Below are 285904 nucleotides of genomic sequence, written 5' to 3' on the forward strand. Positions count from 1 at the left end.
GCAGTCCTCCAAGCTCATGGGAGTCATACACAATATTTATTCTTTCTCCACTGCACCATGACTTTATATTCTATACTGTACATTGTTTCTGTTAAGTGACAAGACTTTTGTCTAAACAAAGTCAGACCTTACTGTCCCAATTAAATAATCAAAAATCAAGGAATGATCATATTTTATTGAGGTAAAATAAGTGTAATCTAGCGGCCTTTGCCTTTCATATAAGCTCCTTCTGATACCAAATGATCAACTAGAAGTTAAGTTATTATTTGTTGTTCCTAAAACTTGTATGGGTGACAAGACTTTTGTCAGTATGTTATGGCAAGAAAAACAAGCAGCAATATGGTATATATATATATAGTCAAATAAAACTTTGATTCATTTTAGTCAGTGATGTTTATATTATTATTATTACATGGTATACTGATCGCAGAATGAGGGAGCCGGCAGTACTGTGGTGAGGTTTTAAAGCACACCGAACACCTGAATTACTCAAAGCACGAGACATCAAGAATCAAGATATGAGTCTCAATGATTTCTTGCCACAGTTTACTCTGGGAGAATTATACAACACTCATATTTGACTTCCAGTATGAACAGTGGCAAACAATTTATCACCATTGTCGAGATTCATACACTGATTCCTGATGTCTGTGTCTTCAAAGTAATTCAGATTTTCAGATTGAGTACATTGTGTTCTTAAAATCCAACCAGTTCACTGCTGGGTATCAATATTCAGATCCAGATGATTTCAGTAGTATGATTTACTTCATTTTATAGACGTAACTTGATGTTTTAAGGTATCGTTGAATGTAATGCAAGTTGATGAACTCAGGGAGTTCATCATATTATGTCAAGACTGGACTACTGTAACTCTTTGTATTCTGGAGTTTCACAGGCATCAATAGCACGCCTGCAGCTGGTTCAAAATGCAGCTGCTAGGCTTTTAACTGGGACAAAAAAAATTTCTAGTATCTCACCAGTTTTATTGTCTCTTCACTGGCTCCCAGTCCAATTTAGAATTCAATATAAGTTAATGCTTCTAGTTTTTAAAAGTTTGAATGGTCTGGCACCGACTTACATTTCTGAGCTTCTTCACTGGCACACTTCATTGAGGCCAATCAGGTCTGAAAACACATTGCAGCTAGATGTCCCCAAAACGCGGTTGAAATCAAGAGGTGACAAGGCTTTTTCTGCTGCAGCCCCCGACTGTGGAATGGTCTGCCTTACAGATCCGGTCATGTTCTTCACTTGGTGCTTTTAAGTCTCATCTAAAAAATCACCTTCTGTCTCTTGCCTTTGATTGTAATTAATTTAATTTTAATCTGTTTTATATATTTTGCAAAATTTTTATATATAGGTATAGATTTTGTATGCTGGTCGTTTTGTAAAGCACTTTGGTCAACATCTGTTGTTTTTAAATGTGCTCTATAAATAAAGCAAACAAACAAACAAACAAACAAACAAACAAACAAACAAACAAACAAACACTTGATTGAGGTCATTTGATTCAGCTTACTTCTTTTAAACTGTGTAGACTCTGGCTGAGTGATTTGGCCTAAAATCAAAATCTCAATTAATTGAACATTTCACTCGGTTACAATTAAAAAACTATTATTTATTTATTTATTTTTTGGCCCTTTTAGTATAGTGACTGATTTTGTACAGTAAATATGCTCAGATATTACTAGTGGGAGATTTCTGAGTAAAGGGTGCATTACTTAATTAAAAAAAATTGAAGCAAACATACTATCGATGATGATTTATTAAACATCAATGTTGAACAACTAAAATTAAATCACATATTGCCTAAAACAAACTTTTCTTTTAAAAAAGTGACAATAAATAACTTGAACTTTTAGACAAGTCATCCATTCATCCATTAATTAATTCATTCATTCATTCATTGTCTTTTGGGCTTATTCCCTTTATTAATCATGAGTCGCCACAGCGGAGTGAACTGCCAATTTATCCTGCATATGTTTTACGCAGCGGATGCCGTTCCAGCTGCAACCCATCAATGGGAAACAACAAATTCTCATTTAATTACACACAAAGATTTAATTCAGGCTAACTTTAGCATGCAACCATGCATTGTATAATCAAAAATGATATAACATTTAATACCTTGCAAAATAGAATTTAAGGCCTTTTAATACTTTGTAAGGGCCTAAAATTTCTCTAAATTGATTTATCAACTTCTATTACATTTTAAGACCACACGGACAGCCTGATCTCGATTACTTTTCCCAGCCCTAGACTATACATTGATTAAATTACAAAGTCACTTTAATAACAAAACAATCATTGATAAAAAAAACATCATTTTGTTAATGTTTACTGTTGTAAAATCAGCAGGGGTGGAATGAGTACTGAAAAATCATACTTAAATAAAAGTACCATTACTTGCCTAAATATGTGGTGCAAGTAGAGTAAAAGTATCTGTTGTAAATATTACTCAAAGTATGAGTAAAAAGTAGCCCTTTTAAAAGTTCTTAAGAGTAGTGAGTATTACGCTTTAAAAAGCTGATGCCTTTACATGTAATTTGTGGATGTGTGTGTAAACGTAACATTCTGTAATGGATTTAGTTATTGCCCAGCAGGCAAACAATGTCATAATAAGACATTAATATTAGGTTATGTCGTGACGTCAAGTAACAAAAATTCAATGTCTAGCAAGCGTCTAAGGACAATGTTATTTTTTTGTGATTTCCAACAATGACGTCAAATGACGTTAATATTTGTTAAATTTTAAGTTGTGTTAAAAAGTGACCAAAATCCAATTGCAAACCAAGATCTTAAACTATCGTCATATTGGAGTCAAAAAACGACATTTATTTATCAGGAACCTCATGTATCAACACTGTGTACGCACAAAAACTTTGCGTACGCCAGATTTCACGCTCACGTTTGAATTTTCTAACAATAAAATGAACGCGAGAATGCGTGTTGGTCAGTGCTAACTTCATGTCTGGTGTACGTGTATTTTGTGTGTGTGTGTTTGTTTGTTTTATTTCCATTGGCGACTCCTAAAGGCAATTATGTTAAATTGCACACTACAAAGTATCACACCAACACGTGAAAAACATTGCTATTATTTATAATTGATAAAATGGGTTCATTGACACTATATATATATATATATATATATATATATATATATATATATATATATATATATATATATATATATATATATATATATATATATATATATTACCAGTTATGTGATTTAGAACATATAAAAGCATTTGCAAATGTATACAACCCTAGTCTATGGCAATGGCAGTGTTGGCTTTAATAGACGACATTGTCAATGGTCGAATCTGAAGTGAACGCATTTTTTAGGGATCACAGTGATTTTACAAGTTTGGGTAATAGGAAAGTCATTGTGTAATGCTGGTTCTGTAGACAATAAAAAAATATGTTGTTTAAGGTGACTATCAATATTAACCATAAAATGGTCAAAAAATGCAAAATTTAACTGTGTGTGTGTATTATTTAAATCAAGGGTTCCCAAACTTTTCAGTCCGCGACCCCCAAAATAACAATGCCAGTGACTCGCGACCCCCAATATCCTCTGAGCTGGTTATAAATACTGAAACATTCCATGCAATGGCGCACACACACCAATAGAACCGAGTCAAATTTTTTTTTGAGTATATGTCAGTGCTGTAAATGTGGTATTATAAAATCAATCTGCTGCATCTGATGCTATTGCTGTGTCTTTAATATAATATAATTACCCAGGGGGTTGCAATCCAATAGAACTAGTAACTATAAGCTACTATAGTAACTATAAAGTATAAAGTAACTATAAACAACAGTTTTTTTTTCTCTTTTCAGTAGGTTATGTATAAAATATGGTTTAATAAACAAAAGTGAATTTTTTATGAACTAATTTTGAGAGGAGCACGTGATATGATTGAGCTCTGCTGGACACTCATCCATAATCAGTAATAATTCAATCAGAGTGATCCTAGCTTAATATAAATGGATCACTATCTCCTTAATCTTCATTTTGGAAGAATCCCCCCTTCCACCCCATCTCCTCCTTTTTCTCCCCTTTCTAAAAGGGGAGCTATCAAGACCTACCTGATCTCGGATCCCCTGATATGCTTATTGACCGGGCGGGAGCCCTGGGCTCAAATATGTCCAAGCTCAGGGTTCTCTCCCGGGACAGCATGCCAAACCTGCTGCATGCCAAAATGCTGAGCATATCTAAGTGGGAACTTTTGAAATAGATTTTAGGAAATTACCAGGCGACCCCTCGGGGGGGTCCTGACCCCCACTTTGAGAACCACTGATTTACTACACTGAAAATCAGTTAGATGTACAGTGCAATCTGAAACTGCCTGCAAACACGCAATGTTTCTCGACTGCACACGAACGTTTTCTTGTGAACTCGAAAAAAAAAAACCCTTTTTGCAAGTCGAAATTTAATGGGCACCACAAAAGGGTGAGGAAAACTAGCAGTGTTGTTTTGTGTTGATTAGAATTAATACAGTTAACAAAAAAAAACAAAAAACTATTTGTTGACAAATGTATTTAAAACTTATTTATTAAATGTACGTTACGAATGAGCATAAAAGCAAAGCTGTGAAAAATGCTGCGCTTCAAACTGTGGGAAGATTTTGCAGAGGTGCGAAGAGCTCAGCTTCTCAAAACGAGAGTGCACAAACAGGAAACCGTTTTCATTTGCCCTGTGCCTCAACGTTTTCCAATGTTTTTTCGAGATTTGCAACAGAAAAAAAAAATCTCACAGGAAGTTAAGTGTTTAACTATGAGAAATATAAAACATACCGAAAAAGTTAGGCAGACACTACCCTGACGGTTGAGTTTTGCATGCATCTGATAGGGAGCTGCAGTCATTTTTACAGTTTAACCACAGAGGACACACAAAACACGTACCATGTTAGCGTCGACGGCTGTTTCTGCGTGACCTGTGTTAGTGACATGGATGTGCTGCTGCTGCCCACAGACTACATGTGTCTTCTGGAGAGCTCGAGCCTGCAGTGCACAAGTGTTAAATTGCACTGAATGGTGTTAACAGTCCAAACCTCATGAACGGAGAGAAAGGCAGGTGCCAGCAGCTTTGTTTCTCTGTTCACAGTTGATGCAGACAGAGGGCAGACTCAATACTTGAACACCTTCAGCCCTTCAGAGTGTTGCATCACCAACACTTGTCATTCCACTCCAAACCACAGACCACCGCACCACAGGCATGTGAGATGAACTACACACACACACCCACACCCCCAGACAGCTGTCAACTCTGCTCAGTTTTGACTTTCTGCTTTATGGGTTTTAGAAAAGCATGTGTTGATGAATCTATCAATGCAGTTTGTGTGATAGGGGTTCCATACATTTTTATTATTTAATTATAATTTAATTGTTGAAGTCAGAATTATTAGCCCCCTTGAATTGTTAGCGCCCCTGTTTATTTTTTCCCCAATTTCTGTTCTGTTCTGGTAAGATTGTTTCAGCACATTTCTAAGCATATAGTTTTAAAAACGTATTTCTAATACCGGATTTATTTTATCTTTTCCATGATGACAGTAAATAATATTTGACTAGATATTTTTCAAGACACTTCTATACAGCTTAAAGTGACATTAAAAGACTTAACTAGGTTAATAAGGTGAACTAGGCAGGTTTTGGTAATTAGTCAAGTTATTGTATAACGATGGTTTGTTCTGTAGATTATTGAAAAAAAAAAGAGCTTAAAGGGGCTAATCATTTTGTCCCAAAATTGTTTTTTAAAAAATTGATAACTGATTTTATTCTGGCCGAAATAAAACAAAAAAGATCTTCTCAAGAAGAAAAAATATTATCAGACATACTGTGAAAATTCCATTGCTCTGTTAAAAATCATTTGGGAAATATTTAAAAAAGAATATAAAAATCAAAAGGGGGCTAATTATTCTGACTTCAACTGTATATATATATATATATATATATATATATATATATATATATATATATATATATATATATATATATATATATATTAGGGGTGTAACGATACACTCAGCTCCCGATACGATGTGTATCACGATATAATGTTCAGGATTCAATATGTATCACGATATTTGGAATAAAAAATTAAAATTAAACTGAAATGCAAATTTTACCAAGTAAATTATTGTTTATGTATTTCTTTTGTTTTAACTTGTTAAACTGAACCTTCTTTAAGAAAATAAATTAAACAGGCCTGTCTCTGGAAAATAAAACAATTTCAAAACTTCTTAAAAATATTATTGAAATGACAGAGACAAAATTAAGGAACATTTTAAGTAAAGGTGCAAAAAAATAAGCTTTCTATTCAATTGAATGTAACAGTAAGAGCTTAAGGCTTTGCTTGGTCACTTGCCTTTTTTGTGTGTGCAAAAAAAAAAAAATCCACATTTCCAGGTCTTTAATTCATATTTAATTAAATTCATTTAGAGATATCTCTAATTACAATTGTGACTAGTCAAAACTCATTTAGAGATATCTGCAAATATTTTTCATTCTAATGGAGGAATATGACTAGTCAAAATATATTTGCAGATATCTCCAATCTGATTTCGTACTAGTACAATTGTAATTGCAGATATCTCTAATTGTCATTCTGACTAGTCGAATTATAATTATGACTAGTCAAAATGTAATTAGAGATATCTCTAAATATATTTATGGATAGTCAGAACAAAGGTTTAAATGCTAAAACGGCTTGCCATACGCGCGCGTCTATCAAAGTCCGCCCTCTGTAGTAAAAGCTCACGGTCAGCTCACGTCATGTGGGATTTTGCGGCGGGAACATTATATGAAGACAGAATGATATTTTAGGGTGAATTGTACCTTATAAATACAGTATGTGACTCTTTCAACACCATTAGGAGGTATCCCCATTAGGAGGTGTCGCTGTGCAAAGTATGTAAATCACTGTGAAGACTTTAAAACTTAAGATGTTTGACCCAGTATGCGTGACAAAAAGCGGACGAGTCTAAAGCAATGACTGTACAACCGAAATGTTGCCAGACGTCTGATTTTGAGAGGATGGGCCATCCTCTATTTCAGCTCCACTCATCTTGGTCTGCTAACATTACTGCTGCTGCAATCTGAACTCACGTGCGACAGCAGGTGGAACGTAACTCACGTGCAAACAGCTCAACTAAGAGAAAACGGGCGTCATATCGTAATCAAATCGTCATAACGCCACGATGCATATTGTGACATTTTTGCATCGCAATAAATCGTACAACGATAAATCGTTACACCCCTATATATATATATATATATATATATATATATATATATATATATATATATATATATATATATATATATATATATATATATATATATATATTTATATATACAGCCATTTCGCACTGCTACGAGTGTGATGTCGCATGCCATAATCATGTAAATAAAACAGAAAATCAAACACGGAGGGACAAAAAAATCCTTTTGGATGAGGAACTACTTTCTTCCGCAGCTGATGGTCAAAACATCAGAAACATTGCTCAAAGACACCTCATTTTAGAGCTAGTATTTCAATGATTCTCTAGCGTAATGTTTAAAGTGATGACAAAACTGGTCATTTTGCTCACATTTTAAGATTATAAGGCTGAACGGCATGAAATGCTAGAGACACTTCCCTGTATTTCTCTGTTGCAATCGGGAGATCACAATAATAAACCCCAAAAAAGTCAAAGCAAAGTAAACACTAGCAGATTACTATGGTATAAATACAGCAGGGGCGAAGCAGTGGCGTAGGTAGTGCTGTCGTCTCACAGCAAGAAGTTCGCTGGGTCGCTGGTTTGATCCACGGCTCAGTTGGCGTTTCTGTGTGGAGTTTGCATGTTCTTCCTGCGTTCGCGTGGGTTTCCTCCGGGTGCTCCGGTTTCCCCCACAGTCCAAAGACATGCGGTACAGGTGAATTAGGTAAGCTAAATTGTCCGTAGTGTGTGTGTGAATGTGTGTGTGGATGTTTCCCAGAGATGGGTTGCGGCTGGAAGGGCATCCGTTGCGTAAAAAGCTTGCTGGATAGGTTGGCGGTTCATTCTGCTCTGGCGACCCCGGATCAATAAAGGTACTAAGCCGATAAGAAAATGAATGAACGAATAAATACAGCACCACAAAATACAAAAGAGAGAGATCGATTTAGAATGTCACTTATCTGTTTTATAATGATTTGACCTGTAGTTTGGAATACAAAAAAAAAGGCTGAGTTTTTCTTCACTAGGGCAGGGGTTCTCAATCTTTTTCACTTCTTTTTCACGGGGCCCACTTCCTTCTCCGATTAATTTTTGAAGGCTCAGCTGTCTGAAATTTTCTCTAAAATGTTTGTATGATATGCTCATTTAAACCTTTATTTATTGACACATATATATTACACATTTGTTGTGTCTTTTATTATTTTCTATTATCAACATTTTATAAAAAAATAAAATTAAAATAAATAAATTTATATATATATATAAATTTGTATAAAAATGTGTGTGTGTGTGTGTGTGTGTGTGTGTGTGTATTTATGTATCTCAATACTTCACCACTAATAACCAGAGCCTGCAGATTTGTGCAGGCATTTCACACTTTTCTCATGAACAATTGGAAGAGTGCTGTTATTTTGTTCACTTGTGGTGTGGATGGTTTTGAAGTACAGATTGAATCAGCTAAATAAGTGCAGTTGTTATGGCATCCATTATGTTTTGCTTGGTTTAGTATTATATTATTCCTTGCATGACTAAACAAGAACATTTTGACACTAAAAAGTCATATAATACGCTTTGTTTAGTTTATTGTTCACTGTTTGAACTTTCTGGCAAATGTTTGACATTTAAAAGCATTTATTTCAGGGACAGTCCCCATTAAACCATGCAGTCGTTGCTTCTCTAAACTATGTCTAATTATTCAAAAGATTGTCACACAGAATATCTATCATGCAATATCTTTTGCTCTGGATGTAGATGAACGAACAGCATTGTAGGTGGCTGACAGATGGTGTTGTGGTGAATTTGTTTTGAATAGGGAAAATGTGACGACATATATTTTGAAAAGTGGAAAATTTGCTTATAATAAAGACTTAAAATTAGCAACCACAGCAGAAAAGCCAAAACACAATGGAAGGCGGGAGGAAGGAGATGGTTTGTTCTGTTTAAATTACTTTGATGTGGCTTAAAGTGTGATTTCCTCTGCATTTCATGCAGTGGACCTTTATAGATCCTATTCACCTTTGATTATAGTTTCCTAAACCTAAGAGAATGCTCTGATTACATGCCACATGGCAATAATGCACCATCATAATGTCTGCCTGTAAATCTGCAACATCTGTAAGCCTTTTTTTCTTACAGCATTTTTTTTTCTTGCACGTATAATCTACATGCAGTAATATGCATCATAATTTTGAATTTGCAAGGAAGAATTGTTCTTTAAAAAAAAATGCTCTGCAATAATGGAAACATGTAAGTTTTAAGTTTAATCCAGATACACGCTTCAGCCTACTATTTTTTGAAACTGCAAAGCATACTTAATTTTACGCTACGGAGCAACGGAGTGCCAACAACATTTGTTACTTTTCGCTCTAATCATAATTACCCACATAGCAAAATTTCTCTGGCCCAGCTCCAGGGCTGGAGTGCGACTCCTTTTCAGCCTTGGAGTTTCAAGCCTTAGACCGGGCCACATCAGTGCAATGTCTGAATATATATACTGTGCTAAATTCTTTTTAGATATCCAGTCCTTTGTAACGGTGGTCACACAAATTTTTTTTATAAAATACCTACACCTACATAAGCAACCCAAACAGTATTATATGTCGTAACACTAAAAAAAAATAAAAATAAAAAAAAAATAAATAAATAAATTATTTAAGTCAGCTTCGAACTCAGGTCAGCAGTGTCATAACACATCATGCTTACCACTGGACCACAATAGTACTGTTAAGCCAGAGTGTTTGGAATAAAAAAAAAGTATTGCACGACTCTGTTATCTGCAAGACTCAACCACAGTTTACTATCAGATTTATGGTCAAGTTATGTCAGATTTATTAATGTAGTGAATCGTTTGATTTTCATTGAGCAGGTGTAATATTCATTAATATTAATTATTCAAATTTTTATATTCACTAAGGTGCTGCTGTTTGGGGTCGAATGATAGTTAAGTCATTATTAACCTGCAGGCTGCATTTTGCTCACGGGGCTGCGAGAAAATAAATAAAAAGAGCTGAGCTGCGGCAAAATAATGAATAAAAAGAGTGAGGCTATGGTCAAATAAGCAAATAAATGAAAAAAGTGCGACTCGTGAGAATGCAAGCAGCTAGGGACACCAACCCTCACGGCCAAAAAAACGAACCGGCCTACCGGGATTTCTCCTGGTCCTCCTGATTAGCTAATCAGGGCCTGCCCAGCTCTGGCCCATAAAATCAGCTTTTGCTTGGCCCACATGCCGCAGTGAATTACAGTACATGACTGGATCAAGTCTTGCTTCCAGACAAGGGCCGAACATGGACCATATCTGGGCCAAGTCTCAGCCAAGTTAATAACCCATAACTGGACCTGAACTGAGCCAGATACGTCCCATGTTTAGCCACACAGCACCATGCATTTTAGAATTCTAAACATAGATGTTAGCACCAATAGCCTAGTGGTAAAGTGCGCCGACATATACAGTGCATTCAGAAAGTATTCATAGCGCTTCACTTTTTCCAAATTTTTTTTTGTTACAGCCTTATTCCAAAATGTATTAAATTTATTAATTTCCTCAAAATTCTAAACACAAAACCCCAAAATAACAATGTGAATTTTTTTTAATTGTTGCAAATTTATATACCGCTATGAAGCGCTATGAATACTTTCCAGATGTATTGTAGCACTTTAATATTTTTTCTGAAAAACTTTTGCAAACAATTTAACTCTGTTGAATTGAAACAAACTAATTAAATTTAGTAATGTTCAACTTAATTTATTTGTTTAAAATCAGCTCAAATTAATTGGGCAACCACAAAAAAATGTAGTAAATCTAAGGTATCATGTTTAAATAATTTTTTTCAGTGTAGCTTAATTTATGATGGTGTGGATTTTCTGATGGTTGTCCGTTCCAAGATGGAGTAACACATATCCTTTTTGATATCTTTTATGATTATTATTAATATGTAAGCTGCCAGTTTGGATGTAGATTATATTGGTTTTTAACGGCTGAAAATACACTCTGCCTTGAGCAATAGCAGATTGTACTGTGTGTCTGTTCTATTCCTTTGTGGACCATTTCACAGGTCTGGGATCAGCTCTAAACATCCTAGTGGCTGTCTGACATTTATATGCTTAAGATATTGAGATATTGTTCAGAATTGTTCGCACGCACCCATGTGGAAATTTTCTTAGTCTATCTGTGTTTTAACCAATCAGGTAAAAACACCTATAGGCTTGACACACTTAATGACGTTATGTGAGAGTATAATTGTTGATGTTGTTTTGAGAATGTTGAAGCTGGCTTCTGGTGATGAAACTGCAACTATCTTCAGTAAACTTTATTTATTTGAATCTCTGACTCTGGCTCTTCTTCATCTGGCTGGTAATTTTTGGGTTAAAACTGTTAAAAGTCCTACATTTACAAAAAAACTAGTTATAATTGAATTGTTTGAAGAGTTGCCTGAAATTATTTCACTTTAACCAGTTAAACTGGAACACGCTGAATTTCCTTAACAGTGCAACCTACATTTAATGTTTCTGTTAGCAAATATAAAATTTTTTACAAGATTTGATTGATTATTCCCCACTTATTACGCAATCCAAAAGTACTTTTACTTGAATCCAAAAAACATAATTGAAAAAAGTGTAAAATTTTCTTAAAGATGTTGACGAACAAACCCCTTGTAACACAAGCGCAGTACAGTTCTTACCACACCATTGGCACATTAGACTACAGCAGCACAAGTGCAGGTAAGACGGTGTTTACTTGTTTTTACTCCAGTTTACTGCAACTTATACTGCTGTTGAACTTTATTATACTATATTTCAACTGTGTTTACACTTTATTGTAGTTCAATATTGCGATTATACTTAAATTTACTGCAGTTATACTTCTATATACTGCAGTTTTACTTTCAGTTATTTCAGTTATTTTTTGTAAGGGTAGTGAGATATAGCTGTTTCGTCAATTTTTGCACTGTCAAAAGAGGTTTTGAAAGACAGTTATTCTTTCATCATATGTGTCTGTGTGTGTGTGTGTGTGTGTGTGTGTGTGTGTGTAACTCATGAAAAGGCACAGCAAAAGTGTTCATTTTTCAGAATTTATTTAGTTATCTGTTCAAATTTTAAATGACAGTTTAGGAATTGGAAAACTCACTGAGGCTGAAATAACACAGCACTTTAAGTAGGTTCAGTAATAACAATTACCCAAATAATCACATAACAGATTTTAAATGGTTTAAAAATAGTGTACTAAAAATCCATTAAAGTCAGTATTAAACACATATTCCACGACGCTTTGTTAATTTCACATACTAAAACAATCTCTACAAAATGAGGCTTTCGTTTTCCCCTTTATACAAATCCTTTGGTATATACAAATCCAGATGTATGGCTGTGAAAGGGTTTGAAAGTGACCATACATTGAAATTGTCCACATGTTTCAGTTTGCTTATGATGAGGAGCATTCTAGTAGGACTTCTGGATGGTTACGGGGTAGAGGAGAGGAATGGCGATGCCCTGGCCTGGTTTCTCAAAAGCACTTATCAAATTCTTGACTTTGCGGAACAAGCGTTTAGTCTGTCCTGGAGCTGTCTGTCAAAATAATAATGATAATAATAAATGAATACACAAACATCAACAACAACATCAGTATAATCCATCTACATATCTGATTTATACCAATAGTCTAAAAAAGGGGTTTCCAAGCTTTTCAGCCCACAACCCCCCAAATAGCAATGCCAGTGACTTGCGACCTCCACATTCCTCGGAGGCTATAATTTATACTGATTTGTTTTATTTAATATTAACCTCACCTATTGAGACTGTTTTTAGCACAAGTCTATTCTTGGCTTGATTTTGGAGACCATCCTCAATGTTCAGCTGTGGCCTGTATTTAGTTTTAATGTATTTGATTGTCATGAAGGTATAAGAAAGTTTAACCTGGTGCTATAAAATTAATCTGCTGCAGCTGACGCTATTGCTGTGCTGTTAATCTAATGTAAACACACCAGGGGGTCACAATCCTATGAGAAAAATGTAAAGGCTGATGGCTTTTTATTTGCTTGTTGCTTTTTAACTGTTAACTACACCACCTGACAAAAGACTCGTCACCTATCCAAGTTGTAGGAAGAACAAATAATAACTTGACTGATAGTTGATTATTTGGTATCAGAAAAGTGCCTTATTTGAAAGGTAAAGGCCTCTAGATTACGCTTATTTTACCTAAATAAAACATGATCATGCCTTACTTTAAATTATTTAAACAGAAATAATGTACAGTACAGAATATAAAGTCATGATGCAGTAGAAATAATGTCTATGACTCCCATGAGCTTGGAGGATTGCACCCATACATCTCTGCAAAGACTCAAATAACTTATTAATAAAGTCATTTAAAATGGCAAAGAAAGCGTTCTTGCAGGACCCCCAGAGTTCATCAAGACTCTTTGGATTCATCGTCAATGACCCCCTACTTTATCTTACCCCAGACATGCTCAATAATGTTCATCTCTGGTGACTGGGCTGGCCAATCCTGGAGCACCTTGACCTTCTTTGCTTTCAGGAACTTTGATGTGGAGGCTAAAGTATGAGAAGGAGCGCTATCCTGATAAACAATTTGCCCTTGTAATTGGTTTGTAATGTAACGGGCAGCACAAATGTCTTGATACCTCAGGCTGTTGATGTTTCCATCCACTCTGCAGATCTCTGGCACATCCACATACTGAATGTGGATAAACTATAATTTTTTCCTTCACCAAACAGATTTCTGTGAGAATCTTGGGTCCATGCGAGTTCCAATGGGTCTTCTGCAGTATTTGTGATGTTTGGGATGCAGTTCAACAGATTATTCAAGCAGAAAAATTCACCTTTTGCCACTTTTCCAAATCATCAACTAGAAGTCAAGTTATTAATTGTTGCTCTTACAACTGGGATCAACGACAAGATTTTTGTCAGGTAGTGTACTATTTTTAGCTTCTGCACTGCAAAAAATGCTGATCTTATTTAGAAATTTTATCTTGTTTCGAGTCCAAATATCTAAAAATTCTTAAAATTAGATTTATTTTCTTGGTAGACAAAATTGCATGAGATAATTGGCCTTTTCAGGGTAAAAACAATACAATTTTGTGTATTTTTGCTTAAAAGAAGTAAAATTATTTGCGAATGGGGTAAGAAAAATATTCTCATATCAAGATTATTTTGCTACACCTCTATTCTAAATAGGATTTTTTTTCTCACCCCACTGGCAGATTATTTAACTTGTTTTAAGCAAAATACATGTAATTTTGTTTACCAAGAAAATGAATCTAATTTTAGGAATTTTTAGATATTTGGACTCGAAACAAGACCAAATTTCTAAGCAAGATCAGCATTTTTTGCAGTGTGTGGGTTATGGATAAAATATGATAATTCTAATAGTTTAATAAAACTTATTTTAGAAATCACCAAGCGGCCCCCTGTCATTGTCCCACGACCCCCACTTTGGGAACGACTGGTCTAAAATATGCACTTAAAATATTTCTTCTGCTTATTCAAACTACTTATTTAAAAAGAGCTGAAACGACACAATTCTTGAGGTTTTCTTTGGGACAACTTAATTGTTTCATGTTCAGACAGCTTAAAATTGTAAAAGCCATCAAGATAACTCAATCAATTTTTATTGTGATGACACAAAGGGATTATGTGGAACCCAGCATTTTTTCATTTAATCATTCATTCATTTTCTTGTCGGCTTAGTCCCTTTATTAATCCGGGGTCGCCACAGCGGAATGAACCGTCAACTTATCCAGCAAGTTTTTACGCACCGGATGGCCTTCCAGCCGCAACCCATCTCTGGGAAATGTCCACACACACTTGCACACACACACTCATACACTACAGACAATTTAGCCTACCCAATTCACCTGAACACATGTCTTTGGACTGTGGGGGAAACCGGAGCACCCGGAGGAAACCCACGCGAAGGCAGGGAGAACATGCAAACTCCACACAGAAACGCCAGCTGAGCCGAGGTTCGAACCAGCGACCCAGTGACCTTCTTGCTGTGAGGCGACAGCACTACCTACTGCGCCACTGCCTCGCCCACCCAGCATTTTTTAGTGTGTAAAAATTAAATGAAAAAATATCAAAATTATGTAAAAATGTACCCATTTCTGTTAGTTAAGTTTGTGTTAAATAATTAGTTACTGTGATTAAATTTCTCCCAAAAAGTAACTCACTGGATAAACTCAATTTAAGCGAGGGCAGGATTTCCATCCTATAAATTAGTTCAGCTCCAACTAAAAATAAAAAAAAACATTATTTACACAATTAAATTCAATTTGGTTCAACATGATTTTGTCAAATAAAAGTTTAAATGCATTTTTATTTATATTTAACTTAAACTCAAAAGTCTTATATTATCATGTATGATAATATTATGTATGTCTATTAATAATAATAATAGACTATTATAAGTCGCACATCTCTAAATCTCTTAGTTTTATTTAAAGTTGTCCTTTAAAAAAACAAAATTCACAGGAGGATGAATAATTTTGACCAACTGATAATCATTTTGAATAATCGTGATTATGATTTTTCCCATAATCGAGCAGCCCTATAATTTAGTGTAGCCCCTAAACAATGTTACTAAAATATAAATGGCCCTTGATAGAAAAAAAGTTCCCCATCCCTGTCCTAAATGAACTAAAAAATCCTTTTTAAGCATATTTCAGGAATTATATATACGGTTGATAGAGACTGATCTCAGAACTCATTTTAGGACAGTTATTGCTCACTGAGCAAAGCAGCAAACGGCATTTTTACTAATTAAGCTGCCAACAGCCAAAGCATGGGTGCTTCTGCAAGGTGGTCAAAGTCTCAAAACTCAAAGCATTTCATAAAACTCTTCTAAATCTTCAAACTAAAGTGAAGATTGAACTCTAACACGTCTTTCTACTTTCTAGTACTTTCAGCACGTCTTTAACTTTAAACACCCAAGATTACTTTTATTGTCAACAATTCCCTCTTTTAAAGCAATCCAGAGCAAAGCATGCAGGAAACTACAAATCCCCTAACCAGGTAGTTGGACCAATACAATTCCTTCATGTTGTCCCAATACAAAATGCAAGTTAACTTAATGGTTTACAAATTTAAGTGGACTGAACATACAACAAATAAATTAGCTAAAGAAATGACAAGTGTTGTTTCAGCTTATTTTAAACAGGAAGTATAAACAAGCGACAGCGATATTGTTTTGAGTGCAGTTCAGTTATTAATTTTCTACTTGCTTAAATACTATGCGTCAAGACCAGTGGTTACTAAAGTTGAAGTCGCTTGGTGATTTCCGAAAATCAAATGCATTTTAATAATCTAATATAATTAGCATATTTTATCCGCAACCTACAGAAGTTAAAAATAGTTACTCAAAATACAACATGCAAATAAAAAGCCTCACTGTAAAAACGGTTGTCTTAATTTTTTAAGCTGAATCAAATTAACCTTATGAGTCCATTGAATTTATATTATGCCAAACTGACATAAAACAGCTTGCAAAACTTATACAATTAAGTTAGAACATGATTAGCTTAAGTTACAATGACCTAAAAACATATGTTGCCATGACTGATTGATCACATAATTTGTCAGTGCATCAGCTTTTTGTTTATTTTATTTTGTTTTATTTTATTTTGTTTGTATTTATTTTATTTCATTATTTTTATTGGATTTTGACTCATGGGGTGTTTATGTTAGATTAACAACACAGTCAGTTACAGCAGATTGATTTCTACCAAATGGTCGACCATATTTTGACTGTTTTAATGACTGCTAAAGTCATTTAAAGAATGATTGTTTTAAAATAATGGTTTACACACACAGTAATGTTGGTTTACAAAACAATCTAATGAACATATCCCTGTTGCACAACTGTAATTGATTTTGGTTTTATAGTAAAACAAACAAACAAGAAAACCTGTTAAATGAGAATCAGAAATATTTTTTGGCATACTTCAAAAAATAAAGATTCAATTTTTTTTATTTTCATTATGTTTTTAAATGCATTGAATCGTACACTTCATATTTTTAGATTTTTCATAGTACTGTACATGTATTAATTCTGATACTTTTACCATAAACCGACATACATTTGAAGTCAGAATTATTAGCCCCCCGTTTGAACTCTGTTTAACAGAGCATAGAAATTTTCACAGTATGTCTGATAATATTTTTTCTCCAGGAGAAAGTGTTATATGTTTTATTTCGGCTAGAACAAAAGCAGTTTTTAATTTTTTAAAACCATTTTAAGGTCAAAATTATTAGCCCTTTAGCAATTTTTTCCCCCGACCGTCTACAGAACAAACCATCATTTTACACCAACTTGCCTAATTTTCCTAACCTGCCTAGTTCACCTTATTAACCTAGTTAAGCCTTTAAATGTCACTTTAAGCTGAATAAAAGTGTCTTGAAAAATATCTAGTCAAATATTATTTACTGTCATCATGGCAAAGATAAAATAAACCAGTTATTAGAGATGATTTATTAAAACTATTATGTTTAGAAAAGTGCTGAAAAAAATCTCTCCATTAAACATAAATTGGGGAAAATTAAATGGGGTGGGGGGAGGAATAAATCTGACTTCAATTCTATCAACCATTTGGTAGAGGCTGATATTTTAGAAATGATTAGAGGTGTTGAAATAAAAACTAGCGGCATTAACCAGCAACATCAGGAGTTAAGAAATTAAATGTTTTTCTTGGTGAGGCAGTTTAAGGCAAATAAATACGGGGCTTGTCTAAACATGGACCAATGATCTCCAAGTGGCTCTTTTGATCTCCAAAATTAAACCAAGAAAAGACTTATGTTTATAAGACTGTTGTGCTTTTTTGTGTTGTCAATACTGTCGTGTTTATATTGGCCTACAAGTGTGTGTGAGCTAATGCATGGATTGTTTGCATGTTTATAACCACCTCCGAAAAATAGTGGGAGCCTCACGTCACTGGGATTGTTATTTTGTTGGTCGCAGGCTGAAAAGTTTGGGAAATCCTGGTCAAGTCAACCATTTGATATGAATTTATTCAGATAATTGAATATATATTTTGCATAATTGTTGATGTTGGTGACCCCTGATCTAGGATCTAGAGCTATAATGTCATGTAGTCTTATAATGGCACATTGAGACATAAGTCCTGACAGATTTTTTCCTCTGTTAAATCTTTTAAATATCATCCATCCCAAACTTTCTTTCCATAGCTGATTCATCCTCCATTTGAGTCATACTCGTCAAACACATTTTATTTTATACTCAGAAATGATTGATTGATTAACAGATTATTGAGATACACTTTCTTGTTTCAGTTTGAAACAAGTTTGAGTGATTGTTTATCATCACCCAATTTGTGTGTGTGCATATCCATAAATTATGCTTGCTGTTTGCTCAAACTACTTTTTTTAGATGAGCTGAATCAACAAAATTCTGAATTTTTTTAAACTTATTTTTTTATGTTCAATTCACTTAAATTGTTAAAAATGAATAAGTTAGCTTAATGCCTTCATGCTGTCCCAACACAAACTGATTGTGTGCAACCCAGCGTTTTTTACAGCTATATATTAGTTTTACAATGTTGGATGCAGGCAAAAAAACCCAAACAAAAACATGTTTTTTGAACACAAAGGAAGATATTTTGATAAATGCTGGTTGCAGCATAGTCTTCCACAGTCGAATAAAAAAAATTACTATGGAAGTGACTGGTCCAACTCGGAAGAAAGAAACTCATAAACGTTTAAAAGCACAGGAGAGTAGATAATGAGGTAATTTCAATTTTGGGTGAACTAACCTTTATATCCTCCTATAGGGCTTGAGTGTCCACATACGTGGACAGCACATTTGAGCTCTTAAGTGGCTACACTGTAAAAAATAAAAAGTTGCGTTAACTTAAAATTTTAAAGCAACCGGCTGCTGAGTTTATTAAGATTTAGTGGTTGAAGTTTTGCCGAATTATTTTTTTTAAGTTGACGGAAAAGGCTGTTTTAAATCAAGTATACTTTATGGAATAATTTGGCACAACTTCAACCACTGAAGCTTAATAAACTTAAGATTTCTTTGCAGCCGGTTGCTTTACATGTTTAAGTTACCTTAACTTTTTATTTTTCACAGTGGTAAATGCTCAGATGAAGAAATCAAAATTCAAAGTCTCCTCAACTGATTTTTTTACTTTCATTGAACAAACATCCAGTTAAATTGTTTCTATAAGTAAATTCAACTCTGAGCTCAAAAATATGTCCACATAACTTACAAATTTAAACTGAGTTAACAATTTGTAAGTTAGATTTTTTACAGTGTATTTAAAATACTTTGAATGTTTTATATTTTGTTACAGACATTCAGTGTCATCCTGCAACTGTTTTGCAGCATATGAAATGTCCCAAACCCTATTTTTAACTGTCCAAAATGGGTTTTTATTTTTGTTTTTACTCTCTGATAGTCAAAGCAAGTAAAAAATAATCTATGTTATATATGCATTAAAAAACATTCAGGAAAAAAGTGTTTTATGTAAATTCGGACCACAAGTCCACATAAATGGACATAATTTTTCTCTAAAAGTACATCATATCAAAAGATGATACTTAGATTTTTATTCTAATAAGGTTCCAATAAGCCCAAATAGCAAAGAGAAGTAAAAAATTAGCCTTTTAAAGCACTTAAAATAGCTAATTGCTTTTTACAGGGCATTGTGTAAGTTTAAGATTATTAGGATAATAAAAACTTGAGTAACCACAAAATAATAAAATAAACGCACAAATGTAGACTTGTAAATGTGTACAAAAATTGTATTAGAGATAAAGCAGTGATTAAAACCCCACAAATGTTGCGATATTACTTTATTCAGCTATGGTTTTAATCTACTTATTTAAAATAAGCTGAACCAACACAATTCTTCCGTTTTCTAGAGGACAAATTGTTTTGTGTTCAATCTATTTAAATTTGTAAAAACAATTAAGTTTACTTAATTCATTTGTGTTGGGACAACATGTGTCTTAAAGTGTGTCCATAAATTAAGTTTGCTTTAACTGTTTTAAATAAGCTGAAACAATTCTCAAGTTTTTTTTACTTAACCTAATTTTTTATGTTCAGTCCACCTAAATTTGTAAAAACTAATAAGTTAATTAATGTCTTCATGACCAACACAAATTGATTGTGTGAAACCCACAGAGTCTTTTTACGGTATATATAAGTTTTACAGTGAAAAATACATGTTTTGAACTCCAAATCATTGAGAATTCCAGGCCTGTAAATTTGTGCAATTATATAACTAGATAAAACTATAATTAAGAAAACACCCACAAATACTGCAATATGATTTCATTCACATGTGGTTTCTCGAGAATTATTCATTAATAGCCCTTGCTGAGGAAAAATGACAAAACCAGAGAATTGTAGGACAGAAAAACTAGAGTGAATTATTAATGATATATGATGTGAAAGTTTACTTTTCAGTTGTCTTTAAATGTACCCTGTTTTGTTACACAGCTTTATTGCATTAGAGATTCCTCACCTCAGCTGCCCAGGAGCCCGCTGAATCTTTTTGGAGCCGGTATGTGTAGACAAAACCTTTACACCTGGCAGTGGGAAATGACAAATAAAAATTAGCAGAAGAAGATCATTTAAATAACAATTACCAATTGTGCTTTGAAAACTGAGTTAATCCATTGCCTATAAAGTGAGAAGTTAATTTTACAGACACATAAATGAAAGGGACAGACACATAAATGAAAATGTACTCATTATTTACTCATGCTCAAGTGGATCCAAATCTTTCTTTTTTCTTTTGAACACTAAAGATATTTGGAAGAAAGCTGAAAACCTGTAAACATTTACTTTCATAGTAAGAGAAGTGAATGCTATCGAAGTCAATGGTTACCGGTTTTCAGCATTCTTCAAAATATCTTTTCTTTTGTTCAACTGAAGGAAGAATCTCAAAAAGGTTTTACAAGTAAAGGGTGAGTAAATGATGACAAATTTTGTCATCATTTTGTCATCATAAAAATAATTTTTATGTAAAAGTTTTGCTCACTTTTTTATAAATAGTAAAGTCAATAAATTGCTTTTTGCCGAATGAGTGTTGATTTAAAGCGATAGTTGGCCCCCTAAATGAAAATTCTGTCATCATTTACTCACTCTTTATTTATTTCAAACCTTTTTAAGTTTATTTATTCTGTTAAACACAGTTTCCTACAATGGAGGTCAATGGTTACCAGTTTTCAGCATTCTTCAAAATATCTTCATTTCTGTTCATCAGTAGAATGAAACTCCAAAAGATTTTAAACAAGTAAAGGGTGAGTAAATGACGATAGAATTTTTATATTTGGGTGAACTATACCTTAAAAAAATTTGTAAACCCAGTGTAACTTGGAACAGTTAGGCTGACAAAATTTGTATAATTATGCGCAAATAATTTTAATGTAAACGTTTTTAATAAATAGTAAGGTCAATCAATTGCTTTTTGCAGGCTGAGTGTTCATTTAAAGGGATAGTTCACTCAAAAATGAAAACTCTGTCATCATTTACTCTTTTATATTCAAACATTTCCAAGTTTTTTTTTGTTCTGTAAAAAATACAAAAGTTAGTTTCCTACAATGGAAGTCAATGGTTACTGGTTTTCAGCATTCTTCTAAATATCTTACTTTGTGTTCAACAGAAGAAGCTCAAAAAGTTTTAAACAAGTAAAGGGTGAGTAAATGATGACAGTTTACTCAACAATGAAATCTCTGTCATCCTTTACTCTCATAATCAAACATTTTCAAGTTTTTTATTATGTTAAACACAAAAGTTAGTTTCCTTCAACAGAAGTCAATGGTTACCGATTTTCAGCATTCTTCAAAATATGTTCTTTTTTGGTCAACAGAATAAAGCAACTCAAAAAGGTTTTTAAAGTAAAGGGTGAGTAAATCAAAACAGAATTTAAATTTCTTGTTGAACTGTCCCTTTAATTAAGTGAGACAACCATTGTAACTTGAAACAGTTAAGTAGTCAAAATGTTTATAATTGTGCACAAATAATTTTAATGTAACAGTTTTACTCACTTTTTAAAAATAAAGTAAGGTCTAGCGTATGCCTTTTGCAGACTGAGTGTTCATTTAAAGGGATAGTTCACTCAAAAATGAAAACTGTCATCCTTTACTCTCATATTTAAACATTTCCTAGTTTCTTTATTCTGTTAAATACAGTTAGTACAAGTTAGTTTTCTACAATGAAAGTCAATGGTTACTGGTTTTCAGCAGGCTTTTAAATATCTTCTTTTGTGTTTAACAGCAGAAAAAAATCTCAAGGAGGTTTGAAACAAGTAAAGGCTGAGTAAATGAGCTTTCCCTTTAAAAAAGTGAAAATCCATTGTATAACACTGTATAACAGAGAAGCTGACAAAATCTGTATAATTATGTGCAAATTATTTTATGGTTTTACTCATGGTTTTATAAAAAAGTAAAGTCAATCAATTGCTTTTTACTGGCTGAGTGTTCATTTAAAGGGATAGTTCACTCAAAAATGAAAACTCTGTCTTTATTTACTTTCATATTCAAACATTTCCAAGTTTCTTTATTCGATTAAACACAAAAGTTAGTTTCCTTCAATGGAAGTCAATGGTTACTGGTTTTCAGCATTCTTCAAAATATCTTCTTTTGTGTTCAACTGAATAAAGAAACTCAAAATGGTTTTAAACAAGTAAAGGGTTAGTAAATGATGACAGAATTTTGTTGAATCGTCTCTTTAAATAAGTGAAAAAAAACCATTCTAACTTGAAACAGTTCAGTAGTCAAAATGTTTATAATTATGCACAAATAATTTTAATGTAGCAGTTTTACTCACTTTTTAAAAAATAAAGTAAGGTCAAGCATATGACTTTTGCAAGCTGAGTGTTCATATAAAGGGATAGTTCACGCAAAATTTTTAATTCTGTCATGATTTACTCGCCATTACTTATTTCAAACATTACAAAAGTTAGTTTCTTACAATTGAAGTCAATGGTTACCGGTTTTCAGCATTCTTCAAAATATCTTACTTTGTGTTTAACAGCAGAAAAAAATCTCAAGTAGGTTTGAAACAAGTAAAGGCTGAGTAAATGAGCTATCCCTTTAAAAAAGTGAGAAAACCTTGGAATAGTTGTCAAAATTTGTAAAAATATGTGCCAATAATTTTACGGCAACAGTTTTACACACTTTTAAAGTAAAATCAACTAATTACATGTTTACAGTGCAGTTTGAGTGTTTATTTAAAGGGATAGTTCACCCAAAAAAGAAAAATTCTGTCATCATTTACTCGCCCTTTACTCATTTCAAACTTTTCAAAGTTTCTTTATTCTGTTAAACACAAAAGTTAGTTAATGGAAGTCAATGGTTACCTGTTCTCACCTTTCTCCAAAACATCTTCTTTCATATTAAACTGAAGAATCTCATAAATGTTTGGAACCACTTAAGGGAGAGTAAATAATGAGTGCATTTGTAATGTTTGGCTGAACCATCCCTTTAACTGATCCAGCTGAAATAAGCTTGCATGTCAAAATGCTGAGATTTGTTGAGAACTTACAGAACACAGAGGCAGTATGCGCCCGCAACGCTCTCGCTGTCCCGTATTAAATAGCTCCCATCTTTGCCCGCTTCATTCAGGCGCATCTCACACATTTCTCGGCTGATGGCACCGTGATAAACAGAAAGCGATTCCATTGTGCTGCAAGCATTGTATTTCAGACAATCACTACATGCGAGCGATATGTGTCCCTGAGCAGGAAATGACGAAACAAGGCAGGAAATAAGCAGAAAAAAAAAGAAAATTTATGCAATGCATGCTATTCATGCCAGTGAAATGATAATGTCAAACTCATCTTTCAAGTCATTTGTCAGATTAATGGTGCACCATGTCATCACTAGTGTGCAGTTGTTAATATGTTAAATTTAATTGAGTTATTACAGAATGACACAAAATAAATCATGCAGAGTTTCACATGTTATTATTTTCTTCTACTCACATCGCAGTTCACAGTTCAGCCTTCTGTAAAGATATAGATGCGGTTTTATAGAGCCCTCAGAGTGATAAGGAGCAGGTCATTGCTATAAAAAATGTCTGACATTTTCTTTATGCAGATTTTCCTGCAGAATGCTTGAGATTGTTGTATTGTATCTTATGAAAGTGGAAAAATTGTGTTGTATCCAGGAAAGGGTTCTGTCACATCAAAACACAATCCATGTGACCACATCCTGCCTCTATTGCTCTGTGTGTGTGTACTTTTTGGGTGTTTGTATTTCTGGGTGAAGGTTTGATTCAGATATATAACAGAGAAACAGATCTGCATATGGATTTTAAAAAGACTGTTATACTTTATATTGATGATGTGTGGATGGAAATTAAGATTTAGAAAAAATCTTCTTAACTTTTCTCAGATGAACATTTAAGATTTTGTTTGCTTAATTACTGGTCCTTCGTCATTAATCTAAAAGGTCAGTTCGCTCTAAAATAATAAAGTCTGTCACTATTTACTTGTCTGAACTTGTTTCAAACATATATATATATATATATATATATATATATATATATATATATATATATATATATATATATATATATATATATATATATATAAATTTTTTTTTATTGGTATTTTCACAACATTAAAACAAGACATTTAAACATCTGGACAACACATTACAACTCCAGGATAACATACAAAACTTATAAATAATAACAACAATAAGAAAATCAAAAATAAAAATGAATAAATAAGTAAATGAAAAAAAAAAATAGGTTAATATAGAGTGTAATTATTTACATTTAACATTAAAATTAGTTCACTGTTTGACCTTGACATTTTATTTAAGCTCTATTCTACTGTTAGGTCCACTTGGTTGCAAAAGTGTAGAAAGGGGTTCCAAATGCTATAAAAGTCTTTTAACTTCCCTTTGATAATGTAAGTTTACAGGACATTTCCTTGATCCATTGATTAGAAGAGGGCCTTTGAGTCTCTTTCCATTTTAATGCAATAACACGCTTGGCCTGCAGCAAACTAAAATCCATTAGTTTGCGCTTCTTTGTATTCACAACCAAAGTACTCTCTCTCTCTCTCTCTCTCTCTCTCTCTCTCTCTCTCTCTCTCTCTCTCTCTCTCTCTCTCTCTCTCTCTCTATATATATATATATATATATATATATATATATATGGGAATATATGAAATAAACACAGTTTGGGTTCAAGAGGAACATTTTCCCCTGTTAATTGACTAATTAAGCAAAGAGTCTCCTTCCAGAATTTCTGCAACTCTTTACATTTCCACATACAATAATAGAGTGCACCTATTTCTTCTCTGCATTTTGTACACCAGTCAGAAATATTTGAATTAAATTTATTTAGCTTTACTGGGGTAATGTATGTTCTAAAAAGCCATTTATACTGCAGTAGTCTGCATCTAGTGTTGATACTATAGGTTTGGGCAAATACACATGATTCTTCCCATTCTTTGTTTCAAACATTTATGATGTTTATTTCTTCTGTATAACACAAAAAAAGACATTTTAAATAATGTTTAAAACCCTTAACCATTGACTTACTATGGAAGTCAGGTTTTCAGCTTTTTTCAAAATATCTTCTTCTGTGTTCAACAAAATAAAGAAACTCATAAAGGTTTTGAACTACCTTTTTATCACAAACCTGAGCTTCTTTCTTCTGTTGAACACTATATAGAAAAAAGCTGGAAACTGGTAACCAGGTGTCTTCCATTGTTGTTTACTGATTTTGAGTTTTTATTTTTTCTCAATTGTCTACAGAACAAACCATTGTTATACAATAACTTGCCTAATTACCCAAACCTGCCTAGTTAAGCTTTTAAATGTTACTTTAAGCTGAAAACTAGTGTCTTGAAAAATATCTAGTAAAATATTGTTTTGTCATTATGGCAAAGATAAAAGAAGTCAGTTATTATAAATGAGTTATTAAAACTATTATGTTTAAAAATGTGTTGAAAAAAAATTGGGGGAAAAAAACAGGGGAGCTAACAATCAACTGTATCTACTATTGTGTTCAACAGAAAAAAACAGGGTGTCAAAAAGATTTAAATGTCTTACGTTTCAAAAACTAAACTTTAGGTCTTAAAAAGTCTTAAATTCACTGCAATATTAGGATTAGGTCTTACATTTTTTTTTAAACAGGTCTTAATTTTACTTTGTCTAAGTACTCAGTTGGGCCGACATCCATCCTATCACCAACAATACATCTCAGTAAAACTTTATTTTTTATATTTAAGTTTTTGTTGCAGTGATACAATTCACAACAGCTGTTACACATTTTACTGCAAATTCTCCAAATTAAATTCCCTAACCAGCAAAAACATTAAAAACAAATCACACGATTCCTCATGATAATGCTAAAAAAAATCTCAACCCTGCATAAGTCTAAAATTTCATTTTTAATGGTCTTAAAAAGTCTTAAATTTGACTTGATAAAACCTACAAAAACCCTGAAAAAAGAAACTCAAACAGGTTTGTCAGAAGTGAAGGGTGAGTAAATAGGGATTGAATTTGAATTGTTCAGGCAAGTCTCTTAAAAACAGATTTGATTAGGTTAGACTGCATGACTAATTTATGATTATCCACAGGGCAATGCATATTGCATCATTTTGGCACGTCCTGTTATTGTGATGAAAAGAGGGCATATTAAAACGAAGACAAATCAACTGAACAAGATTTATATTGTCTTCTTTAAAGTAAACTTCCTTAAACTTTAAATGTGCTTTTAGCGTTTTTTGTCACCTTGTCGTGATCGTACAGAGATTACAAGATGCAACGTGGGAGAGAGGGGGAAGCTGAAACCCAATCTCGATTAACCTACTGCTCGCTACGCAACCGCAAGCTATTTCTGCCCCCTATAACCTCCCCCCTTAGTCTCACCTTCTGATATGTGTAAATCCTCATTGCCTGAGAGCAATCAGAGAAGTTTTGCACACCGTGACACTGAAACAATATCTTTTATTCAGGGTTTTTTTTATTTCAAGGTTTATTTTCCCCTTTCAAGTTTTATAGAACTGAATCGTGTTCATGATTGATATTTTTTGAAAAAATATACCCTCTAAAACATAATTATGGCAGAGATTTTATGATATCTAATAGGTTTATCATGCAACTTTCTACAGATGGACATGTCCAAAAAAAAAAAGATATGGAGTGTTCAAGTTTAGCTTTATTTGTTCTCTAATTTTACTCTATACTTGACAAAAGTCTTGTCGCCTTTCCAAGTTTTAGGAACAACAAATAATAATTTGACTCCTAGTTGATCATCTGGTATCAGAAGTGGCTTATATAAAAGGCAAAGGCCTCTAGAATACACTTATTTAACCAAAATAAAATATGATCATGCCTTGATTTTTTTAAGTATTTAATTAGGACAGTAAGTTCTGAATTTGATTAAACAAAGTCTTGTCACTTAACAGAAATAATGTACAAAATAAAATATAAAGTAATGCTGCAGTGGATACATAACTAATTTTGTGTATGACTCCCATGAGCGTGGAGGACTGCATCCATACATCTCTGCAATTACTCAAATCACTTATTAATAAAGCCATCTGGAATGGCAAAGAAAACGTTGCTGGACTTTTAGAGTTCATCAAGATTCTTTGGATTCATCTTCAATGCCTCCTCCTCCATCTTACCCCAGACATGCTCAATAATGTTCATGTCTGGTGAATGGGCTGGGAAATCCTAAAGCATCTTGACCTTCTTTGCTTTCAGGAACTTTGATGTGGAGGCTGAGGTATGAGAAGGAGCGCTATCCTGCTGAACAATTTGTCCTTGTAATTGGTTTGTAATGTAATGGGCAGCACAAATGTCTTGATACCTCAGGCTGTTGATGTTGCCGTCCACTCTGCAGATCTCTCGCATACCCCTACACTGAATGTAACCCCAAACCATGATATTTCCTTCACCAAACTTGACAGATATCTGTGTGAATCTTCAGTTCATGCTAGTTCCAGTAGGTCTTCAGCAGTATTTTTGATGATTAGGATGCAGTTCAACAGACAATTCTTCTGAAAAATCTACCTTCTGACACTATTCCAAATGATCAACTAGAAGTCAAGTTATGATTTTTTGCTCTCACAACTGTAATCGACAACAAGACTTTTGTCAGGTAGTGTATACTGAAGTAGTTGTATACTCAGTCTACTGGTAGTCAGTTTGTGTATTATACTGTAGATGACACTACACTATTTACTGCCTACCTTAGAATGTAATGTGATGTAGGGATAATTTACAGTTTAACCCAAAGAATGACCAGTCTGGTAGATGAAGAAGAGCCGGAGTCAGAGATTTAAAAAAAATAAATTAAGTTTACTGAAGATAGTTTGCAGTTTCATTCGCAGAAGCCAGCTTCAACACTCGCAATGAGTTCCTAGGCCGCTCTGCTTACAGTTTCAACAATCGAACAATTATACTCTTTACACAAGTCCAGAAAGGGTGGGATCCAGGTAAACAGTTCTCATTGGTTACAACAGAAATAGACAATTCTAAATACATGCGTCAAAGAAACATAGTATCTACTTCCAGATATGGATGGCCTTAGTGTGTGCGTCAAGAAAGCCTTGTATTTGTATCCAGATATGGATGGCGACCTGATGCCTAGAGGTGAGGTCGCCCTAAGTTATTAGGAGCTGATCTCCAACCTGTAAAAAGCTAAACCAGGAAAACAATAGACACAAAAGACCATCTGTGTTAAAGACTCAAGGATGTTTCTTGTACGTTCAGCTGTGTTATCAGGCTGGTTCAAGACTGTTTCCATCAACAGTCTGCTGCAATATCTTGGCTACACACAGTCTGTCTCCACACAAAAAGGAATTACATTACTATTAATTATACTCAAAAACAGATCGATCAAACAGCTATAAAATTATAGGCAATATATCAGGACAATAAAACAGGTGTCTTCTTCTCCTCTGTATTGGACCTCTAATCATAAGACCAGATGGAGAGAGAGAGGTCTCCATGACCTATGACCTGGTTTGTGTGTCTCCTGAAAACCAAGTTAAAATAGACAGGCAAAAAGAGAAACAAGGACACAGAACATTCTTGCAGTAAGCAGTTTTAACTTATTCGTTAGTTAAAATCAATTCACAGTTAAATACTGAGAAACAGGATGATAAAAAGGATAAACGTTGGTCCATGATGAGACGGATTGGAAAGCAGAAATCCGAATCCTTCAGTGATTTTATTGATATTAAGGGGTTGCTGTTTTCTCCAGTTTTGATGTGCACCCTGCAAACATGCATCTGTCAGGCCCATTGTTGTCTTTTGTGAGCACAGTGGGTTTTGGTAGCCCATGCCAAATATAAACATACCCAGTGTTGGCTTGCCTGGGTTGGCCACAATAATGGATTGCCCATGTAATGTGGCAATAATGATTTTTGCGTTACAACAAGGTTTCATTAAGTAATGTATTTACTAACCTGATCTAATTATGAACAGTACTTGTACAGCATTTATAAATCAGGGTTCAACATTTACTAAGTGAAGTTTTTAAACTAATTTCGAGAGGAGCACGTGATATAATTGACAGCAGCTGGCCACCTATCTACACTCATTAGTTAGCCAATCAGATCTATCCTAACCCACTATAAGTAGCCTAGCTAGACATTACTCCCTTATCTTCGTTTTCCGAAGAAACCCCCCATCCACCCCTTTCTCCTCCTTTTCTCCTTAACAAAAAGGGGAGCTCTCGAGAACCACCTGATCTCGTACTCCCCTCACATGCTCTATGGACCTGGCGGGAGCCCTGGGCTCAACTATCTCCGAGCTCAGGGTTGTCTCCCGGGACAGCATGCCAAACCTGCTTACAGCTGTCAAGCAATATCTATGTGTGAACTCTTGAATTCATTATTAACATGAATATACATGCATGCTTGTTAACATTACTATAACGTATATATTTAATATTTAAAACAATAGTATTAACATTTATTCATCAACTAGCATGAACAGATACTGTAGTAAATCTATTGTTCACTGTTTGTTTATGTTAGTAAATTCATTAACTAGTATGATCTTATTGTAAAGTGTTACCTGTAACTTAAATATTGTAACTATAAAATAAATATAGTAACTTAATTCACAAAAATAGAAACGAACAGGCCAACCCCTTGTTTATAAAGTTCAAATAATCCCCAATGAATTTAACAAACAGGTTTATTAGCATAAAGTCAGAGAGATGTGGCTATAGAAAATATTTATGAAAGTGAATAGAAATAGAAATACTTTAAAATATAACTTGAAGAAAGGTATGGCTAAAAAACACACAAAATGAAACACATTTTGCAATAAAAAAACACAAATACAATTAATTTAATAAGCTAATTCTTAAAAAAATGTGATTAAAAATGGTAAAAATTCAAAAACATGCACAAAAATAAAAAAAATAGAAGAAATTCAAGAAAAATGACAATATAAATGAAACTGGACAAAGGCTTAACCATAGCACGGTAGGCTAGCTGCAAAGTGGTCATCTATAAACCACATGGGTGCTCACACATACACATGCACACGCACACACACAGTGTACTAAGTAATCACAAAGACCAAACCACACATGCTTGATACACCACCAAGACAAGGACAGACAGCCTCCCACCACAAAAGCAGGCTTACAGACTTACAAATAATATCAAACAAATGTTGGTAACACTTTATTTTGATGGTCCATTTGAGTATTAGTAGACTGTCTGTTTAATATCTGCTGACATGTAACTGACTATAAGAAACTTTGCAAGAACATGTCAACTTACACTAACCCTAACCCCAACCTAACAGTTTACTAATAGTCTAATGAGAATTAGCAGCAATGTAGTTGCAATGTCACTTAAATTCAACAAACGGACCATCAAAATAAAGTGTGACCCAAATTATCACACAAAGACACACACGCTTGAAATGAAGCAATATATCAATGAACAAAACAAGTAATGCAAATCATTGAGATGAAACTGTGTAGAAAGAAGATAAACCAAAGCCAGCAATAGCACAATATTCATTCATGTTCTTTTCGGCTTAGTCATTTTATTAATCTGAGGTCGCAAAAGCGGAATGAACCGCTAACTTATCCAGCATCTGTTTTACACAGCGGATGTCCTTCCAGTTGCAATCCATCTCTGGGAAGCATCCATACACACTCATTCACACATACACTGCGGACAATTTAGCTTATCTAATTTATCTATACCACATGTCTTTGGACTTGTGGGGGAAACTTAACAGGCATGAAGAACCAATTGGTATGATATGGTCATGTTTTCTTGCCCTGGTAAGAACTCTGCATTCTGCACTAACCGAAGTTTTTTAATAGAGGATGCTGGGCAAACAGTGAACAGAGCATTACAGTAACCCAGCCTAAAAGTCATAAAAACATGAACTAGCATTTCTGCATCTGAGATAACTAGCATGCTTCCTAGCTTAATGGTATTTCTCAGATGAAAGATGAAACAGTACAGTGCTCCACTGCTTGACCCCTACCCAGCAAAAAGTCAACTGGGAGCCTTGGCTCCTGACCGTACATTAAAAAAACAAGGAGACTTACCTGTTGTTTGTTGCAGGGTAGTATTACAGCAAAAGAGCACATGAAGTAGAGCTGAAGGCCAATCAACCTTTCCCGAATTTGGTAAAGAGTGCAGAAGGTTATTTAGGGTCCTGTTGAAGCACTCGCACTGTCTTTTACCAGCAAGATAATATTGGGTGTTGTATAAGATTTTTTTAATATGGTTAAGACCACACATTTGCTGGATTAAGAAGGACCCAGAAATGTGGCCCTGATCTGTATGGATATGTGTGGAGATACCAAATGTGTTTAACCACTTGAGCCACTGTCTCTGCTGGCTGGTCCCAAGTAGGAACTGCCAACATATACTTGGTGAAAACATCAGTCATCACCAAGGCAGAGAGAGAAGGTCCAAGCAGTCAATAGATTTCACAAGTCCTAGATGACAACAAGTGACCCATGAAACTCTGGGCAACAGGCTGTGTGTCCTTGGTAGTCTGACACCTTTTACAAGCCCTACACCACTGCACTACTTCAAACCTGGCCAATAACATTGCTGCTGCATCGCTTTGGTGGTATGATGGACACTTTGGTGCCCATGTCCTTGGGGCACTTGTTTGAGGACCTCGCTACGCAAAACAGAAGGTAAAATTAGGTGTAAATTTACCTCACATTCCGGTGACTGAAAAGTCTGATGATACAAGTCAACTGCCTATGCTCCAGGGATATAGGGTGCTTACCTGGGCAGAAATTACATGGCCCCATTAACTCACTTGATGCAGCTTTTAAGCCCTCTCATTCCCATCGACTTAAGACTATTTCTAGATGCTCCGTATGTTGGGTCAGAAGAGGAGAACACCACAATGGCATCCAAATCGAGAAGAAGAGACCTACCCTGTTAATCCCCAAACATTTATTCCATTAAACACTGAAACGTGCCTGGGGTATTGCAGAGCCCAAACAGCATTCAGTTCCACTCAAATTGACAGAGGTCAAAACTATCTAGTGACGAGAACCTGATTCCATCCACATGCTAAACTCTCAGGAGCCCTGTGCACACAGTCTGCTAAGGTCGCTTAGGCTAGCCCTAAGTGGGCCCATAAAGGACCAGTGCAGGCTTTTTTGCAGGCTAGCAACACTAGCTTTATTATTTGCCTAAATGTTTGTGGCTGGTCTGTAAATTTAAGAAGGCTGTTAGAGTATGAGGGCATCACAGTGGCTTAGTAGTTAACATGATTGTCTTACAGCAAGAAGGTCACTGGTTCAAGTCCCAGCTGGACCAGTGAGGATGGCTATATCTCTCCATAATATTAAACCCTGAAAACTGTTATGGAACTCCACACGAGACAAGACCACGAGAATGGTCAGGCACTAAAGCAATAAACTTTCTAATCTAAGAAGAAGATCAGCTAGGAAACCAGCTGTTCAGGTTATCTCAATCATGCATCCTGAGCCCCCCTCTTTGCCCTGGACTTTACCTTCCCCATCAGAGCAGATAACTCACAGAATGTCTAAGTTTGTAATATGGTGTATCTTGTGGCTTTATATTCATGTTTGGTTTAATTTTGAATGTCTCTGTGTGATTGGTAAAGTGGTCTTAATTTCAATGTAATATTTTACAATCTCTCTTATATCAGTTAATTTGGGTTTTGACTTTGATAAGATCTTTGCCAGATGCTCCACTCCAGGGAAAAGGGTCTTCGCATCAACTCATGACCAGGCAAGAGTCTTGGTGAAGCTTTTATTGTCTTGAATTTATGATGATTTGAGTATTTAGGCAAAGGGTGCAGAAGTGTCTGGGGGATCCTGTATAAGACTATAATACTTATATGCTGCAATGTATTTCTACATGGTCAGGTATTCATCTCTAATTCTTAAATGCATCTTTGAGTAACTGATGTTGTACAATCTTGATTGGATTATTTTGTTTAATCATGTAAATTGGAATGGAAAATCTTTGCCTGACAAATAAATGCAAGATTATTGTTTAACTCTAATATCTCCCGAAATCATTTAAATCTAGTAGATTGTTTAGGCTGATGTTTCCGCAGCCTACGTCCAGGATTAGTCATACATTCAGGCTCAATGGATGAAGCATGGGCACAGCATTAGAGACCAGATGATTCCTGACAATCACTGACTTAGTATGATATAATCTAGGGGCTAAATCAAACTTTCTTTAAGTATGTGAAAGCATGGGGTGGCCTATTATTGCTTAAAGGAAGTTAGCTAGTTATATTCTTTGATTAAGTTAAATCAATAGTAAATGTAAGTAAAAAGTAGTAAAAAGTAAAATCTGTAGAAAATACGCACCCTGATCTGATGTGGAAGAAACAGGCAAACTAAATTTATAGGTTTTTTGGCACACAAAAGTGTTCTTGGAGCTTTTTTTAATTACAGTTGAACCACTGAAGTTAGATGGGATGTTTTGTCAATGTCTTTGGATCATTTTCTGATCTTTTAATGTCACACAATAAAAGCATCGAGGCATCTAGGATGTTAAGTTCAACGGTAGCTTTGTAGGCACATTAAGAACATGTGATTTTATCTAGTATGAGTACATTTGGGCAGTCAGTTTCAAATGTCAGCAACAAATCGTTATTGCCCTCTTGTGGACTACATTATTATAGACATTTAAAGAATAGTTGGTAATAATTGTGATGTCATTGTCACCTCCATGTGATTTTAACCTCCTATGACTTTCAACACTTAACTTGTGTGTCACTTAACATCATGACATCCCACAAAAACCAATGAGGTTTGGAGTGTGATGTGTGACCATTTGAGCTGTTACCTGACTGCATTGAAGAAATAATTATTATTTATGTATAGGGTATGGCCTGTGCTAACGATTTATAGTGTTTAGCATTTGATGTGACAGTGGCTGACTGTCCGACCCAGGGCAGGAATGTAAGGACAGCATTTATTCATTAAGCACAGATTGTAGATACACAGATAAACAGCTAATGAATCATTTGATAAACATGCAATGAAATGAATCTAGATTTTATAGTGTAACCTTTTGTTATGTCATAACACTCATTAACACACCATACACTATATAGAACACTTGTAATTAAACTGTAGGCTTGGCTCTAATGGTCACTATATGAAAAAAAACATGCATATACAGTTGAAACCAGAAGTTTACATAAACTGTATAAAAAGGCAAATAACCATTAAAAAAAAAAAAAAAAAAAAAGGTGTTGATGTGGCTAAACTTTTTCTCTTTTAGGTAAGTTAGGATTATCAAATGTGTTTCTGTTATGCTCAATAGTAGAATAATGAGAGATATTTTTTTTTGAGAAATTGCTATAACTTTTCTTAAAGTCAAGTTTGAATACAATAAGATTATTATGCCTCTGAAAAAGATGATGGTGTTGAGGTTTTGGAAGTTTCTGATTGGCTAATTGACAACATTTGAGTTAATTGGAGGCACAACTGTAGAACAGTATTTAAGCAAAACCTCAAACGCACTGCTTCCTTGTGTGACAACATAGGAAAATCAACAAGCCAGAATCAACAACAATGGCAGATTACAATTAGCTAAATCACACTGGGAAAAAGACTAATTTTTGGAGACATGTGCTGTGGTCTGATGGAACTAAGATTAAATTGTTTGGCCATAATGACCAGTGTTACATTTGGAGGACAAAGGGGAAAGCTTACAAGCCTAGGAACACCATCTGTGAGGCATGGGGGCAGCAGCATCATGTTGTGGGGCTGTTTTGCTGCAGGAGGGGCTGGTCCACTTCACAGCATAGATGGCATCATGAAGAAAGAACAATATGTAGAAATCCCTAAGTAACATCTCAAGACATCAGCCAGGAAATTAAAACTTGACCACAAATGCGTCTTCCAAACAGAACATGACCCTAAGCATGCTGCTAAATTAGTTAAAATGTGTTTTAAGGATAATGTTTTGGAGTGGCCTTCACAAAGCCCTGATCTCAACCCTATAGAACATTTGTGGGCACAGTCGAAAGTGCTTGTGCGAGCAAGACAGCCAACAAATCTGACTCAGTTACACCAGTTCTGTCAGGAGGAATGGGCCAAAATTCCTTCAAACTATTGTGAGAAGCTTGTGGAAGGATACCCAAAACATTTGACCAAAGCTATATGGTTTAAAAGCAAAGCTAAAAAAATACCAAGTAAATGTATGAAAACTTTTGACTGTCTAGAAATTAATAAAAAATTCTCAAAAAGAAATTTTCTCATTAATCTGGCATTTAGCAAATGTAAATCATTTAGGTAATCCTAACAGACTTAAAATAGTAAATGTTTAGTATGATTTACCATTAGACATAAAAAAATGGTTATATAAATGTTCCTTTTTTAGAGTATATGTAAACTTTTGATTTCAACCGTATTAACAGTTGATATATATACCAACCCACAGTTGATATAAAACCAACCCACCTTCTTGGACTTTGTGCAACAGGTCTCAGGTTTAAAACAGGTCAGTAAATGATGACAGAACTTCACATAAGAGAAACAACTCTTTTAATGGACTCTCCTTAATCTTGGCCACTGAGCCCGCCCTTCTCTCCTTCTTCATAGCCTCTCCTGAGTTCCTTGTTCTTCAGATACCATCTTCAGAGGTTACTACAACAGCCCAAAATCTGAGGCCCTTGAGGAGGATTGCCTACTTTTAAGAAGGGGTAAATAATATCTCTTGCTCTTTTTCAGGTAGAGCTTGACTTTACCAGGTATATTGTCTTTAACTTTAATCATGAGATTTGACCAGTCATAGATCAAAGTTCCTGAAATTAGTTTTCCTCACAGGTTTTCTTGAGTAACGAAGCCATCCCAGCAGGCACAGGATATCAATATGGCGTCAGATCGATGTTGTACCTCAATGTCATGGGATGTTGCATATTGTTTGGAAATTAAAATTCGGGTCGACGACAGAACCCAACATCAGGCCGATGTCAATTTCCAATGCCGGACAGATTTTGCATTTTGGTTACTTTCCAACGCAACCCAAAATCCAGCAAATATCAACGTCTATTGATGTTACAGCTTGATGTTGTGTGGACGTTACCTCTATGACGTCTATGAGATGTTGGATTTTGGTTGCCATAACTGATTAATAAATGTCAGTTTTTGACATCAATATGACTTTGGTTTAAGATGTTGGCTAGATGCTGGATTTTGGTCACTTTTCAACACAACCTAAAATCAACCAAATATCAACGTCATTTCACATCATTATTGGACGTCAAAATAACATTGTCCTTGAAGCTGGTGACCTACATCTAACCTCATGTTATCATCTTGATGTTGTGTGCCTGTTGGGATTTCTCCACACCTGAAGGATCTTGTGCATCAGATGCTCTTTACTGGTCTCACTTGCACACAATAAATGTTCATCAAAAGAAAAAACAAACATGCAAAGTAAACAATACATTAAGCAATACAAATATTCAAATAGCTAAATAACTGTACTTAAAGAAAACATCATGACTTTGGCTTCGATTAATTTGAAGGTTTTATGCAGAATGGAGAGTATTACAAGAAATGAAAAGAAAAAGAACAGAAAGCACTTGATTTTCACTCTTTACTTTAAAACATAGCACATCATTACAGCTAACAATATGTAAATTCATACTAAACATTCATAAGAAAGTAAATAAGGAAGTGCATTATTACTGAACACCAACAGATTATATAGTTATGAATAAATCACATAACTGCTTAGGTGTATCTATAGATATGAGCATATGTCATACAAACCCAGTTTTCACATCCCATGGTTTCTTACATTGTCTACTTTGTGCCAAACGTAGCCTTCTAATTTACCGATTAACAATAAATGAATGTATATGTATGTAGCCTATTTAAAAAAGGGTTTCTTTTATAATGTTTGACCCTGCTGAACAACTATTTCCTTTCATGATGTCAGTTGTCCTTAACAGTAAACACAAGGGTTAAGTCATTGAATTCAGTCACACAAACGATTGTTAAGACATTATTAATAAACATTTTTTGGGTCATTGCCTGACCAGATCACTTTCAAAACATTTATTTCAGAAGTAAATGTCACAGATGTTCTATTACTTGGAATGGCCATCACTACTTCCTCAACCGCAACTTATTTACCCAATATAGGCTCACTCTGAAAATGTACCCTATATACATTTCTGGAGATCTTGAATTATGTAGCCAGAAGAACGTATGGCTGCATTTTGTCTTTATAACAAATGATACAAGGTGGTATGATGGCATTCCTTTCCACGCAAGCAGCTGCCCGTTGACCTCCACGTGGACGGCTTTCCCGCTCTTATCAATTTGTCCAGTGGCTCACCGGGTATGTTGGTGGACTAGAGATAACGAGAGTAACTGACATCGATGACGGTGTTAAAGTCCGATTAAGAACAGTTCCAGAAAGTGGGTAGGACAAAAACAAAATCATTTATTTTCTTGTCGGCTTAGTCCCTTTATTAATCTGGGGTCGCCACAGTGGAATGAACCGCCAACTTATCCAGCACGTTTTTAAGCAGTGGATGCCCTTCCAGCCGCAACCCATCTCTGGGAAACATCCACAAACACTCATTCACACACACTCATACACAACGGACCAATTCACATGTACCACATGTCTTTGGACTGTGGGGGAAACCGGAGCACCCAGAGGAAACCCACGTGAACGCAGGGAGAACATACAAACTCCACACAGAAATGCCAACTGAGCCGAGGATCGAACCAGCGACCTTTTTGCTGTGAGGCAACAGCACTAGCTACTGCGCCACTGCTTTGCCCCAAAAACAAAATCCAAAATCAAAAATTTAGGTAAGTGGGTGGGTGTTGGTCAATCGGTGCTTTTTAAAACAGTGTCGTTTGGGTTTAGGGAAAGGCGTGGGTGGCATGATCAGTCGGTTGGTTGGTTAATGAGTCAGTCGCAAGAAGAGCAGGCACAATTGGCACTTTCAAGAGAAATTTGAGATCTCAAAAAGTGTACACAGAGACCTCTAGAGGATTTATGTGAGAAGAGCATGTGCGAACGGCACTTGCGAGAGAAATTTGAGATCTTAAAAATCGTACACACCGGTCTCTGGTGGATTTACATGAGAAGAGCATGGGTGAACGGCACTCGAAGAGAAATTTGAAATCTTAAAAAGTGCACACAGCGACCTCTGGTGGATTTGCGAAAACAAAAAATTGCAAAAAATGTACCTCCTGGATCGTATTCGGCGTTCTCCAGAAATGTACATACGGGTACGTTTTCAGAATGTATCTGGGTTGTATTTACCTATATTCAGAGTCTTTTTGAGTGAGCAAGTCCACCAGTATTGGGGGTTAGACTTTTCAAATGACAGCTATGGGGTCTGTCCTACTGCTCAGATGTTATAAATGTGCTGTTCTATAATTTACATTCATTTACTGAAAATATAGCAAACGGGCTGAAGATTTCATTTAGAGCTTCTTCTCATGAGCACACTATGAAGTCTTGGGCCATACGTCTATGGTTATGACATCTGGCGTTACACAAAAGGAAAATAACACAGATAATAAATTACCTAAAATAAAAAATATACATATGTGACTGTCAAAAAAACAAAAAGGTGAATTTTCTTGGCCTAAGACTCCTGCACATTACTGAATGTAAAATAACAAAGCACTTGCTCAATATTTGCCATGAACTACAATAATAAATAGTATCAGAGTAGCTATTACAAATCAACAACAGCAGATAAACAAACAAAAATATGATCAGAAAAAGAATACAATGTGTATGGATGGTTTCAGTGTGCTTACTGCAGAGTAAGTATATTATACAATCAAAAATAACTCCATTGGGAGGCAAATTCAAAAATCTACTTGACCTTTTTTCTCTTTTAGACATACAAAAACATCAATATTTATATGAAATGAGTTCAGTCAGTATCATACATTGTGAGTGATTCATTGAGGAGAGCGCAAGATACAAGATTGTGACACTTTCACAAATCTGGAATAATCTCATACTAAGAATTAAATTTAAAATCAGCTCGGTAAGTGAAAGGAATACCCTGTTTAGACTATTTGGCTGTGGAACAAATGTCTTTGATCAGCTGTTGACAAATGAGCACTGTATGCTGGTCAACTGAAGTTCGCCTTCAAAATAGCACAAGGCCAATATAATAGTGGTGAATGAGCACATCAGGGTTATGATTGTCAGTCAGTTTTCTCCGGATAGAGGTTTGTGGTGTGTTCATACAGTAGTCAATAAATACAAGAACTTCTCTGCTGGAACTATTTCTTCCCATTTTTTGATGTGAACTTATTAAAGTTTTGCCAGAATGGAGATTGTCCTGATTTGGAAACGTGGAATTCGACTAGATCTGATTGCTGCATGTCATCCGAGAGCACGAAGGGTCCGTGAGACGAGGGGTCCGAGGGAGACACGCACCTGCTCTGGCTCACACCTGCTCGGGAGAATTCAAAAGACAGGAAAAAAAAGAAGAGATGTTTGAGAATTGATGAAAACGTAGCCATCTGGAAGAAGCGAGCCAATGCTGAAAGCAAAATAATCAGTGCGCAGCTGTGATGAATCATGCTTCAAAGCATACAGAACATCCCTTAATCAATGCACCATGGTAAATAGCCACATTTTCCACCTAAATACCATAGTTAATAAAAAATAGCCACTTCTGCTTTGATGACTTGCAGTCACATTTAAATTTCTCAGCAAATAAACGATGGTGAGGTACATCTTAAAATTACCTTCACTTTTTTTCTGAGCCGATTTTTTGCAATCCGCTAGTGTCTAGGGGAGAGCGGGGACGAAAGTAGCAAATTGATTTTCTCAAAGCCCTGACAACATTCGCTTTCCAGCCTGTAACAGCACATTCTGCATGCAACCCTTGATGGAGCTGCCAAATATCCCGCTGTTAGCTCCAAATTTCAGTTTCAAGTGCAGCAAGTAAATGATTGTAGTGGTTCTTTTTGTTCCTTTTTTACAAGTTGTGTTTCTCTTCTCATGTGTCAGACTAATGATCAATCTACAGGTTATTTAGTGCAATAAGACATCCTTAAGATTGCATGTTTGAGCTTTTTTAGTTTAATAGTAGATCAGGTTTAAATGGCAAGAGTTCCTGTGAGGAAGAACATATTTATGTCCCATTGCTAATATTGATACCTTATTTTTCACTTCCACATTAGAGCTTGCAGTGTTTGGATTCAGATGCTTTATAAAATTCCAATAATAATAATAAAAAAAAAAAATCAAAAATTGAAGAAAATTAACATTTTGCATTTTTAAATTTAAAATAAAAATGCCGTAATATTTTGGCGGGACAAAATATGTTTGCAGTTAACATTAACGAGGTCAAAATCAGATGTATTTCAAATAAACAAGATTAAGCCAGTAAATCTAGCAAATATTGTTGTTACTTTCAATCCTGCCGACAGTCAAAAGTTACTTTTGTTTAAAGGGAAGTTATATTGGAGTTGTTCTACACTGATACAAAATAACACCTGATTTTCAAAGACCACTCTTGTGAGTTATTTACCTCAGCAATAATACTCTCACTGGCCACTTTATTAGGTACACCTTACTAGTACTGGGTTGGACCCCCGTTTGCCTTCAGAACTGCCTTAATCCTTTGTGGCATAGATTCAACAAGGTTCTGGAAATATTCCTCAGAGATTTTGGTCCATATTGACATGATAGAATCACGCAGTTGCTACAGATTTGTTGCCTGCACATCCATGATGTGAATCTAATCTATTGGATTAAGCTCTTGTGACTGTGGAGGCCATTTGAGTACAGTGTACAGTACAACTCATTGTTATGTTAAAAAAACCAGATCATTGGCACTTTATGACATGGTGCTTTATCCTGCTGGAAGTAGGCATCAGAAGATGGGTAAACTGTGGTCATAAATGGATGGACATGGTCAGCAACAATACTCAGGTAGGCTGTGACATTGAAAAGATTCTCAATGGATACAAATGGGCCCAAAGTGTGCCAAGAAAATATCCCCACACCATTATACCACCACCACCAGCCAGAACCGTTGATACAAGGCAGGATAGATTCATGCTTTCATGTTGTTGACGGCAAATTCTGACCCTACCATCTGAATGTCGCAGCAGAAATCAAGACTCATCAGACCAGGCAATGTTTTTCCAATCTTCTATTGTCCAATTTTGGTGAGCCTGTGCAGATTGTAGCCTCATTTTCCTGTTCTTAGCTGACAGGAGTGGCACCTGGTGTGGTCTTCTGCTGCTGTAGCCCATCCGCCTCAAGGTTGGGCGTGTTGTGTGTTCAGAGATGCTCTTCTGCATACATCGTTTGCGGTGGTGGAAAAAGTACTGAAAAATCATACAAGTAAAAGTACCATTACTTGCCTAACATGTAGTGCAAGTAGAGTAAAAGTATCTGTTGCAAATATTACTCAAAGTATGAGTAAAAAGTAGCCTTTTTAAAAGTACTCAAGAGTAGTGAGTATTAAACTGTAAAAAAGTATTTTTGCATTTACATGCAGTTTGTGCAGGGATGTGTAAATGTAACATTCCGTAGTGCAATTAGTGATCTTCGTATATTAGTTTGTTCCTTCCAACATTTCTTTCATTGTTTTTTTGTTCATTGTTGTTTTGTTTTGTTTTTGTTCAGTTATTCATTCATTCGTTCCTTCATTCGGTCCTTCCTTCGTTCTTCCCTTCATTTGATCGCTAGTTCATATTTTTGTTCCTTTCTTCATAAGGTCATTTGTTCAGTCGTTCCTTCTTTTCTTAGTTTGTTCAGCTCTTCCTTAAATTCTTATTTCATTCATTTGGTCCTTTGTTCGTTCGTTTATATTTTTTTCCTTTCTTCATTTGGTCCTTCCTTCGTGCCTCCCTTCATTTGTTCGCTCCTTCATTCGTTCTTTCGTTCATAATTTTTGTTCCTTCATTAGATCCTTTAATCATTCATTCGTTCCTTTTTTTTTTAGTTTGTTCAGTCCTTCCTTGAATCCCAACTTTATTCATTTAGTCCTTCCTTCATAAGTTTAGTCCTTCCTTCGTTCGGTCGTTCCGTTTGTCATTCCATTTCCATGAGTGGTTATTTGAGTTAATGTCTATCAGCTGAAACCAGTCTGGCCATTCTCCTCTGACTTTTCACCTAAACAAGTCATTTGTGCCCACACAACTGCCGCTCACTGGATATTTTCTCTTTTTCTGACCATTCTCTGTAAACCCTAGAGATGATTGTGCATGAGAATCCCAGTAGATCAGCAGTTTTTGAAATTACTCAGACCAGCCCGTCTGGCACCAACAACCATGCCAAGTTAGAGTCACTTAAATCACATTTCTTCTTCATTCTGATGCTCGATTTGAACTGCAGCAGGTCGTCTTGACCATGTCTGCATGCCTAAATGCATTGAGTTGCTGCCATGTGATTGGCTGATTAGAAATTTGCGTTAACGAGCAGTTAAACAGAGGTACCTAATAAATTAGCCAGTGAGTATATATTTCTGCTAAAACTGTTATCTTTAGAAATGAGGATTTTATGAAAATGGTACTTTGGACCCCGCTCTCTCCTATAGTATCCAAACCCTTCTTAGAACAACTGTATGCAACATTTAACTGTACATAACTCCAGTAACTATGGTATTTTGGCAGAATTTACCACAGTCATGACAAAATTAAGAAGTATGAACTACAGTCATACATGATTTTTAGCAATTGAAATATATATTTCTAACAACATGATATAAACATAACCAATAAATAGGCAGCTGTTTTTCTAGCAAAAAAGAAAGAAAAAAAGGTCCCATGGCATTTTGAAACACAATCTTTTTGAGTTGATAATAGTTAGAGATAGTTCAACCGAAACTAAAAAAATATATCATTATTTACTTTCCCTGTTCTAAAACCTGTTCAGTTGTTATCAAGTTGATCTTTCTTAGCAGTGCTTGTCATGATTTAATGATTTTAGATAAAACAATAGAAATTGTTACGGCTATACCAGGGTTAGTAAATAAGGAATGATAGTTTTTAGGTGAATTATCCCTTTTAACTTTAATGTCATTTTACTTGTTATAAAAAAAATCCCAAGATTCTTAGATAGTACACTAGCATAATTGCTTTTTCTAGTTGTATTTCAAAGTCGTTGCCATGCTGCTTTGTGGAAATAACTAATTCTACATTAAATGCTAATACAAAATACCTTTATCATTTTCATACCATGTCCATATAAAATGTCCCTCTTTCTCAAGATGATATCTATCAAAGAATCTGCAAATTCAAGAACATACTTCACCGTTTGTCAGTGAAGCATTGAGGATTCATAACAGAGAGTAAATATGACAAAAAATAATGACCTACTAATTTAATATATAGGAATTTCACTAAAAAGCAGATGTACTTTTTCTATATTTAAAATGACTCTAAACCAACTTTCTCTCAATAATAAAACAAATAGCTTAAAACAGATATCGAAGGGCCAAGCACAAACACAAAACATCCATTACAAGAAAATGAAATAGGATGTACAGTTGAAATAAGAATTTTTAAAACCCCCTTAGAATTGTGTTAATCTTTTTTTAAAATATTTCCTAAATGTTTAACAGAGCAAGGAAATTTTCACAGTATATCTGATAATATTTTTTCTTCTGGAGAAACTCTTTTGTTTTATTTTGGCTAGAATAAAAGCAGTTTTTAATAATAAAAAAAACATTTTAAGGTCATAGGCTGTATAGAAGTGTCTTGAAAAATATCTAGTAAAATATTATGTACTGTTATCATGGCAAAGATAAAATCAGTTATTAGAAAGGCCCACATGGAATCTGCGCACGCAGAATTCTGCAGATATTCCACAGGTTTCTGCAGATTTTTAGCCTAACATTATTTCTGTTTTTTTTTTTTTAACAATGTGTTTATTGTTTTTGATAATGCAAGACAGGTAACAGAAAAACACAATTCCATTTCGTCGCAATTATTTCCCACCCCAACAAAAGAACATCACTCTCTTCTCCCCTATATAAATACACAGAATTCTCTTACAAGAGATAATTTAAATGCAAAACAAATATTGTTAGGTACCCAAAAACCAAATATACATTACTGTACTGTACACATAAAATTTACAATATCTAACAAAACATAAGGAAACACACAAACAAAAAAATAAAAACACTATACTTAGTTACACCTCTTGTAATAAATGACCAATATTATTGTTGTTAATGTAGTAATTATACGGCTTCCATATTTCTTCATATTTATCCATTTTGTTTTTAATAAAATATGTTACTTTTTCCATAGCCATACACTGTGCCATGGCATTAATCCAAGTTTCAATAGATGGTGGATCAGGTCTTTTCCAGCTAAGAGCTATCATTCTTTTAGCTTGTAATATAGCATAATCATTATTTCTGTTCATTTAATTCAGTAAATGTGTGTAAATCTATATTTATTCAGTTTTTAAATTAATTTCAGTAATAGTATTGACTAATATGAAAATGTTCATTTGATTTATGTACAATGTAGTTTGCTTTGTTCACCAAATAAAGTGAATCTAATTGGATTTGCATTTTAAGCATTAAATAAAAGGTGAAATGTATTATATTTTATTTCACATAATAAGGTTTTAGTTATGATACTCTCAAAATAATTCCACAGAAATCTGCAGATTTTTACCAAAACCCTCCGCAAAAATAGCAAAAAACATGCGCAGATTGCATCTGGCCCTAGAAATGAGTTATTAAAACTATTATGTTTAGAACAAAAATTGGGGAAAAATAAACAGGGGGGCTAATAAATCAGGGTGTTTAATAATTCTGATTTCAGCTGTAGCTTTTTCTGCAATAATTTAAAGAAAATAATTGGTGCACCAGAGAGTTCAGTTCATGGAGCTTTGGATGTCTTCTATGTCCGACCTTTCCATTTCAGATCTTGCAGTGTCTATTGTTTTGCTGGTGATTCATTTACTGTGTGTTTGATTAAGAAAATGATGAAAATGTGTTGGTGTGTCTCCAAGAATAAGATTGTGAAGCGTTCTAAAACTGCTCATAACTTCTAACCAGCTGGTGGTGCTTTTACTAAATGTCAATGCACATAAAACATTCAGTCCATTATGGACTATAAATAGAGGCAGAGTGCTTCTTGCTGCAGCATCCATTTGCTGCTTTTACCTAAGTGGTGCTTTGACTACTGTATATAGCCCAGTTATAATAAAGCATAGTGTTACTATAGCAGTCAGCCTTATATATGGGCAACATTTGACAGTTGCACTTAAAGTTGTCAGTATTTTTACAGAACAGAAGAGATACAACCAGCATAAAAGAGGACTCATTGTACAACAGAGTGACCCTAAACAAACAAATTCATTACTAAAAGTGCCATATAATGGAAATTTGGATCACTGATATGCACACGCCAGGCTGCGTTTGATTAGCCACAACATTTCCTAGTGAGATTACAACAATGATCATTTCTTCCCATTATTTTTACGTTTATCCAAGTTTGTATTTAACGTATTATGTATGTGGGACTCTTATTTTGAAAATAGGACACTAAAAAGTAGCAGTTTTTGAAGCAGCAGCAACTACAGTGTTCACAGCTTGTCAGAATGCAAAATGCAGGATATAAAGATTATGCATTCATTCAGCATTGCCCTGAAGAGGCAAAAGGTTTGTTTAAATGTGTATTTTGTTAGTTTGATATGTATATTGGAGAGTAAGTTTATAATGAGGCAATAAACACATGTAAATTGAGGAATATAAGTGTTTACAATGCAAAAACAGCTTTTCTTACTTAGATTTTTTTGTATTTTTTCTAGTCCAAATATATTAAAAGTCTTATATCAAGAAGCTTTTTCTAGGCAAGCAAAACAATGTCTTCAGATGTCTTTTCAGAAATAATGTCAAATTTAAAACTTAAAACAAACAAAATAATCTGCAAATGGGGTAAACAAAAATAATATTGTTTTTACTTGACATACAATGAAAGATTATTTTGCTTGTTTTAAAGAAAAACCCATTTCAATTTCACATATTATTTCTTAAACAATACAATATGTTTTGCTTGTCCTGAAAATACATCTTGATTTAAGAATGTTTAGATGTTTGGACTAGAAACAAGACAAAAAATCTAAGTAAGAAAAGCATTTTTTTGCAGTGTAATGCATGTTTATGCACCGTGTCATATCGCTTAGCTCTTACTGTGATTTTTCTAGAGTGAAATGTTGCCAATAAACTTCATAAGACTCCTTTGTTTGATATGAAATCATGCCTGTGAGTTCGTACACATCAAAGCTTCATAAAAAAATCCTAAATACAACCTGTTTGTCTAATTATTATAATTTTGCCCACATACTTTATACAAAACACAACTGAGTAGCAAACTAGGCTACTCTGGTGACTCACTAAAATAAACCTCTCTACGTTTGATAATTATGATTATTTTGGATGTGTGTATGTCAGACTACATCACACTTTGTGTGTGTGTGTGTGTGTGTTAGGCACTCATTAACAGAGCTCATCAATATTCATGACTGCTCCAAATATGATAAAAACTCAGCATTTCATTCAGGGGGTAATTTCTGTGGTTATAAATGAGCATATTTAATTTTTTTTAACTTACCTAAGCAACATATCTACTATGTAGATATTAACATATTTAATATCTACATATTAACATATTTTACTAACGTTAGTATTTATTAACATATTTTATTAACATATTTAATCAACCCACACTATGGCACCTTTATGGTTTTGCCGCTGCAGCAATACTATGGCTACTTCTGACAGCAGTGGCCAATCACAATTCAGAAAAGGAGATGCATTATATTCCAATTCCTTTCCCATCAGAAAGGGATGCGTTGACACACAATGTACTGCATTTCCAGTAGCAGTACTAAAATGCATTTTCAGCCTAACAAGGAAAGATGCTATAAGACAGTTAAAGAGACAACTTTTTATTTTTTAAAGAATGCATCTTTGTCACAAAAATGTATGAGATTCTTTCTTCTTTAGAACACCAAGGTAGATATTTTAAAGAAAACTGACTTCCATTGGACAACCAATGACTTTCATAGTACTTCTTTATCCTACTATGGATGTCAATAGTTACAGGTTTTCAGCTTTCACCAAAATATTTTTTTTTTGTGTTAAACATTTCTTTTGTGTTAAACAGAATAAAAAAATCATAAAGGTCTATAACCACTTAAGGGTGAATAAATTGTCATTTTTTGGTGAACTATGTGTTTACTGTTCAAATTCTTGTGAGCAAAACCTTTTATATAGTCATAAGCTGTATTTCTGTTGCAAAGAACCCAGGATCGACAGACCTAATCTAATCCTTCCAGTTCTTTTAGCTGCACAGCCCGGTCCACAAAGGACCTCTAGAGTGGCACACGCTGTCAAACCCACTCGGCTCCTGAGTGACGCAGACAGCCTGGCATGGAGTCTGTGAAGGCTCTTCTGACCCAGCTGCCTGCTCTATACTCCATGGGCCCTTTTGCCAACATGTCAACTACTACTACAGGAAGACAACTCTGTGTAAGGCATCTGCACCACCAATGTCTCCAGTCCATTTGGTTTAAATTATGAGCAAATTAACTTTAAGACTGTAGATATAAAGAGACATAAGACATTCGAGTGTGCCAATTTTCATTAGATTTTATCCTATTTATACTAGCTGCCCTATATATTCACTATACCTGTAAAAAATACAGTAGGACAAACAGAGTGATAAACCTTCAGTGCTTGGCCCCAGGAACTATACAACAATGCTAACATGTTGTTTTGCAGAATAGAGATTAGAAACCAATGTCAATCAGCATGTAAGTGTGCTTTCACACATGTAGATCAATTGCTTTGTTTGAAAGCAGGGTTTAAAATGGTTAAATGTTGCTTTTTATTTTTGGTGAGTTCACTTTCACATGGCAAAGTTTCTAAACGGACCAAAAAAGTAATGTGTAAGTGAATCAGTCGCAAAGTCTCTTCACAGTATTGTGTAAAAGTCTTAGGCCACGAGAAATTTCACCCAAAAAATTTATTTAAAGTTGGATATTTTTTAAAAATACTAATTTACATTTCCAAGCATTATTTTTATAGTTGACTGTAATTCAACATTGAGATTATTGTCTGCACAAGGAGTCTGACAACTCCCAGTGCTCCACACAGAGAGATCTAATCTGATCATCATCCAGTCTGTTTGACATGGATGACATGAAGAAACTGAGACAAACTGAATCCAGAAGAACTTTGACAACATAATGCTTCAAAAAGCCTGCATAAAAGACTTTTGCACAGTACTGTACTGTATATAACCTTCAGATATTTTGTGTTAGTTGGATTGGATTCCATTTCCTCTGCAACAAAGTTTTCAACCATGCCAAGGACACCTTGTTCAGACTATCACAGATCAATTGTTTTACCTTGTTCACATACTGTATACACGAATGAACTGAGCTAAGGAGGGAAATGCTCAAGGTTCCAAAACAAATGTCTAGGTGTGAAAGCACCCTTAGTTTTCTGTCTTTTCATTGTTGCTTGAATACATGTTTGTATACATATAGAGCTATACTGTATATATTAGCCCTCCTGTGAAATGTTATGTCTTTTTCAGATGTTTCCCAAATGCTGTATAACTAAGAGGAGATATTTTCCAACACATTTTTAAACAAAAGTTTTCATAACTAACTTCTATTAATTAATTTATTTAGTCTTTGCCATGGTAATATGACAAAATATTTACCTAGTTATTTTGCAAAAAAATTAGCAATTGTAAATGCAATTTAAAGGCTTAACTAGGTTAATTAGTTTAACTAGCCAAATTAGAGTAATTAGGCAAACCAGTGTCTAACGATGTTTTTGTTCTGTAGACAATCTAAAAAAGTACATTTTTTTAAGGGAGCTAAGAATATTGACCTTAGAATAGTTAAAAAAATTAAAAACTACTTTTATTCTAGCCGAAATAAAACAAAAAAGACTTTCTCCAGAAGAAAAAAATATAGGAAATACTGTGAAATCTTTGCCCATAGGGGTGGTCCACTATGATATCATATTTTAAACTTAAGTTGATGCGTAATGCTGCTGTGTGAATATAAACAACATCTCTGAATGTAATGCGCTCAAAGTTCAATGCAAGGGGAGACATTGGCTTTTACAGAGTTAGCTTAGCAAAGCCTACAGCGAACAAAATTTACGTGCATTCACCACAAGCACACATCCCTCGCAGCGAGGGGGCGTGGCCAGATCCGCCGTAATATAGCGCTAACATTTGACAAAACACAGCTTTCAGAATCTCTCCCAGTTCAGTGCTGGATTCGGCTAAAACTGCTCCAACAGCTCTAACAGCAAAGCTGGGAATTGTGAGCCACAACCTGTAAGTGTTTTTATTTGTTAAAATTGATCAACTACATGAATAGTTTCTAGCGTTACCGGTATGTTGTAGCGAGGAAGTAAACAAGGATGTAAACAACAGGAAATGCATGTATTTTTATGCCTGTCTCTCTCTCTATGCGGCTGCTTTTTATGCGTTCTACGTCTCAAATAATAAACTCGTTAAAGATATGAGAATGTGTTTACTTACACATGTTTATTCCGAATATATGTAAAAGACACTTGTCAGATGTTATTTTGGAGAGCAGGCGTGAGTTTCAGCTGTGTGCTCTTCATTTCTGTCTGATTCAGACAGCTAACACTGCTAACAGCTGCTCTGACTGGACTTTTTACACATCACAAAAGCGCGCGATAGTAGGGGCGCCAATCTATGAATCATAGCACATTATGTTAGCGGACCAATCAGAGCCTCATGAGGGCGGGTCTTTCATAGGGACTAGGAAATATGACATGTATGTCATTTTCATGTATATAATCAAAGATATATGTAAAAATAACACGATTTTCTACAAGTGAAGCATGAGCACAATTATAAACACAACCAAGCCTTAAAATTACACTGTGGACCACCCTTTTAAATGACATAGTTTTTTTCAGTTTTTTATTTTAGTTGTAGTAATTTAATCCCACTATTTAAATTCTCCTTTCATTGGCTCTAAGTTATGATTAAATTAAACTGAGCAGTTCAGTTCAAGAAATATTTATTTGATGTTATTAAGGCAAAGAATATTCAATCAAAATGTAAATAAAACGAAGGGCACTGCATTATTATTGGCAGAGCTGTCGATCAATTCAATCCAGCACAAGTTTAACAGTTCTGCACTTCCGCCAAAACTCTGAAGACAATCAATGGCTCTGTCTACGCAACTCAATGAAGCTGTCATTAACAGCACTGCAACTGCAAGACCTCTGAGGCTAGACAGAAAGAGGTGATTTCAAATTTGGTTCAGGTTCATTTATACAGTTGAAGTCAGTATTATTGGGCTATTTAAATTCCCCCTCCCAATTTCTGTTTAATGGAGAGCAGATTTTTTTCAACACATTTCTAAACATAATAGTTTTAATAACTCATTTCTAATAACTGATTTATTTTATCTTTGCCATGATGACAGTAAATAATATTTTACTAGATATTTTTCAAGACACTTCTATACAGTTTGAAGCAGGGGTGTCCAAACTCGGTTCTGGAGGGCCGGTGTCCTGAAGATTTTAGCTCCAACTTTCTTAAACACACCCTCAAGGATGTTTCTAGAAAACCTAGTATGAGCTTGATTAGCTAGCTCAGGTGTGTCTAATTGTGGTTGGAACTAAACTTTGCAGGACACCGGCCTTCCAGGGCCGAGTGTGGACACCCCTGGCTTAAAGTGACATTTAAAGGCTTAACTGGGTTAATTAGGTTAACTAGGCAGGTTAGAGTAATTAGGCAAGTTAATGTATAACGATGGTTTGTTCTGTAGACTATCGAAAAAAAAAAAAGCTTAAAGCGTCACGAAACACCAAAACACATTTTTTGAGCTGTTGACAGTCGTATATGTGTCCCACACTGCTAAAAACACTATTAGGACACCTATATAACAGTGTACGCGACGCGCAACAACAATAACTTACGTTTCTAAGGAGGAACATTGTTTACCTGAGAGCTGTTCTCATCTGCAAACGCTGAGATCCGGATTCGCTTGTAGTCTCCTCTAAATAAAGATGCGGCTCTAGTTGCTGGTGATTGTCCTGTCTCTACAGATTTGGTAAGTGAGCGACCAGTGCTCTTTGTTTATTCAGTTCATATTTTATTCGTATCAAACAAACTATTGCACCAGTGTAAACAAGTTAGCACTAACAGTTACAACCAAACTATAACCTCGTGTTGGATTTTGTGACCGGAATAACACACGCGGCTTTCTGACGCTACCTGCCATGTGCATCTAAGTTTCCAGGAAATGCTGAGTTTTTTTTTCTCTCATTCGCCGTGCGGTATCAAACATGGCATGAAAAATACACGCTTAGAGCAGTTCCTCGAATCAAATATCTCCTTTGTCGGGAGGGACATGAATGAATTCCCTGAATGAAAGAGCCAAACTGCAGTTAAAGTCCACCATTTAATAATTTGGCAAATAATTCGACTACAGATGTCCATGTAAACACAGTCACATTGTCCGCTGTGGTTGTGTGTTTTGACTCTGAAATTCAGCGCGCCCAAATAGACACTCCCACACCAAGCCTCTTTTCTTTCTCCGACACTCCCCCCTAAACAGAGCTGGACACGCCCACTTTTCTGACTTTTTCCAAAGTAGAGGTGTGAAAACACTCTGCTGAAACAAGGGGGTTTCATGGCCCTTTAAAGGGGCTAATAATTTTGACCTTAAAATGTTTTTTTTTTTAAATATTAAAAGCTGCTTTTATTCGAGCCGAAATAAAACAAATAAGACTTTCTCCAGAAGAAAAAATATAATCAGACATACTGTGAAAATTTCTTTACTCTTTGAAACATCATTTGGGGCAATATTTTAAAAAAGAAAAAAATTCAAAGGGGAGCTAATAATTCTGATTTCAACTGTAGATGTCTTCCACCGTTTGTTATCTATAACTATCAAGAGTTTATTGAATTTGAAAAGATGTATGCAGTCATATGATCAACATCTACAGGTGTTGAACAGAGCTTCTGCTGAAAATTATAGTTTGACTATTTTTTATTAGTCACTGCCCAAAAACTCACAATGTGTCCAGTCTAAAAACATGAATCTATGAATATGTTCCTGTACACCAGCTCACTAGAGTAAAGCAACAATGAGAAGACAGATAGTAAAAATAGAAGAATGTTGAATTCACCTGGTATCGCTTTGTTGCCTCACCTTTCTGTTTGGTAACTTTACGCACTGTCATGGCAGCTTGTTTTTTTTGATATTCAGAAATTTCAAAACCTGCACAAAAACAACACCAGAAGGAGAGGAGTTGAGGTGAAGTCATAAAAAGCAACAGTATTTTATAGCAAATAATGGTATTTTAATATTAATATTTAATATTAATACTTTACAAGCACAGAAGCTAAGTTTTCATCCAAAGATGCTAAATAGACTTATGCACAAGCCTAAAACTAGGGTAAAACATTTAGAAATAAAGCACTATTTCTGCAGGTTTTATCAAGTCAAATTTAATACATTTAAAGACATTTTTAGGACTATTATGAATTCAATTTCAGAGTTATACAGGGCTGATATTGCTTTAAATCCTACAATGTGACTATTGCAGATTATCAATATCGTGAATCGATGCTGAAATGAAATATTGTGCAACCTTATTATTATTATTATATTTGGATGGAAACATAGCTACTGATAAACTAATAAACGCAAGATAACTGACCAATTTTTTCATCCTCTTGAACCATCTTGCGCTCCTCATGAAAAGCCCTCAGCCAGCGGATCTTCTCTTCTGGCTTCTTGGCCAAAAAGATGTGAATCTCGTCGCTGTCTCTGTTGTGCAGCTTGAAAGCATTTTTAACGCTGACGTTAAAGTCGTCATCCCGTCCATCAATAGCATCTCGCACTGCGTATCTATCCATGTCAATGCGTCCTTTGTAGTAAAGTATATCCCGTCGTATCAGGTCCTGGGAAGAGAAAACAAGTGATTATTGAAGGTTTTTTTTTATTTTGCTTGTGGATTTCACTTTTTCAATGGAATAAATATGGCATAAAATGTATTCATAGCTAGCATGATTACTTGTACACCTTTTGCTGGATTACTAAAGTGCTATAATATTTACTTGATATAGATCTGATAAAGCAATGTGATCTGTTAAGAAGAGTACAAAAACTGAGGACATTTAAAAAAAAAAAAACTGATTGTGTTGGAATTTTGGTCATTTTATTGTCATTAGTAAAACATCTTTAATGTAGGTATTTGGAAAGAATGGTTGGGAATTCTGAGAATCTTTCAAACTGTTATAGTGTGGATATATGATGATATACAGTGTCAGTCACAGTTCATATATAGATTATAATTAAAAACTTCCACATTTGGCCAATGTGATGTACAATGTCCAAAAGAGTGAACATTAATATAAACCAGTGACGGAAATAACAGCGCTATAAATAAACTGCTAAATAAAAACTGCACATGGATTCTCACCTCCGTTAATCCACGACTAGTATGTTACAATAATAAAGTTAAAGACAAAACTATTGGGCCTCCTGTGTGATTTTTAATTATGTTTTATTCCATTTTCCAAGCGATGAATAACAGACTAAAATAATTTTTCTTTTGTATTTTTCTTCTGGAGAAAGTCCCATTTCCATTAGTTTTTTTTTTGTGGAATTTTAAAAATAAAACATTTTAAATTGTTCAAGGTCAGTAGAATTAGTCGCCTTAAGAAATTATTAGTGTTGTTTAGATTGGCTACAGAACAAACCACTGTTGTCCAGTGACTTGCCTAATTAACCAAACTTGTCTTGTTAACGTAATTAACCAATTTAAGCCATTAAATTACACTTAAACGCATTACTAGCATGTTGCAAAATAACTAGTAAACTATTATTTACTGTTATGATGGCAAAGACAAAAACTATTATTTAAAAAGAAGATGTGTTGAAAAAATCTCTGTTAAACAGCACATGGGAAATATTGGAAAAATAATTTAACTATCACAGGAGGGCTAATAATTTTGTCTTCAACTGTACCTACAAAAAAGAAAATCTAATAAAATTAAATTAAGATATAAGCATAAATAAAACATTTTACACTAATTCCTCACTATATACAGTATTTAGCAATGTCATGTACCTTTTTGCACAAGACCAGCTGATGATCAAAAAGGAAGAAGACCCGCTGCTGACTTCTGCCATAAGGCTGATAGATCCAGGACATCTCACCCGTGTAGATCAGCTCTGAACTTCTGTCCAGAATGTCATCACCCTAAAAAAAACATCAGCAATCAAGGCAAAAGGTTAAGCTGAATTATTAAACAAACAAAATGTAGTCATCAGAATTAGTTTTTGTTCTGGACAGTTGAACTTTGTGCATGGGCCTTATTGAAATTGCTTGTTTTTTTTCCTCTTCTTTTTCAGAATTTCTCTGGTGCATACACACTAGAAGTAGCAGAAATGGATGTTTGATATGGTTTCAGAACTTGGTGTGGCTAAAAGGTTCAACAGCGCCACCCATACAAATTTGATAAAGTGCGCCTATGCTTTGTTCTACGCTTCACGCACACATACAAAAAATGGCACAAACATACATATCAATGCCTACAAAAAAGTCTTTTGGCGTGAAATCTGAAAACTAAGAGGATGTTGTATATATTTGTGATTTATATTTATCATCTCCTTTAAAAAGTTTACAAAAAGCAAACTTTTTATATTCCATATTCACTGCATTAAAAGTTACTGATGTACAAACTAATCAAAAATTCCAAATTTTTTGGTAACCTTCAAAAGCTTTGATTGATTTTGTGTATAATTCCCATAATAATATTGTGTTTGAGTGGCCAGCCAACTGTCCTGACCTGAACCCTATAAAGAATTTGTAGTGGATTGTCAAGATGAAAATGAGAAACATCTGACCAACAATACAGATGATCTGAAGGCCGCTATCCAAGCTGGCTGGACTTCAATAATGCCTCAGCATTGCCACAGGCTGATCACCTCCAGCCTTTTACAGTCCCTGTCTTGTCTTAAGGCGTACTCACAATATGTACAGTTGCCTTGAACCATGCCGAAGCACACTTGCTTTAGCTAAATCGATATGAGGTGGCACGCAGTAAAATATTTAGTCCTTGGTGCTGCAGGAATTAGGAGGTCTGCTGAAGGTGCCGCTGTTGTGCAGTGAGGGGTTTGTGTCTTAAATAATCTACGACAGTTGGTGTTCATTGAAGAGCAAGAATGATTAATAAATCCAAATGAAGCAGTCCTTTAAAAGTCATGTCTCGTCTTGAGTTTTAGCCTCAGGAGTGCTTTGCACTCACACTACAATCGTACCGCACCAAAGCCCAAGTGAACCGCGCTCTGGCACACCTCTTCCACGCCTGAATCCGATTCAGAGCCCTCACACTTCTCAAACGACCCGGGAAACAGGCATGGGTGTGGTTCAGATAGCTTAATGTGAGAACGGCCTTAGTATTTAGTTCTGTCCTGCACTTGAGTTTATTCATGTCATTCCCTGTCATGTTAGCTTTCTTATGTTTCTGTAGTTACCCTCGTTAGTTGCCTTGGTTGTTTATTGTCTCCACTCCCTTGTTATCTATTAACTTATTATCCCTTTGTCAATTTCTTCATGTTGTGTCAACAAAAATCGATAAAGCTAACTTTAAGTTTTAAGTCTAAGTTTAAGTGGATTGAACATAACAGTTGTCCCCCTCTAAAAAATATAAAATTGTATTGTTTTGACTAATTTTAAATAAGTAGTTTGAACAAGCAGCAAAAGCCACATATTCAGTGTACATAAGCCCTCTTGTTTTAGCCTTCTTTGTCGGTTTAGTTCTTTTTGTCAGCCCTGAGATGTCCGCATGCTCATTGTATAGTACCATAATGGCGGTGCTAGAAGACAGCTGAACGCTATTGGTTTACAGAAATACATCATTCGTTTACGGAACAAGAATGAAAAACAAAAGAGCCGCCATGTTTAAAATACACAGCTGAGAGATCTTTTACAGCGTAAATATATAAACATATCATAATGAGCCAAGGTCGACCCAGGCTTAAACAAACCTTCTAGTCGGCGTGTTGATGAACAGCCACAAAGAAGAGCAGATTTACCCTGTGCCCCTTACTTTTTTACGAGCCAGACTGAAGCGCGAGTAGTTTCGCTTTCTTGCTTGCTCTTGTTGCGCGTCTATATCTGACTTCTTGAGCTGATGATAATAATGTGCACTTGAATTATTGACGTGCTTTTGAAACCTGATCCTGTCAGAAACTGACAAATGCAAGAGTGAATTGCGACCCGTACAGCTTTACTGTAGACAATTTCTTGAGCGAAAATGACGATGACTGAAACTTTTTGTCATACACGATGCCCACCAAAAGGGTACCCTTGGTAATGGAAACGCAAGCCTGATAAAGGTGACCCATATTGACCCGAACCAAACCATACTGTACCAGTCAGTGGAAACGAGCCACAAGGTGGATACTGCCACACTGCACTGAAGCAGTAAATCATGGACAAAAAAGGGACACCAACCAATTATTTAGCGCATAATTTGGGAATCTTGAACATTTTTGGAAATCTGATTTTGATTAATCTTAGAGAAAATATTATTTTTTAGAAACTCATTCTTAAGTTTTCTCCATAATTATCCATTAAGAGTTTATTTATGTAGTTTTCTGTTTTTTTTAATCTGTTATGAATTGCATTATGGGACCTTGAACTCTGCCCTATCAACTTATGATGTTTAAATTTGTACTCTTTTCTTTACATTTTTGACATTTTAGTAGTTTTTATTTTACATCATATTTTATAAGAAATACTATAGAGGGAATTAAGTCCATAAAATAAAAGAAAAAGTACTGGCAGTTCATTCATTCATTTATTTTCTTTTCAGCGTAGTCCCTTTATTAATCAGGGGTCACCACAGTGGAATGAACTGCCAACTTATCCAGCACATGTTTTAAGCAGCGGATGCTCTTCCAGCTGCAACCCAACACTAGGAAACACCCACATACATACACTACTACCAATTTAGCTTATTCAATGCACCTGTACCGCATTTCTTTGGAGTGTGGGGGAAACTGGAGCACCTGTAGGAAACCCACATGATCATGAGGAGAACATGCAAACTCCACACAGAAACGCCAACTGGCCAAGCCAGGGCTCAAACCAGCGACCTTCTTGCTATAAGGCGACAGTGCTACCCACTGCACCATCGTGCTGCCATTGCAAGTTGATTACCAGTTTTTTTTTACCATAATTTACACCACCAGCTCAGACAATACATTGCTTCAAACTAATAATGTCAATAAAATCAAAAGTCCAAGGTCTCATAACAAAAAACGTGAATCTCAAACCACAAAACTGCTACGGATCATTTTACATTAAGTTGTAATCATTAAAATGTTTCACTTCGTGTGTCCAATGAATCTAGAATATGAGAAAGTTTCTTTTTTCATTTAAAAAAGAACTTTGAGATGTATCTGTATGATGTAAAAAAGTTCAGTCTAATTAAATTTGAACAAATGTGACCCAATGAGTTAATTAAATCATAATTAACTTAATTAAACACACCTCCCAGTCCAGCACCGAAGCTTGCCATTGTGCAATCTTGTCGATGTTCTCCAGTCTTCTTTTGCGCTCATTGATTTGTTGGGTGACGTTCCTCATGACAGCAAGAGCTGCGGCCACATAGCGGTAATCACTGCAGTGGACAAAAACACGACACCCACAGACAGTAAATATACATAAAAAACTCACAAAATGGGATTGGTCATGTGCTGCAATCTACAAACACAACTAGATAAAAATAAGACCAAACATTTTATTTGAAAATATGGAGTGTTCTTTAACTGGAAAGAATTAAAAGATGAACCACTGTTTTACAGCATCAGTATTATCCTGGTTTATACTTCTGCGTCAAGTGACCGGCGTGACCCACGACGCATGCAACGCACGTAGCTGTGCATTCATACTTCTGTGCGCTGTTTCTGTTGCTTTGCAATAACACTTCTGAAACGCTTGTTGGCAGTGAGGTGTTTATGTTCGTCTGTGTAGAGTTTCTTCGCTGGTGTTTTGATTTTTTCGGAACGCTTCCTTAATGTACAAGTGGTTTAAACTCGCTCATTTTAAGGCAGGAACCGGCAGACGAGTAACAACTTTAATCATAAGGTAAAAACAAAACAAAACTTTTCATCTGGAGCTCCTTCAGCTCTCGGTCCTGCCCACACTTGTCAGTGCTACCAAGCCGGCCAATCACAGAGCTTGCGCTATGCGTTGTTGCGACGAGTAGTTACATTTTTTGAGAGGTGCACATCAGAGACGCCGAACGGCCACGGCAAGGGCTATGCGTCCACGCGTAGGCTGTGCCGTAGCATACGTGTGCGCTTGACACAGAAGTATAAATCAGCACTTAGCCCTTGCAGATCACTGGACAACAGTCCCTGTCATTTACCCAAACTACATATCCCATCATACCTCGCAGCACCACACCAGTTTCAGGTCACGCCTTGATTACATACACACAGCTAAAGCTGATCAGGACTCACATGCACTATAAAGACTCCACACACACATCCTGGCTGAGTTTTGTTTCCCTGCAGTGAGCATTACCAAGTGTTTCCTTGTTTGGTCTAACCATGTTTTAACCATTGTTTGTTTTATGTTTGTTTTTGTTTTGCTGCCTGCCTCAACCACCTGCCTTTTACACCAATTACTCTTTGGATTATCTACATGCTATCGCCTGTTCCTGTTTAAACCTTGCCTGTTTTTCTATTCTAATAAAAGCTGCATTTGGCTTCATTGGCATCATTACACTAACAGTTGATCCGTAAAAACGCATTACAGACATGCACAAAGCAAGATAGTATTACTAATCGGTGGTATTCAGATGTTAGTTGGTTTCCATGGTTACATGAGGAGCTCCCTTTCTAGTTGTGTTTATTAATAATATACAGCATAGCTCCTGTTATTATCTGTTTTTTTTTTTTTGGTCAGTTTGATGTCTATTTGTTAGTTCCAAATGGGAAATAAATGGGGGTATATATGCTAGCAAATATGCCTTCTGAAGGGCACTTTGAATTGAAAACATCATGGCCACCATATTAAAGTGTTGCTTCAAACTGAAGTGCTCAAAACTGGCTTTTAAAGGATATATCTGATGGACACTTCTGCCATGATCCTTTGAGAAAGGAAGCTGTTTGGTGTCACACAATGCATTCGGTTTGGAAGGAATCGTCCCTATGGTCTAATGCTTTCAGATGGACCCTCCGAAGAGATTAGTGCATAGAGATGAGCCCTTCCAAATGGAACCCAGCATTTATATAAGTGGTTAAAAGGATAGTTCACCCAAAAATGAACATTCTGTCAACAGTTAATCAGCATTATGTGGCTCCAAACCCCTGAGATCTTTTTCGGAACACAAATTAAGACATTTTAGACAAAATCTGAAAGCTCTCTCATTTTCAATAGATAGCAACAGTCATTTAAAGTCCAGAAAGGCACCAAAAACATAATTAAAACAAAATATATGCCTTTAGCAGTTCAATGGAAATATTATTAATCTACTATGAAAATATCTTTGTGTGCACATTAAACAAAAATAATGACAGTTTATTTTCCTCAGTGTCAGTATAGAGTGCGCATTCACAAAAACTACTGCACATGGCTTTTTTTTGGAATGTTTGGGTTTGGAACAATGGACGCTTTCCACATTTCCAGGTTTCTCAGCAGCATAGAGTTGGGTAAACTTACGGTGCAGTGAATCAGAGATTAATTATTTTTACAATCCTATTTACTGAAACAATAAAAGAAAACTTCCACGATGGTGTTATCAAGACTTTCAGAAAAAGAAAAAAAAAAGTGTGACTGATAACGACAGCCAGAAGTGAGAAGAAAGCAAATATCCTGCCCCATACACTCTGCATTACAAAAGCCTCACACCATTTTATATATATTCATTTTTGTAATTTGATGCAAAGATGATATGATGCATACATAAACACCAAGCAGCAACTCTCCCCTGCGAAGCTAATAGGAAAGTAACAAAACTGCAATTCATTGACTGGCCTTTGGGGGCTGGTTCCAGAAACTCCAGATGTTCACTGACATGCTAAATTGGCCATTTTTACAGCTGATATAAACGCGTTTACAGCCTGGTACAAAAGATGGTTTTGGTGCATATAGCTAATATTACCCTTGAGGGGGTGAATTTTTTTATAGCCCATTCGTTTTATTTATATTAAGACTGCATAATTAAAGGCGTGGCCACTTGAGGTGTGCACACTTGGTTGCCCTCACGTCACCTCAACTGATTCCGGCTGATTAGCTGCTGAACTCTGCATATACATTGAACTTTTGTTTTGTTTTAAGTGGCTTTATATAGTCAGCTGCCTTTTGGAATTATTTCTTACAATTACCAGATAATATGGCATGCTGTGTGTACTTAATTATGCTCACAAACCATTCAAGTGGCCTCCATTCCCCAAGTGAGTGAATTTTTTATTCTTGAAAATTCTGAACAGTCATCTGAAATATTGTCGTACAGTGATATACATGGATTTCATAATAGCCTTGCATTTACTAACACAGACTATATTTAAAAGGGGTGTTCCATAGTGTATTTTTAAGGCTTGGTAGTGTTTATGGGGTGCATGTGTGCTCATGCTTCGTTTGTAGAAAATCACGTTATTTTTTCATATATCCTCCTTTGATTATATACAGCTACTTAGCTAACATGTAAAATGACTGTTATATTTCATAGTTCCTCTGAAAGGTCCGCCCTCAAGTCAGCTAACCTAATGTGCTGTAATTCACAGATCAGCTCCGCATCACCAGGAAGCATCCCATAACAATATAGCTCCTATGGCCACACCCCTTCACTGCACAGGATGTGTGCGTGTAAATAAAAAGTTTTTAAAAAGTTTAAATTTAAAAGTTTATGACATCATTAACCCGGATGTATTTTTTTGTAGTCCCCAAACTTGATTCGCCGTAGGCTTCGCTAAGCTAACTCTGTAAAAGCCAATGTCTCCCTTTGTATTAGACTTTGAGCGTCTTACATTCAGAGATGTTGTTTATTTTCACACAGCTACATTACACATCAACTAAAGTTTCAAATACGATATCGTAATGGACCAACCCTTAAAGTATTTGAAAGTAATTCGTGTTTTCCTCCTATAAAAAATGTCATTAGATCATTGCTTAGTGGCTTAATGTATTTCAACAGCGTTTTAAAAGACTAAATTCTATATTGATTTAGTATACAACCAAGCACATGCGGTTAGAACACAAACAAGTCGCAGGTAATGAAGTATTAAGCGTTTCTGACAAAGAAAAACTTATAAGCAAAATGCTTGCAGGTATCTGTAGCTCCGCCCACACTCTACCTCTTTGCCCATTTTGGTTACGCGGGGTCGGCTCGATGAAGCACAAACAAAATGGCCACGCCCACTTGTAGCTTCATTTGTGCTCTTCAGAAACCGATGAGTGACGTCATGGATTTAATGTCCATATCTTTTACAGTCTATGGTGAATACATATAAATAAATGTTCATGTTTTTTGTAATCTTGTAAAGAGTCCATATGAGGGTAAGTAAATAATAACCTAATTTTAATTTTTGAGTGAACTAACCATTTAATGTCTACCTCTCCTGTGATCTCCTGAGATGTTGTTTGTGAAAATATTTAAGTGTTTTAATTTAATTCTGCCGTGCTGTGTGATTATTCCAAACACAGTGATTATTTCAAATGATTATTTCAAAACGTAAGCGCATCCTCTCAAAGCAATCTTCGTTGGCATGCTTCACTCTATATTCTGCTAACAAAACGATCACACAACTCTTCATCCAAACTTGCACCATAATCACATTTTGAAGCACATTGTTTGAGTTCAGTATACAGTGCTGAAATCAGAAGCGTTTAGCTATTATTAGCGGTTTGGGTCCAAAGTGTGCTTGCAGAATCTCGACAATTTCTCTAAATGTCTTATCCTTCGACTATAAAGGTTGAACCAAATACCGCAATAGCCCATATGGGGAATCAAAAAGAGTACTTAGCAATCGTGAATAATTCCACTTGCTCAATATATGCTGACCAGGACTAATTTTCTGGTTTATACACATCTAATCTACCGATTTGGGCCATATCGATACAATTTTCCTCGTCGCCAGTTTGTTATATATTTTCGAGGCAAACACCAAGAAATGCCATTAAGCGTGCTTTACTTACTAAGTATATCAGCAAAGTCATCACAACAACACAACCCATGGCTTAAATAGTTGTCAAGAACCAATGAAATTGCCAGACCAACACCCTGATCATTACAAACACAAATTATCCCAACACACCACAGAGTTCATAACACAATCTAACCATGATTCCACTGAAAGCTGCAAATTTAATTTATTCAGAAAACTAGAATATTGCATAAATTGTTTGTGAATTAAGCATTGTTTCAGCACCATGTGGTTAACAGAACAGAAAAGTCTCTTCCTGAGAAACTAGAACAAAGAATTAATAATAAAAGTGAGCTTTTCTGCAAACGGGGAAGCTTGTGGCTCTTTCTTTCCTACATTATGAATGAGTTGTGCCTTGGAGTGTGCTGAAGAAACTCAATAACAACCCCTGTCATGTTATCTTGGGTTCAGATGGTGGTGTTCAGAAGTTCTAGAAAGTTCTAGCAGATCATTTAACCAAGACATTTTCATGAAAGTCTTTGCTTAAGCATTTTTCTGTGTGATAAATGCCAGGCATAGGCTACACAGTTTTTTTTTGTCTGTTACATCTTGTCACCAACAAGAAATGTGTCAAAGTACATTAGGAAGGCAGAACTACTGACTAACTTACAAAGATAATATCATACAAAAGCACAGGCTACCATGAATCATTTCTCCATTTCAAATTCCTCCTAGCAAAAAAAAAAAAAAAAAATATATATATATATATATATATATATATATATATATATATATATATATATATATATATATATATATATATATATATATATATATATATTTATATTTGGCACTTAAGTGGGTCGAGTAACAATAAATTCAAAAGACATTATACAGAGAAACTGCAATTCATAACTTCAAGCTAAAAAGAGGTTGAGGCAGTGAACAAAACCAGATTAGTAAATTAATTAATGGACAAAAAATATGATATGTAGGAAAAAAAAATCTACCAAACCTGGTCAAAAATGTAATACTCGGTAAAAGAAACGTTAAATCTACACCCTCAGAAATAAAGTTACGTAAACTGTCACTGGGGCAGCACCTTTTCAAAAGGTACCAATTTGTAACAATGGTACCTCAAAGGTACTTTTTAGGTACAGTTGGGTACTAATATGTACCACCTTTGAGGTACCATTGTGGACTCTTAGGGTACAAACATGTATCTTTTGAAAAGGTACTGCCCCAGTGACAGTTCCTGTCCCTTTATTTCCCAGAGTGTAGGTTGCACCGCTAAAGAAAATGCAGCATTAGGTTCCTTTTTCATATATCAATTTCTATAATTCCCATAAATTGTTCTTAAATGGAAAGTTTAACTCCTAAACAATCACTCCACTTTTTGAGTTGCAAATTATAGATGATATATCCACTTATATATAGAATGACTATTCTTTTTTAACTGGCGGTTGGCCTGACCAGTCAAAATTCGCTCTTTTTGACTTCTCCGTCATCTTTTGTTTCACCTTTGCAGTGATGGGATTTAATGTTGTAACAAATGATTTGATTACTTTCTCACGCTAATCAAAATGCATCACATGACTGTTCATTTACCACACAAGCCAAGCCCGGCCCGACCCTGTCTAAGGGTGCTTTCACACCTACACTTTTGTTTCGGAACGTATCTCATTTGCCCAGTTAGCGCGGTTCGATTGGCATATGTTAACAGGGCAATCGCGCTCTGTTCCGCGCCAAAGTAATCGCTCCGAGATCGCTTGAATGAGGTGGTCTCGGCTCGATTGAAACTGACCCTGGAGCGGATCGATTGCAAAGAAAGCGATCCGATCCGAGCGCGGTTATATCACAGTGTTTTATGGATATGTATAAGGCTTACGGCTATATGATGAGAGAATTATGATTAGGGCGGGAAGTTTCGCGAGTCTCCGGATGCCCGCAAATGAGTGATGATCTCCCGGTAATCTTGCGTCTCCCTCCCGGTCCTTAAATAGGCTACGTCGCGCACCCAAACCCCTCCCCACCGCGCCTCAGACACGTCACACGCGCGCACCCTGTCAATCACCACCAAACCACCACCTCTCCTAACAGCTTAGCGGGACGCTGCAAAATAAACCCTGACACTCTGACCAATGTGAGGAGAGTTTACTCGCACGTGACTTGTTTTAGCTCTTTTGGTCCGATTAGAAACTTTGAAGTGTGAAAGCGAACCGCTCCAAGAGCAAAGAGCAACAATGTAACAATTGTAATCTCTGTTTCGGAACAACTGAATCGATTAACAGGTGTGAAAGCACCCTAAAATGACAGACATTAAGCCTGAACCCACCCGAACCCGTCCGGTCCTGGCAAAGATCTTTAGCTCTAGTTTATAATATATATTTTTTTCAATGTTTCTGTGAAAACATCAATTCACTTCATAAAGACATGTGCTAACCCACTGACGGCACATGGGTTAGTTTTACAACAGATTTACAGTGTAAGTCAGAATTATTTGTCTCCCTTTGAATTTTTTTATTTTTTATTTATCAGTTATTAATTTGTTAAACGCCATTAAGGTCAAAATTATTGGCCCCTTTAAGCAAATTTTTTTTTCGATAGTCTACAGAACAAACCATCATTATACAATACCTTGCCTAATTACCCTAACCTGCCTAGTTAACCTAATTAACCTAGTTAAGCCTTTAAATGTCACTTTAAGCTGTATAGAAGTGTCTTAAAAATATCTAGTCAAATATTATTTACTGTCATCATGGCAAAGATAAAATAAATCTGTTATTAGAAATGAGTTATTAAAACTACTATGATTAGAAATGTGTTGAAAAAATCTTCTATCCTTTAAACAGAAATTAGGGGACAAAAAATAAACAGGCTAATAATTCTGACTTCAACTGTATGTGCTTTTAAGTAGCTTCAAAATAAAAGCCACTAACCAACATCATTCTCTAGAGTGAGGATGACTTTGTTCGTATGAAGGAAAAAAGTCACATACACCAAAGATGGCTTGAGGGTAAATAAATTATATGGGTAATTTTCATTTTTGGGTGACTATTTCTATAAGGGGTTACACTATTTTGTATTTAAGGTATATCATAAAAATGGGGAAAACTCTTATATTAATGCTATTAGTTTAGTCAGATTGTGTTTTGTCTGTAACTGTGAATTAAATTTACAGCAGTACACATTCAAAATCCTGATATTTCCAGATATTCACAAAATCATATTGCCAGAAGGTTATATGTCTGTTTGATTGAAAGCACTTGTAACATTCTGCTTTAGCCTGAACATTAGCCTCAGGTCACTAGGCACTGTGTTTATATATATGTGTGTGCGTGTTACCTATGCTCCTGTGCCGTGTACTTGAGTAACTCCGCAAGCTGTAGAGGATATTTGCATATCTTCTGCACAGGCGTGAGGAGGAAGCCATCAATGGCAATGTCAATCATCTGCTGGAGGAGACGACAGGCTTCAAAAAAGTGCTGATAGCGTCCATCCTTCATTAGCTTGGAGAGCTCCATGCAGGCATCTAGATGGTTGTTGCAATACTCGGAATAGATCCAGAAACCATCTTGCTGTATTGAAAAGAGATAAAATAAAAATAGCTTTAACAGGAGTCAGTTCAAAGGTCTGAATAGCTAATACATGGATATACATACACAACTATTATCGATCAGGGGTGCGTTTCCAAAAACCATAGTACGTTAACAAAATAGTTCGCAGACTGCATCGCAATCTTGTGCGCTTGCAACTACACCTCTAGAGCTGTAGTTAGAAGCATAGTTCCTGGTTGTGTTCCCCGTTATCCCTTCTATGCCCTATCCACTTGTTAAGTCATGACGTATCGGTGACGTGTGGAATACTGTTTCCTGGTCCAAGCCGCTACTCATTTAAATTGAGAAAATATTCGTTTATGGCCACTTTTTGGTGCTATCACACATTAAAGTGTATTTTATACAAAATCAGTCTTTGGGATTGTTGTTTCACAAATACCAAAGTTTTAGCAAATAATAAATAAAAAATAATCACTTTCTGGTCATCAGATACATGGATATGTATAGCGATCGCGATTTTCGAAAGTGTTACAACACTTAGTAAATGTTTATTATTTCCATTTGTTGAGTCTTCCTATACAGTTTGATAGAGCAATTGGAAGCCGCTTCGAGTGATGTCACACCTAACAAGCGGATTCCTTTTGAATGTTCCAACATTTAAACTTAGAATGATTAAAAAAGAAAAAAATCATCTCTCTTACGTGTAATTTGCTTTTAAAGTATTTTTACAGTTCAGTTTTAGCAATCTTCATACTAACAGTTGAGTTCCATTCACAGTGCACTTTGAAAACATTAATGGGATTTTTTAACACAGCCATGGCTTATGATGAAAGCTAACTGTGACTTATTATATAAGCGGAATTTACATTATGCCTCTAAAGCTTGTAAAAACAAAAATACATAGCATACGTTAATATAGTGGGTTGTTTATTAAAAAGTGTATCTGTACTGTATATGATGACATATATATATATATATATCCCACTTAATAATAATAATAAGTAGGATTTTTTTTTATTTCTTAATAAATAGCCTAAGAGATTAGAGTTCATGTTAGCTAAGTGGTTTTATGTTTGAGAATAGAATATTGCATTTTCTCAATAATATTTGTAAAGGAAACATTGGCCCTATATGTACAGTTTACATATAATTCAATTAATATGGAAAACAACTGCATGTTTTTTACCAAAACTAATATTGGACATTTTTTTTGTTGTGTGTGTGTGTGTGTGTAAAACAATAGAATTTGCATGAAAAAATGTGATGCAGACGCAGACAATTTGGTATCGGTTCAGTAATAATCACAACCGTTTATTACGCACTGACGTCATTTATCTCATATGCGCTATGTCTCCGTAGCTTACTATGGCGAGGGAGGCAAGCGTAAGTATTTACAACACTCCAACTATTTAAAAACGCAGAAACTGTGAACAATTTCACTGCGTGTGTGTTTGCTGGACAGTCTTTCACTGACACTTACAGCAGAAGCCGATATTTCACTACGATTGAGAGAATGAAAGTAAACTCCATCTCTCTCTCTCTCTCTTTCTCAATGTGGCCCATTTGACCTGCTGCTGGCGTGACTTTTCCTCACCTCTCAGCCGTTACAGTGATACCAAAGAGCATAGAATCACCAAGAGGCGACACTAGTGCAAATTGGGAAGCAGCCACTAGATGGCGGGCGGCCATTTTGGAATGAAAATTCCAATAGAACAACAGCATATTATGAGTCTGTAAAATAAACTATTAAAAATGCTTATAATTGTCATAGTAAGTGTTGTATTGTCGTCTTTCAGGTTGTATCTCAGCTTTAATGCGCTTTTTTAATAAAAAAAAAAAAATAAAGCAGCTGCTTGCCATCGCGACAGCAAGAAGATCCAATGGACAGTGACCGCTTTCACTACAAAATGGCAGAATCCAGGGCTTTTGCTGGGCTCTGCTGTTGCAATGGAACGTTCTATTGAGTGTCGCCTCTAAGCTCTTTGTTGATACTTCTGGATACAGACACGAGCGTGTGTCTGCAGAATTTTCTCCACCGTGTCTATCATGGATCAGCTGTGCTCGCCGCTGCCGTTTATCAGTGTCACTTATCGAAGAGCGCCAGTAAGAGCCAATCGCAGCCCTTTCTGTTGAGGGTGTGATCAATCAAAGGGGACTTGGTAGACAAGGATCAGAAAGTGAGCGGGATATTTATATTTGTTTATATTAATTCCTATAAATGCTCGTGTTGTTAAAAGGTACAGTTTATATATCTGACTGCTTTTATTAAAGGACAAAATTGTATTACAAATAGTATATAAAAATAAATATATTAATACATTTTAACACAAGAATTGATGTGAAGAAAACGGTGTATGGAAAGCATTGACAATACACCGTGATGCAACGAGATATAAAATTTAACCGAATCGATGGCATGATAATCCTAACCAAACTGAACCGTGAGACCAGTGTAGGTTCACAGCTCTAGTGGAAAGCATATTTATTCAACTTTCAGATGTTTCAATTTACATAAATGTACAGATTTTTTGGTCCCGGGTCACCAATCATAAGGCAATGTACTTACATGTTCCAAAAAACATGGCCCAATTTCACTGAGATGGGGTTCCTCAATATTGTACTGTTTCTCCAAGTCCCGCACGAATCCCATTTGAAACCTGTAGATATCCTCAATGTTTCCAAAAATCACTTTCAGCTGGTCATCATTGAACATGTCGATCCTCTTTCGGCACTGCCTCAAATAGCCCTACAGAGAGAAACACTTTCAGTCTAGCTCTCTGCAAACTTCACGTCAAATAAATCTCTATTAATGGAGGGGTTTAACCAGAGTCTTCTAAAAGACACATGATCCCTTTATATGATGGACTGATTTCATTTTTGTGATAAAACACAGAGCTCATTAAATCCAGAAAAATAGAAGACCATGATTGTTTAACTCAAGAGAGCCAATGAGGCTTGTTCTTGTGTGTCAAACTAGAACAGTTTGTTTACTTGTACAGTTGAAGACAAAATGATTAGTCCTCTTAAGTGAAACTTAAATTATTTTTCAATAATTTCAAAAGTGCTGTATAACAGAGAGATTTTATAACATATTTTGAAACTCAACATACCATTTTTAACAACTCATTTCTAGTAACTAATTTATTTTTGGGCAATTTTAGGCCTACACATAACTAAAATACTAACTACAAACTATACATATACTTAAATATACACATAACCTAATTCAGACTACACTAGTACTTTTTTACATAAGATAAACCAATATTGCTCATAATATTGTTCAAAATAGGTATTTAAGGTTGAAGAGGTTTGAGGTTGTGGTACATTCACAAGTAAACTTTATTTTCCTTGTTTCCTTGTAAGATGGACTTCAAGTAAAGTGTTTGGTGAATATAGAAAGAAGAGTGTTTCTACAGGTGGTTTGTCAAGCCTACTCACCTGAGAGAGGCGTTTTGAGGGGGAGGGAAGGTTATTGTATTTGATTAAAGTTTATGAGAGCAAATGAATTTTTACAAAATAATAAAATAAAGAACAAGGCCTACATGCAACAGTTCTGTCTGGTTCTCGAATCTGATTGGCTGATAGCCGTGAGTTTTTAAAGTAATATCAGCACTTGTACAGCCTCTTCATCCTTGTGTATTACTCTGCCCACACGAGTGGCAAGCAGAGGACTATGGTTTGACAAATATTGCAGCTGTTGGACAACATAATGTACTTTTGAGGCTTTTTAGGCAAAAATGTAGTTGTTTAGATTGCAACTATGCTGTTTATTTATGAGGATAGTGCCTATTTTTAAAATTATTTATATCAATTTCTGAGATTCAGAGCCTTGGCGGCCATCAGCCTGTCATACAGAGCAGAGCAAAGACGATTGATGTTCCTTCACAAGATGGGGACAGAGACCGCACGATTAGTCATTTGGGGAGAAAGGCAGCATTTTTCAGTATAGTTTCAAACTACAGCTGAAGAAATCATTACAGACCAAGTAAGTGACATTCTTTATTAATCTCTCTTTTGTATGTTGTAGTGCTGTATTTATACCATAGTAATCTGGTAGTGTTTGCTTTGCACCAAAAAATACTGGGAAATCTTTGAAGACTGATGGAATTTCATGCTGTTCAGACTTATAGGGCCCTATCATACACCCGGCGCAGTGTGGCGCAAGGCGTGGCGCAGTAGTCTTTTGGTAGTTTCAGCTTGGCGCAAGAGTCGTTTTGAGGCGTTGCGCTACGCTGTTTAAATAGCAAATGCATTAGCGCTCATTTGTGCGCCCATAGGTGTTCTGGTCTAAAAAGGAAGGCGTTCTGAGGCGCACTGCTGGCGTGTTGCTATTTTGAGAAACTATAATAGATTTTTCATTAGACCAAAACAAACCCGGTCTAAACTCCGGCGCAGAGTTGCGTCTCGCTTACACACTGCTTAATACGCACAAGAGAGCAATAGGCAAATATCTTTACATATGAAAAAATTTAAATATTAAGGATATAAATAGGATATAATAAGAATAGATATAGGATATAAATATAAAGGATTAAAATATTACAAAACATATTATTTTCTAGCCTACATAAATATGAAAAATCACTGCTTTTATGTCTTCTTCATCTCGGGAGGCTTTTTCAGTTCATTCATAACAATTTGCTTTTGTATAATGTTATTATTATTAGCAGTATTATTCATTATATCCATATTTATATTAGTTTTATTAAAAACAAGCTTAGATTTGCCCACCTGTCAGGTTTTAGACCATATGGGGCACAGCATGTGTTTTAGGATATAACTCAGGTTTTTGAGCACATTTTGCTATTATTATTCATTTATTCGTTTGCTGGAAATTAGAACTGAATTTAGAAATAGTTTTGAATCGTAAAGGTTTCCCTATCCAAGAGCGAAAGTGAAAGTGATCCATTATCTCTCATTTTCACGCAGTAGATGCTCTGTTTAACAGTTTTCTGTTAAAAAAACTGTTAACTGATTGCTTGTGAAATGCTCATTTTTTTCCACTTAGACTTACTTTGCGTCCTGTAAATAGCGAATGCGCTCTTGGCGCGACGCAGCTGACTCTTAAAGGGAATGGGAGATGAGATTCTAATTGGTTTATTCTCAAAACACACCTATAACTCATTAAGAAAATAAACTCAACCCTTTTAGAACATGCGCCGTGGCGCAAGGCAGATTTCCCGTCCTTAAATTAGCACAAACGTGTCCTGACACACCCTGAAAGCGTTTGCACCCTGCGTTTTGCGCTCTGCGCATGAACCGTCAAAATAGAGCCCATAATCTTAAAACGTGAGCAAAATCACCTTTTGTCAATTTTAGACATTGCGCTGCAAAATCATTCAAATACTAGCTCTAACGTGATTTTGGTGAAGTAGCAACAGTTTCTGCTGTTCTGACCATTAGCTGCAGATGTGAATGAATAGCGTAAGAAAGTAGTTCCTCATACCAAAGGATTTTTAAACTCTTTTTGATTGATTGTCTTTTTTATTTACAGGGTTATGCCCTCAAACTGTTGTGTAAATGCAATATCACATGAGTAGCGAGTAGTGCGATATGGCTGAATATTGTCACAATAATCAATCAAAAATGAGTACATTTAGCTTTCATGGCAACTAAGGAGGCTTATAATATTGAACTGAGGAGTTTTTAAAATAAATATTAAATATAAAAAATACTATAAGCAACGACATTGCTCTATTAAACATCACATGGGAAATATTTGAAAAATATGTAAAATTTCAGAGGACAACTATTAATTTTGTCTTCAACTATATATTTGGTTTTATTACCTTACAATAATCTGTAACCATTTTCATGGTAGGATCGATTGATTTAAACAAATCATTATCATGTTATAAGATACATGTAGTGAAAAATAAGCATTGCAGCAGTAAAAAACAACAACAACAAACTCATATCATCATAAAAACACACATTTCAAACAAAAACACAAAACACTCAAACTAAAGTTTTAAACTTAAGACTCATTAAAAATATCTACATTCATTTCTGATCTAAAAAAGTGCAAGATTACCATGAGTTAAATCACATCAGTTTAAATAAGTTGTCAAATTATTAAAATTGTTCTTTTTTTCAATTTCCACATTAACTTGATTGCGTGGCACAAATGTAATCTGTTGAATGCAGCTGTACCTCACATATGTCCTTCAGGTGTTTGATGTAGTGACGCTCAGTACTCATGATCTCATTGATAACATTAGCCCTCATCTGATCTCGATTCTGCAGCGGTTGGCCAATGCACAGGCAGCCGTTGCTAGGGTCAGTGTGTCCGTTCTGCACCTCGCTGGCACCCTCAGCGGATTCGGTAGCGATGTTTTCCTGGTTAACCCATAGCTGGCAGGAAAAGAAACAAAGATAAAAAACCTTGTTATGTCTTCAAGTTATGCATTTTTTAAACGAGATCCCTAATTCTGACTGGCATAAAGATGCAGGAAGTTTAAACTATGAAGGATTCTATATTGTATAAACAAATACAAATTAATTTTTTCATTGAGTTCTTAAAGACAGTTGGCCATATAACGTAAAAAGGGGGGCTGGGGCTCACATGGCAAGGTGTCTCAAGAGACGGCATATGAAACAAAGTAGTACAGTTCACATAAAATATGCTTTAATGGGGTACTGCAAACTAATAGTGGGATACATTTACAGTAATCAGGCCCGGATTGGCTAATCAGGAGGACTGGGAGAATTCCCAGTGAGCCGGTCCGTATTTTGGCCGTGAGGGCTGGTGTCCCTAGCTGCTTGCACTCTCAGCAGTCGCAATTTTTTCATTTATTTGCTTATTTGACCATAGCCTCGCTCTTTTTGTTCATTATTTTGCCGTAGCTCCACTCTTTTTATTGATTTTCTCGCAGCCCCTTGAGCAAAATGCAGCCTGCAGGTTAATGATGACGAAACTATCATTCGACCCCAAACAGCAGCACCTTAGTGATTATTATAGATTGATTCATTCATTTTCTTTTCGGCTTAGTCCCTTTATTAATCTATGAACCACCAACTTATACAGCACGTTTTTACACAGCGGATGCCCTTCCAGCCGCAACCTAAAACATCCACACACACTTATTCACACTCATACACTACCGACAATTTAGCCTACCCAATTCACCTGTACCACAAGTTATTGGACTGTGGGAGAAACCGGAGCACCTGGAGGAAACCCACGCAAACGCAGGGAGAACATGGAAACTCCACACAGAAACGCCAACTGACCCAGCCGAGGCTCGAAATAGCGACCTTCTTGCTGTGAGGCAACAATACTACCTTCTGCGCCACTGCTTCGACAACATTATAGATTTATACATATATATCTATGAGTGAAAATAAGAATCCAAATAATTAATTTTAATTAATTTAACACCTGCTCAATGAAAATCAGATGATTCACTACATTAATAAATCTGACATAACTTGATCAGAAATTTAAAAAAGGGAGAAAAAGATTAAGCCATCAATAGCAGCAGATAACAGCGCCATAGTGGTCTAGTGGTTAGCACATTATATATATATATATATATACACATTATATAATACTGTTTTGGTTACTTATGTTGGGGTACATATTTTATTTTTATTTTTTGTGTGACAAAAGGACTGGATATCTATAAAGAATTAATGTTCTCATATTTATGAAAAACATTTGAAGTTCTAAAGCAGTGTCCTTGAAAAGGACGTGATAGTGTCATTAGAAACTGAACTAAAAATGACCTTATTTTAATATAGTCAGTCATGAACTGAGGTGGGCCGGTCTAGGGCTTGAAACTTCAGGGCTGAAAAGGAGTCCCACACCGGCCCTGACAGTAATTATCATACAATAAAAATAACAGTCTCCTTTAAATAGTTTTTACAGTTAATAGTAATTCATTCATTCATTTTCTTTTCGGCTTAGTTCTTTTATTAATCAGGGAATTAAATTAACAGCGGCATGAACCACCAACTTATCCAGCATATGTTTTACGCAGCGGATGCCCTTCCAGCCGCAACCTAACACTGGGAAACACTCTTGCATTCACACGCATACACTTCGGCCAATTTAGCTTATTCAATTCACCTCCACTGCATGTTTTTGGACTATAGGGATTATATATACATTTTTGTCCTTTTGATGTCTTTATTGGACAGTTTACAAAACAGATTCAGTTTGTAGAAGGGGAACTCAAACCAGGAATTGTAATAAATTGCATATTTGGCTCAAAACAGGATCATATTTTTAAAAAAGTTACATTATGACATTTTTGGCAAGGCTGACTAAATACTTATGCCAGTCCCTCTTTGGCTTTAATAACGATCGTCAGGATTTATTTTAGTAATAAAAAGGCAAGGTCACAGTTATTTTATAGACTGACCTTAGTGCCTTTTCCCATTCAGACACAAAATTTATAGGAGAAGAGTACTCAAATTTATTATGCAAGGTGATTTACTAAAGTTTGTGATAGTCTTTTTACCAAAGGGTCCTATCATGCACATGGTAAAAAGCGACACCATGTGTTTCTTGCTAGCTTCAGACTGCCGCTGATGTCATTTTTAAAATTTTACACCATGTTATTATAATAGCAAATGTATTTGCGACTATTTGTGTGCTCATGGGTGAACTGGTCTGGTCTGAGGTGTGTTAAGCGTATTGTTGGCATGTTGCTAATTTAAAGCAAGTGAAACTGACCATGCCATTAACCAACTAAAAGCTGGTCTGAAGTCAGTGGTGCAGATATTTGTTATTTAAAGAGACCGTTAGTGTTATGTACCTATGCAAATCCAAAACGTGTGTGCAAAGCTTAGTACGCACAGTATGTATATGTTATATAAAGAGCACATTAGTTATACATCTATGGGGGTCCAAAATATGCATAAACTTTGAATATTACACACACAGGGATGTCGTGATTTCAACGGTAAAAAACTGTAAAAATGCTATAGTACAAATCCATAACTTGGTTAACGGTATGTTACCTTAATATATACGGCGAATAACCGTAAATTGACTTTCCCAGAATGCATTTGGTTGACATTAATATGGATCTTTTTAGTTGTTTCCCCATCAGTTATGTACATTAGAGATTTATGTTACATCTAATGTTGATAAACAATGTTTATTTCATGACTTTAATTTTATGCGTGTTACCATACTGGTGTTTAGTAGCTGTGTGAATGACACTGAGCACCTTGTATATGCTGATACTCTTTTCTGCTTGTGAGAAGAGTTGATTGTGATGAGCATTGGCTCATTATGTAACTTTCTCATCACCACCTGAATGTGGATGTGCTAACGTGTCTAACTGTGTGACAAAAGATGTGTAGATGTTGATCATTCAAAATACAGACATTTTACCTCTATAAATTACTAAAATACGGTAATTTACAGTAAAAATGAAAAATTACTTTTACGTTTTGTACCGTGTTTTTAACGGTAAAGTACTGGCAACCACAGCTGCCATTTTTTTACCGTAAATTTTAAGGATTTATTTTTTACAGTGTACACAAATATCTTTAAATATGAAAAATTAAAGGCTTAAAAGGGGTGTTGTAGCCATTTAATTCATGACAATTTACATTTGTTTAGTGTTATTATTATTATTAGTATTTATTATATGCATATTTTTTTGTTTAGATTTGTCCATATGTTGAGTTTTGCATCACCATATGTGGCATGAGAATAGGACGCATGTTTGGATATAACCTTTCATTGTCATTGTTCATTTATTAGTTTGCTGGAAATAAGAACTGAATTTACAAATAGTTTTAATTAAATTTGAGTCTAAAAAACAAAATTACAAAATTAAAAATGTAATGGATGTCTTCACTAAGGTGCATCCACAACAGTTTTCTGAATCAATGATCGAAAGGAAGAGGCCGAATGGAGACGGCTCATTCTCTAGATGGTCTTTTACCATTTTCTCCCATTAAGTTTTTCCACTTACAAAATCCACCAAATAATTAGCAGATGTGCCATGGTGCGACACATCTAACACTTAAAGGGAATGGGAGATGAGATGCTGATTGGTTTAATGCAAGGGTAACACTTTACAATAAGGTTCATTAGTTAATGCATTTACTAACATGAACTAATCATGAACATCACATGTACAGCATTTATTAATCATAACTGAACATTTACTAATGCATCATTAACATCCAAGTCCATGCTTGTTAACATTAGTTAATGCACCATGAGTTAACATGAACTAACAATGAACTACTGTATTTTCATTAACTAACGTTGACTAGCATGAAAAAATACAGTAGTAAATGTATTGTTCATTGTTTGTTCATGTTAGTAATGCATTAATTAACATTAACTAATGAACCTTATTGTAAAGTGTGACCAATGCCAATTATGTCCAAAAACACACCCTTAACGCATTAAAAGAATAAGGGCAGAACTTTTAGGCCATGAGCCTGGCACACAGACTGTTTACCCCATTCTTAAATTAGCAAAAGTGAACAGACATGCCCTAATAAAAACTGCACCATGCCATTTAGACCATGTGTCTACACTGTTAAAAAAGAGCTCTAGGTCTTTACATTAAATATCATTGTGTAAACATCCACAATTTGACATAAAACAAGCACAACCACCAAAAAAACGGTTTTATTTGACACAACATTTGCATATGTAATTTGGTGGTGCATTGATATACAGGAATGCCAACATCTAATCTCATGTTTGTTTATGAAGGATATCAAAATATCGTAGCAACAAGCAGTACAGGGGCGCCAAAAGGGTGTGTAAATTCACCATTTTTCTTCACCCTTTATACAAACAACTGCGTTAGGCAGCAGACAAAACAATATATTCTGAAATTTTCCAATGACGCTGTACTTTTGCACCTTTTCACAAAAGATGCCAGTATCATGGAATATAGAGTGGCTGTAGAATGGTTTGTCAGCTGGTGTGATGACCACAATTTTGAAATAATGTAAAGAAAACGGAGGAGGTCATCATAGACCTCAGGCAAAGAGCTTAGAATGAACAAGAGGCGACTATCAATAGAACATTCCATTGCTACAGCAGCGCCCACCAACAGCCCCGGATTCTGCCATTTTGGAGAGAAAGCTATCGGCCATCCATTGGATCTTATTACTGTTGTTGTGATGGCAAGCAGTTGCTTTGTTTTTTATTTATTTATTTAAAATGCGCATTAAAGCTGAGATACAACCTGAAAGACAGCAAAACAACACTTACTATCAAAATCATCAGCATTTTTAATAGTTTATTTTACAGACTTATAATATTCTGTGGTTCTTTCGGAATTTTCATTCCAAAATGGCCGCCGCGCCATCTAGTGGTTGTTCCCCAAATCGCACTAGAGTGTCGCCTGTTGGTGATTCTATGCTTTTTGCCCCAGGTCAGTGAGCGATAGGAGCTCTGTTGTGGTTTATGATAAAGACATTAAGTAGGTTGATTCATACAAATATTTAGGGGTGAATACTGATTGTGAACTTAATTGGCACTCTCAGGTGTCAAGTCTTTGTGCAAGAATTCATCAGCAATTACACTTTATAAAATTAATTAGACTAAAGTTATTCGGAGGGAGTACTAGCATAATGCTGACTTTTTATAAAGCAACAATAGAGTCTATATTAAGATAAAGGATTATTGTTTGGTTTGGGAATCTGACAGTAAAAATGAAAACCCAAGTAAATAATCTGATGAGAGTGGCAGAAAAAAATCATAGGAATTAAGACACTTGGTTCGCTTAAAGACTCTTTACATGTGCTGGAGTATGAGCTGACGAATTCTGGCAGAAGATACAGGGCACCGTTATGTAAGTACAATAGATATAAACATTCTTTTGTTCCTTTTTCAATTAAATTGATCAATGAGTAATACAGAAGGAAGGTCAAAGATTAAGATAACGGGATTGGTTGGCACAACAGAGGGCAGTGGGGGCACATTGTATTTTATTTTTATAATTTGTTTTTAAATTACTGATTTTATAGAATCGTGTTTATATTAGGAGGTATTTTAGGATTAGTTTTTAATGTGTAGTAAGTTGCATGCTGTCTTGTTGGTGTCTATGTACAGCAGAAGCTTTTTTTCTAAAACAAATTTCTCCTACGGGAAACGATTAATTTTTTTCTTGACCTTGTAATGATATACTGGAATGTACACGAGTGAGGCATTATTTTGCCTAAATTGCACCCCAATTACCATCTAGTTTTCTGGTGTTTGTGCCTTTATTTAATTTCCCCAAAAAGAACATCTAACCAATTTTGCACCCACGTTGTTCACAGATTTCAGGCATCTTATTATCATCAGCTCTGCTTGTTTGTGACCTAATTTGCACTGCTTTGAAGCGACTGTGTTATTTAATTCACACATTGTCCGTAAATCACTGGCAGAACTTTCCAATTCCATCTGGGTTTTAATTAGCCCTGTTTAGTTAATATGGCCATATGTTTTTTTTTGGATTCTCTCTATTGTCTGTGCCAGAATAATTTGTGAATTTGTGCAACACGAAGCCAATACTGAGTAGGCATAATGGTTAAGAGTGAAGTTGACTTTTTTTTAGTATTACTCAAAATAAATCTGACCAAAACCACAAATGTATACGAAACCAGTTCTAAATGTACATTTTTGGAAATGTAGATGTTTGATATTTGAAATCAAATAAATATATAATAATATAACTAAGCTTCGGTTGCCCACTAAAGCTAAGCCTGGTCAGTACCTGGATGGGAGACCACATGGGAAAGCTAGGTTGCTGCCAGAAGTGGTGTTAGTGAGACCAGCAGGGGGAGCTCGATATGTGGTCTGTGTGGGTCCTATAGTGAAAGGGACTCCTATACTGCTCAGTGAGCACTGTCTTTCGGATGAGATGTTAAACCGAGATCCTGACTCTCTGTGGTTGTTAAAAATCCCAGGATGACCTTCGAAAAAGAGTAGGGAATTAACTCTGCCATTCTGGCCATTTTTGCCCACGGGCCTGTCTATCATGGCTACCTAACCATCCCCATATCATAATTGGCTTAATCACTCTGCCTCCTTTCCATTAATCAGCTGGCATGTGGAGAGCAGTCTGATGCAAAATGGCTGCCATCGCGTCTTCCTGGTGGATGCTACACACTGAAGGTGGATGAGGAGATTCCTCCCAAAAATGTGAGAAGTGCTTTGAGTGTCCAGAATGGCGTTATATAAATTTAAGAAATTATTATTATTAAGCTTGATAAATGATGTATAATATGAAAGGAGAGGACAATATTTGCCTGTGATACATTCACTCACTCACTCACTATCCTTAGGCTGCGTTCACACCAGACGCGGTAGAGGCATCAATATTAACCTCTGAGGGCTTGAGTGTCCAAATACTTGGACAGCACATTTTAGCTATATAAAATTTTGGCTATATAAAATACATTTAATGTTTTATATTTTTTATAAGTTTTTAATGTTTTATAGGTTTTTCAGCAAATGAAATTTCCCAAACACGATTTTTAGCTGTCCAAAATGGGAGAAAAAAAAATAGTTGTAACTCTCTGATAGTCAAAACATGTTCAAAAAATGTTCTATGTTAAATATGCATTACAAAAAAGTCAGGAAAAAGTGTTTTATGTTAATTCGGACCACGAGTTCACATATATAAACATAATTTATTTTTTAAATGTACATTACATCAAGAGATGATGCTTAGGTTTTTATTCTAATTAGGTTCCAATAAGGCCAAATATTAAAGAGAAATAAAAAAAATGCATTTAAAAAAAGCACCTTGGGCCTTAGAGGTTAACACATGCATCCCGTGTTTTGTGCGCCGCGTTAACCAACCAGGAGCTTGCTCTTATATGGGTGTAATTATGACATAGCACCTGTTGTTGGTGTCCCGGGGGGAAAATCTTTCTGCTGACACCGACAATAGTGGATCAAACTGGGCTCGGCTCAGTCGGAAGCACTGCTGAAAGCTTCCATCATCCAGGTATAGTTTCAGGAGTTTATGAACTCACAGAGCTGGGTGCACATCTGAATTAAGGCTTAGTCATTGATATATCAGGGGTCGCCACAGCAGAATGAACCACCAATTACCCTGGCATATGTTTTATGTGGCGGATGCTTGGTTGAGATACAGCTGTTTGAAAAAATAATTGAAATACTTTGAAAATAGCCTAAGCATTTCTATAAATGAAGTGCTTAATGTATATTACTGAAGTGCTTAATGCATATTACACACTGTTTCAACAGGGGCCACATAGTTATCTGATATATGCCAATATATGCAAATTACAAATATGACATACAAATTCATGTTTGAGATTCACATTTATAAAATATATGACATATATATGCAACATATATTTTCAAAATAAGAATAGCTGCTTTTATATATTGTTTTTAAACCATTGGATTTGTAAATATGTACATATATATTAAAGTATATTAGCAGTAATTTTATATATTTTGAATTATATTTATTTATTATTATATCTAGACGACACAAATTTTAGTATGTTGATATGTTTTGTAAAATGAAGTAAAATTGTGATTTGCAGATTCTGTTGAACTTTTATTTAAATTACAAAAGTACAAAGAAAAACAAACATTGTTTCTTCGCAAATTTCTCCAACGTAAATTTAGAGGTACCGGACAAACTAGTAACAGCGAAAAAGCCGTCCATATAGAAGTAAGCGGTCAGCTACTAGGCGAGAAAAAGAACGGCATTGTACCACCCCCTGTCCTTCGTCATAAAGACTAAATGCAGCCATATATAGCTCTGGCTACATAATTTGTGATCTCCAGAAATGTATATAGGGCTACGTTTTCAGAATGAGCCGATGTTGGTGAATTGTTAGGACAAAAACTAATTTTAACATGGAAAATATACCTTATCACATGTTGCAACGAAGCGTTGCGTGTAATTAGGACACGGTGAAAGAAACCATTTACCTGAATGCAACACTCTAAAAATGATGGGAGTTTTTTTCAAACCAAACTTGGGTCAAGCATAGACATACGGAAGTTAAGATTGTACTTTTGTCCCCTATGGTGACGTACATCCAATTGAAATGGTTTCTGAAATGAGAAAAAAAAATGTAGGGCGGTGTTTGATTTTGGAACCAATTGGATCATTGGAAGATGCACGTCATGATTTGGCCAAGAACGATGCGATCCAGGATTGACATCTATGTTGATCCTTAAACATAATTTTTGTTTGAAAATGTAATCCATAATAGATATGATAGATAGATAACAAAAATTCCTACCCTAAACCCAACTGTAAATGTGAATTATTTACAAAATCAGAAGGGAAAAATAGTTGCATAACACTCATGAAGAAGTGCATAAACCTAACCGTAAGCCTAAACTTAACATAAACTGTAAACGTATGTCTTAATTGTGATTGCCTGATTGGAAATGTGGTTCCAGGAACAACATAGATGATAATCCAGGAACATGTCCTACTTGGTGAAATAAGGGGTCCGTTCTTTGTACGTGGATTACTCAATTAGCTGAATTTGGTTATTGATTTCATATAGCAACAGGTCTTGTAGCTCAAACCTGCTCTGGAGCAGGCTCATTTCATGTAAACAGGACTAGATCAGATCATTTCACGCAAAGGTATTACTAGTATGTACTGAATGCTGATATTTTATTACTGTAGTAGTTATATACACTGGGGAAAATAGTAAAATGGTTTAAAAAATGTTATATATATGAATACATATATATAGTTAAATATATATATACACATGTAGTGTGTAACACAGCTCTAAGTGAAGTGAAATATCCAGCTGAGGCTTAAATCTAAAAGTACACAGTGTTTAAAACTATTGATTCATCTATGAAAGAGTCGACTCAAAGTGCTTCAAATGAATCGTCTTGATAAGTCTTTAGCCGTTTCGACGTGAATTGGTTACGAAACTTAAGCCCTAGATTAGCTTCGAGCTAAGGAGGGGTTTGGGACACTTTCAAGACCATGAAAGTGTCTTTTGACCTTGCATGCATATCAGCCTGTTGTTGGAGACCCTTAAAACAAAAAATATGACCCTTTTTAATGTATAATAGGGGCTCTTTAAACAGCCAGTTATTACACCAATTGATCCGTTTTAAATGTAAAACTAAATCGCTAAATACTATTGACACAGGAAAATGTAAAGCATGTAGCCCACAACAAATGTGGAAAGTTATGGTCTATCATATTAAACAAATTAACATTTACGTTTAGTAAGAATTTGATGTAATTTTTGCTTACATGGATAATTGAATATTAATCAGATGATGTCATTACGCTGTTATGCCATTAGTCAATTGTTGCACTGCTGATCATGATTTCGAGGATTAATAGATCAGTCCTTCACAACACATGCAGCAATCTTAGATTGCCTCATCCAGACATTTTAATCTGATTAGCGAACTTGTTTGAAGAACCACATTAGCCAGAGATCAGTTATCAAGATTAAAAGATCCAGAATCTGCCAAATCATCTTAGATCATTTAAGCGAGGTACAAAGAACGGATCCCAGCTTGGTGTGTTTAGCAATCTGGTGGAAGATTTGAATGTCAGTTTGCACTCAGTTCTGGAGGAATCACCATCGGCACCCTCAGAACAGAACATTTTCATTCTTTTTGCAAAATTATGAACTGCACAGATACATTGTTTATAACAAGCACTGCTATACACATACACAAATAAAAAGAGTACATTTTGTTTTCATGACGACTTAAAATGATATTTTATATCTGACCCAAATTTAAGTTGAAAAAAAAAATCGAAACTTTATTTAGAATCAGATTCATTGACTTATAAATCTTGGCATCTACAAACATAAAATGGAAGGCTGCCTGCAGTGGACGAAAAAGAGAAGATGGTTCTGAATGCAAAGCAGCTTTCTACAACTAACATTTACTTCAAAATGAGGCCTGTGATTTGTAGGATTTTACAAAATGCATCCGAAGCAGCACATGTAATGACAAAGAAAACCAAAAAACATACTGGATGCTTATGTTCTAAGTCTATTTGAAAGCTATGAAGCACACTAGGAGCGTGAATTGAGTTGGATGCTTTGTGGACAAAATCAGCAGCACTTGATGAGATTTGAGCTGGGAACGCACCTTTGCTGTTGTGTTATGGAACCTTGGAGTTGCTATAGGGTTGATATAGAAAACTGGTTTTGTGTAAGGTTGAGGAGGGTGGGGATCAACCTTTGAAAAGAATAACAAAAATACACTTTGTTTGAATTTGCTCTTGCAGTGGAAGAATAGAAATGGAACAGTGAGATGGAAGTGGCTTGGCAACACTGATTCAACACTGACTGCATTCTTTCCCAAGTCCAAATAGACGCATCTAATCACAATCAGTATCCGTGACTTCATTTCTTCACTTCAGACCTCCAGCTGCATCACAATTAAATCGTAAAATCTAGGACCTTGTAAGATGAGATGAGAAAGATAATTAGAGATGTTGCTGTGACTTACCCTCACGAAGCTGGCAGGGAACCAGCCCTCCTCGTCATCGATTTGCCCCCACCACCAGTCCTTATTGGAGGCGTCTAGGACTTTGATGACATCTCCCGCCTTGAACGCCAACTCCCTCTCGGCCATCGTCACGTGATCCCATACTGCTTCCGCACTGACCACTGAGCCTCCGCTGATCAACTGCAGAGAAATAAAATGACCTTGATGGAGAAAAGCTCCTTTTGTTTTTAAACACACATTCCTGTTTGTGTAGTTGGTCAGAAAACCAGCAGTCCAATCTTAAAAAATTATGCGATGTAAGGCTTTATGGTTGTTCAAACACAGTAACCCAATGTTTTTAAGAATTTTGAAGAGTCATAAAGTCACCTTAAGTTAAGTTGACCTTTTTTAAATCCATTCAGCCAACTTCTGGGTCTGGCGGAATCACTTTTAACTTACTGACTTACTCCCAGGGCCGTTTATATCGAAGTTGATATTTAGCCGCACCATATTGGTGTTTCGGAACATCTAGTTTTTTTGAGGTTAGTTGCTAGCCCAACGCTCAACCCCCAATCTGGGAACCAGGACATACATACTGTACTTTATATACACTACAGAACTTAACTACATTTAGCTTACCCAATTCACCTACAGCACATGTGTTTGGACTGTGGGGAAAACCAGAGCACCGGAGGAAACCCACCACAACACAGGGAGAACATGCAAAAAGCTTTGCATAAATCATTGAATTGGATTAGACCAGGGGTCACCAATCTCGGTCCCGGAGGGCTGGTGTCCCTTCAGGGTTTAGCTCTAACTTGCCTCAACACACCTGCCTGGATGTTTCACGTATACCTAGCAAGACCTTGATTAGCTTGTTCAGGTGTGTTTGATTAGGGTTGGAGCTAAAATCTGCAAAACACCGGCCCTCCAGGAACAAGTTTGGTGACCATTGGATTAGACTGTTAGTATCACTCTCAAAAAATCTGCCATGATATTATGCAGCAGTTAAAAATAGTGCCCAGCTAGGCAACAAGGTAGCAGTGCTATGTAAATTGTGTTACTAGGTAACAGTGCTACTTTAAATTGTGGTTAATGTTAAGTTTCTAGCAGAGGAGCCTTAAACCCATAAACAACATTTGTTACGACATGACTTGAATTTCTGAATTTGTTCATGTATTTTGGTTTATAGAAACTATCAGCAGTTAGGTTTGAATCAATCTTGAAGAGGAATATTGAACAAATCCAAAGCTATGGGAACCAACATGGTCAGCAATCAAGACAGAAATAAGTGCCCTAAATCGTAAACTCTTAATGAAAAAAAATCATAGCACTAGGCAAGAAAATGGCGGAATGAAGAAACACTTATTAAGCAATATAAGCAAGGCTGCTGAATTTCTGGGTGCAACGTTACTTGATTATTACGCTGGAATGAGAGTATAATTCCTACCCATATTAGCCTAAAAAACAGCAACTTCTCACTTTCATTCACAGCACGTAATTAGAGCTGTAAAGCTTAACTTTTCAACTTTAGGTGAAAAATCAAATCTGTTGGGTACGTCCAATAGGTACCGAAAAAGTCCACAGAGGGGGTTGATCACCAGAATGGGGAAGTCCTAGAGTAAAGTGAGAAAATATGATACACCGGTGTTTTGGAATATGGAAAAACTTTAGTCTTTAGACTGATTTAATCTGTTTTTATATTATTTGTTTAGGTTTTATTCATACTTGTCACTTTTATTCATGTTTTGCCACTGAAATGTGCTATATAAATAAACTTGCCTTGCCTATATTGCTTAAAAAGTGTTTCTTCATTCTGCCATTTTCTTGCGTAGTGCTATGATTTTTTTTCATGAAGAGTTTACGGTTTAGGACAATCATTTCTGTCTTGATTGCTGACAATGTTGGTTCCCATAGCTTTGGATTTGTATAATATTCCTCTTCAAGATTGATTCAAACCTAACTGCTGCTAGTTTCAATAGACCAAAATACATGAACAAATTCAGAAATTTAAGTCATGACGTAACAAATGTTGTTCATGGATTTAAGGCTCCTCTACTAGAAACTTAACGTTAACCACAATTCAAAGTTGGTTCAGGCTGATAAGAGCTGGTATAGAGTAGTCAACATTTTAAGTGGATCAATACCTTTCATCAAAGTTGTCCTAAAACTATCGAACAACACCCATTCTTGTCGATTTTGAAAATGTTTGATCTACTTCAAATGTTGATGAGTACTGTTGTGCTGGTCTAGATACTGGGTTTACGGTTTGTCTTGATGTTTGTGGCCATTTTGGATTTGTTCAATAGATGAAAGACACACTCAAACCTAACTACAACCCTGAGTTCATTCCAACTACAGACTAGGACTGCTCCCAGTGGCATTATTTCAAACAACTCATTCAAATCAAATGTCATAAATCAAATAACTATTCTGCAGTCTTATTTCCATTCACTCCAAAAAGCGACAAAGGTTTCTATTTACCATACATTGTAGTGGTGGATGCCGGTTGAATGTTAAAATGATGTCTGATAAAGAGATTGTGGCAATGCAACAGGAGTTTCAATACACTACACTAGGTGACCAAAAAGGATAATTTATTCTGCTTAAAGACAACAGGACTCAAGAACTGCTGCCTGTGATCATTTTTGCTGGGAATATATATGCTTAAACTGTAATACGGCAAGAAGAGGAGGGATCCCAGAAGAGTTTGCCATGGAATAGAGGTTTAGGTCGATTAAATGACAGGAAAGAATTAGATTTATTTCTAAATATTTCACTTTTATGTTATTAATGTTGTATATATGCTGTACACTAATGAATCAGAGAAAAAGGAAATGATTCAGTGACAAACAGACGTATTTACAATCAGGAGAAGCAATAAAACCATTTCTCATCATACGTTATTAAATGCTGTTACTGCCCAGCAAATAATTTTGTGTTTAATAGACGTCTAAAACACATCTAAACGTAGAGAGCTAATTTAAAACAAGGCTAAACTTGAGCTGTCAGTGAAAATCTACCAGATATCTAAGAACAGTTCAACACAAGACTAGTCATCAAATAGACAGATTAGACAGACTTTATATGTGTTGTCATTTATTTCTATTTTTTTGATGACTAGTCTAGTTTTGGCCTATTCTTAGACCTCTATTTATCACTGACAGCCCAAATTTGGCCTTGTTTTAGATAAGTCAACTATGTTTTAGGCATGGGCCGGTATAAGATTCTGACAGTATGATAACCTTGGATATAAATATCACGGTTTCACTGTATTGTATTTATTGCTCTAAAATATATTCTTTTTTTAAATGTCTGAGTAAAAAAACAAACTTTCCCCCCTTTGTGCACAATATATTTTAATTTGGGAAACATTTAAAATATTTTGAAGCAGTAAACATGTCAGGCTAAATAATTCAAATGAATTATGAACTTCTGCTGTCTGCATTTGTTTAGTAAGCAGATTTTTTTTTTTACAATTGAAAATGGCATCTTTGGAGATCTTTTCTGCTGGAGATACTGGTGTCCTAAAAAACAACAACAAAAAAAAAACTAAATAAATAAAAAATCTTACTCATACCTTAGGAACGATATGGCAGAATATTGACGGTTTTTAAACCTTGACTTTTCCAAACCATGGTATACCTTAAACATGGTTATCATCCCATGCCTACTATAATTAGATGTTAATTAGACGTCTATTAGACATCTTTTAAAAACAAAAAAGCTTTCTGGGTGGGCTGTTCCTGTCATGTCTGCTGTAGTGCCATCTTGTGGATTTCTGGACACTAGTTATGTTTTGGTTTGTTCCTGTTTTGTAGTTCACGTGATCACTAATTGTTTCCAGCTGTCTGTCATTGTCTAATTATTGTTGTCTTTATAAGCCTTGTTATGATGTGTTTAGTTTGCCTTTGGATTTTTGCTGTTTTCTCGTGCACCCTGTTCACCTGATTCTAATTTGTTTTGTCCGGCTCTTATCTGTACCTAGTCTGCTCACTGACTCATCGTTTTGGTTCGTTTGTTTGTTCACTTTGTTTCATGTTATGATCATACTTTTGAATTTCTGTTCTAAGTTTGTTTGATACACTTTTGTTTATTGGGTTGTACTTTTGTCTCTGTTCGATTTTTGAACCTGGCCTGTCCCCTTATTTATTATTAAAACTTCTATTGCTGCACTTGGATATCTCTTGTATTTTGTAAGCCCATCGTGACAGTTCCCTGATAAAAACTTTAAGCATCAACCACAATTACAAGATGTTCCAGGATGATTTATGCTGGTTAAAGCTGATATAATACCAATCTAGAGAGTGAACCAGCATAATCATGCTTTTCTGTACCAAAACTGAGCTAGTGTACTAGCACTTTCCATAAGGGGACCTCCAAAGCAGCAACCAGCTTGCAAAACATATGTATTGCTGGTGAACCGCATTGCTTCATTTTCATCAGGGTCTACCGTGTTCAGCAGCTCAGAATATCTCAGCAGCTGTTTATAAGCTGGATTTATTCACAGCACACCTTTAAGCTAAGCTTTTAACCTCAGTCTCACACTGACTGCACACAACGTCTCAAACACCAATATTTGAACAACTCCTATTACTCTTTGAATTTTTAAGCATGAAGACACATTATAGGGTGTTTTTTTCATATTTGTAGGGCAATAGCTGATATTTTAGCCGATAAATGTAAATATTCATGATTTTATTTTAGAGCCTTGCCTTCAGAAATGCTTTAACTGATCTCTGGACTTTATTAATCAGTTATTCTTTTCTATGGCCAACTTTCTGTTATATAAATATAATATACCGCCTGACGAAAAAAAGCATAAATAAAACAACCATATCACTGAACATTAACAAATACACTATACCAGTAACATCATAATAACAAAAATAAAGCGGTTCAACCAGTGAAAATAGTACTTTTTTGGCTCAAAGATAAACTTGTTATCAAACCAATAATGGTCACATTACAAATATCATTTATCGAACTATATAAAATTTTTAGTCCAATTTACCAATTTTTGAGCCCATATTTGAATCCATTAAGCCGACCTCCAGGTCTGGCAAGAGTACTTTTAGCTTAGCTTAGCTTAAATCATTGAATTGGAAGAGACCATTAGTATCTTGCTCATAAAAATTCAAAAAAGTGTAATTTTCCTATTTAAAGCTCGACTCTTCTGTAGTTACATTGTGTACTTAGACTGACAGAATGTTTATTTTTTTAAAATAAAAAAGTGGAGGAGGACAGCATATATCCTGTAGCTCTAAAACTAGCACATTAGCTTGCACTTTGAATCTATTAAAAACTCGGTAACACTTTACAATAACAGTGCATGAATAATGATGTGTTACTATGTAAACTTAACATTCCTTTATTATGAATTGATGATGAGTTAAGGTATGAGCTAATCATGAACCAACTTTAACTACGGCATGAGTCACATGAGTTCATATGCTAATAACGGTTCCATTAAATACTTGTTAGTAATATGTTGTTAATAATGTATTAATTAACATTTAGGTTTAAAGTAAATGCGATTAACATGAACTCATGAGCTGTTAATGTATAATTATGTCATGACTTTACTTGGAGGGGAACATTATCATTAACTCATCCTTACCTACTTATGAACTCTTGTGTTTAAACTGATGTCGACAGAACACTTTTCTGGTGTTATTCAGTGTAATTGCACTAGATGGACGTGCATAAGTTCATTAGTTGTTAAGAATGAATTAATGATGATGTGCTAGAGCTGCACGACCCTGGCTAAAATGAGAATCATGATTTTTTGCATAAAATAAAGATCACAATTTTCTCATGATTCTGTAGATGTTAAATAAAGGTTAATATGAGTCAGCTATTATTATTGGTATTTTTCAAAGATACGGTAAAAAATCTATAATAATATTATGTGAATGTCTACTGTTTCTTACAATACAAAATTTTGTATAGACTTGAAATGGTGGATTTGAACAGACATTAAATTTGTTCTGGTCCTTAATGCACAGTACAGTGATGACATCAGAATACAACTATTCATGAATATATAACTAATATATATAATATATAACATAATATAAAACTATTCAGCTGTAATGTAGTCGTGGTGGGATGAATTTTGGCGTGGCGTCCCGCCATGGAAGAATGAATGTAGCAAAAACAATGTATTATATAAATATGATTGCTAAATCATTTTAGCTAAAAATAAGAAGCAAAAAACTGTGGGTACTTTAGTTGTTCATCCCTTTTTGACTGGCTAAGCCCACAAAGTTGATTTCCAAGGGAATAAGGGAAGGGAGGGTTAAAGCTGTACTAGAGACCACACTATCTAGTGAGGATGATGATTTATTTCAGCTTATCCAAGCAAATGGACATTTTTCTTTGAAATTAAAGTTATGTTTTAAAGCACTAATAATAAAGCAAATTTGTAATGCAGTGTTGTTTTTTCTACATTAAATGTTTAACAAAATCTAATAATATACTTAAAATCAATGTTGAAATAATTAACCTAAATTCTGCAACCTATTTATCATTACCGCAACCAATGTTCCTTAAGTGATATTTTATTAATATGTTTTAATCATTTGCTTTTCAATGCATGTGCATAATCTGCAAATTATGTCCTTTCAGGTTAGCCACATTATTTTGAAAACACATCAGGTTTTATCAAAATACATAAAAAAAAGTGTTGTCAGTTGTGTACAGTGTTTCGGTAATGAGAAAAAACAATAAAAATAAAAAACCCTGTTAATTTAAAAATAAATGTTATTTTAGAATCTAAAATAATTTCACATCACTGTTAATAATCTCTTTTTAAAAAAATGTCACAATGAATTTGCTTTTTTGTAATAATCAATTTAGCAGACTGTTGCGGTAATGAGATTTTTTTATTAATTGTTTTGGAAATTATGCTCAAAAAGGTACTAAATAATGTGTATATATTTTTAAATTAATGTTGACAAATGCTCCAGACTTTTTCAATTATCAAAATTTTCAAAATTTAATTTAAACATTTTTTAAAAATTCATGTTTGAAAATTTTTAAACTATGTTTTCGTGAGCATCACCCTCATAGTTCTGATGTTGAATTATTATGTTTGAGACATATGCCTGCAATCTGTCATTGACAACATAGAGTAGTTATACTGACACTGTTAAACATTTATTCTCATGCAGAACACTTTGTGTTCGGTAAGAAAGAAAAAAAAACAAATCAAACGCTTGTCGCAATCATTACTCTATAATGCGATATGATTATTTAAATGATGTGCTCGCTTTCGGTTTTATTTTCACTAAGTGCACTTCATACTTCCCGCGCGGCTCCCAAATGATCACTAGGTGCAACAAATTGAATATCATTTACAACTCTATTACCTGTTATTCACAGCCTATGGCGGTTCTGTTCACTAATGCCTAGTTCAGACTGCGTGATTTTAGCCCCGATTTTGGCTCGCCGACAGGTTTTAAGAAATCGCCGACAAATGCCTGAAATCACAGGCAAATCGCTGCTCGTGCACGTGAGTGACAATCACACAGTATGAACTTTCAAAGACGCGATCTGAAAGAATCGCCGATGAGTTGCCGATGCCTGTGAGATATTTGGCGTGCTAAATATCTGGAGCTGTCGGCGATTCAAATCATGCCGTGTGAATTGAGTTTTGACTGAAAATAACATCAGCCATCGCCTACAGCCAATGAGAGAGCAGCTTTCACTTGTGTGTGCGTGTGTGTATACCTGCTGCAGGCCAGTGGGAGGCTGGGGGAGAAGGTAAAAGCGCTCTTTTTCGGTTTATTTGGACCCACGAAATGGAGGAAAACTAGTGGAGGTTTAACAGGACTCTAGAGCAACCGTGTCTGTTTGACGTTTCATACAGAAAGAAATTAGTTTATTATCAATGTTGAGGAGAAATGGCTAATTCCCTTTAAACCCAGGTAAGCAAACATGTACATGTTCTACCCCATTAAAGGCTTCTTTCTCATTATGTTAATAACAAAAGATATACGACGTGTTTTTGGCTGTGAGACGTAGTTTGGACGAAGTTGTCGGCGATTCTTCCTATAGTAAAGTCATGCAATCTGAAAGCCCCTGTCGCCGATCCATCTTGCAGTGCAAACAAGCAGCGACAAAACGCAAGCCCAGATAGTCATGCAGTGTGAAAACATCTGTGACACGACTACTTTGAAAATCATGCAGTCTGAACTCGGCATAAAGTAGACTTCATACACAGGTGCCTACCCGCTCGCCCTCTCTGTGGTCACTGCGGTCTGTTTCAGCAGCTCACGTCACGTGTGGTTTCGCGGCCACAAATACATCATTACATGAAGACAGAAATGGCATTTTTGGGTGAATTATACCTTATAAATACAGTATGTGACTCTTTCAACTGTCCATGTTGCTGAACAATGAATGTAAAACAATGTACATACATTGCCTGTGCTTCTCTCCTGACATTAAAAATATGATTGGCAGAATCGTAGAAATGCTAAATTAAGATCTTCTAGGGGGTCGAATCGAGATTGCGATCTTTTTTCGATTAATTGTGCAGCTCTATGATGTGCCCCTCCAAGTAAACTCAAAACATTATTATACATTAACAGCTCATGAGTTCATGATGGTTTAATCAATCGCAAACCAATGTGGTAAATAATACATTAATTAACAAACAAGCATAAACTAACAAGTAATTAAAGTAGCCGTTAAGCTGCGGTCACACTAGACTTTTCTCCCCATAGACTTCCATTCACACGCACGCGAATGCGAAAGACCGGCAACGCAAGTTCGTGCGTCAAGTAATGCAGTTCACTGCATTGCAAAATTCAAGCTTGGTGAACTCTACCAGCGAAATCGCATCACTTGACAGCGTGAGACTAATTAAGGATCAAAATATGACCTCTCTGAACAGAAATTTAAAATATGGAGCAATCGCTTTAAATTATCTAGCTTAATCCTGCTTCTTTTCACAGCACTGTACAACTGTACTTATTAACACATCATTCATGTACTGTTATTGACTATTATAAACTCTATATAGATCTCTTTACCAGAGATGTCTCAACATTTTTTTTGGAGGCACCCATGAGCTACAAATAGTAAAACAATAAGGAGTAGTGGCTCTTGATAGGCCGCTTGTTCAGTACATGGCTCCTCTCAGTGTCAGCTTATGCATGCATGCTGTCAAAGCGTTTGGCTACGGCTTTCTCTGAACTCCCCTGCAGCGTACAACAGCCACAGGTTCGCTCTGACACCAGCCTCAAATGTGTGAAGCATTCTCTGGTCTTAAACTAGTACAAATATAATAAATAAACTTATAAAATGCTGAAGACCTGATGTACATAGCACCATAAATACCTAACAACAGGAAGATCAGCAATTTGCACAATCCATTTGCATCATATTTTGAAAAAGATGAATGATTAGTGCCAATACATATGAAAAGAAATGTTATGCTGCTCTGTGAATCACTAAAAAAATAGATCATAATATTAAAAAAAGATCATAATATTAAGACACCTTTGAAGTCGTCTCTCATTACAGAGCCCCAGAAAATTATTGTTACATAACCGCCCTCAGTTCCTCTCATGTTTGTGCATTCATTATTGTCCACCGATAAATGCTATTAGATTCGGCACCAAGCCAAAAAAACAACAACAACGCAATGTCAAAAATAAATATATATATATATTATATATTATAAATATATTAATGTTCATCTGTCATTTCATGACAGTTTTATATTTGCTGTGAGGTACATGAGCTTAACTTTATTTTAGTAAGACATTGCCAAAAAAACTAATAACGTCTGAAATGAAAACGTACAAATGTTCACATCATATTAGAATCAAAACAAGGTACATGTCTGTAGGAGCAACATGCACATTTGTGATTGTTTTAATGGCTAAAAAACTGTCCTAACCAACTACAATCATCCTCAGTGAAAACTCAGCTTCGATATGGCAAAAAATATTATGTAACAGACTTGCGTCCTGATTGAGGAACCCTGAAAGACGCGCAAGCTTGCCAAAGACAGGTTTACCCACACAAACACATTGTCATCAAGCAGCCCTCCTTAACATCTGAAGCATATGATGTGCCTTTTGAAGCACAAGACCATCTAAGCTATAATAATCCATCTAGATGTTAAATAAAGCCAGCTCCTGGCAGGCAAATTGACAATTCATAACTTGCCAGAATGTGCCACCACGTGTGCTGGCATGTGATCAGAGCCCTGATCAAACACATGATGAATTAACAGATAGTGAATGCACCTTTCTCCATACACAGAATCATATCTGACCATAGAAAACATTTATATTTCTTTGGCTCGTTGTGTTTTGGAAATAATCTTAGCATGTTGTGCTGACTCCCCTAATGCAAGACTGTACAGCATCTTACATAAATTATTCATAAATATTGGATTACATCACACATGCTTTATGGTCCTGTTAAATGGCATTTGATATGTTATGGTTTCAGAACATTTGCCATGAATATTAATTAAATGAACGCTAACAGACCCACTGGAGCATCTCTATGGCTTATATTCATAATTCATGCACACTATACACTACTTTAACACAAAGATGCTGTAGAATAATTCAGTTTATACAATGTGCTGATTAAAAATATCTGTGAACACACACACACACACTTCAAATTGTAACTGTAAAACTAATATTTTACCATGTCCACTGCTGTATAGAGAAGAATGCAGATATGAGCAGCCGTGAAACAGCCCCAGGTGTTTCCAAGACAAGAAACGATCACAGATCACAGATCTGTGTGTCAGTCATGCTGAAGACCCTTTAGCTGGAGCCCATGAAGAATATGAGAATCACGTTGACCAGCAGCAGAATGGCGATAACAGTGAACACCGCCACCGTTTGCACGTCCAAGGTCATGCTGCAGTGCTGCGAGATTCGCGGTGCTGATGTCAAACCTGCGATCAGTACAATCATCAATGCTTCCAGCTGCACAGATATATCTGCAAGAGGATAAGAAAAATACCACAACACTCCGGCTACGTCTCAAAACCTAGTGAGCTGCCTAACTAGACAGCACATATGGGGCTGGAGCTGCTGCGCGCGCCCGTGATGCCCGGCGAGGCTGTGTTGCTAGGCAGCTCGTTACGTTTTGTCTCTGTGTCTTATATGTGACAAGACATGGATAAATACTCCTCATCCTCACCATCATCTTTATCGGCATCTCTTCTCGCCAAAAAAACAGCAGCGCGAGGAGCATCGCCACTCACAGCACAGATGACGCGCAACTGCGGCCAACCAACCACAACGGAGCTGTATGGTAATAAACCCTCACCGTGGAAACGCTGTCTTCATTAACATTAGCAAGTATTCGAACTGTTATATAACATGTATCATGTAGTTAATATATGCAATTATTTAATATTACTCAGTAAAGATGAATATTTACACTAACACAATGATACCATAGAATAAAGTGTAGCTAACCACACAATTTTCAGATGTAGCTAATGAGCTGTTTAGCTGAAGCTAGATTTAAATTGATCAGTGGTGGAAAGAGTACTGAAAAATCAGTTAAAGTACCATTAACTTACCTACTTAAAATTGTAGAGCAAGTAAGAGTAAAAAAAGTATCTGTTGTAAAAGAAAAAAAAGACCTTTAAAAAGTATTTAAAGTAAAGCAATTTATGGTGTGTGTAATTGTAACACTTTGTAGTGCATTTAGTTATTGCCCAGCAGGCACACAATGTCATAAGATGTTAATATTAGTTTAGATTTAGGTCGTGACATTAGGTGACCAAAATTTAATGTCTAGTCAGCGTCTAAGGACAACGTTATTTTGATCACCAATAACAACGTCAAATAATGTTGATATTTGGTTGATTTTACGTTGTGTTGGAAAGTGATCAAAATACAACGTCAAGCTAACATCTTAACTCATATTGACGTCAAATACTGACATTTATTCGTCAGGTATGACAACCAAAATCCAATGTTTGATAGATGTCATATTGGTAATGTCCACACAACGTCAAGCTGTAACATCATTAGACATTGATATTTGGTTGATTTTAGGTGGGACATTGATGTCAATCTGATGTCAAACCAATTTTCATTTGCAAAACACATCCCCACAACGTTAAGGTACAACTTCCATTTACTTCATGTTGACGTCTGGTGCCTGCTGCTGGGTGTTTATGGTCATTTCAGTTATCATACAGTAAACATCCGTCATCTCCACATCAGTAACATGAATCTAAAGTCTCTGGGTCAATGCGTGTAAAGATTTTGTACATCTTGGACACTTTTAATGTTTTTATACAGTTTGCTGCAATGTTAAGGCGCCCATGTCTTGAAGTAATTTATTAAGATGAGATTTACTTTTTATGTGCGATTTAATTATATAGGAATCACAGGACTTATTTTTCTAATCCCCATAGACAATAAAAAAAAGTAGTGACTACAGGTTGAAGGAAAATAGTGGAGTAAAAGTACCGATACAGCACTAAAAATGTACTCAAGGGAAAGTAAAAGTACACATTTTTAAAACTACTTAGTGAATTACAATTCCTGAGAAAAACTACTCAATTACAGTAATTTGAGTATTTGTGATTGGGAAAAAAAAAGCAGTTCAAATTTGTTTTGCAACCATTTTAATGTCAATATCTTGACAATGACTTGCCTAATTACCCTAACCTGCCTAATGAACCTAGTTAAGCCTTTAAATTGCACTTTAAGCTGAACACTAGTATCATGAAAAATATCTTGTAAAATATTATAAATATAAAAGTCTTGTTGTTGATCCCAGTTGTAAGAGCATTACCGCCACCACCTGGATTGGAGTTTGGATCAGGAGTTTTTATGGTAGTCATGAGTTAAAGAAGCCGAGTACTTGCCGAGTCCTTGCCAGAATCGGGCCAGCGCTTAACAGCCGCATCGCAAACGCATGTGCCAGACTCGGCCCGGATAATACTCGCCGATGCCGAGTCGGAGCCGCCGAGCCAGAGCCGAGCTCGGGCCGATTACTACCTGCTATCTGGGAAATAGTAACTTGACTTCTAGTTGATCATTTGAAAAAGTGGCAGAAGCTAGATGTTTTCCATGAATCATCTGTTGAACTGCATCCCAATCATCACAAATACTGCAGAAGATCCATTGGAACCTGCATGGACCCAAGATTCTCATAGAAATCAGTCAAGTTTGGTGAAGGAAAAATCATGGTTTAGGGTTACATTCAGTATGGGGGCATGCAAGAGATCTGCAGAGTGCATGGCACCATCAACAGCCTGAGGTATCAAGACATTTGTGCTGCCCATTACATTACAAACCACAGGAGAGGACAAATTGTTTAGCAGGATAGCGCTCCTTCTCATACCTCAGCCTCCACATCAAAGTTCCTGAATGCAAAGAAGGTCAAGGTGCTCCAGGATTGGCCAGCCCAGTGACCAGGCATGAACATTGAGCATGTCTGGGGTAAGATGAAGAAGGAGGTTATTTAGAGATTAATCTAAATAATGTTGATGAACTCTGGGAGTCCTGCAAGAACGCTCTCTTTGTCATTTCAGATGACTTTATTTATTAGTTAATTTATTAGTTAGACTCAAGTTATCTGGGTCATTGCAGAGATGTAAGGATGCAGAGTCCTTCAAGCACCATGACTTTATATTCTATACTGTGCATTATTTCTGTTAAGTGACAAGACTTTTGTCTAAGCAAAGCCAGACCTTACTGTCCTAATTAAATAATTAATAACCAAGGAATGATCATATTTTATTTTGGTAAAATGAGTGTAATCTAGAGGCATTTGCCTTTCATATAAGCCACTTCTGATACCAAATGATCAACTAGAAGTCAAGTTATTTTTTGTTGTTCCTAAAATTTGAATAGGCGACATGACTTTTGTCAGGTAGTGTGGATCAGTCATACAGTAACCTGTGATGAGCTGTTTGCATCCCTCGACCAATAAATAGATAATCATAAAATATCACACCTACTGTTTACTTTATAACTTCCCTGCATTCGAGACATAGAGGTCTATTAAAATACACATTGTTTCATTTGACATCACTTTTAGGCTATATGATGCAAACATCTAGTTTATAAGAAATAAAGGGTCAAGCATCAATTAATTTGCATCCCGAATTTCACCAACACTAAAATTCTGACAACACAGTCTTTATTTGAATATTTAAAAATGTTTTATGTATTTTATGTTAAAACTGTTTACAGGAATTGTAACATTCTTGCATGATGATGTTTAGGGACCCATTTACTAACAGCTTGAGCTAGTGCAAAAGCTCTTTTAGTTAAAAAGAAAACTACTGACAGCGAGAAATTAATGATTACAATTATTTTTGTGACTGACAGCAATGCAAGTGTTCTTTTTAGATGCAAAATGTGTTGGAGGATAGTACTGTGTTTAAATGAATCGCATACTGTGATTATCTAAGGCCTTCATTGATCAATTTACTGGTGATTTGCACCAATTTACCGGATTTGTGCTAATTTGTGCCTATTTGCTGTATTAAATCAGGTACTTGATGTTCTGACATCTCATCTAATAACAACATTGGAAATGCTACAGTAATTGCTAACTTTGTCATGCAAATAATATCCAAAACGTAAATTAATATTACAACAAGAATAAGGACAAACAACCTGTTTTGACATCATGCTAATAAATGAAATGCTAAAAAATAATTTCTACGCCTCACAACTTGAAATGGATCAACTTTAAGTTTATATCCATTAAAAAGTGTCATAATTGTTATTTCTTTTACTTTTCTCTCTAAATATTGAAGGTTTCATACTAAAGTGATGATTAGAGATAAGGAATAATAGTAGTCCAAATATATCACTTGTATATGCATTATCATCACACAGTATTCAGATTATTCTAATGAAATATCTGAAGTATAATGTATTAAAACAGATTTTCTCTTGTGATGCAGAGCAGATGGTTACGTAACGCTGACTGGGATTCCCACGCGGCTTCATTCTACCCATCCTGACATTTACACAACAAAGGTCACATCTGAAATTCAAACAGATACAAACTCTTTCATGAATACAAAGCTGAAGTTTTTGGGCAATCGTGTGTGATTTATGGAGATCATGCATTCATGTTAGCAGTTACACACATTACTATGTGCTCACACATTAAAACAGCTCATTAACGAGACTGGCAGTTCAGAGAAATACATTTAACTTCAAATCAATGAGCAGTCACGGTTTGTTGATACCATTGAAATGAACGTGTATTCTGTACAGTGAAACCAGGCAGTCACAATTTGTCATCATTTACACACATCATCGGTTTGTTTGTTTATTTTGACTGTATTTAAAGGTGTGTGAATGTAGCCAGCCGTGTTTTAATTATATTTTTTTATAATCACACAGAGATACACTTTAATTGACATTCTCCCTTTGTAAATGTCATCAGAGTAGGGAAGTCCCGCATATTAGTGATGATCTCTCCCTCATTAGCATAAACAGCCCTGAATGACAAGCTGCTGTCCGCTATGAAAGTTCTCCCACCGTACCTGCCAATGATAATGTCAGCAACTTAGAGTCATTACGAATGTCCAATTTTAAGATGCACAAATTAACAAAGAGAGCTGGAAGCACAATCTCATTTGAATTTAAAGCGACTCTCACCAAAATAAAATTTCGATAAACTCTAAAAGGGGCAGTTTTAAAAAGGTATAAAACATTATTGTGAGACATTTTAAAGTAAAACTTTAAAAACACTCTAGAGATAGCAGAGACTTATACATCAAACTCAACAATGTTTATTACCAACGAATGTCAAACATACTGTGCAATGTGTGTATTTTCTTTCTCTTTTTATTTATTTAGTTGGTAACAATTTATTTTGACTGTCCATTTGAGTATTAGTAGACTGTCTACGTAATATCTGTTGATACTGCTTCTTTAGCTCAGGGGCTCTCAAACTTTAGACAGTGACCCCGAAAATAACAATACCAATGACTCGCGACCCCCACTCTTTTCGGAAGTGGCTATAATCATACAAACGTTGTGCACAATGGCTCACACAAACCAACAGGTCTACAAGCACATTGACAACACAAAAAGTGCAACAGTCTTATTTATTAATATTAACCTCACCTAATGAGATTGGTGTGCAAAATATTTAAGTTACATTTAAAGTCTTTTCTTGGTTTAATTTTGGAGACTACCACTTAAAGATTGTGGCCTGTATTTATTTTAAATGTTTGTGAGTGCCGTAAAGGTGTCAAAAAGTTTGGCTAGTGACGTAAAATCAATCTAGTGCAGGGGTCACCAATCTCGGTCCTGGAGGGCCGGTGTCCCTGCAGGGTTTAGCTCCAACTTGCTTCAACACACCTGCCTGGATGTTTCAAGTATACCTAGTAAGACCTTGATTAGCTTGTTCAGGTGTGTTGGATTAGGGTTGGAGCTAAAATCTGCAGGAAACCGGACCTCCAGGAACAAGTTTGGTGATCACTGATCTAGTGCATCAATGCGGTTGCATCTATTGTTGTTAATCTAATGTAAAAACCCCAGGGGTTGCAATCCAATGGAGAAAATAAAAATCGAAAGGCTGATGGCTTTTTGTTTGGATGTGGTATTTTTTAATGTAACTATTGTAATCTTCTCTAGGTTAGGATTAACAATGGTAATTTTACAAATTTATTAAAATTTATTAGATTTTTTTTAATCACCAAGTGACCCTCTCTCATTGTGCCGCGACCCCCCAGGGGGGTCCAGACCCCCACTTTGAGAACCACTGCTTCAACAGACATTTAACTCACTATAAGAAACTTTGCAAGTACATGTCAACTTACACTATAACACTAACCCCAACCCCAAACCTAACAGTCTACTTTTAATCTATTGAGAATTAGTTGGCATGTCAATGCAATGTAACTTAAACTCAACAAAACAACCATCAAAATAAAGTGTGACCATTTATTTTATGGAATATGCTGTAATACTACATGAGGACATTTCTACTCCAAGACAGGACACCACAAACCAGAAATAACCCTGAAAAACCGCCTCACAGTATGCAGCATCTGTCATAGAAAAGCAACACTTGCTATCATGAATATTTAATTCTAAATAAGTGTCTTCTCACAAGATAAGGACAGACCGTCTCATAAATAATTAGACACCTGATGAGTCATTGATGTGGTGGGGAGAAAAATTCACATGCTGTGTCACAGTCACAATGAAGGCACAGTTTCTCCCATTGATATTGCTAACATTATTTTATTATTACATAGTGACATCTCACTCTTTCATGAACACTGTTTTCCAGAAGAAACAAACTACTTCCTGCTTCATATGAAACTCTTCCTATTTTATGAACATTAGTAGGCTACTAGAAATGTGCTGATAATCAGTGATTCAATATATCATGATAATAATAAACATTCTTAACATTGATATCATGGGCACTTAAAAATACAAGCTGCTTTCAAAATGTACTTATGCACTTACACACTCAACAGCAAAGTATACGAATGTAGTGTCATCCCAAATGGAACTCTAAAGCTGCGGTAGGAATGGAACCCGGATGTACTGCATCCACCATTTTGTCATAATCACATGACCTACCCCCATCAGTTGTGTTGCTTCACTCCCATTAATAAATACTCTCGCGGAGCATCATGGGATTGCGTAGCGTGCATCAGATGCATACTTTAGAATCTCAACTGAAGTAGTGGGTTATCCAGTTACTTCTCATATACTGTTTTTTGAATTCTATGAATTCAGACATATACTACTTGGCTCGCATACTGATTTTACTGTAATATATATTATGGAAGTTTGCGATTTTTGGATGCAACTTAATGTTTTTTACTAAGCGGAAGTTCAAACCGTTTCCCTGACCACGATTGCCAAATTAGCGAAATAAATGACTAAACAACCAAATAATACCTGCCATGACATTGCCAACCAGAGGTGGCAGTAACGCACCAAAAACTTTGTCGTAAAACAGGAAGAAGATGAAATCATCATTCTCGCCATCATATGGATTTACTTTTATCGGCTAGACACTGGCCTCACAGCTCACTGAATGTCACTGCCGTCACTTATTGATCCGCAATCGGTAAATGTAGCTTGTGTGGACGCTACTGCGCTACTTGACTAAAGAAACAGCTTCGCTAATGAAAAGCTTTTTGATTTAGAAAGTAGTGACTCTACCGCCACGCTACTGAGAAATGTATTTAAGCTAGTAGCGTCACTACTTGTAGCGATGCTACTACCCAACACTGGGTAAAGAGTAGTGCATAAGTGTGCAATTTGAGATGCACCTTATGAATTCGGACATGCTACTCGACTCGTATAAAATGTTTAGCATATACTATATAGTATGAAAGTATGCAGTTCCGGACGCAGCTTAACATATTTTGTACCAAGCAGATGTTCAAATTGTTTCCCAGATGACTATTGACGGTTGCCAAATTAGCTAAATAAATGACCAAACTACCAAATAATACCTGCCAGGAGTAAAACCACATTCACCACCGGGAGGCGCTATAATCACTCTCGATGGAGAATTTTGCTTACACAGTAAAATAATAAATAAAATAATCCAACATCAGTGCCCGAAAGCTCCGCTCCTTCTGCTACGTGAGCAAAGCTGCGGTTATTAAGTGCGTGAAGTGTACAACAACCCACAACTTAAATAAGTGCAACCTCCAGGTAATTAAAGTTCACCTATTATTTTTAGATTTTCAGTGTGAATGTACTACTTACACTATTTATACTACAAAATGGCGTAGAATAGTGCATAAGTATGCAATTTGCCACACACCTACAGTGAATAATAATGTATTATTTAAACTTTCAGAGCGTATTTTAAGAATACTCAGATTGTTGTGTTGATAGATGTCCATCACAACATCAAATGCTTGAAAACTTCATTCATTTTCTTGTCAGCTTAGTCCCTTTATTAATCCGGGGTCGCCACAGTGGAATGAACCGCCAACTTATCCAGCAAGTTTTTACGCAGCGGATGCCCTTCCAGCCGCAACCCATCTCTGGGAAACATCCACACACACATTCACACCAAGTGTGCCGCAAGCCTACGTTCGAGTGAAGGTTTCGGCCGTTAGATCGCCCCCTGGGGGCTGGCTGCAGTACAAGTCATAAAGCCCGCCTCCTCCGTGTTAATGAAGGAGACTTGAGCCCAAATAAAAAAAAATATTACACTTGCAATAAAATGTCCCGAAAGATAGTCGTGGTCGATTAAGGCACTGGTTATTGTGCTGAAATAGGTGCAGATCTTCATTTTAGTAAACAGTTTGTTTTTAGCAGTAATTTAATGCTGGGCGTGTCATCGTGATTGTTAGCTGTGATTGACAGTTTCTCAAAGCGCGGCGTCTGAGCTTCGGCAGGAGACTGAAGTAGACTGAAATGTTATTATTCGATTTCTGTGTTATTTTACCATGACAAAATGAGTTCAGCAGTAAACTATAGTTTCTGACATACATGATCCTGGTGGAACACTGTTTATTCGCTAAGTTCAGGGCTTTTTTCGGGCTTTATTAGTTTGCTGATACACGCCTAGCCACCCAAATAGCAAAACACAGTTCCGGCTAGATTCTCGCCTGCCGGAGACTTATCTCTTAGAGCTCAGACTGACTAATGTTACCTCTGCTGGACCTACTCCGGATGCCTGGACTCACTGCCCGATTCCAGTCCGAGTCAATCGAGCCAGATGCGGCGGCCGAGCGAGCCGGCGCTGCCGCATGCGAGCCGGAATCAGCCCGCGACGCCGCGAGTAAGTTATGCACTGCAGCCCGGAGCTGGCGCGATTAAATATATAAAACCCTCATATTTGTTAACGTTATTACATCCATTTGTGTTGATATGACAGCAAACGCATGCTGAGAAGTTCGGGGGGCGTAGTTGATTTTACATAAAGCGTTTGATTGGAAGCTCGACTCTGCTCATTTTCGCGGCTCCTCCTCTGGCTCCATCAGACAATCCTTCTGCGCATGTCTGGCTCCAATTTCAGCAGTCTTTTGCGACAGTTTGTGCCCGTCAAGCAGGCGTTTTGCCCTCAAGGCGTTCAATGGGAAAAAGGGCTGTCGCGTCGTCCATATTTTTTACAGTCATTGATTCACACACACACTCATACACTACAGACAATTTAGTCTACCCAATTCACCTGTACCACATGTCCTTGGACTGTGGGGGAAACCGGAGCACCCGGAGGAAACCCACGTTAAGGCAGGGAGAACATGCAAACTCCACACAGAAACGCTGAGCCGAGGTTCGAACCAGCGACCTTCTTGCTGTGAGGCGACAGCACTACCTACTGCGCCACTGCCTCGCCTGCTTGAAAACTTATAAGTATTTAATTTTCAAACATGAGTTTTATGCATGTTACTATGGAATATTAAATTGATTAAATATTTATTAAAAATTCTGTGACTGTTTATAGGCATATTGTTGCTTAACACTGTATTCTAAGGCTCCATTTGTTAACATAATTGAATACAACAACACTATAACTACTATGACCACAGAAAGTCCTCGGTTTAATGTCTCATTCGAAAGATGGCACTCACTGAGCAGTATAGAGTCCCCTTCACTATACTGGGGCGTTAAGCGCCCCCTGCTGGTCTTACTAACACCACTTCCGACAGTAACTTAGCTTTCCCATGTGGTCTGCCATCCAGGTACTGATCGGGTGCAACCCTGCTTAGCTTCAGTAGAGGACCATGTGAGAGTTGCAGAGAGCTAGCTGCTGGCCTAAAATAAAGAGTAATATACAAGAGTAATCCTTAGTTAATGCCCATGATAACATATTAAATTTGTGTAAAAAGAGTTAAAAACTGTTGATTTTATTGCATTTACTAATGAGACTATCGTGAAGTGTTACCTATTATATAATCTTTTTGCAATTTAATTTGATTGAAACATTGGTAACACTTTAGTTTAGGTCGCAATTCATGCTGTTTACTATACTCTCGAAATAAAGGTACAGGAGCTGTATCTGGGGCAGTACCTTTTCAAAACATATTTTTCATACATATTTGTACCTAAAGAGTCTACAGTGGTACCTCAAAAGTGCATATTAGTGCCCAAATATACCTAAAAAGTACCTTTGAGGTACCTTTATGGACCCTTCAGGTACAAATATTTACCTTTTGAAAAGGTACTACCCCAGAGACAGCTTCAGTATCTTTATTTCTGAAAGTATACAGCTGCCTATTATTAAGACAATAACTGTTCATTAATAGTTATAAAGATAGATCTTGCATCCCTAATCCCAAAGCTTAAAGCCAACTTCTAGCTAACTATTAATAAACAGCTAACTAGTAGTTTATCAGGCTAATAGTGTTAGTTAATGATTTGTTAATAGAGTGAATTGTGATCTAAACTAAAGTGTTACCAAAACATTATTTAGTCTGAAACATGTATGTAAAAGCAGAAGACTGAGTATATTTTTGTTAAAGTAACCTTTTTTTGCAGCTTAGATCAATATCGTGATACTACAATTTATCATGATAAAAGCTTCAGCAATTAATCGCAACAAGAAAATGCGATAATGGCATAAGCCTAATTTTAGTATTGTTTACACAACTCGAGTAACACTACATTTCGATAGTCCCCCTTTCTTACATTTTACTGACTATACCTTAAGCAAGGAAAGTAACCATAAGCTACTGTAGCAGCCTGTTAATATTTTACCAAGAGTTTAGTTGACAAGTGTAACCAAAATATTGAACAATATCATTCATGACGTACAGTAATGCTCCATTAGTTAATGTTACGTGTTTACCAACATTAACAATCAATGAACAATCATTACAGTATTTAATTATCTTTGTTTATGTTCTGTATTGAAAAATACAGTCATGTATGTTAACAATCATAGCTTTGGATTTCAATAATGTATTAGTAAATGCTGCAATTAACATTAACTTTAATTATTAAACACTTTTGTTCATTAACTAACAGTATGGGCATGGGTAGTAATGGTATTGGTAACATTTTAGTATGAGTAAAAAATTACTACTGGCTTATTACCTACCTATTATTAAGATATTAACTGTTTATTAGCACTTATAAAGTATGGCTTTGCAGCTCTAATCCTACCCAATATCTAAAATTACTACTAACTATTTATAAGCGGCTAATTAGTAGTTTATTGAGCTAAAATTCGTAGTCAATGGTTTGTTAATAGCGTGAGTTGTACATTAAAATAAAGTATGATGATGATATCTCTAAATTCCCTGGCGTGAACGAGCCTTAGGTCATGTAGGCATATATTTGGAGCAGTCCAGCTGAGGAAAACAACAATAGACCGGACAAAATGTGTTGACGAACATAGGAAAACAATGATACTTCCTGTCTGAGAGCTCGTGCGTAACAGCACACAGCTTTTCAATTCTGCTCAAATCCACACGGAGACTGACCTCACTGAGAAACACATGACAAGTCTACTGCTTTGATGTAAAAATATACTAATAAAGCATTATAGGTCATGACAAGACAAACGATGTATCTTCTGAATATATCTTGGAGAAAAGGATATCTAAATTAAGTCAAAATTGTCAAAAATTCCGTTAGGAGAGATAAAAATAGAAACAATTCGTGAACTGTTGACACGGGTAGAGAGAATGGAGCTATAAAAGGAATGTGAATAACATCTCAGACCATTTAGTCTTTTTGGACAACAAAGAAATATATAACAATCTTAAAGGAACACTCCACTTTTTTTGAAAATAGGATAATTCTGAAAACATATTGCTATATTCATTTCTGGAGATTTGTCCCAGAAGGTAATTTTTTCGCAGTTTATGTATTCACAAATCCACGCAGACGCCGATGTGTATGCTTTTTGAGATCTCAAATTTCTCTCACAAGTGCCATTTGTAAATTCACTAGAGGTCGATGTTGATTGACTGACTGACCGATCGACTGACCCACCCTCCTCCTTCCCTAAACCCAACCAATTGTGTTTTCAAAAGCACAGATTGACTAGCACCCACCCACTTTTCTAAAGCAAACCGACTGTTTTAAAAAGCAATCCAGAAAAAAGAAAAAGCCTTTGTCTGCTTTTTACCATGTTTTCAGATTTTACCAGATTCTCACCCTGTTATTTTTTGGCTTCTGTTTTTGTCTTGCTTGCCTGTTGGAACTGTTCTTCGCCTCGAACCCTGTTATCGTGGTTAACTCCTCTCTACGTCTCAAGTCGGACAACGTACATGGCAAGCTAACTGGACAAACTGGTAACAGTGGGAAAGCCGTCCATACTGAGGTTAGTGGTCAGCTGGTGGTCAACAAGAGCGAAAATCGATGCTGTCATACCCCGTAACGTTCATTTTAAAGACAAAATGCAGCCATTTTGGTTGCTTCTGGCTACATAATTTGCAATCTCCAGAAATGTACTGTGTACAACTACGTTTTCAGAATGAGCCTATGTTGCTCATTTTACAACTCTCTTGGTGGAGTTTTAACATTTTTTAAAATCTATTGAGTCGACCTCCAGGTCTGAGGGGAGCAATTTAGCTTAGCGTAGCATAAATCATTAAATTCCATTAGATCAATACAACCCAGGCTCATTCCGAAAACGTAGCCCCGCGGACGTTTCTGGAGACCGATATTTACGTTGCCGGAGGTACTTATGGCCACATTTTGTTTTTTTCGAGTGAACGCTGGAGGGCGGTGTGACGCTGATCCTCTTCTTGCTCGCCGGCTGTGACGGCTCACCTCCGTGTCAAGGGCTTTTCCGCCGCAACCAGTTTGTCCGCTTAGCTCGCGGTGTTACATCGGCGGAGCAGAAGCCCGGAGGAGGAGGAGCAGCCGGCTGCGGTATTGACAACCGGGTTCGAGTCCGGGGAAGAGCGGTTCCAGAAATCAGGTAAGATGGAAAACAGAATCCAAAAAATAAAAGCGAACGAGTTCGTGACAGGGCGAGAATGTGGCGAAACCCGAAAACGAGGTCAAAAACGGACGAGAGCCTTTGCTTTTTTTTTTTTATTTCTGGACGGCTTTTGTAAATCGTGGCTTGGGACAGACGGTCGCTCGACAGCAGCCTCCGGCGGCTTTTTGCGCGAGAACAGTGCAGGCGCGAACGGCGCGTGCTCACGAGAGGCGTTCGAGTCTCGAAAAAGTGCGCATAGCGGCCTCTCGCGGATTCGGGAAAACAAAAACTGCACAAATACGTACCTCCCGGGATGTATTTCGCGCCCTCTGGAAAACGTCCTCTGGGCTACGTTTCCACAATGAGCCTGGGTTGGATCAATAGCATCTCACAATTTTTTTTCAAAGATGCAACCGGTCTAATCCTATTCAATGCTTCATAATAAGCCAAGTTTAAAAGTGCTCATGTCAGGCCTGGAGAACGACTGAATGGATTCAAAAATGGTAAAACTCAATTGTTTAAAACTAGGGGAGTTGTAAAATGAGCCTCCAGAAAAGCATAGTGTTTCTTTATGCCTATATTACTCTTAAAAAAAAAATAACAACAAAAAACTAACTAAAAATAATATGACAGTCACAATTCTTTCCTTAAATAGTAATCTTGGTGCCAGACAGGCTGGTCTGAGTATTTCAGAAACTGCTGATCTACAGGGATTTTCACGTATAACCATCTCTAGGATTTACAGAGAATGGTCCAAAAAGAGAAAATATCCAGTGAGTGAAAGTTCTGTGGATGCATAAACCTTGTTAATGCCAGAGGTCAGAGGAGAATGGTCAGATTAGTTCCAGCTGATAGAAAGGTAACAGTAACTCAAATAACCACTTGCTACAACCGAGGTATGCAGAAGAGCATCTCTGAACACACAACACATTAAACCTTGAGGCAGATGGGCTACAGCAGCAGAAGACCACACCGGTTGCCACACCATTTAGCTAAGAACTGGAAAATGAGGCTACAATTCGCACAGGCTCATCTAAATTGGACAACAAAATATTAGAAAAACGTTGCCTGGTCTGATGAGGCTCGATTTCTGCTGCGACATTCAGATGGCAGGGTCAGAATTTGGCATTACATACAGTACATGAAAACATGGATCCATCCTGTCTTATATCAACAGTTCAGGCTGGTGGTGGTGGTGTAATGGTGTGGAGGATATTTTCTTGGCACATTTTGGGCCCATTAGTACCAACTGAGCATCGTGTCAATACCACAGCCTACCTGAGTATTGTTGCTGACCATGTCCATCCCTTTATGACCACAGTGTACCCATCTTCTGATGGCTACTTCCAGCAGGATAACTAGCCATGTCATAAAGCATGAATCATCTCAGACTGAATTCATGAAGATGACAGTGGGTTCACTGTACTAAAATGGCCACCACAGTCACCCGATCTCAATCTAACAGAGCATCTTTGGGATGTGGTGGAATGGGAGATTCGCATCATGGATGTGCAGCCAACAAATCTGCAGCAGCTGCGTGATGCTATCACGTCAATATGGATCAAATTCTCTGAGGAATATTTCCAGTACCTTGTTGAATCTATGCCATGAAGGATTAAGGCAGTTCTAAAGCCGAAATGGGGTCCAACCTTTTACTAGTAAGATGTACCTAATAAAGTGACCGGTGAGTGTAAATATTTTTCTGTTTCTATAGGAAACTGTTATATATGGAGAAAACCCTTCACACCCTTTGCTACAAGATCCGCCAGCATATACAGCCTTGTAAACATAATATGTGCTAATTGAACTGCAATTATGCACATTTTAGTCCTTTTGAAAGCTATGTAGATATATTATGCACCTGCCATAGCAATTAAAATCACCATTAACTGTTTGTGTGTGTCATAATTTTAATCACATCATTGCCTTGGCTTCTTAATTATAAAACTGGCACTACTGAGTCTGTGAGTTTCTGAGGTAAGATATAACAAAATTAGGAGAAGCAATTAAAAAAAAAAAATGTATAAATGCATGCACACACTGTAAAAAATGCTGGCTTCCACACAGCTGATTTATGTTGGGACAACATGAAGGAATTAAAGGTGCTGTATGTGAGCTTTTTACTCTTCTAAACATAAAAATACCATAATAATTTTGCAGATATTTACAGTAAGAAACTTGTCAAGTGAACATGCTTGTTTTGGTAATTTAACCCACCCACTGCCAGTTTAAGGCTGATTTATACTTCTGCGTCAAACGCTGACGTATGCTACAGCGCTGACGCATAGCCCTTCGCCGTAGCCGTCGCCGTTGCTGACGTTCACCTATCTACACGTCGCAACGATGCGTAGCGCAAGCTCTGTGATGGGTCAGCTTGGTAGCGCTGACGAGTCTGTTCGAGACAGAGAGCCGCGTGAATGGTGTGAGCCTGATGGAGCGATTGTTTACAAGTGTGGAGTCCCGTGAAGGAGTTCCGGATGGAAAGTTTTGTTTTGTGTTTACCTCATAGTTAAAGTTGTTGCACATCCGCCGGTTCCTGCCTCAAAATGAGCGAGTTTGAGTCACTTGTACATGCCGGAAGTGTTCAGGAAAAACAAAACAGCAGCGAAGAAACTCGACACAGAGGAACATTAACACCTCACTGCCAACTAGTTTTTCGCAAGTGTTAATGCAGATCCACAGAGACAGCGCGCAGAAGTATAAATGCACAGCTACGCGCGTTGCCTGCAATGTGGGTTATACCAATCACTTGACGCAGAAGTATAAACCAGGCTTTAGCCAGTTATATTTCAGCCCCCCAGGTTGCTTTGGTGGAAAACCACATATTTCACTCATTCAGTCAGGAAGGTTCTTAAAGCATGCGCCCGTGATCGAATTGCGACCTTCCTTGGACAGTAGCAGACTCCGAAATGAGACACAGATTTAGAGTTCCAGATAAGTTTATTAATTAGCAAATAATATAAATATTAGAAACGTAAACATTAGGTGAGCAGGTTACATTGTAACCCTGTGTCCCAACAACACACTACGTGATGAGGTTTGCATTGATAAGCAATTTGGGTGTTTGCACCAGATAAAAAACGACACAAATTTAATACAGCCATTCAGAAGCACAGAATGTGCACTCACTCATGAATAGTAAGGTTTCTAATCTAATTAATACACAATAAACCTCTTAAACGTTATTAAATATAGATGCTGAGTCACAGTTCTAAGGTTAAATTTCAAATCGTTTATTTTATTTTCAAGATCTGAAGTAAACTATCTGCTGCTGGTTTCTGTAGAACAGCAATAAATGTAATGTGAAATGGCATTCAAACTCACATTATTAGCATTTAACACTGAATAAAGCAAATGAGGTGTACCTGAGGTGATCATTGTCAGTTTTTTGTTGTTCATAGAAGCTGTTTCTAATATATCAATTCGATGTGTTGGTTAGTCCAACACAAATTAAATCAGCCTTTAGTCTTGATCGCTCCTGTTGGTCCTCACTCTGGCAACCTGCACTTGCGTTTGTTTTGATCCAGCAATGCAATACCTAGTTCAACCACTGGGTGTCAAACTTACATACTGCATCTCTAAGTTAAATTATTTGATTTTAAAAATGTAAGTGGATTTAACATAAAACAATTAATATTTAAAAAAAAACTAAGAATTGTGTTGTTTCAGCTCAACTGAAAGTAGCTTGAACAAGCAGCAAACATTTGTTGAACAATAAATCTGTATAGGCCATGATTTGTTTCTTGAGCAGCAAATCAGCATACAATGATTACAGAGGGATCAGACACTGATGAATGGAGGATTGGAATAGGAATATTAACAAAATGTTCATATAAAAAGTTTTTTAATTAGGAAATTTAATTAAAATTAAAATTAAAATTTTCTAATAGTAGTTTTTTTTATTAGAAAAATAATATTAGTTTAGTAGATTAGTACTAGATCAGTAATATGAGTTTTTACAGTATATTTTTACAGATAAAAGCAGACTTGATGTGGAAATCTGAAATTTTCCAGACTGCCATTGAAGCAGAGTATTTTGAGAAGTGCAAAGGATAGAATATGGAAATGGAAACTGGGATTTTACGAGATTGATGAGGAAAGAGACTCGACGACACCACAGTTAATCTTTGATTCCCAGCATGCTTTGCTTGACTTGATGACTCATTTCTTCAAATAAACCTATTACATAATGCAAAGGAGGGAAGGATTTTAATACTGAACCCAAATTAACTTTGAGGGTGAGATTTCTCTCCCCAGTTTGCTGCAGCCCTTTGTTAACGTGAGCTTAAGCTGACACGAGAGCTGCAGACTGAGTTCATCTAAACTAAGACTCAGAGCAGCTTCATCGGCAGTATATTTCCAAGTTTAACTCATTTACACATCCTCCACTGAAAAAAGAGAAGAGTGTCAGACACTAATCTAGTGTGTCTCTGTTCTTATCAATCTGGAAAAAGACTAACTTCCATCTGAAATTCTTTATACAGTTTGCAGGTAGAGAACATATTTCCTGCTTAATCCTGTTGTACTGCTTATAGACTTAAACATACAATGCAGAAAGGCAGGCATGATCATTTAACCAAACTAAGCCTAAATGGTTGCAGACATGAGAACATTTCAACCCAGGCTCATTCTGAAAACATACCCCCTTATACATTTCTGGAGAGTGTGAAGAACGTCCCAAGAGGTACATTTTTTGCAGTTTTTGTGCTGTGTATGCTTTTTGAGATTTCAAATTTCTTTTACGAGTACCATTCACACCTACTGTTCTCTCGTAAATCCACCAGAGGCTGCTGTCGACTGACTGACTGACAGATTGACTGACCCACCCTTCTCCTTCCCTAAACCCAACCAACAGTGTTTTCAGAAGCAATATGGCCTGAATTTTACCACATTCTCACCCTGTTCTTCACTTGTTTATTTTATCTTTTGGCTTTTGTTTTTTTCTTACCTGCTTTCTGGAACCGTTCTTTGCCAGACTCGAACCTCGTTGTCGCGGTCAACTCCACTCCACGTTACAAGTTCGTCGACTTACGCGGCAAGCTAACTGGACAAGCAGCAGAAAAGCTGTCCATTCGGAGGTAAGCGGTCAGCTGGTAATCGCGAAAAGAAACGGCATCAAACCGCCCCTTATAACGTTCGTTTTAAAGATGAAATGCAGCCATACGTACCTCTGGCTACATAATATGCGATCTCCAGGGGCCTCATGTATCAACGCTGCGTACGCACAAAAACTTTGCGTACGCCAGGTTTCACGCTCAGAATCGCTCACGTTTGGATTTACTAACAAGGAACTGAACGTGGGAATGTGTGCAGCTTCACGGCAGCTTTCTGGCTGACGTACGCACAGTTTTAACACCGCTTTTCTCTGGTCTACCTCCGAAAGCAGCACCTCCATTTCACATTCTGTTCAAAGTTTCTCTTTTTGCTTGCTTTTGCCATTGCTTTTTCGTTGGGTTTTGCCATTAGCATAGTCATTTGCATATTCATACGGGGGAGGAGGCAGGGAGGGGTTTTGTGCTCGTGCATGTTGCGCTCAGTTTCACGTTCATTCGGATGTACAAAAGAATATGCGTGAGATTCGGCGTACGCAGTGTTTCAAACATCTGAATTTTTTTATGCGTACGCACATTTACAGCTTTTTGCGTACGCAATGTTTTAGTAAGATTTCCACGCAAGTCTTCGTACATGAGGCCCCAGAAGTTTAAAAAGGGGCTATATTTTCAGAATGTTGGAAACTGTGCCACAGCAAAACTACTAATAACAACAAGGCATATTTAAAAGTACCACAGAATGAAAATCTGAATATACCCAGGCATAGCTGGAAAGTTCAGTACATGGTCCTATCAGATTGTAAGCCACAAACACAACACCATTGTTTCCTCATTCTTATGTAAATTATATCAGTGTAAAATCCTAGTGAAAAACAGGCCAATTGCTACAAAACACCAACTTTGATGTTCAACATCGGATCATTAATATGCAAGCTCCAGGCAGCGTTTGATTGGTCACAATGTTTCTTAGTGAGATTACAACAATTACACGTTTTTCCTCTTATATTTGAAGTACTGCATAACAGCTTATAATGTTTTCTATTTGTGTGGGACTTTTAATTTGAAACTAGGCTTTAAAGAACAGCCGGAAGCTGCCAATGTTGTTTCATTGTTTCACAGCTCATCAGAATGCAAAATTCTGATTATAAATATATTAAATGCCACCTCAAATAGATAAAGGTATGTTTAAATGTAGATTTTGCTAGTTTAACAGGTATTTTGTGAAAGTATTATTGTAACGAGGCAACAAACACATGTAAACTGCTGAATATAAATGTTTAATGCATGTTTATACAGTACATCATGTCAAATCACTTACTGTAATTTTTCTGAAGTAAAAGGACAGCAGTTATATTGGAAAAAAATCATCTGTTAATGAGGAGGTTTGTATTAATTCCTGTCTGTGTTTTCATACATGTTAAACCCACAAACTCTAAACACATTTCTGTCAGTCCCTTTTGTCAGCTGTAATTATTATTTAGCCTGCATTTTACTCACAATGCACAACTCAGGAGCAGTAATGGAGGAGCAGGCTTAGTTGCCTACAGAACTCGCTCGCCCCTAACGTAAACCTCCCGTCCACTTCATTTAAAACGATTGTCATTTGTTCAGAATTTTTTGTCAGCTGATGTATGATGATTTTGCACATGTGTATTTCCGAGTACATCATGCTGTGTGAACATCAGAGAGCTGAGAGCAGCATGAGAGCAGAGCTCATTAATATTCATGATCCTTCCAAATAAGGTAAAAACTGAGCTTTCATTCTAATGCCAATTTCTAGGGATATAAATTGGCTTGTTGAACCGTATTTTGCACTTACCTACGAAACATAGTTTATTCTAAATGTCAAAGAACAAATTTAAACAACATAGTGTATTCCAAGACAGCTTTAAAATAGTGGTCTTTGTGAGACATATGGAAAGAATAAAGTAATTTGTGAATTTTATTTTAAAATGAATAATCACAGTAACACAAGCAGTGTTTTCCGCTGCATTAGGTTATACAATGAATTATGGAATAAAGTTAATATACAATATGAATTGTTTAACAATATGCCAATAAATCTTCTCAGTGCTGCAGAGTTTAGCTCAAACTCAAATCAAACTTATCAGTAATTTTCAAGTAACTCTGAAAAGCTTGGTTAATTTCCTTAAGTGTTTAAGTCTCCTTGTCCTACATTTCTGCCTGTTAAACACATTTTGTAGCTCCACAGTGATCACCATAAGTATGTCACCTGGCCTAAAATGGCACCAAACAACATGACTTCACACTGAAAAAAGGTTAAGCATGAGAATAATGGTTTGATTCACCATTTGCTAAAACAATGGATGTGAGTAAAAAGGCAATATTTGACTAGAGTGAACACAGAGGAAAAGAGTTGTAGCCCTTGTCAAAATAAAAAAAGTAGGAAAACTTTAAAATTAATTTGATTCATTTATAATTTTTTTTATGATCTATATTTTTAACTACTGTACATGCTAAATGTTTTAACCGAGTGAACAGAATGGAGGAAAAGGCATGTCTTGTTTAGTTACATATTGTGCTCTATTGATGTTGTAATACTACGTAGTACAATACCAGAAAATCAGCAGCACATCCTACCCTATTAACACTTCATCAGGTAAATATAGAAACAAGATACATAAACTAAACACTGAAAAGCACTGAATTTCAGACTGTGATGTTGTTCATATAGTGATAAAGTGACATCTCTTAAAAAGATGTGTATTAAATAGATCCATTTATGTGGGTTACATTCAAGTTATGTTATGAACCTTAAATTTTGGTTGCATGGACTTTCAGAGGAGGGTGAATTAACCCTTAAAATCTCATATAAGACTAGAGGTGTGAACCTATACTGGTCTCACGGTTCGGTTACGATTATCATGCCTTCGATTCAGTTCGATTTGATATCTCGGTGCATTGACGATGCTTTCCAGACAAGCTGTCTGTATAAACACACAGACACACAGTACCACACTATCTCTCATTCAAACACATACACAAACATAGACAACACCAAAGAAACAAACACACACACACACACACACGCACGCACACACACACTTAAGCCCTCGCAACAGGGAGAGCTCGCGCTGAGCGGAGCAGAAAAACGAAAAATAAAGAAGCAAGCTCTCCCGGCTAAACAAATATTGCGAGGGCTTAAACGGAGCAGTGGTCGTAATAGAGCGAAAAAAAATAAAAAGACAGCTGTGAAACATAACCAGCTTTGTCTTTTTGTAGGAAACACACTTTAGATCTTTTTAGGGTAAGAGGTTTTTGAGTTATTGCCGTCTATAACTGAATGGGTGCCCCCTTCCTTTCTGGCGCCCCCCTGGATATACAGCTCCCTTAGCATTTGCCTATGGTGCCTATGCCTCGGGCCGGCCCTGAGTTGGCTGAGTATTGTAAATACTCGCTCACCTCCCTCGCGACAGAGCGCACAGGAGATAAATGACGTCACTACATAATAACCGGTTATGATTATTACTTAACCGATACCTTATTGTCCGCGTCTGCATCGCGGTGCACCGAAAAAACTATTAATTTTGACACCCCTACATAAGACAGACATCTTAATGGACATCTTTATTCAATGTGCTGATGTAATAACATTTAAAAATAGCCATTCTTGTTTCATTTACGCTTCCTGCACTGCAAAACATAACTTCTTATATATATATATATATATATATATATATATATATATATATATATATATATATATGCTGATGACTGGGTGAGACTTTTCCACGGAACCACGGCACACAGTATTTAGCCGTTCATGAAGGCTCGTATGTTTGTTTCCATGATCCACGGGGTTTGTTGCATGTTTTTCCCCACAATCCTGTCAGGGCCGATACAGCAAAGCTTTTTGTGTGCAGCAAGCATTTTTGTTAGGAGAGCAGAGTATGGCGGACTTTGTCTGTTATCAGTGGAGTTTGTTCACATTTAGACACATCGCCGTGCTGCTGTGTTCGCCTAAATCCTCCAGATTACCAGCAGGGCTAATGGTTGAAATAGGCAGGGCAAGAGACCTGCTGCACTGAGTCTGCATTCAGCCCCGGGGATTGAGGGAAAAGTCCTCATCTATAGTGTTTTAAATGAACACGATTATCTTTACAATGATATAAATTGTAGTTGTGTGTATGAAATTACAAATAACAAATGTAACAGGGCATTAAATTACTGTTTATTTATTTGCATTTTAACTTTGTAAACTATAAAATCATGCGTGTCCTCACGGTTTGTGTCTTATTTTGTGTGCTGACAACAGTTGTTCGCTCCCCTCCTTCTCCCCTGCTCTGCTGGCCACGCCCACTCCTGCCTCTGATCATGGAGCTCCACGCCCATTATGATGCATTTTTTGAAAAAATTCTGAGGTAGACTTGAACTGAAAGTGGGGTGTGTCATGGCCCTTTATTAAGCGCTGATACAGTTTGTAATTACTTTTTTTTCAAAGCGATTTTAAAGCTTATTTTAAGAAATCTGAAGGCAAAGCAAGGTTTAGACAAGCTGGAAAAATATTTCCTTTAATCCATACATGTACACAAAAAATGTAAACTATAAAATCACTCTTTAGTAAGACATGTCATACTCTGTTTTTTTTAACATGTGTTTAAATATCCAAGTAAAAAAAAAACCTAATTCATACATTTAAAATTTAGTTTAGAGTTTTCTTTTAAAATATCCTGACGTTATCAGTAAGCAATGAATCTTGGGATGTTCAAGGCTGCGAAGGATTCACTGGTTGTGTCCTTCATTATCTGGGAAACGAAGGATGCAGTTTGAGGCTGCGATTGAAGGAGCCTTCAATTTTATTTTTTTTTAATTTGTTGCATCGGGATGATACAGCGCACTTCGAATGCATCCTTCGGAGGATGCAGCCTCTGAAATGAGACACAGCTATTGACTTCCAAAGTGTTTTTTTTTGGCTATGGAAGTTGCTGGGTCCCAGCCACCAGCATTCTCTAAAATAAAACCATGTGAGGGAGAGTAAATTATGAGTTTTATTTAATTATGAAGTATCCCTATGATACTACAGTAAAATTAATCAATAAAAATTGAATTCAGGGGAATATTATTAGCACCATGAGTGTTGCACATTCAATCATCCATCCTGCATTACTCTCTGATCATCAAATGAAGTCACTGTTAATACTCCTAAAAGCCTGAAACAGGTATGCGGTTTTGACACTGAAGATTAATCACTCACCATGTTCACATGCAGAGGTCCTGATCCTGGTCTAAACAGCTTCCGTCTATTAGATCCTGTGCTGCTGTTCCTCATACGGAGAATGCTTGACTTAGCTATCGACTTTGCTGCAGAACAGGTTGAAAAGAACACCAATTAGAACCACTTGTTTGGTAAACACATCAAGTCTATCATATAATATATCTTCTAAAAGACAGAGTATATTACTTTACAAACTATATTACACATAAATCATGTAAAAATTAGCTTGTTGTTTAAAAATATTACTGAAATTAATATAAAAAACTGAATAAATATAAAGCTAAAATGATTAGCCTACTTGTGATTTTTTTTCCTTTTCAAATATTTATTTATTTATTTATCTATTTATTTATTTATTTATTTATTTATTTATTTATTTATTTATTTATTTATTTATTTATTTATTTATTTATTTATTTATCTATTTATTTATTTATTTGTATTTCCTATAAAATTTTTTTTTTAGGAGAATGTTTTATTTGTTTTATTTCAGCAAGAATAAAAACAGTTTTTAATGTTTATAAAACCATTTTAAGGTCAATGTTATTAGCCCCTTTAAGCTATATTTTTTCCAATTGTCAACAGAACAGATCATTATCATTATACAATGACAGAGAAAAAAACTGTCCGGTTTTGAATGTGCTGCTATGCTGACACATGAGCATCTGTAACTCTGCCCTCTTTTAAAAAGGAGCACAATCTCATTTGAATTTAAAGCGACAGTCAACAAAACAGCACATTTAGGATCAAAGCCTATAAGGGGCAGTTTCAATGAGTTATAAAACATTATTTGTGGGGTATTTAGAGCTAAAACTTCACATACACACTCTAGACACATCAGAGAGAGATTTTACATCTTGTAAAAAGTGGCATAGTATGCCACAATATACTGTTTAATCAGTTTGATCAGCTGTTCATGTTTGCACATGAAGCAACATTGAGGTATACAGTAGTTTGAATGTAGACTGTACCTGGAGGAGTGAGCACATGTGTGAGGGTGATAGGCTCCAGTGCAGAGAGTGTGTTTGGCAGAGGCAGAGAACAACACCTCTGAAGGAGGGCTTTCAGTGGAGGATCTGCAGGTGATTTACCAGGGGGACGTGACAGAGTCTGAAAATCACTGCATAAAGTCAGATCAGCCTTATAGCAGAAAAAACACGCGCACACACACATTACATTTGAAGAAATCCAAAGTGGTGTTTCCAATGGTTCTCAAGCAGGGTCCCCCAGAATACTTCAAACTTCGCTGAAGATTAATTAATAAGATTTAAAATAAGCTATAACAGCAATATATAAAATTGTATTTTTTATTTTTCTCATTTACCCTTCGATATGTGAAGTATTTTTAGAAGTGTAATTTAGGCACGGGAATATAAAATCATTTTAACAATCAAATCATAAATGTGACCCTGAAACAGTCATAACTTTCTTTTATTTGTATTTATTTATTGAGATGTATACATCACATGAAAGCTGAATAGATAAGCTTTCCATCGATGTATAGTTTGTACAAAATTTAGATGAATACTTTAGATAAAATTTGAAATGAATACTTTAGATAAAATTTAGAAAATCTGGAATTTGAGGGTTCAAATCAAGCAAAGTATTGAGAAAATTGCCTTTAAAGTTGTCCGAATTAAGTACATGCATATAACTGATAAAACAATTTGTTTTTATATATTTACAGTAGGAAATATACAAAATATCTTGACTGAAACAGCCCCTATATGCAATAAAGTCATATTTTGGTTTCAACAACAGGCTGATTTGCATGCAAGGTCAAAAAACACTTTCATTGTCTTATAATATGCATTTATTTTTACCAAAATATCCTAACGACTCCCATATGATTTGTTAAGTGGTTCATTCGTACTGATAAAGTTCCTGTCCAGCTCTGACATCCATAGTCTCCAAGTCCTATATAGTCTTTTCTGATGCTTCCTTTAACAAACAGCCAACGAATCCCCCAATACATTGTAGATTATTGTATTAATCACCAGAACGTTCACTCATTGATGTTAACTCATCTTCAGTTGGGATCAGTCCCACACACACCCGCACTCTTCTAGTGTTTGAAGGGAAAGGCGAGTTTATGTTTTACCGGCACTTTATATTTGGTATTGTTACGTGTTGATGTCGATACGAACAGACAAAAGATCCGGATGAATGACAAATCATTTGAAGGACTCCGAGTCAAATCTTTTATTAAAAATATCAGTATTTTTAAACATGGTGCATTTTCAGATTTAACCCTCAGCTGGATGTTTTCATTTACCTAGAGTTGTGTTGCACACTGCATAAGAGGGGCTCTCTAATATGATCTTTGCTTATTATTGTAATGATTTTTGATATGAAAGTAAAATCTAATTATAAAAATGCAAAAATGAAACTAAAAATTAAAAAAAAAAAAATTAAAATTAAAACTGAAATTAAAATCGAACAATCTATTATTTTTACTCATACAATGTATTTTAGCTATTGCTAAACATATACTTGTGCAAAAAAATTTATAAGCTTTGTGGTACAGGGTCTCATATATTAATATTCATTCATTCATTAATTTTCGGCTTAGTCCCTTTATTTATCTGGGGTCGCCACAGCGGAATGAACTGCCAACTTATCCAGCATATGTTTTATGCAGCGGATGCCCTTCCAGCAGCAACCCATCATTGTGAAACACCCCCCCACACACACACACACACACACACACTCAATCACACACATAAACTATGGCCAATTTAGGTTACCCAATTCACCTACAGCACATATCTATGGACTGTGGGGAACACCAGAGCACCCGGAGCAAACCCATGTGAACACGGGGAGAACATGCAAACTTTACACAGAAATACCAACTGACCCAACCAAGCCTCGAACCAGCAACCTTCTTGCTGTGAGGCGATTGTACTACCCACTGCGCCACCGTGTCAACCTCATATAATAGTATTATTGTCGAAAGTTATAATCATTTTAATTACTGTAATTTATTGACATTTGTGGTTTCTGTACATTGAAAATTGAAAGCATGTTCTTACAGTCACAAAACAATCTCAATAAACTGTTCAATTAAAATATGCAATGCATAAGCTCTCTTGGGGTATTTTTTTAGTATGTTTTTTTACTGCCTTAGACTTACATTTAGATAGGTTTCCTTCTTGTTGTTAATCACACAGAGTTCTTTATACCTCAGATGTTGCAACAAAAAGAACAAACACATTTAATTAATGAATGTCTTAATGGTCAAGTTCATATGTTAGCAGAACATAAGTTAGAAAAACAAAAAATAATCCCAAAATGTTCACTCTCTAATTGTTGATGTGCCAGTTCTTTCAAATCAATACAAAGTCAACACTTGCTGTATTTAATAATTAATATTATCCCATTAAATACCTTTAAAAGGAAAATGGAAGAATTATTTGACTGAAAAGAAAGCAGTATTTGAACTCGGTGAAAACAACAACAACATCAACAACAGAAAAGCTGCGCTCTCTTAATGCTTTGGTTTCTTTTGTATTTGTGTCAGGAACAAACAGACAATGGTGGGTGGAGTTCACATAAATAGACACACTGTTTTGAATGTAACAGTCATACTTGTTACTAATTTAGTTGACAAACTAAGAGTATTAAATACTTTTTGTCTTAGTTTATGTCAATTTCAACCTTAACTGATATATTAAAATCAAAGTTATACGCCTATCTGTAGCTGACCTGAAATTTCTACAGTATCAGTGGTGGAAAAAAGGCATACATTAAACTAATGACAAGTATACACATATATGTAGTGCAAGTAAGGTAAATGTACAATATCTGTTGTAAATCCTACTACTATTTTTAATTTTCAGTTCCTTTTACAGCATCAACAATGTAATTTATTCAAACATAACCAGTTGAATAGACTTAAGCATTCATTAGGTTGTTAAAGCGTAAAACAAAATGGAAGACTATTTAAATCAGTGTCCTAACTCTGTCCTGGAGGGCCGGTGTCCTGCATAGTTTCTAACCAACTTTCTTACACACACTTGCCTGGACATTTCAGTATACCTAGAAAGAGCTTGATAAGCTGGTTCAGGTGTGTTTAATTGGGTTTGGAACTACAAAATGTGGGATACCGGCTCTCCAGGAGTGAGTTTGGACACCCCTGGTTTAAATGTATGCACCAGGCGCAACAGGCAAGTGCAGAAACTCAATTGAAAGTATTGCAGTAAATTGTATTTCCATATTTTAAAGACATCCCAGCAGGCAAGGAGTTCAACATAACGTCAGATTGACATTGTACCCCAACTTCATGGGAATGTTGCATTTTGTTTGTGAATGAAAATCAGGTTGACATCAGAACCCAACGTTAATGTCAATGTCCAACGTCCAACCTAAAATCAACCAAATATCAAAGTCTAATGATGTTACAGCTTGACGTTGTGTTGACATTACCACTATGACGTCTATCAGATGTTGGATTTTGGTTGCCAAACCTGACAAACAAATATCAACATTAGGCTTCAATATGAGGTTGGTTTAAGATGTTCGCTCAGTGTTGGATTTTAATCACTTTCCAACACAACCTAAGATCAACCAAATATCAACCTCATTTGACATTGTTATTGGACGTAAAAATAACGTTGTCCTCATATGCTGAATAAACAATGAGTTTTGGTCACCTGATGTCACGACCTAAATCTAACCTATTAATGTCTTTTGACGTTGTGTGCCTGCTGGGGAGGTATCAATCATTGTATATCAATTAGGTAGAAATAATTATTGATTTTTTGAAGAAACCTGATCTTAAATTTGTCGATTTTGTAATGGCATTTCAGTTCACTAAAGAGCTTAAGCTAGCTCACTGACAATTAATAGTCTCTGTGCGTATACCCTGTTCCTGAGAAAAAATATCACTCAATTACAGTGGTGTAGAGTAACTAATTACAAATACTCAAAAAATTACTGTAATTGGGTAGTTTTTCTCAGTAATTGTAATGTACTTAGTAGTCTTAAAAATGTGTACTTTTACTTTCTCTTGAGTACATTTTTAGTGCAGTATCTGTACTTTTACTCCACTACTTTCCTTCAACCTGCAGTCACTACTTTATTTTTTCATGTCTTTGGGAATTGAAAAAAATCAGTGATGTGATTCCTGTCTAATCAAATCTCACATAAAAGGTAAATCACATAATAATGATCTACCTCAAGACATGGATGCTTTATAATTGCAGCAAACGGTTTAGATGCATTAAAAGTGTCCAAGATGTCCAAAATCTTTACACGCATTGACCCAGAGACTGTTTAGATGAATGTCACTGATGAGAAGATGACGGATGTTTACTGTATAGTGAACGAAATGGCCTTAAACACCCAACAGGCTCAAGACATCAACATGACGTTAGATCGATGTTGTACCTCAACGTTGTGTGGATATTGTGTTTTGTTTGGAAATGAAAATCGGTTTGACATCATAACCCAACATCAGGCAGATGTCAATATCCAACCTAAAATCAACCAAATATCAACATCTAATGATGTTACAGCTTCATGTTGTGTGGATGTTACCACTATGACCTTTATCAGACGTTGAATTTTGGTTGCCACACCTGACAAATAAATGTCAGGATCTGACATCAAAATGACGTTGGTTCAAGATATTTGATCGATGTTGGATTTTGGTAATTTTCCAACACAGCCTAAAATCAACCAAATATCAATGTCATTTAACGTTGTTATAGGTGATAAAAATAATGTCGTCCTTAGACACTGGCTAGACATTGAATTTTGGTCACCTAATGTCACCTGACATTTTTTTCAGTACATCTTAAACAAAAAATAAATAATAATAATGTTAGCAACTAAGAGACATTATAAATGTGGCTTCCGAGCCACTTCTTTTACATTTTCAGTTTATCACAGAGATAATCTTTTTGAATCTACCTCTAGGTGAGCACATAGGCATTTGTAGCTCAAAAAAAAAAAAAAAAATTGTGGGCTGCTTTGAGCTGAAACTTCACATACACACTCTAGGAACATCATAAACTTATTTTTCATCTTGTAAAAAGGGGTTCCCTTTAATACTGTTGAAATATCTAATCAATTCCATGCGTGTTCAATAAAAGAGGTCAGGAGAAGTTTCTTTAAAAATATTAGTAATTTATGGGATTTACGTTGGAATGACGAAGGTTTTCGGTCACTTTCCAACACAACCTAAACTCAAACCAACATCATCGTCATTTGATTTGTTATTGGTGATTAGCTTTTTATAACCTAATACTCACTACTCTTAAGTACTGTAATGAAGTGGCTGAGGGATCCATTTGCAGTTTTTATTAAACAGTTTAATCAACAATAGCACACAGATGTTGTGCGTGCGCAAACTCACAAACACAGTAGTATGTAGTCGTTTGGCTGGCGGCAGGTAAACACAGGATGAGTAAGCAGGCATGGGTCAGAGGCAGGCAGCTAGTATCAGAGTCGGTAAGCAGGCTAGAGTTCAAAGGCAGGCAGCTAGGATCAAAGTCGGGATTCAGGCTGAAGTACAATGCAGGCAGCAGGCAAGACTGGGTCAGTAAACAAAGCAGGATCACAACGGGAAGGCATGCAAGGATGAGACCACTCAATAGTGTTAGCCAGGGCAAAACAAGACTTCCCAATGAAGCAGCGTGTGTGTGCTGCTTATATGTGTATGGAAGGTGATTGCTGGATGCGTGTCAGGTGTGTCTGCAATCAGTGTAAGTGGATGACGTAATGTCAATAGTCCGGTGATGATGACCTCTGCTGGCCAGCGAGGGCAATGACTGGGACCGAGTCGGTGACAAGTACTTTTAAAAGGTCTACTTTTTACTCATACTTTGAGTAATATTTACAACAGATAGTTTTACTCTACTTGCACTACATTTTTAGGCATTTTTAAGTAATGGTACTTTTGCTTAAGTATGATTTTTCAGTACTCTCCACCACTAATCAATTACAGTAATTTAAGTATTTGTAAATCATTACTTTACAACACTGATATTTATTAACTCAAAAGAATACTGTAGAATATAAAATAAAGCAGTAATGTTAGGTAATGCATTAACTTGAACTAATAGTGTTACTAATAATTGTAAAACACAAAGCGCCATAAGTGACGTCTTCAACTCTGTTCCCTGAGGCACACCAGCCTCCCTTATCTAACCTGTGTTATTTCTGGGCTGCGTTCCACATTTTTATGCCCTTCCCTTGTTAACTTCCCTCCGTTATAGCCATGGACTTGGCTATACGTCATTGCTTACTTTTCACGAGTGCTTACTTGCAGAACCTGTGAGAAGGGTTGAACTTAGACATACTACAAGTTTAATCACATTCATTCCACTATTGAGCTGATTTATTATATTTTCTTTATGAATTTGTCCAATTCAAGTCTATATAAGGAGGATCTGCTATAAAGGAACAGTCATATTGCATGGAAGCTGCCTGAAGTGTATCAAAAATGTAAATGTTGTCAAGATTGAGCGTTTGTCAATACTCTTGTCCATTTTATGGAGTGGAACACACTACAAAATGGCGGTGGGGTGTCCCCCGAGGGTAAGTGCATGGATGTCCAAAAGCAAAGGGAATGCAGCCCAGGTCATGGAGTCGCTACTAGCAAGCTGGAGAGTTAAATCATGTACAGTTGAAGTCAGATTTTTAGCCCTCCTGAATTATTAGCCCTCTTTTCCCTTTCCATTTAACGCAAAGAAGATTTTTTTTCAACCCATAATAATAAAAATAATAGTTTTAGATAACTAGTTTAACACATTTCTAATATCTGATTTCTTTTATCTTTGCTTTGATAACAGTACATACTATTTTACTAGATATTTTTCAAGATACTAGTATTCAGGTTAAAGTGACAATTAATGGCTCATGTGGTGTTAGTGAGGCCAGCAGGGGGCGCCCAGCCTGCGGTCTTTGTGGGTCCTAATGCCCCAGTATAGTGACGGGGACTCTATACTGCTCAGTGAGTGCCATCTTTCGGATGAGACGTAAACCAAGGTCCTGACTCTCTGTGATCGTTAAAAATATTTAAAGATGTCCTTTGAAAAAGAGTAGGGGTTTCACCCCAACATCCTGGCCAAATTTGCCCACTGGCCTGTCCATTATGGCTTCCTAACCCTTCTTATATCATAATTGGCTCCTCTCCACCAATCACTGCACTAGTGTGCAGTCTGGTGCAAAATGGCTGCCGCTGCATCATCCAGGTGGATGCTACACAATGGTGGTGGATAAGGAGATCCCCCCAATGTGTAAAGCGCTTTGAGTGCCCAGAAAAGCACTATATACTGTAAATATAAGGAATTATTATTATTGTAATTATGATTTGGTTTAAAAGCAGCATCCAAGAAAGGTCTAGTGCTTTAGGAGCAAAGATAGGCTGAGGACCGCCAGTTTGCCACAAATACATGATAAAACTACAGAAATGTTTCAAAAACCATGCTCCAGTTTCCCCCACAGTCCAAAGACGTGGTGTAGGTGAATTGAATATGCTAAATTGTCTATAGGCTATGTGTGTGAATTCGAGAGTGTATGGGTGTTTCCCAGTCATGGGTTGCTGATGGAAGGGCATTTGCTGCGTAAAACATATGCTGGATAAGTCCTCTGTGTGGACCCCTGGTTAATAAAGGGGACTAAGTCGAAAAGAAAATTAATGAATGAAGTTTAATTAGTTTATCGTCATTTTTTCCAGGTTACATCTATAAGACACGTACATGCAGATTTTTTTGCCTTGCAGTTTACATTTATCAAGCAGTAAATTTGCCCACCTCAATGGCCAAAACAAGCTGTCTGTAGTTGAGAGTATAAAGTGTGTGGACAGAGATTTTTGTCAAAGGATCACAAAACAACATTTTTTTTGAAAATTGAGATTTGTACACATTTATAGACTGAATGCTGCTGAATAAATTAGATTTCCATTGATGTATGTTTTGTCTGTAGAGCAAAATTTGGCCGAGATACAACTATTTAAATATGTGGAATCTGAAAGAATCACCTATAAAGTTAACATTACTGAGAGTACATACTGTATGCTGCAGTGTTCTTTTAAGGCAAGTTAATAAAAATCTGTGGAGTAAAGTAACAAATTACCATATTAATTATTTAAAATGGATATTAAAAAAACAATAGGCTTTGAGATATTTACAGAACAAAACTTACTAAATGTCTCAATTGAAGATGATGTTTACTTAAAGAGAAATAAAAAATGTACTCCCTCACCCTTATGTGGTTACAAACCTTTATGAGTTTCTTTAATCTGTTGAACTCTTAGCAAATACAGTATTCTGAAGAAAGCTAAACTCTGTAACCAATGACTTCCATAATAGAAAGATCACATACTATAGATATACCATAAAAAATACACTGTAAAACCCAAAAAGTTAAGGTAACTCAAACTGTTTGAGTAAACCGATTGCAACAAACCATTTAAAGTTAAAAAATAACCCTAACGAGTTCTGTGAGCTTAATCCATTTGAGTAAACGAAGCAATTTGAGCACAGTAAAACCCAATAAATGAAGTGAACACAAACCAACTGAGTGCTGTAAAACTCAAGTTAAGGCAACTCAAACTGTTTGAGGAAACCGATACAAGTTAAAAAAAAACTAGTCTATAAGAGTACTGTGAACTTTCTCCATTTAAGTTGAAGTAATGATGTAGTTAAATAACTCATTACCTTCAACATTGAGTTCAAAACTCTTTTTAAATGTGTAGAATTACCTTCAGTCAATTTTAGGTTAACTACACTCATTTCATTTGATAAAGTTGCCTGTTGGGTTTTACAGTGTATAGAAATTGTGTTCAACAGAAGAAAGAAACTCAAACAGGTTTGGATCAAGTCAAAGCAAAGTAAAAGATGACAGAATTAAAATTTTTTGGGGTGAACTGTCCCTTTAAATCTCATTCATTGATTAATTTCAAATGGCTTAGGCTCTATTTCAGAGATCACCACAGCGGAATGAACTGCTAACTATTCCGCCATATGTTTTACGCAGCAGATGCCTATCCAGCTGCAACCCAGTACTGGGAAAAACACTTATTCACACACACACACACACACACACACACACACACACACACACACACACACACACACACACACACACACACACACTCATAAACTATATGGCCAATTTAGTTTATTCAATTCACCTACTGTATACCGCATGTCTTTAGACTGTGAGGGAACCGGAACACCCGGAAGAAACCAACACCAAAATGGGGAGAACATACAAACTCCACACAGAAATGCCAACTGGCCCTGCTGAGACTCGAACAAGTAACCTTCTTGCTGTGAGGCGACAATGCTAACCACTGAGCCACCATGCAGCCCCCCTTTAATAGTCAGTCATTTAATATATTTTAATGTTTCAAGTCATTTCAGGCATGAAATAAAAATCATAAATTTGTGCTCATACAGTACAGTTTATTGTTGGTTATTCCCAAAATATATATACAGTATCTGGTTTTGTGGTCCAGAGTAACATTTAACAATGACATGACACTTTATTCCTTAAAAACAACAGCTTGTCATATGTAATTGTGCTGTTCTCTACATCTCTGCATATGTGTAGTCGTGTGTTTACATGCCTTTTCGATTGATTTAGAAAAGGTTTTTACCTCCCTTTCCAATTTCATTCCAATCGATTAAGGTATTTACGTGCTTTTCAGCCCGATTGAGCTGTTTATGTGAATCCTAATGGAATGCAAACACAGCTACTGACACATTTGATCTTGCAACGCAGATGTCGAAGGATGCAGCTCTAGTCTTTATGATCCATTAACACTTATGAAGACTTAATAAATAGAGACTGGAGACTGGATACATTTTAAGAGATTACAATTACAGAGATAATTTACCTTAAAAAAAAATCTGCCATAATTTACTCACTATCCACTTCTTCTGTTAAAAACAAAAGTTTGATGTATGTTGATGATCATTGTTTGGGGGTAATGCATTACAAGTAGTGCAAGTTACATAATAATGTTCTAAGTAATGAGTAAAACAAAAAAAGTTATAATGTTTGAGTTACGTTTCTGAAAATGTAACACGAGTAACTTTTTAGTTGAATTAATTACCTTTTAAAAAATAAATTGCTGAATTAAAAATTAAGTAGTCACAACGAATCACGCAATCAATGAGAGAATGTGTTCATTATTTAGAGGAAATAGAAAAGATAATTGTCTCAATTAGACAGATAGTACAAAAGTAGCAAACACATTGCTTTAAAATGTTAATAATCTCTTATATACGACATGTATAGCTCTGGGGTCAGATAACATTATATTAAAGTATTATTTTTATATGTTTTTAAAGGTAAATGTAGGTGTTATACAGTGCTGTGTTATACGTTGTTAATTGCAGAACTCCTGTATTAAAAAGAAAGAAAGAAAAAAATTGTTTTGAAAGGGATCAAACCTCAGCCAGGTAATAAAAAGTAACGGAAAAGTAACTCAAAAGTAACGTAACGCATTACTTACCATAAAAAGTAATTAAGTAATGCAACTAGTTCCTTATTTAGGGAGTAACTCAATATTGAAATGCTTTAGTTTCTAAAGTAACTTTCGCCAACACTGTTGATAAACAGACCAAACAGACAGAAATCAATGTTTTCTTTATTGGCATTGATTGTTTTGAAATTTACTGTAAATGTCATTAACATGCCTGTGTTTTAATTTCTTTAATAAATATGGCTGTCAAGCCAGGATCTTGATGGTTTATTGTGGGTATGTTGTTTACGTGAAGAAATCTGTGTTACAAGTTAAACAAAAATTCTATTAAACAATTATATTTAGAATTTTAATTCTAATAAACAATTTTAGTTTGAATTTAAATAGTTTTTGTCTTGCGTTTACATTAATTTTACATTTGAATAGCCAAAATTACAAGTTTCAGTATTTTAAATGCGATTAGTCCCGAATAATCATGATTAATTTTTTTTAAAAAGGTGCGATTCATTTGTAAATTTTTTTAATCAATTGACAGCACTAATATATATATATATATATATATATATATATATATATATATATATATATATATATATATATATAGTTGGAGTCAGAATTATTAGCCCCGTTTATGTTTTCCCCCAATTTCTGTTTTACGGAGAGAAGATCTCAACACATTTCCGAACATAATAGTTTTAATAACAATAATTAGGCAAGTTATTGTATAACGATAGTCTGTTAAATAGTCTATAAAAATATAGATTAAAGGGGCTAATAATTGACCTTAAAATGGTGTATAAAAATTAATAACGGCTTTTATTCTAGCCGAAATAAAACACATAAGACTTTCTGCAGAAGAAAAAAAATATTATAAGACATACTGGGAAAATTTCGTTGCTCTGTTAAACATCATTTGGGAAATATTTAAAAAAGAATAAAAAAAAAATCAAAGGGGGCTAATAGTTCTGACATATATACAAATTTGTTCAATTTTTCAGGTGATCTACCTTTAATTCAAATATAGATGTTGAAGTCTATGAACATCTATTATGAAGTCTATCATGACTCCTTTATGCTATGGTTGGTATAGCTTGATGGAAATTCTTTTAAATTAATTAGTTATTGATTATAAGTCACAGGTTACAATAATTCATCCATATTTATGATTTTCTTTTCCCGCTTTCACTAATGGACTATAAAGTGGAAGATGTGCCATAGATAATTCCACATTAGGTTTATACTTTGTCTTTACATGAAAGATTTCACCTGAAAAATAGTTTTTTTTTTAATGAGATTTAGGTCATTACACAACAACAGGGGCCTGAAAATGGAAATTGGAAAACATGTTTTAAAGTGCACGTTTTGGTGTTCTACATCAGGTGTCTCCACAGAGGAATGAACCGCCAACTATTGCGACGTAAGTTTTACCCAGCGGATTCCTTCCCAGCCACATCCCAACATTGAGAAAAACAGATACATTCTCGCATTCACACACACATACACCACGGCCAGTTTAGTTCATCCAATTCACCTATAGCACATGTCTTTGGACTGTGGGGGAAAACGGAGCACCCGGAGGAAGCCCATGCCAACACAGGGAGAAAATGCAAACTCCACACAGAAATGCCAACTGGCCCAGCCAGGACTTGAACCATTGACCTTCTTGATGTAAGGCGACGAAACTTTTTAAGAGATTTTGGTTATTAATTTACACAGCGGCAGCATAAAAATGCCTAAAAATGAAAACTGTGCATGTTTTTAAAAAGTATAAATTGTATAAATTACAGTATTGTGTAAAACAAGACACCAATCATATTACATTAATATTACATTTTCAGATTTGTATGAGTACATGCCTGGCCTGGCCTTGGCATGCATAATACAGCATTTTTATTTGATTAATTTCCCTTTTTTATGTAAAGTAAAGCTCGTCCACTGTCCACACTAGTTCGTTATTTTCAAGTAGTCCTGTGATTTTTATTAGATTTAGACTTGGATTAAATTAAATGAATTCCTCAGGTTTTTTGATTAGGGAAGGAGCTAAAGTGGACCTGAAGGGTTTCCCGTTCCTGCTCTACATTTATAATTAACAGAACAAAGTAACATTGCCAGATTGTTGTCATGGTTACACATTTTCATCTACAGCAAATTAAGTACTTGTTCAAACACTTGCTTGATAGTTCTGTCACAGTGATGTTATATTATTAGTTAGTTTTATTTTACAGTATGTCATTTAGCATGCTGTAGTGTACTTTCTAAAGAAATACCGTTTTTATACTGTAACTTCAGTACAATGCAGGCCCGTAACCAGCCCAATGATAGGGATGGTTCTTACATACTTGTACTTAATACATACTTGTACTTTAATGGCCCATTTTGGTACCTCAAAGGTGTATATTACTCTTTGGGTACTAATATGTACTAATAAAATTACTTTTTAAAAAGGTACCACCCTAGTAACAGCTCTTTATTTCTGAGAGTGTGGAGGCCGTCTTTCACAATCCAATCAGTTATCTATCCATTGACAAACATCCTGTCCATTATTATCCTTACTTTTACCCAGAAATATGCCACATTTTATAAATAACGATGGTTGTGAATAATATTTTGTGATGATTTTAAAACAGGAATGCTCAAAATTGTTCCTGGAGGAGATAGTTTAGCTCCAACTCCAATTAGACACAACTGAACATTGTAAAAGAGTACACTGTAAAAAATGAATTTGGTTAATTAGTTCATTCATTCATTTTCTTTTCGGCTTAGTCGTTTTATTAATCTGGGTTCCCCACAGCGGAATGAACCGCCAACTTATCCAGCATAGGTTGTACGCAGCGGATGCCATTCCAGCTGCAACCCATCACTGGGAAACATCCATACACACCCATTCAATACACTACAGACAATTTAGCTTACCAAAGTCTTTGGACTTGTGGGGGAAACCGGAGCACCTGGAGGAAACCCACGCGAAAGCGGGGAGAACATGCAAACTTCATACAAAAACACCAACTGACCCAGCTGAGTCTCAGTTGACCTTCTTGCTGTGAGGCAAACGTGCTACCCACTGTGCCACCGTGTAGCCCTTGCCAATTAGTTATTACAACTTAATATTTTAAGTTATTTTATCTGGGTTTGAAATGTGTTGACATAACTTAAAGATCAAAGTTTTACTTGACTGAACTTATTAGACTTAAAAAAAAGAGTCTGTTGAACTTATATATATTAGTTAACTGCTTCAAAAATCAGAGCTCTAAATAGTAAAAATATGTGCAAATGGATGAAGGGGCGACACGGTGGCTCAGTGGTTAGCACTGTCACCTTACAACAAGAAGGTCGCTGGTTCAACTACCCATGAGTCAAGTTTCCTTCGGGTGCTCTAATTTACAAGATGTCCTCGCTGCAGCCTGTATCACGATGACATATTGGACCATGTCTAATACGTAGTGGACAATGTAGCGCCCACTAAGGTAATGCCCATACTACTGTGATGGTTGAGTATAGGGTTGAGGGAGGTGTAGACGATTGTCTACTACAAATTGGAACTGGTCCAGTTCGTCATCAAGCTGCGGGCTGCAGCAAGGACTGTCTCCTGGTTTTAACCATAGCCCAAAAGCATGTGGTATAAGTGAATGGAATAAACAAATTGGCTATAGTGTAGTGCAGGGGTGGCCAATCCTGTTCCTGGAGAGCTACCTTCCTGCAGATTTCAGTTGCAACCAATATCAAACACACCTGCCTGTAATTATCACGTGGTGTTCAGGTCCTAATTAATTGGTTCAGGTGTGTTTGATATGGGTAGCAACTGAAATCTGCAGGAAGGTAGATGTCCAGGAACAGGATTGGCCACCCCTGGTGTAGTGTGTGTATGAATGAGAGTTAAGACAACTTATTTAAGTTCACTAAACTTAAACCATGTGCATTACACTTGCTTTATAAAGTCCTACCAACATCAATCTTAATTACAACAACTTATCTATTTAAGTTAACTAAACTTAGGCCAGACAATGCAGTGGCCCAGTATCCCTGCTAAAAAATCCAGCTTAAACCAGCCTAGGCAGGTCAGGCTGGAAAATGACCAGCTAAATCCAACTAAAACCAGCTTGACCAGCCTGGTTTAAGCTGGACATAGCTGGTTTTGGCTGGGCTCCCAGCCTGCAAGGCTGGTCAAGCTGGTTTTAGCTGGTCATCTCCCAGCCTGACCAGCTAAGACCAGGCTGGAAATGACTGGAAACCAGCCTGGAAGTGGCCAAAACCCCTCTAAAACCAGCATGGTTGACCAGCTAAAACCAGCCAACCAGCCTAGGCTGGTTTAAGCCGGATTTTTCAGCAGGGTAGGTAGTGCTGTCACTTCACAGCAAGAAGTTCGCTGGTTCGAGCCTCGGCATAGTCAGTTGGTGTTTCTGTGTGGAGTTTGCATGTTCTCCCCTCGTTCGTGTGGGTTTCCTTGGGGTGCTTCGGTTTCCCCCACAGTCAAAACACATGCAGTAGAGGTGAAATTGTCCGTAGTGTAGGAGTGTGGATGAGTGTATGTGGATGTTACCCAGGGAAGGGCATCTGCTGCGTAAAACATATGCTGGATAATTTGGCGGTTCATTCCGCCAAATTATCCCAGACTAATAAAAGGACTAAGCTAAAAAAAATGAATGAATGAATGAATGAATGAACTTAGGCCATGTCCATTACACTTGTGTTGTCCTGTAAGTCCTGTCATTTTTAACCTGAGTCAAGTTTAACAGTGTAGAACAGGGGTGTCCAAACTCGGTCCTGGAGGGTCGGTGTCCTGGAGAGTTTAGCTCCAACCCTAATCAAACACACCTGAACCAGCTAATCAAGTTCTTACTAGATACTAGAAACCTTCTGGCAGGTGTGTTGAAGCAAGTTGGAACTAAACTTAGGAAGACACCGGCACTCCAGGACCAAGTTTAGACACCCCTGGTGTAGAAACTACCAGGTCATTGTGTTTAGGAAAACTGAGCTACAATCTGTAGGACATCAACCCTCCAGAGTTTGGTCACCCCTGTTTTAAAGGCTGGAAAAAGTCTTATTCAGAAGTCAAGAAATCAGCGTACATTACCTTAAATATGTCCTCCGGGCAGATAAATTTTTTCCTATCCATGCAAGTATCTTGATTTTCATCCTCGGTTTTGCCAGGCAAGTGTTTCAGGAGTGCAGGTGGCTCTGCTTCTTCATATCTCGGGTGGCTTTCTATCGTAGCTAAAGAGATATGAGTAGAGCTGATCTGAGACTGGGATTCATCCGAGTTATTACACAGAGAATTGCTATCTCTCGGAGAGTCCGGACATGTTCTCCAGGCCTTCAGCACCACAGGAGGAGAGCAATCCACCTTGTCATTGACAGTCGAGACCACCTTGCACATGTCAAGAGGTAACGTGGATTTACCATGCACTGAGGTATCATCTTTGTGTTCACTTCTGACCGGCAAAGGTGTGTTTTGTATGAGCTCTCCTGACTGCTGAGTCTTTCTCAAATCTAGCTGTGACTGTTGTCCTTCAGGGGGAGAGAACGAGCGAGAAGAGTTTCTCCATTTCATTGCAGTCTCAGCCACAGTGTTGAAAAAACGGAGAAGGCCTCGGAAGTGGCCGCTCTTGCCATCGACTCCCGATTGTTCAGGCGCAGAGTTCAAATCTTTGACTAACTCAAAGCTGACAGAGCCGTAGTCGGAATCAATAGTTTTATCAAGGGTGTTCATAGACTCGAAACTACTCTCCGCCAATGTCTGGCTTCCTTTTCCTTTGAGGGAAATTCTTCTCAAGTAATTCAAAACATCGCCTCCCCTCGACCACCGTCTTCTTTGAGGTATCTTGAAGCTCTGCTTGGCACAGCTGTCTTCCGGTTCAATCACAGAGGAATTGTTGCAGTTAGAGAAGTTAGGGTGAGATTTCTTTGTGTAAATGACCCTTTCTGACAACTTGCAGCCATTGTGGTTGCTAACAGTGTTTTTGGTTTCCTCTTGGACGTTGTCTGGAGTTCCAGATGGGTCTATATCCTCGAACGAACAGTAGAAATCTGCTGTATGTCCAGCAAACGAATGTCTCTTGGCTTTGTTTTTAAAAACGTTCTTGAACTCTGATGAAGGCGAGTCCTTGCACATGTACATATCATCTCCTTCATCTTTCAAGTCTATGTTGTATTTAGAATCTGAGATTCTACTAGCTTTGCCTTTAAAAACCGATGGGGATTTTAATTTCTTGAAGTTCCTCACTTTGTTTGTGATTGACAGTTTAAGGAAGGATGGCTCACCGGGGAGGATCATCGAGTGAGGTCTCCTGTCCGGGTCAGAGGGGGCTTTGCGACGCTGCAGGATCCTCCAGATAGCCGCCGTTCTGGAGCGCCGGTTGGGTTCCTGTTTTTCTCTTCTGAGAGTCTGACAGGGAAGAATGGAGTCTGAGGAATTTGACTCCGGAATCCATGAGATCTCGGTTTTGCTCTCTTCGTCAATGGAAATGTTAAAGACGTTATTGACAAATCCATTGGTGAGGCCAGACTCTGAGGTGGGGCTAGTTGTGCTGTCCATCATCTCGCATTTTAAGACAAGGTGTCAGGTGTCCAAGTTTGGAGGCATTTTGTCATCCTTAAACTGTACACAAAAATAGCTAAATCAGACAACATGTGAGATTAAATACAAAGTGTATAAGTTTTGTATGTGTATGAGTATTGTAAATGTTAAAATCAAGAAATTAAATATTATACTTTACATTCTTTATACACACTCAGAAATAAAGGTGCAAAATTTGTCACTGGGCAGTACCTTTTCAGAAGGTACACTTTTGGACTATCCAGGTGGACATTAGTACCTTCAGGGAACACTTTTATTAGGATCACCGCTTGGTCTTGTAAAGTCTTAAAATGTCTTACAAAATTTTAGGCCTTAAAAAGTCTTAAATTCACTAAAATGTTGTGCTGTAGGTCTTAAATCATTTTAAACATGTCTTAATTTTGCTTTGTCTAAGTAAAGCTACTCAAACATAAACATAAAACTGCAAAGAGATATTGTACAACTCACAACAGCAGTTAAACATTGTTTACAGCAAATTCCCCAAATAAAATTCTGTGGTGAGGGTGGGGGGTGGGGGGATATTATTGTATTATCTTCAAGATAATACAAGGCCATTAGAAATAAATCTTAAAAGGGTCTTAAAAGGGTTTAAAAAGTCTTAAATTTGACTTGATGAAACCTACAGAAACCCAGTTTTTACCTTTAAGGCTCACTTTTATCGCTTTAAGGTTTAAGGCAGTGGTCACAAAACTTGTTCCTAGAGGGCCGGTGTCCTGCAGATTTAAGCTCCAACCCTAATCAAACACACCTGAACAAGCTAATCAAGGTCTTACTAGGTATGCTTAAAACATCCAGGCAGGTGTGTTGAGGCAAGATGGAGCTAAACCCTGCAGGGACACCGGCCCTCCAGGACCAGGATTGGTGACCCTTGGTTTAAGGTATCGCTTTTATACCTTTATGGAACTATGAGATACACATATATACTGTTAGGTATATGGCAATAAATATATGATAGGGATGTCCAGATCCAATTACGTGATCAAAAATCTGACCTGATAACGAAATTTTAGACTTAATCAGAATCGGACGTTACCTTCCATTCAGAACTTGAATATATATATATATATATATATATATATATATATATATATATATATTTTGACTTCACACAGAAACGGCAATGCGTGCGGCATGACAACACTTTGTTGCAGAGACGCTATTGGTTAAATGCCAGCAAAGTAGAACACGGAAGCAGCTTGAAGCGGAAAGAGTGAGTATACAGTATCTGTACACTGGAGGTATCATAAAGTTGATGACGACAACATTGCCATAGCAAACTGTGAGATATGTAAACTTGGGATTGCCTGCTGGATATTTTAAGTTTAGGAGCTATTTGTTATATATTAGATTTTATTTTATATGTACTGTTGCACTAAAGTCCAAAGTGAAGAACTGATGTTATTTATTACTTGATTGTTCAAGCTTTACCTCACAGAAGTGCTCTGTTTTTAACAGAGATGTTGAATGTTAAAATAAGGAACATCTTAGATTTCTTTTTTCGCTCCTCTTTATTCTTTTTTTATGTATTATAGAAGTATCGGATCGTGTTTTAGTATCGGTAGATAGTTAAAATCAAATGTCCTCGAGTCAATCAGACTCAAAGGAAAAAAAACCTGATCGGGACAGCCATGATATTTATTAACCTGTTAAGAACAAAAAATATACTTTTTGAAAAGGTACCGCCCATGTGACAGATTTTCTACATTTTTTTCCGAGTGTGTAGAATTCCTCCCATCATTTGTTTATGATTGTTTGTCACAAATCTCACTTACTTCCCTCACTAAACATTACACTTCCTTCATTTGTACATACAAAACAAACAACAAAACCCATTTAGGTTGTTCTGCTTATAAACTTTTACTAAATAAATTATTTTGTTAATTAAATATATTTCCTTAATTTACTACATATATAAGGATGTCCTCACACTCAAAAAAATACAGTACATATACAGTTGAAACCAGAAGTGTATATACACTGTATAAAAAGGCACATAACCATTTTTAAAAAAGTCAGATTTTAATGAGACTCTTTTTTTTTTTTTTTTTTTTAATCTTTTTGGTAAGTTAGGATAATCAAATTTATTTCTGTTACGCTTAAAAGCAGAATAATGAGAAATATTTTTTGAGACATTGTAATAACTTTTCTTAAAAGTCAAGTTACAATAAGATTATTGTGCCTCTGAAAAAGCTCAGATGATGGTGTCAAGGTTTTGGAAGGTCTGATTGGCTAATTGACAACATTTGAGTTAATTGGAGGCTCAAATGTAGAATAGTATTTAAGGAAAACCTTAAACACACTGCTTCCTTTGATGACAAAATAGGAAAATCTAAAAGACAGAATCAACAAAAAAGCCAGATTACAATTAGCTTAATTACACTGGGAAAAAGAGTAATTTCTAGAGACACATTCCTGTGGTCTGATGGAACTAAAATTGAACTGTTTGGCCTTAATGACCAGTGTTACATTTGGAGGACAAAGGGGAAATCTTACAAGCCTAGGAACACCATCCCAACTGTGAAGTTTGGGGGCGGCAGCATCTTGTTGTGGGGCTGTTTTGCTGCAGGAGGGACATGTCCACTTCAAAGCATAGACGGCATCATGAAGAAAGAACAATATGTAGAAATACTGAAGCAACATCTCAAGACAGCCAGGAAATTAAAACTTGGCCACAAATGGGTCTTCCAAACAGACCATGACAATAAGCATACTGCTAAATTAGTTAAAATGTGTTTTAAGGACAGCAGAGTGAATGTTTTGTGGCCATCACAAAGCCCTGATCTCAATCCTATAGAAAATTTGTGGACAGAGTTGCAAAAGCTTGTGCGAGCAAGACAGCCTACAACTCTGACTCAGTTCCACCAATTCTGTCAAGAGAAATGGGCCAAAATTCCTTTAAACTATTGTGAGAAGCTTGTGGAAGGATACCCAAAACATTTGACCAAAGTTATACAGTTTAAAAGCAAAGCTAAAAAATACCAAGGAAATTTTTGACTGTCTAGAAATTACTAAAAAAAAGTCTTAAAACAAATCTCTCATTATTCTGGCCTTTAGCAAATGTAAATCATTTAGGTAATCCTAACGGACCTAAAAAAGTAAACGTTCAGTATGATTTACCATCAGACATTTAAAAAAAAAATAAGATAAATTTTTTTCGAGTGTATGTAAACTTCTGGTTTCAACTGTAGCACACAGTAAAAAAAAATTCCACACGATTCCTCCATGTTGTCCCAACACAAATAGATTAAATTAACAATCATTTTTACTCATTTAAATGGATTAAACATAAAACAATTAATTTGTCCCAAAAAATTAAGAATTGTGTTGTCTCAACTCATTTTAAATAAGTAGTTTAAACAAGCAGCAGAAGTAATCCTTTTGAAGTTTAAATCAAAGCCAACAGAACAAGTGTGATTAAGTATCTTCTGTGAGTGTTTTCTATGCTATGAAGATTCTGAACATACTTTAAAAAATAAAGAGAAAGAAACAAGCCCAAATGTTACGACCCGACACCTCAGGAAGCTCTCATTCCTTGATAAGAAAACGTTCTCATGGAAAAAAAACTTACCAAACTAGACCCGTCGGTTTCAATCAAAGCATCTCACAGAAGAGCAGAAAACATTTCGAGCAAATCCTTTAACATCAAAAGTGCTTTTCCAACATAATCATTTGGCCGATAGTAAATCCACAGCATTCTTCAGACAAGGTTGAGGGTTTTTCTCAGCCTGATGCCCCACAGAGACCGAGCAGACGCCACAGACACACGCCCAGTTCCTCTCATTAAGTTTGAAGTCATGATCAAGTTGTTTCTGCCACTCTTCCACCGCATCTGCTCCAAATGGGACACGATATTTAAGCTGGCTCAGTCATTTTTCTTTAAATATCCAAACAATATACAAACTTTAAAGTGAACTCATGTCCACAGAAGTAGCCTGTAATATGTTTGCGCAGTGGTGAGCGTTGTAATCTACACAGTAAATGGACACAATGCACAAAAACGTAGGGTCAAAGTTTGAGGGCCTATTTTAAACACTTCCTTTCTGTCCTGTTTTGGTACTACTGTAATCACATGGCATTTTCCTGCTCTACACAGGAAAGAGTGGATCTTACACAAGTGACCGAAAAAATGCTTTAAGCTTGACAAAGACAGGAAGCCTGGCTGACAGCATGTAAATATCTGCTCCGTACACTCTTTCCCTTCTGTCTGTGCTGCGCCATTGTGAGGGAAAGACAATTGGGCTTTCTTTCCCCTTGTGAGTCAGTTCACTTCAGTTTGTCAACACGATACTGCCACTCAATAGACATTTCAGTCAGCCAAACATGCACTCGGTATACATATCAAGCATACATTTGGTGGCTTTCATTGGTTTTTCAGCTTTTCTTCAAAAGTGTTTCTGCTTAAAGGAGATGAAAGGCCATAAAACATTCGCATTCAGCCCACTTCCTGTGCAAGAGCCGGCTGCTTTCCTGCTATCCATTTCGGTCACAATGCACATCCTGGATAAGTGAACCCTCCTTTATTTATTCATTTATTTGTTTATTTTTCTTTTAGAACCATAGGCTAGACTATATTGTTGAGGTGGTGTTTCGTTTTCACTGTCGCACGACAAAAAAGATGAATATAACTACAATCTAAAGTTCATTGATAAACTTTGATGTTGGCTTGAGAAAGTCAAACGTTTATGGCATTGTTAGGTGGTTGCTAAGAAGTTGCTAAATGGCAATGCTTGTGTACATGTTTGATCAAATGCTAATACTTAGTAGGCATTTCTAGCATATTTTATTGCATTTAGATAATCATTCATAACATGTAGCTAATCGTTATTAGCACTTGGCTTCCATTATCATTGTTACCATGCATATTACACAGGAAGTCTCATTTGCTAACATGAGTCAAACAAGCCAATGCCCAGGTCCCTACGATGTTCTGATGTAGAGATATTGCTATTTTTTAATGGTTGCTAGGTTATACTGTTTTATTGCTATGGGGACATTTGACAGGTTAGTGATGATACATCAAAGCTTCTTGGCAATATGAGTGATCTTAATCGACCCCGATGTTTCTATGACAGTCTTTATGAGTGTCAAAAACTGGACTTGAACATTATGTATTCCTGGTGTTGGGTTGCGGCTGTAAGGGCATTCGCAGTGTAAAACAAATGCTGGATAAGTTGGCGGTTCATTCCGTTGTGGCGACCCCAGATTAATAAAGGGACTAAAGGAATGAACATTATGTAAAAATGGCTTGCTGTATTTTTTTTAAAAATACAATGCTTAATAAGTGTGAAGGTGATACATGCAAAAATGGCTTGCCATATCAGTAAAAAATATGGAGTTTAAGTCAAAAATGGCTTGCCATATTATGAGAAAAATAATGCTTAAAAATTATTTATTGGAAAACTATAAGTCTGATAAACCTTAAAGATATTGCAACAAAATCTACCGCATCTTAATACATCTTTTGGCCAAATTTGGGGCTTGTATAATTTTTTTTATATGCCCGGATTATAAAAAATTTATATTTAACATTTTTTATTAAAAAATTGAAAAGTCTTACTGGCATGAGGAGATATAGCAACAATCTTGAATGTAGAAGGCACATTTTGACCACATTTGGGCCTTGTGGCATGAACGGCCTAGGAGGAGATACGTTTGTTTTCAAGGACAGAGTAGTTTCTCAAGCCAACATAATTAATATAGTGATCAATTAAAATGCACTACTTTGTTTTCCATGGACCTCTTGTTATGAAAACTGCTGTGGTGCTACATTTTTGAGCCAAATCTTAAAGTTTGGGGGTGGCATGGCGGCTCAGTGGTTAGCACTGTTGCCTCACATCAAGAAGGTTGCTGGTTTGAGTCTGGGCCAGTTGGCATTTATGTGGGGAGTTTGCATGTTCTTCCCGTGTTTGTGTGGGTTTCCTCTGGGTGCTCCGGTTTCCCCCGCAGTTCAAAGGTATAGGTGAATTGAATAAACTAAATTTGCCATAGTGTATGAGTGAGTGTGTGAATGAGTGTATATGGGTGTTTCCCAGTACTGGGTTGCGGCTGCATAAAGCATTCAATTAAATTAAATTCAAGTTTATTTATATAGAGCTTTTTACAATGTATATTGTGGAATGAACCCCCAAATTATCCAGCATATGTTTTATGCAGGGTGACGCAGTGGCGCAGTAGGTAGTGCTTTCGCCTCACACAGCAAGAAGGTCGCCGGTTCGAACCTTGGCTCAGTTGGCGTTTCTGTGTGGAGTTGGCATGTTCTCACTGTGTTCGCGTGGGTTTCCTCTGGGTGCTCCGGTTTCCCCCACAGTCTAAAGACATGCGGTACAGGTGAATTGGTTAGGCTAAATTGTCCATAGTGTATGTGTGTGTGTGTGTGTGTGTGGATGTTTCCCAGAGATGGGTTGTGGCTGGAAGGGCATCCACTGCGTAAAAACTTGCTGGATAAGTTCATTCAGCTGTGGCGACCCTGGATTAATAATGGGACTAAGCCGACAAGAAAATGAATGAATGACTGTTTTACGCAGCGGATGCCCTTCCACCCGCAGCCTAACACTGGGAAACACCCATACACTCTTGCATTCACACATATATTACGGCCCATTTTAGCTTATTTATTTCACCTATACTACATGTCTGTTCTTCAAAACACGCGAACACGGGGAGAACATGCAAACTCCACACACATGGACTGCGCTACTCACTGTGCCACCCCTGCACATTCACATGTTATGTTATGTGAAACTATACAGATTGCGCTCTGTGGCACGGCAGAAATATGAACAGTGTCCTGAGTCGTAGCTGGGCGCAAATGACAGCCGCCCACTTGATGTGCCGGTGGGCATTCCCTGCTTGGCACGACATGGCACATCGTCGAGCGGCGCATTCAGAGTGCAACTGCCTTGAGGCCCCCTGTGAAGCCCATAATGTGAACCTTTTAAATTTTTTCTCTGAATTTTTTTGACATATTTAACTTTTTTAGAATAGTTTTGTTGGTCCGACACCCCTATTTATAGAAAACATTAAGTCCAACAGATTATGGAGAATTTCTTTTTATTCATAATTTCATATAAAATAAATTGCGCTATATAAATATAAATGTCCAACAATGAAGATAAATGGCTCCAATGCTATTTGTATATTATTAAGAGTTGTTTTCTTAATATTTGCTATACCATGTCACACCATTTTTTAAGGTATAATCAGTGGTGTAAAGTAACTAATTTGAAATACTCAAATGACTGTAATTGAGTAGTTTTTCTCAGGAATTGTACTTTACTGAGTAGTTTTAATAATGTGCACTTTTAATTTTCCTCGAGTCCATTTTTAGCGCAGTATCGGTACTTTTACTCCACTACTTGCCTTCAACTTGCAGTCACTATTTTATTATTATTATTTTGTCTATGGGGATTATAAAAATCTGTCCTGTGTTTCCTTTCCAATCAAATCTCACATAGACGGTAAACTGCATCATAATGAACTACCTCAAGACATGGGCGCTTTATAATTGCAGAAAACTGTTTGGAAGCATTAAAAAGTGTCTAAGAAGATGTCCAAAATCTTTACATGCATTGACCAAGAGACTGTTTAGATTCACCGATGAGAAGATGACGGATGTTTACTGTATGATGACCAAAATGGCCTTAAACACCCAGCAGGCACAAGACATTAACATGACATCAGATTGACGTTGTACCCTAACGTCATGGACATTGCATTGTTTTTGGAAATGAAAATCAGGTTGATGTCAGAACTCAATGCCAGGCCAAAATCAATGTCCAATGTCAAACCTAAAACCAACCAAATATCAAAGTCTAATGCTGTTAGAGCTTGACATTGAGTGGACGTAACCACTATGACGTCTATCAGACGTTGTATTTTAATTGCCATAACTGATGAATAAATGCCTGTATTTGACGTCAATATGATGTTGGTTTAATATGTTGGCTTGAAGTTGGATTTTGGTCACTTTCTAACGACCTGAAATTAACCAAATATCTATGTCATTTGACGTCATTATTGGACATCAAAATAAGATTGTTTTAGACGCTGGCTAGACATTGAATTTTGGTCACCTTTGGACATCACAACCTAAATCTAACCTAATATTAACGTCTTATGACGTTGTATTCCTGCTGGGCAATAACTAAATTTACTACAGAATGTTTCGTTTAAACACATCCACAAACTACATGTAAACACATCAGCTTTTAACAGCGTAATACTCACTCTTCACTACTCTTGAGTACTTTTAAAAGGTCTACTTTTTAATCATACTTTGAGTAATATTTACAACAGAAACATCTTTTCTACTTGCACTATATTTTCAGGTAAGTAATGGCACTTTTACTTGAGTATGATTTTTCAGTACTCTTTCTACTGGGTATAGTTCAGTAAGAATGTTAAAAAGAAAAGTTAGTGACTCCTTATTTTTTCTCAAACCTCAACTTTAAACAATATAAATATACCTGTTCTTCAAAACATGGTGTTTTACAAAAAAAAGCATTTTTTTTATTGGCTGTGTGTCAACTACTTTCTTATGTGAATGTGCTGAAAAAGCAGCATTCTTATTTGTAGACAGACAGGAGAAAATTATGAGACAGATCTTATTCAATATATATATATTTTTTATCTACAGTAGATAAAAAAACGAAAACAGTTTCTCAACCAACACTTTGACATTTGTTCTACATTATCTTCATGTGAATATGTTGTGCAGAAAGCACCTCGTGTGATGTCATCACTTTTTATCTTGTAGAACAATTGCCCTCTTCCTTGGTTTCCTGTGACACAGTCCAGATCAACGGTTTGATAGCGCATGGACTCAACAACAACAAAAAACACTGGCTGGAGCTAAACCTCAAATTGCTTCACCAGTAATTATGAACGATGAAGTAGAATGAGACCCTTTAAATCTAGAATCAGTACAAATGAAGCAAGGAAAACACTCATATTGCATGATAACAATATGCAGTGTAAACGATTATTTGAGGAAAAAGTCATTAAAACAAATGTTCATTCATTTTCCTTTGGTTAAGTCCCTTTATTAATCAGGGGTCACCACAGCAGAATGAACCGCTAACTTATCCAGCATATATTTTACACAGCAGATACCCTACCAGCTGCAACCCAGTATTGGGAAACACCTATACACACTCATTCACACACATACACTACACGGTCAATTAATTTCCTCAATTCACATACACATTTCTTTGGACTGTGGTGGAAACCTGAGCACCTGGAGGAAACCCACGCCAACACCAAACATGCAAACTCCACACAGAAATGCCAAATCGAATCAGCAACCTTCTTGCTGTGAGGTAGCAGTGCTAACTACTGAGCCATCGAAAAAAAATGCAATAAGTTAATCAGGTTTCATAAATAGTTTTTTTAGTTGTACAAAGTTTCACCCCATACTTTCAGTCAGTTTGATCGATGACTTAAAATGTATTTGACTGAACTAAAAAATGCAGTCAGCAAGACTTTTATTATAATAAAATATGATATGGAAACCCTTTGAAATTCTTTTTTGCTTTATTAGGTTCATCTTAGGTGAGACAGAAAATAATACTGTAAATAAAATAAACACAATATTGATACACATATAAGCAGAATTATTAACTGCCCTTTGATTTTTCATTCTTTTTTAAATATTTCCCAAGTGATGTTTACCAGAGCAAGGAAATTTTCACAGTATGTCTGATAATATTTTTTCTTCTGGAAAAAGTCTTATTTGTTTTATTTTGGCTAGAATAAAAGCAGTTTTTAAATATTTTAAGGTCAAAATTATTAGCCCCTTTAAGCTATATTTTTCAGATAGTCAACAGAACAAACCATCATTATACAAAAACTTGCCTAATTACCCTAGTTAACCTATAGTTAAGCCTTTACATGTCACTTTAAGCTGTATAGAAGTGTCTTGAAAAATATCTAGTCAAATTTTATTTACTGTTGAAAAATTTTCTCCGTAGTGTATGTGTGTGAATGTGAGAGTGTATGGATGTTTTTCCAGTACTGGTTTGCAGCTGGAAGAGCATTCGCTGTGTAAAATATATGCTGGATAAGTTTGCGGTTTATTCCGCTGCGGCGACCCCTGAGGAATAAAGGGCCTAAGCCAAAGGAAAATGAATGAATGAATGAATGAATGAAGCATTAGTTTAAAGGTCATGTGAAATTAAAATAAAAACTTATGTAGATGTTAACATCAGTATTTATTGTAACAGTTTCAAGGGGTCCCTGAAAATCTCTAGATTAAAAAAGTAAAAATAAATAAAAAATCAAGAAATAATTAAGTAAATAATTAAATTCAAACTCTTTTTTGATGACATAAAAACACAGCTATATTAAATTGATTAAAATGTTTTTTTTTTTTATTAAATAAACCAGTATATTAACCAATAAATGCAACCTGTGAAGAAGGGGCAATTTTCTTTTTCATACTTTCTCATACTTTCTCTTATCAGTTTACAATATATATATATATATATATATATATATATATATATATATATATATATATATATATATATATATATATATATATATATATATATATATATATATTTACAATTATTTATATATTTACAGTTTATATATATATATATATATATATATATATATATATATATATATATATATATATATATATATATAGAGAGAGAGAGAGAGAGAGAGAGAGAGAGAGAGAGAGAGAGAGAGAGAGTTGAAGTCATAATTATTAACCCCCCTGTTTAATTTTTTCCGGAGAGAAAATTTTTCAACAGTAAATAAAATTTGACTTCAGTTCACCTATAGCGCATGTCTTTGGGCTGTGGGGTAAACTTGAGCACCCAGAGGAAACCCACGCCAACACCAAACATGCAAACGCCACAGAAATACCAACTGACCCAGCTGGGACTCGACCAGCAACTTTCTCAGCAACAGAGATACCCACTGTGCTAACTTGTCGACTGTTTGCTAGTTCTTTAATATTATTTTAAATTAGCCTTATTCTAAAGTGTCATCATCTTAATCTATCATCTAAAACATGCTAAAATATTTCTATTTATTCATAATTTACAAAGGACTCCCAAAACTGTACTTGTGTGTCACTTGTCTGTAATGAACCAGACTGAACTTCAGTTAAAAACTCCTGCTTTAATCAGCCCTTTCATTTTATGATGTGAGACGTATGAGATTCTAATGTAAGTAAACAAAAGACTATTATTAGCGCTTTGCAGCAGGATACAATTTGTATTGTTTATTGTTGTAATGGGTGGTTATGTTGTTCTGTAATGCCATTCCATTTCCTGCTCTCTCTCGCTCTTATTCTAAAGCACCACTTTCGTTGTTTTAGGAATTTAAAGCTAAATTAAGCTCTTTATCTGTGCTAAAATTAATACATTTATCTTTAACTGATCTGTGCTACAGTATTTTAGGTGTGTATTTAATACACAAAAAGAAAAACACTGGGTTCCTCACAATCAATTTGTGTTGGGACGACATGAACAACTTAAAGGTGCAGTAGGTGATTGTCTTCAGAAACATGTTTTGTTGTGTCTTTGTTGAAAGTCTCTTCACATTGCATTAGTAATTATTAAAGTTAATGATCTAAATGTATTTATATGTGTTTTTATATTCTGGGTAAGGCGTAAGACTAAAAAATGTTTATTCAATTAAATATTGACAGGCCGATAGTTCCCATCATTCTGATAAGTAGACCAAACTGTCTGTCAACAAATGTAGATTTGAACATCTGCGCACCCGTTCACACTGAATGTGTGTGTACATCTGCACACAAGAGAAAGAGAGACAGCGCTAAAAACAAATGCTGCATCAAAACTTTTTAAAACCCTGAATTAATATTGGAGTAAGGATGACACCATGGCTGAAGTATTTCTATTAGACAGATAATGTTCTGTTTTACAACTTTTTTAGTCACGCAAAGCTGATGTAGATTTTGTTGGAACACAGGATTTCAACTCTGTTATTCGCAGATGATGTTGTTCTGTTGGCTTCATCAGACATGGACCTTCAGCATGCACTGGGGTGGTTTGCTGCCGAGTGTGACGCGGCTGGGATGAGAATCAGCACCTCCAAGTCCGAGGCCATGGTGCTCCACCGGAAAAAGGTTGTTTGCCATCTCCAGGTTGGAGAAAAGTCCTTACCCCAGGTGGAGGAGTTTGAGTATCTCGGGGTTTTGTTCACGAGTGAGGGAAGGATGGAACGTGAGATTGGCAGGCCGATCGGTGCAGCGGCTGCAGTAATGCGGTCGATGTGCCGGTCCGTTGTGGTGAAGAAGGAGCTGAGCCGAAAGGCAAAGCTTTCGATTTACTGGTCAATCTACGTTCCTACTCTCACCTATTGTCATGAGCTTTGGATCATGACCGAAAGGACAAGATCTCGGATACAAGCGGCTGAAATTAGTTTCCTTCGAAGGGTGGCAGGGCGCACTCTTACGGATAGGGTGAGGAGCTCTGACACCCGGGAGGAGCTCGGAGTAGAATCGCTGCTCCTCCACATTGAGAGAAGTCAGCTGAGGTGGTTTGGGTATCTGTTTCGGATGCCTATCTATCTATCTATCTATCTATCTATCTATCTATCTATCTATATATCTATCTATCTATCTATCTATCTATCTATCTATCTATCTATCTATACACACACACACACACACACACAAACACAAACACACACACACACACACACACACACACACACACACACACACACACACACACACACACACACACACACACACACACACACACATAAAGCCTAATATTACATTTATGAGTGTTTGTTTAATATGGTAGGGTTGTATTCCACTGTATTACAGAGACAGGCATAGCCAGTTGAGTTCTGAGTAGGCTGAATAGGCTCAACCCACTTGTTTACTGTAGTAAAAATCTCTTTCTATATTTAAGTGCATTTTTTGTTTCCATGTATTAAATAAATAAGCTGAATATTATTGAAATCGCAAAATTAAACTCGAAGTATACATTAAAAATCTATCTAAATAATGTTTAGGGGGAAATGTGTGCTTGGGATTGTTGTCAATATCCAAGATCAGAGATTATTTAGGCTATATTTAAAAAGTTCTTTCCTACCTTATAACTTTTATGTTTAATTCTAAGGGTTGCCATTTCTGTTTTTAAAATTTACTGGCAATCTGAGTAAAAAAAAAAACTGAAATTTGAGTGTTTATTCAGTGTGCATTATATATGCTAGTGTGAGTACGGTAAATGTCACTACTGTGGTAGCAGAGACCTCTGGTGGCTGTTTTGAGACAAATTCTGGTTGGTTTGAAAAGAAAAATGTTTTTTAGTTCAAACCAACAGATTTAAACAGCCACCAGAGGTCTCTGAGGTCTCCCTTTATATGGCAATTTAAACAGCATTTACCTCAGTTTACATGATCTTTGCAATATAATCATGACAAAAACAGCATAAACATAATGTAAAATGCCACACCCAAATCAAGCACAGGCTCGTGTTTGCAACATTTTTGTAGCCTAATTTTCATATCAAAATCACATATAAATATTTAGTTCCCCTGTAATTGTTTTATTCAAATAATAAATACAATCAAACTGCAAATGCAACAAAAACAACAATTAAGTTAACAATTAAGTTACCTCCCATCCCAAATTATGTTACTGGGGCCAATGGAAGATTATTCACTGTTTATTTGCTCTCCCTCAAGTGGTACCGAACCTTTTTGAGTTTCCTTTTTCTGTTGAACACAAAATAAGTTATTTTGAAAAATGTTAGAAACCTGTAAACTTCAATAAGAAAATAAAATATGGAATGGTTACAGCATTTTTCAATGTAGCTTATTTTGTGTAGGGCTGCACAGTGGCGCAGTGGGTAGCATGTTTGTCTCACAACAAGAAGGTCATTGGTTTGAGCCTTGGCTGGGTCAGTTGGCTTTTCTGTGTGGAGTTTGCATGTTCTCCCCATGTATGTGTGGGTTTCCTCTGGGTTCTCTGGTTTCCCCCACAATAAATAAAGTGTGATAAAGTCAAGCAGGTTTGTGAAAGTGGTGTGTTCTAGTTTTGTATGATTACAGTTGAACCAACAGAGTTAACAAAGAATGTTTGTAGACTTTGAATGTCTCTGAAGCCTTGCTGTCTATGGAGGATGTCTATGGATAAATCAAATTCTTTTATTATATTCTGAAGATGAGATGACAGTATGAGTATTTAATACTAATTAAATAGAATTTTTTTATTTAGTTCTATTATGCCACCAGTTTTGGTGGTTATTGTGATGCATCTTTAACCTTTTTTATTCTTCTTATATCTAAAGATAACGTTATTCCTCGCTTTTTCAAACAGCACTCAAAAAAAAATATATATTTTTTTTTTGCTCGTTCAAACTACTTATTTAAAGAACCCATATTATAGGTTTTTGAAAATGACCTTCCATATAATGTGTAATATTCATATTACACACTAATAGGGACTCTTTAAAATAAGCTGAAACAACACAATTCTTAAAATTTTATTGGGACAACTTTTTTTTTTTTTTTTAATGTTCAATCCACATACATTTGTTAAAAGTGTTAAGGTAACTGAATAAATTTGTGTTGGGACAACCTGAATGTATTGTGTGGAACTCTGCAGTGAGGTTTTAGATAGTCTTGGGTGGACTATGCTGATCTTAATTAACAACTCCCTCAATCAGGACATTTAGCTATATATGCATGTTGTATTTCCTTAAATGTAATATGGGAGTCTCTTCAAGCTGGTTCTGTTGGTTAGTTAAAGTGTTAAAAATCATTTGTTTATCAGCAATGATTAACGATAATGATTGAAGTGTTCTACTTGATTATAGTGTGGCTTACAAAATGGTGGACCACAGGATTTTAACTGAGCATTCTAGAACATTGGGGCAGCCTATAGGCAGTGTCTGAATCTTATCTTTTAGATAGATCTTGTTCAGTGAGAGTTTAATTATGATTCTATAAGATTGCATCTTCCCTGGGGAATTCCACGAGGGTCCATTTTGGCACTATTGTTGTTTGCTCTTTATACTGAAAGTTACCTTTCAGGGATATTTAGTGTAAACATAAATCATTGTGCTGATTATACTCCGACTCAGACTCAGTTCATATTCTATCTCAGATTCTATGAAAATATTAGAAGCATGCTTACATAATCTAAAGGACCTGGATGGATTTAGACTTTTTGATTACTTGATTAAAAATAAAATAACCCCCCCCCCCCCCCCAAAAAAAAAAAATGTTCATTGTTAAAATTTCATTGTTTCTAGCTTTTATTAGTGATTTAAAGATGGAAAGACAAACAAATAAAGTTTTTTCATCTACATTATGTCTGCTAGAGGAGATGAAACCTTTTTTATCCACCACTGACTTGGAGAAAGCTATTGATTTTACTCAAGTGGATTATTGTAACCCCTTTACTTTGCAGTTGATTCTGGTGCTTTAGGGCATCTTCAGAAAATCTGGAATTCAGTGGTGAGTATGATTAAATCGGCTAAAAAACACAAGTCAGCCGCTCCTTTACTTGCTTCACTAAACTGGCTTCCGATAAGACATAGAATTATTTATAAGAGTCTTATTTTTTTCAAGCCTTTCATAATCTAGCCCCTGGGTATTTGTCAAGTGTGGTGGTAGTCTACAATATCTTCTAGGTCTGAGAATGAAACTTTTGTGTTTGTGTAGGGCAAAATGTAAATTAAGGGAGGGACTTTTTATATCCTAAATTGTAGAATGACCTCCTTTACACTATTAGATCTGCTAAGTTAAACTACATTAAACATTCATATTTTGAAGACAATGAAGAAGCTGTTGTGAAGGACATTTTATTTGTTTTAAAATCTGTTTATGATGTTCTGTGATTTTTATTACGTTTATTGTATTCATTTTAGAGTGAAATTGTGAAACATGTTGGGCAACTTGGAGTTGTATTAAATTGTGGTGTATAACTAAATAAGAACAAATAAATAAACAAGAAGAAATACAGAATGATTTTATATTCAAATGCAGCAAAATTTAGCTTTGCAAATCTATTTTTACTTAAATTTTTTTTAAACAAGTTTAGTTTTGATGGTCTTTATAAAAATGATTATCACATGCTCCCTTCAAAGAGCACTTCAAAAATATGGAATTTTGAATGCAGCTTGCCTTTTGAAAAAAACTGTGAACTGACAAATCCATTTCCAAAGATTTTTGAATATGCATTAATAATTTTGCATACATTATTCACTAATAACGTTATCTCTACGTACATATACAGTTGAAAGCAAAATTATCAGCCCTCCTGTAAAATTTCATAATGCTATTTCAAATAGCCTATTTCCTAAGTGCTGTTTTACGGAGAGATCTCTCTCACCTTTAAAACATACATTTAATAACTAATTTCTAAAATCTAATTTGTTTCGTCTTTGCCATGTACATTATAATTAAATTGCAAATTGTAATGTAAAAATTGTTTAAACCAGCCAAACGAAAATACATTCTCCATATATATATATATATATATATATATATATATATATACACACACCCAAATAAATGAAACAAGCGGATTCCGGATCCAAGTGCCATATCAAACTGTATAGGGAGACTCAACAAATTATAATAATAATAAACGTTTACAAATCGATGTGAACTGAGAGTTAAAGCATCGTGGTTAAAGTTAGCCATGGCAATTTCCTAAGATATGCTTAATCTGACAATTTAACTAAAAATAAAAAAGCGATAAAAGGGACCTCGCACTCGGGCTCACCACCGCTCGGTGGCTTTAGGATGACAAAGAACAGTGGACAATAATAGTTTAATAAGCCGTTATATATTTAAAAAATCTGAGAACATCACGGCTGTATGCCAAACTTTCTTCTGTAACCAGGTGCCGTTATTACTGTGACTCAAATATTGGCATGTAGATGTGTTCAGGAGAAGAGTTTTATCAAACGTGAATTTTCAGGCCGAGTTGACATTGTGTAGCTGAGTTATAAGCCAAACTTCCCTCTGCCAGCAGGTGGCGCTATGACTGTGACTCAAAATTGGCATGTAGATGTCTTTAAGAGATACATTTTATCAACCATGTGAAGTTTCAGGCAGATCAGACATTGTTTGACTGAGTCAAAAGTACTTCCTCCTCTGTAAAAAGTGAAGCAAATCTTTTTAAAGTGTTCAAAAGGAAATTACAGGTGCTTTTTCATCAAAACTGCAAAAAAAAAAAAAAAGTCTTATTTAGTTAACTTCTTACATGTTTTGTCTTATTTATAGTCCAAATATCTAATTTTTGAATAAGGAAGCATTTTCTGGAAAGGCAAAAGCTATTTTCTTGTTATCAGAAATAATAATGCAAAATTAAGAGATTTTTTTCTTTATAAAAAGCAAAATAATCTGCTATAATGGGGTCAAAATGATCTTGTTTTGATTTTGAAATAAAAATATTTTGCTTGTTTTAAGGACAAACTCACCTAAAGGGTTAGTTCACCCAAAAATGAAAATGCACTTACCATTTACTCTTTTTACTGAACACAAAAGAGGATAATTTGAAGAAAGCAACCTGTATCCATTGATGTTCATCTTAAGAAAAACAATTGTGAGGCAATGTAAACAAGTTTCTAGCCTTCTTCAGTATCTTTTATTTTGTGTTTAACCGAAAGAAAGAAAGTGAAGGTTTTAAAGAAGTGAAGGGTGAGTAACTGATGACTGATTTTTTGTTTTAGTGTGAACTGTCCCTTTAATTGACTAATTATTTCTGAAAACAATGCAATACTTTGTTTGCTTGTCTAAAAAATATTCTTAATTTAGGAACTGATTGATATTTGGACTAGAAACAGGTGACACTGTGGCTCAGGGGTTAACACTGTCGCCTCACAGAAAGAATGTCGCTGGTTTGAGTCCCTGCTGGGCCAGTTAGTACTTCAGTGTGGAGTTTGCATGTTCTCCCCAGTCTGTGTATATAGCCAGCCTCCAATTCTATTTTTATAATCACACTTCATAAAAACAGTCTGCTGAAACACTTTGATTGCCATTCTCCCTTTGTACGTGTCCTCGAAGGGGGGAAAGCCCCAACCATTAGCAAAGATCTCTCCCATATTAGCATAGACAGTCCTGAGTGAGAAGCAGGCAGCCACCATTAGAGTTTTGAATCTGCGGCTACTCTGACACATATGCCTTTATACCTCCACCCTCTTTTGAAAAGAGAAAATCTCATTTAAATCTAAAACGGCACCCTCCAAATTTGTAAAATTTGGATCTAAAAGTCTAAAAGGGGCAGTTTCAAACAATTATAAAGCATTATTTTTGAGTTTTTTTTTTAACTGAAACTTCACAAACCCACTCTAGACACATCAGAGACTTTTTACATATTGTTTAAGGGGCACCTCATAACCCTATACAGAGATATCGATAATCGATATAATACTTATTGAAAATTCTCCATAACACAGATGGTTAATCACATGGGTTTAGCTACATGTTCACTATGTTACGGCCTACTCACACTATGCCATCCGTACCGTGCCCAGGCCCGTTTCCCGGATCGTTTGAGAAGTGTGAGTGCGCTGAATCGGGCTCAAGCACGGTTCACTTGGCCGGCCCTGGCCCGGTTGGAAGAGGTGTGCCTGAGCACGGTTCACTTGGGCTTTGAAACTGAAAGCGATACGTGACTTTTAAGGGGCTGTTTCATATGGATTTAATAATCATTCTTACTGTTCAGTGAACGCAAACTGCCGTAGTTTATTAAAGACAAGAACTCCTCACAGCATGTCAGCTGCGCGGCTTCAGCAGACCTCCTCATTCCTGCAGCACGAGGGCTTTATGATTGTTTATGAGCGCCAAAAGTGGCGGATCTGTCCAGTGAAATATCTGACTGCGTGTCGCCGCATCCCTAAGGACTGTTTGGTGAAATATTTGACTACATGTCACTGCATAACAAAAGACTGAAACGATATAAGTAGAGAAATCTCCACTGTGCTACTGGGTGAGAGCGTATGGCAAGCCGTTTTAGCATTTAAACATTGTTCTGACTATCCATAAATATATTTAGAGATATCTCTAATTATATTTTGACTAGTCATAATTATAGTTCGACTAGTCAGATTGGAGATATCTGCAAATATATTATGACTGACTAGTCATATTCCCCCATTGACTTCCATTGAAAAAAATTTGCAGATATCTCTAAATGAGTTTTGACTAGTTACAATTGTAATTAGAGATATCTCCATATGAATTTTGACTAGTCAAAAATCCAATTCAAGATATCTACAACTGTAATTCGACTAGTAGTAAATTAATTAGAGATATCTTCAAATATATTTGTAAATATCTCTAAATAGCCTATGACGAATTAAAGATATCTCCAAATGTATTATGACTAGTAAAAACTCAGTTAGAGATATCTCTAATTACAATTGTTACTAGTCAAAATTCATTTGGAGATATCTCTAATTACAATTGTGACTAGTCAAAACTCATTTAGAGATATCTGCAAATATTTTTCAATGGAAGTCAATGGAGGAATATGACTAGTCAATATATTTGCAGATATCTCCAATCTGATTTCGTACTAGTACAATTGTAATTGCAGATATCTCTAATTGTCATTCTGAGTAGTGGAATTATAATTATGACTAGTCAAAATGTAATTAGAGATATCTCTAAATATATTTATAGAGTCAGAACAAAGATTTAAATGCTAAAAAGGCTTGCCATAGAGAGCGCTTCTCACTGAACAGAGTAGCAGCGATGACGTAAGCGTACCGAGGCCCGATATGGTGTGAGCGCGGGCCGTCGGGGGAGACGGGAGGGGGGACAAGCGTGCTTCGGCCCGGTTCGAGGCAACTGTACCTAGTGTGAGTACGGCCTTAGAGTTTATTTAGCAAAAGTGTTTTTATCTCCAATTACTCCCATTAAACCCCTTCAAATAAACGTAAAAAGTTTTTTTTTTTTTTTTTTTGCAATTAAGGAATTTTTATTCTAATTTAGTATTTCCATCACTCATTTCTCATATAATACATTAAAATGTGCATTACCACAGAGTGATGGAAACCCAGCTGTGAAATCTCTCACACACACTGCCTATACATAAATGGTTGTATAACCTTTCTAACAAATGCACAAGACCTCATTTACTGCAGGGCTTGCTTCTGGTCACGTGATGTTGCCATTGTTGTAAAACTGTTAAATAGCCAGCTGAATTTCTTGAGGAGTTCAGTAAAAGCCCTAACAATCAATGTGTTGATGCCACAGCCTTGCTCACTTTATCCCTGGGGCCATCATCATCATCATCATCATCACCATCATCATTACCATCATCATCCACCTCCATAAAACATCCTACAGAACTGCACTGCTAGACTTCAATAGCAGAAACATGCTGCCCTTGGATGGTGTAGTTCTGCAGTCTGCACAAATCCAAGGATCTTGTCATTTGAAGCCGAATGTATGCCGAAAGGTATGAGCAACACACTTCAATATTTCAGTTTTCATACAGAATAGAGAATAACACTTTTCTCATACAGTCTGTTGGTAAAAAGAGATACAGGACGCTTGCTGGCATGTTCTTAAAGAATTTCTCATCTAGATATTATGATGAGACAGGGTGAAGAAGGCCTGATATTGATACCCTCAATCTTAAACTGAAGGAAAGTTAATTTATTTATGTTCAGTTTGCTCTTCCAAAAGGATTGTAAATTCTGAAAATTGAGGATTGCATGTCATAATGTACAGTTGAAGTAATTAGCATTCCTGTGATATGTTTTTTCTTTTTCAAATATTTCCCAAATGTTTATTAACAGAGCAAGTAAATTCAATCAATATATATAATTAAATAAGCAAGCAGCAAATATACTGTGCTTGTTATTCATTAGACATAAATTAAAAAATACTGTGCTTGTTATTCATTAGACATAAATTTACCACCCAGCTTACAGTATTAGTATTTCTTTAATTTAAAAGTGAAACGAGGATTAAAGTGAGCATTAAACAAAAGCCAATGCTTTTCTGCAGCTTCCAGATTGTCACTTATGATAGTGCGGAAGCAAATGCATCCATCTGGGCTAAAGTTAAAGTTAAACAGGCACATAAAAAATGATGGCCTATAAGTTGTCTTGTCTTTTTTTGTGACTGACTATATTGTACTATACAAAAAACAACTGCCCAGTGTTCCGTCAGCGGTATTTCACAGTGGATGATTTACCTGTTTGTGTATCTTTTTAAATAAGCATAAGCCTTTTTATCATGTCAATACTTGATTTTTTGTGCATATAAGTAATGAAATTGGTCAGGAGCTCATGAGAGAAAAGAGGTTTGCAATAAAATAAAATAAAAAAAACAGACTGCACCTTTTTAATGTTTCTAAGTAAAACTGCTTTATATCTAAACTTACATATAATTAAATAATACTTCATTGTGGTTTTCTTGAATACTAATAGGCCTGTTTTTATTTTTAAAATCAAGCTCACAGTTTAATGAAGAAATTAACTACTCATTCTGCTGCTCTCTTCATTAGTTCCCTTAAGCTCTATTAGCATGGGGTTAATATGTTTTTACTTAACCTTTAGTCATTTTTAATAATTAAAGAAGGTTGTGATCTTAATCCCATGTGAACAGGGCTTTAGTAACAATATACAGCAAGCATGTCTATTTTTTTTCTTTCTATTCTTTTTTCTTTTCAATAATAAGTGCTTGAACGGGAAAAAACTGTGTAAAGAGTAAGACAACTTTGTAAACCAATAGACTTATTTAAATTATTATAAGCAAAATTAAATAACATTTTTGTCCTCCAGCATAAATTTTGCCCAGGGCCTATAAATTTGTAAAACCGGCCCCGATTTAATTCCCTGTGTAATATTATTACAGAAGCTTTATGCTTTTACTAGCATCATTCAAATGATGGATCTGCGACAAAGTAACGGAAGCAACTGTCACTACATATTTCATTTGTGTAAAACTACAATCACATTGCAATTTTCTCCCCATAGACTTCCATTCATACGCATGTGTATGCGACAGACCGGAAAGGCAAGCTCATGCGACAAGTTTTGCAGTTCACTGCATTGGAAAGATCTAAAGATATTTACATTAGATGTCGCCTATGTTGTTGTTGTCTATTGGAAGGAATGCGTCAATAGAGTCAACATTTTTTGGACAGGGTAGCGCTCCTTTAAAATGAATGTGAGACCAAGGTGCAAAGGACTTGCCATCTAGAGCCAGAGATACAGTGTGAACCAGCCTGATCTCACAAGGAAACGTAAGTATTTTACGTTTTGTCAGTTTAGTGGCTAATTCGTATGAATTCGTACGAGTTTAGTCGTATGAAAATGTACGATTGTAAAAAGGTGGCGTGGCACCTAACCTCACCCCTAACCTCAAACGTCACTGGGTGATGAGCAAATCATACTAAATTATACGAATTAGATTGTACGAATTCAATTAGCCACTAAATCAAAAAGTTACGAATTGCCGTGAGATTGTGTTGGTGTATACATATATCTATGATCGGGAGTTTTGCAGTATGCAAATATATTTTTTTAATAAAGAAAATTATAATTTGTCATGGGCAGCACAGTGGCGCAGTGGGTAGAAGGATCACTTTACAGCAAGAAGGTAGCTGGTTCGAGCTTCTGCTGGGTCAGTTGGCATCTCTGTGTGGAGTTTGGATGTTCTCCTCATATTCGTGTGGGTTTCCTCCAGGTGCTCCGGTTTCCCATATGGAGTGTATGGGTGTTTCCTGGTGTTGGGTTGCAGCTGGAAGGGCATCTGTTACGTAAAACATATGCTGGATAAGTTGGCGGTTCATTCCGCTGTGGCGACCCCTGATAAATACGGAGACTAAGCCAAAAAAAAAATTAAGGAATACACATCTTATATCAGTGGTTCTGTCCCATGTGTGATGTTGACCAATAGGAGCACATCATTTCTTCAGTACACAGCCTTTAAAAATGGCAAAAACGAAAGAGAGAAGCCTGTGATGATAGGTGAACATAAAATGGACGAGAGCTTCATGGGGTTTTGGCAACAGTACGCTTACCTGTATATCATCAAGGGACTAACTTAGCATGAAAGAATAAAAGATATTGATTTATAGGTGAGGTGCTTTAGCAGCCCGGTTGAGTACTGGAGTTAGTATGAACACTATTAAATGACTCATTACGTTATCATTTAGAATGCGCTGCATGACATTTATATATAAATTTATCTCATTGCCCGCTGTCTACTTAATGTTTCGCTGTAATTTTAATTTGAAGTAACGTTACCTGTTAAAGAGTCACGAAACCCCAAAACACATTTTTTGAGCTGTTGACAGTCGTATATGTGTCCCACACTGCTAAAAACACTATTAGGACATATATTTCACTAAAAAGTGAAAAATTTGTTTTTGCGTTATTTAGAACAAATTCGTACTTCCGGTTTGAAACAGAATTTTTGAAGCTGCGTCATGGCCATGAGATCTTAGCGTGTATTCCAGCGTGTAGACTGGACGTCTGTACCTGGGAGTACCGTATCTGAGTGTGTTGCATTGATTCATGAGTATGGCTTGGTTCAAACCAATCAGCGTGCTCTATTGTGTATGCGGTGCAACTTCATTAATATGTATGCTAGCTTTCTTAGACTGTACTTGAAACAGTGTTCAGGCGGCAGAGAGATGCCACGTTGTGTTGCCAAGAGGAGTGGGAAAAGAATAAGAAATGTTTGGCGATATGGGTCGTCAGTGTTGCTTTTACAATGTGCTGCAGTGAAGGTTTTGTTTTCATTTTCTCTCTATGAGAAATCCGGATTTGCTGCTCGTCTCTTTTAAAAAAAGACGCGGCTCCAGTATGTGTTGATTGTCCTGTCTACAGGTTTGGTATGTGTGTGCAATCAGCGCCCTTTCTTTGTTCATTCAGATGGCAAAGTTTTAGTTCGTATGGTTAGCAGTACTCTTTCAGTGTTTAAAGACAGACCTTGGTCAAATTGATCTCTAAGTTACTTAGTTGACGTTAACATCACTACAATATTATGGACTGAAAGATCTGCTGTAAATGCTGCTCTCCGAGTGTAAACACGTGAACACTGTAAGCAAACTATTGCCTACCGTCGTGTTTAATTTTCGCCGCATTTTGTGACAGAATTGTCTACTCACACACGGCTTTCTGACCTACCGAGTGCATTAGAGTTACCGAGAAATGCAGAGTTTTTTTCTCTTATACGACATGCGGTATTAAACATTCCACGGTTCATGGCCCTTTAATGCTAGCGTTGAGTGCGGGGCTGCTTTTTTTACAGCTATTGCTGGGAAACCGTTTCTGCAGCTCAACAAGCTAATATGGTTTTATTACTGTATAAAAAAAATCAACAATACCATAACTGTAAAAAACAAAGCTTGTGCATTTAAGAGAATAATGTTTAAATAATTTTAGAGTTGATTTGAATATTTTATCTCAAATGGTGTCAGTTAAATTTTTTTAACAGTGCATCCGATATACTGAAAATATGGATTCAGTACTGTATATAAAATCAACAAAGGCATAAGTGTAAAAAACAAAGCTTGTGCATCATAGAGAATAACATTTTGACAATTTTAGAAATGTTATGAATATTTTATCTCAAATGGTGTCAGAGTTTAATTGACTTTTACAATTTTTACTTTAAACAATACTGTATTTAAAAAATATTATAAAATAAATAAAGTGCTAAATTCAAAAACAGAGTGCAATAAGCAGGATGTTTTTCTGAACATTTTGGTACTGGTTTTATTGTATGATTTCATATGTTTGAATTGTTTAATTAATTCGTATGGTTAATTTATTTAGAAATAAAGCCTACATAGGACAACATAGGGCACATATTTACGGCTATCTGACCTATTTTTGGCTCAAACTCTAACAGGAGCAAATAATTTAATTGGTTTTGAAATCGAATGTCTAATGAATGTCAAACGTCAAACTAACTTTACTACATTAGCACACCTCACAGGATTAACGTACTGTTTTGGTTCAAAAAACTGAAACAAAAAACACACACATTTATATAGCATGGGAGACTGTGTGGGAAACAGTTGATGGACAATTACTGATACATTTGTAATGTATGCAATTTCTTTTTTCATTTAACAGTAAATATGGTTTTTAACAGAAGTACCGTAATTCACGCAAAGCATCTTGGGAAAGGAAAAAGGTGGAAAGGACATATATAATTAAAAAAGGAAAGGAAAGGATGTTTTGAAGCATGGTATGCTTTATTTTGTCCAAATCAGTGTAGACCTGTGGTATCAAACTCTCCTGACATTAAAGGGGCACAGTCCTTCAGAGTTTAGATGTGGCTCAAACACACCTGTCACCAGCCAGTATGCAGTAGTTTACAGGTAATTAGGAAACCCCTAAATAGCTGGTTCAACCATGGCAGAAATCATTGACCATGGTATCCAAAAGGCATTAGTTCAGTTGCAAACATCTGCAATAATGGCAACAATCAAAGAAGAACATAACCCACGGTATGAACTCATTTGCAGCATTTACCACACATTCATAAATATTTTATTATAAATAATAAAAGCATTTCATTAGATGATACATTATCTGTGACATTTAAAATACAGAAAATATAACAAATATTACAAAAAGAAAACATCATATTAGTCAAATTCTGTAAATTACTGTAAAATCAAGACATGTGGTTCAAATAGTCCTTCAGTATTTGGGGAATATCCAGACAGTCTATGGAGGACATTTTGTTTTCCGCCGGAAGGAACTTCCATAAAGAAAGTCGCACCTGAGACATCAGTGTTTTTGGACAAACTGCGTATAGAGAGGATTTAATGTTACAATCACAAAGAAACACACACACACAAACACATTAGACACATGTGCTAATACTAAATAAAATAATGTGAAAATGAACATGCCTTTTATAAATTGTGGGCATTTAAAAATACTTTTTTGTTGTTATTATTATACTTTGAGAGTGCTATTTATGAATATCCACATTGTATTTGCAGTGGTGTTCATATCAGTGTCAAATGCTTGAAGACAATTGGTTAACTATCTTAATAGTTAATAAGTTCACATGTTAATCTGGCCTACTATACAGTTATATATATCGCTGTGGTGATATATTAATAAAGGGACTAAGCCGAAAAGAAAATGGATGAATGTTCATGGTGATGGTTGACTTAGGTGGGGGGTTTGGTGCCAAGCCACTTTATTAGAATCATACATTTTTGTATAACTGAACTTATACGAATTTTTACAAATAAGCTACTAAACTGAGCTAAAATTCTGTGACTTTTTATACAACTGTTGTATGTGATCTCTGGTAACACGTTAAAATCATTGTTGTAACCTGATTAATAGTCTTAAACGATTTAGTAAACGGAGTTACTGTCATGATCACCAGCAATCTAGCATGTGCAGATCACTGGAGAACTGCTCATCTGCCAATTTAATGAACTACAACTCCCATCATGCACCTCACACACACCAGCTCCTGATAAGGCATGGGTATCTTTAAGGTGTTATTGGTATTACTACTTTTATCTATACCATTTATCGGTTCGCTATTTAATGGTTCTCTTACCGGTACTTTTTGTAGTGTTTTTTTTTATAATAAAAAACTAATTGATAAAAAAATAATAATAAAATGAAAAAACTAATTGAACAGAATTAACATCACTTTATTTTATTATTACGTTTTTAATGTAAAATAAAAGAAACCAATAATTGTAAAACAAATAAATAAATATATGTATATATATATATATATATATATATATATATATATATATATATATATATATATATATATATATATATATATATATGTTTTTGCTGTAAAATACTTTTTTGAAGGAAAATGACTCTCAGTTTTTAACCATTCTTTTGGAGAAAAATCAACATGTTTGACTTTTCTGGCAGAAGTCAGGATCTTTCTTGGTTTATTGTACTCCCTGCAGTTGAAAATACCTTCTTTTAGTTGCAAAATGCAGTTAAATTATATAATGTTTATGATTTATTTATTAACGCATTCACATAAATAAGTTACAGAGTTTTGGGGATTAACTGTGTTGTTAATACAGTTTTGAAGCAGCTTGCAATGTGAAAACAAGCTGTATATTTTTTTTTTTATAATTTCTTAATAAGCATAGTTTGTTTTTAGGCCATTCATAGGCTATATTTGTAAATTCAGCTGATGTTATAAAATAAATGTTAGATTTATTTAGGCTGCTGCGAAGGTGTGTGTTTATTTAACTATTAATATTATACTAATTTAGGTGATTGACAGCCGGCATATCGATGTGGATCATGTAACGTTACTGTTAGTAGCTAGGCAGACAAAAACTTTTTTATAACTTCAGGTTACTGCAGTTAATGCAGTTCTGAAAGATACTTTCACTTAGCCAGATTGCGTGCGTTTCTGCTTAAGAAAACAACTTGTTGCGTTTGTTGCAACGGGCATTGTCGCTGTCCAGTCAGGAAAGACAACCCATTTGGTTCACTCCGCAAGCTTCCGAGCTGTGTGTGCATGAGTCTGTGTCACGAGCTATGTGTGTGTGCTTAGCGCGAGCCTCTGCTGAGTGCACGAGCACAGTCAAGGCTTTTATACTTGATGTGTTCACCGGAAACACAAGCATTTCTCATGTGATATTGCCAACTGTGCAGACGAATGTCAAATATCGCAAATTAGAAAAGATCGGTCAGTTAAATTATGCTACTGTAAATAATGTTTATTCAGTGGGAATTCTCCGGTACTGATAGCAGTAACGATACTTCGGTCTTTCATAATGTAGCACCGATAAAGTACCAAGTTTTGGCACCCATTCCTACTCCTGATTTCCCTTGATTACGAATACACAGCTGGAAGATCAAGATAGACTAATCAGATGGACTATAAACACACACACACATCGTTGCTGAGTCTTGTAAGCTTTACGTGTGCAATTCAAAGAGTTTCCTTGTTCCTGCCTTTTTTGTTTATTACTTTAAAATTGTTTTTTGTTTTATGTTGTTTTGCCGCCTGTCTTAACTATTCGCCTTTACTCTGACTATGCTTTAGAGTTATCTGCATGCTCCTGTCTGTCCCTGTTTTGACCTTTGCCTGTCTGACAACCCTTAATAAACTCCATTTGGATCTTCAACTCCATTGTACCCCAACTCAATACAGTTAATGACAAAAAAAAAACTATTTTATTTAAAAAAACTAATATTAATAAGGTAAATAAAATCTTTGCACTATCAAATTTAATCCAATAACTAATGTTGGCTAATGAGACTTTGATGTAAAGTGTTACCTATTGTACTTATTGGAATTCAGTTTTAATTTAATTTGGTTGAAACATGTATTTACTCTGAACACCTTTTGGGGGTTGATTTTATGCACAATTTTTGGTTATTATACCTGCTTAAGTAATTTATTACTTAAGTAATATTTTTTGCCACTTAAGACAATATTATAATAATACTGTATAGCAATTAATTACAACAGGAAAAGCAAATACCGTCATAAGCCTAACACGCACGCACTCACGCACGCACTCACACACACACACACACACACACACACACACACACACACACACACACACACACACACACACACACACACACACACACACTTGTTTATTGTATCTTAAGGATAACTTTCCTTAGGCATAATGATTTTTATGAGATCATATTTTTTTGTCCCTGAACACTGGCTCTACCTTCAAACCTCCCTCAAAAAAACTTTCTGCATTTTACAGAACATAATTTAATATGATTTATAAGTTGTTTTCATTGTGGGGCCTAATAAAATGTCAAATTTGTCATGATTTACAACATCCGTGGGGACATTTGGTCCTCACACTCATCTTCGCATACACAGGAAAATTCCTGAAGCTGTTTTATTGTGCATGCCTTATAGATTCAGTGGTTACTATAATACACTGCTAAATGCTGCAGAATTGTTTCATCTTAAAACTTGGCAACTGAACGTTAATGGGATGAGGCTGTAAAAGCATTTGATATGTAAAGAGGCACTTATTATTAGTCCATTTTTTCTTGCAAAAATTTTCTCCAATACGCAACCAAAGTCATGTGCCACTTTCTTGAAATAAACTAAAATCGTGCCCTTACTATGAGAAGGACTTATTTTACAGTTGTGCCAAAATCATTCCACAAATCTTCCTAGAAAACACATGAAATCGTGTTTCATATTCATAAATGTACATTTTATGGATTGGAAATAGAAAAAAAGAGTAAGAAAAAAAGTAGGAGAACGTCTAAAAAAAAGCACACTTGCATTTAAAGTCCGTGTGAACCGGCATGGTAGTTGTTTTGGTAAAAGAAATGCAAAATTTAGGCTGTCAGTGAAAAAGATGACTAACAACAATCCAAAAATAGATATCAAACAGACAGGTTAGTTATCACGTGTGTAATCAGTCATTCCGTCTAAAGGCTGATTTATACTTCTGTGTCAAACGCTGGCGTATGCTACTGCATTGACGCATAGCCCTTCGCTGACGTGCACCTTTAAAAAAATGTAACTACACGTCGCAACGACGCGTAGCGCAAGCTCTGTGATTGGTCGGCTTGGTAGCACTGACAAGTCTGGGCGGGACCGAGAGCCGTGCGAATGGTGCGAGCCCGATGGAGCGATTGTTTACAAGTGTGGAGTTCCGTGAAGGAGCTCTGCATGGAAAGTTTTGTTTTGTGTTTACCTCAAAATGAGCGAGTTTGAGTGACTTGTACATCCAGGAAGTGTTCAGGCAAAGCAAAACAGCAGCGAAGAAACTCGACACAGAGAAACATTTACACCTCACTGACAACTAGCGTTTTGGAAGTGTTAATGCAGACCAACAGAGACAGCGCAGAAGTATAAATGCACAGCTACGGGCGTTGCATGCGCCGATGGTTACGCCGGTCACTTGACGCAGAAGTATAAACCAGGCTAGAAGCTTTCTTTTTCTTTTTCACTGACAGCCTAAATTTTGCATTTCTTTTACCAAAACGTCTATGTTTGGATGTCTATTAGATGTTTTTTAAGTACAAAGTTACTCGCGGTTATATTAATATTTCCTAGAAAAGCTATCAAAGCATTGTTGGCAGTGGATTAAGAAATACTGAGTAAACAAAATTTAAATCTTTATATTTATCAAAAATGGAAGTAAAATCAGGGGTTTTGAAAAATTGCTTAAAGCTGGGAAAACACTGCTGAAGGTACATTATTCATTTTGGACTTGGACTTTTTAAGTAAAATCTTCTTTCCAAACTCACAGCCCAAATTTAGCCTTGCTTTAACCAATGTGTTTATGTTTGGACATCTTTTAGATGTTTTTTAAAAATAAAATTGCTTTCGGTTATATTAACAGAAATTTAAAACCTAAATCCTAATGTTTATCAAAAATGGAAGTAAAATCAGTGGTTTTGACAAAATCCTTAAAGCTGGAAAACACTGCTGAAGTTACACTTAGGAATTATTCATTTTGCACTTAAACATGTTTTTAGTAATATCTTCTTTCCAGTATTCAGTTATCTTTCAAAAACAAATCAATATCAGTACATTTAAAGATCCGGTAAAGTGCTTTAAAATGTCAATGAGAGTGGTTGAGATTAAACACAACACATGAAAGCAAATGAGAAGCGTCTTAAATTGGATGGAAAATGTTTGATTGGTCAATAGATTTGATGAGAAACTGAAGTATGAGGTGGTCAAAAACATTGTTGGTCCATTTAGGTTAAAGTGTAATGTAAGCAACGTAAATGATGTCTCTTTGTGAAATATGCAGAATATAAAATAGTCACACTATTCGAAAAAATTCACATTTACACTGGACCATGGGCCCCGCCATTGTTTTCAATGATGTAATTTGGGCGCATTTTCAGTCAAATGGATGTTGCTTCTCATTATCTTTTTTTCTACACGAGGAGTAACATTATAACATTAAATGCTTTTAGATAGAGAGGGCAGAGAAAAGAAACGGTAGCCAATAAACATGCCGATGCTTGTCAATATCTGTCTTCATTGCTTTATCAATCATAACTGGACAGTTTCTGATAGGGTTCATTGTTGTCAGACACGGAAGTCATGATGCATTTGTTTAGGGGCGTACTCACACTATGTACATTGCCTTGAACCAGGCCGAAGCACACTTGTCCCCCCTCCCGTCTCTCCTGACGGCCTGCACTCAGATCGCATTCGGGCCTGATAACGCTTACGTCATCGATGATGCGCTGTTCAGTTTAAGAAGCGCTCTCGCTCAGCACAGTGGACATTTCTGTAAATCGCTTTAATCATGGGAGGCAGTGACACACAGACAAATATTTTGCTGGACAGATCAGACACTTCTGATGCTCATAAACAATCATAAAGTCCTCGTGCTGCAGAAATTAGGAGGTTTGCTAAAGGTGCAGCTGTCATGCAGTGAGGGGTTTGCGCCTTTAGTAATCTTCGTATAGCATAAAGTGAGTACGCCCTATATTAAACACTGAACTTACTGATTACAGACACTACAAATAGCCAATCACCAGCTCTTTTTGTGAATGAGCTGGTATGATCAATTGCAGTCATTTTTAGGTGAATTTCACTTAATATCTGCGAACGTTTGGACTCTTAAGGCCAGGGGCGGACTGGGACTAAAAATCCGCCCTGGCATTGTAGCCACACCAGCCCACATTACCACACCGACACAGCCCCATCCAAGGACACGCACATTCACTACTTAAATTTGTGTACAGATGGTAAAATTATATAAGCAGTTCCTATTTAAGAGATATTTAAACATTTAATGTATGTGACTGAAACAAAAACAACCCATTTATATATGCAATTATGTCATTCATTTTCTTTTCGTCTTAGTCCATTTATTAATTTGGGAATCGCTAACGTATCCTGCATATGTTTTATACAGTGGATGCCCTCAAAGCTGCAACCCATTACTGGGTTACCTAATTCCCAATTGGCCTACCCAATTCACCTATAGCATGTGTTTGGACTTGTGAAGGAAACCAGAAGGAAACCCACATGAACATTCAAACTCCACACAGAAACACCAACTGACCCAGATGAGGCTCAAACCAGCAACTTTCTTGCTGTGAGGTGACAGCACTACCTACTGCGCCACTGCACTGCCCCCTTTCGAGACTAGTTCAATTAATTTTATGTAAATGGCAATGTCTGACTTGAACGCCTTTCCCTTTTTATGGTCCATCTCTGACAATTAGCTTGTGTTGCACTTACTGTTGGTTTGACATTCTTGCCAAATTTTGATTATGTCTGCGTAACCTCAGATTGGGTCGGCCCATCTCAAAACCAGCCGGTTGTTGCTGATTGGGCCAATGCTTAACATTTACATTTACATTTAGTCATTTAGCAGACGCTTTTATCCAAAGCGACTTACAAATGAGGACAAGGAAGCAATTTACACAACTATAAGAGCAACAATGAATAAGTGCTATAGGCAAGTTTCAGGTCTGTAAAGTCTAAGAAGGGAAGTATTAGTAGTATTAGTATTTATTTATTTTTTTTGTTTGTACAGTTAGTGTGATATTCAAAGAGGCAATTGCAGAATTAACTATAATTCTTACTATTATCACCATCATCATCATAATATTCACATCTTGCACGAGATAAAAGCTGCCTACATTTAAAAAACAATACATATGAAAAAAAATAATAATAAAAAAAATAGCTGACCGGCCCACATTTAAAAAATGGTCCGGCCCTTCTGGCATTTGCCAGAATTGCCAGATGGCCAGTCCGCCCCTGCTTAAGGCTACGTTCACACTGCGAGGCTTAGTGCTCAATTCAGATTTTTTCTCAGATCTGATGTTTTTGCATGGCTGTTCATAGTGCTCTTATAAATGTGGCCAATATCAGATTTGCAGTGTGAACAGATCATAGTCCTAAACTGACCCGCACGCACAAAAGTGCATTACGGAGAACGCAAAATGTTTAATTATGCACACAGTGTGTATACTGCATGAGTAAGCACGTTGTCAGATCATGTTTACATGATTATTACCCTTTTCACAGACAACCGTGGTGTATTTTATGAACTGTAAATGATTGTTCTGCTACTACTAAGGTGCATTTCGGTATTTGAGACCTAAAATAAGTCTCCTGTGATAAAAAACACTGATCGTTTGTGATTTATAACAAGCGCTGTGCATGGCGCTCTGACCACCGGTGTAGTGAACTCATCAAGGGTTAATGAGCAGCCGCAGACTGAACTGTGGTTTATCTCCGTTTGCGGAGTTATTTAATTTTACCTCGTTATAAACAGCAGACATGTGCAGAAGGGTGATTTGGGTACACGAGCACCTGCCCTTTTTTCTCTAGGAGAGAAAGTTCACTTTTTGGCTTAACAATCAACCCGTGCCTCAATCGTTAACCAGATTAGCTAACAAGCACCAGTTTTGCCTTCAAAATCTTTTTTAACATGATCAACCAACTTTCTGTGTTACAGTAATCGCTCTGTGTGCCATTCTACTGTGCTGCTGAGGGGTAGATGATGTTTGCAGCACAGAATGATGACGCAAAGATTGTGTAAAAGTCACATGAAATTCGACATAACCGTTTACATTGCGGTCGCATGGCAAAACGTCAGATCAGTGTCTGATTTAAGACTGCATATAAAAGTGGCACAGATCTGACCTGAAAAGATCAGATTCCATGCAGTTTGTGCTGTTCACACTGTCATCACCTGAGTCACATGAGGGGGAAAAAATCAGATTCATGCCACAATTGCCTGCAGTGTGAACATAGCCTTTGTATAAAATGACCGCATTTAGTTTAAGTGTGTGCTTACAGCTTTCTTTACCAGTGCGCTTATTCAGTACCCAATTCACTAAAAGCCCTAAAGTCAGCTTAAAACCAAAATTTACAATGTTTAAGTCCTATCATACACCCTGCCCAATGCGGTGCAAGGCGCGACGCAAATGTTATTTGACATTTTGCACCACACTGTTTAAACAGCAAATGCATTTGCGCTCATATGTGCACCCATAGGTGTTCTGGTCTAAAAAGGAAGTGTGTTAAGCTGGCGCGTTGCTATTTTGAGGAACTAAAATAGACTGCAAAATAGACCAGCTGAGAGCCGGTCTGAAGTCCAGCGCAGAGTGTATTAGTTATGCGCCTTGCTTACACATTGCTTAAAACACACAGGATGTACAGCAATAAGCAAATATCTTTACAAATGAAAAAGAATGAAAGGAATAAAATATTACAATAATTATTATTTTCTAGCCTACATAAATATAAAAACCACCGCCTCCATGCCTTCTTCATCTCGGGGGGCTTTTTTTAATTTATTCATGACAACTTGCTTTTTTTATAATGTTATTATTAGTTGTAGTATTATTTATTAAATGCATATTTACATTTATTTTATTAAAAACAAGCTTAGATTTGCCCACCTGACAGGTTTTAGATCATATCGTGCATAGCATGTGTGTTTAGATATAATTGTTTTGATATCATATAGCTGTTTGACCACTCTTCGTTATTATTGTTCATTTATCTATTTGCTGGAAATTAGAACTAAATTTAGAAATAGTTTAGAAACAAATCTTTGCATTTAACAAACTAAATTAGTTATGTAGGCTAATGGATGTCTGTGAGTACAACACGTTTCCTTATCCACGAGAGTGCACAGAAGAAACAATTCATTTTGACAACCCTAATATTTTGAAAACTACACAGAAGGAGGAAACAATTTTCATGACACACTGTACATGTTCTGATTCGGAGGAAGAAGAAACTGGTCCATATGAACTGTAAAAGTTACTGACAAAGTCCCTGTCAAAGTCTGACAAAGCCCCCTAGTCTCTGCTACTCCCTCAATAGCAAAACAGTCAACGAATCCCGCATTGCAGCCTAGGTTATTGCATCAAAAATCAGAATAATGACAGGAACAAATACAGCACTAGGTTGGCTATACTGTGGTATTGTTGTCAAAATGAACTTTAAACCTTTATTTGACGCAGCCGAATCTCCATCTATCAGTGATCATCATCTTTGAGTCATAATAAGTCCCGTGATCCCCCAAGCCTCCACTAGTGTGTGAAGTGAAAGCATGTTTTACCAGAACTGGAACTACATATTTGGTGATATACTGTATCAACGTCAATGCGATCAAACAAAAGATCCGAACCCAACACGATTCTTTTATTTGACTCTGAGTCAACTATGTCGCTAAACAATCAATAGTTTTAAACAAGGTCCACTTTTAGATTTAAGCCTCAGCTGGATGATTTCAGTCACTTAGAGCTGTGTTACACACTGCATGGAAGGTCATTTTCAAAAACCCATAATAGGAGCTCTTTAAAACAAATATAAATATGCATTTAATAAATAATACTGCTAATAATAATATTATACAAAAGCAAGTTGTCATGAATGAACTGAAAAAAAAACCTGAGATGAAGAAGACATGGAGGCAGGGTTTTTTATATTTATGTATACATTAATAATTATTATAATATTTTAATCCTTTTATTTTTATTTTCATTTGTAAAGATATTTGCGTATTTCTGTACATCCTGTGTGTATAAAGCAATGTCTACGTGTTTAACTCGACTGCTTCACTTCCACTTTAAGTGCAAAAAGTGATTGTAAAATATTTCTTTTGAATGTCTATAATGTTGAAACCGGTCTTAAAAGATTGACACAAGTGTAATTGAGACTCACCTCTCTCTTTGAGCAGAAGCACTACTGCTTCATTCTCACTGGTGGTTTTATCTCCAACTAAAGGGGGCAGATAAACATTTGCTCCAAAGTCTATGAGCAGCTGAATGTATTCCAGCCCACAGCCATGTCTCAGACACATCTCCAAGACAGTTTTAGGCTCTTTGATCCTGGCCAGCATCTTTTCCTCAGTGCAGTTGTAGTCTGGGTTGGCTCCAAACTGCAGCAACAATTTGAAACAACCTAGATGACCATACACCGCTGAAATGTACAGTGGTCCTCGGCAAGCTGTGGCATTTAAGGCCCAGTCTGGCATTTTGGGCTTGACGTCTACATCGGCGCCATATTGAAGGAGCTCCTTCAGGATGTCCACATCCCCCTCTCTGGCCGCAGTCAACACAGGGGAGCAGTTGTTATGTGGGCTTCCATTAGGGTCTGCGCCAGCTCTTAATAAAGCGACAACACAATCTATGTGTTTGCCAGAGACGGCTGTGAAAAGTGGTGTTTGAGCTTTGACATCCAGGCTGTCGACCTCTGCCCCGTGAGCCAGGAGGACCTCCAGACAGCGTAGGTGACCCTGAGCAGCCGCCGTGCGCAGTGGAGTGACTGGGATCCCCCAACCACTGCGGTTGTTGATGCACTTTCTATATTGTTCCTGAGACAACAGTTCAGTAAGGAGTTTGTCGTCGTCTGTGAAGACAGCTTGATTCAGTTCGTGACTGCAGTTGGTGTCTTCCTCCTCATCCTCTTTGGGTTGAAGAAGAGAAAAGATCTTAGAGATGTCCATCAAACTCATGCTGGTGGACTTATCCCAAAGCACTCTTCAACAAACTGCTCGAGTCTCCATGTCATCGAACATACAGTCAGGGAAGAAAGAGAAAGTGTTTCAATTAGCATTCGAGCTTAACAATGACTACCAGAAATGGCAAAAACACACATCATTTACTCAAGTAGAAGTACAGATACTCATGTTTAAAATGACTGGTAAAAGTTGAAGTACTGACTACACTTTTCTACTCAAGTAACAGTAAAGAAGTACGGTCTGAAATCAATACTTATTCATTGCTATACCTGTTTTAGTTTCACGGTCGCAACTACACTGCACATCATAAATATCTATACAAAATATCTTACATTTCTAATTTTTTGTAAAAATTTTTGTTGCCAATTTTCTGCAGCAAAATCGCCATATTCAAGTAGTATATTCTAAAACATAATTATTTTGCCTATATACTGTATTTATAACTACGGGGTGGGCCATTTATATGGATACACCTTAATAAAATGAGAATGGTTGTTGATATTAACGTCCTGTTTGTGGCACATTTGACAATGTTTAAACGATTTAATGTTAATGTAAAATTGCTGTTTACATGGTAGACACTTAATCAGAGTATTGCTTTTATTGTATTAAAATTGGATTATTAAACATACTCAATGTCTTAAAAGTAATGTACACACAATGTTTTTTTCTTCTAGAAATCAGAATAACAGAATAATTTTTTACAAAATTATATATATTTTTAAATAAAACAGAATAACTTCGAACCTTTACTACATGAAATGCCAGTTACACTCTGAAAACTTCTGGGTTGTTAAGTTGTTAATTTTTTTTTCAACTAAATTTAAATTACACCTTTAAACCCAACAGTTTGTGCGTTGTTTACCCATTGTTGGCCTACAACAACCTAGCATTTTTTTGCATTGTTCAAAAAGTTATTATTATTATTAGTATTATTATTCATTCCTTCATTTTGTTTTTGGCTTAGTCCCTTTATTAGTCCAGGGTCACCACAGCGGAATGAACCTCCAACTCATCCAGCACATTTTTACGCAGCGGATGCCCTTCTAGCTGCAATCCATCTCTGGGAAACATCCACACACACTCATTCACACTTATACACTACGGACAATTTTAGTCTACCCAATTTATCTGTACCGCATGTCTTTGGACTGTGGGGGAAACCGAAGCATCCGGAGGAAAACCCACGCGAACGCAGGGAGAGCATGCAAACTCCACACAGAAACGCCAACCAACCCAGCCGAGGCTCGAACCAGCGACCTTCATGCTGTGAGGCAACAGCACTACCTACTCCGCCATTGCGTCGCCTATTATTATTATTATTACTTTTGTTTTTCCATTGATTGCATAGAAAAACCATGTTTTACGGTTTTAAAGGATGTTCGTAAAGGAACAGTTCACTCAAAATGTAAATTCTGTCAGCATTTACTCACAATTTATTAGGTCTAAACCTGCATTGAGTTTCTTTCAGCACAAGCAGTTACCAGCAATCTTAGAATTATTCTTTGACTTTGAATCTTTTGTTTTTTTGTGTTTCAGATATGAAGAAAGAAACTCAAACAAGTTTTGAAGGTGAGGAGGAGAACTTAAAGGCGAGTATTTATTTATTTTTACATTTTGAGTGAACTATTACTTTAATGGAGCCGTTAATGCCAAAAAACAACTTTTATCTATTCTTTAAATGTTTTAAACAATACAATGGAGTAGTTATTAAATTAAATGTACCCTTTCATATAGACATTTTGTTGATTATTGGTAACTTGCAACTACATGTCAATTAGCAAGCATTGAGTATTAAAAGATTGTCTGTTTAATATCTCCTAACACTTTATTTTGAGGCTTTACCAACCTGCTGACAGTAAACAATTCTGCAACAACTTGTCAATTACATTTTTTAAATAAGTAAAATTTAAAATTAATTAATAAATTTATTATAGCAAATTTCTAAAGGAGCAAATTCTCACTTCAGAAGATAGTATCAGTAGAAACTGTACAGTATCGTAGAAACTGTAACTAAACTTGAAAATATTTAAATGGAATATTCTGGCATTTTATTTTTGACTTTTTTGTTTTATGCATTTTTAAATGCTCTTAATTATTTTCAAAATTGTGGCAGATATACTGTACATCGTCCCTCCATTATAGGACAAAAAAAAAACAAAAAAAACAATGTGGGTTTGACAACAACAAATCAATATTTATGTACAATTGAGGATTCCAGTACTTGCTTATGATGTTGCAAATATTTTAGAAACAGTGTTTTAATGTGTTTTAATTGTGATGAGTTTTATAACACACTTCCACACTATTTGGATTAATAATGTGGAGAATCATGCAACACTGAAGATTGGGGGAAGGGCTGCTGAATATTTAGTTTGGTCAGGACAAAAAATAAATAAAATAAAACAAATAAATGTACAAACAGAAAGATATTTTTAATAAATATTAGATAAATGTGTCTTTTATCAAATATTTGCAGCATTAAAAATCAGGGGAGCATAAAAGTCTTCTTTAAAAACAGTAATAATTATAATCATTTAATTTTCACAAGCTCTGTTTCCATCCAAAGTTTGAATTAAAGTTACAGTTGAAGTCAGAATTATTAGCCCCCCTGTTTATTTTCCCCTCAATTACTGTTTAACGGAAATAAATATTTTTCAGCACATTTCTAAACATAATAGTTTTAATAACTCATTTCTAATCAATGATTTATTTTATCTTTGCCATGATGACAGTAAATAATATTTGACTAGATATTTTTCAAAACACTTCTATAGCTTAAAGTGACATTTAAAGGCTTAACTAGGTTAATAAGGTTGACTAAGCAGGTTAGGGTAATTAGGCAAGTTATTGTATAACAATGGTTTGTTCGGGAGACTATCGAAAATGATATATTGCTTAAAAGGGCTAATAATTTTGATCTTAAAATTGTGTTTAATAAATTAAAAACATACTGTGAAAATTTCCTTGCTCTGTTAAACATCATTTGGGATATATATATATATATATATATATATATATATATATATATATATATATATATATATATTTTTTTTTTTTTTTTTTTCAAAGGGGGGCTAATAATTTTGTCCTTAAAATGTTTTATAATAAATTAAAAACTGCTTTTATTCTAGCCGAAGTAAAACAAATAAGACTTTCTCCAGAAAACAAAAATATTATCGAACATGCTGTGAAAATTTCCTTTCTCTGTTAAAGATCATTTGGGAAATATTTTTAAAAAATAATTCAAAGGGGGGCTAATAATTCTGACTTCAACTATATGTGCAAAGCTGGAATATCGCAAAAACATTTGCAATTAATTTACCGTTTCCTTTTAATGAGTCAAAGAGAACAAAATCTTCACTTCCTGATGAACTGGCGGCAAATATCGAAAAGAAAAATTCAATTTTTCACAGTTCCCTGTGGGTTCAGAAGACGCAAACACCACAATAAACTGTGAGGTAATAATACAGAACCACTTTGATGACAGACCTAATGACAGATGGCTAAGGTTTAGAATGACTAAAACATTGCAAAAAGATGACTTACAAAGGAGTCGATCCACTTTTTTTTTTGTCTATTAATGATGTCCCATCATGCCTATTTTTGCTATTTCATAATCTTTTAAAACAAAATCACATTTTTTGATGCACATGCTGGAGTTTAATTGGTCTATCATAGTTTATACGCATTTCTTCTTATCGAATAAAACATTCAAATTACTCACTTGTGTTCATATGTTTTCTTTAAATGTGCATTTTCAAAATGTATGCACATTTTGTCATTTCCTTTTTATGTGATAGTTCAAAATGTGCATAAAAATAAGTGGATTAAAAAATAGCTACAGTCAGTTTGCCAAATGTGATCATTAACAGTGGCGGTTAGTGGCTATTTCAGAAACAAATAAACAAATATCATAGCATTCCACCAAGCAGAGACCAGGTATCCTTTAAATGCAGGTTATGACATGCTCCAATAAAATAGAATTTCTTATAATTGTAGCTTACCTGTACAGTGTGTAGTATCCACAAATAAAATGCATGTAACGCGGTAGCAGCGAGGGTCAGTATGACACCAACAGATCTGAGCAGCCACAGGCGCTAAGTTTAGGCCACAAATGGATCAGCCCAAACTTCCATTCTTGGAGAGCCAGAGGAATGAGTTATAATTAGAAAGGTGATAGACCTGTGACAGACACAGACAACATGGCTGTCGGTGTAACACACCATGCTCTAATGGGATCTCTATTGTGAGATTGATTGAGAAGTTTTGCCAAACAACAAGGTGTTAGTGAAAGAGTGAAGGCTGTAGCTTGTGTTGTAATCTCAGAGTCATTCAGCGTTTCTGTCATGATAACTGTGTGCTGCAGCTGTTGGGCTGTCGGGAGCTGTAGATGACTCAGCTGCTGATGTACCTACAGTCCTGAGAGACAAATGTTCTGCAGTTATTTTTGTTTTCATACTGTCTGGGAGTTCTTCACTGGTAAACCATGCTATTTTAAGTTTCAAGATAACCCTGTATAGATTGTAGTAATAGATTTTTATTATTACATTTTCATATTTTTAGTTTTTATTTTATTTTAAGTGAAAGTAAACTATTACGATCCTTCTGCTAAACTAACTATAAAGAATAAAGTGAGCTATTTATATATATTTATATATATAACTATTTATATATATAACTATATATATATATGTATTATATATATTCATTCATTCATTCATTCATTCATTCATTCATTTTCTTGTCAGCTTAGTCCCTTTATTAATCCGGGGTTGCCACAGCGTAATGTACCGCCAACTTATCCAGCAAGTTTTTTACGCAGCGGATGCTCTTCCAGCCGCAACCCATCTCTGGGAAACATCCACCCACACACATTCACAAACACACTCATACACTACAGACAATTTAGCCTACCCAATTCACCTGTACCGCATGTCTTTGGACTGTGGGGGAAACCGGAGCACCCGGAGGAAACCCACACGAAGGCAGGGAGAACATGCAAACTCCACACAGAAACGCCAACTGAGCCGAGGTTTGACCCAGCAACCTTCTTGCAGTGAGGCGACAGCACACCTACTGCGCCACTGCCTTGCCCATATATATATATATAAAAGAGCAATATCACACGAGTAGCAGTGCGTTAGTGCCCCCACCAGTGCCGATATACAGCCATATCGCACTTCTACGAGTGTGATATTGCGTTTATATAACAGTTTGATGGCATAATTGTGTGTATAAAAACAAAATCAAACATGGAGAGCCTCAAAAACCCTTTTGTATGAGGAACTACTTTCTTCCACCTTGGATTAAAATCATACACAGCAAATTCATCTGAGTTAAATTCTCGGTGTTGAAGCATTTCAGAGTAAAGTGTTGATGTTAAAGAGTTAGATTTTGATAAATGAATATAATAAGAGTTAGAATTGATTTTATTCAGTGCGAAATCAAGGAGTTATCTTTTTTACACTTGGTGGTGTTATTTCCAACATCCGGGAATTCATGCAGCCCCAGTCACTGAAGAATTTTTCAGACGCCATTTTCTATCTGAGGTTTAGAACAGCAACTGGTGAGTCAAACTACCTAAATGTTGGTATTTTACTGACTTTCTTTAAGGAAATACAGTTGTAAATATATTGTTAAGTTAATAACTTTAGAATGGAGTGACAATTTTAATCTTCTGCGGTTCATTCATGGTCGTTTGTGTATCTAGCTTAACTGCATTACTATTCACTTCCTTTCAAGAATGTTTTTATATATGCTTACGCATACATAGTGCATAAAAACATCAAATGTACATGTTCAACACATTTCTGTCACGCTTAATGCCATTTTGTGCGTTGTTGTCCTTTAATTCGAAGCAAACTAGCGAGGGAATCCCCTGAGCAGCCTAGCCCAACGTTACTCTGCCCGCATGCTAACGGCAACACAGGACGGTTTCCATAAGCTCTGGAGAGTTTCTAAAACATATCTGGTGAGTAAATGAACATATACTTACTAAAAGGCTTCCTGACTAAAACATATGATTGTTTGTTATTCGTGTACGTTAATTTGGTTATTTTAAACACCGCGGCCCTTTTAAACTGGTTCATTCGTGGCCGTAACGTATACCGTTAGTTCATAGACTCGCGTGATAACGTACGCTTGAATTATATTAAGCGTTGACAACCATTAAAGTCGGAATGTTAACATTAATGTCTTTAAATGACCGCGTTTGCACTTTCTCAGACATTTAACGTTACAGAAGTCTCCCGGAAGTTGCGGGACTAACGTTAACGTTATCCCGCAAATGCACAGAGACTCCCATATGCCCAAGTAGATGCCCGCAAATGAATGATAATCTCCCGGAAATCGCGCGTCTCCCGCCCGGTCATTAAACACTTTGCACACCCCTCTCCACCGCATCCCTCCCAGCTCTTCAGGTACGTCGCGCGCAAGTCACCCCCACCGCTCTTTAGGTACGTCGCGCGCAACTCATCCCATTGCTCTTCAGGTTCTCATCTTTCCCGCTACCTCCCGCAAATCAACTCTGTATCCCCCGAAAATTACTTTTCCCAACTCGGGATGTCTGACGTTAGTAAGTTAGGCTATTTATGTAGTCAGGAACATTTTAGTCAAGCTTTTTCTCCCGCATGATATCGTGTTTAAAACTATAGGCTAAACTTAGCATGTACTGTACACAACATTTCCGTTTTATTAAAGACAATTTAGTGCGTTGTAAACAGCCACCTGTCTGTAAAATTAATCATCTGATTCATATTTGAGCAGCCTAATGATGATACAGGTTTCATTTGTAGATTTATTATCAATAATCAACATCTGAATCAAAAGATATCTGAAAAAGTTTGAGGCATACTTTGTGATGTTCATCTCTCCTTTTTATCTGAAAGTTATGCATATGTGTTAGATACTAATGTGTTGTTGTTTTTTAACAGCCACAATTCTCTATACAATAACACAAGACCCTGTGACGGTGGCTGATTAGAGACGGATGGTGTATTTCCAGAGTTGGTGAAATGACCAAGCACACCTTCTTGGTCATATGTGGTGATAATAATGAAGGTATGTTTGATAAAGTTCTGTATTTGTTTCACATAAGCTGAGAGGGTATTAGAGCATTAGAGAATAACAAATGACATGAAGGTGATAAGTTTTGTATTGTGGGTGAACTGTTACTTAAATAATGTTTTGCTCTTTACTTTGCACTTTTCCTCTTCTGCTTATCCTAATATTTTAGATTATATTTGGACCTGAAACATCTGCTAGACTCCAGTAAAGGTGGCGTCAATACTGGACCTGAAAGGGCCTAACAAGTTGAATCAGGTAAAGAAACATGCACGCGCGCACGCACGCACGCACGCACACGCTTACAGAAAAGTGTTGTTTATGAAGTTTATGAATATTTTTTACACTGTGGCCAATATTTTGGGGAAGTCAGCATCACTAAATGATATAAAAGATTTTAAGATCCTCTAAATTTTGCTCCAAGTGTTGTGTTAAATTCAGGATTCTGGACAGACAGCTGCCTGTTTTTCCAGTTCTAGTCATAGTGGTTAACCTAATTGTTTTTGGAGATTCCAACAGTGATATATGTGTTTTTTCTACTTTTCCATATCCTGTCACCTCAACCAGCTGGGAGAGTCAAGTTGTGGATCATCATGAAGATTTTCAAAAGGTGAGTTTGGATTTCTTGAATGTTTTATTTACTTTAAATGTTCTTTTAAATATATCATAGAATTTGATTGCAATTTGTTTTCAAACATTTTTCTTAGTCATGCTGGAGTCTTGAAGAGTTCTTAGATGAGCATCACCCTATATCCGTGCATCAGGAACCACCAGACGAGCGGTCATCAGCTACTACTGTACATCGTCATGGATAAAAAGGTCATCCTGTGGCTGGGAAGCACTTCATTCAAAGGACATGCTTGATGAGATTTCCTAGCTCCAGTTTGTTTTCACACAAGTTTACAGCATTTATAACTTCATTTAAACTGCTGTGTTTGATATGGAGGACCAAGGAAACACCCGAAGTGAAAGATTTGCACGCCAAGTTGTTTAAAATGCAATTTCACAAGAAAACTATAAGTTCAGGAGTAAACTATGAGTGACGCTATATTGAGCTTTCAAATTGCTCTGATAACACATCAAGTTTGGACCAAAGGACTGAAACAGCCTTTTTGAGCACTGGTCATACATATTTTGTTGATACTGTCTGTACTAATAAAACATTTAAAGCATATTTGACATTGTTGCATTTTAAAAACTGAATGAATTGTTGAAGTGGTGAATGTTTTCAAATAAAATGTTTTTTCTTTTGTAATTTACAGTCTATTTTACCTTTTTACCATATTTACACTCAAGAGAGTTGAATAAAATAACAATATATTACACCAGGCGGTGTTAAATATAGTTACATTTTTTAACTCTGCCCAGAGTTAAAATTAACCCTTACTTCGGTGTCAATGTGCCAACCCTTTTGAAAGTGTTGATTTAACTCTGTTTTGAGTGGACCCCATGAGACACTTTTAAAGTGTTGAAATTAACACCCATAGAGTTGTTTTGGGTCCCCATATTTTGCTGTGTAAGCTGACAGTTAAACAGCTGTTAAAACAGTTAAAAGCATCTTTTAAACTTTAGGTCTGTAGTGTCTGCTTTTTGCTGGGTGTATGTGGGCGGAGTAATACACAAAGGGTAAAGAGGCTGTAGGAGTTCTGATATTGCAGAATATCGCACGGCTCTCAGCCAATCAGATTTGAGAACCAGACAGAACTATACTGTATATATAAATATATATATATATATATATATATATATATTGCATCATAAACCGCCCCTTTCCAGTTGTACACATTTGCTGCTCTGCAAAGCTCAGTTCCACTTGAAAATGACTAAAAGAATGTGCTGTAATGTAACTTTTGCAGCACGAGATGCGCATTGTTCATTGATGTACATTTAAATCATTCATGTTTTTAAAAGCACGAAAGAGTGCATGTTGGTGTGTGCACGTTTGGCCTCTGAGACGAACTTAGCACACAAATCCAGCGGCATCTTAATGTGAGCGCTTTAATGGTCAAATACATGCACATTTGTGTCAGAGCACAGTGTTTAGTGATTATTCATATATATTAACCCTCATTTTTGTAATAAACAAACAAGTTGAGGATCAAAAGACGTGAAAGAGAAACCATTTGAACCGCACTATGCTTAAAGTGACACCGCGCAATATCCCTGCTGTTGCCTGTTTTAATTATTATTCAAACAACAAAAGGAGAAAATCTCTCACCGCTCTTGACTGAAGGATTTTTGTAGCTAAAGTTTCTTACATTAAAGATGCTTATAGCACAGTTTGTTTCATATTTTTATTCTATTGTATTTATTTCCCTTTCCTTATTTACAGGGAGGAAAATACCTGTGTATATATATGGTTGAAGTAAGAATTATTGCCCCCCCCCCCCCCCCCCATTTCATTTCACAACTCATTTTAATGATAACAGATTTAATAACTCATTTCTAAATATTTTATTTTATTTTTGCTATGAAGACAGTACAATATATTTCAAAAGATATTTTTCAAGATACTAGTATTCAGCTTAAAGTGACATTCAAAGGCTTAATTAGTGTAATTAGGCAAGTCATTGTATAACAGTAGTTTTGCAGACAATCAAAAATATATATTGCTTAAGGGGGCTAAAAATATCGAGCTATTAAAATAGGTGGTGATTTAAAAAGAGTACCACAACTTTGAAATGAAATATGATGGAACCTTGGGTAATTAATCAATGTGAAGAGTACTTGCAAAAAGTAAAACATATGCCGGATAAGTTGGCGGTTCATTCCGCGGTGACGACCCCTGATGAACAAATTTTTATAGGAAATTTGTATTTTTAAGGAAAATGAGTGAATTAGTAAAACTAACAACTGAAAAATATATACTTTAATTTTATTATTTAATTATTTACAAAGTTGAAGTCGAAATTATTCACCCTTCTGTAAAATGTGCATTCTTTTTCAAATGTTTCTCATGTGATGTTTAGCAGAGAAGAATTGAAATTGACTTGAAGAAAATATTTAAATTGAAGTTGAGAAAAAATTGGAATTTCACAGGAGGGCTAATAATTTTGACATGATATATTCTGTGTGTTTGTGTATATGTGAGTGAAAAATTAAGTTCAGCCTTTATTTTCTGCAAGCTTACATTAAGTACTGACATAAAATGACAACCAAATCTGCATTATTTTAGCTTTTTTTGTTTATTTTCAATGTTAAAGCAGATGATTTATGCAACAGCTGTTTATTCTCTAAGTGACAACATTTGTGCCTTTGTGTTTTTGTGCTGGTTCTCAATAAATAATCACATACTGAATATTTTATTTTAATTTCAATCCAATTGATTTCTTCCTGAGGTAAAATTCTTACACAAGGGTTTAATCTGAAGAAAGATTCCAGGGCTGCCATTGGATTAGAGGCACAATGGAGCACATTAACTAGGGGTAATCCTGGCGAATATCGCAAATCCTTTCATATGACTCTGACGAGAGCAGAACTCTACAAGAAGACACTGGTCAGCTAAAAAAATACAGCCAAATGTCTGTGAGTATTGATCAAATGTTCATTACTATAAGTATTTTAGTATTTTAAGTATAAAAATAAACGTTAATCTCATGTAAAGGATGTAAACAACTAAAGCAGCAGGATATTTAAATAATGTTGTTTATTTATTTATTTTTGCTACATGTCTGACCAGTCAAAAGTTAAAATAATTTTTTTTTAATGTTTCTGAAAATGTTTAAGAAGTCTTATCAACACACTGATTTGCTTTGCACCTTCATCTTTTTTTCCTTCTAATACTTTTGTTTACTTCATATATTTATTGAAGCTGTTTGTTGTCTGGGTTGAACTAAATTGAGTGTGGTGGTTGACAGCTTATTTTCACAGTGTAAGATTTCTGGCCTGGATCAAGTTGGTTCATTTTAATGTTGTTGTTAAACACTTTGACAATTGTCTTTAAACCTAAATAAATCTATACAAAATCATATTCAATTTTAAGATCTGATTATGTAAATGTTCTAATGCCTAGATATACTTATCTCCAGTGCACTTTTATCTAAAAACATTTGTGAAATTATTTTTGGGTTATTCATTAGTCGATATTATGTGGAGTTAATAATATGCCAAAACGATCTGAATTGTGTTAATTTGAATTATTGATTCATTAATGATTTATGAATTTAATCATCTGAATTTTTATATGCTGTTAAAATTTGTTTTGAATTTTAATTTCTTAACTTGAATTTCTTAACTTGAATTTGATTTTCTTAACTGGAATTTTGAACTTTTGAAATTTAAGACATTTTCATTTTCAAACTTTTGATTTTTTGTGTGTTCTTAATTCCTAGACTGCATATATCCATTTAGTAAAAATACAGTTTCAAGCTTTCAAGATGAAGAAATTCAGATCATCAAATTCAATATCCTGAAATCCAAAAGTAGAAATTCAGATGGTGAAATTCAGATTCAACCGAAAGTAGGTCAGGGGTGACCAACAGGGAAAAGTAGACGATCACTGAAAAGTCCAACTAAGCATTTTGGCCAATCACACAGCTGCATGAGTTTACTGGTGTGTGTAAGGTTCAGGAGGACACAATTCTTCTGCAAACTGACTATTGGGGGTCAGCTATTTTCAGTAGTTCTGTGTTTTTTTTAATCTACATATAGCTTGATGTAAAATTAAACTCATATGTATTTGAATAGCGGGAAAACAAATGCGTGGACGATGTTGCTTTATGATTGCTGGCTTGAAGTTAAAAGCTATAAACACATTTATTAAACCAGCCTCAAATCTCCGAGTGTCCTCGTGTGAGTACACAGAAAGGATGTTCAGCTTTAAGTATAGGGAAGGCTACTTTTGGTTTTGGTCACGTAAAATAAAATATTATGTTGAAAACTCAAGTTAGAGATTTAAATAAAAGTTAAGAAATTTAAATTCGAAACAATTTTTAATGGCATATATAAACTCAGATTTATTAAATTACAATTGTCAATAATTCAAATGAACACAATTCAAATTCAGATTGTTTTGACATATTATTAGCTTCGTAATATTAGGGTTGCACAATATATAATTTTAGCATTGATATCGCAATGTCTGCATTGGAAACAGTCACATCGCAACATCTGCAATGTGGAGTTGGGAATATTGAAGTTGATCAGCAATGAAGAACGTAGGTCCGTGTACGTTGCGTTCATTCGATTTTTGATCTTAAACGAAATTTAAAAAACGAAGAAACGGCCGTTTTTCGTTTTTTTTATTTAGCTACAAAAAAATTAAATAACTGATTTTGGCTCGATTTTCTTTTTTTGGTTTAGGGTAGGAAAACGGATAAATGACTTTAAAATTCATTATCCACATGTAGGCGGTTCTGAAACGCCCATTTCCTCTGATTGGTCAATCAAATCTGGGCTCCTGACGTCGCCTTCAAAATAACAGTCCTGTAGTCTTCGTCCTCTGCGGATCAGCACCCAGGCATTTAATGTATTATATTTAATATATAATATATTAGCAGTATTATTAGACATTTATCATTACAATTTATCATTACTGTTATAGTTCGCCGCCAAATTTGCTGCTATGCACCTGATACTGAGCAAAAGTTTTGCGAGCAGCACTTGGTTTGCACGATTGTTTCCAAGCTAGGCCTATATAATAGTAATAATAATAATAATAATAATAATAATAATTATTATTATTATTATATAGTTTTTATTGTTTAGTTTTAATTTTTATAGTTGTTAGCAGGGCCAGAATAAGAGTTCATTGGAACACATGCACACACATTTTCTCTCACGCAGCAAGCCAATTCCATTCGAGACTTTTGCTGGATTAATGTGGAGTATACGGAACCCCGGAAGGGACGTAGTGGGGGAGAAAAAAAATGGGTGGGTGAAAAAAAAATAATGGGTGAAAGAAAAAAATGGGTGGGAGGAAGATATATATTTCTAAGTTTTTTGCGTTCTCTCGCAAAGATGTTTTGCGTTCCCTCGCAAAGATGTTTTGCGTTATCTCGCAAAGATGTTTTGCGTTCCCTCACAAAGATGTTTTGCGTTATCTCGCAGAGATGTTTTGCGTTCCCTCGCAAAGATGTTTTGCGTTCCCTCGCAAAGATGTTTCGCGTTCCCTCGCAAAACTGTTTCTCCACAAACACTTCCTGTTCACTGCACTCACGTAAACCCTCCCGTTTTTGCCGAAATTCTCCCGTATTTTACCATTCTACCCCACTTTCTTTACATTACTATGCGTATGCTACCTATGAACCAGTGAATGCATGCATAAGCGCTGACTGACAGACGCGCTTCGTACAATAAACTGATCCCAGATCAGCGTCTGTACACGCCGTTTACAGAGGAGCGGGTGTATGTTTAAACAGACAAATACACTGAATAATATGAAACATCTCCGTCCTGCATGTTTTATTTTAAACAGCTTATTTTCTCTTAAATGAGCACAAACAGTTTCTAAAGTAATGGACTGCTTTCATTATAGATCTGTGCATTCTTACAGAGACACCTCTGTTATCAAACTAAACAAAACATGAGATTCATTTGCTGCGCACTTGTTTGATAACAGAAGTGTCCCTTTAAATGGCGCGTACAGACGCTGATCTGGGATCAGTTTATTGTATGGAGCGCGTCTGTCAGTCAGCGTTTAAACATGCATTCACTGGTTCAGAGGTTGCAAAGTGAAAGGCGACAATCAGCGCACAGTAATGTAAAGAAAGTGGGATAGAATGGTAAAATATGGAATTTCAGCAAAAACGGGAGGGTTTATGTGAGTGAAGTGAACAGGAAGTGTTTGTGGAGAAACAGTTTTGCGAGAGAACGCAAAACATCTTTGCGAGAGAACGCAAAACATCTTTGCGAGGGAACGCAAAACATCTTTGCGAGGGAACGCAAAACATCTTTGCGAGATAACGCAAAACATCTTTGCGAGGGAACGCAAAACATCTTTGCGAGAGAACGCAAAACATCTTTGCGAGATAACGCAAAACATCTTTGCGAGTGCACGCAAAACATCTTTGCGAGGGAACGCAAAACATCTTTGCGAGAGAACGCAAAAAACTTAGAAATATATATTTTCCTCCCACCCATTTTTTTTCTTTCACCCATTATTTTTTTTTCACCCACCCATTTTTTTTCTCCCCTACTACGTCCCATCCGGGGTTCCGTATTTCTCCGATCCAACTGCGGAGTGTTAACATTCAAGATCATTAAAGTGAAGTGATGTTGACGCTGTGCAAGTGCAAACACCAAATGAAAACAACCGCGAACAAGTGTCTCGTGAGAATACACGTCTCGCGGGCGAACATAAAACAACTTTGCGAGATAACGCAAAACATCTTTGCGAGGGAACGCAAAACATCTTTGCGAGATAACGCAAAACATCTTTGCGAGGGAACGCAAAACAACTTTGCGAGAGGACGCAAAACATCTTTGCGAGGGAACGCAAAACAACTTTGCGAGATAACGCAAAACATCTTTGCAAGGGAACGCAAAACATCTTTGCGAGGGAACGCAAAACTTTGCGAGAGAACGCAAAAAACTTAGAAATATATATTTTCCTCCCACCCATTTTTTTTCTTTCACCCATTTTTTTTTTCACCCACCCATTTTTTTTCTCCCCCACTACGTCCCTTCCGGGGTTCCGTAGGAGTACATACCCACCCAGCACGAGACGTCATTTCGACGTCGTTTTTTGGGCTAAATCAAGTCGGCCCGTCATAGACTTTATTTAGCCCAAATTTCGACGTCGAAAATTGGTCTGTATTTGGTCCGTCGGATTTGGTCCAAACATAGACCAAATATCGACGTGGTCTTTGTTTTGTCCGTCGGATTTGGTCTAAACAAAGACCAAATATCGACGTGGTTGTTTTGCCCGTCGGATTTGGTCCAAACATAGACCAAATATCGACGTGGTCTTTGTTTTGCCCGTCGGATTTGGTCCAAACATAGACCAAATATCGACGTGGTTGTTTTGTCCGTTGGATTTCGAATAAACATAGACCAAATATCGACGTGGTCTTTGTTTTGTCCGTCGGATTTGGTCCAAATATAGACCAAATATCGACGTGGTTGTTTTGCCCGTCGGATTTGGTCCAAACTTAGACCAAATATCGACGTGGTCTTTGTTTCGTCCGTCGGATTTGGTCCAAATATAGACCAAATATCGACGTGGTTGTTTTGCCCCTCGGATTTGGTCCAAACATAGACCAAATATCGACGTGGTCTTTGTTTTGTCCGTCGGATTTGGTCTAAACATAGACCAAATATCGACATGGTTGTTTTGCCCGACAGATTTGGTCCACATTTAGCCCAGTATCAGACTTGAACATATGGTTAAAAAGAATTACATAAGTTCCTTACAAAATGTTTTACATCTATTGCTTTTTTCCAGTCCAATGTAGAATGCAAAATATATTTATATAGCAGTTTAGTGCCATTACATTTCAATAATGGCAAACAAATAACGACGTTACTGCTGTTAACTCCTTCTCTATTTTCCCTTCTGCTTCATGCACTGATGCATATACTTTTCATTTAAGTTGATTTATTAATAAGGCAAAAGATTGTAACAAATAATGTAAATTTAAATTTGAAGTATATCAACGTAAAAAAAAATAGATTAAATAAAATAGGGTAGAAAAAAACAAAATCGTAATACACTTTATAATGCCATTTTCTTTTATGATTTAATCTATTTATCTTATTATTAATAAATCATAAATGTACTATAATCATATTTGCTGTAACAATAGGCTAAACAGGATGCTCATCAATACATATTTTTACAAATAAATTAAAAGGTTAAATTATTTTACAAGTTATTAATTTCTACATCAATATAAAAACCAATACCTTCATTCCTTCTTACCTCGGGGGAGCTTTTTCATATTGCCCACTCACCAGACAACAACAATACAACATTTTTTTGTGATGTGTTTCATAGTTGAGAAAGCATATAGTGTATTTAAAAACAAAAAACATGGTTTTAAAAACCCAGGCTCTTTTACAATCAATATATTAAAATGAAAAACGTAAATAAAGTATTGTCTTGCTTTGCTTTGATCTTTTCTCTTACTCGCGTTGCTGCGTGTCCCTGACCTGTGTGAACAATATCGAGAGGTCAGTAAAACTGAACTCATTTCATTATGATTTGAAATCAGTGTAAAGTGCTGTCGATTGACGTGTTGTCCTTTTCCCTTTTAAATATGCCAAATTATCATATGTGATCTCCTCAACTGACAAGGGAAAAACGTCAAAAACATACTAGATGCTTTAAACTGTTCACTGCGGTAGTGCAATGCAAAATGGAAAATTTAGGATTCAATAATGAATTTTAAATAAATATTTAAATAATTTTAGTTTTAGAGTGCAGGTCGATGCACACACATAGGCATAGAGCGCTATGATAATGCTAAATGATCATATATATTTTCTACAACCAACAAGTAGAATAATATGCAAAGATTTGCTATTCAAAAATTTGTTCATAATATAAAAAATACTGATGTCCATTGGCTCTAGTGCATTAAATAATAATTAATAATAACATTAAGATTTTTTTTTATCACAAAATATAGAAAATGGTATGTTGATATTTATTGAAGGTATCATTTCAATGTTTAAAATTCCAGCATTGTGAAAAACTAGTTACAATTATTGTAAATTTTATTATATCCATTAAAAACAATATGGGGGATTCTATATATGTTTGACATTAAAAGTAAATGTAAATTATATTAGAATTAAAGCTCTTTAAAACTGCAATTGTTTCCAGTATCTTATTTAGTTTTTATAATTCAGCTTTTGCCAATCATAAATGATTAAATGTTTTAATTTAGGGAATACAAAGATTTTTTATATTGTTTGTAAACTTACAATATGGATGAATTTAGTAATGTGTAAAAATAACACTAAATCATAGCAAGAAACCTCCTTATGGGTAATTACTAGATTGTAACTGAATTGGCAGTAACAATTTACAATTTTACAATTTCTTTAGTCAAACATTCTACTTGCTATAAATGCTAAGATCACTTGACACTGAAATCAGGATTAAAATATTTTTTTAATTGTCCAATATGTGATTTTTATTAGCAGTATTATAGTTATATGCATATATATTTTTTTAAATAAAAAAATAATTATAATTCTATATATTCTATATATTCTATTTATATTCTAATATCATACAAACACTCTAAAAAACGCTGGGTTGGTTTTTTAACCCAAATGCTGGGTTGAGACTGCTGGGTAACAAAATTGGGTTGATTCAACCCAATTTGGGTTGAAAATCGATCTTTATCTATAACCCAGCAGTGCTGGGTTGGGAACGCGGACGTGAAAGAGAGCACGCACGTCACGTCAACATGCAGGGACATCAACGTGAGAAACCGCCATTTTCTTTGCGCTGTCTTTGAGGGGAAGCGAGTGAAATTCTGTGTGAGACGTAAGTTATTTAGTGTGTATTTAACAATTTTCATAAGAAATAACACACTTAGTTTACTTAGTATAATATACACGCGCTTTTTTTCTGTTTCTCCGCCTGATGGCCGACTTGTTGCTCCGCCTCACGCTGACCTGTGCTCGCCTTATGGCTGAACTGTTGCTCCGAGTCCGCCTGACGAGCCACCTGTTTCTCCGGATCTGTTTCTCCGCCTAACGGCGACGTGTTTCTCCGGACGTGTTTCTCCGGACCTGTTTCTCCGGACCTGTTTCTCCGCCTAACGGCGACCTGTTTCTCCGGACCTGTTTCTCCGCCTAACGCCCGAGCTGTTGCTCCGCCTAACTCCTGACCTGTGCTCGCCTCACGCCCGACCTGTTGCTCCACCTCACGCCCAGCCTGTTGATCGGTGGACGGGTAAGCGCGCATGGCATCGGAAGGAGCTCGAAAAGTATAAGGTAACTAATGAAACTAACGTGAAGCATGTTTGATGACCACTTTATAAACACAACACCTAGGATAATTTAGGAGCTTTTTATTGTAATAAAATACCTTTTGAATGACACAGATTTTTATGTTGGCTAACGTTAGGTGATGACAGTAAGTAACGTTACTGTGATTTGTGATCTTTCTGGGGTGTTAACTGTAAAGCAGTAAGTAGTATTTTTACTCTTGTATTTCTTAAGTTTGTTCATGGATTTTTGTGACAATACTTTGATGCATAAGTGTTGAATTCAGCTTCTAACAATGTTTTTTTTTTATCAAAATATATACAATAATTGTCCTGCTCTGCATGTACATTTTGTTTAGCTGTACATCTGTACATTGAATAGCAAATGTTATTAATTTACTATGAGCATTTTACATTCTAGACGTGATTTGAGCTATCTTTAATTAATCCTTTATGTAAGGGTCGTTTCATGCTAACGGAAATGTCTGAGCTAAGGCTAATTCCAACCTAATCATCTTCGACTGCAAAAAGAAAAAGTTTGACCACCGTTTTATGTGACACCCTGGATAATTATTATCATTTAGGAGTATTTTTGTGATATAGTGACTTTTGGCTAACATGATCTTTTTTTACTTAATTTTGCTTAAACGCTTTTATCTGTTATTCTTTTTCAGATGGATAATTGCGTGAAAATCAAACTAAAAGAATGCAATCTTGAGGAGTTAATCCCCACATTTGAAGGTATGTAATAATATTTTACTTGGTTCATTGTAATCATTAGGGCTGCCCTTGTCTAAACATTTGTCTGGTTGACTTGTGATGTTCATTTGAAGCATTAGTTGAATAATTACAGATTTATTAATAAACCATTTATTCATTAATTCATTTTCTTTTTGACTCAGTCCCTTTATTAATCTGGGGTCGCCACAGCGGAATGAACCGCCAACTTATCCAGCATATTTTTTACACAGCGGATTCATGCAGCATACATTGACTTTGCCAGTGTGGACTTTTTTTCTGCAACTAGTGGGTAGCACATTCGCCTCATAGCAACAAGGTCACTTGATCGATCCTTGGCTGGGTCAATAGGCCTTTCTGTGTGGAGTTTCCATGTTCTCCCCGTGTTCGCGTGGGTTTCCTCCAGGTGCCCCGGTTTCCAAAGACGTGGTAAAGGTGAATTAAGTAGACTAAATTGTCAATGGTGTATGTGTGTGAATGAGTATTCCCAGTGATGGGTTGCAGCTGAAAGGGCATTCGCTGCATAAAACTTATGCTGGATATGTTGGTGGTTCATTCCATTGTGGTTACCCCAGATTAATAAAGCGACAAAGCTAAAAAGAAAATGAATGAATGAATAATAAATTTTTAGTTGACTAATGGTTATTCAATTATTAGGGGGCAGCCCTAGTAATCATTAGCCACTTCAACACTTTAAACTGAGAGATTGAACTCTAATGCCAATTTGTTTTTGTCTGGTTATTTTTTAAAATCTGCTGTTCATGCAGCCAGTGACATTCTCTTGTTTTATTTTTAGCACAGGAGCGAACCTTTCCTCGTTTTTAGGTCAATTTGAATACAATTCAGAGGGTAAGGATTCAATTAAAGGTTTCTCGATGCATAATGATGCATTTAATGCATAATGATTGTCTTAGTTATTTTATTAACAATGAAAATGTTATTTTTATGTTTGTTATTAGGGTGGCATGGGGGCGCAGTGGGTAGTGCTGTCGCATCACAGCAAGATGGTCGCTGGTTTGAGCCTTGGATGGGTTTCCCCTCCACAGTCCAATGACATGCGGTGTAGCTGAATTGGGTAAGCTGAATTGTCCATAGTGTGTGTGTAAATGAGAGTGTGATGGGTTGCAGTTGAAAGGGCATCTGCTGCGTAAAACATAAAAAGATGACGGTTATGTGAAAGTTGTGATTTGGTCACAGCTATGGTTTCAAATTTTTAGTGATAAGATGCTTTATATAGATAGTGAATGCAACAAACTCTAAATGCCCTGTAAGCCAATTATTTTCATTTAAGGAGAAGTCCACTTCCAACAAAAGATTCACACATAATGTACTCACCCCCTTGTCACCCAAGATGTTCATGTCATTCTTTCTTCAGTCAGAAAGATTTTTTTTTTAGGAAAATATTTCAGCAATTTTATCCATCTTGAACTGAGATTGTGCCTCATTTTTGAAGTTTTTAAAGAAAATTTAAATGCGGCTTCAAATGATACAAATACGGTTGCAAACAGTCCCAGCTCAGGAAGAAGGGTCTTATCTATTCTCATTAAGAAAACACATTTAAATACTTAATAATTTCAAATGCTCATCTTGCCTTACTATTACTTATTAAAAAAAGTTCCTTAGGCAAACCTGTTGTTGCATTGTCATCTTCACTCGGGCCAAAAAATTGCAGCATGGTGCCATGGTCAGTGGTTAACTAATGCCAACACTGGCTGATAGCTTGGTGTGTTATGGCCTTAATTGCTTCTAAAGGTATTTTAGGTGTTCTAAAGTTAACTCTAAAGATATTTAACTTTTACACTTTTGAGTTTTTAATAAATCTTACTTCTATTTATTTTTTCAGATTGGGACCAATATTGCTGAGTATCTTCATCCATTGAATTCAAGAATCTATTGAGTTTCCTCATGTTCTCATCCTTGGAGACCACCACTTCTTTCAAGCCTTTGCTCACGTGCTGTGCTATTTATTATTGCAAAGTACATTACTTGCCAAAGTGGACGTTTGCTATAAAGCATTCTACATCTTTGGTGTGAACTACCCCAAGCAGTGTTCCCTGGTGTGGCAGACTGTGGTTTATGGACATCCTGGGGAGGAGACACTAGCAGTAAGGGTTCTGCTAGCATTAATTTTTGCTGACAAACAGTAATCATTAATACTGTGACCTCACTGCTTCCTTGGATTCTGTGTTCTTTAACTTGTACTTTGGATTGTGGGGGAAAAGGAGCACCCAGAGAAAACCCACACGAACACGGGGAAAACATGCAAACTCCACACAGAAACACCAACTGACCCAGCTGAGGCTTAAACCACCGACCTTGTTGCTGTGAGGCAATCGTACTACCCACTGTGCCACCATGACACCCATTTCTAAAGAATAGTTTTAATAACTCATTTCTAATAACTGATTTCTTTTCTCTTTGCTATGATGACGGCACATAATAATGGACTAGATATTTTTTAAGACACTCTACACTGCAGTTACATTGCAACTAATGTTTCTTACAGACTCTTTTATATCTCAGGATTGATGTTTGCACATGATTGTTCGAGTAAAAGTTAAAAAAAGTTTTCCTATTTCAAATTTGTTTTAAAATGCTTCCATCCTCAGGTTTCATTTTAACTTTTATATCTGTTTTTTTCTTCAAAACTGCATTTACATTGAACTTGATCATCCTTACTGATGATTGCTTTATATCTCATATATTGATGTTTGCACATAATTGTTAAAGGGAAAGTTATAAAATGTTTTCTTATTTTTTCTTAATATAAAATTTGTATTTTCTTAGTTTTTATTGTTTGTTTTGTTTTTTCAAGCTGTTTGATGCCTTTTCATTATTACTTTCACATATTTTTTTCTGCATTGCAGTTGATGATTTATATGAGAATATGTTGATGTTTGTGCTCAAATTACTTTCTGACTTCAGTCATTTAGATGCATTTTCATTATTACTTCCTTATACTATTGTTTTTCTCTACTCTGCAATAACATTGCAATTGCCTTACTGATGATTCCTGATTTATAAATGATGCAAATGTTTTTGAATGTATTTCAAATATGCATTTTCTTAAGGTAATTTGTCTGATTTCAATCTGATGCATTGTTACTGAACTTTAGTCAGTGTTTCTGTGATACAGTTTGATAAATTTTCACAGAAATCGTCTTAACCCTTTAACAACCCTTTCAAGAAAAAAAATTGGATTGCATTTCTCAACTGCTAATGTCGCTATTGAACACAATCAGTACATTTTAACACATGTTATAATTTCTAAAATATCAACCTCTACCAAATGATTGATATGTATGTTTATGGTAAAAGTACCAGAATTATGAAAAATCTGAAAAATTATGTGTAAGACCAATTTAAAAAAAAAAAAAAAAAAAAAAAAAAAAATATATATATATATATATATATATATATATATATATATATATATATATATATATTTAAAAGAAATATTTTGAACACTAAATCATCTTTTTTCTTATGACTTTAACAGTCATTATTTAAAACAGTAAAAACGAGGTCAACCATTTGGTAGAGCAGGCAGTCGAAGGGTTAATGCTGAGGTGCAGATGGGAAAAATCTCAAATTCATTTGGACACATTTTATCTTTTGTCATAAATAAAATTCCATTACTGAACAACTATGTATTGCTGTAGAATTGTTTTTATTTTAGTGATTTTAATCATCAGTTTCTAGATTAAATTTCTGACCCATTTTGGGTTACATTCAACCCAGCAGTGTAGTAATTTTTAACTAATAGTTGGGTTAAAATCACAACCCAGCATGCTGGGTTAAACTTGTAACCCAACTTGCTGGGTTAAAGTAACCCAGCGTTGGGTTTGTCCCTTTTTTACCCAGCGCTGGGTTACCAAAACAACCCAAATTGGGTTGTTTTCAACCCAGCAGTTTTTAGAGTGAATAATATAAATAAATAATGAGGCTATTTATTATAAAATGAAATGTAATATTTATTATTTTTTAGAAATGAAAAAAATCATACTTTGATAATAATAATAATATGATAATAATAATAATATAAATAATTATGATTGTTATTATTATTTTTATATTAATAATAATAATAATAATAATAATAATAATAATAATAATAATAATATTAATAATAATAATAATAATAATAATAATAATAATAATAACAATAATAATATTGTTGTTGTTGTATTTGTTATTATTAGGATTTTTTTAAGTCTATTTTTACAATTTCATACATGTAAACCACTGCAGAAAGTTCTAACCGGCAGGCCCATTTCATATACAGTACATACTTAATAAATAACTTACTATAAATTAAAAGAATTAACGTATGCTTTTTGTTTTCACAAGCTTTGGAGATGTAACATAAATTCCGCTTTTTAATAAAAGGTCACCTATAGCTTTCGCCATAAGGCTGTGTTCAAAATGACATCAGTGTTTTTAAAGTGTACTGCAAAGGGAGCACAATTGTAAACATGAAGATCGCTAAAACTGAGTTGTAGAAATAGTTTGAAAGCAAATTACACCCAAGAAAGATGATCTTAATGCTTTTTTTATATTCAATAATTCCAACTTTGAATGTTAGAATGTTCTAAATGAATAGACCGTAGGGGGGATAAGTGGCAATAGAACACAGCCAGGAACTCTTCTGCGCGAGTCAGCGTGACATGCGTGCGCGGGCTCATCATTTGAATTAAATAACGGACACAAGCAACGGGCGGAACGGTAATCAAAGGTAAGTAAGTTACGATATTCGACGTTTCACATGTTTTATTTGTCGTTTTACTTATAATTTATGTTGAATTGAACTTTAGATGTGTAGCGTTTTACATTATAATAATTTTTTAATGAACACTTAACCACTTTATACGTTTTTATGTCGCCCTGTAGTGACGAGGTCATTGACAGCAGCTAATGAATAATAGCTGTTTTGGTTATTTATTTGGCGATTTCAGCAAAATTACTTAATTTTATGTCTTCATTGCTTTCTAACCTATGTAAAAATATAAGATGATCTGTTAAATCGACTTGGAATGAGCATAAAATATTGCTCCGGCTATATCTGTAAATTAACAGTTTTCAGTATTTTGTGATTTTTTTTTAATTTTTTTATTTATGTATTAATTTATATTGTCTGGGCTGGTGTTGTATATTATGCTACAAAAACTTTGTAATAAACTGTCAGTGCATTTTCTGTTATTTTATCAATTTATCTTTAGCCTATAAGCTGGACATCTTACTCCAGATATGAGGGAGGCGCAGCTAGGCGCCGCGTTTCACTTTGGCAGCAGCTGCAGGTGATGAGAATGATGCAAGTAGAATCTAACTGTCAAAGAGAACGATGATCTTAATTTTTTTTGGTTTAAAATAACTGTTTAACATAATACACTAAATTTACATATCATTTGAACCACATACTAGAACATAGGCCTATGCCTGATTCATCCATTGCTTATGCATAAATTATACAAAAACATATAATTATAATTATTAATTTTTAATTTACCAAATCTGAGCTCCTGACCTCGCCCTCAAAATAATAGTCTTGTAGTCCTCTGTGGATCAGCACCCAGGCATTTAATTATTATTATTTGATATATATTATTAGACATTTATCATTACAATTTATCATTAAAAAAAAGTTATTTTGCAGCCATTTTTGCTGCTATGCACCTGATGCTGAGCAAGATTTCCGAGCACGACAGTTTTACGATTGTGATCTGCACCGAGGAAAAGGCAGATGACATAATTCGTAAAATAATAACTTTAAAATGTAAATGTTTGTAATACAGAAATTACAGTGAGCATAGGCCTATAATTAAATCCTTATTAGCAAAACAATTCATCCACAGCACTGTATAGCAGACCGGCCCTAACAAAAAAATACACTTCATATAGGCTTTTTTTGTTGGAAAGATGAGCTTTTTGGAACGAATTTTGTTTGGTATAATTTGTATAAGTAAGATATCTTAATTTTAATGTATTTTTTGTTGGCCAGTTAACTACAAACAACAATATGTGAGGTCCCCTATATAGGCCTGGCTTCAGTGCCAAAACACAAAATTTTTTGTTAAATAAAATAATAATATAAATAAAATTAAAGTGAAATATTCACAGTTTCAGAGTAGCCTAAATTAAACTGTTGGCTATTAATATCAAAATAATCCATTGCGGCTGTCAGTTTCGATTTAATTCCGTGATTTGAATGAGCCAGGACAGTCTTACAAACTCTTTGCAGCAATGAAGGTATTCCCCGGTTAACTCAAGTTTGAAAAAATATACAGAATTTGTATTGAAGCCTGTATGAATGCACTGATAACTGTACGGTTCTATACCACCTTAAAGGATATATTGATGTCCAAAGAATAGAAGAAGAGTAAAGAGGTCAGACACAAGTTATTATGTTTAAACAATGTATTAATTTCTTTATGATTAATGTGTAAACATAATCATCACAATACAAATCAAACAAAATAGCATAGGCCCACGTAAATGGTAAACAATTATCACATAAGAATGACAATAATTTTAATACTGAGAAGTTGTAATATAGTGATGAAACAAGTCCCATAGTTTTAGAGAATAAGTCCACCTTATAAACAGGAGGTCCAGCGATCACTTCAGCAGACGATCCGTGGAAGTGATGCCATTATGCAACATTTGCCGGGATCGTATTTTCATATGCCATGAACGTATAATGTAAAATGAGGAGTTATTGTGTTAAAACAAGTTATCAGATGAAGTTAAATGTTGCTGTAAATTTTTATGCAGTTGCAGGTGATTGTGTATGTGTGTGGTTATAAAGTTATGTCAAACTCCGAAGCAAATCACACCACATCTTCTTCTCATCTGATAAGATTCAGTCAAACTGCTTGCTCTTAGAATGGTGTGGTTAATAATCTTGTTGGCTATAATTCTTTAAACTGTCGACTAAGCATCGCGATGTGCACTTGCCTTTTCCTCTGTTCCTCTTCCGTTACTGTGTCAAATACATTCATTGAACTCGCGAGCGGACCTCTAACCACGCCCACATAATAACATAACAGGTAAAGAATAAATGTACAGTTCGAAAACAGAGTAATTAAACAATCTTTTGTAAAGAATTATAGTGATATGCAAAAACATATGCCTGAGTGCACTTACAAAACAATTAAAAATCTTATATTCTTCAAGGAGCCGTCTTTGCTTTTTTTTATGAACAACATCCTCCAAACTTGTGCAGTAAACTCATTGTGAGAGATTGCGCGTGTCTGGCCACGATGAAAGATTTTTATATCCAAATTTGTGCCAGTTTGTCAAGATACACATTTTTAAAACACCTTATTATTTTTCAGAACGTAGATGACGTTTGCATAAGCAATGACTGATCCTATCACCTGATCCACCCGATTAAATAAAAATGTAGACTTTAGCGCTTAAAAAATACTCCCATATAAGCTATGTAACTCTTGCGAATTCACGGAGTAAACTGCTGAGCTCTACAGTAAATCTATTATTAATGTAGCGTAAGTAATAAATTTTAAAGTGTTGTTTTGAAATATATTTCTTTGTTATTGAAAAAAGCCAGAGAGAGAATGATGATGATGGTAAAAAGAGAGAATGGTAAAAAAATACATTTTGACTATTTAATTTTGTAATATCCAAATAAAACACAAAAGGCAGTGTTCGGAAACAGCCATATGGCCAATTAAAGTATTTCTTAATATTCGGCTGAATTTAAGCTTTCATCCTTACATGTACTCATATCCATCTATCCATCTCTCGCTTTCTCTCCTTTTTTCCTCTCTAGGCTATATAGCCTATGCACACACACACACACACACACACACACACACACACACACACACACACACACACACACACACACACACACATAAAGAGAGAGAGAGAGAGAGAGAGAGAGAGAGAGAGAGAGAGAGAGAGAGAGAGAGAGAGAGGCAAAGACTATAAAGGGACTTTGATATATGTATTTGATATATATATATATATATATATATATATATATATATATATATATATATATATATATATATATATATATTTATATATGTGTGTGTGTGTGTGTGTTAAATAGGTCTAGTTTTAATTACATCACAATAATACGTGAAAATAATAAATATTATAAAGCTGCGCCTAGCTCGGAAACAATAATGCAATGTGCTGCTCAGAAATGGCTTTATTTTGCTCAGCATCAGGAGCATAGCAGCAAGAAGTTTGGCAGTGACGTTAATTTAATGTCAAATAATTATACTGCTGTTTTTATATAATTTATGCATATGCAATGAATGTATCAGGCATAGGCCTATGTTCTAGTATGTGGTTCAAATGATACGTAAATTTGGTGTATTATGTATATTAAACAGTTATTTTAAACGAAAAAAATAAAGATCATAGTTCTCTTTGGCTGTTGGATCCGACTCTTGCATCGTTCATTTATGGGACCTAATATCTGCTCTGTGGACTTTTGAAGTAATATAATGTTTAAGAAATAATATAGGCTATAGATAAATTAATGTAAACACAGTTTATTACAAAGTTTTTGTAGCATAATATACAACACCAGCCCAGACAATGTAAATAAATACATAAATAATAAATAATAAAAAAGTAAAAATCACAAAATACTGAAAACTGTTAAAACAGATATTTTGTACTCGACATTAATCCAGCGAAAGTCTCGAAAGGAAGGCTTATTATTATTATTATTATTATTATTATTATTATTATTATTACTATTATATAGGCCTAGCTTGGAAACAATCGTGCAAACCAAGTGCTGCTCGCAAAACTTTTGCTCAGTATCAGGTGCATAGCAGCAAATTTGGCGGCGAACTATAACAGTAATGATAAATTGTAATGATAAATGTCTAATAATACTGCTAATATATTATATATTAAATATAATATATTAAATGCCTGGGTGCTGATCCGCAGAGGACGAAGACTACAGGACTGTTATTTTGAAGGCGACGTCAGGAGCCCAGATTTGATTGACCAATCAGAGGAAATGGGCGTTTCAGAACCGCCTACATGTGGATAATGAATTTTAAAGTCATTTATCCGTTTTCCTACCCTAAACCAAAAAAAGAAAATCGAGCCAAAATCAGTTATTTGATTTTTTTGTAGCCAAATAAAAAAACGAAAAACGGCCGTTTCCTCGTTTTTTAAATTTCGTTTAAGATCAAAAATCAAATGAACGCAACGTACACGGACCACGGACCAACGTACAGAACCATGTTTACATTTTCTATTACATTTGATTATTTTAATAATAGGGGCAGGACAAAACAGTGATGTGCATATGGTGGCGCCTCTATCAAAAATATATCGAAGTTGCAATTCTAAAGAAATATATGTGCTGTTAATAAAAGAAATACATCTTATAACTTTTTTATGCATTTTTACCTCTTCATTTACAAATATTATAATATATTGTGGATGGTTTTCTTGTGATACTGTATATTGTTGATATGATCTATCATTATCAGGGGCAAAATATCAAGATAATATCATATCTGACTATTTATTTTACTTTTATCTTTGCTCTATCTTATTTATTTATTCTCTCAATTTCTTTGATTCACTCCTCTGCAAGATTATCCCAGTCAAAGTTACTGATTTTATCCTACGTGGAGCTATTCAAGTCATCTGTCGAAACTATTTATATCGCAATATAAATCGCAGCTAACCAAAATATGTCAGATTTTTCCAATATCGTGCAGCCATAATTGATATCAATCAATCAATCAATCAATCAATCAATCAATCAATCAATCAATCAATCAATCAATCAATCAATCAATCAATTCAAAAGCAAATTATTTTCTTTTGTACTTTTTCTTTCTTTCTTTCTTTCTTTTTTCTCTTTTGTTTAGCTAGCTGTCTAGCTAGTATAGGCAAGGCAAGTGTATTTATATTGCACATTTCATACACAATGGTAATTCAAAGTGCTTTACAAAAACAAGAATAAAAGAAACAAAAAAATGAAATGATTAAAAACTGTTTAAAATGTGTAGGTTTTTAAAGGAATGAAAAAGAAAAGAAAGACATGATAGTGTGATCTGTCGGAGGTAGCACAGTGCTCATTCAGTAAGGGCACAGCTAAACAGATGTGTTTTCAGTCTTGATTTAAACGTGCCCAATGTTGGAGCACATCTGATCATCTCTGGAAGCTGATCCCAGCAGCAGGGGGCATAATAGCTGAAGGTGGATTTACCCTGATTTGACTGAAGTCTTGTAATTTCTAATTTACTTGATCCTAAAGATCTGAGTGATCTATTATAGTTGTATTCAGTCGCGTATCTGTAGTGTATTAAGGTCCTAGGCCATTTATTGATTTATAGACAAGTAGTAATACTTTAAAATCTACTCTGAATGAAACTGGGAGCCAGTGTTAAGACCTGAGGACTGGTGTGATGTGCTCTGATTTTCTGGTTCTGGTCAGAATCCTGGCAGCAGCATTCTGGATGAGCTACAACTGTCTGACTGTCTTTTTAGGAAGGCTGGTTAGGAGTCCATTACAGTAATCCACCCTGCTGCTGATAAAAGCGTGAACAAGTTTCTTTAAGTGCTCACTGGAAACAAAGCATCTGGTTCTTGCAATGTTTTTAAGATGATATTACGCTGATGTACTGACGGCTTTGACGTGACTACTAAATTTCAGATCTGACTCCAGAATCACATATAGTATAGCAGTAATTCCATAAAAGAACAATTACTTGCCTAAAACGTTTTCACTTAACACTTATTAAAAAAAAAAAAAAAAAAAAAAAACATTTTCCCTGTAATTAAAGGTCAACACCAGGTTAAAGATTTTTAAAGTGATTAATTCAATAATAATAACAAAACAATTGTATCATCATTTACTGGCTCACCTCTTGTTCCAAACCTACAGTATATGTTTTTTTGGCATTTTATAAAATGCAATTGAAATCAAGAATCTGTAATTTGGTTATTCTGTTTAAGTCATTTAAAGTCTGCATTTCTATTGCATCAAACTAATGGGATGTGGATCCCAATATTCTGGTTAAGGCATCAAGTTCATGTCAACAGAGAATGACCACCAAATTTTTTTCAGTACATTAACCTCTATGAATTAATTAATCACCGGAAAAAACAATTTGTGCTAGTAAAATAAACAATTAAAGAATTTAATAAAGAACGAAGAGTAAAACAAGGAGGTGAGTGTACAAAATAAGTTTAATGAATAAAACAAACAAAAAAAGTACTTGATAGTACTTAGTACTTAAGAATTAATAAAACTAAAAGAAAGTTCTAATCATTTCTTATCAAAATGTTAAAGAATAGAAAAGCAGCACAGCCAAACACAATGGGTGTGCAAAGATCTTTGACAGAACAGGTTAATATTCCAACATGATGATTCAGGTAAGGAGCCAGTTGAAGAGTCATGAAATGACAACAAGTGTGTCAAGTGAAAGTGATTAATAATCAGGTGATCCGCTTGTTAAGTAATGACATGTTGGTGACGTATGTAATACTGTTTCCGGGTTCAAGCTGCCACTCATTTGAGTTGAGAAAGTATTTGTTTATGATCATTTTTAATTCATATTACACATTAAAGTTAATTTTATATAAAGTCATAGTGTTCACAACAATCTCTGGGCTTGCTGCATCACAAATACCAACATTTAAACAATTTATAAAAAAAAAGAAACCCAAAAGAAAATGTATATCAAGAGGTCCAGGGCTATGAGCCCAACTAAAGCAAACACTTTTCTCCATGATGGTGACTTTAGTCTATGTTGTCCACATATGTCTTAAGATAACTGGGCTACATTTGCCATATCTCCTCTGGGCTGCTTTAGGCTTACAGCCACATTAGCTAAAGCTAACTGTGCCGAATATCTTTCAAAAGTGGGCCACATATGTTTTAAGTTAACTGGGCAACATTTGCCATATTTTTTTTGGGCCACTTTAGGCTCAAAGCTGCAATAGCCAGAGCTTACTGTGCCAAATATTTGCCAAATGTGGCCCACATATGTCTTAAAATAACTGGGTCACATTTGCACTTACACGTGTGAGCCACTTTAGGTTTAGAACCAGATTACCCTTAAATGACTATGCCACTATTTTGCCAACTGTGGCCCACATTTTTCCTCTGTCATTTGGACCAAATTGATCATTTTCCACATGGGCCACATTAGGCTCACATTCAGATTACATTTTGCCGTAAGTGCCAAATCTTTGCCTTAAATGGCCAATATATGAATTGGAATCTTTGGCCCCCCTTTGCCATTGTATTGGTGGACCACTTCAGGCTCACATTCATTTTGTCTGGGCCGAAGGAACACCACCAGTGCCGCATAACTGCCTAAAGTGGCCCACATTCGTATGCTATCAGGGTGTGGAACCTGTGGAAGGCTTCTTCTGCAGGACTTCAAGACTCCATCCTTTCCCCCCCAGTAAGAAGAGTCTTGAAGCGACAGATGATGTCAATGCTCAGATGAAACCGTTGCGGAGAGCCTCATTTATAAACACTCAGCCATAGTCTTCTGCTTCGGGATGGACAAGGGGTAGATTTTTTTTTTTTGGTAGGATAGCACCAGGTAGCAGGTCGATGACACAGTCCCATGGACAAAGTGGTGGTAATTTTGTTGCTGCTTTCTTGTTGAATTTGTTTAGGAATGGCCCATAGTCTGTTGGTATCTCCACCACTTTGAATGTTTCCGGGCTCTTGACATTGGTAGATTGGAGCTGAAAGGGCTGTTTATTGGAGTGTACTGGTTCTGGAGACAGTAAATACAACCCTTATCATAACACAGAAAATGTTACTGGTTTTCCAGTTTACAGTAGTACAGAGTTTTCTTGGAGAGCCAGATTACAATCACCTTAGAGCCCTCCAACACCAGAAAATTATCATTCCTCCCAGTTAAGACAGCCAATTTAAAGATGTAAATTTGGTGATTCATGCATCTCCGTGTAACACCCAAGTGACTTCCCCTGGATGGTGGGGATTTCAAGTGCCTGAGAGTGTTTGAGTGGCTGATGTTTGAGTCTCTTGAGTGCAGGTAGTGAAATGAAGTTTCCAGATGAGCCAAAGTCGAGAAGGGCTTTTGTTGGTACAGAGCAAGATGAAGTAATTATTTGAACTGTGGTAACTATCCGACTGGATATTTCAGGGAGTAGTCAAATTTTAGTAACTGTTTTTATAATTTACACACAAATACAACAAAACCTTGCTTTTCTAGAACAAATAAAACTTTCACCCAGTCATTTGTCATCTCAGTCTGATCTTTATGTAGAAATGCATCAACAAAATAAAGAGTGAATCTCATAACAAAGGCTATATACTGTATGTGTCCTGCTGATTTCTTATATGTGTTGCTGACGGATCATTTAGCTCAGGCCAGCCCTGTTCCTGGAGAGCCTCCTTCCTGCAGATTTCAGTTGCTACCCATATCAAACACACCTGAATCAATTAATTAGGACCTGAACTCCACGTGATAATTACAGGCAGGTGTGTTTGATATGGGTTGCATATGTCCACATCTATAAACATGATGCATCACAAAACTAAAAATGATTGGTTGAATAACCTGTCATTCATGTAACATAGTGGGCAGTCCTTGGCTAATCAAAACAGCTAAAGCTCCCAGACCTTCAGTCATCAGTCTGAGATCTGGCTATTCAAGACTAGTAGATTCATGACATCCAGTGTTTTCACAAACTTAATTGTATAATGGGTATGTATAGACTATTTTTTTATTTTGATGGCTGCAATATATTCCTTTAAAAAGTGGGGAATACAGGCTAAATAAAAGTAAAAAGGATAAAGAATAATAAAAAAAAAACATTAAGTTTCAAAACTATCTATATCTATAATAAGCAGATGAGATGGGTGAGATGTTTATGTTAGGTTGTAAAAGAAGCATCTGAGCCAGCAAAGCTGGATCAATTCAATTCAATTCAGCTTTATTTGTATAGCGCTTTTACAATGTAGATTGTGTCAAAGCAGCTTCACATAAATGGTCATAGTAACTGGAACAGTGTGGTTCAGTAACTGGAACAGTGTGGTTCAGGTTTTACTGTTTAAGTTCAGTTCAGTTCAGTTTAGCTCAGTTCAGTGTGATTTAATCATTACTGAGAGTTCAAACACTGAAGAGCCAATTCATCGATGCGTAGCTCTACCAATCCTGAACCATGTGAGGCAGTGGCGACAGCGGAGAGGGAAAAAAAACTTCACCTGATGGGAGTGAAGAAAAAAAACCTTGAGAGAACCAGACTCAGTTGGGCACGACCATTTTAATTTCTCCGCTGGCCAAAAGTCTTGTGCAGAACTTCATTCGCCGTGGTTTATGCTGGAAGATGGCCTCAATGAAGACTCGTCTGTCCCTGGAGCGTCGCTGGAATCAGACACATGTTCTCCACTCCCCACGACCATCAGCGCAGCAGCAGCTCAGGATATGGCCTGGTCCCGGATATGGAATCCTTGGGATCATCACGTCGCTGGTCTTGGATCCAATCAGTGACTAATCTGAGGACCTCGGGATGAGTATCCCCAGGTGAAAATAGAGAATAAAGAGAATAATTAGCGTAGCTGCTGTTCATAGTGTATATAAACAAGATGCAGAAGCCAGTGTGGAACCCGCTAGGTGATGCATTGAGTGTATGCTTTACTAAACAGATAGGTCTTTAATCTAGTTTTGAACTGGGAGAGTGTGTCTGAGCCTCGGACGTTATCGGGAAGGCTATTCCAGAGTGTAGGAGCCATGAAAGAGAAGGCTCGATCTCCTTTACTTGATTTTGCTATTCTAGGTACTACCAGAAGCCCTGAATTTTGAGATCTTAAAGAGCGAGTTGGTTCGTAGCGAGACAGAAGGTTGGTTAGATAAACAGGAGCTAGATTATTAAGAGCTTTAGGTGAGAAGTAATATTTTAAATTCAATACGAAACTTAACAGGCAGCCAGTGTAAGGAGGATAAAATTTGGATCAAGGCTCATCATTTTTTGCCCAAATCCTCAGAGGATTGTCAAACATTAAAAATCATATTTAGCAGAGCAAAATGTATATATTAAGCAGCATACAGTTAGGGTTGGTGTTATGGTTCTGTTCTGGAAACTCATGCACCCATCCATGCAGAATAGTCATAATCGAGAGAATAATCAAATCAGATTTTTTATTTTTTTTTATTTTATGACATTTTACACAAAATCCCACCTTTTTCAGAATTGGAGATGTAGGTCTTGATAAGTCCTCTGTATACTATCAAATACTTGAAATTAATATTTTGGGGGTTATTGACTCTTGTTAAGACTTTGTAGTAAAATTCAATGCACGTAATGCTATTCTATAATGGTATTTAATTGTTTAAATGCAGATAATTTACTCACAGTTGCTTTACTCTACATTTAACAAAAGCAAATGTTATATAGCACATATGTATTTGCTGTTTTCAGATAAACGTTCGGGTCACTACAATGGATGCTGAGCTGGAGTTTGCCATTCAGTCCAGTACAACTGGTAAACAACTTTTTGACCAAGTATGTATTTTGTTTGTTCGTTTTAACTCCATTAATGCAGGACAGAATTGTAAAACTTTAGGGGGGAACAATCAGTGACATCCTATTATTTTTCTCCTCCTATTTAAGGTTGTGAAAACAATTGGACTCCGAGAGATCTGGTACTTCGGACTGCAGTATCAGGACAGCAAGGGCTTCTCTACATGGCTGAAACTCAATAAGCGGGTTAATATTTATTGTATATATATATATATATATATATATATATATATATATATATATATAATTTTTTTGTACTTACCCAGCTGTCTTATAGGAAAGGCACAGGACTCTTTGCAAAACAATTTCCTATTAAGAATATGAATCATTTAACATTTTAACATTTCTACACTCTGTTTAATATTTTTACACCCCCTATCTATATTCATATGCTGCGCTAGTGCAGTAGTTCACAGCATTAGTCTGTTCTGTGTTAAAATAATATCTGCCCATCCTAAAATGGTCTATAACCAAGACCATTAAAAAGTGACATTATTCAAATGGTCAGAAGTGTTTAAATGCATTATATATTAAATTGTAAAACATAATGTAGATTAAAATTGGAGAAAAAAACTATAATTCCCTAAATTTCAAGTTTTAATTTGAAGTTTTCTTTTTTTTAATCATATTTCATTACATATTTTATCATATCCTATTTTTCATATATCTATACATATTTTAAAGCAAAGAACAACTTGTCATAACCAGTTCTTTTTCAGTTCTGTGACACAGATGAAGCTATTTAGCTAAATAGCTATAGCTATTTTGTTGCTCTTGTTAGCTGTGCCAATTCAAAGTATTTATTGCTATATATATTATTTAGTTTTAATCAAATATTCAAAATAAGGTCTTGACACAAAGCCCAGACAGGGTTTTTGGCACCCCTGATCTATTCAATTCTATTCAATTCATCTTTATACCTATAGCGCTTTAACAATGTAGATTGTTTCAAAGCAGCTTAACATAGAAGTTTTAGTAAATTGAAAATGTGTCAGTCCAGTTTTCAGAGTTGAACTTCAGCTTAGTTCAGTTCAGTTCAGTGTGGTTTAATTTCTACTTCTGATAGTCCAAACACTGAAGAGCAACTCCATCGATGCGCAGCTCCACAAGTCCCAACCAAGCAAGCCAGTGGTGACAGTGGCAAGGAAAAAACTTCACCAATTGACAAAGTGAAGGAAAAAAAAAATCTTGAGAAAAACCAGGCTCTGTTGGGGATGACCATTTCTCCTCTGGCCAAACTTCCTGTGCAGAGCAGCAGTCTAGGCACCGCAAGCTGAAGAACGCTGCACGTCCATCGTGGAGAACTGCAGGTGTGAGTAGGTCACCGGCAGGTGATCATACTGGCTCACAGGATCAAAGCAGAGACTCGTCTCTCACTGTGGTCTTTTAAAAATTAGTCTCATGCTCTCTGCTTCTCCATGACCACCGCGGCGTCAGCTCAGGATACGGCCTGGTCCAAGATTATGGATACCTTGGCATCATTTCTTTACAGGTCTTGGATCGCATCAATGGCGCGGCATAATCTCTAGAGGCCTCAGCATGAGACCTTCAGGTGGAAATAGAGAATCAAAAAATATAATTAGATAAAGAAAATAATTACAAAATTAAAAATAAAATAATTGATCTTGACATTGATTGGCTTGTACAGGTGTGTTTGATTAGGGTTTGAGTGCAACTCAGCAAGACTGTGGCTGTGTTCCAGTCCAGTTTTAGAAATGCACTCAGAAATTCCCCTTTTCCCTCAGCCACCATTTTAAAGTGTGTTCCACCTTATCAAGTGAACAAGGGAAATTTACATGAATATGCCATCGATCCCTTTATTTAGACCAAGGGAGCTAGCTTTTTGTCCACTCCAAAGGAGCAATTGTGACATCCCAACAGTGTAGTTCCCAGGTTCTCAAAGGTTTAGGGCATTCCATTTAAGGCCATGCAGATATTACACGAGTAGTGGACACTTGTGTAATTAATGATATGCATCATTAAAGGAGAAAGAGGAAAGTTAGCTAGAGAAGGGCATTAGAGATTGTATTGGAATGCAGCCTGTGGCAGTCTAATGTAGTGGTTCCCAGTTCCAGTACTCATGAGCCCCCGTCCTGCACATTTTGTATATCTTCCTTACAGATCACCAGCATGTTAACAGAGATATTCACAAACTGATTCTTGTGTGTCAAATTAGAGAGACATGCAAAATGTAAAGAGCTGGGGGATCCCGAAGACCTGAATTGGAAATCGCTGGTCTAAAAGAGCGTCTCAATCAACTCCCTAGTGACAAGCCAATAAAATAAATATATATAATAAATATGATATTATGAATAATTAATAATCATAAATAGTTTTTTGACTTTGATGAATAGGACAGTAGAGACCGTAAAGTGTGGGGAGTAGAGAGAGGGGAAGGATCACAAAGGAAATTGAACTCGGGGCCATCGTGAGAACCTCAGGGCTATATGTCAACACCTAAATGCCAGTTTTGGTCGATATTTTTGTTGGCTGAAAATTTGTGCGTCCCTGACCTTTAACATTAGACAGTTGTTTTCATTCACCCTTTCTGTTACTAATTTGTCATTTGGATCAGTTTATGTCGACGAACTTTTGATACTAAAGAACAATAACAACTACATTTGTGTTTGGATGTTAGGTGACTGCTCAAGACGTCAGAAAAGAAAATCCACTGCTGATTAAATTCAGAGCAAAGTTCTACCCTGAGGATGTGGCAGAAGAGCTGATTCAGGAAGCCACACAGCGCTTGTTTTTCCTCCAGGTGAAAGAAGCCATTTTGAATGATGACATCTACTGTCCACCTGAGACGGCGGTTCTGCTGGCTTCATATGCTGTGCAGATGAAGCACAGTGACTATAATAGTGAACATCACATTCCTGGATATTTGTGCAGAGACAAACTGCTGCCACAAAGGTGTTTCTTTATTTCTTTTAAAGCTTTTATCACAGTGTACCACAGTGTTTATAGTACTGTATAAAAAACTTTAATACCTTTTTATTTGTTAGAGTTCTAGAACAACACAAACTAACTAAAGAGCAATGGGAACAACGAATTCAGGTGTGGCATGAGCAACACAAGTCCATGAGCAGGTAGAATCTAAATTCCCACATATACACAACTCCACAACTATATTCTAAGGCTAAAATTAATTGTTTGAGTTTTATGTCAACAGAGAGGACGCAATGATAGAATACCTGAAGATTTCCCAGGATCTGGAGATGTACGGAGTGAACTATTTCAGCATCAAAAACAAAAAAGGATCAGAGTTGTGGTTGGGTGTTGATGCTTTGGGACTCAACATTTATGAGCGATCAGACAAGTATACCTGTCTATATTTCATATGCAACCATTTGGTGCATTAGACCACACTAATATTCCTGTTTTTTCATCAGGCTGACACCTAAGATTGGATTCCCCTGGAGTGAGATACGGAATATTTCTTTCAATGACAAGAAATTTGTCATTAAGCCTATAGACAAAAAGTCCCCGGTAACTAAATCTTACAAATGTATCACTTAATTACTTCATTTATTCTTTTATTTATTTTTTGGAGATGTTGAACATTCTGTTTGTCATCCATCTCTTTTATAACTGTCTGAAATATTTAGCATCTAACCTTTTTCAACCACAGGACTTTGTGTTCTATGCACCTCGCCTTCGAATTAACAAGCGCATCCTGGCTTTATGCATGGGAAACCATGATCTTTACATGCGCCGCCGCAAGCCAGACACCATTGAAGTGCAGCAAATGAAAGCACAGGCCAGAGAGGAGAAGAACAAGAGGCAACAAGAGAGGTGACAGCAATAATAACAAACATATCTCACGGCACAGAGCGAACCAATCCATCACTATTTTTTAATATACCAAAGGCAAATGTTGAGGATGTTGGCTTTTAGGTAGAGCTTTATGTTAAAGTAAATTTATTACAGTTCTGTTCTAAAAATCTAGTAACAGTGAGTCAGTAAATGTGGTCAACAGGGTAGTCAGTAACATTAAAGATCACGTGAAGTGCTTTGAAATATGCGTTTATTTTTAATGTTTGGCGTAAGTTGACGGTTCATTTCGGTGTGGCGACCCCAGATTTTTCCAGTGATGGTTTGCAGCTGAAGGGCATAAACTGCGTAAAACATATGCTAAATAAGTTGGTGGTTCATTCCGCTGTGGTGACCCCAGATTAATTACGAGACTAAGCCGAAAAGAAAATGAATGAATGAATGAATGAATGAATGAATGAATGAATGTTTGATGTACCGAAACACAAAGAAAGAGTGGGACATAGTGTAGCTCCTCCCAGGGCTGGACTGGGGCAAAAAATCAGCCCTGGCATTTTGGGCCAGAGCAGCCCACTACATTCAATCAAAATGCTATCTATCTATGCACATCCAATATTTTTATCAACTCCTATTTTATAAAAACACAAAAGCCATATATATGAAATAAATAAATAAATAGACATTAATCTCTATTTAATTTCTGTATACTGTCCATAAAGATATTTGTTGAGTTCTAAAAAATACACTATCCATTCATTTATTTATTTTCCTTCGCCTTAGTCACTTATTTATCAGAAGTTGCCACAGCGGAATGAACTGCCAACTATTCCAGCATGTTTTATGCAGCAGATGCCTTTCCAGCCACAGCCCAATATTGGAAATCACCCATACACACACACTCATACACTAAAGCCAATTTAGCTTATTCAATACACTATTCACTCAGCCTATATTAAATAATAAACATAACAAAAACTGCCTGCTGATGCATGAGTAAAACAAAAAATTAGTTTAATTTTGATATTATGATTAACAGACACCAAACAGCCTTGTGTAGCTACATATGTACATGAGCGTCATCTTCACTCATTTATAACAAAAAAGGGCTTAAATATTACTGCCTCCTTTCATTTTAATTGAAAGGAACGAACTTTACCCCGTCTCTTTTGCAGAATATCAGTTTTAATAATTAATAATGGCCATTATAACAGTATAACGTACAATAAATTTATATGATAAAGGTAAGCAATCAGTCAATGTGCAGAATCAGTGTACGTGGTTACATAAATTATTATATTAGCTTATCTTTGCACTCAGCCAAAACAGTTACCTGAGAGCAAGTGATTCAAAAGACATAAGAGTTGTTAGATAGACAACAAGATGAATTCAATATCACGTTTCACAACTATAGTGAGATAATATCTAGCAGATGAACTGACGTGCACTATACTCGCACCTGGGGTTTATGCTCACCCGCTGAACTACTGGCTGCAGCTCTAGGCAGAGTGTGTGTGGTCACGTGATTTGCATTTTAGCCGTGTACTAGAATGAACGAAGAACTTTTTAGAACCGCTAAATGAAACGCCGGTGTATTTCCTGCTATTTCTCTGCGCCTTCCTTCCGTTTCTTCTCTCTGACTCTCGATTATTTTGATAAATACACACAGACGATGCACGCTCACACAGAGCCCAAAATAGAAGTTGGGCCAGCCCAATGTCAATAAAGAAAAAAACCAATGGGCTGCAGAGTGTCACATGGGCCTGCCCGGTCTGTCTGTCTGCGGAAAAAGCATCTTACTTTCAGAGTCACAGATCAGAGCAGCGTCAATTAATAAGGCAGAAAAAACGATATGCTGCTAAGCCTTTTATAGGCCGATTAGATCATAAGACGATGATGATCAGCCTGGCCCAAAAAGTACGTCGGCCCAGCGGGAATCTGTCCGGTCTGCCAGATGGCCAGTCCGCCCCTGGCTCCTCCCCTTTTTATTAAAAAAAGGCCAATAATGTTTTGTTTTTATCCTTGTTCTGCCAGTGAGAGAGGTTGAGCTCAAGTGCATCAAATGAAAAGCAAATGTGAAGTGTCTTGAAGGGGGTGGGGCATGTCAGATTTGGAGAGAATTTCATTGGTCTTGATTTAATGAGAAACTGTAATATGGGTTGACTTGAATTAAACCGTTAATCCATTTAGGTGGAAGTGACAAACTACTTTACATGTTTATTTAAGTTTAATATCTTCTAAACGTGAATTTTGTCACCTTTTATTTTCACTATGTGCAAGGGCACTGTTCTACATTGTTGTGACTCCAGGGTCTACATATTATATCTTACTTTGATGATTGACTGAATTTAGCACATTTTATGTTTAGCTTTAGCATTGCTCTGGATCTTCTACAGTAGATGACTCAGAAAAACCTGTAGAGGAATTTTATGTTAACAAGGTCAGCAGACTGCTTTACTAGGTGTAAACTTGAACTAATGCATTAGACAAGAGCTGCTGTTTATGTCCAGAGATTAATCCTTTCTGTCTCAGTCTGGATCAATTCAAAACAGGGCGAGACATTCCTAAACATTCCTTCTGCTGCTGTAGCCCATCCGCCTCGAGGTTGGACGTGTTGTGTGTTCAGAGATGCTCTTCTGCATATCTCTGTTGTAACGAGTGGTTATTTGAGTTACTGTTGCCTTTTAATCAGCTGGAACCAGTCTTTATTAGTGACTGAGGCCATTCTCCCCTGACCTCTGGCACAACAAGGCATTTGCACCCGCAGAACTGGCGTTCACTGGATATTTTCTCTTTTTTGAGGCCATTCTCTGAACCCTAGAGGTTGTGCGTGAAAATCCAAGTAGATCAGCAGTTTCTGAAATACTCAAACCAGCCTGTCTGGCACCAACAACCATGCTACATTCAAAGTCTCTTAAATTGCCTTTTTTCCCTCATTCTGATGCTCGGTTTGAACTGCAACAGATCATCTTGACCATGGCTGCGTCCGAAACCGGCTACTACTCAGTAGGTACTGCATTTGAATTTAAACGTACTACTCGGCCATTAGAAAAGTACGCTCTATACAGTATGAATGTGAAAAGTATGAATGGAATTCGGACGTACTACATCCGCCATTTTGTCATGTTCATGTGACCTACCTGCGTCAGTTGCGTCGCTTCACTCCCATTCATGAATTCTCTCACGGGGCATAATGGGATAGCTCAGCGTGCATGGGATGCGCACTTCAGAATCTCGACGGAAGTAGTAAGTCATTCGGGTACTTCTCATGTACTGGTTTTCGAATTCTATGAATTCGGACATACTACTCGGCTCGCATACTGATTTTAGCGTACTATATAGTATGGAAGTATGCGGTTTCAGACGCAGCCCTTGTCTACATGCCTAAATGAATTGAGTTGCTGCCATGTGATTGGCTAATAATAAATTTGCGCTAACGAGCAGTTGGACAGATGTACATAACAAAGTGGCCAGTGAGTGTATAACTGCCTAACTTAATTTTAATGTATAAACTTTTTGGAAGCAATATTTGCATTTGGTTTTACAAAACCATTAGAAATGCAGTTAATGACAAGATAGCACACTACATTTTGGTACAGTGGCTAAAATAAATTGTGTTTTAAGTCTGGGACACAACAAGCTGATGCCAAAGAACTAATGCTGTCAAAAAGCAACTGTGTTGTCACCTTATGTCGGCAACACCTAGTGCCGTCTGGACCAAAAAGCTGCACTTGAACACATCAAACAGACAGCAGCACACTGAAACAAGAGCACATATTCTGTGCCTGCATGAGGATGTGTTTCCACACCTACAGGGGCAGTAGTCTGTTTTTTTATCCTGCAAAGGGTAACCGGAACTTGGTTGTTGCTTGATCGGAAACGTTTGTGGCCGGAAGTTAAGGAGAATTATTTATTTTATTTATTAAATTTACTATTTTTTGTAGTTTGTTAAACCCTCAACCCTAAACCCAACCATCACAGTAACGCAAAAACAGTAGTTGTACAGAGTATTATTTATGTTATCTATTAAATTATCCAATAAATTGTATTTTTTAACACCTAGTCCAACCCCTACCCTAAACCCAACCGTCACAGTACTGTAAAAATATTAATTATTGTTATACAGTGTCATAAAAAAATGCTGCTGTATTAATGTGCATATCTCACTTCCAGCTGGCCGCATATCTGATCTAGACTCTACCACGGAACTTGCGATGCGCATATACAAATGTAAAAAAAACAGCATTTTGTACCATTTTTACTCTACTTTTCACTTGCTACAGAGGGATTTGCTTGTGCAAATATGTCTAATAATCTAATATTTCATCTTGTTTGTAAATATTTAAGAAATGCAGCAAAATTACAGCTGGCTTCTTACTTAAATTGTTTCCTTTGTTTTGTCACCTTAGTGTTTTGTTATTGCGTTTTGATTCGTTGCTGAATAACCAATCAGAGCGCTCTCTTTCAACAACATTCAATGACTATTCTACATGTTGAATAGGCCCAACTCACTCTGACGTTAATCAAATAAAAGACTATGGCTGTTTCTCAATTCCAAGAAGGCAGAAAATGGACTTGTGTTCTTGTGAAGAACGGTCTTGCCAGGTCACCTCAGAAGAACGAACTCGGCAGACCGCGAAAACAGAGAACGCATCTTTTATTTTTATTTTTGTTTATTTTTATTTATTTTTTACAACGCATTCCTTTCAAAGTTGCAATGTTTTTTATGTATTTTATCTTAGAGCACTTCTGGAAAATGAGAAAAAAAGAAGAGAAAATGCCGAGAAAGAAACTGAGAAGATTGCAAGAGAAACAATGGAGCTCATGGAAAGACTGCGGCAAATTGAGGAACAAACCAAAAAAGCTCAAGAGGGTTGGAACTACGAATGTCTTACTACAAATGTTAAATTGATTTAATGGTTTTAAGTGAGATGTGTGTAATTTTCTCACAGTGTCTTTAAGGAGAACTGGAATATTAATTTCATAAATACTCCATCTGTTTGTCTCCAATAGTCACAAAGTCAGAAGAACCTTTAATATCTTACTCACCTGAAAAGTTTATATACATTATATTTGTGTCATGCAGAGCTTGAAGAGCAGACCAAGCGAGCACTGGAGCTGGAACGGGAAAGGAAATTTGCTCAGGAAGAGGCAGAGAAATTGGAGAAAGACCGCAGAATTGCAGAAGATGTGAAAACAGCATTATTGCAGCAATCTGAGAACCAGACAAAGAACAAAGATAATCTGGTATGGAGGAGTAAATACTCTGTAAAATCCTGTAGAGCTGAGGTCATCAAAATTGGTACTGGAGGGCTGGTCTCATGCAGAGTTTAGCTCCAACTTGCCTCAACACACCTGCACGGAATCTTCAAACATACCAACAGTAGTAAGACCTCGGTTAGCTTTTTCAGGTGTGATTATTATGGTTAGAGCTCAAATTTGCAGGACACCGGCACTCCAGGACCAAGCATGGTATTCCATGCTTTAGAGGTCCCTGCCCTACAGGAACACGTTTGATCATCTCTGCACTATAATAAAAGCACCATCATAAGAGTATGAAAACAATTTCAGCTCCCAGGGGTAGATTAAGTTACCATTGATTAGGCAGTAATACAGAAAATGTATTCAATTTGTCTTTGTGAAACACTGCAGTATTTTTATGATTGTTCATGCCTTTTTTATGCTCACCAGTCCCTCATCGTTATATGATTAAATATTCTGAGAATTATTTACATCTTTATAGGCAACAGAGCTGGCTGAGCTGACGTCCAAAATCAATCTTCTGGAAGATGCTAAAAAGAAGAAAGAGGATGAAGCCAGGAAATGGCAGAGAAGGGTGAGAGTGTAAATGTACTATTGCATCTTTTGGTAATGCTTTATATTACAGCCTGCAAATTAATCATGTTATTTAAAAGTATTTACAGAGTGCCTATTTGAAACTACTGAGAACTTTCGCAGTACCTAATTGCTGGGACAAGGAAATAATGTGCAACTTTTCAGCGCAATGAGAGGGTAATAAAGTGCAGATTTATTGAGTAATTCATTACCTAAAAGGCACCAACTTTTAAATTACAGGGGGATTTTCCTCCAATTACCCTCATAAGCATTAACTTAAAGCTGAATGAACATGTAAAGAAGGCTGTACCAAGTACGAAAAGTTCGGACTTGTGTCCATGGAAGTTCAGGCTTGCTAAGTTCAGACTTGGAAGAACAAACTCCTGAGAACGCGAGGACACGAGTCAGGTACTTCTGCAAGTGGAACAACAGTGTACTTTATAACGCCACTTACCTCACCATGAGTTCATCGGTTCACTGTACATTAACAATAAAATGATTTCATTATATAAAGCATACCCTTATAATTTATATTGTTTTAATATAATAAATCTATATTTTTGATTTAGGAAAATGTAAACATAAAACTATAAATGTGAAGTTTCATTGATTATCAGATTTAAAAAACTATAATGGACATTATACAAGTATATAGTACAAGAAGTACACGATAAGAAATAAAGATAACATTAGTAATTTGGAAAACAAAGACAAACAGCGCACAACCAAGTAACTAAAGTCAATTATAAAACTTGACAAAATAACACTGCCAAAATAAGAACACCTGATAACAAATAATAGATTAAAAAAAAAAAAAAAAACTGACCCTTCGATATGCACAAGATAGATGAAATATCATGTTTTAACTACAATAGAGAGATGAGATCCAGCGGTTCATCAGAGATGGACTGGCCAATTAAAGCTGCTCTCGGCAGGGGAGGTGATGTCGAAGCTCCTGCTGACAGGCTGGGGGTCAGAGTCCACATAAGCTGAGGCACATCACCAAAGACGCACTATCTTCATGAATAAACTGCCTATTCAAGTTTAAAACAACTATATTCTCGCCTGAAAAACTCTTTAAACTTTATTTTGTAACACAATAGTTAAGTATTTTTATAATATTACAGGTTTTCTCCTCCGCCATTAGCTTTCCCTTGTCGGACTGCAATGCATTCTGGGTTACCTAAGCTTCGCAAGTTCGCACAAGTCACCTCTTTATGCAATCGTGGCAAAAGGAGTGGAGCAAGTACGCATCCGGGAATTTTATCTGTACTTGGCAAGATGTGCACTTTTGATTTGGAACAGTACTTCGGCGACTGTTAATGACGTTTCACGAGGACACAAGAATGCAAGTAGACAAGAACGCATATTGAGAAACACCCTAAATGTAAACCATGTGCAAAAAACGTGGTCAAGGCTGCATTTTTGAGAAACAAAAAAAAAAATGACACACACACACACACACACACACACACACAAATATATGGCTCCATTTTGTGTGTAAAACTAATGGGGCAGTACTGTTTTCAGGCGTGACTGGTTTGCTCGGTGGTAGGAGATTGGTTTGTGGGTTTGAAATAAAGGAGGCTTCATGGAAAAACATGAGTATTGGCAGGTGTGATGTAGTTACTTGATCTGTGTAATAAACAGACATCCTAGACTCTCTAAACTTTATTGTAAAAATTATTAATTTCTTCCAAAACAGTCATATACTATTATATCGCATATTATTATAAATGTGCAATGCCTCCATTTCCTTACAGGAAAGTCAATGGGGGGCTATGTTGAGGCTTAGCAACCGTCACACACTCCTCAAAATTGGCAAATCACCATGACATAGATTCCCATTCTCTATTTTATTTTTAGAATAAGTAAAGGATTTGCAAGAGAAAATAGCAAGTAATCATCTCTGACAAACAGACATACTACCTATGGAGAGAAGGCAAGGATATGGGCATTGATAGAGGAGGTGGATATCATATGAAATTAATTTATGTTGCATAAAAATGTGTAAAACATGACGTAATATATTTATAAGTGTAAACTATATTGTTTTCCTTGAATACATTTGGCTTAGCCCCTGGTGTTTTCATATCATAGAAATACCTATGTAGGCCTATCACCAGTGTTTACACAATGTATTCTAATCCTAAATTGTTATGAAGCAGGTAATCAATCTTAATTGATGTCACATCATAGTGTAGAAATGGTTAAATAAATAGCTTAAACAGTAACGTTCGAGGTTACTAAAGTAACCCTTCGTTCCCCGAGGAGGGGAACTTCAGCACTATAAGTGGATTTGATTGTAAAATCCACGCATTGGGAGGTTCGGTTCAGAAGCTACTCGTCTGAAAGAGTATTGAACGGGCCAATTAAGAATGAATTGGCAGCGCAAGCCTGCGCAGGTGAGCGGCATAAGCAATCAACTGAGTATATAAGCTCACCTGGCGCCAGCAGACGCTATCCTTTTTAAGCTGAAGAGACTTTCAACAGCTAAGGGACAGTCATTATGGCGACGGAGTATAGTGCTTCCGTTCCCCTCCTCGGGGAACGAAGGGTTACTTTAGTAACCTCGAACGTTCCCCTTCGGGGGGAACTTCAGCACTATAAGTGGATTTGATTGTAAAATCCACGCATTGGGAGCCCATTGAAAGCGCCATAATGACTGCACCTTACCAACACCCCCGATGAGGAGATAGTCAAGCAAGCGTGACGCACCCACATCATGGGGGTCGCGGTCCTCCAACGTGTCCCTGGCCCTAATTTATCCTACTTCAACAGAAGTTTTACGGATTTATATATATTTTTTGGGAAGTCGTGAGCATCTAGATAATTCTAGGAAAATACGACAGTACGTTGGGAAGCGTGCAATCCCGATAGGGAGGACGCTGCGGAGGCCATCCGTTACCCAAGGGGGGATAGATGGCAGAATTTACATATGGACTAGCCCTAAAAAGGGGGAGTACGCATAGCAAAAGAGTGGTTAGCGGGGAGGGAAGACACGGGTCCGCCCAGGGGGGGGACTTAACCGTGGCGGAATAAGCATATGGGATCGCCTAGTGGGGATCACGCATAGCAGGCACCTTTACCCAAAACGCGGGCTGACCAGCGGGCAGACCTACACGTAGTGGGCCAGCAAGTGACTCCTCCGCTGAGTCAGTGCTGGGGGCCACGGAGGAATCTGCAGGGCTCACCTGACGGGGAACTTTACTGACAGATAAAAAGGCGCACGTATCTCCGTGTTAGGGAAAATGGCGCAGCAAGCGTGTTTCAACACCCTACCGAATTGTTTCCTCAATCACCAAGGGTTACCTAATACCCTTGAGGAAACCGGCTCCACTCGCAGATTGTAAAACCTTGCAAATGTGTTGGGTGTCACCCAGCCCGCAGCTCTACAGATGTCTGTTAGAGGGGCGCCGCGTGCGCGCGCTCGAGAGGATGCGAAGCTCCGAGTGGAGTGCGCACGCGCTCTCGGGGGACGCGGCTCATCTCGGCTCTGATAGTGAAAGAAAGGCATCCACAATCTAGTGGGAACTTATTTCGGTACGGCACTTCCCTCCTGCCGACCGCTATAACAGACAAAGAGCTGCTCAGATGATCTAAACTCTGAGTGCGGTCCGGATAATACGCAAAACGCGAACTGGACAATAAGAAGGGCTGGGTCTGCCTCCTCCGAGGGCAGCGCTTGCAGGCTCACTACCTCGTATTAAAACGGAGTGGTAGGAACCTTGGGCACATATCGCGGGCGGGGTCTCAGGACGTGAGAGAAGCCAGCCCAATTACAGGCACGAGTCACTGACCGAAAAATGCCTCCGGGTCCCCGACCCTCTAATCGATATTAACGCGACCAGCAGAGCTGTCTTCAGGGACAGAAAGATACTGAGTCGAGGATCGAAGGGATCTGACGCGGCTTGTGTAGCGAGGGCGAGATCCTAAGAGGGCATGAGAGGGGGCGGGGTGGATTAATTCGCTTAACGCCCCTGAGGAACCGGATGATGAGGTTATGCGTTCCCACGGTGCTGCCAGCCACCGCGTTATGAGAGCGGAGATGGCAGCCACGTAACCTTGAGTGTGGAGGGCGACAGCCTGCTCTCCAACTTCTCTCGGCGTAAAGAAAGCACAACGCTGATCTGGCAAATTACGGGGGTCTTCTCAGCGAGAGACACACCATTCAGTGAATAGACTCCACGTCAGGGCATAGGCGCGCTCGGGGAGGGGGCTCTAGCCCGAGTGACGGTATTAGCCACCGCAATCGGAGGTTACCTAAGTCTTCCTCGCGTCTAAAAATCTCTTCAAAGATCGGCGAGGGTGCCAGGTGGTGCCCTGTCCCTGAGAGAGTAGGAGCTCTCTCGAAGGGACTGCCAGGGGAGGGCTATCGCGAGGGAGAGCTCTGACATCCAGGTCCGGTTGAGCCAGAGGGGCGCAACCAGCAACCTGTTCCTCGTCCTCCCTGACCTTGCACAGTAACTGCGCGAGCAGGCTCACTGGGGGAAACGCGTATTTGCGCGTGCCCCGAGGCCAGCTGTAAGCCAGTGCATCCGTGCCGAGAGCACTCGGTCAGGGAAAGAACAACTGGCAATGAGCGATCTCGGGGGAAGCAACAGATCGATCTGGGCTTCCCCGGATCGCGCACATATCAGCTGAACAGACTCGGGGTGGAGTCTCCATTCTCCAGGACGCAAGGCTGCCGTGAGAGCGCATCGGCTGCACGGTTGAGCTTGCCTGAATATGAATGGCGTGCAGCGATTTCAGCCGCGGATGACTCCAGAGGAGCAGACGGCGGGCGAGCTGAGACATGCGGCGAGAGCGCATACCCCCTATACGGCTGATATACGCCACCGCCGCCGTACTGTCCGTCCTGACCAGCACGTGTTGCCGCTCCAGCACCGGAAAAAAACGGTGGAGAGCGAGGAACACTGCCAACAGCTCCAGGCGATATGCCAATGCAACTGGGTACCTTTCCACAGGTCCGCAGCCGCATGCCCGCAACGCACAGCCCCCCAGCCCGTGTTGGAAGTGTCTGCTGAAACGACAACAAGACTGGACGCCTGTTCTAGAGACACCCAGGCCTGTAGGAACGAGGGGTCGCTCCAAGGGCTGAGGGCGCGGCGACACAGCGCAGTAACAGAGACTCGGTGTGCGCGCGCGTGCCATGCGCGTCTAGGGACTCGATCGTGAAGCCAGTGCTGAAGTGGTCTCATATAGAATAATCCGAGCGGCATGAAGCGGCTGCGGATGCCATATGCCCCAGGAGCCTCCGAAATAGTTTCAGTGGGACCACTATTTTACTGTCGAGCTCTCTCAGACAGTACAGCATCAGCTGAGCGCGCTCTCCGGAGAGGCGCGCTGCCATGGTGACCGAGTCCAGCTCCAGCCCGAGAGAAGAGATCCTCTGCACGGGGGCGAGTTTGCTCTTTTCTCGGTTGACCTGAAACCCCCACAGGTGGAAGTGCCAGAGCACTTTGTCTCTGTGCATAATCAACTGCTCCGAGAGAGGGTAAAAATCAGCCAGTCGTAAAGAAATTGAGTATGCAGATGCCCGCGAGCCGAAGGGGCGCTGAGGCACCCTCCGCGGGCTTGGTGAGGACCCGCGGAGACAGAGAGAGCCCGAAGGGGAGGGCTTTGTATTGCCAAGCTCGACCTTCAAACGCAAACCGCAGAAACTGTCGGTGGCGAGGAAGAGTGGAGACATGGAAATACGCGTCCATCAGGTCTAATGCTGCAGACCAACCCAGAGGACGAACGCACCGGAGGATGCGCTTCTGCGTGAGCATTCTGAACGGCAGCTTGTGCAGGCAGCGGTTCAAAACGCGCAGATCTAGGATTGGCCGTGACCCACCGCTCTTTTTGGGCACGATGAAGCGTGGGCTGTAAAACCCACTCTCCATCTCGGCTGGAGGGAGCGGCTCGATTGCATCCTTCGCCAGGAGGACAGCAATCTCCTCTCGCAAGACAGGGGCGGACAGGGGGCTGACCCTGGTGAATACACACCCGTGACTTGGGGGGCCGTTTCGCGAACTGAATCGCATAGCCGAGTCTGATTGTGCGTATGAGCCACCGCGAAGAGCTGGCCCGCGCTAACCAGGCAGGCAGAGCTCTCGCTAATGGACTCATCGCTACAATCGCTGACGTACCAGCAGTGGGGCAGCGCGGAGTGGGTGTGCTGATCCGGGAAGCTCGCGGGTCCCACGGAAAAGCTGGAGGTGAGATATTTGCTCTCACTCCAAACCCGAGCTCCGGAGGGGAGGCTCGAGGGGTGGGAGAAAGGAGACCGTCCTCCCAGCGCTCGTGAGCCACTGGCGAAACGCACCGAATCTGCAAGCTAGAAAGCATAGCGTCCCAGACTGGCAGATTTCGGGCTGTCACATCTGGGGAAGTGAAAAGTGCCCTTTCATAATGTTTTCATGGCAGTAAAAAGTGCCGTTGGAAATGGGGCCCCGCCCTCCAGCGGGGAAAGAGCAAGTTCCCTCTTCTCCAGATGGCCTGTCCCAGGGGCGCTTCGCAGTCCGTTGCCGGACTTAGCGGCGTTCTGGGCAGGGGGGCTGCCTGCTTCCGAGGTGCCCGACGCGCTCGCTTCGCCGGAGGCGTGTGCGGGGGCGGAGCAGCTCTCGTAGGCGGGCGCCTTCGGCGAGGAGCAGGTATGAATGGCACAGCGGGCGGAGCGGGCTACGGACCGCCGATAAGACATCACCCACCAACTGCTCTCTCACCGCCTTGAATTCCTGGGTGAATTCACAGACAGTGTCGCCGAACCTGGCTGGGGATATGGGGAAGTCAAGAAAGCGGACTTTGTCGACTTTGTGCATATCAGCCAGGGGTGGCGCTCCTGGACCACTAATGTGGACATCGTCCTCCCCAACGCACACGCAGCGGACTCAGTAGTCCGAAGAGCTAAGTCGGCGGCGGTGCGAAGCTCGTAAGCCTGGGTTGGACCCACCCTCGCGCTGCTCGGCCAGCGCCTGCGCTTGGTAGCGCTGGTAGGTGGCTATCGCATGCAAGGCGGAAGCAGCCTGGCCCGCAGCTATGTAAGCTCTAGCTCCGAGGGAGGTAGATAACTTACAGGCTTTGGATGGGAGACGAGGCGGACCCCGCCAAGAAGAGGCGCCGCGCGGATTTACCGCCATCGCGCACTCAACCTGAGGAATCGCCACATACCCCCTGGCTGTTTCACCGTCAAGAGTGGTTAGTGTGGAGGAAAACGCAGCACGAGCAGAAAAAAGTGCTTTACAAGACCGCGTGAGCCTACTGTGCACCTCCGGGAAGAAGGGAACGCCCCTCTAGTCGGTCCGGCCGCGGAGCTGGGGGATAAACCATCTCCAACCCACGGCCGAAGCAGCCCGGGAAAGCACGGCTAACATGTCCGTTTCAGGATCCGTAGTGACAGCGCTCACCAGCCCGAAGGGGGCGAGCGGGTCTGGATCATCATCGGACAATGAAAGCCCACCCTCCGATGCCGCGGTGGACATCTGGTCTCCGGTGTCATCGGGCGTAAGGGCTACCATCTGTTAGACGGATCGCTTCCCCCGCCCGAAGCTTGGATAGAGCGCTTAGAGGAGCGGGAGGTCCGCGGGCCCGTGGGCGACGGATTATCTCTCGCTGAAACCCTCAGATCTGCCCGAGTGCCCGCTGCAGAGCAGGGGACAACTGGGGTGGTTCGCCCTTTTGCAAAGGCTAACCGCGATCTTGCGCAACAGTCATGGCATCGCAATGACGACATGAACTGCCCGCGAGCAGCGCATTAACATGCTGGACCCCCAGACATGCAACGCAGTGCCCGCGCCCATCATCCGAGGACAGGAAACCACCGCATCCAGAAACGCACAGTCGGAGCGCCGTCCTGATAAGGACGTGCTGCATGACTGTGTTGCTCTTTCTGTGAAGTTTGCAACTTTATACGCACCGCTCTGGAGGACCGGACCCAAAGAACGCCAGGCAAGGGAGAAACCCAGCTCGACCGTCTGCCACTGCGTGTACACACTCTGGACCGGGAGAATGCTCTCGTTCGCTCAGAATCGCTGGTCACAGCAGGAGGAACCCTCATCGACTCGATCAGAAAGTCTCTGAAGCGAAAAGGAAGGCGTCTGCTGGCGCCAGGTGAGCTTATATACTCAGTTGATTGCTTATGCCGCTCACCTGCGCAGGCTTGCGCTGCCAATTCATTCTTAATTGGCCCGTTCAATACTCTTTCAGACGAGTAGCTTCTGAACCGAACCTCCCAATGCGTGGATTTTACAATCAAATCCACTTATAGTGCTGAAGTTCCCACCGAAGGGGAACTACACTTAAAGGTCCTATATATAAGTTTTTGACTGTTCTAAAGCATAAAAATAATATTAAAATAATAATATTTTTGAAGATATTTAAGAAACATGCTAAGTAGTGAACATTTTTGTTTATCTGAAAAACAATGCTGAAGTCAGATTTTCTGCTTTAAAAATGTCTGTTACGGGCCAAAACGTGTCTTTGTTTTAATCCTTATAACCCATCCAGTGCCAGTTAAGCCAATTATATTTCAGCACCCTGGGTTGCCTTGTTGGAAAACAACGTATTTCATTCATTCAATCAGAAAGGCTCTCAAACCATATGTCTGTGACCAAAATGCGACGTCTGGTAGACAGTAGCAGCCTCCGAAATGAGACACAGATTAAGTGTGTCTCATTTGCAAATAACAAAGTTTTCTCCGGTCTACCTCCAATAGGAGCACCTCCAATTCATTGGAATATTCCAATTTGTTTGGTTTTGCCAAAGTGGTCATTATCATATGTATTAAGAGTTCCACATGAGTTCCACATGAGTTCCACATGAGGTTATTAATTAGCAAGTAATATAAATATTACAAACGTAAACAGTTAACATGAAATTGAGCACAACCCCTCTCTGCCTCCTCCCCCGTATAAATATGATAATGACTCCACTTTGGCTAAACCAAACAAATTGGAATATTCCAATGAATTGGAGGTGCTCCTATTGGAGGTAGACCAGAGAAAACTTTGTTATTTGCAAATGTGCCCTTCCGGAATTAGCTGCCACGGTTAACACAGTGGGGTCTGAACATCGCATTGTGAACGAATTAAACAAGAAATGGTCTGATGTAAAGGTGCAGGTTAAGAAAAGAAAAGCGGCGCACCGTCAAAGTGTGGACCGAACATGCGGGGGTAACAGGGGATGCTGAACTAACACCCTTTGAGGAGAGAGTTGCCTCAATTGTGGGCGACACTTTACTGTGTGGAGTAGTATCCGTGTCTGTGGGAGACAGATGTGTTAGAGGAACACTTTGTTAGAGCGGTTATAGCAACACCCCGCAGATCTTATCAAGGCTGAGCCACCGGCATTTCAGCTGCCCAATTGCCCGCTTTACAACTAACCGGGTCCGAGAATGCGCATCACTGTATCTCAGCTCTAGGTCAGTTTGTCAGTTGTTGAGGGGGATTAAAAGCCACTTCTTTAATGGATAACTGCAGACTCTTGAAATGCAGTTAAATAATTATGCTTAATAATAAAAAAAAATAAACTTAGCTGGAATAATATCTTTAAATACATCACTCACCAAAAAGCCACCCATTGCACACCCTGCCACCTTGGAGCCTTCGGACTCCACCACTGACCATTAGTGTAGGCTAATAAGGCCAACACTGCCATTGCCATAGACTAAGGGATGTATACATTTGCAATTTTTTTTATATGATCTAAATCACAAAATTGATTATATATATATATATATATATATATATATATATATATATATATATATATATATATATATATATATATATATATATATATATATGTTGTGTCAATTAACCCATTTGAACAATTATAAGTTAATAGCAATGTTTTTTTACATGTGTTGGTGCAATTTAACATATTTGCCTCTAGGAGTCGCCAATGGAAATAAAACAAACACACACAAGAAATACAAAATACGAAAATTAACTCATGTTAATTTTATCGTTAACAAATCCAAACCTGAGCGTGAAATCTGGTGTACACAAAGTTTTTGTGCGTACGCAGTGTTGATACATGAGGCCCTAGGTGAGCAGGTTACATTGTAACCCCTAGTCCTAATAACATGCTACATGAGGAGATATGCAGTAATAAGCAATTTAACTGTTTGCACCAGGCAAAACACGACAGAAATTTAAATACAGCTATTCAGAATAGTGCACTTACTGCACTCCAAAGAAATGGCAAGGTTTATAACCTAATTAATACATATTACACCTCTTTAACCTTTTTTGTTCATTCTAAAGTTCAATTTCAAACTGTTTATTTTATTTTCAAGATCTGTATCTGACATAAAGTGTACCTGAGGTGATCACAGTTAAATCTTGTTGTTTAGCTGCAAGATATAGACGTCGTTTCTTAAGTATGTACTTTAGGTTTTGGTTAGGACAAAAACTCCTATTAATAGGAAAAATATTCCTTTAATCGCGTGCCATTGGTTTTATTTAGAACACGACTTAAATTAACCTTTAGGCATGGTAGTCAGGCTTGCTCCTATTGGTGTCGTCAATCTGGCAACCTGCACTTGCATGTGTTTTGAACCAAGGGTGCAATACCTAGTTCAACCACTGGGTGTCAAATTTACATACTGCACCTTTAAAAAGAGGATAACATGGCATCTTTAAATTACCACCAGCAAATATTACATGTACACAATATCTACATCTATATAAAAAGTTTGTATGTTTGCACAGCAGTTAATAAAAGGTTTTAGTGAATGTTATTCTGCTTCAGGGAAAATATTTTGTGATTTTAAAATAAGTGGCCTTTATTTATAAAATACTTAAAAGTATGCTTTATAAATTTTAAAGGTATTACACGTTATTGCCCCCAAACATTGCATATCATTAACTTGTACCTACGTGTAGGTATTGTACAAGTTCTTTGTAGTTTCAAAAAGGTACGTTGTAAATTCCTTTAAATTACGCAGTTCTTTTATGGGCTGTAATTTAAAGCATTACCCACCATTTTCAAATGGTTAGCCTCAGACAAACATCAGCAGTCTCATGACAGTTCACTGAGCTTTCTCTGTATGAGTATGTTGACAGGCAATTATGGTTGAGGTAGACCTGGAGAAGACTAAAGAGGAGTTGAAGAGTAAGCTAATTGGGGTCCACATCCAGGCAACATCCCAGACGGAGAATGACCATGATGAGAATGATGAGAGCAGTGCCGAGGCCAGCGCTGAGCTCACATCCACTGGATCATTTCGAGATCGAAGTGAAGAGCAGCGCATAACAGAAACCGAGAAGAACGAACCTCTGCAGAAGCGTCTACAGGTGAGAATAAGAGATAGTTATGTGTGTTTATTTAAAAAAAGATGTAATCAAACAATGAGGTACATCCAATCAAAGTCCCTTTAAAGGGCCATGAAACCCCCTCGTTTCAGCAGGGTGTTTTCACACCTCTACTTTGGAAAAAGTCAGAAAAGTGGGCGTGTCCAGCTCTGTTTAGGGGGAGTATCGGAGGAACTAAAGTGGGATGGTGTGGGAGTGTCTATTTGGGCACGCTGTTTCAGAGTCAAAACACACACACACACACACACACAGGGGAGAAAGTGAATGTGTTTACATGGACATCTGTAGTCGAATTATTTGCCAAATTATTAAATGGTGGACTTTAACTGCAGTTTGGCTCTTTCATTTAGGGAATTCATTGATGTCCCTCGCGACAAACGAGATATTTGATTCGAGGAACTGCTCTAAGCGTGTATTTTTCATGCAATGTTTGATAACGCATGGCGAATGAGAGAAAAAACCCTCCGCATTTCCTGGAAAATTAGAAGCACACGGCAGGTAGCGTCAGAAAGCCGCGTGTGTTATTTTGGTCACGAAATGCAGTGAAAATCCTACACGAGGTTAAAGTTTGGTTGTGGTGCTAACATGTTTACACTCGGTGCAATAGTTTGTTCGATACGAAAAAACTGAATAAACAAAGAGCGCTGGTCGCTCACTTTCCAAATCTGCAGAGACAGGACAATCACCAGCAACTAGAGCCGCGTCTTTATTAAAAGGAGACTACAAGCGAATCCGGATCTCAGCGTTTGCAGATGAGAACAGCTCTCAGGTAAACAATGTTCCTCCTTAGACACGTAAGGTATTATTGTCGAGCGTTGCGTACACTGTAATCCACGCGTGACTCCAGCTGAGCTCTCATAGAGAGAAAATGAAAACAAAACTTAACTGCAGCAAATTATAAAAGCAACACTTCATGCTTGTTTTGCCAACACATGTGGCGTCTCTGTCGTCTAAACACTGTGACAGTAATGAATATTAATGAAGTTGCACAATAGAGCGCGCTAAATGGTTTGAACCAAGCTTTACTCATGCATTAATGCATCACACTGTAAGACGTAATAAGACACACTCTGGCACAGACGTCCAGTCTGCACGCTGGAATACACGCTATTATCTCATAGCCGTGACGCAGCTTCAAAAATTCGTTTCAAACTGGAAGTACGAATTTGCTTGAAATAATGCAAAAACAACCAATTTACACTTTTTAGTGAAATATAGGTGTCCTAATAGTGTTTTTAGCAGTGTGGGACACATATACGACTGTCAACAGCTCAAAAAATGTGTTTTGGTGTTTCGTGACCCTTTAAGGCAAGTCATTTTACTCGCCGGCCACCCTTAAAACTGTTCTCTGGCAGTATGCATTCTGTCTGAATAGAGAAACATTAAATTCTTCAAAACTGTTAGCCAAGCTCATGACTACATTACATATTTGAAATCACCAATAAAATTAAACAACAACTGTCTTATACGCTTCATTTAAATCAAACAAAATCAGCTTTTTTTTTCAGGTTGCCCGAGCTAATGCACATGCGCACTGGAAAAAAAAAAACAAGATCACGACACCAACCTCTTTTATGGCCATTCTACAGATTACCATCCCCTTGATAATGCTTTGTCAATGCTTTGACTTCTGAAGTAGTTCACAACTTGATGGCAAATGTTCTCCAGAAGTAACAGCAACTCTGTTTACAAGTATGTGGGCGTTTGAGTTCCTTCGAGGGGTGGGGGAGGGGCTCATATCACGGATGAGTCATCAGTCTATCGTGATCACTGATTGGGTCCTGTACTAGAAGGTGGGAATTCATTCGCCATATTGATTGTTACAATTGTCCCCATTCAAAACTATACGAGTGACGTGTCTGGTGTATTCTATAGTCTATTTCAGGGGTGGCCAACCCTGTTACTGGAGAGCCACCTACCTGCAGATTTCAGTTGCTACCCATAACAAACACACCTGAACCAATTAATTAGGACTTGAACACCACATGATAATTACAGGCAGGTGTGTTTGATATGGGTTGCAGCTGAAATCTACAGGAAGGTGGCTCTCCAGGAACAGAGTTGGCCATCCCTGTTCTATATATTTGATCCAATTCAAGAAGATGGAGGAAATTTAGTGAGTAAATGACATCAATAAACTGGCCTGGAATGTCTCTTGTTTATCAGGGGTCGCCACAGCTACATGAATCGCGGATTTATCCAGCATTTGTTTTACGCAGCACCACAGCAGACACCCTTTCTCTTTACTTGTTAACTCCATCCTCTTGAATCAAAGACTTTAAAATACACAAGATGTGTCACTTGTATAGTTTTGAATGAGGAAAAGTGTGGCAGCCAATATGGCGAATGAATCCCTGCTTACTAGTACAAGAGCCAATCATCGATCGCGATAGACTGATGATTCTCCTGGGGAGAAGCTCAGTTCATTCCAGTTTTATAACAGACAAATAAAAAAGTGGAGGGCGGTTTCATGGACGAAAGTAAAGAGAGTTGGGGAGCCGCGGAAGAAAGTGAAGAGCGGACTAGGTGAAGATCAGGTGCAGGATCAGCTTTCAGAGATGTCGGATCCAGCTTGTTCTGGACAAATTAAGCCTTGTCTGTGAAGAAAGTATTTGCTGAGATTACAGTGTTTGTTCACCACATAAACTGTCGTAAAAAGAACACGTCTTGTGCGAGCTTCTGCCCAGGAGAATCTTCTGTCTATTTCGATCGATAATTGGCTCCTGTACTAGAAGTCGGAGATTCATTGGCCATATTGACAATTACAATTTTCCCCATTCAAAACTATACAAGTTACACATCTTGTGTATTCTATAGTCTATACTGTGTATTTGATACGATTCAAGAAGATGGAGGAAAGTTAGCAAGTAAAGGACATTAATAAATTGGACAGGAATGCAGCACAAGTCAATAAGTGCAAGCACTCAACATTCCAGGATTATCAGTGATGTCTAAACTAAAAGCCTCTGATTGGGAATTGTGTTCATAAGCACAAAACAAATTTGTGTTTTTTATTATGCACATTATTAAGGGTTCAGCTTTAAAAAAAAAAATAATAAGAAAAGTCCTCCAACCTATGCATGGCTGAAAGCGATGCCAAATCATGCCATGAATTGGCTCTATGTATTTGTTTACTTGTTCTATTTCAATTGTAATTTTTATAATTATAGGATTGACTGCGTGAAAAAATGCTGGATAAGTTGGCGATTCTAAGCCGAAGAAAAATGAATGAAATGAAGATTTACAGTGGCTCCTCGCTAATATGAGGCCTCACAGTTTCGCAGATTTTCTTCATGCAATTTGACATGCTTTTTGCATTGTGTTCTGCATCCTGACCGGCTGTAGAGCATTGTCAATCAATCTCCCCCATGTCGTGTCTCCTGTACAGTACAGCATGCATTCAGCTTGTCAAATTTACATAAATTTTTGATCGCAAGCAGTGTGACTCTGAAGTGCTGTACTGTATGTTTGCAAGTTTTCTCCCCACAATGTCAACAAAACATTGTGCACCATCAAAGCACCTGTGGTAGCACTCAAAAGGCAGAGGAGATGCTAACTATCGCACAAAAAGTTGAACTTCTGGGCATGCTAAAGGAAGGTAAAAGTTACGCAGCTGTAGGGCGCCATTACGAAATAAACTAAAGAAGATTCTTTAATCCTGGACTTATTTTTTTACGAAGGTGTGAACTTTGACAGTTTTAAACAAAAGAGAAAAGAGTGAAAATGTTAATGCCTGTTTGAGAAAAAATGTATAAAGTGTGTAGTAGGGGGTTTTACAGCCTTAAAACATTTATAATAATTGTAAACAATAAAGCTATGTCACAGATTTTGCCTATTGCGGGCTATTTTTAGAAAGTAACTCCAGCGAATAACGATGGACCACTATATTTCCATTGTGCAGGGCCACTTATTGCTCATCAAATGGGCCAATCAAATAAAAATTCTGAAATACTGATTTGTTCCTTAATGTCTTTACAGGCTTTGAGCTCAGAGCTAGCAGATGCCCGTGATGACAGCAAGAAGACTGCAAACGATCTGATCCATGCTGAGAATGTGAGGTTAGGGAGGGACAAATACAAAACCTTGCGGCAAATCCGACAAGGAAACACCAAACAGCGCATTGATGAATTTGAATCCATGTGAATTCCCAATTTCACAGTGTCCGTCTGTTAGTTAATATACAGTTGATATCTGTGTTTGATTATCTATTACATTTTGTTTTCAAATCAGAGGCAGATATATTAAATTATCCTATTGTTTTGAATGTAAAATAAGGATAAATGTTGTGAACCTCTTGATTGACCTATTAAAATAGACATTGAGTTTATGTGACAATCAAATAATAAACATACAAACTTTATGTATTCGTATCCATAATGTATTTCCCCTTGTACTCATGGGTTGTTTGTAATATAAAGCGACAAGTTCCAACCACATGACTCTAGTGATTTGAGCAGATAATTTCCTCAAGGGTTATATCACCTGAAGCTCTTGTAGTATATTTCTTTTGAATCAGTATTAAGTAGCTGCAATCAGAATTTTTGTGAGCCCCGAAAAGCGAACCAAAAACATTTCAGAAATCGACGTTCAACTAATTCTGGGGACTGTGAATATGAACAGAAAATGCTTAAATCTACACCAGCCGTCAGATTTATGAAAACTGTCTTTGACATGGAAAAGTGCAGGTTCTGAAGAGGCACACACTTTTAGTTATGTTGGATTCAGAAATGTGTCAAATCTATGAGTGGATTTCTTTATAAGCTAAAGAGATTAACAAGAGGCTATTTGTAGGACAGGGGTCCTAAAGAACTTGTGTACATTATCAGGTTCCCTTTTAGTAGGTTACTAGACATGACTCATGACTGAGAATAGGCAAGTGGAATCTGCAAATAAGTCCACTCTAGGCATGGGCCAGTTTAGGATTCTGACTGTCAGTATATGTCAGTCTTTGACGTCAATATGATGTTGGTTTAAGATAGCTCAACGTCGGATTTTGGTCATTTACAAACACAGCCTAAAATCAACCAAATATCAACGTCTTATGATGTTACAGATTGACATTGTGTGGACGTCACTACTGTGACCTCTATCAGACGTTAGAGATTAGTTGACATATCTGGCAAATAAATGTCAGTATGTGACGTTAATATGATATTGGTTTAAGATGGCTCGACGTTGAATTTTGGTCACTTACTAACACAAATAAAAATCAACCAAATATCAATGCCTAAAGATGTTACAGCTTGATGTTGTGTTGACGTTACCACTATGACCTCTATCAGACGTTAAATTTTGGTTGCCGTACCTGAAGAATATGTGTAAGTATTTGACGTCAATGTGACGTTAGTTTAACATGTTGGCTCGACGTTGGATTTTGGTTAGTTCCAACGCAACCTTAACTCAACCAAATATCAACGTCTTTATTGTACGTCAGATTATTGTTGTCCTTAGACAACAATTTAATTAAAAAAAATCTTACACATACTATAGGAAGGGTATGACAAAAAAATGCGGTTTTAAAACTTTGACTTTATATACCTTGAAAACGGTTATCATCCCATGCCTAGTCCACTCCCATATTTACTGGAATTGAAGTGGCTCATTGGTAGCCAGATATTGCATGTACTGTAATTAGAATACGGTAACACGTTACTGTGAAACATTTCTGAGGACTGCAGTAATGTAATGAATTACATTTTAAATTTGTACAATTTGATTAACAAAATTACATTGACATTAGTAACTGTACTTAAGTTACAAATATAGTTTTTAGAAGAAAAAAAATACTTCTTTTAAATCACATTTTCTGCTGCAATGTCAGTTGATAAACGTGTTTTAAATTGCGAGCTGAAATGCTTACTGTCGAGAGGGGATGCTTCTTCAATTGGAAATACAGACATTACTTTAATTTCATTGAGCAAAAAACAAAAATATTGCTGTGAAATTCAGTCTATGTCTAGTCTCCAGAACTAGAGTCTCTAGAACTTTCGACTTCTTTAAATTCGACCAGTAACTTGTTCAATCACTATAGCAGAAAGCATTCAATGACAATACTTGTCACCAAGCAGGACACCGGCGCCGCAAAACACGGTGGCCAAACTCAACCTAAACAGGCTATATTGAATTTTTTTGCAGGATCAGGAGTGAAGGTGCCTTCTGAATGTGAAGAGAAGCGTAGCTGCTTATGGGGCCGTTCACATATCAGGTCTTTTGTCCGCCCGCATATTGTGAGCGCATATTGCGTGTGCTCACATTTCCCAGGCACCCCTAGTTGAAAACCGCGAGTCACATGACAAGAACTAACCGATGAGCTTCAAACTTTGGAATATAAACATTTTGGTAAATTAATTATAATAAATTTGTATTTTTATAGGTATATTTTATATGTTTCAAAAGTAACTTCAAAGTAAGTTAATTAGTAATCTGATTTCTTTTTACATGAAGTAATTAGTCATTTAATCAGATTACAGTTTCCCAGTAGTAATCAGTAGTTTGTAATCTATTACTTTTTTAAAGTAACTCACCCAACACTGCCAATTGATTTACCAGATCTACAAATGAGTTGAAAGAAGTCTTCCTATTTTATAAATGTCTAGTCAAGCTCACTTTTTAGCCCATCCACCATCCACCTCCCACACTGCTTTGAATTTTTTCTTTGAAGCGAAGAAGAATGATCAATGTCTTGCACTGATTATCAAGGCCTGAACAAAATCATCATCAAATTTCATAATTCTCTTTCTATGAGCTCTGCTCTGGAACAGCTTTGGGCTGCAAACATAATTTCTAGGTTGGACCTCTGCAGCACTTATAAGCTCATATGGATATGTGTGAGTGATGAATGGAGAAAGACCACCCCCTTTGTCATCATTACTGGACATTTTGAGTACTGTGGGATGATTTTTGGGTTGGTAAACACACCTTCTGAATTCCAACACTTCACGATTGATGTACTCTGGGAGTTTCTTCATTGATGACGTTCCGATTTACTCCCGGAGTATAGCGATACATCATGTTCCAGAGGTCCTCCATAGACTCAAGACAGAGAAAATTAGGCTTGATTAGGTTATCTGCACACTGTAAAACCCAACAGCCAACTTTATCAAATGAAATGAGTGTAGTTAACTTAAAATTTATTAAAAGTTAATTCTACTCATTTGAAAAGAGTTTTTAAGTCAGTGTTGAATGTAATGGATTAATTAAATACCACATTACTTCAACATAAAAGGAGTAAGTTCACAGTACTCATATAGATTAGTTTTTTAACTCAAATGGATTGTAGCAATCGGTTTCCTCAAACGGTTTGAGTTGCCTTAACTTAATTTTTACAGTACTCAGTTGGATTGAGTTCTCTTCATTTATTGGGTTTTACTGTGCTCAAATTGCTTTGTGTACTCAAGTGAAGTTTCACAAACTAATTTCAAGAGGAGCACGTGATAGGATTGACTACAGCTGATCCGTATCACTAACTAACCAATCAGATCATTCTAAATTTAATATTAATATCCAGCCTAAACTTCATTCCTCATCTTCGTTTTGGAAACCCTCCGATCCATCCCTTCTCCCTGCTCCTCTATTCTAAGTTCGGGTGACATGGTGGCTCAGCTGCTATCACTGATGCCCCAGCAAGGGGGTCATTGGTTCAAACACTAGCTGAGCAGACGCTCTCTGTGTGGAGTTTGCATGTTCTCTCTGTGTTTGCGTTGGTTTTCTCCGGGTACTCCAGTTTCCTCCCACACTCAAAAAACATTCAACAAAAGTTAAAGTCACAAGCACCTACTATTTACAAACTGGTGCAGTTAGCGGTCTACTCTTGGGAAGTTATTGAGAACTACCTGATCTCGTATCCCATCTAATGCTTATTGACCAGGCGGGAGCCTTGGGCTCATCTATCTCCGAGCTCAGGGTTCTCTCCTGGGACAGCATGCCAAACCTGCTAAAATAGTCAAGCATTATCTAAGTGTAAACTCTTGAAATGAAGTAAGTTCACAGTACTCATTAGTTTTCGTTTTTTTAACTTGGTTTGTTGCGATCGGTTACCTGAAAAGGTTTGAGTTACCTTAACTTTTTGGGCTTTATAGTGTTTGCCTAAACTGAACATAAACTGGGAGCTTATCTCTTAAATCTGATTGGCTAATTGGTAAGTTGTTCTAGATCAACAAAGACTTTGATACAGGAACATTTAAAAAAATTGCACTAACCCAAAGTAAAGTTCTCCACATATTTTCTTACAATAACTTTTGAATATAACCATGAAAGACACATTTGTGATGAAGTGGATCAGTTCTCTTGTTCTATTCTTTTTATTAACGAAACAAAACCAGCCACAGCCAAAAACTACATCAGACATCAACACAAATAGCATGAGAACAGGAGAAAATGAGAAAACGAAAAAGTGACTGCTGCATTTACAGGAGCTTGTCCTTTCTGTCACCTTCTTTACAGCTTTCTCCTGCTCATTTAGGCACTGATGTTTTCCTGCAAAAATAATTTTGGTCATATAAACGGTTTTAAGGATTTCATGATAGGTATACATCATCTTGGTAAACAATGTCAGTCTAAACGTATTTCTAACCACAGTGTTTATACAGATCTAGTCTGCATTTCATTGGTAGACAACTACATAAAGGTAAAACAGAACGTTTAACTATAAATCATCATACAATCAAGTCAATACTTTACAAAACGTTAGGTCTGCACAGGAAAAAAAGGAACTCCACAAGTTTGAATAGCTATGCCAGTGATCTCTTTAATGTTTGCATTTTGTATATAAGGTCAAGGCCAAAGGTTTGCTAAAACTGTTTTTTTTTTCTATGTTTAAAGTTAACCTCTAGTAAAATGTTGTCATACAACTTCAGTGGCATCAACATCATACATCTACTTATGCATGCCACTATAATTTTGTTATATTAGTCACTTTAAAGATGGTAATTTATGTGTCATATCAATGTTCCATATATATACTTCTATACTTTTGGTCCTGACTTTATAGTTTCCACTTATGTTTACCTGTATATTTGTGTTTACTGCATGTTTGGCTGGTGCAATCTTTCATATATTCAGAAATACAATACTACACATAAATTCTTGGAAAAATATATGCATTTTGTCACAAAGATGTAAAAAAAGAGTGAAAATGTATTTTAGTTTCAGCACCACTGATGGTTCTGTTGAATAGAAAGAAATATGAACTAATGATATTGAATGTCCTCGTGGATGCATTGAGGCAATATTTATAATACATAGGAAAGAAAACTCGAGAAGACTTCTTGTTATTCTCCATGTAAAATCAACATTGTGCGCCATAGATACACAAGACACCGGCAAACACTTCTCTTATTTGTCTCTTTTAGTGGTTTGTTGGTTGGTTGGTTTTCTTTTGAACATGTTCAAGTGTGGTAGACATCAGAAACTCTCACAATTGTTTTTCTTTTTCCCAGAAGGCAAACACTGGGCTGAAAAACCGAAAACTCTCATTTAGACTAAGAGTAATAAAGATGAATGAAGTTTTTTTTAATACTTTGATTAAGTATGATTTTGGTGAAATGCTGAGTACATCAGGGGTTTCCAATGTTCTCCTGGAGAAACATCTTCTAGCTTAGATTAGCTCTAGTCTTATGCTGTGTTCACACCAGATGCAGAACATGCGAGTAAATCGAGCTACTCAGACGTAAATAGTCGTGTGAACATTTTGAGTTTACTCGCTTAATTAACGCATCAAATTCCCTTCACAATAGACGCAGATTCGTGTTATGGGCAGGGCTTCTAACTGCCTGGTGAATCTAGCTTCATTACTAAATGGCTAACATGAATTTTATTGAGAAAATAGCTGTGTTTATGTGCTTTAGGAAGGCTGAAAAACAGCGTATGTTTGATCGGCGCCGTGTCTGAGTCCACTAGATCCTTACAGAGATGCTCCCAGCTCTGTGAGTTCATCAACTCCTTCAGAAACTATACCTGAATGATGGAGGCTTTCAGTGGTTCTTTAGACCAATCCGAGCCTAGTTTGATGAAATTTTGTCCGATGTCGGCAAGAGGACTTCCACTCGGAGAACAGGCACAACGTTATAATCACACACATACAAGAGCAAGCTCCAGATTGGTTAACAGCGCAGACATCCCAACTCTCGCCGAAGTTCTGGTAGTCTCACAAATGCATAGAGATTCCCAGATACTCGCAAACGAACGATAATCTCCCATAAATCTTGCGTCTCCCACCTGTCAAATACGTTGCACACCCCTGTCCACCACATCCCCCCCAGCTTTATGCATACATCGCGCACAACTCCACCCTGCTCTCCAGATATGCCGTCTACCCCCCACCACCACCTAACCTCACTCCACCCCACCCAACCTCACTCCACCCCACCCCCCTCCGCTCTTCAGCTACGTCCCGCACACTCCCCCGAAATTTCCCACAAATCGTCTCTGTCTCCCCCCAAAATGAATTTTCCCAACTTGGGATGTCTGAGTGCGAATGTTTGCTGATGTTTAGATTTTCCAACTCAAGCAATTTGTGCGAAACGCACGTCAAACGCAGAAAATGCTCAACTCGCACCACTTCATTTGCTTGAATTGCCTCATTTGCTCAATGTGCCGCATGTCTATTCGCCACTTTGCATTGACCTAACACTTGAAATTTCATCCGCGACTGGTGTGAACACAGCATTAAACACAGCATTAAACATGCCTGAAACATCTAGACAACATATTTATAATAACTAGATATTTCCAGTAACGTTCCAAGGAAACATCCTGACACCCCTAGATTATGTCATTCAAAATCTAATAATACACCTTTATTATAAATAAAAAAATAGCAGATGTACTATGAAATGTCAGCTTGAACTCACAAGGAAATGTAACTACTCTAGGTATTGTCAGAAAAGTGGCTAAATCATTAAAATTCATATGACTGCATTTGAATGAAAGTGTACAACTTTTAAACAAATCGTGCCCCCCAAAGACCACCCCTAACCCCACCCTTCACTAGGGGATGGGCAAATTGTAATCGTAATGAGATCGTACAAATTAATACAAATTAGCCACTATTTTTTGCTTCGAGATTAAATTGGGAATATTACAAGATATGAAATACTTAATTTAAAAAAAATAATGGGGGGAAATAATGCAGCACTGATCTTAGTGAGCTTTCCTTGAGCAAAACGAGACAATTAGTTTAATTGTTTCAGACAACAAAAGTACTTTACTACATAATAAAGCATTGGCTGCATGCTGCTTATTTCTCTTGCACTTTTTTATCATGCCAATAAAGCTTTAAATTAGCGAAAATAGTTTTTCTATCAAAAGCACTTGCCTTTGTTTCTTTGTTACAACAAGAATTTTAGCTACCTCTAATAAGAGAAGAACAGGCCAAGTTTTTCCCTTCTAGTTATTTTTAGTCTCAACTTATGTTTTAACCTTCATTTTGCTAGTGCAATATCTCCAATATTGTATGTGCAATTCTCACAGACAGTCAAAACTATTATCAGTTCCTAACTGACACATGGTGTTTTCCAACACAAACTGTTCTTTCAGTCAAGTGTTGGGACACATGTTCAATGGTAGATCATTTGTGGTGTATTTTTTACGTTTCAAGATTTAAGGATTTCCCTGTGCGTATTCCCATCTTTTCTTCCCGCCTAAAGACCTAAACTAGTCCAGTCTGCATGTGTATGTGTAGTGGGTAAGGGTGGTATATAAGTGGAGACTGGCCATTTGATATGTAATAGTTACTGAAGTTGTGGTCTGTCATGTATGGTGCAGGTTGGTAGTAGCAGGTAACATTATTGGCATTAGGAATGATATTCTGCTCACCTAGGACTTTGAGTGCTAGAATGGTAATCATATTAAGAGTCTGTCGGCGCTCATGCCCCATCAAGCACACAGTGCTCTCATTGACCACTCTCCGAAGGGTCATCAAGTAATCATATTTGCTTTTTTCCTCACCAATAAAATGGTTGCGCAGGTACGATTCAATCTTGCGCTGCTGCTCGTTCACGTCAGGGAAGTCAATAAAAAAACGTGAACACATATAGCGCTCGAGTGTCTTAATTTCAGTTTCGCAGGCTGGTTTGAAATCCCGGACAAGCAGATTACTGTACTTGAGCAGGCCTCCACCCCTAATTTCTTCAGGGTTACGTGTTGCTATTAGCCTGTAACGTAGGTGGTCCATAGCCTGCTCAAAGTCACCGTACATGCTCTCAGCCAACACTGTAACAAAAGGTAGCTCTTTAGCAGGGGTTATAGGCTCAATGGTGTCTAAAACTGATGTGTCGGATATTTCGGAAACCACTGCCTCACTTACTGAGGATGTAGATGTTTCTAATACTGAAAATGAAACTGCAAAGGGTTTCAAAACCTCTGAAAGTATTTCAGGTGGTTCCAAAACGTCAAATATTACTTCAGAGGGGTCAATGGCCTCAGGTGGTTCTAAAAGAGGTTCTGGGATTCTAGGAGATTCTAAAGTTTCTGTTGTGGAAGGTTCTGGTGATGTTGAAAAAAGTGGTGGTGATACTGTGAGGCTTTGAACCTCTGGCAAAGAGACATGCGGTTCTAACACATATGTTGGGGGTTCTTTACTCTGTGGGTTTGGCACAAGAAGTTCCTGAGTCTGCTTTATGGGCATGGAATAGTTGTGAATTTGAGGTGATATAACATGTTCTGAACTCGACAAATTGGTCAGTACCACTTGTGAATCAATAGTGTGGTCTGCAGACAATAGTTTTACTATTTGAGATGCCTTAGTGGTGGATTCTAAGGGTTGACTAAGATGTTCTGGTGACGTGGGGTCTTTGACTTGGGTACATGAGTCATTATCTTGTGTTTTGAGAGAGGCTGAGTTGAAGCAATAACTGTCATTTGTCTGAAGCAAAGGTTTAGAATTTACATTAATGAGAGGTACCGTTGGTTCACACTGTGTTGCCTGAATGCTTTCGCTACAAGGCTGGTTCATCCTGTTTTGATCTTTGGGGAGACTACTAGGATTTGATGTAGGGTTTAACATAGTGACATGAGTAGTTTCACCAGTTTCTGGTTCTGAGCTTTGTGCTCGACTTTGAAAGCTTTTCTCTGGTGAAAGACTCGTGTGCAAAGTGTCTTCTGAATGCACACCATTCTCTGGAGCAGCAACAGTAAAAGCTCCAGTACAAGTGGCTAGTTTTTTAGACTCATCGGAGTCTTTTTCTGAGGCACTGGAAAATTCAAAGCTTTTTGTGGTAAGACCTGACAATTTCACCTGCATAGGTAATGAATCTTTCTGGTTAGCATTAGGTGGATGCAAAACCTGACAAGTGTTAACATCTAAATTATTTGAGACAGATTTTTCTGGTGAACATGGTACAAGAGTTGTCTTTTTTGACATTTTCCGAGGTGGTTTGGGTGAGGAGTGCTTGAGAACAACCATTTGTGAGTTTTGGCTGTTTTTCTTTGCAGGGGGTGGTAGAGGATACTCAGCATATGATTCTAGTGATGCTTGCTTTACAAATTTAATGGGAGCAGGTTGGAATGTGCATCGCTCACCAAATTTCCCTTTTGTTGAAAGACAAGAAAAGTCTGCATGTACCACATCAAGCCACGATTGGGAATTTACTGGCTCTATGTCTAACATGTACTCTGTTTTGGTAGAATCTGTCTCGCTAAAATTTGTATTAACTGGGGTATTTGGTTCTATAACAGGCATGGTTTTTATCCCAACCTGTTCAGTTCCCCCACCTGAGTCACAACATGTTTCCTTTGCATCTACCTCTACCAATGTCTGTGTATGTAAAGACAAATTTTCATGAAGTTCTTTTTCTTCTTCGACATGCATTGTAACAGAGTTCTCTGACACTTGCTCTATGGATACAGTCATTGTTGTAGTTTCAACTATCTCCGTTTTAACATCTTTGTCTGTTTCAAGGGTTGGTTCTTGCTCTGGATGTTTAAACTGCTCATTCGGACTCATTTTACAATAACACTCAAAGTCACTGAAGGTCTGCGTTTCATTTGTTTTGCAAGACATGTCAACATCACTTTCCTGATGATGACCTATGTCACAAGAGCTGAGGAATGTTTCATCCATGAAGTCCGACTGAATCTCTTGTCTTTGAGCAGAAGTGGAGTCATGGTCTTCTTGTCCTTCTGCAGCTTTTCTCCTTTCGGCATCCAAATAAGATTGCAGCATGCTGTCCAGGATGATCTGAAAGGAGTCCACGCTGAATTCAAACTGTCGTCGTAGAGAGTTGACAAACTTGAGCTCTACATTCTTACCACTATTGTTTGAGAGGGAGATAAGGCTCCAACGGTCATGCTCAGTGAAAACCTTCACCATTTTTTGAACATATGCCTCTTTCATGGTGAGAGCTGTGATTTTATCTTTGTTGACTCCTTTAGGTAAAAAGTCCAGAAGACAGCTCAAAACTACCTCCTTGATAATCTGGAAGTCCTCTGGCTTGGGAAGCTCAACACCAAAGATGATATCCAGGTCTTTATAGCTGGTGCCGTTTTCTTTAACCAGCACATGGCTGGCTGTAGAGCCATTGAGACGTACATCTCTTACCTTGATTTTCTTCAAAATCAGTCTGTTTCTGACTACATGGATAATGTCTTTGGGCTTGATTTCAAGGGTTGGGAAGTTGCCCCTACCATGAATGGGAATGACCTCGGTAAGAACTTGGTCTAATGTCTCCACCTGTTCTTGCGTCAGTTTGTGAAACCGCCGGTCATCTTCCATCTCTATTGCGTTCACTTGATCTGGAAGAAATACAGACAGAGAGACTGATTGTTAGATGTGTAACATTTATTATAACATTTTAATTTTAATAAAGTGATTTGCCACAGGGGGCGACACGGTGGATCAGTAGTTAACACTGTTGCCTCACAGCATGAAGGTAACCGATTCGAGACCCGGCTGGGTCAGTGGGCATTTCTGTATGGATTTTGCATGTTCCCCCCATGTTGATGTGGGTTTCCTCTGGGTACTTCGGTTTCCCACACAGTCCAAAGACATGCAATATAGGTGAATTGAATAAACAAAATTTTCCATTGTGTATACGTGTGAATGAGTGTGTATGGATGTTTTCCAGTAATGGGTTGCAGCTTGACCTGTGAGAAAGGTTGATTGAATACTTCATATATTTCCAACCCGGGCTCATTGTGGAAACGTAGTCCCGCGGACGTTTCTGGAGACCAAGGAATACGTCCCGGCGGGTACGTACGGCTGCAGTTGTTGTTTTTGCGAATTGTTGCGAATTTTGTGCGGTTCGCGCCTGCACTGTTCTCGCGTGAACCCGCCAGAGGCCGCTGTCCGACTGACTGGATGATTGACTGACCGGATGATTGACTGCGCGACCGGCCAATCGGCAGACCCGCCCTCCTCCTTCCCTGAACCCAACCAATTTTACCGATCGACCCACCCGCCCGCTCGCTTCCCCAAACCTGAGCAACAGGTTACAAAAAGCCGTCCAAAAAAAGAAAAACCCTGATGTTTTTTTTTTTCTACCGCGTTTTCGGATTTCACCGCGTTCTCACCCTGTTACAAAACTCGTTCACTTAATTTTTGGGATTCTGTTTTTGTCTTACCTGATTGCTGGAACCGATGTTCCCCGTACTCGAAACCGATGGCCGTGGTCAACCCTTAGCGTTCGCTTGAAAAAAATAAACGCGGCCGTACGTACCTGCCGGGACATATTCCACTGTCTCCAGAAACGTCCGCGGGTCTACGTTTTCAGAATGAGATTGGGTTGTATATTTCATTGTAAACTTGAATTCTTTAAAAGTATCATATGAATAGCACAGAGGGCTTAAACTTGATTCCTAAAGGGCCGCAGCTCTGCACAGTTTTGCTCCAACCCCATCAAACACAGCTGATCCAACTAATTAAGACTACTTAAGCAGGTACAATCAGATAAATTTTACCTGAAGTTGATTAAATGCTTTCAAAAAGGTGGCCCGCTCATGGCTTTAAACTATTATTTGGGAAGCTTGACTTTAAATATAGCCCAGCACTCCCATATCATATGGTTGTTTTATACAACTACAATTGAAATAACAATAATAATACAAAGAAGTCAACAATCATAATTAATTCCTCATTAAACAGCAGCTTGAGAACTATCCTGTGAGCCATATTCTTTCATTGAGTTAATAGAGGCTATAGCCAACAGACCCTATTTTTAGTAACAAGCTATCATCCCTAGAAGCAAAGAATTCTGGCCCAGATTTGGCATAAAGCTGGCACAGCAGGCATTCATCCGGCACTGGCATACAGCATGTGGGCCAAACATGGCCCGGGTTTGGCAGAGGTGGCACCGTCTTTAAGGCGGCACACAAGATTTGGGCCAGATGAAAAATGTAGTATTTGGCCCAGATTTTAAAATTTGATAAGTGGGCCATGTGAGTTTGGCCAGTCTTGACCCACATTTAAAATACACTAAAATCATTTTTGAGTAAAGAAAAAAAATTCTACCAATCAGGTCACTTTGAGAAAAAGCATGCCCATAGTGTGCCTAAAGCGCATCACTCCATGGGTTTATCAATTTCATTGCAATCGTGACACACCAACCTATCTGGCCCAGTTCAGGCCCAGTTATGATTTATTAACTTGGCTGAGACTTGGCCCAGATATGGTCCGTGTTTGGCCCTTGTCTGGAAGCCAGATTTGGTTCAGTCATGTACCGTAATTCACTGCGGCATGTGGGCCAAGCAAAACCTGATTGTGTGGGCCAGAGCTGGGCCAGAGAAATTTTGCTATGTGGGATGCTTCTTTCCAATTAAAGCATTTTTCCTCTTACACTACTTCTGGTTAAAATCTTTTTCTCTTTGCCCTCTACATTCTTATCTACTTTTTACTTCATTGCTACCTCTCTAGCTATTTCTCCATTTCTTTTTTCTGTTGGCTTCTTGACCGCTGTCACCTACAAAAGGGTGATCTCTCCCTCTCCGCTTCTGGAGGCTCTTTTTTATTTTCCTTTTCAACCTTTCATTTTCTTTACACTACTGCAGTAGTAATCTTGACCTCTGCTCCCACAGGAGTGCTCTTTGTCTTTACCTTCACTGCTGCACTAGAAATCACACCTGAGTTCTTGCTGGAGATCTTTCTTTCTTTATCCTCTGAGCCTACAGGAGTTCTGTTTCTTTTGTGTTTTCCTTTTTTTTTTTGGTGCAGTTTCATTCACAGCTGCAACTGCAAAATTATGATTCTGTCTAAGTTCTGTCTTCCCCTGTTGGTAATTTTAAAGCTGATTTGGCAAAGAGTTATGTGTAGATGACAGAGAGTGGTGGGGGTTTGGGGTGTATGCAAAGATTAATGCCTGATTCACACTGGACTTCAGCGGGTTGCAGCTGGAAGGGCATCCATTGTTCAAAACATATGCCGGGTAAGTTGGCGGTTTATTCCGCTGTGGCGACCCCAGATTAATAAAGAGAATAAGCTAAAAAGAAAATGAATAAATGAATGAACATTTTAATTTAGATTCATAATGAAGGCTGTTGGGCGGCACAATGCCTCAGTGGTTGGCACTGTCAGCTCACAGCTAGAAGATCCCTGGTTCGGGTGATGGCTGAGCCAGTTGGCATTTCTGTGTGGAGTTTGCATGTGCTCCCCGTGTTGGCATGAGTTTTCTCCAGGGTGCTCTTGTTTCCCCCACAGACCAAAGACATGCACTATAGGTGAATCGAAGAAAGTAAATTGCTGAGTGTGAGTGTGTATGGGTGTTTCCCAATACTGTTGGAAGGGCATCCGCTGCATTAAACATATGCCGGAATAGTTGGCGGTTCATCCCACTGTGGCGACCTCTGAAATAAAGACTAAGCCAAAGGTAAATAAATGAATGAAGGCTGTCATAGGTCAAGTTCAAATGAATCTATACATTTGTATTGGTGGATTATGACCAGCAAACCTAAGCTTGACAATGGCTATTGGTTGACTTTCAGATCTGACAGCCAAAAATATGCCAAAATATATATATATATATATATATATATATATATATATATATATATATATATATATATATATATATATATATATATATATATATATATATTATAATAATCCAGAATAATATAATAATAATAAAACAATTTTACCATAAATGTGTGAAAGACGGAAACAAATTGCAAGTGCTGTTAGTTGTGATTTTACACACATTAAAGTGTACTAATCTCACTCAGTCCCAAATGTGTTTACTGAGCTGTGAGAAAACACGCTGCTGCTACTCTCCGAGTGAACCAAAGCAACTGTGCTAATCTGACAAATTTCTGCATCACATGAATGAACATTAATGAAGACTAAAATAGCAATAACACCATCAAAGTCTTTCAGGTGTACTTCATACAATCCATTAAAAGGTATTAAAGACAGAATATAATCTGATAACAAGTACTACGTTTTTGGAATCTGTTTACATAATCCATATCATTTGATCTGTTTTTACCCAACAGTTATTACTGCATTGATGTACTCTGTGTCTAAAGGTACACATCTGGATAAGTCACTTCAGGTAACTTCAGAGTTGGCGACTGACGCATTTGCGGTGAGACAAATGCCTTCAGGCTCAGTCTCACACTCTCATGCTGCTCAACTAAATTTCATGCCCAATCCCAAGACTATGCAGCACAAATCAATACAAAAATGCTCATAGGGTTTTTTCACCAAAACAAGCTATTTACAAAATTTGTTTTTAAAAGCACAAATTTATGTCATCTGTCAGTGCATCTTTAAAAAGGGTTCAGGTTTTGGAAACATTCAGCGATTTTTTAAGGTTAAATATGCAAAACAGATGATATTTTGGACTGATTATTTATGCGGTTGCATGAATAACCGCTATCAGTAACATTTCTTACATTATTTCTTGTTTCTATGATAAATTTTATACAGATTATTAGCATTTTATATCATTTACATTCTTATTTTAATGGTTAAAACACTAAATCAATATTTAAAATGCATCTTTTCAACCTTAAAACCACAAATATGTCTTTAATTCAACTCATGTCATCCATATCTCAATCCGGCCATGCAACCAAATGTTTTACTTTGTAAACAACTGTTGCTTTATTTTAAGATCTCGTTTTGGCACTTTAGTTTATGTGTAACTGTCGTAATAATTCCATCAGAAAGAATCCACAGGTTTTTCAGAAAGATCCAAGTTAGTGATGACATTTTGCTCTTTAGTTTAGACCAGTGGTTCTCAAAGTGGGGGTCGGGACCCCCCGAGGGGTCGCGGGGCAATGAAGGGGGGTCGCCTGGTGATTTCCAAAAATCTATTTATTTTTTTAAACCATAAGAATTAACATATTTTATCCATAACTATACTGAAAATAAAAATAGTCCTTTATAGTTACTATATACTATATAGTGACTATAGTAGCTTATGTTTACTAGTTCTATTGGATTGCGACCCCTGGGGTAATTACATTATATTAAAGGCAGCAATAGCGTCAGATGCATTTTTATTTTATAACATCAGGTTATACTTTCTGGCACATTTTAAGCACTGACACAAATTTAATTGGTGTGTCTGCGTCATTGCATGCAAGGTTTCTGTATTCATAACCACCCCAGAGGATATTGGGGGTCGCGAGTCACTGGCATTGTTATTTTGGGGGTCGCGGGCTGAAAAGTTTGGGAACCCCTGGTTTAGACAACCGTAAAGCCTCCTTTCCACCGTACATGACAAACGACACGCAACAGATTGGAAGTCCTTAATTTCCAATGGAGAGTAGTCTGGGAGCTGCGTGGAGTTCCGATCATCTCCGTATGCGGAAAATTCGGATGCAAACTGAGCAGCGGATCCGTTGAAAAGTTTGAACTCTTGCAATTAGACCGGCCGACCGGATGTGATGTATTCCAGTGTTGTACAAGCAAGTCTGTGTGCACGAGATGAGAAATAGGAGTTTTTTTGGTTATTTTTTGGTGAATTGGGTATGCTAAAATTGACCGGAATGTATGAGTGTGTGAATGGCCCATGTGAACCGTACTCTGGCACACCTCTTCCAACCAGGCCAGGGCCGGCCAACTGAACTATGCCTAAGCCCGATTTAGAGCACTCACACTTTGATTTGGAAACGGGCCTGGACACGGTTCGGATAGCATAGTGTGGGTGCGCCCTGAGTGTGTCTGTGTTTCCAGAGATGGTTTGTTGCTGGAAAGGCATCCGTTACGTAAAACATGTGCTGGATAAGTTGACGGTTCATTCCGCTGTGGCGACCTCAGATTAATAAAGGGACTAAGCCGAAAATTAAATGAATGAATAAATGAGTTAGTGTTGTGTGGTACCGATATCGATATTTATTGAACAAACACCATTGTCTCTAACAATAAAATAAAGTTTGCTATGAAGCACTATAGTTTTATTAAAATGTGGCTGCTGAGCGTGCATCTGGAAAGCAATGCGAATAAGCCTAGGGAGTAAGTTTGCAATTTCCAATGGAAGCATGTGGTGCGCACAGCTTGCATATGGTTGAAAACATCTGAACTTTTCCGAATGTCGAGAGAATACCGCGATTCATGTAAGTAGAACTAACCAATTTGCTTCACACTTTGTATGGAATATACACAATTCAGTAATAATGGAAGACTATTTGCTCAGACAAACACAGCGCATCCAAACACTGTAGTGCTTTTTCTTCATAAACTTGCATCAGAGCTGCAGCAATGGTTTGTCCGTTTGTCATCCTCTGAGAAAACGATTGATGGTCGCCTAGTTTCAGAAAGAAGGCAGGGGATCGTGAGCACAAAGCGCATTGCAACGCCCCATTCACACGGGGCTTCAGCGTCAATGTTTGACAGAGGCCGTGTCTGAAGTCGGGGCTGACGCGATCATCATAGCAGCGTCAGCCAATAAAATTAGTCAGCAATAGGCCACTGTCTGAGCTGTTGTATTTGCATACAGCGATATGATTGGCTGACGCGTCCGTTGCTGCTTGAAAAGTTAAGCAAGTCCCAACTTCTGCAGTGAGCAACGCCTCTGAAGCGGCGCCGACGGATCCACAATGCAGTTCGGCAATGCCTGACGTCACCCATTCAAAGTGAATGGGAAGCGTTGAAGCTGACGCCCCATGTGAATGGGGCGTAAATGGTAAAGGAAACCACGCACTCGTGCTGGTCAGAATAACAACATACATGAAAATGAGTGTCTTATAGCAGCAGTGAGGAAATTGTAAATAAAAACAGATGTAAGGATGTCGCCAGAGTGGCTTTTTGGTTTCTTTTCTTGTGTATCCCAGCCACTAACACCTAATCTGAAAGATTTTTTAGCATAGTGGTAATGTAGTCATCCAGCTTCACAATTTGTAATGTTGCAGTATTTATATGAAAAATGATGGTTGATTCATTTACTTGAAAGCTTAGATTCGATTATTATTCACATGTTGATCTACCTTTACCATTGCACACGCTTTGTAACATTTTATTTATCAAGTTTAAGAGTCTCTTTAACACTTATGTTTATTTTATCATGAAGAGATCAAATATTTTGTTTAAATATTTTTGTTTTTGACAGTTAAAACTATTTGCCTTGTTGTAATGTTAGTGAATTAAAGTGGTTAAATTAAAAAAAAAACTAATATTCCTAAATGTATTGGTAAAAAAAATATTTAATAATTATTTATATCGAATGACATGAAACATGATATTGATTTTTTTTTTTTTTTTTTTTTGCAAAATCACCCAGCCCAAATATAAGTTATACAATTGGGTTTGTTTAAAAATGAATAAATCTCCCCATATTCTGGGTTATAAAAATCCCACTACTTGAAATGCTTTAGAAAGCGCAGTGCTATTGTAATTCCTTTGTTATTGTTTACATCCTTGGATAAAGAACATCATTCTTAACCAGAAAAAAACATGAACAGACTGTTCTTAACTAAAATGTGCTTTTACACCATAATACTTGGCAATTCGTCCTGACTGAGGGGGCAGGACAGGGTAGGTGAGGGGGCGTCGCTTGGTGACGCTGACTATGTGTCTATGACGTAATTACCGACACGTCACGACAGTTAAATTCCAAAAGCAAGACTAATATTTAGCCAGACGTAAAAAAACCCGCCAACTTTCCCCATGATTATTTATTTCAGCTAAGATCTTTATCAGTGTTTTGGTGCCATTTCCTCTACAGACACACATGAATGTGGACACTGGCTGTGACGCTGCAGCACGATGATGTTGTCCTCCCCCGCCCCTCATGCGCGCACTCTCCCGCAAATAAACCGCTGTGAGTCATCGAAGTACTTCTGCTCATCCATTCACAGACACACGCCAGCAGGTTTTAGGAAAAACAGTCTCTTGGTAATGGACTATAGTCCATTTAAACGCGTACTGCGCGTTATAAACTTAATTATCTGCGTTGAGTTGAACGTGCACATTTCTTTTTGCTTACATGTACAGAAATAACTGCTCACAAACAAAATATTTCTATCTATTCAGTGTATAAAGTTGTAATAGCTCTAAAAGCAAAACGTAAATAAATAAACGCGCGTGATATTCGCAGACAGAATTGAATAGTCTGCCTCATAAACATTAAACCAAGCATGAATTACAGCTCTGAGGACCAGTGCATTGTTTTTATTACGTATACGTGTGCGTGTTACCATTTGTGCATTTGGCATGATAATAAATATAATGTCGTCATCACTAAAATGTCATAAAAGTATTCGCTTGCTACTCACTTTTGTCGTCTATTAACTCAGTTACGTTGCCAGTCCGTCGTCGTAGGGTTTTTAAAACTTCGGCAATGAAAACAGCTTTTGCTGAAGTGAATTCAAACTTGACAGCGGTCAAACCACGAAGAAGAAACAATGTTGGTAGATGATAATTATTTATCTAGTCATGTGGCGGGGTTAGAAGTCAAATGAGTTCAAGTCCACGCAAATATGGACTTCTTCAACTCACCCCTCGATGCGCAGAAACGTAAGAGTGGCAGGACGTCAATGCTGATTTTCCAGGGTTAATCCGACAGTGATTTGGTCATCGGGTCAGACCTTCAGGGTTCATTAGGCTGAATTCCACAGCTGGGGAGTGCGGCGGGAGCGCGGTCGCTGTTCAGGCAGATCGTGGTTCTGAAACTCTTAAATATCCCACACCTTCTGCTCTCTCAGAGCCTGGAGCTTAAAGCAGTTTCCATGGCGACCTGGCGTCACAGTTTTGAGGTAGTCCACGTAGTGCGAGAGTCACAACAATGGCACATATCAAAAGCCCGCGGAACGAGAGTTAACAGGTGTCAAGTGCGCGCACATGTATGTGCATGTTGTGTTATTGAGCGATAATGCCATGTGAAATAGGCTTGGTCTGTTTAACGCGTCACATGCCCAAAACAAAAATTAAAGGAGGTGGCTATTAAAGAACTGCAATGAAAACAAACTGAAAGATATAATTTTACATGTAATGATCCTGCCCATAGAGCTAGGGAGGGTTCGGGTGGTTCGAAAGACTGTAAAAGGTCCAGAATTTGTCCCACAAGCTTATTATTCTATTTTATTACTGCTATTCCATTATAAATTATGAAAATAATCAATCGATGAGGCTTCAAGATCAAGCAGAATCCCATGTTGGCTGTCCGTATAGAATTTGGGACACTATTTGGTAGTTGTTGCTAGATCAGGTTGCGGCTTGAAGTTAATAAGAATTATTTATATTATTTATTAAATTTTCTATTTATTGTATTCTATTAACACCTACCCCCGCCCCAACCCCAACCGTCACCGTAACATGAAAACAGTAGTTGTATCAAGTATTATTTATCCTATCTATTAAATTACCCAATAAATTTTATTTTTTAATGCCTATGCCCACCCCAACCCTAAACCCAACCGTCACAGTACTGTAAAAATATTAATTATTGTTATACAGTGTCGCATAAAATGCTACTATGATTGATGTACATATCGCACTTCCAGCCGGACACGTATCCAATCTAGACTTTACGGAATTTGGCACAATGTGACTTCCCATTCTGAGGTCACACCATGCCAAATTCAGCATCCCAAATTTTGATTGAGGAAATTTGAATGTGCTGGCCAGTTTGTTATTTGCCTAATAAATTTAAAACATTAACAGACTCTTATTTTTGTATTTTCAAAATAAGTATTGTTTTCATATTTATTTAATTAAAATCTTTAGGAAATGCTTTTGGTAAGCTACATCAAAACGTATGGTTACGATGACCATGCCACAAGCATAGATTTATTTTCTCATAAATAAATAGAAAACGGGGCAAATGACGGCAAAAAAGGTCCACTTTTTTATAAAAAAAGAACCACCCCTTTCACCAGGCTGGCTACAGGCCTGATGATATATATTTTGATTTTGTTTGACTTGTAATTATCACAGACTATAAGAATAAAAATAGGCTAATAGTTTGGCGGTAGTCGCAAAATGCATATTTAAAGATGATTTCATCATGTGTGTCGACAATTCTAATATCAGACCAATTTTGTGTTTAGTAGACGTCTAAAAGACATCTAAACGTAGACAGCTTGGCTAAAACAAGGCTAATCTTGGGCTGTCAGTAAAAATCTAATAGGCATCTAAGAATAGCCCAAAACTAGACTAGTCGTTAAATAGACATAAATACTTTATATGTGTTGTCATTCATTTCTGTTTGTTTGATGACTAGTCTAGATTTGGCCTATTCTCAGATGTCTATTAGATTTTGACTGACAGACTAAATTTAGCCTTGTTTTAGCCATGTTTAAACGTCTATTAGACCTCTATTAGACACCTTTTAAAAGCAAAAAAAAAAAATGCTTGCTGGCATAGGTTGTTCGGGGGATTCAGACAATTAAGATTTTATTCATTTAATGAAATATAAATATAATATACATTCTAAAAAACGTTGAGTTATTTATTAAACCCAATGGTTGAGTTAAACATATTTGGTGCTTCGTTGGGTTATTTTTCAACTTTAAAAGGTAATTTATTAATATCTCAACCAGTTGAGTTAAATATTTGTTGCTTTGTTGGGTTATTTTTAACCTTTATTTGCTTATTTAGTTAATAACTATATAATAAAATAATGATTTTTTAACTAATTTAATCTCCCAAGCCCCAAATAATTTTTTTTCTGTGATTTCCTACATCCTATGGGTTAAAACAAAGTCTATAATTTACAGTTTTTACGTTTTGTTTTTATTTTTAATTTAACAGCATGTCCACCGTTGTGAACCACAGGACCATTTTAGTTCAAAATGACCACCAATCTCAAAACTTTACAGGATATGGCTGTAAAGGGATATTAATCCAATATTATTATAACTAAAATAAACAAAAGCCAGTTTTCCTTTTGTATTGAAATTCCTGAAACAGTTTAGTGTGAGAAAAAAAAAAGAAGTGATGTTAATTCAAAACAAATTTAACATAAAAGTTATTTAAAACTGATTGTCATTTTCTAATTGTCTCTAATTTTCTGATTGTCAGACTCTAAGTCAAATATCTTATAAATAATCCTCCCTGCTTCAGTTCTGCCCTCTACAACATGCAGTCATTAAATACATTAAGATGGTCCTGGTGTCCACTATAGTGGACATTTAAAAAGGGATGATATTTTGAAACACAAACAAGTTAACCGCTTTAAAAGCTAAATGTATTGTTCCTGACACTTTAATAAACAAATATATGTAATAATAATCGTAAAAAAAAGAAAAACATTTAAAAAGCCAATTTTACATGCCTCTCTCTTTCCCATAAAATGTGCTTGTTTGTATGCCGGCCATTTTGGATGCATTGTAAGACCTAGCATGCCAGCCAATCAAATGACATATCACTGGAAAGCCCAGGATGTCCTCTGAACAGTACAACAGGACTTGACAGAGTAGCTCAAAAAAATTGAAGTTTCTGTTTATTTGATCTAGTTTTGGTCTATTCTTAGATGACTATTAGATTTTGACTGACAGACTAAATTTAGCATAGTTTTAGCCATGTTTAGATGTCTATAAGACATCTATTAGACATCTTTAAAAAATGCTTGCTGGGATAGGCTGTTCAGGTATTCAGACGATTAAGATTTTATTTATTGAATAAAATATGAACATAAGATACATTCTAAAAAATGTTGAGTTATTTATTAAACCCAATGGTGGAGTTAAACATATTTGGTGCTTTGTTGGGTTATTTTCAACACAATAATGTTGTATTTTAAATCAAATTACCTCTCCATGTCATGTTTTTTATTACTGTTTCATCAGCACTCTTAATTTTTGATGATACAATCTCGTGCTCCATAGCCGATCTATATTATTTATTTACACAGCCATAATTAAAAAAACAAAAAAAAAACAAAACAACTAGTAGTACCAGAACTAGTACCAAATAATACTAGTACCAGAATGGAAAAAAAATAAAAATTATTAAAATTAACCCATAGTTGGGAAGGTGCTATAATGACCTATAGGTGGGTTATATGTTGGGGTATTTTAACCCAGCTATTTTAACTAAGTATTGAACATTGTAGACACTGAGCGAAGCCTGCTGCAGCTGCTGGACGGTCTCTACAGCACACAGAGCTCCATATTCTGCTTCATCAACACATGATTTTGTGCTTGCACATTTATAACTGTCTGGGCTTTGTTCTGTTTCTTCATTGTTTGTGATTCTTGATTTATTTTAGCAAAAGTGTCTGCAACTGAAATGTAATGGAAATAAAGCATTTTCAGTATTTTTGAAAACTGTATAATATATATTTACACAGCCATAAATCTAAAATTAATAGTAATACTAGTAATAGTAGCAGTAGTAAAACCAGAATGAAAAAAAAAAAAACATTTAATCAAAATAACAAAGTTGGAAGATGCTATAATAACCCATAGTTGGGTTATATGTTGGGGTATTTTAACCCAATTATTTTAACATTGTATGTGTAGTCATTCATTTCTGTTTATTTTATCTAGTTTTGACCTATTCTTAGATGTCTATTAGATTTTGACTGACAGACTAAATTTAGCCTTGATGTTTAGACGTCTATTAGACATCTATTGGACATCTTTAAAAACGCTTGCTGGGATAGGCTGTTCAGGGATTCAGACGTTTAAGATTTTATTTATTTAATAAAATATGAGTATAATATAGTGTTTTACAAACCCTTGATGCAGTTTAAACTTGGTTCTGCACAACTCACAACAACTTTATTTAAAAAATAGGCTACCCACTTTATTTTACTTTTGCTAAAATCAGTTTGCGATATTTATGCTTAATCTCTACTGTTAGTTTTAACACTGACCAAACTGCTTCTATGAAATAAGCTTCCTCCAGCCAGCGTGTGTTTTATTGTTTGCGCAAATACTTGTAGTGTGAGGTTGTTTCCTGGCAGTGAGCTTAGAGGATGCTCTACACAGGCGCTGCAGTGCTATGTTATATCAGCCAGTTAGTGACTCATCCCTCTCTTGCTCTCATGATGTAGAGACGCAAAACCAACCATCAATCAACCCCTCCCTCCTGTACACGTCAAGGATAGATCTCTGCAGTGAAAGAAAGCCCGGACAGACTTGTCATGTCCAATGCATTAGGCACTTCTCACTAAGACTCCAGTTTAGTTACATTTCCAGGCACAAACCTGACCAAAATGCTCTGCTGTGTAAAAAAAGCACCCATTTCTTTCTTCAGAAAATACAAATAAAATTGCTAAAAAGTGCTAATATGTTAACTCAAATAGCCTAGATCGTTTTAATATAATTTATATAGACTTATATCATTGTTTAAAATGCTTATGGCTAGGTTAGTGGTCATTATTAGTATTTCAAACAAGTGATCTAATAGATGATGGCAATTTGTGAATTTCCATAAATAAATCCGACGTCACTACTCGTGTACCTAAATGGACTCCAGCACAGTGTATTAAATATGTCTTGTTGGCGCCTGGGCTTTGGCTGAACTCCCGCCTCACGTGTGATGTCACGGAGGACGCCGTTAGTGACGCGGTGGATGATGTGTGTCTGCTCTTCATCGGGATGCGAACTGGAATTTGCCTAGTAAAACAAAGACAAGTATTTACTGTTGTGGTAAACAATTCTAAAAGGTTTAGTTGACACCTCAGTTCACCCGCTGTTATTTGACGGCGCAATTGGGTAAGTTTATATAAAGGAGTGGGCAGTTTTGTTTTCGCTCTGCGTGAATGAGCGCTTTAAATCATTAAAGAACAGTTAACCGTTAAACCGCCAGCTCTTTTGCGTCATAAGCTGCAACTCCCACGAAGCACAGCTCTTGTTCAAGCATTAATTCATTATTTTAAAGGCTATTTATATGTGTAGACTTGGTCTGCGTGTACTTTCTTTTGTTCTCTGGTAATACAGTTCCTCTTATCAACATAATAATTGTAATTTTGTCAAATAATTTTATTGAAGACCCATTTTCAGAAAGAAAAGGATTCTCTGTTTTACATACAGTGTGTGTGTGTGTGTGTGTGTATGTGTGTGTGTGTCTATATATATATATATATATATATATATATATATATATATATATATATATATATATATATATATATATATATATATAATTAAAAAAAAAATTTTTAAGGACAAAATTATTAGCCCCATTAACCATTTTTTGCGATAGTCTACAGAACAAATAACTTGCCTAATTACCCTATAACCTGCCTAGTTAGCCTAATTAACTTAGTTAAGCCTTTAAAAAGCTGTATATAGAAGTGTCTTCAAAAATATCTAGTCAAATATTATTTACTGTCATCATGGTAAAGATAAAATAAATCTGTTATTAGAAATGAGTTATTAAAACTATGTCTAGAAATGTGTGGAATAAATATCTCCATCAAACAGAAGTTGTGGAAAAAAAATAAACGGGGCTAACAATTCAGGGGCTAATAATTCTGACTTCAACTGTATTTTGTCCTCATATAACATAGGCAAAGAAAAAGGGAAAAAAAAAAGAAAAACAATATGAAAATCAATAAAAATAAATCCCACCCACATAACAAGCCAACTTGTTTACAAAGACCTGTTTAAACAGCAGATTGCAGATTAAACAGAGTATGACAAAGCATATTAAAACATCACAGAAATGATGCATTATTCCACAAGGTTTTTTAAGGTAACATGAAAGGATTGTACATTTTGTCAAATTGTTCAAGTTTATTTTTTAATCTAATTCACTCCAACTTAACTTCTTCAAGCTGCAGTTTACATGTAGGGGATTCTTTTTTTCCAAAAAAAGTAGCAGTAGCTTGGCAGTAAACAGAATAAATGCAATTAATGTCATGTATTTGACAACAAATGTGTTTGTTCAGAGAATGCCAGAATTAAAAGCATTAGATCAGCATTTCAAGATATTCATTTCAATGATACAATAAAAAAAATAAATAAATAAATAAACCGTGAGATAGATTAGCCTGATCTCTTGAGAAAATGTAAGTATTTTACATTTTGTCAGTTTAGTAGGTAGTTAATTCAGTCGTACGAAAATGTACAATTTTATAAAGCCCCACCCCTAACCCCAACTTTCATTGGGTGATGATCAAATCGCACTAAATTGTACGAATTAGATTGTACGAATTCATACGAATTAGCCACCAAATCAAAAAGTTACGAATTGCCGTGAGATTGCAGTTGATAGATCCTCATCTGATTAATTACATTTGTCGCAAAAAGGTGAAGTATTCATTCATTCATTTTCTTGTCAGCTTAGTCCCTTTATTAATCTGGGGTCGCCACAGCGGAATGAACCGCCAACTTATCCAGCAAGTTTTTACACAGTGGATGCCCTTCCAGCCACAAGCCATCTCGGAAACATCCACAGATACACACACACACACTCATACACTACAGACAATTTAGCCTACCCAATTTACCTGTACCGGGGAAACCGGAGCACCCGGAGGAAACCCACGCAACCGCAGGGAGAACTTCACACAGAAACGCCAACTGAGCCGAGGATTGAACCAGCGACCCAGCAACTTTCTTGCTGTGAGGCGAACGTGATACCCATTGCGTCGCCAAGGTGAAGTATTTTGGAGTAATAGTAATTGTAAATGAAAAAGTAAAATAACACTATTTAATGATTATGTTGAAAATGTACATTTTGTGGAACATGTTTCATCCAGCCTGATCTCACGAGAAAACTTAAGTATTTTACATTTTGCCAGTTTAGTGGCTAATTCATACGAATTCATACGAGTTCAGTTGTACAAAATTGTACGATTTTAAAAAGAAGGCGTGGCACCTAACCCCACCCCTAAACCCAACCGTCATTGTGGATGAGCAAATCGTACTAAATTGTACAAATTAGATCGTACGAATTCATACGAATTGGCCACTAAATAAAAAAGTTACGAATTGCCGTGAGATTGTGTTGGTTTCATCACGTTCCATGCAGTGCAGGAGCGTTTTTGGAGCACTGGTGTGTCCCACATTAATAGATGTTCATTCATTTTCCTTCGGCTTAGTCCAGGGGTGTCAAACGTACAACCTGCGAGTCGGATCAGGCCTGCAAACAGGTTTAATCTGTCCTGCGAGATGATTTTGTAAAGTCTCAAAACGCTCTGCAATTTTTCAATAAAAGAAGCTGCTGTTCCAATTGTGTCCACAACTTCAAACAGTTAATTTCATCTGATAAAGCAGGGATTCTCAACCAGTGAGCACTAGTGGGCCTCAGCGATCCTACAGGTGGGCCACGAATTTAAAATTAACTCAATATAATATTATAATTTTTGGATTTCATTATTAATATGCTATATTAAAACTCGTAAGTCTGTTCATTCACAAACTATGCGTAAAGTGAAAGTGAAAGTCTCTCTTTGTGTATTATTGTGTGAATAAGTAATATATCTGCATAGTTGTCCAAATTAATATATATATGGCAAGGCAGTGGCGCAGAAGGTAGTGCTGGCGCCTCACAGCAATAAGGTCGCTGGTTCGAACCTCGGCTCAGTTGGTGTTTCTGTGTGGAGTTTGCATGTTCTCCCTGCCTTCGCGAGGGTTTCCTCTGGGTGCTCCGGTTTCCCCCACAATCTAAAGACATGTGGTACAGATGAATTGGGTAGGCTAAATTGTCCATAGTGTGTGAATGTGTGTGTGGATGTTTCCCAAAGATGGGTTGTGGCTGGAAGGGCATCTACTGGGTAAAAACTTGCTGGATAAGTTGGTGGTTCATTCTGCTGTGGTGACCCCAGATTAATAAAGGGACTAAGCCGACAAGAAAATGAATGAATATATATATATATATATATATATATATATATATATATATATATATATATATATATAACATTTGTACATATATTTATAATAAATAAAGGTTTAAATGAGCATTTCATACAAATATTTTTGAGAAAAGATATTTTTCAGGTTTGCTACAAAAATTGATCAGAGAAAAAAGTGGGCCCAAAGTGAAAAAGGTTGAGAATCCCTGCCATAAAGAATTCTGAATCAGCATCAGTTTTACAATCTTCTCAGAGAGAAAGACCACATCTATAGCCTGCCATACCACAATGAGGTGTTTTCACAAGGAAATGTAACTATTTCACATTTTGTCAGTTTTGTGGCTAATTCATACAAGTTCAGTTGTGCGAATATGTTCGTTATAAAAAAAGAGGCGTGGCATCCACACCCCTAAACCCAACTATCATTGGTGGATGAGCAAAGTGTGCTGAATTGTACGAATGAAGTTGTGTGAATTCACATAAATAAGCTAAATCAGAAAGTTACGAGTTTCTGTGAGATCGTGTTGTCCTCACGCTCAAGCTTTATGTTGAGCATATTAAAACAAAGAAAACAATCTTAAGTTGTTGTTTTTAGGTTATACATACCATGATTTTACTGGTCTGGCCCGCTTGGGAATAGATTTTCCTCCATGTGGCCCCTGAGCTAAAACGAGTTTGACACCCCTGGCTTAGTCCCTTTCTTCATCAGGCGTTGCCACATCGAAATTAACCGCCAACTTATCCAGCATATGTTTTTACCCAGAGGATGTCCTTCCAGCCAAAAGCCAGTCCTGGGAAACATCCACACACTCTTATTCACACATATACACTACAGCCAATTGACCTTACCCAATTCACCTATAGTGAATGTCTGAACATGCAAACTCCACACAGACAGGATAACTGTCCTAGCCAGGACGCGTACCAGCAACCTTCTTGCTGTGAGGGCACACTGTAAAGACTGAAAACTTAAACAAATTACTTTGACTTGTTACAATTAAATGAAATAAGTTTGTCACTTAATTTATGACAGTTTTCAGTAATAAATTAATTTAGTTCTTTTAGGTGTAACAAGTTTTAATAATTTATTTACGAAAGCAAGAATGGAACAGTACATACAGTACAGTACAAATCATTCATAAATCATTAATATTGTTAACATAATAATAGTAAAATAATTTCCTTCTCATCTATAATAATAAAAATAATAATACGTTTATGTTTTGTGGCAAGTACAGGTATAGCTCACTAGTAGCGAACAATACTTTTACTTGCCATAAATTGCAAAAACACTTGTCACACTTAAAATAAATAATTAATAAATAATTAAGTTTGTCAAAAATAATTAATTTAACTGTAACAAGTCGAAGTAATTTGTTTAAGTTTTCACTTTTTACGGTGCCATGGGCGTAGATTTAGGGTGGACTGAGGGGATGCGTCCCCACCAATACCTGCCAGCTATTGAAATGTCCCCACCAATAATTTAATCCACTTTAAAAAAAAAATCATGCAATCGTGCTGTCAACATTAACCTAGCCATGCAGAAAGCAATAATATCCAGTCTTCCCGCCCCTAAAACACATATGGATCTAATATAAGACATGTTTAAATTGTGCTATGGCTAAAATAAACAGAAGTCCTTATTAAACTCTCTCTTTATCAGCTAATACACATTTTTAACATTACATTTTCAGGCCTGTAGCCAGCTTGTTTTCTGAAAAACTGAACCTTTTTTGCAGTTATTTGCCTGATTTCTATTTAATAATGAGGTATAAATATTGCATTTTAGTGACATTTTAAGAACTAACTTTTGCTGGATTGTCTTGTCGGATAGTTATCATAACCTCTCTTTTTGATGTACCAAAAAATGTTTCCAACCATTCTGTCACATAGCTTACCATACTATTTTACTATTTTAAGTGTTTATTTACAAAGGTGCATTTAAACTGTATGTTTTATATTACAGTTTTATAAATAATGAAAATTTTGAATAAAAAATATGAAAAGAAACTTATTTCAAAAATACACTTTTACTATCATCTATCATTACATTTTATTTAGAAATCTGTTATTTTAAATTAAACACTGAAGCCTACAGGCAAATATCAAACTGGCCAGTACAATTAACTTTCCTCAGTCAGAATTTGGCCATTTGAATAATAAGAAAAATATTAACACATAAAAAAACATAATAATAATCCAACTTTTGGTCTTTCGAACCATCAGAACATCTCTTGGCTGCAGGCCTGAAACTTTATAAAATGTATTGTATGAAGAGAGGATTAATTAATTTATTTTAATAGCAGTTAAATAAATAATATCAGCATTATATAAATATTATTTGATTCACACGTCCCCACCAATGTCAAGTGCTAACCCTTGAGCCACTGTGCCGCCTTTAATAGATGTTATAATAGCATATGTACAGTGTAAAATAGCCGGCTGTTATCACGTAATAAGTATTAATTCTTAAAAATAAAATTTATTTTTGTTATTGTATAAGCCATGTGAATGTACATTATGCTTATTAAAATTAAATAATTAAACAAAAAATATTTCAGTTAAAAGATTGTACTGATATTACAGAGATTTTTTTGGATTTCCAAAAAAAATAAAAAATCTAAGTAGTGGTAAACAATTTATTTGGGCTGAATTTAAACAAATTAAGTTAAACATTACTCAGTTTAATTTGTTTAAAATCAACACATAATTAGTTTGCAACAATTTTGCAGACATGATTTTTTTTTTTCAGCGTAGCTCATGCAATGCAATGTTTAATGAGAAACGCAACTGCTGGTATCAGTGATTTTCAAAGTAGACAAGTACTTTCAAAGTAGTATTTAGGGGGTGGGGGTTTCCATGCAGTACTACATTGAATGGATTTTCACCACATACTTATGCAGACAGATCTCGATGTAATATAAAACTTTTCATTTTTAAATATGACTTGGTTATTATCTTATCTTAACAAAACAATCGTTCTAGTATACGAGGGAGTCTCAATAGATGAGCAATATGTTATCCAGCATTGCTTCTCTCAATGTTTGTTGTGACCTTAGAGTGATGAGATTGTCTGATCAATCAGAATCAAGTGCTTCAGAGAGCCGTGTAATAATGAGTCGCTTTATATTCAGAAATCATACAAATTGCCATTTTGAAACCCAGACAGTTGTGGAAATAACCAAACCACATCACTGGGGGTGGGAGGGGGTTCCATGTACTTTTGTTATCAATATCTATCTATTGTAAGTGTGTATGTGTCAATCTTAAATTGTCTACAAAAAAAAAATGGCTGAAATAATCATTTGGGAAGACCAATATGACAAACAAAAAAAGCAGTAACAGTTAGATTGACTAAAGCTTTACATAAATAAATCAATTATAAGCAGAAAGACAATTAAGTTAACCTTTTTATTTTAGATGTATTTATTATTTAAATCAATATATAATTTCTTACAATTGAGATTGTAAACCCTAACCGAGAAACTTACCCTAAACTTATAGCACAATTTATAAAGCAATTAATTCTTATAGCAAAACCACTCACCGAGTTTGCAAAATGAAAAGCACGAACAATGCTCTGCACTCAGTTTGCAATTTTGCAACACATACTTTGCAAAATTGTACTAAATTCAGCGTAACTGCTTTACACTGAATTTCCAAATGATCAACACACTCCTAGCAAAACTATACACATGTGTGGCTGTTATTGACACTATTTTGCCAACTGTCTGGCACACTGTCACATATGAAAACTGTTTTAGATAATCAATTCACTTGCAATCATCCGAAGCCCTTATAACACTGCAGACTTTATTGAATTTCTGGACACCTTTTATAACATGCTCACTCATGTTCAGACACTATAGCAGACCAGATACGTCATTATGTGGGACAATGTTTCCATAGGGCTGCTTTGGTCCGCAACTGGTTTACAGATCACCCACTCTTCACTGTACTCAACCTTCCCCCCCATACACTTCATTCTTGAATCCAATTGAAGAGTTCTTCTCTGCCTGGCGCTGGAAGGTCTATGACCGTCATCCCCATCAATGCATAGTATTTTTACAGGCAATGAAGAAGGCATGTGGGGACATTGACCAGGGATCATGTCAGGCTTGGATACAGCACTCTAGAAGATAGTTTTCCTGGTGCCTTGGACTAGAGGACATCGCATGTGATGTAGATGAAATGTTGTGGCCGAGCCAAGAGATACGACACGAGTCTGATTTTTTTTTTTCTCAGTGAAATTACTAGTTGGTAATTTGACTTGGAAAAACACTTAAATAAACACCAGAACTTGGAGTTTGGATCCCTGTATGTTCACAAAACTATGAGAAAGGTATGACCTCAAACTGACATAGTCTAGCTTGTGCTCAAAGAAGGCAAAAGCCAGATGTAGTTTTTATTCATTGCATCAGTGTGTTGTTGGCGCATTGTTCGCTTATTAATGTGATGACTTGTGTTAAATGTTTGATACAAAAATACAATTTTTACAAAGATTTGAAGAGCTAAGCAAGGTTTATTAGCTTTTGCAAGAGAACTAAAATGTTTTGCAGATTTGATGAAGGGTTTTCTTATTGGTGTGTAGAGTTTTGCAAAAATAGCCAATAGTTACTAAAAATGTGCTTAAGCCATCAGAAAAAAATGTAAGTGTGAACAAAGGCCTCCTTTATATTCAACAGATTTAAACATTTGGTTAATAAGTTAATAGTTTAAATAAGAGGGAAAAAATCTGAAAAAAATAAAAAAATGAAAGCAATACATGAGTCATACAGTGCCAGTGGGACTGCCAAGCGTCGTGTGACAAGCCTGATCTTATATATATATATATATATATATATATATATATATATATATATATATATATATATATATATATATATATATATATATATATATATTTATATATATATATATATATATATATATATATTTATATATATATATATATATATATATAGCTTGCAATTAAAAAAAAAACCCTTGCTGATGAGTCACTAAAAATATGTTTGTATTAATCTTTTAAAAAGGCATGAAAATTCAGCATTAAATAAACTTGTGTAGCTTTAATTTGTCACAGTGATGCCTTTTGTGTTATCTATCATGTCCACCAAAGTGTTTTTTTAATTATTATCATTAAATGCGAGTACAGAATAATACATACAGCAGTATACAAAACAATTAACAAAAATTAACCATGTACATTAAGTATTTTTTCAGCAGTGGGATGTCTTAAGAGCTTTGAGATTATTCTGTATTAAAGTCAGGGAATCATTTCATTTTCCTTTGGCTTATTCCCTTTATTCATCAGGGGTCCTCACAGCAGAATGAACTGCCAACTAATCCAGCATATGTTACAGTATAACAGTATGTATACAGCGGATGCCAATTAGTTTATTCAAGTCACCTATAGCGCATGTCTTTGAACTGTGGGGAGCACCCGGAGGAAAACAACGCGAACACAGGGAGAACATGCAAACTCCACACAAATATGCCAACTGACCCAGCCAGGACTCGAACCAGCGACGTACTTGCTCTGAGGTGACAGTGCCAACCACTGAATTATCGTGTCACCCATCTGAAAATCATGAAAATCATTGAAAAAGGGTTTACAATTTGGTGCAGTCAGCATAAGTTTTGTTTTGTGAATGTGGCATTTTCCAGTTAACATAACAATTTTTGTTATTTTGTCCATTGCAATGCATAAATGAAAGCATTTGATCAGTTATACTGATAAACTTATACCCACCAGAGTGTTTTAGACATGTGAAAATGCCAGCGACACATCTAAAATCAGCCAGAAGAGGGCGATTTAGAGTTGAACAAAACATAAAGGGTCAAACGAAAATGTGTATCTAAGAAAACAACTGATAAAAAGATTAATGTAAGGGTGAATGCTGGTAGACAACTATTTCATATGTCTGTAGCTAATACACAAGATGGAACATGCAGAATTGAACCATTATTGACAAGCTCACTCTTTTCAGAGATCATTTAGGGAGACTGAGTCATATTTGCATGAAAATCAATTCTTGACACAGAACAATGCTTCTGTCAAATGCATAAGCGCACTTTATTAGTATTATTTGGCGGCTGGTGCTGTTCCTCTAACAGCTCTTTAATAGGCAGCCAAGTTTGCACTTGCTGAGGTTTCTCATAGAATATAATTACATACATTCTGCATCTCCAAGATAAACCTTCTATTATTTTTTACAAACTTTTGAGGAAACAGTTTTGAAAAACAACACACAAAATATATTAAAATTAACTTTAAAGGGCACCTATGATGAAAACCAACTTTTGTAAGCTGTTTGGACAGAACTGTATGTATGTAGGTGTAGTGTGTCCAGTGTCATATTGGAGGGATTTAAACCCAACAAGTCTCTTTTAAATTTCCTGACATTAAAATAGGACCCATATGCAAGTAATATTGATGTCCACCGCAACGTGACGTAAGAGTGCAGTTTTCCCTGCCCATTGAATTGATTGACCGGTGCCATGTTTCTATAATAACCTGTATACGCATGACCACAGAATATTTTCGCAAATAAACTGGGATTAAAATATTTTTATAAATACTCTGTGATTTTTATACATTTATAAGTTTAAAACTTTTTAAAAACAGCATGTTTGTAATAAAGAGAGTAAAATTGATGTGTAATTCTTAGCCGCTATAATTACCACGGATGCATGGTGTCATTAAACACTAATATGTGTGTGCATTTGTGTGAGACTTATCATTTCAGAAAGGCTTGAATAAACTCCACCACAAATACATGAAATAAACTTGCTCTGTATTTTTAGCCCCTTTCACACATACAGGTAATTTTCCGGAAAGGTCTGTATGTGTGAGCAGGTTCTTTTTGAAAATACCAGTAAATATTCGTTTTAGTCTACTTATAAAAAGTATAACAATCTTTGATAGGAAAAACCATGTGACTTACTCCAAGTGATGTCACTTCTTCTGGCGTGAAACTCTAGAAGGCATTGAGGTAAGTTGATCGGAGAGAACAATAATAAAAAAAAGTTAAGGACACAGCAATAGTAGATGAATTAATTGTCAACGCTGTTATTTAGATATTTTAGTGAATTTCTTATTCATTCTTTAAAGAAATAATATGATGAAAATACATCAAATTTGGCAGCAGGGTGGCGCAGTGGATAGCACAACGGCCTCACAGCAAGAAGGTTGCTGGTTTGAGTCCTGGCTGGGTCAGTTGCCATTTCTGTGTGGACTTTGCATGGTCTACCTGTGTTTGCGTGGGTTTTTTTCTGGGTGCTCCGGTTTCCCCCACAGTCCAAAGACATGGTGAGTTGGGTAAGCTAAATTGTCTGTAATGTATGTGTGTGAATGAGTGTGTATGGATGTTTCCCAGTGATGGATTGCAGCTGGAAGGGCATCCACTCCCTAAAACATGTGCTGGATAAGTGGCCAGCCCAGATTAATAAAGAGAAAAAGCCAAAAAGAGAATGAATGAATACATCAAACTCTGTTTTAGACATGCCATTTAAGATTAGCATCTTGAGCTAAAGCACAAAATTGTGGAAAATGTCAACTGTTGGTGATTAAAAAAGTTTAACGATTTAAAGAACAATTAGTACAGAATCCAATATTCCCAATCATATTTAACATTTTGCTTAAATTAATAGGCTAACGGATTCAGATTATTGTAAATTATTTACTGAATGTCATTTAGTTCAAGAAAATAAATCGAAAATGTTTGAAATGGACCTGCAATTTTGCAATAAGAAAATCATGTGAGAGTTTGCTGTTTGGCCTCAGATATTGGTTAAACCCCTACATGTTAGCTTGTATTGAATTGTCACTATAATACTTATGAGATCAACATCTTCACTGTCCCTCCACTGACAATGTCTATCATTTTTGAGTAACCAATCAATGACAGGTATATGTGAAATATTTGGAAATATCTGTGTCAGATTAATGACAAATATCAAGCTTGAGGTAAAAGTTGCATAAATTCTGTTATAATTGTTCAGGCTGAGGTTGTCTTGCCAAACATATGACTAGAATCAGACAGGCCTTATACAGTATGTTCTTCTGTTTAACAACTTTATGAAAAAAAATTAAGTCACCTCTTGATGTTTTCATGCAGTCTGAATGCAGCCTTGCTGTGTCTGTGTAGGACAGCCCATAGATGGCGCAATGGTCACAACAAGTAGTAAGGTTTATGGCAGATTCCAGAAGTTTTGCGAATTACAGAGGAATTTAGAGGGGTTTAATCCACGTGATTGAGATAGAATAGTGTATGCTAAATGTGTGTGTGTGTTTACTGCTCACTCAAAACGTGTGTTTCATTTGGATGGGTTAAAAAAGAACAGGGAACCAATTTCGAGTATGGGTAAAAGCATACTTGACAGCTCATAAATTTTTTTTTTTATAAATAAATTTAAATTTGAACCCCTCTCCCCCTATAATGGTTCATACCACTTTCAATTCATGCTTGTGCCCAGTATGGTTGCAGGAAAATATTCGGTTGGCAGTCTAAACAGGCAGATCTAACCAACCTATAGGGAATCACCAACCTACGTCACACATGACGTCACACGGGTTCAACCACGCATACAGGTTGCAAAAAAAGAGGGGTTGCAATAGCAAACATGTCGTGTTGTGCTGTAGGATGCCGAATTCAAGTCTAAAAAAAAAACTTACATTTACCCGTACACCACACTGCTTTTAATGCCAACCGCAGACGTCTTTGGCTAACAGCCATCATAAGAGCTGAATGGAGTGAGGACTTAATTACAAATGCCCGACTCTGCAGTTCTTATTTCCATTTCTACGCTATGCTGAATCATACACATTACTCGTTTTTGATTGCAGCAATGATTTCAGTAAAAACTGTTAAATATGATGAATTAAACTGCGAACACTAAATGCTTAGAATGAAATGTAAAAATGTAAGTTCACATACCTTGCCGTACAGGTGCAGTTCGCTGTCAGAACGCAGTTGTTTTGCTTGTTGATGATAACCCAGGCCTTGTATCAGTTCTGTCTTTTTTTTCTTGTCTTTGACTAGACAGAATCTCGGTTTTTAGCACTAGAAACCCACATAGCAAAATTGCTCTGGCCCACACAATCAGTTTTTGTTTGGCTCAAATGCCGCAGTGAATTATGGTACATGACTGGACCAAGTCTGGCTTCCATACAAAGGCCAAACATGGACCATATCTGGGCCAAGTCTCGGCCAAGTTAACAACTTACCAACTGAACTGGGCCAGATATGTTGGTGTGTCATGACTGCAATGAAATGAATTAACCCCTGAATCATTGCATTTTAGGCTTGCTGTGGGCGTGCTTTTTCTCAAAGCGTCCTGATTGGTTGAATAGTTTTTCTTTATTTGCAAATAATATACTTGCATTTTAAATGTGGGTCAAGATAGGCCAAACTTACATGGCCCACATGTTCATCATTAACATCTGGCCCAAATACTACATTTTACATCTGGCCCTAGTATTATGTGCCGCCTTAACGACGGTGCCACCTCTGCCAAACCCGGGCCATGTTTAGCCCACATGCTGGATGAATGCCTGCTGTATTATGTCAAATCTGGGCCAGAATTCTATGCTACCTGGGAAGTTTTGAATCTGGTAATCATGGATTGTTATTTCTTGCACATGACCACACAAAACAAAATTGTTGTCATTTAAAGACTTGTTGGCCTTTAACATCTCTCTAGTAAAATCATGTGGCGTTTCAATGAGATAGTTGTATATTTCAGGATGGATGCTTGGCCATTTCATCTTATTCAATATCCATTGGGAGGGTGCTATCACAAATGGACCTGTCAGACGAACGCCACTCACCTAACGTTACTTTGGCCGCTTAACTGTGCATATCACTGGGTGACAAGCTGTTATAATACGCTAAAAACATTATGTTAATGACATATATAATATGTACCCAATATAAATTATCTCTAATATAACAACAAACTCTGCACCGCATCGGATGTCATAGCCTCGCTGTAAATGCTAGCACTCCCGTTTTTTCTGCATCCTCGCTGCGTGCGCATCCTGAATATTTACCAACCAGTGGTTCGTCTATAGATACTGTAACTGACACTTTTTAATTAATTAAATTTTATTTTATTTTTTATTTTTTTGCAAAAGAACTGTTTGTATCTACAATACAGCCAGGGTGCGAATGGTGTTTAGGGGGATTGACTTTATCCTCCTTTAAGGATATCAAAACAAGATGTATGGGGGGAGAAGGGTCTGTATTCAATATTCTGTATTTAATATTATTTTATAATAATGTTAATAATTAAAATAATAGATATCCATTTAACCACCCCTACAACGGTTCATACCATTTTGAATGCGTAATAGCACCAATGCATCTAAACCCAAAAAAAGTCATTCAACAGTCTGAAATTGGTGGATTAAGAGCACCGATAGACACCGTAAGAGTTCACAAGACTGATTTCTCATGAATAGGTGTTTGTTTCTACACATAGCCTAAAAATAAAGTCAAATTAGATGCATAGTTTGCCCTAAAGTAAGGCGAAACAGCTAATCAGGTTAGAATACACCAAATAGCCTAACCCTGAAAACATAAATACATTTTATTAATAAATAATATATAATCTAAATAAATACATAAACTTGATTAAGTAATACATGAAGCATGTATTACACAAACTAACATTACAGAAAATGTTGACCCCCACGATCGTCTATGTACAATTGCCACATTGAATATAGCCTAGCTTTAAAGTAAAGTTAGATTCATGTTGTGTATTTAAACGGTGAGTGTAATATTTTATTATCATCTATTTATCACTGAAGGGATGCAAATGTCACTGTACATCAAAATAGGTTGTCTTTTAGAATCACCTGTTGAAATAGACCTTTTTATTCACACACATACGCTACAGCCAATTTAGCTAATTCAATTTGCCTATAGTGCATGTCTTTGGACTGTGGGGGAAACCGGAGCACCCGGATGAAACCCATGCCAACACAGGGAGAACATGCAAACTCCACAAAGTAATGCCAACTGACCCAGCTGGGACTCGAACAAGCGACCTTCTCACTGTGAGTCGAAAGTGCTAATCACTAAGCCACCGTGTCAACAATGTCTTCAGTTTATTTTCCATTCTGCAAAATCCACATTTTACATTTCTCTTGCCCCCCACCTTTTTCATGGTCATAAATAAGCAAGCTTGCTCCGTTATTTCTTCCTCTTCAACAAGAAACAGATGGAAAAATCAAACATCTCATCTCAGATGGAAGCTGTCTTCCGCCTGCCAAGCTTTCATTACTATTATGCTCTGTCTGCAACCAATTTCAGTTATTGCCGCCTGTGTGCATACAGATGTTGCCAGGACACATCCAACCTCATGCTCCAAGAAAAACATCTGTCCGCACAAATTATAATCAAAAGTTACTGACTGATGCAGAAAGACCCTTCAAACTCATCTCTGTGATGAATTTATTGACTGTTGTCATGCCTGTAGCGGAGGTCTCATCCTCTGGGGCCAGTTGTTCAAAAGTAATTTGATCAGATTTAAACACAAAACAACAAAAAATATCAAAATCTTGGCTTGGCTTCGACATTGAGCCAAACTTCAGCATATGCTGTTCAAAACAAGACTGTGGTGGGAAGAAAAAGGTGTCTGTCCTAATCAGGGTAAATTCTGTCCATTCCATATCCGTTTTCAAACCAAAAAAGGAAAAAATATTTTTTTTGTTTTTTTTTTGCTCACAAAAAAAAGAAAAAAAAAAGAAAAAAAAGACAAGAAAAAAAAACGACTTTAAAATTCTGTATACATATGTAGGCAGTGCTGAAATAGCCTTTTTCCTCACATTGGTCAACCAAATCTGAGCTTGATGTCACCCTCAAAATAATAGTCCTCTGCGATCAGCACCCAGGCTTTTAATTATTATTATTTAATTAATGAATTATATATATATATATATATATATATATATATATATATATATATATATATATATATATATATATATATATATATATATATATATCGTCTTGCTGCTGTGCACCTGATGCTGAGCAAAGATGGCCATTTCCGAGCAGCACCTGGTTTGCATGATTGTTTCAGAGCCACTGTAGGCCTAAATAATAATAATAATTAATATTGTTTACTTGGAGGTTTTTTATTGGTTAGTATTTTTAATAGTTGTCAGCAAGACCAAAAAAAGAACACGTATAAAGAGGACTATTATTTTGAGGGTGAAGTCGCAAGCTCAGATTTGGTTGGCCAATCAGAGGAAAAAGGCAGTTTCAGCACTGCCTACATGTGTAAAATGAATTTTAAAGTCGTTTATCTATCGTTTATTTATCTCGAAAAACCCAAAAATGTCTGTTTTCTTAATTTTCCTTTTTTTGTTTGAAAACGGATTTGGAATTGACAGAAGAAACCCAGATTTGTCCTCTTACTGATATCTTATTTTTTGCATCTTTATCACACTTTGTTTGAGATAGTCAAACTAATTTAAATATCAGTCAAAGATAATATAAGTAAAAGTCATGCAGGTTTGAAATTAAAGTTTCTATTATTAAGAAAAACTAAATTCAAAATTGCACTGCCCTTTGTAAAAAAGTGTTTGCCCCCTAAATCTAATAACTGGTTGGGCCAGCCTTATAGCTCGTTTTCTTTCCACTGACTGGTACAGTACGATACGAGTCACCTTTATCAGGCTTGCGTTTCCACTGCCTGAAGGGTACCAAGGGAAGTGGTGTATGACAAAAAGTTTTAGTTGCCGTTATTCTCACTCAAGAAAATGTCTACAGTAAAGCTGTACAGGTCGTTCACATATCATACAAGAAGCACTTCTCACAAAGAGATGCTTTATACACATAAATACTTGTGTGTAAATGTTCATTACTAAGTTTTCCATGAACAGGTTTTGATTATGACTACAAATCAATGAATAAAATAAAAATAAAATAAATAAATAAATGCATCTTATATGAACACAAACAGTCCCTTACAGTCTCGGATATGTTACCACTTACAGAAAAAACTACACACAGCATACATTGAGTCCTTATTTAGGTTCAAAAAACAACATGCAACATATAGCCCACAGTCAGTGCAAACCTCTCATCTGTGTCTGTAATCTTCATCAGCACATGTAACCTCTGTTAGAAAGTAATTCCATCATTCTGAGTTCATAAGAGTCCAAAAGGTGATGATAAACATGGCAGTTTGTTCATGATTCAGGTTGCTGAAACAATTTGCTACTTTGTTTTATCTGGCTTCTCCTTTGTTTTTCGCACTTCACTCTCGCCTTTTTCCGTTTCTGAAAGGATCGGATTTCGGAAGCGCTTTAATAATCACGTTATTATCCTCTTAAGAAGCTTAAGAAGTTCGTTATTTCAAATATAGACGTGCACACGAGCGATCATGAGCTCCCTGAAGAAAGCAAAACTGTTTGTGCTTTTAGACCAAGTGTGCCGCAAGCCTGCGTTTGAGTGAAGGTCTCGGCCGTTAGATCGCCCCCTGGGGGCTGGCTGCAGTACAAGTCATAAAGCCCGCCTCCTCCGTGTTAATGAAGGAGTCTTGAGCCCAAATAAAAAAAATTATTACATTTGCAATAAAATGTCCCGAAAGATGTTTCTGGTCGATTAAGGCACTGGTTATTGTGCTGAAATAGGTGCAGATCTTCATTTTTGTAAACAGTTTGTTTTTAGCAGTAATTTAATGCTGGGCGTGTCATCGTGATTGACAGCTGTGATTGACAGTTTCTCAAAGCAGCGCCTCTGAGCTTCGGCAGGAGACTGAAGTGTTATTATTCGATTTCTGTGTTATTTTACCATGACAAAATGAGTTCAGCAGTAAACTACAGTTTCTGACATACATGATCTGGGTGAACACTGTTTATTCGCTAAGTTCAGGGCTTTTTTCGGGCTTAATTGGTTTGCTGATACACGCCTAACCACCCAGATAGCAAAACACAGTTCCGGCTAGATTCTCGCCTGCCGGAGACTTATCCTTAGAGCTCAGACTGACTACCTCTGCTGGACCTACTCCGGATGCCTGGACTCACTGCCCGATTCCAGCCCGAGTCAATCGAGCCAGATGCGGCGGCCGAGCGAGCCGGCGCTGCCGCATGCGAGCCGGAATCAGCCCGCGACGCCGCGAGTAGGTTATGCGCTGCGGCCCGGAGCTGGCGCGATTGAATATATAAAACCCTCATATTTGTTAACGTTATTACATCCATTTGTGTTGATATGACAGCAAACGCATGCTGAGAAGTTCGGGGGGCGTGGTTGATTTTAAATAAAGCGTTTGGTTGGAAGCTCGACTCCGCTCATTTTCGCGGCTCCTCCTCTGGCTCCATCAGACAGTCCTTCTGCGCATGTCAAGGCTCCAATTTCAGCAGTCTTTTGCGACAGTTTGTGCCCGTCAAGCAGGCGTTTTGCCCTCAAGGCGTTCAATGGGAAAAAGGGCTGTCGCGTTGTCCATATTTTTTACAGTCATTGTTTTAGACGGCCTCATAAAACAAAAACAGAACACGGCCGATTTTGTTCCTCCTGGCTTTGTGGCTGTACATCAAGACAACGACAAAGTTTGTTTGAGCTTGGGTTGACCATGGCTCATTATTATATGCATATAGTATTACAATGTTCATTTGTTTTAATTCTGGCTAGCTCCACGAGCGAGTGATGATTCTCTGTAAACCAATAGCGTTCAGCTGCGTGTCCAGCTCCGCCATTTGGTACCCTTTAGTCCTGCTAGGTACCCTTTGCAAGGGGTAACCAAAAAGTGTTACAGTGTGTTTCGCTTTTAAATACCTTTTGACAGTGGAAACGGCCTTAAAAACATACCGAACCGAACCGTACCACTCAGTGGAAGCCATAAACAGCAACAACTGCAATCAAGTGTTTTCTTTGCATAACTTGCAATGAGTCAGTTACAGCGGTTTGTTAGAACATTGGCCCACTAATTTTTTGCTAAATTGTTGTAATTCAGCCACATTGGAGGGTTTTTGAGTATAAATTACCTTTTAAAAGTCATGCCACAGCATCTAAATTCAGGACTTTATAACTGGCTCATTCAGGTTGGCGCCAGTGGTGTTTCTACGTCGACACATGCACTCCGGTGATTACAGCAACCTGAGTTTGATTCTGCCTTGCAGTCCTATGCCAATCGTTCTCCTCTCTCTGGTCCCCATGCTTTCCTCCCCGTTCATTCTACTTTCCTATTCAAAAAAGGTGAAAACACTGTTAACCAGCCCAAACATGACAATCATTGATCATTTTTAGCAACAAAAATGATTTGAAATATTTCAGTCTCAGTGTCAGTTTAGTGTCACTATTTACGTTTTGAGTCTCCAATTTGGCCGATTGATGAAGCATTGTAAAAACACTCTATAACACAAAATGAAATGTTAATTCACGAAACTAAAAGAATTAACTTTGGTTGATGTTTGTGACAAACAGAGATATTTCATCTTCTTCAGAGTTCTTTAAAACATACCAAACTCTTCTGTCCTCTTTCTCAGCTGAGGTTACTTCTGCAAAGCAGACGTATTACCGTCTGAAAATCAACAATGCCACTAATCCTCGCCTACTTTTTAAAACATTTTCCTCCCTCCTCTATCCTCCTCCTCCACCCGCATCCTCCACACTTACTACTGATGACTTTGCTACATTCTTTTTGCACCAAAACTGCAAAAATCAGTGCTCAATTTGCTGCACCTACAACAATCACGCAAGATCCAACACCAACACCACACACACTCACCTCTTTTTCTCAGCTCTCTGAGTCTAAGGTGTCCAAACTTGTTCTATCTAGCCATGCAACCACCTGTCCACTCGATCCTATTCCCTCTCATCTCTTGCAAGCCATCTCTCCTGCAGTCATACCAACACTGACTCACATAATTAACACATCTCTTGACTCTGGTTTATTCCCCACTACATTTAAGCAGGCTAGGGTAACCCCACTGCTAAAGAAACCCAACCTGGACCATACGCTACTTGAAAACTACAGACCAGTATCCCTGCTTCCATTCATGGCCAAGATTCTGGAGAAAGTAGTGTTCAATCAAGTTCTGGACTTTCTTACTCAAAACAATCTCATGGACAACAAGCAATCCGGCTTTAAGAAAGGCCACTCAACTGAGACTGCCCTGCTCTCGGTCGTGGAGGATCTCAGACTGGCTAAAGCAGACTTTAAATCATCAGTCCTCATTTTGCTGGACTTGTCAGCTGCTTTTTGACACTGTCAACCACCAGATCCTGCTATCTACGCTCGAGTCACTGGGCGTTGCGGGCACTGTTATACAATGGTTCAGATCTTACCTCTCTGACAGGTCATTCAGGGTGTCTTGGAGGGGAGAGGTGTCCAACCTACAGCATCTAAACACTGGGGTACCTCAAGGCTCTGTTCTTGGGCCACTTCTCTTCTCCATCTACACATCATCTCTAGGACCAGTCATCCAGAGACATGGATTCTCCTACCACTGCTATGCTGATGATACCCAGCTATACCTCTCTTTTCATCCTGATGATCCCTCGGTTCCAGCTCGTATCTCAGCCTGCCTGTTGGATATTTCACACTGGATGAAAGATCATCATCTTCAGCTGAACCTCGCAAAAACGGAAATGTAGTTTCTGCCAACCCGACTCTACACCATAACTTTTCAATCCAGATGGATGGGGCAACCATTACTGCATCCAAAATTGTGAAAAGCCTTGGAGTAACGATTGATGACCAACTAAACTTCTCTGACCACATTTCTAGAACTGCTCGATCGTGCAGATTTGCACTCTATAACATCAGAAAGATCCGACCCTTCTTATCTGAACATGCAGCTCAACTCCTTGTTCAAGCTCTTGTTCTCTCCAAACTGGATTACTGTAACTCTCTACTAGCTGGGCTTCCAGCTAACTCTATCAAACCTCTTCAGCTGCTCCAGAATGCAGCAGCACGAGTTGTCTTCAATGAACCTAAAAGAGCACATGTCACTCCGCTGCTAGTCCGTTTGCACTGGCTGCCAGTTGCTGCTCGCATCAAATTCAAAACTCTGATGTTTGCCTACAAAGTGACTTCTGGCCTAGCACCTTCTTATCCGCACTCACTTCTGCAGATCTATGTGCCCTCCAGAAACTTGCGTTCTGTGAATGAACGTCGCCTCGTGGTTCCATCCCAAAGAGGGAAAAAAATCACTTTCGCGAACGCTCACGCTCAATCTGCCCAGTTGGTGGAATGAACTCCCTAACTGCATCAGAACAGCAGAGTCACTCGCTATTTTCAAGAAACGACTAAAAACTCAACTATTTAGTCTCCACTTCACTTCCCAATCTGCAATTGCCTCTTTGAATATCACACTAACTGTACAAAAAAAAAACTACTAATACTTCCCTTCTTAGACTTTACAGACCTGAAACTTGCCTTTAGTACTTATTCATTGTTGCTCTTAGTTGTGTAAATTGCTTCCTTGTCCTCATTTGTAAGTCGCTTTGGATAAAAGCGTCTGCTAAATGACTAAATGTAAATGTAAATGTAAAAAAGTTCATATTTAAACCTAAAGGCATCATGGATGAAATGTGTGATCCCTAAAACAGAGGGGGAGATGTTATACTTCCTCAGCTAAGTGTTTTGCACCGTCTGATGATACAGCTGTCCTGTTGGCAGATGGTTTGAATCCTCATGTTCCTACTCCCCCTTGTTAAAGCTTTCAATTTTCTAGAGGCTGACGGCTGTCAGACAGAACAGGAAGCAGTGGACATTGGTTCTGGTTGATCTGGTGGGCATGTGTGTCCAATCAGTTCAGTAAAAGGCTTTCCCCATTCTTCCATCATTCACACACACAAACTGTCATCTGCCTAAGCCGGTGTTTCCTCACATGTGTGCTAATGCTTTTAATTTGCTTTTATTGCTTTTTGCAGCTGGCGCTATCACTTTTCCACTTTCAAAGTGTCGAGTCAATAGAATTATTCTGAATATATCCCCGTTGGAAAGACCTGACCTCTCATTTTGCTTGTCTTAAGCTCATGTCAAAAAACCATTACGATAATAAAAATATAAAGCATGCATTTGGTTACCTATTAAGCATGCAGTATACTGTAAAGATTGGGTTTTATGAGTAAAACTATGACTTAAAATATATAATGCAAAATAAATTACGCAGTTTAAAACCACAATGGTAGAGATAAACAAATACGCACCGTGAAATGGAGATGGACAATTCTAAATTATTCTACAAGGAACTTTTCAGTGCATATTTAAAATGTGCCTTTTTGCCTAAACTTGAACTCATCTTGGCAACTTATGTTTCACATACATGCACTCACCGGCCACTTTATTAGGTACACTTTTTTAGTACCAGGTTGGACCCCCTTTTGTATTCAGAACTGCCTTAATCTTTCATGGCCTAGATTCAACAAGGTACTGGAAATATTCCTCAGAGATTTTGGTCCATATTGACATATTGCCATCACCCAGTTGGTGCAGATTTGTCAGCTGCACATCCATGATGTGAATCTCCTCTTTACCGGATCCCAAAGTTGCTCTATTGGATTGAGGTCTGGTGACTGCGGAGGCCATTTGAGTACAGTGAACTCATTGTCATGTTCAAGAAACCAGTCTGAGATGATTCGCGCTTTATGACATGGCGCGTTATCCTGCTGATAGTAGCCATCAGAAGATGGGTGCGCTGTGGTCATAAAGGGATGGACATGTTCAGCAATACTTAGGTAGGCTGTGGTGTTGACACAATGTATAATTGGAACTAATAGGCCCAAAGTATACCAAGAAAATACCCCCCACACCATTACACCACCACCGCCAGTCTGAACTGTTGATACAAAACAGGATGCATCCATGTTTTCATGTTGTCGATGCCAAATTCTGACCCCACCATCCAAATGAACTAGATGCAGCATGGAAGGGCATCCGTTGTGTAAAACATTTGCTGAATAAGTTGGCAGTTCATTCCTCTGTGGCAACCCCTGATGAATAAAGGGACTATAAGTTGAAGGAAAATGAATAAACGCATGTTGCCGGTTACAGCACTGTCGCCTCACAGCAAGAAGGCCGCTGGTTCGAGTCCCGGTTGGACAAGTTGGCAATTTTGTGTGGAATTTGCATGTTCTCTCGTGTTGGCGTGGGTTTCCTCTTTCGTGCTCTGGTTTTTCCCACAGTCCAAAGACATGCAGTGTAGGTAAATTGGATAAACTTAAATTGGCCGTAGGGTATGAGTGTGAATGTGAGAGTGTATGGGATGCCTAGAAGGGCATCCTCTGCATAAAACATACGCTGGATAAGTTGGTGGTTCATTACGCTGTGGCGACCCTTGATGAATAAAGGGACTAAGCCTAAGAAAAAAGAATCAATGTTGCCAGTTAAAGTGTGTGCATGCACAGTCTGGACTCTAGATGTCCACGTGTGCATACACTAAAAGTGCAGGGCTGTTTCAGCCCAAATTTGTGAAAAATATAGACAAACCCAACCATTGGGTCCTTTTTTTCACTTGATAATTATTTTTTAACAAGCTACACAAATAAATGTTATATTCCATATAGTTTAGAAGAATATTTCTGGTGTCTTTTATGGATCTAGAAATTGTGGGTGCACACAATTATTAAAATGCACGTTTTAAAGCTGGTTCATCCACAAGCAATTCTAGCTAAATCCTTCTCACTGGAGATAAAAATGTTTTCTGATACACTAAAAATAACTCAAACTTTTCTAATATATGGTCAAACCCAACAATTGGTGTAAAATTCATTCATTCATTTTCTTTTCCGCTTAGTCCCTTTATTAATCTGGGAAACCCACACGAATGCGGGGAGAACATGCAAACTCCACACAGAAATGCCAACTGACCCAGCCGAGGCTCGAACCCGCGACCTTCTTGCTGTGAGGCGACAGCACTACCTACTGCGCTATCGCGTCACCCTTGGTGTAAAATTGAAATTTAAAATCAATGTAGTCCAATAATTGGGTTTGTCTAAACTTAAGTAGTGAAGTGTGCACTGCGTTCTTGCGGTATTTAAATATTGTTGCGTTAATCTTGTAAACAGTATAAATCAAAAGATCATGATCCGCACTAAAATAATGACTTTATATTTCTTTATTCCACATTCTCCCGAGATATCCTTGTGTGATTCTCCAGCATTAAAGCCAATGATCTTTTTTTATGTGACGTGTCATGTGAAAGACAACTGGTATGAAGAAATGTCCAGGTTATATTTCACTATAAATGTTCAGATTCTCGTCTAACATAATGTCACATTGCATAAAAACTTAATGGTCCAAAACAGAACAAGATAAAACTTTGCAGCATAACACATCTAAGGATGTGCAACAACTACATGCATCAGCCTGAGTGTGTGTGTGTGTGTGTGTCAGCTTCTGTTGGGTGAAAGGGGTGAAACCTCACATATGGAAAGAAGCTTGGCAGGTTGCAGTTAGTCACACTTCTGCGTCTCTAATTGAATTACCGTTGACAGCGCACCGCGGGCCAGGCTGTGGACTCTAAACACTCAGCGAATGGGGTGGGACGGGGCATGTGCCCTGAAATCAATTACCTGCACAAGGGGATGAACAACTGAACACATCCTGCATGTCAGCGTTCAGAATGACAGCAGCATCTGCAGCCACCTGAATGTACTGACCTCACAGAGGCGCTTCAAAGCGCAGCGGCCTCAGAGCGCCTCTAAATCACCTGTTTGGCTCTGCCACCTGATCCTGAGGCCTACAGTCTTCCAGTGACGGGGATCGGATGGATCAAATGGATGAATGTCACATACAGACAGCTGACAGGGATGCACATAAGGAACATGCATAGACCAATGTTGGTGTAACTTTAATTTTACAACTCCGTTAGATCTCTGGATCTGGTGAGAGTACGTTTAGCTTAGCTTAGCTTAGCATAGGTCACTGAATTGGATTAGACCATTAGCAACCTGCATAAAAATGAGTAAAGAGTATCAGTAATTTTCCTATTTACAGCTTTTGTAGTTGGTTTTGTAGACTCTTTTGTAGTCAAATTGTGTACCAAGACCAAGTGTGCCGCAAGCCTACGTTTGAGTGAAGGTTTCGGCCGTTAGATCGCCCCCTGGGGGCTGGCTGCAGTACAAGTCATAAAGCCCGCCTCCTCCGTGTTAATGAAGGAGACTTGAGCCCAAATAAAAAAAAATATTACACTTGCAATAAAATGTCCCGAAAGATAGTTCTGGTTGATTAAGGCACTGGTTATTGTGCTGAAATAGGTGCAGATCTTCATTTTTGTAAACAGTTTGTTTTTAGCAGTAATTTAATGCTGGGCGTGTCATCGTGATTGACAGCTGTGATTGACAGTTTCTCAAAGCAGCGCGTCTGAGCTTCGGCAGGAGACTAAAGTAGACTGAGATGTTATTATTCGATTTCTGTGTTATTTTACCATGACAAAATGAGTTCAGCAGTAAACTATAGTTTCTGACATACATGATCCTGGTGGAACACTGTTTATTCGCTAAGTTCAGGGCTTTTTTCGGGCTTTATTAGTTTGCTGATACACGCCTAGCCACCCAGATAGCAAAACACAGTTCCGGCTAGATTCTCGCCTGCCGGAGACTTATCTCTTAGAGCTCAGACTGACTAATGTTACCTCTGCTGGACCTACTCCGGATGCCTGGACTCACTACCCAATTCCAGCCCGAGTCAATCGAGCCAGATGCGGCGGCCGAGCGAGCCGGCGCTGCCGCATGCGAGCCGGAATCAGCCCGCGACGCCGCGAGTAAGTTATGCGCTGCGGCCTGGAGCTGGCGCGATTGAATATATAAAACCCTCATATTTGTTAACGTTATTACATCCATTTGTGTTGATATGACAGCAAACGCATGCTGAGAAGTTCGGGGGGCGTAGTTGATTTTACATAAAGCGTTTGGTTGGAAGCTCGACTCTGCTCATTTTCGCGGCTCCTCCTCTGGCTCCATCAGACAATCCTTCTGCGCATGTCAAGGCTCCAATTTCAGCAGTCTTTTGCGACAGTTTGTGCCCGTCAAGCAGGCGTTTTGCCCTCAAGGCGTTCAATGGGAAAAAGGGCTGTCGCGTCGTCCATATTTTTTACAGTCATTGACCAAGACTGGCAGAAAATGAGAGTTGCTTTTTCCTTGGCTGATATAGCTTGGAGCATACTCTCATTCCGTGACCGTGGCTTAATAAGAGTTAGTTTGCATGTAGTTGCTGTTTAACTATAATCAACAATAAGTTAAAGGTATAAAATGATACCCCCAAAAAAAGAAAGTTTAAAAATAAATAAAAAGTCCTTTCAGGCTCGAAAGCACAAGATCCATCTTGACAAAATAGCAATATGATGCTACACTCACAGGCCACTTTATTAGGTACACCTGTCTAAATGCCTTGTTGATGTCAGAGGTCAGAGGAGAATGGCCAGACTGGTTCGAGCTAATAGAAAGGCAACAGTAACTCAAATAACTGCTCGCTACCACCGAGGTATGTAGGAGAGCATCTTTGATCACACAACACATCCAACCTTGAGGCAGACGGGCTACAGCAGCAGAAGACCACACCAGATGCCACTCCTGTCAGCTAAGAACAGGAAACTGAGGCTACTTTTCACATAGGCTCACCAAAATTTAACAATTAGAAGATTGGAAAAACATTGCCTGGTCTGATGAGTCTCGATTTCTGCTGCGACATATAGATAGTAGGGTCAGAATTTGGCATCGACACCATGAAAGCATGGATCCATACTGCCTTGTGTCAGCGGTTCAGGTTGTTGGTGGTGTAATGATGTGGGGATATTTTCTTGGCACACTTTGGGCTCGTTAGTACCAAATGAGCATTGTGTCATCACCACATCCTACCTTAGTATTGATGCTGACCATGTCCATCCCTTTATGACCACAGTGTACCCATCTTCTGATGGCTACTTTCAGCAGGATAACACACTATGTCATAAAGGGTGAATCATCTCAGACTGGTTTCTTGAACATGACAATGAGTTCACTGTACTCAAATGGCCTCCACAGTCATGAGATGTCAATCCAATAGTGCACCTTTGGGATGTGGTGGAATGGGAGATTCACATCGTGGATACACAGCCGACAAATCTGCAGCAGTTGTGTGATGCTATCATGTCAATAAGGACCAAAATCTCTGAGGAATATTTCCAGCATCTTGTTGAATCTACGCCATGAAGGATTAAAGCAGTTCTGAAGGCAAAAGAGTCAATCCCCATAGACAAGAAAAAATATTGACTGGAGGTTGAAGGAAAATAGTGGAGTAAAAATACAGATACAACACTAAAAATGTACTCTAGAGAAATAAAAGTACACATTTTAAAGCTACTTAAGTATATTTTCTGAGAAAACCTACTCAATCACAGTAGTTTGAGTATTTGTAATTTGTAACTTTACACCACTGACAATGATTAATAGGATTTTTTTTTTAAATGCGCATAAAAAAATGGTCGTATAAGCATATCTGATAACAAAAATGGGTGCAGTGGGACGGCATTAATGGACAAACTAATGAACCGACCACATTGGAAAACATGTGAAATAAAATAACTAAAGTCTGTTAAAAACAAAGTCTCACTGGCCTGAACTGTCTTTTTATTTCTGGACCGTTTATCAGAAACTGACGAATTTGTTTTCTTTGACTCGCCGGATGGAAACCGTGCTTTAATTTCAAACGTTTTATGCCATACGGTTTTGCGCCTAAGTTTGATTTGCATCTTTAAATGTAAATATGGCCAGTTTGAAACGTTTAAGGCTCCCATAATGCTGTTGTCATGTCAGTCAACGCTTAAAATGTTTCCATATTTATTTGAAAACTTGCCTGTGTAAATGTTTCCTGAAAGAAGCGCAAAAGACTGGGTTGAGGATCCGAGCGGCCGTTGATTGTAATTGTGAACAGGTGCGGGTTATTAAAAGCCCAGTGAGAGTGATCTGTGTGTGGCTGGAAGGGAAGAACCCAGGGGACGCGTAACATCAGGTTACTTGAAAATAACAGGCAGGTGTGTGGAGGAAGCGCTGCGACTGAAGTCTGCGTGAAGGCAGAAGAGTTGGAAAACTTTTTTTTTTCTTTTTGTAGGGGCCAAGTTCTTAATTCTAGTTCTAAATTCTGATAATATTAAATAATACCCTGCTGAAAAATCCAGCTTAAACCAGCCTAGGCTGGTTGGCTGGTTTTAGCTGGTCAACCAGGCTGGTTTTAGAGGGGTTTTGGCCACTTCCAGGCTGGTTTTCAGCCATTTCCAGCCTGGTCTTAGCTGGTTAGGCTGGGAGATGACCAGCTAAAACCAGCTTGACCAGCCTAGCCAGGCTGGGAGCCCAGCCAAAACCAGCTATGTCCAGCTTAAACCAGGCTGGTCAAGCTGGTTTTAGCTGGATTTAGCTGGTCATTTTCCAGCCTGACCAGTTAAGACCAGGCTGAAAATGGCTGGAAACCAACCTGGAAATGGCCAAAACCCCTCTAAAACCAGCCTGGTCGACCAGCTAAAACGAGCCAACCAGCCTAGGCTGGTTTAAGCTTGATTTTTTAGCAGGGTAATCAAACCACACTTAAGTTGAACTTGAATTTACTTGGTGAATTTGAATGTTATTTTAATTTTTTTTAGTTTTTTTAGTTTTTTTTGTATTTTTAATTTTTAAAGTGTAGAACATTGAGTTCATTCATTCATTTTTTTTTTCTTCTCCTTTGTTCTTTATTCATTAGGGGTCGCCACAGCAGAATGAACTGCCAACTATTCTGGCATATAGCCTATGTTTTATGCAGCGGATGAACATTGAGTTAACTTGTATAATTGAGTATAAAGTATAAAAATCACCTGTAGAAACACACTCTTTTCTCTATATGCACCAAACACTTTCTTATAAACTCCATTTTTCGAAGACTCAATAAGGTAAAACAAATGTTTACTTGTAAATGCATCATAAATCATATTACACTATACTTTAACCTTACCCTGCTAAAAAATCCAGCTTTAACCAGCCTAGGCTGGTTGGCTGGTTTTAGCTGGTCGACCAGGCTGGTTTTAGAGGGGTTTTGGCCACTTCCAGGCTGGTTTCCAGCCATTTCCAGCCTGGTCTTAGCTGGTCAGGCTGGAAAATGACCAGCTAAATCTAGCTAAAACCAGCTTGACCAGCCTGGTTTAAACTGGACATAGCTGGTTTTGGCTGGGCTCCCAGCCTGGCTAGGCTGGTCAAGCTGGTTTTAGCTGGTCATCTCCCAGCCTAACATGCTAAGACCAGGCTGGAAATGGCTGGAAACCAGCCTGGAAGTGGCTAAAACCCCTCTAAAACCAGCCAACCAGCCTAGGCTGGTTTAAGCTGGATTTTTCAGCAGGGTAAATACATCTCTTGCGCAATATCATGCGCAACATTATGTAAAGCACTTGTATATTTTGTCCTATCTGATGTGTATAGTTAACTACTTATATGTATAGTTACATACCACTTTATGTTAGCTTTGTAAAGGTTCATTTATGTTTATGTAGTACTGTGAGGACATTTCTTGTTAACTAAACATATTGCTTGAAGTTCAATTTACTTAAAAAGGTAAATGCAAAACAAAAAATGGCACTTACGTATTTTAAGTAACCAGTTTTTCGCAATTTTTGAGAGGAAAAATACATTTTCAAGTTTCGTGGTCAAAATAGCATTTTGCCTTTGTGATTTTTCAAAATTGGTATATTATTATTGTATTATTCTGATTTAGTTATTTTAATTCAACCAGCAATGTTTTTGTTTTTTACCAGAAATGACACAGGTTCTCCTAAAAGATGGTAAGATGATGTACAAAAGGCATCATTGCGGGAAAAAAAAACATTTCTCAGCTTTTATTTACATTTGAATAAAAGATTTTAAGTCAGAATTTGCCAGAGTATCAATAAAATCTGGCTTGACTCTATGTGTATATATATATTTATACAACAGTTCTGTCTGGTTCTTTAATCTAATTGGCCTAAAGCTGTTTGATATTCAGCCAGTAACAGCACTCGTACCGCCTCTTCACCCTTGTGTATTACTTCGCCCATATACAGCAACAAGCAGAAAACACTCTACAGTTTGACAAATATTCCTGCTGTTGGGCAACATGATGTACTTTTGAAGCTTTTTTTAGTCGAGAATGTAGTTTAGATTGCAACTATGTCTGCGGCCATACTGAGCAGACCAAATACGATTGCCGTTGTCTATCCACAAGATGGCGACAGGAAATAATAAGCCCTTAGAACAGGGGTGTCAAACTCAATTCCTGGAGGGCCGAAGCCCTGCACAGTTTAGTTCCAACCCTACTCCAACACACTTACCTGTAGGTTTCAAACAAGCCTGAAGGACTCAATTAGTTTGATCAGGTGTGTTTAATTAGGGTTGGAACTAAACTGTGCAGAGCTGCGGCCCTTTTTTAACTGAGTTTGACACCTGTGCCTTAGAAGATTAAAGCAGCATAATTTCAAATCATTATTTAACTGGTAAGTGATATACTAAGTGCTATTTTGGGGTTAATTATTGTGATGTTCCAATTGCAACAGAGAAATACAGTAGACTGTAATACTGTGAGGAGATATCTCTGTAGAATGATGGCAATTCACGTCACGTTCAGCCTTATAATCTTAAAATGTGAGCAAAATCAGCTGTTTTGTCATCACTTTAGATATTACGCTAGAGAATCATTCAAACACTGGCTCTAAAGTGACATTGGTGAATTAGTAACGGCTTCTGTTGTTTTGATGTCAGTTGCAGATGTGAAGGAATGGTGCAAGAAAGTAGTTTTTCTTACGAAAGGGTTTTTAGACTCAGTGTTTGATTTTCTTTTTATAAACTTGATTATGCCATCGAATAGTTGTATAAATGCAATATCAAACGAGTAATAGAGCAATATAGCTGTATCAGCACTGGTGGGACACTGCTAATTGTGTGATATTGTTCATTTATATGTACAGTTGAAGTCAGAATTAATAGCCCCCGATTTATTTTTCCCCCAATTTCTATTTCATAGAGAGCAGATTTTTTTTCAACACATTTCGAAACATAATAGTTTTAATAACTAATTTCTAATAAGATTTATTTTATCTTTGCCATGATGACAGTAAATAATATTTGACTATATATTTTTCAAGACACTTCTATACAGCTTAAAGTGACATTTAAAAGCTAAACTAGGTTAATTAGGTTTACTAGGCAGATATTGTATAACGATGGTTTGTTCTGTAGACTATAGAGAAAAAAAAATAGCTTAAAGGGGCTAAGAAATTTGATCTTTAAATGGCTGTTAAAAAATTTAAAACAGCTTTTATTCCAGCCGAAATAAAACAAATAAGACTTTCTGCAGAAGAAAAAATATTATCAGACACACTGT

At 36.9% G+C, this 285904-nt stretch overlaps 5 protein-coding genes and 4 long non-coding RNA genes across 38 annotated transcripts; 4 read left to right on the top strand and 5 right to left on the bottom strand.

Annotated features, from left to right (window-relative positions):
* Window positions 1–12260: 12260 nt before the first annotated feature.
* Window positions 12261–23916, bottom strand: sh2d1ab (SH2 domain containing 1A duplicate b). The gene is made up of 3 exons (XM_087281232.1): window positions 23731–23916; window positions 20705–20768; window positions 12261–12767 (listed from the first exon to the last, which is right to left on the bottom strand). Exons 1-3 carry the CDS (start codon window positions 23865–23867, stop codon window positions 12642–12644), a joined length of 327 nt encoding a protein of 108 aa, XP_087137358.1. The 5' UTR covers window positions 23868–23916; the 3' UTR covers window positions 12261–12641.
* Window positions 23917–28493: 4577 nt separating this feature from the next.
* On the bottom strand, window positions 28494–32599 carry LOC147833863 (uncharacterized). The gene is made up of 2 exons (XR_015507233.1): window positions 32445–32599; window positions 28494–32333 (listed from the first exon to the last, which is right to left on the bottom strand). It is a non-coding gene; the product is annotated as an uncharacterized LOC147833863 (long non-coding RNA).
* A 4578-nt stretch (window positions 32600–37177) lies between these two features.
* arhgef9b (Cdc42 guanine nucleotide exchange factor 9b) lies at window positions 37178–139667 on the bottom strand. Of its 24 annotated transcripts, none has more exons than XR_015506831.1 (15): window positions 139514–139667; window positions 134443–135966; window positions 118900–119038; window positions 117908–118014; window positions 83813–83992; window positions 83450–83539; window positions 72544–72744; window positions 68954–69133; window positions 66176–66408; window positions 58230–58359; window positions 54798–54929; window positions 53382–53625; window positions 52848–52939; window positions 43841–43908; window positions 37251–40112 (listed from the first exon to the last, which is right to left on the bottom strand). XR_015506831.1 is itself a non-coding variant. In XM_087280580.1 (15 exons), exons 2-15 carry the CDS (start codon window positions 135904–135906, stop codon window positions 39940–39942), a joined length of 3393 nt encoding a protein of 1130 aa, XP_087136706.1. In that variant the 5' UTR covers window positions 135907–135966; window positions 139514–139667; the 3' UTR covers window positions 37251–39939. The 24 variants fall into 24 exon arrangements, 19 of the variants coding, with proteins under 19 accessions (NP_001155135.1, XP_087136706.1, XP_087136689.1 ...); XM_087280580.1 differs by having other exon boundaries at window positions 43858–43908; window positions 52871–52939; XR_015506832.1 differs by lacking the exon at window positions 83450–83539.
* Window positions 67411–69246, top strand: LOC147833864 (uncharacterized). The gene is made up of 3 exons (XR_015507242.1): window positions 67411–67813; window positions 68038–68764; window positions 68911–69246. It is a non-coding gene; the product is annotated as an uncharacterized LOC147833864 (long non-coding RNA).
* Window positions 139668–161109: 21442 nt separating the features above from the next.
* Window positions 161110–176427, bottom strand: asb12b (ankyrin repeat and SOCS box containing 12b). Of its 2 annotated transcripts, none has more exons than XM_087280406.1 (3): window positions 176359–176427; window positions 171553–172380; window positions 161110–161687 (listed from the first exon to the last, which is right to left on the bottom strand). In XM_087280406.1, exons 2-3 carry the CDS (start codon window positions 172343–172345, stop codon window positions 161554–161556), a joined length of 927 nt encoding a protein of 308 aa, XP_087136532.1. In that variant the 5' UTR covers window positions 172346–172380; window positions 176359–176427; the 3' UTR covers window positions 161110–161553. The 2 variants fall into 2 exon arrangements, with proteins under 2 accessions (XP_087136532.1, NP_001004009.1); NM_001004009.2 differs by having other exon boundaries at window positions 171553–172390; window positions 176359–176421.
* Window positions 176428–177647: 1220 nt separating this feature from the next.
* Window positions 177648–180671, top strand: LOC137487566 (uncharacterized). Of its 3 annotated transcripts, none has more exons than XR_015507130.1 (6): window positions 177648–177920; window positions 178213–178325; window positions 179287–179413; window positions 179589–179674; window positions 179984–180026; window positions 180124–180671. It is a non-coding gene; the product is annotated as an uncharacterized LOC137487566 (long non-coding RNA). The 3 variants fall into 3 exon arrangements; XR_015944954.1 differs by having other exon boundaries at window positions 177670–177920; window positions 180135–180671; XR_015944953.1 differs by lacking the exon at window positions 177648–177920 and having other exon boundaries at window positions 178190–178325; window positions 180135–180671.
* Window positions 180672–182871: 2200 nt separating this feature from the next.
* On the top strand, window positions 182872–231896 carry msnb (moesin b). 3 transcript variants are annotated; one of them, NM_001256251.1, is made up of 13 exons: window positions 182872–182941; window positions 206455–206538; window positions 206647–206742; window positions 209195–209469; window positions 209562–209645; window positions 209729–209875; window positions 209949–210045; window positions 210188–210351; window positions 215070–215200; window positions 215414–215574; window positions 216071–216163; window positions 227214–227444; window positions 231441–231851. In NM_001256251.1, exons 1-13 carry the CDS (start codon window positions 182936–182938, stop codon window positions 231603–231605), a joined length of 1734 nt encoding a protein of 577 aa, NP_001243180.1. In that variant the 5' UTR covers window positions 182872–182935; the 3' UTR covers window positions 231606–231851. The 3 variants fall into 3 exon arrangements, with proteins under 3 accessions (NP_001243180.1, XP_087136627.1, XP_087136628.1); XM_087280501.1 differs by lacking the exon at window positions 182872–182941 and adding an exon at window positions 195721–195772 and having other exon boundaries at window positions 231441–231896; XM_087280502.1 differs by lacking the exon at window positions 182872–182941 and adding an exon at window positions 204631–204740 and having other exon boundaries at window positions 231441–231896.
* On the top strand, window positions 217433–225654 carry LOC147833865 (uncharacterized). The gene is made up of 4 exons (XR_015507184.1): window positions 217433–218392; window positions 224434–224812; window positions 224934–225368; window positions 225479–225654. It is a non-coding gene; the product is annotated as an uncharacterized LOC147833865 (long non-coding RNA).
* Window positions 231897–235723: 3827 nt separating the features above from the next.
* tent5d (terminal nucleotidyltransferase 5D) lies at window positions 235724–250484 on the bottom strand. Of its 2 annotated transcripts, XM_087281051.1 has the most exons (3): window positions 250333–250484; window positions 240402–242192; window positions 235724–237079 (listed from the first exon to the last, which is right to left on the bottom strand). In XM_087281051.1, exons 2-3 carry the CDS (start codon window positions 242170–242172, stop codon window positions 237075–237077), a joined length of 1776 nt encoding a protein of 591 aa, XP_087137177.1. In that variant the 5' UTR covers window positions 242173–242192; window positions 250333–250484; the 3' UTR covers window positions 235724–237074. The 2 variants fall into 2 exon arrangements, with proteins under 2 accessions (XP_087137177.1, XP_087137176.1); XM_087281050.1 differs by lacking the exon at window positions 235724–237079 and having other exon boundaries at window positions 238964–242192.
* Window positions 250485–285904: the final 35420 nt, after the last annotated feature.

This window comes from Danio rerio, chromosome 14 (assembly GCF_052040795.2).
Source record: "Danio rerio strain M-AB ecotype USA chromosome 14, GRCz13ab, whole genome shotgun sequence".
In the NCBI taxonomy this organism is placed as follows: Eukaryota; Metazoa; Chordata; class Actinopteri; order Cypriniformes; family Danionidae; genus Danio; species Danio rerio.

Coding starts and splice junctions, on each gene's coding strand:
- sh2d1ab (XM_087281232.1), bottom strand. CDS start 23,867: ATGGAATCGCTTTCTGTTTATCACGGTGCCATCAGCCGAGAAATGTGT. Junction 20,769..23,730: donor GCATACTGCCTCTGTGTTCT/GTAAGTTCTCAA, acceptor TCCCACTGCCAG/GTGTAAAGGTTTTGTCTACA. Junction 12,768..20,704: donor CGGGCTCCTGGGCAGCTGAG/GTGAGGAATCTC, acceptor TTATTTTGACAG/ACAGCTCCAGGACAGACTAA.
- arhgef9b (XM_087280580.1), bottom strand. CDS start 135,906: ATGATGGACAGCACAACTAGCCCCACCTCAGAGTCTGGCCTCACCAAT. Junction 119,039..134,442: donor GCCCGGAGGACATATTTAAG/GTAATGTACGCT, acceptor AGTGATTTTCAG/ACTCTGTCACGTCCCCCTGG. Junction 54,930..58,229: donor CTTCGGTGCTGGACTGGGAG/GTGTGTTTAATT, acceptor TGTTTTTTTTAG/GGTGATGACATTCTGGACAG.
- asb12b (XM_087280406.1), bottom strand. CDS start 172,345: ATGAGTTTGATGGACATCTCTAAGATCTTTTCTCTTCTTCAACCCAAA. Junction 161,688..171,552: donor GCTTCTGCTCAAAGAGAGAG/GTGAGTCTCAAT, acceptor CTCTATACGCAG/TTTGTCCAAAAACACTGATG.
- msnb (NM_001256251.1), top strand. Junction 210,352..215,069: donor AACAAGAGGCAACAAGAGAG/GTGACAGCAATA, acceptor ATTTTATCTTAG/AGCACTTCTGGAAAATGAGA. Junction 215,201..215,413: donor AACCAAAAAAGCTCAAGAGG/GTTGGAACTACG, acceptor TGTGTCATGCAG/AGCTTGAAGAGCAGACCAAG.
- tent5d (XM_087281050.1), bottom strand. CDS start 242,172: ATGGAAGATGACCGGCGGTTTCACAAACTGACGCAAGAACAGGTGGAG.